The 288,358-nt window shown below is 37.3% G+C and overlaps 6 protein-coding genes and 2 pseudogenes across 6 annotated transcripts; 6 read left to right on the plus strand and 2 right to left on the minus strand.

Annotated features, from left to right (window-relative positions):
* Window positions 1-39,255: 39,255 nt before the first annotated feature.
* Window positions 39,256-41,759, plus strand: LOC149818204 (sugar transport protein MST3-like; annotated as a pseudogene).
* A 12,478-nt stretch (window positions 41,760-54,237) lies between these two features.
* Window positions 54,238-91,357, plus strand: LOC149818205 (uncharacterized). Its single transcript, XM_089986169.1, has 11 exons — window positions 54,238-54,379; window positions 68,937-69,095; window positions 69,145-69,246; window positions 69,747-69,824; window positions 71,777-71,942; window positions 72,141-72,229; window positions 72,883-72,971; window positions 89,039-89,122; window positions 89,671-89,839; window positions 90,579-90,930; window positions 91,259-91,357. Exons 1-10 carry the CDS (start codon window positions 54,238-54,240, stop codon window positions 90,881-90,883), a joined length of 1,383 nt encoding a protein of 460 aa, XP_089842295.1. The 3' UTR covers window positions 90,884-90,930; window positions 91,259-91,357.
* A 5,136-nt stretch (window positions 91,358-96,493) lies between these two features.
* LOC149818206 (polypyrimidine tract-binding protein homolog 3-like) lies at window positions 96,494-113,024 on the minus strand. The gene is made up of 16 exons (XM_089983975.1): window positions 110,144-113,024; window positions 108,008-108,353; window positions 102,355-102,421; window positions 101,999-102,070; window positions 101,841-101,917; window positions 101,500-101,584; window positions 100,902-101,034; window positions 100,574-100,638; window positions 100,434-100,483; window positions 100,292-100,333; window positions 100,124-100,175; window positions 99,225-99,288; window positions 99,145-99,158; window positions 98,893-99,000; window positions 97,766-97,909; window positions 96,494-97,132 (listed from the first exon to the last, which is right to left on the minus strand). Exons 3-16 carry the CDS (start codon window positions 102,409-102,411, stop codon window positions 96,743-96,745), a joined length of 1,353 nt encoding a protein of 450 aa, XP_089840101.1. The 5' UTR covers window positions 102,412-102,421; window positions 108,008-108,353; window positions 110,144-113,024; the 3' UTR covers window positions 96,494-96,742.
* LOC149818207 (sugar transport protein MST3-like) lies at window positions 108,300-140,814 on the minus strand. The gene is made up of 3 exons (XM_089986170.1): window positions 140,680-140,814; window positions 140,122-140,382; window positions 108,300-108,353 (listed from the first exon to the last, which is right to left on the minus strand). Exons 1-3 carry the CDS (start codon window positions 140,812-140,814, stop codon window positions 108,300-108,302), a joined length of 450 nt encoding a protein of 149 aa, XP_089842296.1.
* Window positions 140,815-153,043: 12,229 nt separating this feature from the next.
* Window positions 153,044-182,630, plus strand: LOC149818208 (sugar transport protein MST6-like; annotated as a pseudogene).
* A 48,415-nt stretch (window positions 182,631-231,045) lies between these two features.
* LOC149818209 (mannose-specific lectin-like) lies at window positions 231,046-231,501 on the plus strand. Its single transcript, XM_089986171.1, has one exon. It carries the CDS (start codon window positions 231,046-231,048, stop codon window positions 231,499-231,501), a length of 456 nt encoding a protein of 151 aa, XP_089842297.1.
* Window positions 231,502-269,632: 38,131 nt separating this feature from the next.
* Window positions 269,633-270,049, plus strand: LOC149818210 (mannose-specific lectin-like). Its single transcript, XM_089986172.1, has one exon. It carries the CDS (start codon window positions 269,633-269,635, stop codon window positions 270,047-270,049), a length of 417 nt encoding a protein of 138 aa, XP_089842298.1.
* Window positions 270,050-285,040: 14,991 nt separating this feature from the next.
* Window positions 285,041-286,770, plus strand: LOC149818211 (ABC transporter A family member 1-like). The gene is made up of 4 exons (XM_089986173.1): window positions 285,041-285,086; window positions 285,224-286,174; window positions 286,258-286,441; window positions 286,656-286,770. The coding sequence occupies exons 1-4, from the start codon at window positions 285,041-285,043 to the stop codon at window positions 286,768-286,770; spliced, it is 1,296 nt and encodes a 431-aa protein (XP_089842299.1).
* The last annotated feature ends 1,588 nt before the right edge of the window (window positions 286,771-288,358 follow it).

The raw sequence follows: 288,358 nt of genomic DNA on the forward strand, positions 1-288,358 counted from the left end.
CCTGCAATCCATGGATCTTGATATCTGGAGAGTTGTTTCAGAAAAGTACCAAACTCCATCAACTGATTTCAGCCGATGGACCGATGAAGAAAAGAAGACTGCTTCACTTAATGCCAAGGCAATGAATGCATTATATTGTGGCGTTGACAAGGTAGAATTCAATCGCATCTCTCAATGCTCTACAGCTAATGAAATCTGGCATACTCTTCTTGTGACACACGAAGGTACGTCAAAGGTAAAGGAATCTAAAATTGCTTCTTTAGTTCATAAATTTGAATTGTTCAAAATGAAGCAAAATGAATCTATATCGGACATGGTAACTAGAATGACCGATATAACTAACACTTTGAAATCCCTTGGAAAAGAATATTCACAAGTGGATTTAGTTAGAAAGATTCTAAGGTGTTTAACTCCTGAATGGGAGAGAAAAACAACTGCTATTGAAGAAGCAAATGATCTCAATACTCTCACTCTTGAAGACTTAGTTGGTAACCTAATGGCATATGAGGTCCAACTTCAAGACAGACAAGAAGAAGAGCCTAAAAAGAAATCTCTTGCTTTTAAGGCTACTTCTGACTCAAAAAATTTTGAAGAAGATGAAGATGAAGATATTGCCCTCATCACAAGGCAATTCAGAAGATTCATCAAAAAGGGAAGATTTCAAAGAAAGGTAAAGAAAGCAGATTCTTCCATTCCCAATGAAGTAAAGTGTTTTAACTGCAAAAAGGCAGGACATATTAAGAAAGATTGTCTTCTTCTCAAATTCAAGCCCAAGAACCAATTCAAGAAGAAAAAGGCATTTCAAGCCTGTTGGGATGATAGTGACTCCTCTTCCGATGAAGAATCAAATGAAGAAGTCGCCAACATGTGTTTTGTAGTACAAGAAGATTTGGTAAGTCAATTTGACTATGATGAGTTATTTGAAGCATTTAATGATTTATATGCTAAATTTAAGAGTCTTAGTTCTAAAAATAAAGAGTTAAAAACTGAAAATTTAACTCTTGACTCTCAAAATAAAGTGTTACTTCAAGAAATAGAAGATCTCAAGAAGGAAAGTTCTTGCCAAGCACTTGAGATAAAAGAAATTGGAGTTAGAACCAATCTCTTACAAAATGAAATATTTAGTCTTAAATAAAAGTCAAAAGATCTTCTTTCTATAGTGACCAAATTCACAAATGGTCATGAGAATCTAGAAAAACTTCTTGGTTCTCAAAGATGCTCGGTTAATAAAACCGGATTGGGAAATAGCTTCTTTGATACTCAAAATAGACCAAACCTTGTGGTGAAAAATCAAAGACATTATTCTCAACCTTTTGTTCATAAAACTAAACTTTCTAGTTCTAATAGAAATGCATCTAGAAATGATTATTCTAGAAATGTTTATTCTAAATCCTTTTATAGAAAGAATATTTATTATCAAAGGAAACCAAAATCCAAATGGATATGGGTTCCTAAGACTAACTCTCATGGACCCGAAAATAGAAAGGGGTCAAATGCTCTGTTTTCTGATTTTGTTGTAGGTACACAACATAAGGAGCAAATGGATATTGGACAGCGGCTGTTTCAAACATATGACTGGAAGGCCGGACTTATTTTCCACCCTCCAAAATAAGGATGGAGGAACCGTCACCTTTGGTGACAATAACAAGGGAAAAGTGATAGGTATTGGTAATATTGGTAATCCAAAATTTCCCTTGATAGAAAATGTTCTTTTAGTAGATGGTTTAATGCATAATTTAATATCTATCAGTCAATTATGTGATAAAGGTTTTCATGTCTCTTTTAAAAATGATTTATGCTTAATTTCTGATTTTCAATCTAAAAAGATCATTTTTAAAGGTAAAAGAAGAAACAATGTGTATGAACTATATCTAGATGAATTACCCTCTTTTAATGAAAAATGTCTTATTGTTTCAAATGAAATTCAATGGTTATGGCACAAGAGACTTGGACATGTTAACTTTAAAATTATTTCAAAATTATCCAAGAATGATCTTGTAAGAGGCCTACCTAGAATATCATATAAAAAGGATCACTTATGTGATGCTTGTCAAAGGGGTAAACAAATCAAGAGTTCTTTTAAAGCAAAAGATATAGTTTCAACAAAACGTCCTCTTGAACTTTTTCATTTAGATCTATTTGGACCATCTAGAATTCAAAGTTTGAATGGTAGCAAGTATGTTTTTGTTATAGTAGATGATTATTCTCAGTTTACATGGGTGATTTTTCTAAAAAGCAAAAATGATGCTTTTTTAGAATTTTCTAAACTTTGTAGAAGAATTACAAATGAAAAATTTACATCTATTATTAAAATTCGTAGTGATCATGGTGGTGAATTTGAAAATGAATCTTTTCTAAAGTTTTGTGATTTACATGGTATATCTCACAACTTTGCTTTTCCTAGAGCGGCTCCACAAAATGGAGTTGTTGAAAGAAAGAATAGAACTTTGCAAGAATGTGCTAGAACCATGCTTCAAGATAAAAATTTACCAAAATATTTTTGGGCTGAAGCAATTAATACAGCATGTTATGTCTTAAATCGTGTTCTTATTCGACCAATTTTACATAAAACATGTTTTGAATTGTATTATGATCGTATACCAAAGATCTCATATTTCAAAATTTTTGCTAGTAAATGTTTCTTGTTAAATACCAAAGATAATCTTGATAAGTTTGATTCAAAATCAGATGAATCAATATTTCTTGGATATTCTTCTAAAAGTAAAGCATATCGTATTTTCAATAAAAGAACATCTTGTATTGAAGAATCTTTACATGTTGCATTTGATGAGAATTGTGAGCAGGTTATACCTCTAAGCGAAGAAGAAGAAGCAATACTTCAAGAAGAACCCTTGATAGAAAGTACTTCTCAAGAAAATATTCCTCTTCAACCGGTTTGGAAAGAAGTTCCTAATCATCCACATGAACAAGTTATTGGTGAAATAAAGAGTGGTGTCCAAACTAGAAGGCAATTAGAAAAATATATTGCAAATGTTGCTTTCATATCTAAATTAGAACTAAAGAATATCAATGAGGCATGTGATAATGAATTTTGGCTTTTAGCCATGTCTGAAGAACTTAACCAATTTACTAGGAATGATGTTTGGGATCTAGTTGATAGACCAAAGGATCATCCAGTAATTGGAACAAGATGGGTCCTCCGAAATAAGCTGGATGAAAATGGTGAAGTCATTCGTAACAAAGCAAGGCTAGTGGCACAAGGTTATAATCAAGAAGAAGGCATAGATTTTGATGAAACCTATGCACCAGTGGCTCGATTAGAGTCAATTCGAATGATGCTTGCTTTTGCTAGTTACATGAACTTCAAGTTATATCAAATTGATGTTAAGAGTGCATTCTTAAATGGACACATCAATGAAGAAGTTTATGTAGAGCAACCTCCAGGCTTTGAAAATGAGAAATATCCAGAAAAAGTCTACAAATTGAAAAGAGCTTTGTATGGACTCAAACAAGCACCAAGAGCGTGGTATGAAAGACTACGAAATTTTCTAGAACAATCTGGTTTTTCCATTGGTCGGGTAGACTCCACTTTATTTATTAAAAATCTTAATTCAGATATTCTTATTGTACAAATTTATGTTGATGACATAATATTTGGTTCTACTAATGATTCTCTCTGTAAAGAATTTGCTAAAGCTATGCAGGAAGAGTTTGAAATGAGCTTGATGGGCGAATTAAATTACTTCCTTGGACTTCAAATAAAGCAAACTGAAGAAGGAATCTTCATCAATCAGGCTAAGTATACAAAGGAACTTCTCAAGAGATTTGGGATGGACTCATCGAAATCAAGAAGGAATCCTATGAGTACAACTACTTCTCTTGATAAAGATGAAAATGGTAAAAGTGTAGATACTAAGCTCTACAGAGGTATGATCGGATCTCTATTATACTTAACTGCTAGTCGACCTGATATTATGTTTAGTGTTTGTATGTGTGTAAGATTTCAAGCTAATCCAAAGGAATCTCATTTAACTGCAGTAAAATAAATTCTTCGTTATTTGAAAGATACTTCAAATTTCGGTTTGTTTTACCCAAAATCATCTTCCTTTGATTTAGTTTCATATAGTGATGCAGATTTTGCAGGAAGTAAATCTGATCGCAAGAGTACTAGTGGAACTTGTCATTTCTTAGGAAATTCCTTAGTCTCTTGGTTTAGTAAAAAGCAAAATTCAGTATCACTTTCAACAACTGAAGCAGAATATATAGCGGCTAGTTTAGCATGTTCACAAGTACTTTGGATGAAACAGACCTTAAAAGATTTTGGTTTGAATTACTCCACAACAACTATTTATTGTGATAACACTAGTGCTATAAATCTTTCGAAAAATCCTATTCAGCACTCAAGAACTAAGCATATTGAAGTTAGACATCATTTTTTAAGAGATCATGTGTTAAAAGGAGATATTTCGTTAAATTTTATTTCCACTAAAGAACAACATGCCGATATCTTCACTAAACCTCTTAAAAATGAAGATTTTATGAGAATTAGGAGAGAACTAGGTATTTGCTCGTTTTTGGATTTATAAAAATGCAGATTTTTGAATAAAATCTCAAAATCGCACTATATTAGTCGACCGATAAAATTCTAGTCGACTGATGTTTTATATTTTGGAATGTATCGCACCATATTAGTCGACCGATATATTTCTAGTCGACTGATGATATTTGTAGAATAAGTCGCACTTTTTAGTAGACCGATAAAGTTTTAGTCGACTAAATTTTTTAAAAAAAAAAATTAAATGAAGGGACCCGACACCCCTTGGATTTTTTTTTTAAAAACCTTTTTTTTAAAAAAGAGGCATCGTTTCACTTCGTACCTTTTCGTTTTTCTTAAAAACGAAACCCTTAAAAAAAAATGAAAACCCCTCTTTCTCTCTTGCCTCTCTCTCTTCCGAAAAACCCTCGGAGTGCCGTTCGACTCCATCTTCGCCGGGATTTTCTTACCGTAACAGGGAGACGCCGAACTCTTCTGGTCGTGATCTTGAAATGCCGGAATCCTCTTGCAGTGACTGGCGCATCTTCAAAACACGCCGGAACTCTCTTGCCGTGACAGTGCTTTGCCGGAATCCCTTTGTGGCCGACTTCTCCTCGCCGTTAGCCACCGCATCGTCCTTCGTTTTTTATCGCCGGAAAGCTTTTTCCCCTTGTCGGACGTCATTTGGAAGCCGACATTTTTTGGTAAATTTGTTTTTAACCATGCCTCGTACGAAGTCTGCATCTGCAAAAGGTTTAGGTTCTCCTCCTCCTACACCTACTTCAAGACATGGTTTTTCACTAAGATTACTTCGCAATCCTCTTCTCTATGATACTTTTGGATCAATTTCTGCACTACCTATTTTACCAGGCTGAAATGTTCTATTTAAATTGTTTTCTCGTTACAAAATAAGAGAATTATTTCCTGGTATTTCACATCTTTTTTATGCTTGTGCAGATACCCTTCACTATCTGTTTCTTATTCACTTGTTTTACACGAATTTACAAATGAATCATGAAACTGGAGTTTTGTCCTCTCTGGTTCATGATGTTGAAATCGAGTTTGATCAGAAGGATGTAACTGCCATTAAGGATTTGCTAAACTCTCTTTTCTGATCTTTGATCTTTGAAATACTTTATGGGTTGTAATATTTTTAAACTTGTATCTCTATTTTGCTTATGCTATTTTTGCCCTTACTCTTTTTTATTCTGACAAAGGGGGAGAAAAAGATAAAGATAGCATTACATTGAACTTTCAGGAGATCTTGAGAAAAAGATGATAGCAATTACATTGCAGGAGATCTTGCATGAGAAATGCAAAATTAAGAGAAAAAGAAAGTTTTGAATGAATGTATTTCTAAATGCATGAAGAAATGATGAATGGAAATGCAAACCAATCAATATGTGATATATGTGCTTTAAATGTGCTAACTTTTAATGTTTTGCAGCATATTGATAAGGGGAGTAAAATCTCCATCTATGCATCTAAATGCTTCATCTTTGATTAAGTTTGTCATCATCAAAAAGGGGGAGATTGTTACGACAATGAAGCCATACATGATACTTCAAGTACAAGGTTTTGATGATGAGCAAGTGGAATCAACTGCATTTCAGCTAAGGCTATGAAGAAATTGAAGAATTCGATGAAGAATCTTTGAAGACTAGTGTGCAAATGTTTAATTCATTAAAAGTCTTATATTCTTGTAAGAGCCTTACTTAGAGTGCATATTTAGGTTGCATTTCACCTTAAAAGTCTTTAGAAAAACTTTTCTAAAAGAAACACTTTTGAAAATCTTTTTAGAAAACTCTCTTCTTAAATTTTTATGTTTATTAGTCGACCAATAGACTTATCAGTCGACTAATCCTTTCGCGCCATATTTTCTAAAAAGTCATTCTTGTCAAATTAGTCGACCGAAGTTTTTATCAGTCGACTAGACAGAATGTCTGTTTTCTGGAAAATTAGCAGCAGTCGACTAATGGTTTTATCAGTCGATTGAACAGAACATGTGTTTTCTGAAAATTTAGCAGCAGTCGACTAATGCTTTTTATCAGTCGACCGAACAGAATGTTTGTTTTTCAGAATTTTTTAGCAGCAGTCGACTAAAAGGTTTTTCAGTCTACTGATGATATTATCAGTCGACTAACTTTTCTCAAGTCGACTAAGTTTCAAAAGTTTAGATTTTCAAACGGCTCGATTAACAGATCAGTCGACCGACGATAACTGTCAGTCTACTAATAACTAACTATTAGTCGACTAACTGATGTTTCAGTCGACTAATTTTGTCGTTTTCCTGAAACTTCAAAAAGGCGTGTCTTTTCATTTTTCAAACGTTTTGGTCGTTCGAAATGGACTGTTTTGACACACTTTCATACTCTCAACGTATGGAATCTTTTAACTATAAATATGAGTGCATTTTACACTCAAAAACACAGAGAAACAATCAAATTCAATAGAATTATATTGAATTACTTCTTGGTTTTCACTCCTATTCATTCAAGTATTTGTTTTCTCACTCACGTGATATTTTCACTTCAGTTTTTCACTCAAATCACTTTGAGAGATAGTGAATTCGTGAGTAGAGTGTTTCAACAACCTCAAAAGCCAATTGCATCTCATTTGCATTCAAAAGGAAGGCTCATAGGTTGTATTGTAAGTTGTTATTTCTTTTCTGTAAAAAGAAGGACTCCTTGGTGTAAAGGAGTTGTTTGCTTTCAGTAGGATTGTTACTGAAAGTGGGACCGATTATGGTCTGTGTGATCTTGTAGTTAATAAGGTTGCTAGTGGATAATCTCAAGCGGGTTTTGCTTGGGGACTGGATGTAGGTCGGGATAGACCGAACCAAGATAAAATCTTGTGTTCTTTGTGTGTTTGCTTTGAGATTTGCAAACTCATTCAATATTCTGCAGAAATTTTTAAAAGCACTATTCACCCCCCCCCCCTCTAGTGCTCGTTGCCTCGATCCTAGTGCACTTTCATCTATCACTTTGCAAAGCAATGACTAGTGGCTGTGTTTGAGATGGGAGTGAGGATGACCTTATACCTACTGTTGTAAGCACAATACCTACTGTTGTAAGCACGGTGATGTTGCTGCAAATAGTATTGTAGCAGGGTGGTGGGCATTGGTGGTGTACAGGGAATCACAACAGTGTTTACCACTGTTGTGAGCATACATGGGGTGTTGAGAATGGGTGACATAGATGGAGTGTGCTAAAGATATAAGGGGCTGTGATATATGACAGTGGGTAATGTGTTACAAGATCCCCATGATAGCAGTGAACTAGTTGAGGGTTTTGCACCATGGTGCTGTAATGTTACATGGAAGCTGCTAGTTGGTTGATAAGTGTAGGTGACAGGAGGATCACAACAAGTTTGAACACTGCTAAAGGCACGAAAATGGGTGCCACATCAGTGTTGGCATGGCTATGGATACATGAAAATCACAACAGTATTGTTGCAGATACCCTGAAAGAACAGCCCCAACAAGGCTGGGCGCTTTTGCATAAAATGCAGGTGAAGTGCTAATAGAGGCACTCAGCAAGAGGGTGTGTGTTGATGGTAGTGAAGGCAACTGGGGATACAGCTACAGGGTGGTTGTGCTGTGTAAAGAAAGTGCAAAGAAAATGTGAACAGGTTAAGTGGAGAGTAGTGGAGAGCATAAAAAGGTGCAGCTGTGGGTAATACTGTGAAACAGCAAAAAGAGATGAAGTGTAAGTGTTGGGGCTACTAATGCATAACAGGTAGTATAAAAAAAAATCTTTATAATTTTATTAAGTCTGAAGTGCAAAAAGGAAAACAACAAACTATTAACACATGAAATCTTGAAAATCATGAGTTTATCAAAACAACGAAAAGCAAGAGAATAGCATAGCCTTTATTTACGGCTTACCTGATGATTTTGCTGCAAATACATAATAGATGTTAGTATTCCATTGACTGACCTGAGGTGGTGGTGTGCACTTGCAGGAAATTAGCAGGAAGGTGAAGTGAAGCACTTTGGGCTGTATGAAGGAATTGCTTTTGTGGTGAGCTTGTAGCCTTCAGAGATAAAAGCAGAGTCCGAAATTGCTCATAGATGTTGTATCCTGCAGGTAGTTTTTACACCAGTTTAGCTTAAACAAAACGAGCTCTCGTAGGCTGATTTCTATAATTACAAATACCCCGAGTAGTCGGCTTCCTTCTGTCAGGTGAGAGAAGCCCCAGGAAATAAGCAGAAGGAGAAGAAAGAGGGAGGAGAAGGATGAAACTGAAGATGATCTGATCGCATATGCAGAAGGGTGGAAGGGTGAAAACGGGTCTGAGGGAAAAGGGGAAGAAGGAGATGATCGTCGAGATGGAGGGGTAGAAGGCGGATAGTGAAGGCTTCTCCTTCGTGCCCCTTTTAAAGAGGGAGAAGGAGATTCGGGAAGGCGGTTCGTTGAAGATGAGCGGCTGGAGGAGGAGGGTGCCGTTAGGCATCGATGGCAGAGGAAGAGGGGTTTGGAGATGGAGGGTGATGGAGGATGGTCGCACATGGAGGGTTGGCCCTGGAGGGTTCGGGCGAGAGAGGGAGATGAAGGAATGGAGAGAAAGCGAGAGAGAGGGTCTGAAAACCCTAACTCGGCTTTGTAAAGGAGTGTTTTTTTTTTCCAAAATTTTCCAAAAAGGGTCTTTTTAAATAATTTTTTCTCAAAAAGGGTTTTTAAAGTCATTTTTCTGCAATTTTACTATTCTGATTTTTTTCTTTTATTCTTTTCTTGGTCTTTTCTGATTTGATTTTTTTTGTCATTTTTGGAAGTAAAAACCCTAAGGCCTAAGCGATACGAGAGACAAGACTATTTTTTGTATTTTTGATAAATTTTTACAAAAGAGAGTTTTTTGAGAATTCGGGTTTTTATTTTTAAATTTTTTCTCAAAAAGGGGTTTGGATCCGATTCGGATCAAAATTGGGTCAGAGATAAGACTTTGAGTCCGAATTCTAACGAATTCAAGGAATGAATGGAATTTTTGGTTAAAAATTGACCTGATTACTCAGAAGATGGAGGTCAGAGGCAAAGAAGGAATTTTTGGATTTTTTGGGAAAATTTGGGGTGTTCACAGATGCCCATCTTTGCTGCTAAGCTTGTTGTAAGCCAAGCTTAGCGGCAAAGAAGACACGCCAAATTTTCTTTAAAAATGCCTCAGTCAGAAGGTCTGAACTGGGTGTGAAAGAATTGGCTTTGAAAGATTTATTTTTCAGGTTTTGTACCTTACTCTGAAAGGGTTTTGGGAAGAGAACGAAATCCTCGAGAATGAAAATAATCTGGACAAAGAAAAAAAAATGAGGAAATCGTGAAGAAGTCTCAAGGTTGAGACGAAGATAAGGATTTTTTAAAAGACACAGGCTTAGCCCTTAACCTAGATGGGACATTTTTGAAAAATACCTCGTGGGACGGGGTTCAGGTATAATCCTTTATTTGAAATGGATATACAAAGCATGGCTTCCTTGACGGGGAAAACCATGATGGGTCTGGGAGAAATACCTCACCAGAATGAAACAATTCTCTTTGAAAAATATAAAGAATGCTAGGTTGTATCAAAATAGATATTGGGCATTTATTTCATTTTTAAATAACCAGAAATTTTTTGCCAATAAGATGAAATTGCAATTGATTCAAATGCTTGAAGTGTGCAAGTATGTGCGAAAGATATTTCCTCTTTTACCTAGAGTATTAACTCCAATGAGGTTAACTCCCTAGATTCCAGAGTCAGATTCAAATTTTAAAGCTGTTGAGTCTCTTCAAGGAAGTTATCCATTTCCTTGACATGAATAGAGAAGAAATACTCTTAATTTCATAAAAGCAAGCAGTGAAAGGACATTGATGAAAGGATTTCGCACGAGAAAAGATGATTCCTGGCAATTTTCGCAGTTTGATATCCTGAGGATTTTCCCATAATGATCTTTTGGCACTCTTTTTTTTGGGACATTGAGCTTTCTTGGGTTTCTACATCATCCTTCATTTGGATGTTTCCTGACTTTTCTCTCTTTTTCGGGAAAGGGTATGTCACAAACTCCTTCATCTTGGAGATGTTTCGATCCTTTTTTTATCTCAGGGATTCTATTGATGATATTGGCTCAAAAGGTCTTTAGATGATAGCAGAAATCAAATATCTTTTAGGGTTTATCGGTAGGTTCATCACACTCGCCTTCATCTTGACGGTGATCTGAACTTTCCATGGAAGGATCAGTCACAAACTCCGTCATCTTGGAGATGTTTCCAATCTTCTTTGGCCCTGAGGGTCTACTCGCTTAATTCGCCTTCATCTTGACGACAATTGAAAGATTCCTTTTGAGGATATTTGATTGAATCTTAAATGAATGAATGAGGAGATATGGATTGAGTGAATTCTTTTTAACGCTCAGGATATTTCCACTGCCTGATTGCCAGAAAGTCGTCTTAAAACATGCATCATAGCTATGATCAATATCGATTCGCTTCTAGCTTTTCAACATCATTGAATATTTCTTTTGCTAATCATACCAAGGATCTTTCTTGCATCCTCTTGGTTGACCAACAGAGAGAAGATTTGAATTTTCACTCCTTTTCGCAAAAAGCTTCACCCTTTTGAAAAGAATACTAGAGGTAATATGAGGTGATTCTTTTTGTGCAGTAAAATATTGGAATCAAGACATATTTTAGCGAATTGGCAAAGTTTTCGAGAATCCTTTGTGAAATAATCACTCAATATAGATTTTGATAGGACCTCGGGCTGAACATCTTTTATTTTTGGCAATCTTGATCAGTAGAACTGGGTTTTACGAGACCAACTTAAAGAATGAGGTTAAGTAAAGAATTTTGGTAAAGAATCTTGTAAAAGAATTTGGTAAAGGAATTTTTGGTAAAAAAAAAAAGACTTTGGTAAAGGACCAGTGTTAACTGGAATTTGAGAAGGACCAATTTTTTAGAAAATTGGAAATTTTGAAGGACCAATATACGCATTGGAATTTTGAAGGACTGTTTGAAATTTTGAAGAACTGATTGAAATTTTGAAGGACTAGTGTAAAATTGGAATTTTGAAGGACCAATTTGTGAAAATTGGAATTTTAAAGGACCAATGTAAAATTGGAATTTTGAAGGACCAATTTGTGAAAATTGGAATTTTGAAGGACCAACGTAAACATTGGAATTTTGAAGGTCCAATTGGGATTTTGAAGGACCAATTCATAGAATTGGAATTTGGAAGGACCAATGAAAACATTGGAATTTGATGGACCAATTGGAATTTGAAGGACCAGCATAAAACTGGAATTTCGGAAGGACCAATTTGTGAGAATTGGAATTTTGGGAGGACCAATGTAAACATTGGAATTTTGAAGGACCAATTGGGATTTTGAAGGACCAATTCATAGAATTGGAATTTGGAAGGACCAATTTTTGTAAATTGGAATTTTGGAAGGACCAATGTAAATATTGGAATTTTGAAGGACCAATTAGGATTTTGAAGGACCAATTAATAGAATTGGAATTTGGAAGGACCAATGAAAACATTGAAATTTGATGAAGGACCAGCGTAAAACTGGAATTTTGGAAGGACCAATTTGTGAAAATTGGAATTTTGGAAGGACCAATGTAAACATTGGAATTTTGAAGGACCAATTGAGATTTTGAAGGACCAATTCATAGAATTGGAATTTGGAAGGACCAATGAAAACATTGGAATTTGAAGGACCAATTTGTGAAAATTGGAATTTTGGAAGGACCAATGTAAACATTGGAATTTTGAAGGACCAATTGGGATTTTGAAGGACCAATTCATAGAATTGAAATTTGGAAGGACCAATGAAAACATTGGAATTTAATGAAGGACCAATTGGAATTTGAAAGACCAGCGTAAAATTGGAATTTTTGAAGGACCAATTTGTGAAAATTGGAATTTTGGAAGGATTTTTGATGAAGGACCAGTGCTAGACTGGATTTGGAAGGACCAATGTGAGAATTGGATTTGACGAATGATTTTGATGAAGGACCAGTGTAAACTGGATTTGGAAGGACCAATGCGAGAATTGGATTTGACAAAAGATTTTTTATGAAGGACTAGTGTTAGACTGGATTTGGAAGGACCAATGTGAGAATTGGGTTTTACGAAGGATTTTGTGATGAAGGACCAGTGCTAGACTCGATTTGGAAGGATCATTATAGAAGGCTGCGCTGCTTCTATGAATGGTTTCAGGATTATCCCTTATCCTGAATGGGAATGAAGGGATTTTAAAGAGAATAAAACTCAATTCGGATATTCAAGAAGATGGAATATATAAAAGGGAAAATCCGAGTCGGAACCCAGATCTTCAAGATAAAAGATAAAAGAGAAAATTGAGTTTGAGAATTCGAATTTTCGACGCAACGATTGGTTCCAATACGAGCATTGGATCCAAAAGGAAGTCCGAGTCGGAACTCGAAACCTCAAACGAAAGAATAAAAAGGAAGACCGAGTCAGAAGCCGAATCTTAAAAGGAAAAGATAAAAGATAATAGAAAACGATTGGTCCAATCAGAACCAAAGGGAAGCCCGAGTCGGAACTCGGAACTTCAAACGAAAAGATAAAAGGAAAGGCCCGAGTCGGAACCCGAATCTTTAAAAGGAAAAGATAAAAGATAAAAGAAAACAATTGGTTCAATCAGAACCAAAGGGAAGCCCGAGTCGGAACTCGAAACTTCGAACGAAAAGATAAAAGGAACACCCAAGTCGGAAACAAAATCTTTAAAAGGAAAAGACAAAAGAAAACAATTGGTCCAATCAGAACCAAAGGGAAGCCCGAGTCGGAACTCGAAACCTCAAAAGAAAAGATAAAAGGAAGACCCGAGTCGGAACCCGAATCTTTAAAAGGAAAAGATAAAAGAAAACAATTGGTCCAATCAGAACCAAAGGGAAGCCCGAGTCGGAACTCGAAATTTCAAACGAAAAGATAAAAGAAAGACTCGAGTCGGAACCCGAATCTTTAAAAGGAAAAGATGAAAGAAAACAATTGGTCCAATCAGAACCAAAGGGAAGCCCGAGTCGAAACTTGAAACCTCAAAAGAAAAGATAAAAGGAAGACCCGAGTCGGAACCCGAATCTTTAAAAGGAAAAGGTAAAAGATAAAAGAAAACAATTGGTTCAATCAGAACCAAAGGGAAGCCCGAGTCGGAACTCGAAACTTCAAACGAAAAGATAAAAGGAAGACTCGAGTCAGAACCCGAATCTTTAAAAGGAAAAGATGAAAGATAAAAGAAAACGATTAGTCCAATGCGAGCATTAGAACCAAAGGGAAGCCCGAGTCGGAACTCGAAACTTCAAAAGAAAGATAAAAAGGAAGACCCGAGTCAGAACCCGAATCTTAAAAGGAAAAGATAAAAAGAAAATTAAAAATTGATGAAAATGGAAGATGATTCAGGTTTATCCCTTTACCTGAAAGGGAAATAATAAAAATTGACAAAATTGACAAAATTGATAAAAGGTTGATAAAGAATTAAAAGAATTGATAAAGAATGATAAAGAATCAATAAATCGATAAAAATAAAAAAAATGATAAAGAATAAGAATTAATAAAGAATTGACAAGGATTGATAAAGATTGACAAAGATCTGGTAAGAGTTGATAAAATTGACGGAGAATTGATAATGCTTGAAAGATGATAAAAGACTTCAAAACTATCTCTTATCCTGAAGGAAGAAGGACCTCGTAGGCCGAGGTTCAGGTTTATCCCTTAACCTGAGAGGGAAATTCAGGTTTATCCCTTAACCTGAGTGGGAAATTGAATAAAATTTATAAAGATGGGGAAGAATTTAAAGGAATTTATTTTGAACAAGAATTCTCACAGGTAGCATTGGTGCTCCTATGAGGGGTCTCAGGATTATCCCTTATCCTGAATGGGAAAATGATGGAATGAGGAGAAATTGATATAAATTTAGAAAATCAATAAAGATTGATGAAACTTGTATTTGCAAAAGAATTCTCATAGGTAGCATTATTGCTCTTATGAGGGGTTTCAGGATTATCCCTTATCCTGAATGGGAAAAGAAGAAGGAAAAAAGGAATACCTCATGGGAAAGAGGCATCAGGTTTATCCCTTAACCTGAAAGGGTAATTTTTGAAAATAAGAATTTGACAAGAAAAATTAACAAAATCAATGAAGGATCAATAAAATTGACAAAATTGATAAAGATGAATAAAAATTGATAAAGATGAATAAAAATTGATAAGACTGATAAAATTGACAAATAAATAATAAAAAGAAAGAGTTGATCGAGAAAAAAAAAGAATTCTGTTTGATTCTGCCTGCATGTGGGATCTTTTAAGAAGTGGGAGAAGAATACGAGAAAATCATTTTTTGAAAAGATGATTAACTGCGAGAGCTGATCGTTGAAAGGGGATCATTCACGAGAGATCATCATGAGGGTTAATTTTTGAAGCAATGATTTAAAAACCAATTTTTAGAAAATATGACCAACGCGAGGGTTGATCTTTGAATGTAATGATTCGAAATCAATTTTTAGAAAATATGATCAGCACGAGGGTTGATCTCTGAATGCAATGTTTTGAAACCAATCTTGGAAGATAAGACCAACACAAGGGTTGATCTTCGGACATAAATTATTTGAAACCCATTTTGGAAGATAAGACCAACACAAAGGTTGATCTTTGGATATAAATGTTTCAGAATCAATCTTGGAAGATAAGACCAACACAAGGGTTGACCTTTTAATGCAATGGTTCGAAAACTTATTTTTGAAAACATGATCAACTCGAGGGTTGATTTTTCAGTGCAACGGTTCGAAAACCTATTTTCGTCAATATGACCAACACGAGGGTTGATTTTGACAAAGGTTGGACCAAAGAATATTTGAAAAGGACGCAACGATAAACGATACAGATGTTTTGGTGATCTCTTCTGTAAAATTTTGAGTCTCTAAAAGATAGATATGTGTTCGACGGAATTGTCTTCCTATAGATATTGTAACTAAATACTAATATTTTTTTATATGAATGTGGTTATAAATCATGTGAATTTGTAGTTATGAAGTTACAGTGAGAACGATATGTCTTTGTTTGTATTTGCGAATAAAATCGATTTATATTTAAGAATTTAACTCATTTTGTATTATTGAAGTAAAACCCAAAATCCTTAAACCCTCAACCCCAATCGCCCATTAAAGCGATTAGAAATATTCATTGACATAGACATTGCCCATAAAAGCAAATCATGATAGCACGTAGCCTTCATATGTCATTGTGTAAATTACGATGGTACTTATGGTTCACTTAGACAAAGCCCATTGTCTTAAAGACAGACTTCATTGTGTAAAATACAAAGGTATAACGATTTACACAATGACATCTATGTCGGTTACAACTGGATAAAAATCGCTATGTGTATGAGTAGAAATCGTGGTACAAGTGCATTGTCAATGTTTGTGCAAATCGTGATCGTCGTTTATGAATGTTTGTGCAAATCATTTAAGCCTTATATAAATGCTTGTTCAATTTTAATTTATGAAGGCCAATCATTATAACTATTTGTTTAGTGACATTTGTGTGCTACACTGATTAAAATAGATTTATACACTTATAGAAAGTCATGTTAAAGTGCATTGTCAATGCTTGTGCAAATCATGATCGTCGTTTATGAATGTTTGTGCAAATCATTTAAGCCTTATATAAACGCTTGTTTGATTTTAATTTACGAAGGCCGATCATTACAACTATTTATTTAATGACATTTGTGTGCTACACTTATTAAAATAGATTTATACACTTATAGAAAGTCATGTTAAAGAAAACAACTCGTTTCTACTTTACACAACGCTAATCGCTTTTACAATTTTTAATTACGAAGGCCAAACATAACAATGATTTGCTTTTACTATATAACAGTCCAACTTATTTATCATGTTTAGTGAAATTGAAATTTTATTTATTTCAACCTAGAGATATTTACATAATTTGTATACATAGTCTTACAAAATTTTTTATACAAAATTTGGTTATACAATACATAAAATCTGTTAGAAGTCGATGTACATCATATTACTTATGGGGGGTCGCATCGTTTGTTGCCTTCTAGGTATTCTTGCCGCTTGAGTTTTTTTCTCTTTCGCAATTAGATACTCCATCAATTTTCTGCATAGTTCTGTGCGAAATCCAGGCATATCAACCTGCAACAAAAATGTAATGTGACATCAATATATAGATTGAGTCCCCAATAATAGAGGGTAATAAACAGCATACAACGTCGAAATCAAGTTCTCTTCCATTGTATATTGCTTCAATATACTTCATTATAAATATGCCATAATTGACGCCATTATTTTGTAAAGAGGCATCTTGTGTTGAGCGAAAGATCCACTCGCCAATGTCGACACCTAAAGCATCTTTGACAAATCCCACCTGTGGTTCATGCAGAAGAAAGTAAATTCTTGACCTCCATACATTATACAATATCCTTATAGATGGAAACTTACGAAATGCAAAACGTCACGTCGTACACTACTATGTAACTCCAATGAATTATAGCACCATAGTTGTTTTCCTTTTAAATCCATCATGTATAAGACCCAATGTGCTTTAGTTTGCCAGAGTGTTGGAATCAATATCTGCAAATCGATAGGACAAATCGTGTTAGGACTGTTATGCCGAAACCTTACACAAGAGGTTTGTTCACTTACCTTTTCACTTGACCAAAAGTCTCCGCAATGATCATCGTTACCCCAGTATGGTAGTACATCTTGAAATCTAATGGAGTATGGCATTCGACGAATGATACTCTGTTGAATGAAACAGTGATAATAGTAATGTTAAAACACGAAGCAACAAGAGTAATTAAAAAAACAAAATAAACATAAAATAGAACCAATATACCATGAAATAAGGGTTGGCAATGCATCTAATATTGGTTGTTGTGTTGCTTTGAATATACTTGACAAAATCGAATATAGTTTGTTTGCAACAAATATGAACTTGTTAACATACATACCATGACATACATAAATATATTATTGATAGTGGTTTCATACGTACAAAATTACTAATAGTATTCTCTTCTGCATATTCGTTTTGCATTCATTTGATGTTATCTTGGAGCTCTTTGCTGAGTTTTCGAGCACCGCCTTTTGTGGATATTCCACTGACATTAACAGAATATTCAAGAAACGATATTGAAATTCCGTTAAACAGTACACAACATAAATCGCACAAACGCCATAAAAGAGACAAATTTTAAAGAAAATCGACACGATGTTTAGACAATATACGCCTGAATCACCATCGATGGTCGTATAGCTGTCGTCTTCTCCTTCCTCGACTCCTTCACCGATATCGATACCCCATTTACGATGAAGCATGTTATATGTTCGATTCACGAACACGTCGTTTATAAAGGAACCGTCGGTTTGTCCGTTTCTTGTTCATGAAGTAAAGTGAAGCCACACCATCCAGAACTTGTGCGACGTGTCATTCATATATAAAGGAAACATCATTTCACAGACCATCAGTTTTCAAAAAATAATGCTAGTTTTTAAAAAGCGTGAGCAAATAAATTGCATTGCGCATTGATTAAATTAAAAAATATCATTTCATCTACTTTTTACAAAACTAATCAACGCGGTAGGACGTAGCAGTCAAATCACGATAGCACATCTCGTGTGGATTTGTTTTTCAACCTTTTTTTGGTCTTTTATATGTCATTGTGTAAATCATGATAGGAAAATTGTTAACTTAGACAAAGCTCGTCAAAACAAATTGTGATAGGACAAATCATTGCAGCGATATCGATTTGCAACTATGACTTAAATCGACATGAAGTTGTAAATTGTGATAGGATATATCGTTCACATAGACAATGAGATACGATACACTTATAGACAGAAACTTACCAAATGCATAATGTCACGTTGTACACCAGTGTGAAAGTCCAATGAGTTGTAACACCATAGTTATTTTTTTCGTAAATCCATCACGTATAAGACCCAATGCTCAGCAGTTTGCCAAAGTGTAGGAATCAATATCTGCGAATCGCTACAATATATTAAAAATCAATAGATAAATTGTGTTAGGAATGTTAGGCCTAAACCTTGGACAAGAGGTTTGTTCACTTACCTTTTCACTTGACCAAGTCTTTGCAGTGATCATCGTTACCCTAGCATGGTAGTGCATCTTGAAATCCAATGGTGTATGGCTTTCGGCAGATGTAAGTCTGTTGAACGAAAGAGTGATAATAGTAAGGTTAAAATACGAAGCAACAAGAGTAAATCAAAAAAACAAAAACAAATAAGAGTACCGATATACCATGAAATAAGGGGTGACTATGTGTCTAGTATTGCTTGTTGTGTTGTTTTTAATATACATAACGAAATCGGATATAGTCTGTTTGCAACAAATATGAACTTGTTAACATACTTACCCATGGCATACGTAAATATATAACTGATAGTGGTTTCATACGTACAAAATTACTGAGTGTTCTCTTCTGCAAATTCATCTTGCATCTGATTGATGTTCTCTTTGAGCTCTTTGCAGCATTTTCGCCCACCTTTTTTTATGGATGTTCCACTGACAAGAGCATAATATTCAGTATTTGACATTGAAATTACTTTCTATAGTACACAACACAAATTGAATATACGCCATAAAAGAGGCAAATGTTATAGAAACTAGTCACGAGGTTTAGAAAATATATGCCTGAATCGTCATCATTGGTCGTGTAGCTGTGGTCATCTTCTTCGTCGCCATTTTTGGCTGTCTAGCTGTCATCTTCTTCATTGACATCACTGACCGTGTAGCCATCATCATCTCCTTCCTCGATATTGATACCCCCTTTGCGACGAAGCAGGTTATATGTTTGTTTCATGAACACGTCGTTCTAAAGGAATCATTGGTTTGTCTGTTCCTTAATTATGAAGCAAAGTGAATCGACACCCTCCTAAACTTGTGTGACGTGTCATTCATATATAAAGGAAACGTTGTTTCACCTACCACCCATTTTCAAAATTCGTATGCAAATTAATTGTATTGTGTATTAATTAAATAAAAAAACATTGTTTCAGCTACCTTTTACAAAACTAGTCAACGCGATATGACGTATCAGTCTAAACATCATGTTGATTTGTTTATTATTTTCTTTTCTGTTATTTATGAATTAGTCATTGTGTAAATTGTGATAGAACATATTGTTCACATTGATAAAGCTCATAATAACAAATCGTAATAGAACAAATATTGTTAAATTATGAAACTTAAAGAGTTATGGTTGTAAGTCGATTTTTATTTATTAAGTTACCTAGATTTATATTTATTAAGTTACCTAGATTTGTAGTCTGAACAACATCTCAATTTATGTGATGGGTTTAGGTGGGGGAGTGACCCGACCTGACCCATTGTCCAGGTCTAAAACCCTAATCTATTTAACCTATTTTCCTCTTTCTTTTCTGCGGCAAAGCAACTTCTTTTTTCTCTTACAACTTCATTTTCTTCTCCTTCTTTTCCTTCTTATTATTCCTTGTATTTTTCTTTATTCTTTGTTCTTATGTGTTCCTTCTACCTTTGCTTGATAGATGATTTTTGATGCTGATACCATAGTTGTTTCATACCGTGCGAAAAGATCTGTATAATCTTTGATGATGATTATAGTGGTTATCTTCTGTGGATACATCGATATATTCATGACACATACGATTGTGGCATATTTGCGTGAAGTATATCAAAGCTTACGTAGTATATAATGACTATAATCATCTTCAATCTTTGCTGCCATACTGGAGCAAGCACAGATATTCTGCATGATAGACAGGTGGGTACTGATGACCATCTATTTGATCTATTCCTACTATCAAACTCTCAATCACTCGCAAACCATACTTTTTAGTTGAAAAAATATTTGCATAATCTTCGATATACTTCATGACAAATATGTTAGTCATGTGTGTTGCATCTTCTCTGCCTATTGGGATCCATACCTTTATCTGCTGCCAATATACATCGTGAAAAAAAACTTGCAAATAGATAAGGACCTCCATTGGTAGATAGATTTGACTTCAATTGTTCCCAGTGACTAGCGAAGGTCATTAACTAAACTGAAAGTGTTGATGCTAATGATGATATTGATGATGTATGTTTTGAAGCACATCACTATTTGGAAGTGGGTTGATGCTGATGATGATGTTTGTTTTCTTCGATGATGATGATGGTCATGTATTGTATCTAAGCCAAACCATTGGTCATGATGTATTGTAACTAAATACTCATGTAAATGAATGTGGTTGTAATGTATTGTTCAAATTATTTATAATAACGAGTGCTAAATATCTTACGACTGTTACTAAGAATGCTAACGATTACAATGACTTACACTAATGAAAGTTAAATGTTAAAGCGATAACGATTTGTACTAAGGAATACAAAATCCTGCAACGATCATTACTTATGAATGCAAACGATTACAACGATTTACAGTAATATCATTATGCTAAAGGCATAACGATATGTACTAAGAAATACAAAATCCTGTAAAGATCATTACTTAAGAATACAAACGATTACTACGATTTACAGTACTGAAAGTTAAATGCTTAAGCGATAATGATTTTGTACTAAGGAATACAAAATCCTGCAACGATCATTACTTATGAATACAAATGATTACAACGATTTATAGTACTAAAAGTTAAATGCTAAAGGCATAACGATATGTACTAAGGAATACAAAATCCCGCAAAGATCATTACTTAAGAATACAAATGATTATAATGATTTATAGTACTGAAAGTTAAATACGTAAGTGTTAACGATTTGTACTAAGGAATACAAAATCCTGAAAAGATCATTACTTAAGAATGAAAATGATTACAATGATTTACAGTACTGAAAGATAAATTCTAAAGCACTAACAATTTGTACTAATGAAGACAAAATCCTGGAACGATAATTACTTAAGAATGCTAAACATTTCAATGATTTATACTACTGAATGATAAATGTTGTAACGATTGTAAATGATTATAAATTATTTGAAACCATTTACCTCATTTAATTGTATACCATCTAAAATGACATTATTATTATCTTGCTTTACATTAATTCTAGACCACCAGTTGATCTTTGAAAAAACACAAATTGTAGGGTCACACTAAGGCCGCAACGCCATGATATGCTCTCACGCCCAGGTTTACAAAATCAATATATTAGTAAGACTATAACCTTCAATAAATTTTTTTCTACTTTTCATTTTTTATCAGTCATTTGTAATTCACGATAAGACAAATCATTGTACATGTATTGTATCTGAATCGTTATACTAGATATGGTCTCAGAGCGTTATACACAATGACGTCTGTATCAGTCAAGTTAACTTGATTTGTTCTTTACTAAGTCTAAACATCATGTCGATTTATTTATTTTTTCTTTTTCGTCATTTTTGAATGTCATTGTGTAAATCGCGATGAAACGTATCGTTCCCTAGGACAAAGCTCGTGAAGGAAATCACAATAGGATATTCAAACAAATTTGGCTCGATTATTTGATGGGTTTAGGTGGGATGGCTGTACAGATTGTGATAGAACACCTTCTATAAAAAATAAATCGTGATCTCTTATATACAATTGATTGCAAACCAATCGTGATCTCTTATAAAAAACAAATATGATCACTTTTATTTATGAAGGCCGAACATTATAACGATTTGTTCAGTGACACTTGTGTGTTACAATTATTAAAAAAAGAATTAAATAATTAAAGAATGTCACATTACAAAAAAAATTATAGAATTACAACAAAGAATTATAGAATTACAACAAATAATTACCAGGATAAAAAGAATCGTTATTGTTTATTCAGTGACACTTGACGACTCATATGGACTATGACATACAAATCGTCTCTTTCTTTTTCTTGGTAGACTATTTATTCTCTGTGGCCTCTTGATTCCCTCGATCTTATTATAAACACTAGTCATCATCTCTACCAGTGACTGCATTTGTCTTCCTAAATTGCTCACCTCCTTTCATAAGCTTTTATTCTCCCTCTCCAACATCTCGAACCATGTGTTAGAGACTACGTTCTCTTTTGTGAGTTGTGTTCGCTCCTCATCATGTACTGTTATTGCGGTAATCATTGTTATAGATAAAGGGAGACAATGGACATGTATTCTATGTTGGGATGCGACATGATGGGGAACAGAAGGGAGGCATGGGTTCTCAATATTCTCAATCTTCAGATTTCAACGCATGGGTTCCCAATATTTTTGGAAATAGTCAAAATCATATTGTCGTTCTTTACAATCATACGCTATGGTGCTGACACCTCCTTTGTTCTAGCAATCCAATTATTCCATGTAGCATTCATGCCAATTCACGTTCCTGACCCTACCACTATTCATCTTCCTTCTGACTTCCACAGGCTTCTTTGGGATAGACTGTTTCAAGCTAGATTGTAGGAGAACTCGACTACTATGCTGCAACTCGGCTTCATAATTGTTAAACAGTCAAATATCGCGGTCAGACAGTCTTGCACCCTCAGCAACAATCTCTTGGTCCTCGTCCTCCCGATCTCTATACGGTCTCCACACAACCTGTACATTGAAGATTATGGTTTAGGTATAGACAATTATTCATGCTAATGAATGCTAAATATTAAATTATTTATAATAACGAGTGCTAAATATATTACAACGACTGTTACTAAGAATGCAAATGATTACTACAATTTACAGTAGTAAAAGATAAATGCTAAAACGATAACGATTTGTAGTAATGAAGACAAAATTTTGCAATGATGATTACTTAAGAATGCTAAACATTTCAAAGATTTATATTACTGAATGATAAATGTTGAATCGATTGTAAACGATTTTAAACCATTTACTTTATTTAGTTGCAGACCATCTAAAATGAACTTAGCATTATCCTCCTTGATATTTATTGGAGCCCATCGACCAATCTTTGGAAAACTACAAATTGCAGGGCTACATTGAGGACGCAACGCGACAATTTGCTCCCATGCCCAGGCCTACAAAAATAATATATTAGTAACACTATAACCTTCAACGAGCTTAGTCTACAAGTACTAAATATTTAATAAACAAATACCTGAACAAATAACCAAAACCCTTTGACGGTTTTCGTACCCCTACTCGCACGGTAAAGTTGATTGTACAAGTGTGCAAGCATAGCAGCACCCCATGCATAGTTGTTGACTTCATCTAAGCCTTCTAGGAACTGTTACGACAATAAAGTCGTACATGATACTTCAAGTACAAGGTTTTTATGATGAACAAGTGAATCAACTGCATTTCAGCTAAGGCAATGAAGAAAGATGACAAGAATTAAAGAATTCGATAAAGAATCTTTGAAGACTAGTGTGCAAATGTTAAATTCATTAAAAGTCTTAGATTCTTGTAAGAGTCTTACTTAGAGTGCATATTTCGGTTGCATTTCACCTAAAAAGTCTTTAGGAAAACTTTTCTAAAAGAACCCTTTATGAAAATCTTTTTAGAAAACTCTTTATTTAATTTTTCATGTTTATTAGTCGACCAATAGACTCACCAGTCGACTAATCCTTTCGCACCAAATTTTCTAAGCAAAATATCATTTTTGTCAAATTATTCGACCGAAGGTTTTACTAGTCGACCGGACAGAATGTCTGTTTTCTGAAAATTCAGCAGCAGACGACTAATGATTTTATCAGTCGACCGGACAGAACATGTATTTTCAAATATATTTAGCAGCAGTCGACTGAAAGATTTTTTAGTCTACTGATGATATTATCAGTTGACTAACTTTTTCTCTAGTCGACTAAGTTTCAAAACTTCAGATTTTCAAGCGGCTTGATAAACACATTAGTCGACCAACGATAACTGTCAGTCGACTAACTACTGTTCCAGTCGACTAATTTTGTTGTTTTTCCTATAACTTTTAAAAGGCGTGTCTTTTCATTTTTCAAACATTTTGATCATTCAAAATGGACTGTTTTGACACCCTTTCATACACTCAATGTATGGAATCTTTCAACTATAAATATGAGTGCATTCTACATTCAAAAACATTGAATTGAATGCAATCCAATTGAATTACATTGAATTACTCTTTGCTTTTCACTTATATTCTTTTTCTCACTCACTTGATATTTTTCACTTCAGTTTTTTACTCAAATTCCTTTGAGAGACAGTGAATTCGTGAGTTGAGTATTTCAACAACCTCAAAAGCCAATTGCATCTCATTAGCATTCATAAGAAAAGCTCGTAGGTTGTTTGTAAGTTGTTACTTATTTCAATTTTCTGTAAAAAGAAGGACTCCTTGGTTTAAAGGAGTTGTTTGCTTTCAGTAGGTGTGTTACTGAAAGTGGGACCGGATTTGGTTTGTATATGATCTTATAGTTACACAAGGTTGATAGTGGAAATCTCAAGCTGGTTTTGCTTGGGGACTGGATGTAGGTCGGGAAAGACCGAACCATGATAAATTCTTGTGTTCTTTGTGTGATTGCTTTGTGAATTTCAAAATTCGTTAAAATTCTGAAGACGATATTTAAAAGCACTATTCACCCCGCCCCCTAGTGCTTGTTGCCTCGATCCTATAGCACTTTCATTTGGTATCAGAGCAGGTTAGCTATATTTTGATATTACCATCATCTAGCATGGCTACAACATCATCTCAGCACAAAAAATGATGCTTCTCTGTTCGTCTTTCTCTCTTCGATGGAACAAACCATGGATACTGGAAAGTGAGAATGACAATATTCTTACAATCCATGGATCTCGAAATTTAGAGAGTTGTTTCAGAAAAGTACTAAATGCCATCAACTGATTTCAGTCAATGGACCGATAAAGAAAAGAAGACTGCTTCACTTAATGCCAAAGCTATGAATGCATTGTATTGTGTCGTTGACAAGGTAGAGTTCAATCGCATCTCTCAATGCTCGATAGCAAATGAAATCTGACATACTCTTCTCGTGACTCACGAAGGTACGTCAAAGGTAAAGGAATCTAAAATCGCTTCTTTAATTCATAAATTTGAATTGTTTAAAATGAAGCAAAATGAATCTATATCGGACATGGTTACAAGAATGACTGATATCACTAACACTCTAAAATCCCTTAGAAAAGAATATTCACAAGTGGATTTAATCAGAAAAATTCTAAGGTGTTTAACTTCTGAATGGGAGAGAAAAACCACAGCTATTGTGGAAGCAAATGATTTAAACACTCTCACTCTTGAAGATTTGGTTGGTAACTTAATGGCATATGAAGTCCAACTTCAAGACAGACAAGAAGAAGAACCCAAGAAGAAATCTCTTGCTTTTAAGGCTACTTCTGACTCTGAAAATTCAGAAGAAGATGAAGATGAAGATATTGCCCTCATCACAAGGCAATTCAAACAATTCATCAAAAAGGAAAGATTTCAAAGAAAGGTAAAGAAAGTGGATTCTTTCAATCCTAATGAAGTCAAGTGCTTTAACTGCAAAAAAGGCAGAACACATCAAGAAAGATTGTCCTCTTCTCAAAATCAAGTCCAAGGACCAATTCAAGAAGAAAAAGGCATTTCAAGCATGTTGGGATGATAGTGCCTCCTCTTCCGATGAAGAATCAAATGAATAAGTCGCCAACATGTGCTTTGTAGCATAAGAAGACTCGGTAAGTCAAATTGAGTATGATGATTTATTAGAAGCATTTAATGATTTATATGCTAAATTTAAGAGTCTAAGTTCTAAAAACAAAGAGTTAAAAACTGCAAATTCAACTCTTGACTCTCAAAATAAAGTGTTACTTCAAGAGATAGAATATCTCAAGAAGGAAAACTCTTGTCAAGCATTTGAGATAAAAGAAATTGGAATTAGAACTAATCTCTTATAAAAAGAAATAATTAGTCTAAAAGAAAAATCAAATGATCTTCTTTCTATAGTGACCAAATTCACAAATGGTCAAGAGAATCTAGAAAGACTTCTTGGTTCTCAAAGATGCTTGATTAATAAAACCAGATTGGGATATAGCTTCTTTGATACTCAAAATAGACCAAACTATGTGGTGAAGAATCAAAGACAATATTCTCAACCATTTGTTCAAAGAACTAAATTTTTTAGTTATAATAGAAATGCATCTAATCATGGAACTTATAATGCTTATAAGACTAGACATAATTACTCTAGAAATGCTAAATCTTTTTATTAAAGGAAACCAAAATCCAAATGGATATGGGTTCCTAAGACTAACTCTCATGGACCCAAAAATAGAAAGGGGTCAAATGCTTTGTCTTCTAATTTTGTTGTAGGTACACAAAATAAGGAGCAAATGGATATTGGACAGCGGTTGTTCCAAACATATGACTGGAAGGCCGGAGTTATTTTTCACCCTCTAAAGTAAAGATGGAGGAACCGTCACCTTTGGTGACAATAACAAGGGAAAAGTAATCGGTATTGGTAACATTGGTAATCCAAAATTTCCCTTGATAGAAAATGTTCTTTTAGTAGATGGTTTAATGCATAATTTATTATCCATTAGTCAATTATGTGATAAAAGTTTTCTTGTTTCTTTTGAACATGATTTATGCTTAATTTTTTATTTTCAATCTAAAAAGATCATTTTTAAAGGTAAAAGAAGGAACAATGTGTATGAACTTTATCTAGATGAGTTACCTACTTTTAATGAAAAATGTCTTATTGTTTCAAATGAAATTCAATGGTTATGGCACAAGAGACTTGGACATGTTAACTTTAAAATTATTTCCAAGTTATCCAAGAATGATCTTGTTAGAGGTCTACCTAGAATATCATATAAGAAGGATCACTTATGTGATGCTTGCCAAATGGGTAAACAAATAAAGAGTTCTTTTAAAGCAAAAGATATAGTTTCAACAAAACTTCCTCTTGAACTTTTACATTTAGATCTATTTGAACCATCTAGAATTCAAAGTTTGAATGGTAGCAAGTATGTTTTTGTTATAGTAGATGATTATTCTCGATTTACATGGGTAATTTTTCTAAAAAGCAAAAATGATGCTTTTTCTGAATTTTCCAAACTTTGTGGAAGAATTACAAATGAAAAATCTACATCTATTGTTAAAATTCGTAGTGATCATGGTGGTGAATTTGAAAATGAATCTTTTCTTAAGTATTGTGATTTACATGGTATATCTCACAACTTTGCTTTTCCTAAAGCGGCTCCACAAAATGGAGTTGTTGAAAGAAAGAATAGAACTTTGCAAGAATGTGCTAGAACCATGCTTCAAGATAAAGATTTACCAAAATACTTTTGGGCTGAAGCAATAAATACAACATGTTATGTTTTAAACCGTGTTCTTATTCGACCAATCTTACATAAAACATGTTTTGAATTGTATTATAATCGTATACCAAAGATCTCATATTTCAAAATTTTTGGTAGTAAATGCTTCTTGTTAAATACCAAAGATAATCTTGATAAGTTTGATTCAAAATCAGATGAATCAATATTTTTGGATATTCTTCTAGAAGTAAAGCTTATCATGTTTTTAATAAAAGAACATCTTGCATTGAAGAATCTTTACATGTTGCATTTGATGAGAATTGTGAGCAGGTTATTCCTCCAAGCGAAGGAGAAGAAGTAATACTTCAAGAAGAACCTTTGATAGAGAGTACTTCTCAAGAAAATATTCCTCTTCAACCGGTTTGGAAAGAAGTTCCTAATCATTCACATGAACAAGTTATTGGAGAAATAAAGAGTGGTGTCCAAACTAGAAGGCAATTGCAATATATTGCAAATATTGCTTTCATATCTAAAATAGAACCAAAGAATATCAATGAGGCTTGTGATGATGAATTTTGGCTTTTGGCCATGTCTAAAGAACTTAACCAATTTACTATGAATGATGTATGGGATCTAGTTGATAAACCAAAGGATCATCCAGTAATTGGAACAAGATGGGTCTTCCGAAATAAGCTGGACGAAAATGGCAAAGTCATTCGAAACAAAGCAAGACTAGTAGCACAAGGCTATAATCAAGAAGAAGGCATAGATTTTGATGAAACCTATGCACCAGTGGCTTGATTGGAGTCAATTCGAATGATGTTTGCTTTTGTTAGTTACATGAATTTTAAGTTATATCAAATTGATGTTAAGAGTGCATTCTTAAATGGACACATCAATGAAGAAGTTTATGTAGAGCAACCTTCAGGCTTTAAAAATGAGAAATATCCAGAAAAAGTCTATAAGTTAAAAAGAGCTTTGTACGGACTTAAACAAGCACCAAGAGCGTGGTATGAAAGACTACAAAATTTTCTAGAACAATCTGGTTTTTCCATTGATCAGGTAGACTCCACTTTATTTATTAAAAATCTTAATTCAGATATTCTTATTGTGCAAATTTATGTTGATGACATAATATTTGGTTCTACTAATGATTCTCTTTGTAAAGAATTTGCTAAAGCTATGCAGGAAGAGTTTAAAATGAGCTTGATGGGCGAATTAAACTACTTCCTTGGACTTCAAATAAAGCAAACTGAAGAAGGAATCTTCATCAACCAGGCTAAGTATATAAAAGAACTTCTCAAGAGGTTTGGGATGGACTCATCGAAATCAAGAAGAAATCCTATGAGTACAACTACTTCTCTTGATAAAGATGAAAATGGTAAAAATGTAGATACTAAGCACTACAGAGGTATGATGGGATCTCTATTATACTTAACTGCTAGTCGACCTGATATAATGTTTAGTGTTTGTATGTGTGCTAGATTTCAAGCTAATCCAAAGGAATCTCATTTAACTGCAGTAAAACAAATTCTTTGTTACTTGAAAGATACTTCAGACTTTGGTTTGTTTTACCCAAAAACATCTTCCTCCCGCCGGACGTCATTTTTAAAGCATTTGGAAGCCAACATCAACAGCATCTCCACTTGTTCCTCTCAACGATTGTGTTGATCAACCACTCTCTGCAACTGCGATTCTTCTTTGACAGGTGAATTTGTTTCATTCCTTATCAACCATGCCTCGTCAGAAGACTGCATCCGTACAAGGTTCTCCTCCAACTACACCACAAGCATGTCATGGATTTTCTCTTAGACTACTCAGAAATCCTCTTTATATGATACTTTTGGATCGATTTCTGCACTTCCTATTTTACCAGGCCGAAATGTCTTGTTTCACCTATTTTCTTGTTATAAAATCAGAGAATTATTCCCAGGCATTTTCCACCTTTTTGACGTCGGTGCAGACCCCCTTCATTATCCTTTACTGGTCCACTTGTTTTACACAAATTTACAAATTGATCATGAAACTGGATTTTTTTTCTCTCTTGTTCGCGATGTTGAAATTGAGTTTGATTCTAAACTGCTTGGACAAATCCTAGACATTCCACCTTCAGAAACTCTTTTCAATACTATTGAACTTAATGATGAAAAAAAAATTGAACAAATTCTTCTTCCCGGTGCACCTTATTGTCCTCCTTTCAAAAATACCAATCTTCAAACTCGCGCACGCATTGCTGAACGAATTCTTGCCCACAATGTTTTACCTAAAACTGGATCTTTTGACTACTATTCTACAGATCTCTCTACGACTCTTTATGTCTTATTTGGAAATATTTTGGTAAATTGGGCCAACGTGTATTTTACTAATTTGTGGAAACAAAAACCTTTTCTTCCGTATCGATGTCTTCTTACTCGTATTTTCAGATATTTCAAAGTACCCTTAACCAATAAAAATATATTGAATAAAAGGAGTTCTTTGATCAAACTATTTTTAAACGTATGAAAATCAAATATTTGCCTCCTTTAAACTTTGATCAAACTGAACCATCTGAACCATCACTCTCTGAACCCTCATCATCTTCTGTGACACCTTCATCTCAAGCAAAACGAAAGAAATTCTCTACTAGTCAAGACAATGATGAAATTTTGCAGCGAATGGAAGCTTTGGAGCTGCATCAACACACTTTTCGTGAAGATGTGACTCAACAACTTTCTTCAATTCAAAAAGATATTTTTGAACTCAAGGAGATAATCAAGCAACACTTCTCTTGATCTTTGTTTATTGTCCTTACTGAACTTTAATATTTTATGGGTTGTAATATTTTGAACTTGAATTTGCATTTTGCTTATGCTATGTCTGCCCTTACTCTTTTTGCTTATGATAAAAGGGGGAGAAAAAAATAGAACTTGCATGAGACAAAGACACATTTGGAAATTGCATCATGTGAAAGCATTGAAAATTGCATTCATAAAAAAGTTTTAGAAATGCATGAAGTAATGATGGAAATGCAAAACAATCAATATGTGATATATGTGCTTTGAATGTACTAACTTTTAATGTTTTACAGCATATTGATAGGGGGGTAAATTCTCCATCTTTGATTAGTTTGTCATCATCAAAAAGGGGGAGATTATTACGACAATGAAGTCGTACATGATACTTCAAGTACAAGGTTATGATGATGAACAAGTGAATCAACTGTATTTCAGCTAAGGCAATGAAGAAAGATGACAAGAATTGAAGAATTCGATGAAGAATCTTTGAAGACTAGTGTGCAAATGTTAAATTCATTAAAAGTCTTAGATTCTTGTAAGAGCCTTACTTAGAGTGCATATTTCGGTTGCATTTCACCTAAAAAGTCTTTAGAAAAACTTTTCTAAAAGAACCCTTCATGAAAATCTTTTTTAGAAAACTCTTTATTTAATTTTTCGTGTTTATTAGTCGACCAATAGACTCACCAGTCGACTAATCCTATCGCGCCAAATTTTCTAAGCAAAATATCATTTTTGTCAAATTAATCGACCGAAGATTTTATCAGTCGACCGGACAAAATGTCTGTTTTCTGAAAATTTAGCAGTAGTCGACTAATGATTTTATCAGTCGACCGGACAGAACATGTATTTTCAGAAATATTTAGCAGCAGTCGACTGAAAGATTTTTCAGTCTACTGATGATATTATCAGTCGACTAACTTTTTCTCTAGTCGACTAAGTTTCAAAACTTCAGATTTTCTAACGGCTTGATAAACACATTAGTCGACCAACGATAATTGTCAGTCTACTAATAGTTAATTATCAGTCGACTAACTATTTTTTCAGTCGACTAATTTTTCTGTTTTTCCTGTAACTTTTAAAAGGCGTGTCTTTTCATTTTTCAAACATTTTGATCGTTCAAAATAGACTGTTTTGACACCCTTTCATACCCTCAACGTATGAAATCTTTCAACTATAAATATGAGTGCATTTTACATTCAAAAACATCGAATTGAATGCAATCCAATTGAATTACATTGAATTACTCTTTTCTTTTCACTCATATTCTTTTTCTCACTCACTTGATATTTTTCACTTCAGTTTTTCATTCAAATTCCTTTGAGAGACAGTGAATTCGTGAGTTGAGTATTTCAACAACCTCAAAAGCCAATTGCATCTCATTAGCATTCATAAGAAGGGCCCGTAGGTTGTTTGTAAGTTGTTACTTATTTCAATTTTCTGTAAAAGGAAGGACTCCTTGGTTTAAAGGAGTTGTTTGCTTTCAGTAGGTGTGTTACTGAAAGTGAGACCGGATTTGGTCTGTGTATGATCTTGTAGTTACACAAGGTTGATAGTGAAAATCTCAAACTGGCTTTGCTTGGAGACTGGATGTAGGTCGGGAAAGACCGAACCAGGATAAATTCTTGTGTTCTTTGTGTGATTGCTTTGTGAATTTTAAAATCCGTTAAAATTCTGAAGACGATATTTAAAAGCACTATTCACCCCACCCCACCCCATCCCCCTCTAGTGCTCGTTGCCTCGATCCTAAAGCACTTTCCGGAACTGCAACCACAAGTAACTTATTCTCATACCAGAACAATCAGAAAATAAAGTAAGACCAAAAAAATAAAGAAGGAAGCCACACAACTCTTGGTCAGCTCTTTCAGATGCATATGCAGCGGACCGACCTTTCCATTTATTACGAAAAGAAGAAACTTTTATCGATGTGAAATTGCTTCCACTAGAAATACATTGACTCCAGTCGTTCATCGACATTCCTAAAAGGGTCGTGCACTTTTTCTTTGCATTATAGTTTGAATCTCGTAATAGGTCAGCACTGCTATATTACTTAAGGCCAGTAATCCGCTCCACATCTTCTAGGGTCATGGTGATCTCAAAAGAATCAAACTGGAATGTGTTCGTCTGATGATTTCATTTATTTACCAGGTGGGTCATGGTGTTCCAGCATGTTTCAAAATAATGCTGGTCTAAAAGGCTGCCAAAGTGCATATTTCGTAATCGATCATTCTGATATTCACTCAGTTGTCCATACCACGACAGAACTACAGGCCACTGACACCACCCTTCGAGCTTTTCACCTGGTGCTCTACTTCTCTTCTGACCTCCCTGTAACACAAAATAATATATTATTCATATCAATTGTAAATTAGTCTCATTTGTACTTCTATGGCTCACTATAGACAATAATCGCTATAAATAATAATCGTTGCACACATACTATCACAGTAATCGCTAATACAGTAATCGCTATATATAGTAATTGATATCACAGTAATTGCTACACATAGCAATACCTATCACAGTAAATCATTCACAGTGTAATCGCTATACATTAATCACTATACATAGTAATCGCTATCACAGTAATACCTATCACAGACAAAATTGATTTACGTACCTTGGTCATAATTTTCTCTTCTTTCATCCCCTTCGTCCTTCCTTTGCCTTTCTTGTTGCTCCGTTACCTCCCACTGCTTTGCTACTTCTTTCATCCTTTGCTCCATCGCCTCCCTCCTCTGCTTTTCAATTTCTTCATTCATTTCCCTTTCATTCTCTTCCTCCTCCTGTTTTTTCCTTTCCCTTACCTTATCTTTCTCCTCCTGCTTTTTCCTTTCTCTTTCCTTATCTTCCTCGTCCTCCTTCTCCTTCCTTTGCCTTTCCTTCTCTTCCTCATCCTCCTTCTCCTTCCTTTGTCTTTCCTTCTCTTTCCTTTGCCTTTTCTTCTCTTCCTCATTCTGATATTCGTATCAATTATAAATTAGTCTCATTTGTACTTCTACTGCTCGTTGTAAACAGTAATCGCTATAAATAATAATTGTTGCACACATAATATCATAGTAATCGTTAATACAGTAATCACTATACATAGTAATCGCTATATATAGTAATTGATATTACAGTAATCGCTATACATAGTAATACCTATCATAGTAAATCATTCACAGTGTAATCGCTATACATTAATCGCTATACATAGTAATCGCTATCACAGTAATACCTATCACAGACAGGATTGATTTATGTACCTTGGTCACAATTTTCTCTTCTTCTTCCCCTCCCTCACTCCTCTGCCTTTCTTGTTGCTCTGCCACCTCCCACTGCTTTGCTACTTCTTCCGTCCTTTGCTTCATCGCCTCCCTCCTCTGTTTTTCAATTTCTTCCTTCATTTCTCTTTCATTATTTTCCTCCTCCTGTTTTTTCCTTTCCCTTGCCTTCTCTTCCTCCTCCTGCTTCTTCCTTTCGCTTTTTTTATCTTCCTCGTCTTCCTTCTCCTTCCTTTGCATTTCCTTCTCTTCCTCATCCTCCTTCTCCTTCCTTTTCCTTTCCTTCTCTTCCTCGTTCTTCTCTTTCCTTTGACTTTTCTTCTCTTCCTTATCCTGATGCTTCTTCCTTTGCCTTTCATCTTCCATCTTCATCATTTGCCTTTCCTTCTCTTCTTCTTCTTTAATTGCCTTTCCCTCTCCCCCTCCTCCTCCTTATTCTTTTTTTGCCTTTCCCTCTCCTTTGCTCCCTTCTTCATTTGCCTTATCCTCCTTTGCTTTTTAAAATATTTTTGCTTCATCAGTTGTCTTTTCTTCTCTTCCTCCTCCTTTTTCTTCTTTAATTGTTTTTCCCTCTCCTCCTCCTTATTCTTTTTTTGCCTTTCCCTCTCCTCCGCCTCCTTTATTTGTCTTATTCTCTTTTGCTTTTCAAAATATTCTTGCTTCACCAGTTGCCTTTCCTTCTCTTTCTTATTCTTCAATTGCCTTTCCCTCTCCTTCTCCTTATTCTTTTTTTGCATTTTCCTCTCATCTTCCTTCTCCTTATTCTTTTTTTGCCTTTCATTCTCCTCCTTTTTCTTCTTCTTCTTCCTTTGTCTTTTCCTCTCCTCCGCCTTCTTCCTTTGCCTTTGCTTTTCATTCTCCTCCTCCTTTTTCCTTTGCTTTTTCTTCTCTTCGTTATCCTTGTTCTTCTTCATCATCTTTAGTTCTTCTTCATTCTTCCTTTGGTCTTCAACCTCAATATCTGATGGATAATCTTTCGCATAATACAATTCCAATGCTTTCTCCCTATCTTTATCATTATTAATCTTCATTATATTTTGGTACCTTTCATAATGCTCATATAGATAGGACTGACGGATAACTTCTCTAATATTCATCCCATAGAACAAAAGGGGATTTCTTGTCTGACAAGCTTTAGATATTGCTAACCTGCACAACACATAAATTTAACTGCATTATTATATGTTACAATCGCCTCCCCAAGTATATAATAATATAAATTATCTCATTCGTTAAACAATCACCAACATTACAAATCATCGTAATATTTGGCTTCATAAGTAAATATCGTTGTAAGATTTAGCAAACTTAAGTACAAATCGAGGTAACTTCATAAATACACATTGTTAGTGCTTTAAATGTATAAATCGTTGTTGCTTCAAACTTACAAATCGTTGTATAAATCGCAACCTTTATAAGTACATATCGTTGTAACGTTTGACTTCATATGTATACATTGTTGTATGATTTATCAAACTTAAGTATAAATCATGGTAGTTTCATTAAATCGTCACTGTTTCAAACGTATAAATCGTTGATGCATCAAACATACAAATCATTGTAGAAATTTAGCCTTCATAAGTACACGTTGAAATGTTTGGCCTTCATAGGAACAAATCGTGCTAACTATTTTTCGATGCCCAGAAGGTGGATAGGTACAAATTGATTTGTTTCAGTATGAAAATAGGTGTTATTTAGCATGAATAGTAAAACCAGTTATAAGATTTAGCATTCATATTTACAAATCGATTTGTTTGCATAACGAAACCTTGGTAATCCGACAGTGGAGGAGAAACACCCAGAAGTTAGATGCAGCCGATGGTGACAACGATGCTGCCACTACGCAGACGACGGCAAAGGATGCTCTGGCGGCAGCAGACGACAGAAAAGGGTGCTCCGACAGCAGCAGACAACAGTAAAGGGTGATCCAGCGCATACGACGACAAAGGATGCTCCGGCGGCAGCAGACGATGATAAAGGATGCTTCGGCGGTAGCAGAAGATGATACAACTGCTACTCTGGTGGCAAGAGACGACGACAAAGTTTGCTTCATCAAAGGGAGCTTCTGTTACAGCAGATGGTGCAAAAGTTTATTGATTAAGGCGAAAACAGAACGTTTGGACTTTATACAGTTAACATCATTCTAGAACCGGCGTTTTCTTTTTTTTGAATGGAGGACATTTTTGTCATTTTCTTGAACCGCCGTTTCATGGCAAGAATGGCGGGAAAGGGTGTTTATGTCTTTGCAATTGCACCGGATAATGATGCTAAGTGATGCAAACACACACGGGGATACGAGCCCCGCGAGCTTATATACATGGCGCTCATTGGGACCCCCGAACACGCACTGTGGCTAACGGCCATCTTCGGGGGAAGGGGGACATATAACCTTTTTTCGCCATAAAGGAGGTGACCTTCCTGGCATAATGCTTCACTTCCCCTCGATGGATAAATGCCCCTCCTGCCATCTTTTGCCCCGCCCTTTTTTTCTTCTTTTTCTAATAACTATCCTTCCTCTGGGGTCCTAGTTGGGGGTTGTCTCTCCTTTACAAACCTTAGATCCACCCTTACCCAGTCCTTGCTCACTGTCCCCAGCTTTCCACCCTCTTATATAGCTTTCCTACGTACCCTCCAATCCACATGCACTTTGCTTTCACATTTTACCAAGTTTTTAACTTAATTTTTAGATAATTAGAGAGTTATCTCATCTTGAAACAACCCTCCTAATTTTGCAGTCATATACGATCTGGCATTCCTGAACCGATATGGTTTTGAGAGGATATGGTCTCACAAAATAGGATAAAATGGGCTCTGTACAGTTTAGCAGCTATCTTTAAGCGACTGACCTGCAGCTTCCTAGTCTTATGATCTTATCTTTCTGTAGATGTTATTGGTTTTTTAGGATTTCAGTTGGTTCCTTTCATCCAACGCATGGTTTCTGGTAAAATAAACAAATGTTCAGTATATATAGTTGAGTACGCTGGATTTGAGGTTCTCCCCTTGGAGTTTCCATTTATTTCATGATTCTAGTAGATCTCCGATTAGAGATCCAAGGATGGCAGCTTTCACCTCTTCTTTCTCTCTCTCCCACCAACAATAACAACAACGGCCATCGAGTTTTGCATCCAAATCCAAGTGAAATGCAAATTTAACTAAAATTTGAATCCCTATTGCATGTAAATGTCGAAAATTTAAAGCTTGTCAGTTCCAGATTCGGTATTGTCTTATCCCCCCCATTCAACTCTGAATCCAAAAGGAGATCATTTTAGGTTGGACTCAGTAATGCCTAGATGGGACCCGAGTCCAACCCATATACACAGTAAAGCCAAGCAATCCAGACCAGGCCCGTATTGGGTTCGGACAGAGTCCACATGCTATCAGGTTTGGGTCCAGTCAGTTCTTGCCTCATTGTACCCATAAGGACACATTTGGGTCGTGCAGGATTTTATTAATTGAATGTCTTTTTGCTGAGACCAAACCCCAAGCATGTTCATTTTTTGGGCCAATGTCAAGCCCGAGTCCTTTGGGTTTTGGTCTTTTGGGCTGCACAGGGAACTAAATCCCAAATGCATACTGAACCCATGTAGGTTGGTCCTGATCCAGGTTTTACAAGGTCAGATCATATTTTAATCAGTCCTAAGTTAAGTATTTGATGAAATGCCATCCTGACATTGAATCATGATGTGCATCTAGTTGGCATGACAACAAGAATTGCCAAAGTTGAAGAGGCCAATGGATCAGTTGTGTCTGATATCCAGAACCATTTAGTATGTTTCATAGATCAAACAACATCCAATTGATAATTGGATTTGGATGGGAGTCTTATATCAACCGTAAATCTGAATCCAAATTAAACAAATATCCAAAGTCAATTACGCGTACTATGTATATCCCGTTAGCTGGTCTGAACCATCATCGGCAAATACAATGTTGTCTTTCCCTACTGAATCAGAATCTAACTTTGGACCCGATTAGGTCGGATTCAATATAAATAGGTACATTCGAAGTGAATCCGACGCATTTACATCGCTATCCCCAAAGAAAAACTCCAGCCCTAAATTCACCAAAAAAAAGAAAGAAAAAGAATATATATATATATATATATATATATATATATATATATATATATATAGAGAGAGAGAGAGAGAGAGAGAGAGAGAGAGAGAGAGAGAGCTTTGGGTTTTGCCAGAATAACTGAAGAAGATGGGTGGTGGTGGAATCACAGTCGGCCATGGAGAGGTGAAGGAATATGCAGGGAGCGTCACTTGGTTTGTCATATTCACCTGCATCATCGCTGCCACGGGTGGCCTCATCTTTGGCTATGACATTGGAATCTCAGGTATGTATATAGATATAGATTTTGCTCATTTGATGACAAAGGAAAACGCCCACCGGTTGGGAACTGAGTCAAGCGGGATTCGATCCTGGGCCTTCACAGGATCCCGCTGACCACCATCTTGTTTCTGTGTTTGGTTCTTGGTGTTTCTCTGGTTGGTCGCGTTTCACTTCACACATGAACCTAACCTCATCAAGCAATTTTCAATTCTTCCAGGGGGTGTGACATCCATGGACGTCTTCCTCAAGAAGTTCTTCCCTTCTGTGTACCGAAAGATGCACCTGCAGGATGCAACCAGTACTGCAAATTTGATAGCCAACTTTGCCACCCTATCCTCGTTGAACGTCCTTCGAGGCATCCTTGAGCGCCTTCGCCTTGCCGACCTCGCGCGGGCTGCCTGCGTCTGCCGACTCTGGCGTTGTATTTCCTCCGATCGCGAGATCCTAACCCGATCGTTTTGATCTCTCTGGAAGCTGAAGGAGATCGTCGAGAGCCCATCCTCCAATGCCTTCTGGCAGGACAATCGGCTACGCCGCTTCGCCGTCTCGCACCGCCTCCAGTGCAGCGACACCATCGCCAGTCTTGCCATGAAATATCGGGTTCAAGTCAGATCGGGACTCCCGTTCTTATCTTTTGATTTGATTTGTTTGCTTTCTGCGAATTGTGATTTTGTTTCGAACATTTTGCATGTTTTTAGTCTTTTAGTTTAAGAATACTAGGTTTTAGGTTGGGATTTTCGTTTTTCCGATTTTCAGTTGGGGCTTTCTTTTGAATTGGAACTAGTGGGATCTTAATAATTTGTCTTGCAGCTATCCAAATTTATTGTATGTTGGTCGGAGGATGGTTCTTATAATAGAATTTAAGCTCAATTTTATTGCTTGAAAGCAAATATTCATTTTAAAAAATTCCCCTTTATGGTTTGTAACAAACAATCTGTGATTGATCTCAGTTCATAATCTGTAGCTACTGTTTCTTTTGATGCATATTTTGTTAATTTGAAATACGGCGGGTTCAATCCATGTTTCAATGTTCAGTAGTTTTTATTTCTTTTCGTTCTTGCATCTCGTTAAAATAGTTAGTGAGGCACTGATGAAGATCCTGTTCTGGTTTCAACTAGTTGCTTCTTTCTTCAGTTGCGTAGTTTCATTCCCCAATTCCTCTTTTTAGAGTTAGAGGCGACTCTCAGGAACTATGTTACTTGATCACCCTCCATCTTATGGACAAGCCTGTCAGTTGTGAGGCTTAAGGCTTGATGGAGGGCAATCAGGTGTTTAATGTACAAATTTTGTTGTTTTTCTTTTTTCTTTTTTCTTTTCTTTTTTTAATTTTTGTAATCCTGACAGAAATTGTTGTTGCAGTAGAAACGACATTCATGCAATTTTGATAATTGCACCAATTTGCGACAACTTAGGAATATAATGTACAACAATCTTATAAAAAATACTCTTCATCAACCATTTAAAATTAATGAATGATACGAGTTAATTATAGAAAAGTAGTATTTATTTTATACTGTCATTTATTAGTAGTTCTTATTTAAAATTTTTATTATTTTATTAATATTATATATTTTATTATTTTGATCATGAAGCCTACGCTTCAACGCCTCGAGGCTTACGCCTCGCTTCATAACAGGCTTAATCCCTCGCTTCGCCTCATCGCTTTTAACAACCTTGATTAACAGTGCCGCGGTGAACGTCGCGATGCTCATCATTGGCCGGATTCTACTCGGCGTCGGTGTGGGGTTCGCCAATCAGGTTTGCCTACCTTATCAACCCACCATGATAGAATTGTGTTGAGTTGACTGCTTACTAGATTAGACCAGGCTCAGTCTGGTAGTAGGCCAAAATTCTGAACCCTGATTGATTAGAGCCGGGGTCCACATGGCCACTTAGGGGAAACTTAGGGGATGTATCCACATGAGTCCTGATAAAGACGGACTGTGAAATCTGTTGATGGTTCTGAACCAGCTGCCTATGGTCGTCCATCTCTTAGATCAATGGCTAAAGTGTGCCCAATAACAATCTCTTGCTTAGCTTTAGCTTGGTTTCATATTAAATTACCTTATGATAAAGTGATTAGGATGGGCCCAAGTCATGCCCTGATCCACTTAATTAGAGTACTGACATGATTATAGTAGGATCCTTACATGGATCGGGTCAAGTTCGCTGGATTCAGGCCAAGCCAATAGTAGTTAAGATTTATTAAGGGCTTATGGATTCAACCAAGCCATTCAACTCTTGGCTTAGTTACCTATGGGTTGAGCCACGGTAGGGTCTTGCCTAGCCAGTCAACACATGCATCGTCTATATATATGTTCTGAATTGGGTACGGATCCAAACGGGTATGTATCTTACATGTCATATCTCCTTTTACTTACTTGTGGATTGTGTTTTTCTTGTTCCTCTGAATTGGTGTATGTAGTCTGTGCCCCTGTATCTGGCCGAGATGGCCCCAGCCAAGCTGAGAGGAGCACTAAACATAGGCTTCCAACTCTTCATCACCATTGGCATCCTCGCAGCCAACCTCGTCAACTATGGCACCAACAAGATTGAGGGGAGCTACGGGTGGCGCATCTCGCTCGCTCTCGCGGCCGTTCCTGCCGTGATCATGACAGCCGGTGCCTTCTCCCTCCCAAAGACGCCAAACTCTCTCCTCGAGCGCGGCAATTCTGAAGATGCCATGGCCATGCTCCGAAGGATACGAGGGGTCCACGATGTCTCTGAAGAGTTCGCGGACCTAGTCGCTGCCGGAGACGCGTCTAAGAAAGTCAATAACCCTTGGTCAAACATCATCAAGAGGAAGTACCAGCCTCATCTGGTCATGGCCATCCTGATCCCCTTCTTCCAGCAGTTGACCGGCATCAACACCATCATGTTCTATGCCCCAGTCATATTCAAGACAATTGGACTCGGATCCAATGCCTCACTCATATCCGCTGTCATTAGTGGAGGAGTCAACGTCCTCGCAACATTCGTGTCCATATTCACCGTTGACAAGTATGGGCGTAGGCCCCTCCTTCTAGAAGGTGGGGTCCAGATGTTTGTTTGCCAAGTGGCAGTCGCGATCCTGCTAGGCTTGAAATTCGGAGTATCCGGAACCTTCCGGGTCCATGTCCACCGGGTATGCTTGGCTCCTCTTGTTCTTCATATGTGCCTATGTTGCTGCATTTGCATGGTCATGGGGTCCCCTAGGCTGGCTTGTGCCTAGCGAGATCTTCCCACTTGAGATTCGATCAGCAGGACAGAGCATCAAATGTATCAGTCAATCTGCTCATGACCTTCTTCATCGCCCAAATCTTCACAGTGATGCTCTGCAAATTCAAGTTTGGTTTCTTCTTCTTCTTTGCTGGATGGGTCCTCATAATGAATCTCTTCATTTACTTGTTGCTGCCAGAGACGAAGAACGTGCCAATCAAAGAGATGAGCTCGGTGTGGAGGAGACATTGGTTCTGGAAGTGGGTAGTCCCTATTGCTGCTGATGATGATGTTGAAGAAGACGACAAGAGCAAGAACGGAATTGAAATCTGCAGAGTCTAGATGGATTCATCACCATGCACAACCCAATCTTTAATTTTTTCCTTCTTTTGTTTTGGTTATTGCTGATTTTGAAGCTATTGAAAACACAATTAATTTGGTCATATTTAGTTTTTTTTTATCAGGTTAATTAATAGTTTTTAAGAGGCAAGTTGATTAATTGTTTTGAATTTATTTTATTCTACTTGTTTTACATCTTTAATTATATGTTCTTACAGTTAATTATTCACAAGTGTCGATGTTGTATCTTCATACTCCTCCATGGATCTCATTTATGCAAGTTGTTTTGATCAAATCGGACTCCACATACACAGATGTGATCTACCTCAGTCATTTAGTAAAGGTTAACATTTAAATAGCGAGAATCCCACCTGTGTTCAGGATATTTTGGCGATTAAAAAATTAATGGTTGGCAAAGTACAAAATTTTGTGAATTAAAAAATAATATTTTTTTTCTTAAAAAAATATGATCTAAGGGTTAATTCTTATTAAATCGACCATGCTGAATCCATCTATTGCATCAGAATATATATTTGATCAAAACAACCAATATTCATAAGATTTAAGTTGGGCATGAAGATGGTGGATGAGTAGAACCCAACTCTATTTTGGCATGCATTAAATGAGGCTTGTTCACAGTTGGAATTGAGATTCAACGTGCCTTGTTGTCGAGATGGGTCAGTGATATTGAAAAATCACCATTGATAGTAATTTTCAATATTCATCACCCATCATGGTGGATCAAAGGCCGGATGACAAATCCCCCATACAAAAGAATTTTGGGCAATTGGCATCCAGTGCAAAACACTTGAAAATGATCATGATGGTGATTTTCAATAATATCCTTTGATCCAAAACCCTTGTTTCTGGTACAACCATGCTTTATTTTAGACCACGCTGACCATGGAAACTGCAACTACAACCAAGATTTTTTTTATATTTTGCTATATATTTCCACTTATTCACATTCGCTGTCTAACCTTTCCTTAATTTTCTTACAATAAAATGATCTTTTAGGGCTTTAACTCTTAAACCATCACCGTGGCACTTAAACTAGGCTCTCGTTTAGCAATTCAGTTTCACTCATCCCCAAAGCGCATCCCTATCTTCATACCCCACTTTGTCATTTCATTGATGCAAGTTGTTTTGATCAAATTGACCTCCATATATAGATGTGATCTACATCATTCATTTAGTGAATGTCAACATTTAGATCACCGAAATCCGACTTGTATGTAGGAATTTTTGGCGATTCAAAAATCAAAGGCAAAAAAAATGTTGGATCTTCGTATAGATCCCGTGTGGCCAATGGATCTTACACATGAAACACATATGTGATCCAGAGTTGGATCCGGGTAATAGATCTGAAACATGGATCTAGGTAATTAAATCCAATTATCCAAAGTAATGGGCCAGGAATCCAATGACACATTTACGTAGTGGGCCATTGAGATATGAACCACTAGATAGTGGTGGGCCCACTTTGCATTGGATTCCCGGCATATTTGGGAATCCAATGAGATGGTTATGGTTGGGAAATGGATAACCAAGGGAGGATAAGTATCCCAGCCCCTGCCTCTGCAAGTTATACAGACAGAGCTCGATAATTACATTGAGGAATCCCCCCCGAAGTAGGTTGTTTACAATAAATCTTTCATCCTTCTTTCTTCTTTCCTCTTTGCTACTCTTCTTTTGCGTGCACCACTATTTAGATCCTTCGGTGGTATCAAAGCCATGGTTTTTGGTATACACAAAGACTGTTGTTGATCAGTGTAGTTACAACCCTCATAGAAAAACTTAAGAACCAATGGACTCGATTGACAGTGTTGCATGTTGTAGAAATAGGCAATAAAGTAGAGGACCCTTCCCACCAGCGGTTGTAGGAGAGAAGTAGGTCTACCATACCAGTGTATGAGGTTCCAGGTTCTGATGTGCACCCATGATGGTGCTGTCTGAGAGAATCGATTGTAGCAAAGTGTGACACAGTAGCCGAAGAGAGGCTGCCAGGGAGAACTCCTTATGATTAGGGTGGTCGACGCTGCTAGCCTGTTCTGCATCTCTGCCAATGACAACGTCGATTGGGTCAACTTGAACAAGTGGACCCCCTACACTACACAGTGGCAGATGGGAAGCTTGGGTGATGGAGTTCCTGTTGGGGGTCTGCAACATCAAGTACGCGGTCACCCGCAATGGGAAGACACCCCACATGCTGGCATCGGGTGGTATGGGCGGGTGAAACAAGTGCAAAAATGGTGTCGCTCAGGCAAATGAGGCAACACCGATAGAGGAGATGGTCGAGTTTGAAGAGGGAAATCTCCCCTTCGTGCTTCGTTGACCACCAGATGGCTAAGCCTGATAGAAGAGGAGGTTTAGAAGCCATGGAACAGGCTCGGCTCCTTCGCCCTCAAGCCGCTAGTTGGATTTAGCGTGGCGCGTGGTCAGGGTTTGCGATCAGTAGTTGCAATGCATAAGATGTCATCGAGGATGAGGGCTCAGGCAGAGATTCCCCCATCGCTGTGATCATTGGGTGGCAAGAAATAGCCAGTTTGTCTTCATTAGGTGTAGGCGTGACTGGACCACCAGTTGATGTGCAATGTCAGTGATCCGTCGGAGAGTGTCAAGCAAAACGCCACTCATGCATGATGCCCTTTGGGGCAGCGAGTTTCATATTCAATAGAGGAGCGGTGGAGATCCCCTCTATTGACACTCATCATGAGTGGCAGCAATGCTTCCGTGAGGGATGACGGTTGAGGAGGTTGTTCCCTATCGCACACCTATTGTCGTGAGAGGCAGTGACCGAGGAAGAAATCCCAAGCCCTCTCTCAAGATCTCCAATCTTGAATAAGAAGAAGAGGAAATTGATCCTTCATTACTGTGGAGTGTGCTACTCATCGTCATCACTGCCTCGATTGCCCGACTTTGCCGCTCCACCATCCGCACTCACGTTTCCTTCTTCTCTTTTTTTTCCCTCATTGTCTTGTCCTCATTCGACGCTAACTCCCATTCAGACTCCATCATTGATTGGTACCATGACAAGAACGTCTTTGGCAAAAGCACGACCATGGAGGTGGTGGAGGTTCTTCCACCTGATGAGCGATTACTAAAAATCGTGGCGGCATAGAGGAAATGGATAAAAAAAAGGAAAAATGGACAAGAGGAAGAGGGTGGTAGCTATCGCCTCTCCTTCTTCCCTCTCATAAAGAGGGAACCCTAATCGGGTTTCCCCTTTTTGTATCAAGAAAAGAAAAAAATTAGGGGAGCCCACTCACTGCTTCCGGTGCCCACTGTCGACGACGCAGAGGCAGAGGGATTCCACTAGTGCACGTGGGAGGAAGAGGAGACCCCCCCCCCCCTCTTAGGTGGACCCTGTCAGAGGATGATCTGTGACTAGTCTTACATCAAGCATGCCCTCAACCATCGAAAGAGTACGATCTTGGCGACGCTGCACACGATGACGGTGTAGGGCATTTAGAAATATATGATGTGTTGGATGGGGGGACACCCGTTGCCTTCTATTTACAAATAACTACTTCATTGTGGTGGTGTTCCTAGGGAAGGAGCATGGCCAGAGGTCGTCATCGGTAGCAATGGCAACAACAAAGTGGAACTCTGGTCAGCTGACCATCGGGAGGTATGGTGATACCCCACTTCGTCGGGTGGTTGTCGGAAACCACGGTGGTGGCCGCGGAGGAACCTACAGAAAAGATGAAAGAAAAATGAAATAGAGAGTTAGGGTTTCTCGAAAAATTGAAAACCCTTTATTTTATTTTATTTTCATATTCAGTCACTATTTTATTCAATATTATGTTTGTGGGCTTCTGTTTCTGGAAAATTTCATAAACACGACTGTTCTCTGAAAAATATCAGACACATGATTGAAATTATATTTTTCTCAAAACAGGGTTTCAATCTTTCTAAAATTATAGAAAACCACTTCAAATTTTCTATTTAACTCAAAATGTTCTAAAAAGTTATTTTCAATGCTCTAGTTTGTTGATTTTACCCAGAACTGTTTTGACTTTTCTAATTTTGCAAAAAAGTGCTTCTGGTTTACAGAATATGATATTGTATTCACTCTTAATACATAAATCATGCATTTTAAGATATTTTAGTGGTTGACATTTCATGCTTATGATGATTCTAAGTTAGAGAAGTCATGGTTCGAATCTTATGAAATTCAAAGTTAAATCGATGAAGTTATTGTTGTTTTACGGTTCTAGACCGAATCCCAGGGCAATTCGAATCATGATCCAGTCCAAAATACATTAATTGAATCTTAGATCCAATGCCAATGTGTTCAGCAAATGCTAAATCTTAAATCCATTTCATAAATTCTTTAAAACCCTTTTTAAAAATGATGTCACCCCCTTTTTAGAATTTTTTAGTAGTTAGGTACTAAAATGTAAATAAGAAAACTTTAGGTAGTTAATTTTTAATTGTTAATTAAACCTAATTTTTAATTTTAATAGCACTAATGGGTTGGAGTGAAGGGCATCTCAGCCCATTTCAAGCCAACTTCATTCCTTCCTTTCCCCTTCTTTCTTTTTTCCAAGTGATTTTTTTATTGCTTTCTTCTTTTCTCTTTCCTTTCTCTTCTTCTTCTTCTTCTTCTTCTTCTTCTTTTTCCTTTCTTCTTCTTTTCTTCTAAATCAGCATTGAAAGAGTAATTGGAGCCAAATCTGGAGTGAATTTGCATACATTTACAAGGTTGATGATCAATTGAATTCATTAGATCTAAGGTTTGGTGAGTTTTCCAATCCCTCACTTCTTCTTAATTTCCTATGAATTCTCTTTAGTTTTTCTTGTCTTTTTTCATTGATTTTTTTTGTTCATTTTGAAATTTGTTTGTTGCAATTTCTCTTTTGCTATAATTTTCTTTTTGTTCTTAAGAAAATCCAAAAACAAGGTGAGGATCTATGCTTGATTGATTTCAATTCAATTAGAGCATTAGATCAATACATCTTAAAGATTAGATTTCAATTTTTGCAATTTAATTCTTGTTTATTTGTGGTTTTTCTAGAGTTAGATTAGTTAAATAGATAGATCTGATTCCATGAATTTGGAATTGATCATTCTTTGATCTAATTCAATAGATCAAAGTGTGAAATTCTAGAATTCTGGAATTTCATTTTTCTGAATTTTGTTTAGCTTTTTGTTTGAGTCATAAACAGAGTTTTCAGAATCCAAATCATGATCCGTAAATTGGATCTGATTTTTTCTTGAATCCTCTATCTCTCTGCAAAAATTCAGCAAGTTTGGATTCCATTTCATAGGCTGTTATATGTTTTTTTCGGCGAGATATTTTGGCAACTCTGTTTTTCTAGTAATTTCTAATTCCTATATTTTTCTGTATTTTTTTTATTAGATCTGAAGTTTCTGAACTTTTAATCTAATTTTATAAAATGGATTGGATCCTTGAGCTTATCTAGTTTTTATTGTAAAATTTTCATCAAGATAAAATTTGATTTACTATTTCAATTATGTCGAAGATCAGAAGCTGTCAGAAATTTTGACAGACAATTACAAGTTTTTAAAGTTGTTCATTAGTGAATAAATCAAGTTCTACAATAAATTTTATAATTTTGTAATTTGGATCCTCTTCATTTATGTCTTGAGATTATATCTGGAAAAAATTGAGAAGAATTGGAATCCATTTACTATCTGATTCTGTCAAATTATAGAAACATGTTTTGACAGAAATTTTTGTAATAGATAGTGGTAGAATTGTAAATTCGTGTAGTAATTCAAAGTAGCATAGAATTCCATATTTTTGCATTTTTTCTAATTTTTCTACAGGAGGTAGCACCATTTGCTGATTTTATATTGTGAAGTGAAGTGGATCTGAAGTCCAATTGAAGAAGCAAAGGCGAAAGAGCTCTAATTTTAGCTTTTTAGCAATTTTTTAATTCGTTGTTAATTAGGGCCTTTTTGGCCACATTCAAACCTTGTAATTAATTTCAATTTCAGCATTGTTTGGGTTTATAATAACTCTTTAATATTCAGTTTGTAAGCACTCTTAATTATTTTAATTTTTCTTTTTAAGGCAATAAACAATTCGCATTTGGTAGAATACGAAGTTTATTTCAACCTATTCCTTGTATTTGACCCGGTTCTCACTACTTGTGAGAGTTGTAATTTTAAAATTTGGTGGCCATCTTTCATAAACATTTTTCATAAAAATATCTTTTAAAATTATACTTTCAAAGTGTACACCAAATTTTTGGCGCCGTTGTCGGGGATCGAACCCGGGCCACCCGCATGACAGGCGGGAATGAGTTATCCAAACAGGTTTAGATCTAAATTGGGTCAAGATGTTCATGTAGTTTCTTATAAACTTGGTTGTATTCGGTAAAACTTTTTTGACCCAATTATGATTTGCTTTGGATCTCTACCCTGGTATGGGAGAGGAATTTTTAGCATGCATATGTAATTTTTTTTAGATCTTGAAATATTGTGCTTGCTTATTATTTTTTATATCTTTTAAGATTTTGTTCATGTTTTGGATAATATCACTACAAGAAAAATGGCCATTAGAGACAGAAGTTTGTGATAGATTTTGTCTGTCGCAACTTTGCGACGGATTAACGAGAGAAACAAATTCGTTGCTAAAATCCGTAATATTTACGAAAATAGTGACGGAAAAACGTTTGTCGCCAAATCCGTCGTTAATTAGAGACGACAAAAATATTCTCGCGGTATTTAGCGATGGAGGTTTTTTCGTCGCTACGTAGTGATGACGTTAGCGACGGAAATATTTCGTCGCTAACTAGTCATGTAAATTTGTGATGAAGTTGCGACGGACGTAGGCCGTTGCCAAATTCGTCGCTAAGTTTCTCGTAAATCCCTAATCAGAACCCTTCTTTCTCTTTCCTGTTTTGTCTGTCCCACCCGACGCACTCCCCCGGCCGCCGCCCTCTCCCGCCTGACGCACTCTCTGGCCCGCCGCCCGTCCCTCCCCTATTCCACCACCCGCTGCCCGGCGTCTCCCAGGTAAGTGGGTCATTTTTTTTTCTGGCAGGGGGTCACCCCCCTGCTTCGTTCTTTTTTTCCGGCAGAGGGGTGCCTGCCTCATTTTTTTTCCCGGTAGGGGGTCGCTCCCTGCCTCTTTTTTCCGGCAGGGGGGGGTGACCCCCTGTCGCTTTTTTTTCCAGCAGGGGGGGGGGGTCTCCCAGATAAGTGGGTCATTTTTTTTCCTGCAGGGGGTCTCCCCCCCTGGCTCGTTCTTTTTTCCGGCAGGGGGGGGCGCCTGCCTCATTTTTTTTTCCCGGTAGGGGGTCGCCCTCCTGCCTCATTTTTTTTCTGGCAGGGGGGGTCGCCCCCCTGCCTCATTTTTCTAAAAAGACTATTCTACCCCTAAGTTCTCAAAACAAATTTCAGATTTGAAATATAAGCCCACTCTCAGATGGCTTATTCATTTACATTTCCCTTTTATTAAAAGAATTTTATTTCTTTTATTCCCTTTGAATTTTCTTTTTATTTGTTTGTTTTGTTTTTTTTCGCATTTTGAGAGGAGGTGGGACCCACAAGGGGGTCGACCAAGCCTCCAGCCCCATTTCCTTCTTCCTTCCTTTTCTTTCTTCCCTTCCTTTCCTTCTTCTTCTTTCTTTTCTTTCCTTTCTTCTTTTCCTTCTTCCTTCATTTTTCTTCTTTTCTTTCTTTCTTTCCATCTTTCTTTCCCTTTCTTCTTTCCCTTCACGTGCTTTTCTTTCCTTTTCATTTGCCTCTCATTAAAAAACCTTAGCCCGAATTCATTAGGGCCTAAGTTTTAAAAAAAAAAAAGGAAAAAAAGGGAAGAGAGGCATTCACGTCTCTCTCTCTCTCTCTCTCTCTCTCTCTCTCTCTCTCTCTCTCTCTCTCTCTCTCTCTCTCTCTCTCTCTCTCTCTCTCTCTCTCTCTCTCTCTCTCTTTTGGGCTGCAGCCCCCATTGCTGCACTTTCTTCCTTGGCAACCATCTCCACCAAGCACCTCCTTCAACCTTGGTAGCAGACACAGCAACCAGTGGTGCAGCAGCCTTCTCCATTGGTTTAGCTCCTTCAGTCGTAGCACTACCTCCTTCAACCTTGGTGACTCCACTATAGCACCTACCGGTGCAACTCCTCCTTCAACCTTGGTGACTCCACTACAGCAGCTACCGGTAGAGCTCCTCCTTCAACCATGGTGACTCCACTACAACAGCTATCACTGCAGCCTCTTCATCGACCTCAAAGCAACTCCGGCCAACCCAACATTGGCTCCAGCCTACCAAGCCAAGGTAATAAGCTCTCTTCTTTTTTTTATGTTTTACATGAACTTAGGGCTATACGGATGAGGTGGTCCATTCGTTCAATGGATGAAGCCTCTCATTCCAAATAGCTAAAACAAATTTCAAGCATGCCTCCCCAATTTATTTATTTTTTTTCTGTTTTCTTATTTTTTATCATATAACTTTCATGTTTTAGACAACATGTTTAGTTTGTTTTTCATTCATTTAGTTATCTTTTTAAAGTTTCATTGATAGTTTGTAAATTTAAATCCATGCGTGTAGTCTAATTACAATTTCATGTTTAATTTTTCGTTTAAAAATTCTAAAATTTTTATGGTAGTTAGGTTGATCTGTCTGTGTTATTTTGCCAGAAACCCAGATTGATTCGAGTTTTGAAACTTTGTCTAATAGATCAGACTCCAAATTGGGTTTTGAACCCTCACGAAATTTCAACTTTTGTTTTAGCAGACAAAAGCATCCAAGATCTTCTAGATGGAAGATCCTAATCTTCCCCTAAAAGTTGTAGTAGATTAGAGGTGGAAGAAAATTTTGGGATCTTTATAAGCATATTTGACCTCTGTCAAAAATCAATTTTTCCAGACTTCTGGGAAAACCTTGATTTTTCTTTGTCAGGGTATAGACCGACCCTAATGTGCTGTGTCCGTTCAATCCATGAGTCGTCTATCAAAACTTACAACATAAAAGTTGTTCCTAATTCATTTATCTGTCATTTTCCAAAATTTGGGAATTTTTTGAATTATCCAATTATTTTTACCAAAATTATCTTTTCTGTCTGACATATTCCAATATCCAGAATTTTCAAAGATCTAGGTCTTTGATAACCGTGTGCCCATTTCCAAACCGTAACCTGAATCCCAATGATATAAAAATAAGAAATTTTCTTATGTTTGTCAGGGATATTTTCCCATAATTTCAACCATTTTTTCATCTGTCTGATATTTTTCCCACATTTTCTTCTGAAACCTGTCTGTTTGCCCTAAATCTTAGAGTCGCCAGATTCTGATCCGACTTGCCGGAGCTGTCCAGATCCGATCATAGCTCAAAACCAGAATCTTTAAAAGGAAACAATCCTTGCCTTATTGTCCTCTGTCACCCCATAAAATTTGAGAAATTTTTATGGAAGTTTGATATCTGAAATCCAATTTGGAATCAACATTTTAGGCAAAATTCTGGATTTTTTAGGATTTTTAGCTATTTTCCATATTAAGAAAATAACAAAAAAATAGATTTTCGATTCTATTCTGTTTCTAAGGTTAGTCTAGGTGTCCATTCTAAATTTAGATCAATTACAAGTTCATTTTCTTTGTATGTTAGTTTATTTTTAAATTCAGAGGCAAAAATTGAGTTAAATTTGATATTTTATGATATTTTCGACATTTTAGGGTTTTATTTATATAAATAAGCATGTCATGTCATATTAGAGTAAATTTTAATCTCATTTGCATTTCAATTTCTTATTTTTGCAAAATTTATTTCAGAAAACCCTCGTTTCAAGGCCATAGTCTTGTTATCAGGAGTATTTTGGTCATTGTGACCTAAATTTTGAAATTCCAATTTCTAATTCCATAAATTTTCATGTATATCATCATATTATGTTTGATTTGTTTTATTTAATTTTCAAAATTCCAAAATTTACAAAAATTCTTTCAGAAAACCCTGATTTCAAGGTCATCAGGAGCATTTTGGTTATTTTGACCGCAATTTCGAATTTCCAAGTTTATTTTCAAAATTTATTTATTATTTCCCATGTTTATATCAAGGGGGGTATGAATTTGGGTTTATATCTGAATAATATCTGATAATTTCTAATATTTTCGAATAAATTCCGAAAAACCTACATTTCTGTGCTAACACTGTTTTCTAGTTTTGCAGAAACCTCTAAGAAGAAGACTTAGCTTTTATTCTTTTATTTCAATTCAATGTAATATCAAGTCGTAATAATTTGGAATAAGAGTTACTTTTCAGCTTAGAATAGGATTGCATTGCATATAGTTTGATTTCTGAAAATTTTGATATTTGATATATGCTGTATATGCACATTTTCCAAAATCACTATGGTTGACATGAATGACACGTGCACAAGTTCTTATGAAGTTTATAAACTCGGTGGGATTCGTATTTATGGACATAGTCAGAATGCGAAGAAAACCAATATTTATGATCTTTGTATTAGCCACATTCAGCCTACACTCTTAGGCTAACTTCAAAAATGCATTGCATTTCTCAAAGTTTCAAAAAGATTTCTCAATTCCTCAATGAAATTCTCTTTCAAATTTATATTCATTCATTCAATTTGCTTTATTTCCAAACTCATTTCCCAATTCCATTTCAGAAAAATCAATTTTCCCAAAATTTCCAAGTCTTTCCCAAGATTCGATTTTCTCAGAACTCTGAACTTTCAAATGAGATTTTGAAGATTTCCCAAGATTTCCACATTCTCAATTTCATTTTCCAATCTCAAAATTTGATTTTCTCAGATTTCTCATTTTCCTAAGAATCCATTTTCCATTTCAAAAATCATTTTCCCATGAACTTCCTGATTTTCTCATAATTCTCAAATCTATTTCCTCAGAAAAGAAATCCAAATCTCAAAATTAATTTTCCCAAAGTCCAAGTTTTCCTAAGAATTCATTTTCCAATTCAATTTCCGATTTCCAATGGAATTCAATGATTTTCTCAGGAATTCAATTTTCAAGTACTTTTCCAATCATTTTCCAAGCATATTTCAATTTTTCAATCAAACATCATATTTTCTTAAACTTGCATTTTTTCAAAATTTCATAGCACAAGCCTAATTCTTTGTGCATTCTAGGAAAATAGAGCATAATTTAGATAAGTTAACTTAATCAAAGCACACATTTGATCCTTGGTTCAATTACCCCTAGTAAAGGCGCCAGGAACGGTTGAACCTCGTACCGACAGGCGGATCCCATTCCACGGATTTTTTTTGCAAATTTTCAAAAGGGAGGCGAGTAATTTTCAAAATCAATTTTTCAAAACTTTGGTCGAGTTTGACCTTGCAGGATCGTTTCTTTCTCGCAAGAGAGGAGAAAATTTTTGCGATGATAACAGGTTTGGCGATCGTGATGGGACCTGTCTTCGTCTCATCAATTGTGTGCTTTAACTTGGCTCAATTATCAAAATCGTGATCTATGGATTGTCAGTTGTTGTTTTCTGATATCATGTGAACCTAGGAGCCTAGGCTTGAACCCAGCTGACATGAATTGCATGTAGACTAGGCATGGTTTGGTAGGACCAATTGAGGAGAATTATTCATGCTCACCTAGACTTAGGTTTGAAATACAACACTCCTCAATCTAGGAATTGTATGAAAACAATGCTTGCTTCTTCAAAAAATTTCAAAATCACTATCTCTTTAGGTCTTAGAGCCTTCTGTTTGTCTGCATGTGCTCATGTTTTTAAAAAAACCACCCCACCTATGTCTACCCGGTCTTCACGTTGCTGGGCTCTATTCCAGAACCATAGTTCGGGACAGAGCCTTACAATTGGGCCACTTATTTGGGCTAACGCCCCCCTGCCATGTACCAAGGGCCATAGTCCAACGTATATCGACAGGTGCTCAAGGATGTTGGGAAAACACATGCCTAGAACCGAAGATGAATTTTTATGCCACGTATATCGAGCCTTGGCTCGAGTATATCGACATAGGATGATTGGACACAGCTGATCTGAACCTAGAGTCAGGATTAGGATCTTAAAGCTCTTTCAAAATTGATGCATTTAGAGTCAGCTTCTTAGGGATTATTGTATGTGCATAATTATTTGTGATTGAATGTATGATATTCATTTTCATCTTATTTTCTTATATTTTTCCCAATTTTTCTGAAGTATCGGACAATTTTCCAAAATACCTCATTCTCCATCTTTTGTGAAATATCCTCTTTTTCTCAAAAACCCTAGATGATTTTTCCAAATTATCCACCTTTTCTTCAAAACTCCAGGTGATTTTTTATTCTTTCGTTCCTCTGGACTTCAAATTTCCAACTTTTTATTTTATCCTGCCTGCAATTTTCAAAATTCTTGTACTTTTCCAAAAGTTTAATTCCAATCTTCCTATCTTTCAGTCCAATGGCATCCAGTCAGCTCAACTCTGTCTTTCCCGAAGATCACATCTCCTACAAGGTGCGACAAAGTCTTTCCGAGCATCGAGCTCTCAGCACCGGACCCTTCTTTCCCAGGTGGTACTATACATTGTTCAAGAACTTCTCTCGTATGTTTCCGGACCATTTGAGTGATTATGGGTTAGAACTGGCATCTGTAGTGGGAAAGTTGACAGTTAACGACAATCTGATCCATGCACTAGCAGAGCGGTGGAACCCGCGCACCTGCACGTTCTGGTTTCCGTGGGGCAAGATGACCCTGTTGATGGATGAATTTGCAGAGATCATAGGATTGCCCGAGCCAACCAGTCAGCCTGGCGATCCATTGGAACAGCAGTTCTTGATCGATGTCAAGGGTCTGGACCCTAAAGATGCTTTAGCTCACATGGTAGGGCGTAAATCTTGGCCACTGATTGAAGAAAATGAGAATGAATATGTGTGTCTGATCGAGATCTACCGACAGTACGGGGCATTCGCGGAAGTCAGTTCGCTATCCAAGACAGCTCGAGAGAGAATTCAGCATGCGATGGTTCTGTGCACTGTGGGACTCGCTTTCTTTCCAGATGGACAGAATTATGTAGATGTCAGAATAGTACAGCTTCTGAGAAGATGGGGAAGTCGACAGACCAGCCGTCTTTCGATAGCCAGGGTCGCACTTGCTTTTCTATACAGAGGATTGACCCACTTCACGCTTGGAGAGTCCATTTTAGTTGAGGAAAGTACTTATACATTTCAGTCTTGGTTTCTTCAGCATGTGCCGACCAGCGCTAGTTCGTTCAGATACAACGGCAAGGTGCTTTTTCCAGTTGTGCGGTACCGATTCCTGATTGATCATCTGCAGGAAGAAGAAGTGGTATGGGACTATTTTGATCGAGAGTTATCACCTCCTAGATACACCTGGCAAGAGATTCAAGCTGCTTGGTTCATTCTTCTGCGCCTACTATCATCCAGAGCGGTGTGTTCGACAGTTTTCTCAGAGACAGAAGCGCATAGAGATGTGGCTGTTATCAGGAGTCATGCCAGAGTTCAACCTTACATCAGCACAATGGTCCGAAACATACCATTCTGCCAGATATGGCTGGGACTCTTTTGTTATTCTTCCACTTTTTCCCGGTCCTCGTGTCTCTGCTAATTATAAAGAGTTGTGGCAAATTGTATGTTCGCCTCCTCTTTCCCAAGTTTATTATTGATACAATCATGTTGTCCTTTCAATAAATAAAAATCTTGCAAATTTTTCAATTCTTGGTTTGACGACCTCGCCTAGGTAACAAGGCTTAATTTTCAGTTGTTTATTTTCTTTGCAAAGGAATGACAACGCAATTGTCGTAATCTCAGCGATGATTCAATCCCTAGTAATGGGATATTCTTTCAAATTGTCTACCAAAATTTTCAGCAAATATTTTTTTCCAATCAAAATCTCTTTCAAAAGCCTAATCTTCAACTTTGCTCTGCAGAGAGCGTTCGTGATATTTAATGGTTCATACGAGGTCAGGGAAGAAAACTGCACCAATCAAGGGCATCGTATATTCAACGGCCTTAGAAAAAGAGATGGACTCGCCTCGATCAGGCAGAAATCAAGGGCAGCAGGTCGAGGATGACATTGATCTTCAAATGTATGTCATGTTAAAAAAGATGATGACCAAGATGCTGGCAGAACAAGCGAAAGTCAGTACAGAGCAGATCCAAGTCAAACCAAAGGCTAGGTGTCATACGGTCAAAAAGCAGGTGAAGATATCTAAAAAACGTGTCCAACATGTTGATACAACTGATGAAAAGGAATCAGTAGATGGTACAGATGAAGAGATTGAAACTCAGCAGGTACTCCGTAGATCTACTAAGGGGCAGGGGTCAGCCCATAAATTCAAAGAGTAGTCTGTCAATGACTCTGACCAGCCGCAATTCAGAGAGGTGGTTAGAATGGTTCGAGATCTGCAGGCCCGCGACAAGGGCAAGAAAGTTTTCACCAGCGAAGACTTCTATGATGGTTTAGACGGGGATGATAATATCGAGAATCTCCCTAGAAAGTTTATCAAATTTGATGGTTCTGGCGACCCCAAGGCACATCTGACTATATTCTTCGCTGAATGTGCCAAATTTAAGCGAGATAATCGGGCTTTTTCCTTTGTTTCCCTCGTAGTCTAGAGGGAACCGCAGCTATGTGGTATTCAAAACATGTGAATCTGATTGAGCTGAAAGAATTTGACAAAGTAGTGAATATGTTCATTGAAAGATTCTTATTCAATACCGAGGTGCTACCAACCCTCAATCATCTCTACAATCTGAAGCAAAAAGATGATGAAAAGGCTAGAGACTTCATTCACAAATGGAGATCCACTTGCAATCAAATGAAGGATCTGATATCGGAAGGGCATGTGTTATCGGTCATCCTGAATAATTTCTCCTAACCTTTGAGAGGCATGATCTCTACTTCCTCAGCGCGATCTTTCATCGAATTAATAAAACGAGCTGAATGACTTGAAATGGAGATAGAAAATGGTGTATATGAGAACCTCACGCTCTCAAAAAATAGCGCAGATGCCAAAGGAAAGGTACGAGCCACTTGCGCAACCAACACCACAGGCCAAGGTAATAGCAGCAACGTGAAAAGCAAAAGGGGGAATGCCCTCAAGCATGATGACAAGTCTTCTGGCTCCCTGCAGAAACCAAGCACTCGAGAGAAGATAAAGCGTGACGGTTGGGGTTATGACCATAAATTCACTTCTTTAGATCAGCCACTTGAGGAAGTTCTCGAATACCTGCTCGAAAGAGATTTGATCAAACTTCCAAGGGTTGTCGATCCTCCAGCTGCCCTAGGGAAATGGAAAGATCATTTCTGCAAGTTCCACCGAGCAATGGGGCATGATACTGAGCGTTGCTTCATCCTCAAGAACATTATTCAAGACTACATCAACAAAAAGCTCCTTGTGGTAGATGAAAAGGATACTAGTCAGTCGTTTTGATCGAGCTTTTCCTTAATCACTTAAAAAAAATTGACAATACCAGCATCTTCCCATTTTCCATCTTGCTTTTATTATTTTGAAGGAATAATGTAAATACCGTTTATTTTTCATTGATTTGTCACCTTTTTTTCAGTGCATCAATAAAACAATCAATTTTCTTCATAAGCTTGATGCCACCTTTTTATTCCCCTTCTCTGCAAAATGTTCTTTCATGAGGAATGACCCTCTTCAGAGTTCCTCCTGAATCAATCAAAAGTTAGTTACTTTGTTACTTTCAAAGAGCATTCTTCGAACATCAATTTTTTTTCTTTTATCCAAAGTGTGTTTCCCCCTATTATACTGGGGCATTATTTTGAAAATTGTCTTCAAAACGTCCTATATGCAGGCAGGATCACACAAATCTCTCATTTTGCACGCATGTGCACCCATTTACATCATTTGCATTCATCTGCATTTGCATGCATTCATTCATATTCATCTGCATCAATTTGCATTTGCATCAAGTTTTCCCTTCAGGTTAAGGGATAAACCTAAACTACTCATTCAGGATAAGGGATAAATCCTGAGACCTCAACAAAGTCATCCAAAAGTCATCGCAAAGATGAAGATTGAAAATCTCCCATCGTGACCAACAAACACTTTTCAAAAACATCATTTTTTTTTAAGTTGACCTACGAGTCAAGTCCTTTATCAAAACCATTTTTGCCAATCTTGTCAAAATCAACCTTCGGGTTAAGCCTTTTCTAAACCCAGTTTAACACTGGTCCTTCTAAACCCAGTCTAGCACCTGGTCCTTCCAAAACCCGATTTAGCATCGGTCCTTCTCAAAGTCCAATCTTCGAATTGGTCTTTCTAAACCCAGTCTAGCACCTGGTCCTTCTAAAACCCGATTTAGCATCGGTCATTCCCAAAGTCCAATCTTCGAATTGGTCCTTCTAAACCCAGTTTAGCACCTGGTCCTTCCAAACCCGATTTAGCATCGGTCCTTCCCAAAGTCCAATCTTCAAATTGGTCCTTCTAAACCCAGTTTAACACCTGGTCCTTCCAAACCCAGTTTAACATCTGGTCCTTCTAAACCTAGTTTAGCACCTGGTCCTTCCAAACCCAGTTTAACACCTGGTCCTTCTAAACCCAGTTTAGCACCTGGTCCTTCTAAACCCAGTCTAGCACCTGGTCCTTCCAAACCCAGCTTAACACTGGTCCTTCCAAACCCAGTTTAACACCTGGTCCTTCTAAACCCAGTCTAGCACCTGGTCCTTCCAAAACCCGATTTAGCATCGGTCTTTCCCAAAGTCCAATCTTCGAATTGGTCCTTCTAAAACACGATTTAGCATCGATCCTTCTCAAAAACCAATCTTCGAATTGGTCCTTCCAAACCCGATTTAGCACTGGTCCTTCCCAAAAACCAATCTTCGAATTGGTCCTTCCAAATCCGGTTTAGCACTGGTCCTTCCCAAATTCAATCCTCAAATTGGTCCTTTTACAAAATCTAACCTCGCATTGGTTATTTTACCAGTTCATGTATGTGTATTGGTCATTCTTTCAAATTCAATCTTTATATTAGTTCCAATTCCCAATTTCGACCTCCGGGTCACCCAAGTTCTGACTTCCAGTTTTGACCTTCAGGTCAACCAATTTTCAATTTTCAATTTCCAATTTCCAATTTCCAATTTCCAATTTCCAATTTCCAATTTCCAATTTCCAATTTCCAATTTCTAAATTCAAAATTCAAAATTCCCATTTTCAAATTTCCAAATTTCCAATCTCCAATTTCCAAATTTCAATTTCGACATTTTGGTCACTCAATACCAATTTCAGTCATTTTCTCTTGCGAGAGACCCTTTTTACAGGGAGAGTTCGAGAGAGCTCGTTATTTTCGCATGCTATCCTTTGTTCACCTCCTCTTCAGGGAAGAGAGAAATAATTTCTATTTCCCATTTTTGAATCTTCTTCTTTGGGGAAAGGAGAAGAAAATTTTTGTCATGGATGTTGAGTCATGCTTCAAATGCTTTTTTCATAAAGGATTTCAAGAACATTTTGTCAATTTGTCGTCAAATACTTGTCGATTTCAAAATCTTTATTGTACAAAAAGAATTATCTTAGAATACCTTCAGTATTACTTTCGAAAGGACAAAGCTTTCGCGAAAAAAGATTCAAAATTCAAAATCTTTCTATTGGCCAACTAAAAAGATGAAGAATAGATCCTCGATATGGCCAACAAAGAAAATTCAATATTATTGCAAAGTCATAAGTGATCGGTATTGATCGCAGTCAATGGCACATTTTTAAAGATCATTCTTGGAAAATAAGGCAGTCGAAATATCCTGGGAGACACAGAAAAATCCACTCAATTTCCATATTTCCTCAATCGTTTAAGCTGCAATTAAATATCTGTAAAATGGATCTCTCAATTGTCGTCAAGTTGAAGACGAATTATGCGAGTTAGACCCCCAGGGCCAAAGAAGATTTAGATCATCTCCAAGATGAAGAAGTTTGTGACGGATCCTTCTAGGGAAAGTTGAGATCACCGTCAAGATGAAGGTGACTGCGATGAGCCTCTCGACAAACCCTAAAGGATATTTAATTTCTGCTATCACCAAGAGATTTCTAATCAATGAGGCAATAATCGTCAATATAATTCTTGAGAGAAAAGAAGGATCGGAACATCTCTGAGATGAAGGAGTTTGTGACGTACCCTTCCCAAAAAAAAAGAGAGAGAGAAAAGTCAGGACATCTCCAAAATGAAGGATGATGTAATCCTCAAAAACCCAAGAGAGCTCTAATTCTGCCAATAAAAAAAAAAGTGGGCAGAAAGATCATCATGAGAAAAGAATCTCAAAATATTAGACTGCCAAATCTGTCAAGAATCCTCTTTAATTTTGTGAAATTCTATTATCAATATTCTTTCACCAATTGCTTTCACAATATCAAGAATACTCTCTTTTCTGTTCATGTCAAGAAAATTGATAGTTTTCTTGAAAGAAAGTCAATTACAAGCAATTTGAATTCGAATATTAATTCTACGGAGTTAAGCTCAATCGGAGGTAATACCTCAGGTAGAAAAGAGGAAATATTTTCAAAATAATGTGCATCACTTTCAATTATTTTGAATCAACAATAATTTTCAACATTTTGACAATATTTTCTAGTTGTTCTAGCATGAAGCGAGAGCTTGAGGTTCATCTTTGGCGCATCCTGACACCATTTATTATCCCTTTTAGGACTTGATAACGAGAGTTTTCAAGATTTTTTCCCTTCTGTTGGTATAATCTGAGCGCCTGGGCTCTCAGATTCACACGCTTTCCTGTGTCCCCACTGTCCCACCATAGACAGTCCAATTTCGGTTTGAGGTTAAGCCATCAATCATTTTCTCGCAAAAGGTCATCAATTTCAAAAGTTATTTAGTCTCAGCAATGAGGTGCCCAAAATCAAACCCCTTTTCAAGCTTTAGGGACCCCAATTTCATCCTTTTGCAAAACCCCTATCAGATTCATTGTGCGGAAGTCCAAAAGTTCCATCATGGGTTCTTCTTTCGAGAATCTCATTATTTCCATTTTTCCGGTCAGGTTAAGGGTTAAACCTGAGCCTCATTTTGATGAGGTATTTCATTCCCTGGTCAGGTTAAGGGTTAAACCTGAGCCTTGTTTTTACATGAGGTATTTTTTGTCTCATCCAGGTTAAGGGCAAAACCTGAATCTTACTTCTTTGAAGTAAATTTTTTTTCTTCATTCTCCACTTCATATCTATCATTATCATCAAGGATAATTTCTTCGTATCCAGTCAGATCCTTCTAACTGAGGCATTTTTATAGCCCAAATTTGGTGTGTTTTTCTTTGTCACTAAGCTCGGCCCTAAACCGGATTAGTAGCAAAGAGGGGCATCTGTAACCACTCCAAATTTTCCTCATCCATTTTCAAACAAACCTCCTCGTGTAGTGTCAACCCTGTTAGGTCAGTGTAGGAGTCAAACCCCGAGTCAGTTTCAAGAAAGTAACCACTTTACCCATTTTCATTAGGAAAATTACCATTTTACCCCTAGGTCATCCCAGACCCCAGTCAGTCAGAGTCAACCAAGCTCATTGGTCAGTTTAGAACAGTTAAAATATCAGTCATTTCAAGCTCACTCAAGTTCACAATGAACAAACCATTTTCATTTCTGACCATTCCTGCCAAAATGGAATCATTTCTTCATAAATGAGCTCATTTCTCACTCAAATCCAAGCCAATTGTCTTTGAGTCAGTCATTCACAGTCAGTCATGTTTCCCTAAGTCTAGCCTGAGCTCACCAGGAGTTCAAGTGTTGCAGTTTCAGTTCAAAACTATTTCCAAGTGTCTAGGAGCCCATTTTAGCCTGTTTCAACTCTTTCAGCTGAAATTGAGTTGAGTTCAGTCAGTTGAGCTAGTGTTCGAGCTTTGATGTTAGTTCATGTCAGTATTATTGATCTTTGTTTTAGCTTAAGCCTAGCTCTGGTTCATAATTCACTCCAATCCAGTGACCATTCTGTACCATTTCTCTAAAAATGACAGTATTTCTTGAAAAATTAGTCGGAGAGTCCAGTCGAGTTTTGAAACTCAAAAACCCAGCTCAATCCAGTTCAATCCAGCTAAAACCCTAATTTTCAGTGTCACTCTGGCCCGGTAGAGCCCGAAAACCATTTCTTTAATTATTTTGCAAATTTTATCAATTTTAATACTTTTTGAACTGGTACAAGTGTCAATCGAGGTCTAATATCCAAAATTCTTTATTCACGGTTAGCATTTCGCATGTCATTTCATGTCATTTCTCATCATTTCATATCATTTCTCAGCATTTCATAACATTTCATTTCATTTTCGAAGTCCAGAACTCCAATTTTATAAATTTCAATCCAGATTGAGTTTTAAAAGTTTTCAGAAATCAATTTCAAACCCTGGGTTTCCAAAATTGACATTTTTACCCCCGGGAGTCTAAATTTGGAAATATTTTCTCGAGAAAAACAATCTGGATTTCTTTCAAACTTAAAATTTCAAATTCTATATTGGATCTGCTTCGCAACGGGGTATTAAACTTCAAATTCTGAGTTCGTTTCAAAAATTGCCAAAAATAGCTCGTTTCGTCCGGAAATTTTTCTAAAAAGACTATTCTACCCCAAAGATTCTCAAAACGAATTTTAAATTTGAAAAATAAGCTCACTCTAAGATGGCTTATTCATTTACATTTCCCTTTTATTAAAAAAAATATTTCTTTTATTCCCTTTCAATTTTCTTTTTATTTGTTTGTTTTGTTTTTTTTTATTTTATTTTGCGTTTTGAGAGGAGGTGGGACCCACAAGGGGGTCGACCAAGCTTCTAGCCCCATTTCCTTCTTCCTTCCTTTTCTTTATTCCCTTCCTTTCCTTCTTCTTTTTTCTTTTCTTTTCTTTCCTTTCTTCTTTTCCTTCTTCCTTCATTTTTCTTCTTTTCTTTCTTTCTTCCCTTCCCTTTCTTCTTTCCCTTCTCCAGCCCATTCACGTGCTTTTCTTTCCTTTTCATTAGCCTCTCATTAAAAAACCTTAGCCCTAATTCATTAAGGCCTAAGTTTAAAACAAAAAAAAAAAGGAAAGAGAGGCATTCACGTCTCTCTCTCTCTCTCTCTCTCTCTCTCTCTCTCTCTCTCTCTCTCTCTCTTTTGGGCTGCAGCCCCCACTGCTGCACTTTCTTCCTTGGAAACCATCTCCACCAAGCACCTCCTTCAGCCTTGGTAGCAGACACAACAACAAGTGGTGCAACAGCCTTCTCCATTGGTTTAGCTCCTCCAGCCGCAGCACTACCTCCTTCAACCTTGGTGACTCCACTATAGCACCTACCGGTGCAACTCCTCCTTCAACCTTGGTGACTCCACTACAACAGCTACCTGTGCAGCTCCTCCTTCAACCATGGCGACTCCACTACAGCAGTTATCACTGCAGCCTCTTCATCGACCTCGAAGCAACTCCGACCAACCTTCCATTGGCTCCAGCCTACCAAGCCAAGGTAATAAGCTCTCTCTTCTTTTTTTTATGTTTTACATGAACTTAGGGCTATACGGATGAGGTGGTCCATCCGTTCAATGGATGAAGCCCCTTATTCCAAATAGCTAAAACAAATTTCAAGCATGCCTCCCCAATTTATTTATTTTTTTTCTGTTTTCTTATTTTCTATCATATAACTTTCATGTTTTAGACATGTTTAGTTTGTTTTTCATTCATTTAGTTATCTTTTTAAAGTTTCATTGATAGTTTGTAAATTTAAATCCATGCGTGTAGTCTAATTATAATTTCGTGTTAAATTTTTCATTTAAAAATCCTAAAAATTTTATGGTAGTTAAGTTGATCTGTCTGTGTTATCCTGCCAAAAACCCAAATTGATTTGAGTTTCAAAACCCTCTCTAATAGATCGAACTCTAAATCGTGTTTTGAACCCTCCCGAAATTTCAACTTCTATTTTAGCAGACAAAAGCATCCAAGATCTCCTAGATGGAAGATCCTAATCTTCTCCTAAAAATTGTAGTAGATTCGTGGTGGAATCTACTAATTGTCTGAAAATTTTAGGATCTTTATAAGCAGATTTGATCTCTGTCAAAAATCAATTTTTCCAGACTTTTGGGAAAACCTTGATTTTTCTTTGTCAGGGTATAGACCGACCCTAATGTGCTGTGTCCGTTCAATCCATGAGTTGTCTGTCAAAACTTACAACACAAAAGTTGTTCCTAACCCATTTCTCTGTCATTTTCCAAAATTTGGGAATTTTTGAAATTGTCCAAGTATTTTTATCAAAATTATCGTTTCTGTCTGACAGATTCCAATATCCAGAATTTTCAAAGATCTAGGTCTCTGATAACCGTGTGCATATTTCCAAACCGTAACCCAAATTCCAATGATGTAAAAAGAAGAAATTTGCTTCTGTTTGTCAGAGATATTTTCTCACAATTTCAACCATTTTCCCATCAATCTGCTATTTTTCCCACATTTTCTCTTGAAACCTATCTGTTTGCCCTAAATCCTAGAGTCGTCAGATTCTGATCCGACTTGCCGGAGCTGTCCAGATCCAACCATAGCTCAAAACCAGAATCTCTAAAGAAAAAAATCTTTGCCTTACTGTCCTATGTCACCCCATAAAATTTGAGAAATTTTTATGGAAGTTTCATATCCGAAATCTAATTTAGAATCAACATTTTAGGCAAAATTCTGGATTTTTTAGGATTTTTAGCTATTTTCCATATTAAGAAAGTAACAAAAAAATAGATTTTCGATTATATTCTGTTTATAGAGTTAGTATATGTGTCCATGCCAAATTTGGCTCAATTCCAAGTTTATTTGCTTTGTATGTGAGTTTATTTTTAAATTCAGAGGCAAAAATCGAGTTAAATTCAATATTTTATGATATTTTCGCCATTTTAGGGTTTTATTTATATAAATAAGCATGTCATGTCATATTAGAGTTAATTTCAATCTTATTTGCATTTCAATTTCTCATTTTTGCAAAATTCATTTCAGAAAACCCTGGTTTCAAGGACATAGTCTTGTTATGAGGGGTATTTTGGTAATTTTGACCTAAATTTCGAAATTCCAATTTCTAATTCCATAAATTTTCATGTATATCATTATATTTCATCGTATTATATTTGATTTATTTTATTTGATTTTCAAAATTCCAAAATTTATAAAAATTCTTTCAGAAACCCCTGATTTCAAGGTCATGAGGGGCATTTTGGTCATTTTGACCCCAATTTCGAATTTCCAAGTTTATTTTCAAAATTTATTTCCTATTTCCCATGTTTATATCAAGGGGGGCATGAATTTAGGTTTATATCTGAATAATATCTGATAATTTCTAATATTTTCGGATAAATTCATAAAAACCTACATTTCTGTGCTAACACTGTTTTCTAGTTTTGCAGGAACCTCTAAGAAGAAGACTTAGCTTTTATTCTTTTATTCTTTTATTTCAATTCAATGTAATATCAAGTTATAATAATTTGGAATAAGAGTTACTTTTCAGCTTAGAATAGAATTGCATTGCATATAGTTTGATTTTTGAAAAAATTGATATTTGATATATGCTGCATATACACATTTTCCAAAATCACTATGGTTGACATGAATGACACATGCACAAACTCTTATAAAGTTTATAAACTCGGTGGGATTCGTATTTATGGACATAGTTAGAATGCGAAGAAAACCAAGATTTATGATCTTCGTATTAGCCACATTCAGCCTACACTCTTAGGCTAACTTCAAAAATGCACTGCATTTCTCAAAGTTTCAAAAGGATTTCTCAATTTCTCAATGAAATTCTCTTTCAAATTCATATTCATTCATTCAATTTGCATTATTTCTAAACTCATTTCCCAATTCAATTTCAGAAAAAACAATTTTCCCAAAATTTCCAAGTCTTTCCCAAGATTCGATTTTATCAGAACTCTGAACTTTCAAATGAGATTTAGAAGTATTTTCCAAGTTCAAATTAAGATTTTCCAAGATTTCTACATTCTCAATTTCATTTTCCAATCTCAAAAATCGATTTTCTCAGATTTCCCATTTTCCTGAGAATCCATTTTCCATTTCAAAAATCATTTTCCCATGAACTTCCTGATTTTCTCAGAATTTTCAAATCTATTTCCTCAGAAAAGAAATCCAAATCTCAAAATCAATTTTTTCAAAGTCCAAGTTTTCCTAAGAATTCATTTTCCAATTCAATTTCCGATTCCAATGAAATTCAATGATTTTCCCAAGAATTCAATTTTCAAGTACTTTTCCAATCATTTTCCAAGCATATTTCAAATTTTCAAGCAAACACCATATTTTCTCAAACTTGCATTTTTTTTAAATTTCATAGCACAAGCCTGATTCTTTGTGCATTCTAGAAAAATAGAGCATAATTTAGATAATTTAACTTAGTCAAAGCGCACATTTGATCTTTGATTCAATTACCCCTGGTAAAGACGCTAGGAACGGTTGAACCTCGTACTGACAAGCGGATCCCATTCCACGAAATTTTTCCGTAAATTTTCAAAACGGAGGCGAGTAATTTTCAAAATCAATTTTTCAAAACTTTGGTCGAGTTTGACTCGCAGGATCGTTTCTTTCTCGCAAGAGAGGAGAAAATTTTTGTGATGATAACACCTTCCTTCTCAGCTTTCAATGTTTTTTTTTAGTAGTCTTACATGGAGAAAAGAAAAGGCAATGTGACTTCATTAACTCTCATGGGAAGCCACCTCACTTAAGGTCTAATGAGAAACACAACATAATGATTTGTCTCTCCTTTCTAGGCCAATTATAAACTTTTAAAATCATAGAGAGTGGTCCTCTCAGGTTACTCTCCTTTGGCTAATGCCGAGCCAATGAATTGACTTCTCTTGGGTTGGCTACTCCAAGATGCCATGTCTTCTGTGTCCAATGTCTCATTGATCCAATCTTGGGTGGATTGAACATTTTAAATCCAAAGATTAAAGTAGATTCAAGATTCAGATTCATTGCTGAAAAAAAAAACAAAAATCTATGAAGAATACCTCTACACCCTCTAGTACCAAAGCGGATCTTAATAGACACTAAAATTATCCAGATCCATAGAACCCGATATCTAATTAAAAAACAAAAAAAATATTTGTATAGTTCTAAAAATCATAAAAATTGAAACTAAGCCAGCTAAGTAAGTTTTTAAGATATTATAAAAAAAGATCAAAAATACAAAAATATAAATTGATAAAAATATTCTTATACCCTATTTTGGCACAAATGAGTCATTTTTTCTTTAGGTATACTTGATTATGCTTTCTTGGAGCGAGTCATCTTCAATGATGAATCATCCTCTAGCTCCTCGCATGTATCATATTGGTCCAAATGTACTGCATCATAGAGCCAGCGTGGCTAGGTCATTCTTCTTAGGGGCAGTTTGTTCGTGTAAATATAAAAAAAAAAAGAGTTTGCTTATTTTAAGCTTATTGAGAGAGAGAGTTAAGATAGTGATTATTTTGTCAAGAAATTACAATGGGCTATATAGCACATTAGTAGTCTTTTTTTAAAATGAAGATCCTATGCAAATACCCATACAAATTTTTAATTACATTCTCAATCCACTTAACAACAATGTCAATTTAAGAAAAAGTTATAAAGCATTCAATTTTTTGCACTTGTTACCTTTGCATACGCTTTTATAATATTTTGGATTTAGAAAATGTGCTTTTATAATATTTTGGAGTTAGGAAAGAGAGGGTGATATTTTAGACATTTGACTCAATTTAGTTAATGCTTAATGGTAAGAACATGTCGCTCTTTAAGCCCTAATTGGATGATAGGGGCAAAACCAGGTTTATGAGAAGCTTTTGGTTTTGCCTCAAAACCAGAAACATAGATTACAAGGTGTTTGGGTGACAAAATCCAAAAACAAAGAAAAAAAAAGGAAAAAAATGAGGTTGTCTACTTTTCGACCACCCATCGGTCAGAAAATGGCCGGGAGGGTTTTGCCTTGCTCAGGCACTAGCAGCAACATCCCGGTCATTTTTTGGCTGGAGGGTGGCCGAAAAATAATCAAAATATTAAAAAAAACTAAAAAAAAGAGGCCGACCATTTTCTGATCACCCACCTGCTGGTAAATGGTCGGGTTGGTGTTGCCTAGGAAGGGCGACACCATCCCAGTCATGGTCCAGCATATATGTGGTTGGAAAATGGTTGAAACACTAAAAAATAAAAAGGGGAGGACGGCCATTTTCCGGTCACCCACTAGCCGGGATGATGTTGCCCATCCTAACGACACCATATCGACCAGATATCGACCGAAAAATGGCCTGACAGGTACCACTCACGATAGGGGTACTAGTCTGGTCATTTTTCGGCCAGAGTTGCGGCGGTGGCTGGAGGGAAAGAGAGTTGAGGGTGTTGGGAGGGGGTGCCTTCCGATAAACCAGGTTGTAAACTTGGGGGGACCCATTTTTTTCACTTAGCCAGGTTTTGGTGTTACTCAAACACACCAAAACCTGGTTAGGTTTTGGGTACAAAACTAAGTTTATAACTGGGTTTTGGGTGTCATCCAAACGGTAACTTAAGGCCCATATCAAGAAATTTAGAAACTTGAATACTGTTTTGGGATGAAGAGCAAAATGCTGGCCTTAATGAAACTCTCCCTGTTCTAAAAAAATGAGAAATTTTTTGAGGATATATTAATTAGGATTAAAAAGTTTGGCGGTCATTTGAAATTTACTGTTTAATTAAGCCAAGAAAGTTCTTACGTGGTTGTTCTTTGTTAACCTACACCCTCTCATATTCCCAACCGGGGTTTACGTTTAGCCTCCTTCCCGCCATTTTGAGAGTCCTATTTCTCCGAATTCGACACTCTGGTGAAGTCGGCGACCGAGAATAATAGCCGGTATTGATATTCCCTACTTGCTGAATCCCAATATATTTTGCCAAAGATGGTGTGGGGACTATTCCCGGTCGACCCCTCTCTTGGTATATTTCTGATTTGTGCCATTATTTCTTTGAACCAATTTTGGTGTTGAATCCAGAACCCATTAATTTCCTTTTCCCCTTATTTTTTGTTGGTACTTCACCATTTTCGTATCTTTCTATTTTTGGCAGTTTTGTTAATCGCTACTTTGAAGTTTCATTAGAGTATTGATTGGAAACTTTGTCGTGTTACACATCAACAATTCTTGAAGTTCCATGTGCATGTATCTTTTGTTTTTAAATGGTGGGTATTTGATTTTACTAATTAGACATCTTTTTTGACTAGTTTCCTGGTGTTGTGAAAAGATGGGTAGACAATTATAATTGGCGTACCGATGAATATGTTGGTGGGAACATTGATTGTTTGCTTTAGAAGCAATTTCATTAATGCCACCATGGATGGAAGAGATGATTAGAGATTTTCATGTGTAAATATCAAGTTCTAATCCTCAGCCATGAGATTGTAATCTGTAGTTATTCTTGCAGTCGGTTTTCAAACGTAGTGAGAGATGCGCTTGCATGTGCTACTAATCTTCCTATTAAACTTAGGCAAAGGTTTGAATGTGCTTGTTTTGCTTCTCAATGAGGAAGGGGAATCGTATCTTGTTTACGACTTTGAATACTTACTTGGTGTTGGAACTGCATTCGATTCATCGAGCTGCTTCTTTCATGTGGCTGTGAGGCAGCAACCTGTTAGTCACCAGCACAGTATGCTTTTGATCTTGCATGTTATTGTACTTGATGGTGTGTGTTCTAGGTGTTGCATTAGTGTTGTGTCTCCATGGCTTTGATCTGTTTAAGAAAGCGAATAGGTGGTATACTGGAATCTTTCGTATAGCCTATTTTGTTGAGAAAGAGGGTAATTTTAATAGAAAGATGAGGAGTCACTGTTCTGGGTGTCTTGAATTTTAGACCTGCTCCGATCAATGATTCGACCCAAAATATTTTGATGACCGTGCAATGGGGATTTTTTTTTTTTTTGGGGGCGGGTGCGGGGATGGCGGAGCCCCCGTGGTATGGACCTGACTAGTTTTATAATTTTCCCTTTTGTACCGACTGGGGTTTTATGCCCGCCGTCATATATATAGCCGCCTCCTTTTAAGAGTTGGGCATGAGAGTTTTGGGTGTATTGGGAATTAAGGTTTTGAGAGCTCTATATCTTGACTCTGTATTTCCTCACATTTTCTAGTGGATTTCTTGCTCCTCCTTCACCCATAGATGTAGGCCTGAGTACTGAACCACCTGAATCTTGTGTCTTCTCTTTATCCTATGGTTTGCTTCATTTCTGTTGCGGTTTTGCATAACAGACACCTTAGATTGTTTAAGAGACAAAGATGACCTTATCTGCCATCCTTCCAGGAATAGAGGTTAAAAGGAAAGCTGGAGATTTTACAATCTATCTTGCAATAATACTAAGGCATGTCAATATGGATAAAGGTATTCACGACAGCTGCTCCCAGCAATATAAATCACGACAGCCAAAATAAAATCAGTTTCACGACTTTTGCTCAGCACTCGTACTTATCAACATGTATATAGATATTCACCATAACCATTAGATCTGATTACAGATCTGAGTCATGACATTTGTCAGATCTCAGATTTGTTATAAGATCTGTATTACTTATTTCGAAACAAAGATCGATCACACCTTTTCTGTAATCACTCGAACTTGGCGCAGGGCATGAGATCACGCTCCCAAGGACGATGGCTCTGATACCATGTTGAAGGTAAGGTGAGATGCGCAGCAACCGAGGTAGAGAGAGAGAGAGAGAGAGAGAGAGAGAGAGAGAGAGAGAGAGAGAGAGAGAGAGAGAGAGACGGCTGGAGAATAATAGAACTTCCATATTCAATTAGGGCTAATCTCTATATTAAATAGAGATAGTCCAAGGAACAAAATTACACCCAGGTCCCTCATTAAAGAATAAGATTCAAATAACCTCTAGTTTAGAAAAACTTATTTACTAAAAACATCTTAGTCTCAACATATACTACTGCCGCTTCGGCTATACCCACTTCAGTGGCATATTTCTATGCAGTCCTTACTAAAAAGGGAGTAGTTATTTTGGTGAATACATTCAACCAACTGTAATATTTTTACCAATTAATGTCTTAGAAGATTTTACAAAACCTTTGTCATTTAGTTTTTGATTTTTGGAGAATATGTTGCTGATGAATTGGTAATTGTTGTTCTTTTTTTTTCAGTACTTTAGTGTTCCTAATCCTATACCTGTGATGTTCCTCAGATTATTCAGAAGCAGTATTCAATTCTGATTTTTGCTATGACTTAGATAGGTGAATCCATGGAAGGTCATCATTGAGTAGCTTTCCATACAAATAAGAAATAATGTTTTAAATTTCAAATAGTCACTTTGTCTTTGTGAATTTCAATTAATTCAAATTTTCAAAATGAAGTGCATGAATGTTATTCCAAATTCCCAATAATTAATTCATGGCTAGCTCAAGACACCCGGTTGAGGAATTTGAATGATATATAAACATGTATTTATGATATGTATGATATAGAGTAGGAAGAAAAAAAGAGAAATATATATATATATATATATATATATATATATATATATATATATATATATATATATATATATATATATATATGCAATATTAATATTTACTATACTGCATATTACACTATGGAATTGACAAAAAAGGGGGCTCCCATTTTTTCTGAGGCCCTATTTTCCTATTCATGGAATCAAAGGACTCTTCTAGAAGAGAACCTGCGAAACTAAGAGAATAATAGTTGAGTGTTTGGTGATAGCATTTGAAGTGGCAGATGATGATGATGATGATGATAGTGGCATTAGGGGTTATTGTTGATGCTAGTGGTGGTTGTGGATGCTGATGGTTTTCTTGTCATGTTGAAATCAGAATGACTTAAACACAAACATTTAAGCTGTTAAAACCTGAAGTTGTGGCACTTAGTACTGTATTTTTATTAGAAACACTATTGTCAAAAGCATTGAGGTGAGGCAAGGCGGAATTGTATGTTGTACCTTTAAAATAGGTTTAGGCCTCTCACAAATTAAAAATAATTTGGAAAATAGTGAAACAAAGATCTAGATGCCTCTTCTTATGATTCATCATATTAATTAGGTTGTTTATTTCTATTGTTTTTATTACAAACAAATCTATGTTGTTGAATTAAAAAATATTTTCATCTTGATATATTTCCATTATGCTTTGCCAATTGTTTGTCATTTAAGATTAGTTTTGTGTACTCTTCATCATTTTAATTTTTCACTTTCTTAGAACTTAAACAGTGGCTATTTGCCTTTGTGGTCTTAGATTGTGATGTGGTTGTTCAAACGGTTAGAACAATTTCATGTGTTCATGCAGAGGTGGTAATTGATTGGGACCCTTTACAGAAAAACCTAAATGGTCACTCAAAAGTCTTTTGAAAGACCAGTCAAAATTTGGCACATTTGTAAACAAGGAAAGTGGGTCCAAGCCAATTTTTTCATTACCAGACAATCAAGTACCTTTAAAAGATGGAGACTTAGTCTCTTTTGGAACTGGTAATGCAACATTCAGGTGATTGTCATCTTTTACCTTAACAAAGTTTTGTTGCTTCTTGAATGGTGATTAACTTAACATGCATTCCTTGAGCATAATTTTTAATGCTGGAAGTTCTTTTCTTGGAACTTGTAACATTTTTATTTCATTCCACCTGTTTCATAAAGTTGCTCTCACATTATTTTTATATGTTATTCAAAAATTCTTTCTTTGCAGGTTTTGCTTCAATCCACTCTTGATATTTATTCATCAAACAGAGGCCTCAAATGCGATGCACTCTCTTCAAGATCTTGTCTTATTCATTGGTTAGTGTTGTCATCAAGGACTTTGTGCTTTTGCTAACCTGAATGTCAGTGACTTGTTTAAGCAATTAGTTATGTAAAAAGATTTAAAATTATTTGTTGCTAAAGATGCTACGAAACTTAAGATACTGTGAATTTGCAAATCCAATCTTAATTTTAAAAGCTATTGATTGTTATGTCATGTAAAGTCATGTTACTGAGCTTTATGATTCATCTCCTCTCGCACAAATGGTTTGTTTAATTTCTCTTATCTGTTTAAAAAGGCATATTGAAGATGCTGCATTGGTGTTTGTACATTTCTCTAAGACTTATGTCTTTCCATGAAGATATGAAATAGCTTAGCAAATATATGGAAAAACAAAACATTTGATCCTAATTGTATGCCCATAGAAGTATGAAGTTTTTTGGCAGCAAGTGGCGTAATTGGTCTTTTGGAATGATAATATAATTTTAACTACAAAATTAGCTTAATTGGCCTAAAGCTAGTAACAGCAGCATTTTTTTGTGAGCTATAAGTGAATCAGCTTTTAAGTTGTGTATCTACCAACCTTTTTGTTTACTATTTGACATTTTGCATTGTTCTTCATCTTGCTTCCCTCAATATTTTCTTTGATTAATTGATAGCCCGCAACTGTTTTAGTGTTTATGTTGGATAGGTGGATGTGCTCTCCACAAATGGTGCCCAGAGTGCACACATGTGATTGTTGATGAACTTTCACCTGTAACAAAAGATGTTATTGAGGCCGTAGTGACAAAAAACCTGTTGTTCTTAGCCACTGGATTAAAGTACATTTCAAATCCTTGTTTTGCTTGGCCTATTTTCATGATGCCACTTTTTGCTAAAGAAGTGCTTCTGAGAACATGATTAATCTTAGAGAGGAAATTTTAATATGTCAATGTAAAGTTCCCTGCTAATCTATGACTTGTAAATCAAGATTTGATGCATCATGTAGGAAACATGCCTTGTAGCATTGTGGAACTGCACCCATACATTTGTCTGACAAAAATTGGACAACATATTGTTAAAAAGAGCTATACATAGGATCCATTGTCCCTATTTGTTGGATGAAGAGGTGAAATATATATATATATATATATATATATATATATATATAGGAATGAAAACTTACCCACCCAAAACCATGCCAACCCTACCCACTGGACATTTTTTGATATTTTTTTTTTTCAAAATTCTGACCGTGCAGATGTGTTCAACATGATTGATTTACTATAAATTGACACTTCGAACATGAATTTTGAATAAAAAATGATATTTGGAGCCTCGAAAATTGTATGCCGTTGATTTTTGAAACTTATAAAAACCTATCCATGCATCGGAATCAAATGCTCCAAGAACTGATTCCTATCAAAACAAGCGATTACATCTGTACAGTCAGAATATTGAAAAAAACACCAAAATTCCAATAATACGTATGGTGGGTAAGGTTGGCATGGTTTTTTAGTGGGTAGGTTTTCAAAATCCTATATATATATATGGTTATTGTTAGTTTCTTGTAGACCATTCCAGTTTTTAACAAATTTTTGAATGTTTTATAGATTAAGCCCTAAGAGATGATCTACATAGTTTTCTTTAGGAGTGAAGATGTTGGATCATGTAATTGTGATGCGTAAACCAGTTTCTCAAGAGCTCCTAAAAGAACTACAATTCACAAAAACTTCGTCTTGAAACATGAGGACTTTATGTTTAAAGGACTTGATCCAAGGTGTGTTTCCTAATAAATGAACCATTGGATCAGATTGAGCAGATGAAGCTCGAAACTATGATTTCCCACCAGATAATACGATACTAAAGATGGCAGCATATCTGCATGTGCATGCACACACACAAAGGATATCCATGTAAGAAGAGGAAGCTCACAAACGGAACTTCAAAAAGTTCACAAACGATCTTTCACAATGAACACAATGGTTCATACAACAACCGAAATACTCAAAAGAGTGCACACACAAAAGAGTGAAAATATTTCTCATTAAAGTGGGATAAAGCCCACACACCAAAGTATCTTTACAAAGGGGTTTTACCCCATATTTATAATGCTCACAATATTGGAGCCAAGAGGGAGTCGTTGGACTCCCAACGGCTCTATTAAGAGCCGTTGGGGGTCCAACGACTTTAATGGTACAAGTGCTTTTTGACTTGGTCAAAAAGCACTAAAGTCCAAAACAAAGTGCTTTTTGACTTGGTCAAAAAGCACTAAAGTCCAAAAAGGCTAAAAAGAAGTCCAAAAAGTAAAAAAACAACCTAATCCTAATTACAAACTAACTAGACTATGCAGATAGAATAATTAACTAAATATATTATAAATGCTTATTACATTTTAACACTCCCCCTCAAACTTTTGGTTGAATAACTGAAAGTTTGTCCAAGAGAAAATTAAATCGAGGAGCAGTGAGAGGTTTGGTAAAAAAATCTGCCAGTTGATATTCTGAGGTAACATATGGTAGATCAATGGTGCCATGTAGGAACTCCTCTTGTACGTAGTATGAGATATCGTGAGGGGTCTGTTCAGCCTGCACAGGAAACAGAGAAAAGGGAGAGAGGGAGATTCACAATGGCTGGGGCATCAAACGTAAACTCAGCCTCCAAGCCCTAATCTCATTACGTTAAAAGGCTTTTATAATGAGGACTAAAATATCACACCATAACATTCATATTACATAAATGCCATTAATGAAAAGGATGTCAGCTGTATAGTTAAAAGGATTGACGTGCGTATGGATTTGGATCCAGATCCAGATCCATGCACATGCTCTGTTTTAACACCCTCCCTCAAGTTGTACATGATTTTGGAGCATGTACAACTTGCTCTTCAATTGCCAAAATTGTCGTGCTGTTAACCCTTTGGTAAACAAGTGCCACTTGATCTTTTGTTCGAACATGACGTAGTTCTATCTCGACTTTCTGCTGTATAAAATGTTGATCAATCTCAATATGCTTCGTTCTGCTATGCTGAATAGGATTACACGTAATGTTTATTGCGCTTTGATTGTCGCATAGAAGAAATGATCGAATAATTGTCTCCCCAAGATCACGTGTTTTGTGCTTTTGTGCACAAGTATTCTTGGTGTGTGTATATTCACACATTTATTCCAAAACATTGTTGTTATGGGTATTCTTTTTGAAGAATATTGTTCTATTGATTCAAGGTTTTATTTATATGTTTGTCATTACAAGTTTTATTGCCTCAAAAGTCTTCTCCTTTTATAACTCTTATCTAAGTGTTATCATATGTAGACAAGAATTTTATTACACCTTTGTGTGTTGGTAGCCCTTTATTGGCTTTGTTTCTCTTGGTCTAGTAGCTAAACACACTTGTCTTGAGTATTATCATATGTAGACAAGGCACGTTGATTCACACCATGGTGTGTGATCTTTAATCCATGTTGGCATTTGTGTCCTTGTTCTAGTCGCTGAGATGTATGCCCATGGTTGACTTCTTTCACTCAATTCAAGTGTCATTTTATGTAGACAAGAGATGTATTGTGTTTTTAGCCCATGGTTGGCTTGATACTCTTGTTCTAGTAGCTGAACATACTTGGTCTTGAGTGTATTTTTACGTAGACAAGAGATGTTTTTGGTCCATGTTGGCGTGTATTCTCTTGTTCTTATCGTTGATACACTCATTTCAAGTATTATTACATGTAGACAAGAGGTTTTTTTGCACACCTTTGTGTGTGTTATTTGGTCTTTAATGGCATTATATTTATATTCTTGATCTAGTAGCTTATACACTTGATTTATGGGTTTTGGAGGACTAATGAGGTAGTTGCTTGTAGTGGATGAACTACTATTGAAAATTGCAAAAATTTCATTCATAACTTGTGTTTTTAAGTAAATCATATCCATGATATGTTTTTAAATCAAATTGATATTGTAGCATTTAATCTATATATTAAGTGCTTACAGTTTTTTCGGCGACTTTTTGATATGCAAAATGAGTCTTTTGTTTCAAATGATATTCATTTTTGAATCTAGGGTGAATATTTTAATATACTTAGTCAAATCATGCTTCTTATTTATGACATTTGTTTGACATAGATCTTCTCCTTAAAGATATGAAAAACTCTATTATGCGTGTTAAATATACCTTTATAAAGCCCCTCTTATTGAAGATCATATTCATCATGCCTTTGGACATTTGTATCCGTGTTCTTTTAAAAACCTTTTGAACTCTTGTGTTCATTTTGACTAAAGTATGTTTGGAGCATGTTCATTAATGATTTCTTTAAGTGTTAATTCATTTTATGATAATAAATGCATATGCTCATTATGGTCTTTTAGGCCCTCATTCAATAAAGCATATGTAGCTTATGCCTCTTTGTAGGCTTATTGTGGTGTCCCTTAGTGGACCATTTTGTTATTCCCCATTATGGGGTTGTGTTTGTCCAATATTGAACCTTATGAATGCATTATGCATTCTTGCAATTCGTTTCCGCTTACTCTTTAACATGATATTTGTTTTTTGGATCTTTGGTTTTCTAAATTTTCGTTTCATACTAAAGTAATTATCTTATTATGCATAAATTTTGCACCTTGTTAGGAATGTTCCATTTGAGTAAAGTGCAAAGATATTTTTTACTTGTTCTTTGTTGTTATTCCACAGGATCTTGGAGATAGGACAAAGAGAAGTACCCTGGATGGTTCGGGAAATGTGTTCACCATTAGAAGACAATTGGAGGAAGGCATTTTCAAGTTTCAATTGCATCCTTGCCGAAGCCTCTTGGAGTCTTCCCCTTTTTTCAATCTTTTCGTTTCCCCGCAAAGATTGAGGGGGGTGTTAAAATATGTGTACTCGTACACATATATGTTGAAATATAATCCTTAAATGTACATATATATATTTATATATATATATAAAGATGCGTATACATATATATGTATACGTATCTCTATTTATATATATATATATATATAAATATATATATTTTATCTTCCTAAAATACCCTCAAGGGTATTCTTGTAATTTGTCATTTTACGCATATTCCAATTGGAATATGCATTGTAATATTTCCTTTAATTTTCTGTTTTTTATTTTTTAATTTTCGTATTCGTACCATATTGGGGGCCTCCCAATAGAGACGTTGGGAGCCCCCAACGGTCACAAATGTGACCGTTGGTGGCTCTCCAACGTCTTCTTTGGGAGCCCCCAAGGTGGTCCCTTTTGTGCTTATAAATAGGGGCTTGCCCCTTTGTATTCTTCACTCCTTGGAGGAGCTTATGCTCCATTGTATAGGGTTTTTACCCTCTTCTTCCTTTTTCTTCAATAATATTCAACTTATGACTTTAAGTCATATTTACCCCTTTTATGGGTTTATGTATTAGCACATGATGTGCTTGTGTTATTCCCTTGAGTGGGTATATTCGCACTTCATGTGCATGTGTATGGGTTCATTATTGAACCTAAAGTATTCAAAGCTACTTTCTAACAATCAATATCATGAAGAAATAACTCACAGAAGAGTACAAATTATTAAAACATTTTTACATAGAGGAAGATACAAGAAATGATTTTAATCATTCAATAGAGTTTTAAGAAAAAACAAATACACAAATCAATTAATTATTACATTTTAGAAGCAATATTAACCACACAACTAATGCATATATGAATGAATCATGCAATAGTTTAGAATCAACGAAAAAATTACTTATGGACTAATTTTAAAAAATCCTTTCAAGAGATAACAATGAAAAACTTTCAAGAACACATGCTTATAAAACTAACTAACGAAACAAACAATATCTCAAAGAAATGCCACAAAAAGCTATAATGAGATATCAATAAGAAAAATGGTCACTTATGGACCAAGGAAAAACACACAATGAAAAACACACCTTGAATATTATTGGCAGGTCTGGTATCACAGACGAAAAGAAGGTTGACACTCCTGAAGTTGTAAACATCAAAATGAAGATTGATGATGGAGAATTACTTGAAAATCCAACACCTTACAGACAACTTGTTGGAGCACTGTCTTACCTCTCTATTACCAGACCCGACATTGCACATGTCGTCCACACAATGAGTCGATTTCAGCATGCTCCTACCATTGTTCATATGGGAGCTGTGTTATGCATTATTCGATATATCAAAACTTTAGTTTTTCGAGGACTTTTTTTATCTGTTTCTTCCTCCTTCGATTTAACTGCTTATATTGATGCAGATTAGGGAGGTGATCCCAATGATCGACACTCAACTATTGAATTTTGTGTGTTTTTAGGTGAATCATTGTTTTCGTGGAAATGTAAGAAACACCAAAAAGTCTCTCTCTCGTCAACTGAAGCCAAATAGAGAGCAATGGCTACAACCACTATGGAAGTGGTCTGGCTAAGGTGTCTGCTTCATGACATGGGTGTTGAAAGTACAGGAGCATCAAGACTATACTGTGATAATAAAAGTTCTATTTATATTGCCAGCAACTGGACATTCCACGAATGCACCAAGCATATCGAAATGGATTGTCACTACGTGTTAAAATAGAGCATGCACATGGATCTAGATCTGGATCCAGATTCATACGCACGTCAATCCTTTTAACTATGCAACTGACGTCCTTTTCATTAATGGCATTTATGTAATATGAATGTTATGGTGTGATATTTTAGTCCCCATTGTAAAAGCCTTTTAACGTAATGAGATTAGGGCTTGGAGGCTGAGTTTACATTTGCCGCCCCAACCATTGTGCATCTCCCTCTCTCCCTTTTCTCTGTTTCCTGTGCAGGCTGAACAGACCCCTCACGATATCTCATATGGTATCAAAGCTTCGGTTGCAGAACCCTACCAGAAGCATGTTCAACGAGATCTGAAGAAGCAAGTTTTAATCTATGTCACACGGACTCGGCTAAGGAGGTGCCGCACCCGAGTCGACACGCCCCGACACGGGTGCGGACTCGGGTGCGGCTTCGGACTCGGCCCGGACTCGGTCAACGCCGAGTCGGACTCGGTCAACGAGTCCAGGCCGAGTCCGTCCACATTTTGGACTCGGTCAACTTTGACCGAGTCCAAAAATGTCTCTAAAAAACTAATTTTTTATATTTTTTATTTAAAAAAATATATATATAAAAAAGGCACTGTGACTGTGCAGTCTTTGCAGTGTGCACAGTCACAGACTGTGCACAGTGCACAGTCTGTGACTGTGCACAGTGCACAGTCTTTGCAGTGTGCACTGTGCACAGTCTTTGCAGTGTGCACTGTGCACAGTGCACAGTGCTGTGCCTGTGCACAGTCACAGTCTGTGACTGCACAGACACCTGTGGCATTTTAAAAATAAAATAAAATTATATATATATATATATATATATATATATATATATATATATATATATATATATATATTTTTTGCCGAGTCCCCGTGTCCAAAAATTTTAAAATTGTGCCGCACCCGTGTCGCACCCGCACCCGCACCCGCACCCGCACCCATGTGACATAGGTTTTAATTCATCTTCGTTTATTCTTCTTCTTCCCTTCTTTTTCTGTTTCATCTTTGATTTCTTTTTCTTAAATTTCTGTCGTGAATACTCGTTTATTCTTCTTCTTCATAGTATTCTTCATTATCAACATCATCTGCCTCTTCTTCTTCACCATTAACGATTGCAGCTTCTTCTTCACCATCAACCACTGCATCTTCTTCTTCACCATCAACGATTGCAGCCTCCTTGATTGCAGCCACTTCCTCCTTTTTGATTCTTTTCCTTTCTGTGGGTTTTTCTTTCTGCAATAAATCTTTACCTCCATTCTGAATTTGTTAGCTTCGTGCTATCCGATTCTTTTTTTTCTAAGTCAAATAAATTATGGCCGAAATCTCCATCTCAATCTAGGTTGTGAATCTTTTGCTTCCCATATTGTTGAAGTTTTTTTATTGCTGGACGTTCATATCAGTTTTTTTTATTGCTGTCGTAGTCTAGCATTCACCATTATATCAGATTTTCACAAACTTGTATTGTTGTCCTTCCTCTTTTTCAATCAGCAGTAAAATTAGTGTTTTATGTGCAACGTCTATAGGCAGATTGTAACAATTTATATTCTTAATTCTGAAACTCAAAAAAAAAAAAATTCCTTTCAAGGTATTGGTTGCACAATACATGTTTTATTGAAGCTCTGTTGATTGATTAAGTGATCTCAAATCAGTTTGTTTCTTTTCATCCGTCTTGTTTGCTTATTCGTTGTTCCATTGATATGGATTACTCCTTGTCATCTGGTCCCTCTGTAAATTTCTTGAATCAGCTCGTTACAGAAAAACTTACTCATTCTAATTTCTTGACATGGAAGAGACAAATTCTTTCGTTTATACGGAGTCAGGATCTCGATGAACATCTGGATGGTTTTGTCCCTGTACCACCACGGCTTATTTTACAGGAAACCAAGGATGAGAAGGGTGACATAATTACTAAATCTGTTAAGAATCCAGAGTATACAGCTTGGAGAAAGTGGGACCAGTCTTTGGTTGCTTATATTACGTCAACACTCTCTCAAGAAGTGTTGGCTACTCTTTCAGATGATTGCACTGTGGCACATCTATGGAGTAAGCTGTCTCAGACATACTCTCAGATATCAGAAGCCCGAGTTATGTACTTGAAAAATGAGTTTCAAAGTTTGAAGAAAGGCTCCATGACAGTTATGGAACACATAGGTTGCTTGAAGAGTATTACTGACCAATTGACTGTTATTGAAAGTGTTATTTCAGATAAAGATAAAGTACAACAACTCCTTAATGGATTGGGCCCTAATTTTGACATGTTTACCACAGCTTTGTCATGTCTTCCCCACTTGCCCAACTTTGACGACCTTCAAGCGAAACTTCTCCAGCATGAGATGATTATGAAACAAAGAGCAAAAGGAAATGAATCAGCTCGTTCTCATTCAGTTTTGGCCATGGACACTTCTGTAGGTTTTGGACGAGGGAATGGAGGGCATCAAGGAGGCAGAGGCCGAGGACGTTTTGGGCAGGGAGGACATGGTATCTTGCCTACACCTAATATTTTGGGTGTTTTTAATGCAGGGAATCAGAGGAGAGTGCCCACTTGTTTCTTATGTAACAAAAGAGGGCATGTGAAAGCTGATTGTTGGTTTAATCTGCAGAACAGATGAAAAATAAACAAAATTGAGAATAAGTCAGCTACTACTGTGGACACGAAAGTGTCATCTACAGATGTGCAACAACTTTTGTTATCAGCATTGTCACAGATGACGATCAAGCAAAATGAACAAGGAGAATGATATGTTGATTCTGGTGTTGCTACACGTGTCACATGTAATGTGGGTAAGTTATCTCACTTATTGCCTTATCTTGAAAAATGTAGTATAGTTACGGGAGATGAAACTTATCACTCCATTAGTCATACCGGCAGTGCATATATTCCTATGTCAAAGTCCTCACTTTACTTGTCCAATGTCCTTCTTGCTACTAATATTAAAAAGAATATTGTCTCTGTAGCTAAACTTGTTGACGATATGAATTCTTCAGTCAAATTTACTCCATCTTCTGTTTATGTTAAGGATCTACGAATGAAAGAGACGTTCGCTAAGGGAGAGCAATGAGGAAACATGTACATCTTCAAGGAGATTCCCTCACTTCCAGTTCTCCAGTTGAAGCCATCCAAGCATTCTTTAGTGTCTTCGTCTTCAGAGTCTTTGTCTTTCACTCCATTGGAAGTTTTTAATTCATCTCATTATAATAAGCAAGATATCTGGCACAGTCACTTGGGACATTGTAGTCGGGGTTTCGTTGAAAGTCTTGTATCTGATGGTCTTCTTCCAGAGTCTAGTTTATGTTCCTTTTTAGAGAATAAAAAATGTTCATCTTGTGAACTCTGCAAAAATCATGTTCTTCCTTTTCATATTATTAATAAAAGAACTTCAAAGCTATTTGAGATTGTTTGTTCTGATGTTTGAGGACCCGCACCTATTCCTTCTTTCTCTGACAATCGTTATTATGTTATCTTTATTGATTCTTATTCCCGCTATACTTGGATATATTTCTTGAAACATAAACATGAAGTTTTCCAAATATTTCGGGAATTTCATTCGATGGTCAAAACAAATTTTTCCTGTGATATTGTGCATTTACAATGTGATGGTGGAGGTGAGTATTCATCGAAGGAGTTTATTGCCTTTTTTCGGGATAAAGGAATAAGTCGACAGGTTTCTTACTGCATACCCCTCAACAAAATGGGGTTGCAGAGAGGAAACACAGGCATATTGTGAAAAGTGTGATGAGCATGTTACATGACAGCAATGTGCCCATTAGTCTCTGGACAAAAGTTTTTCACACATCTATTCATGTCATAAATCGTCTTCCTATGGTACTTTTGGATCGAAAATCCCCTTATTATATTTTATTTGGGCAACATCCCTCTTATGATGAGTTGTGTGTTTTTGGTTGTGCATGTTATGTGCATATTAATTCATTTTTGCGAAATAAGTTTTAGGACAAGGCCGCGAAGTGCAAATTTGTTGGGTATGCGGATGAATACAAAGGCTATCGATGTTATGACCCTACTACAAAACGTATTAGGACCTCCAGGAATGTTGTTTTTGATGAGCAAAATTTTTAAATCAATGACTCCGAAGAATTGTCATCTCCAGAAGTAGAGGTATATGATACATGGATGAACGCAGATCTTTTTGCCAATACAGGAGAGACATGTCAGGCGACTTGTCCTTCCTTCGACTTGAGTAGGGAGTTGGATGACTCACAGATGTATGTTGAGCCATCTTCAGTTGAGCCACCTCCAGTTGCACGCTTCTCTAAACAGATATACACTAGAAGGGACATAAATACAAGACCGAAGGGTAGAAATCTTTTTTAATGCTCTGACTCAAAGGCCGTCACGCATCAGGCATCCTATTCATTGATGGGTGAGCTATGAGACTTTTTCTCTTGATTTTCAGTTGTTTTTGTTTCAGCTCACGAAGCAGAATGAATTCACTTGTTTTAATCAAGCTCTTCAATCATATTATTAGATTGAGGCTATGAATGAAGAAATGAAAGTTCTTCATGAGTGCCAAACTTGGGAAATAGTACCTCGGTCAGAAGGAAAGAATGTAGTTGACTCAAAATGGGTTTATAAAACAAAATATAAGCCCGAAGGAAGTATTGACAGATATAAGGAGCGGCTTGTTGCTCGGGGATTCACACAACAATATGGTGAAGATTACGATGAAACTTTTAGTCCGGTAGTCAAAATGGGCACAATTTGTGTCATCATATCCTTAGCGGTCGATCGAGGATGAAAGCTTAGCCAGATGGATGTTAAAAATGCATTTTTGCATGGAAATTTAAAGGAGGAAGTATATATGGAGCAACCTCCTGGGTAAGCCGAGAAGGATCCTACTGCCTGGGTGTGCAAGCTAAGGAAATCTCTGTATGGGTTGAAACATGCGTCTCGTTCTTGGTTTGAAAGTTTTTCCATGCAAATTCAAGGCTATAGTTTTAGAAGATGCGCTCTGGACTAGAGTTACCGGAAGCTCCCCTATAGTAGGGGAAGCGCGCTTCCCCGATACGCGCTTCAGAAGCGCGAAACGACGCGCTTCCGAAACGCATGGGGAAGCATCCCCTTTTTTTGGGAAGTGCGCTTCCCTTTTATGGGAAGCATGTTTCCCTTTTATGGGAAACACACTTCCCATTTAGGGGAAGCGCGCTTTCTCCACACTTCCCCCTCGCTTCCCCCTCACTTCCCTCTTTTTCCATTTTATTTTTTATTTTTTATTTTTGTTTTATTCTTTTTTCGCTTCCCCCTCGCTTCCTAGGTCGCTTCCGAGATGGTTCGTGACTCGCTTCTAAGTAGTCCCACGCTTCCCGCATCCTAAAATTTTGAAAGTGCCTCGCTTCCCGCTCCCGCTTCCTCGACTGACAACCATACTCTGGACCACTCGCTCTTTATTTACCAGAAGACAGACATCATTACACTTCTTATATATGTTGATGACATTGTGATCACTGGGAGTTCAGATAATCATGTACAAGACGTGAAGCGGTTTCTGATGAAAACTTTCAAGATGAAAGATTTAGGGGAGTTAAGGTAGTTCCTTGGTGTGGAGGTTGACAGACAAAAAGACACATTGACACTCATGCAACAGAAATACACTCTTGATCTTCTGGAAAGAGCTGGGATGGTATGGAAGTTGTAAAGCGCATTCTACGTTATTTAAAAGGAACTATAGGAGACAAACTTGTTTATCACAAGAATGATAACCTACATAAAGGACATGAACTCATCACTTATACAGACGCAGATTGGGCAGGGGATCCAGATGAGAGATGACCTGTCTTTGGATATTGTGTATATATTGGACACAATTTAGTGTCTTGGAGCAGTAGAAAACAAAAGACAGTGGCACGATCGAGTACAGAGGCTGAATACAGGTCGATGGCTGCAGGCACGACAGAAGTTACATGGATTAGAATGTGCAAATGCACTCATAAGATTCATAAACAATAAAAGGTTGGGTAATAATCCCCAAAACCTTGATTTTAATATACCTTAAAACATTTAAGGTTTCAAACATCATATATCCATCACATTTATATATAAATAAGAGCATCCATAAAATCAATGACAAAAAACAAACGAGTGACACACTCATAATTAGAGATTATATACCAAATCATTCTAGAGTCCCAAGGTGCCCATAACTCACCTCAATCACCATCTATAATATGACAAGTGGACAATCTAAAATGACATAACACAAGGTGCCCATAACTCACTTCAACAACCATCTCTAATACAATAATAAGGCCATAAAAAAGGATTGATGCATCATATAACATGTGATGGATAGAAGATAAAATGTCATAAAAAGGCAATGAACTCTTAGGGAAAACATTTTTCAAATATGTGATTTTACAAAGAGGGCCGATTCAAAGGTCCAACATAATTAATCACAACAATATGCCATATAACAATAATGTTGCATATAATACGAAATTATGTTCAATCATGATCATTATAAAAAAAAAAGACTTTAATAAACACAACATGAAATATTTAAGCTATGTCATGTGTGAGAAAGGAATTGGAATAATCCAAGAAACAAATCAAGCCTTTATAATTTGCAATTATACGTATATCAAGATGTAAAATGGCAATAATCTTAAATGGGTAAATTTAGGACAACATGTACCAAGATATCGCGGAATGATAAAAGAAACAATCTTACAAGTCCATTAAAAAAACAAACACAAGCCCTAAAGAAGGCAATAAAAACATCTCTTTATTGAAAAGATAGTAGTACCATGTGAAAATGTCTATGAATAGACAATACGCATACAAGCATGAATACTTTATAAAAGAAGTGTACGAAGACACTCTCACAACACTTGAACAAAATACGCAAAAAGCGTAATAATATCAAACATGCAATAATGCATGTATTTCATAAAAGATGCAAATGCTTGAGACTCTCAAGCTTTAATTATGCAATTATATGCTTGATAAATGCAATTTAAGATAAAGAAGACCATATTATGGCCAATGTAGGCATCCTTAGAGATACAATCAATATGTGAAAAATACAAACAAATACGTTTATAAAGTTGCATCATTAGAAGAAAAATAAAAATAAATGAAATCTTTTATACCAAAGGATGCAATAGATACACTATGCATTCTATATAGTGTGGGAAATTCTTTTAAAAGATCTTTTACAATGGTTCGAACAACCTATTTATCACAAACAATTTTTCAAAAATCCTTTAAATAAACCAAAAACATTGAAACATGCACTAAAATCCATAAACAAGAGAGGAACTCAAAACAAATTAGACTTTATATGAGAGAAAAGAGTTTTTAAATAAAGATCATTAATCAAGAAATCATATATAATTTTAAAAGTTAATTTATAGGTCAATCATGAAATACTTATGTAAACATTATAAATCCCATATAATTGAAGATAATTTTAAAAAAACATAAATTACTATTTATATGTGATGAGTAATCGATAAACATATAAACAAGAATTATATATTTGAATAGCAAACAAGTTTACTAAATTTAAAAGGAGATATTTTAAAATTTTTGAACATGCGAAATGTGAAAAGAAGTGATTCAACTATTATAAACACTACATATGCAAAAAATAGTTTCATAATGCATAATATGTTAAGAAAAGAGATACATACCGAAAACTTAAGAAAAAGAGAAGGACAATGAATACTTCACCATTTTTTTGATCAACACGCTTTCCGTTGCATCAAAGGACAACCCCATCGTGACTTTGTTATGATACCATGTTAGAAAGTGGCTTTGAATACTTTAGGTTCGATAATGAACCCATACACATGAAGTGCGAATATACCCACTCAAGGGAACAACACAAGCACATCATGTGCTAATACATAAACCCATAAAAGGGGTAAATATGACTTAAAGTCATAAGTTGAATATTATTGAAGAAAAAGGAAGAAGAGGGTAAAAACCCTATACAATGGAGCATAAGCTCCTCCAAGGAGTGAAGAATATAAAGAGGCAAGCCCCTATTTATAAGCACAAAAGGGACCACCTTGGGGGCTCCCAAAGGAGACGTTGGAGAGCCCCCAACGGTCACATTTGTGACCGTTGGGGGCTCCCAACGTCTCTATTGGGAGCCCCCCAATATGGTACAAATACGAAAATTAAAAAATAAAAAACAGAAAATTAAAGAAAATATTACAATGCATATTCCAATTGGAATATGCGTAAAATGACAAATTACAAGAATACCCTTGAGGGTATTTTAGGAAGATAAAATATATATATTTATATATATATAAATAGAGATACTTTTACATATATATATATGTATACGTATCTTTATATATATATATATATATATAAATATATATATGTACATTTAAGGATTATATTTCAACATATATGTGTACTAGTACACATATTTTAACAATTGATGATGTTGAAAATCTATGCTTGTTATGCATTAATGTGCCTTTTATAATAGATATATGTGTACATGATTTTCATGAATGATTAAAGTGATTAATGACTCGTGTTTGAAATTAATGATTTTTTAAAAATTAATTCTTACTTTAAATGATTTAAAAAATATTAAATTGACTTATTAAATATTTTCTATATATTGTATGTTTGTGTGCTTGGTCATCCTCTTTCCATAATATATAACTAATGTAGTTATTCTTTGAAATCTTCTTATGATACATGTGTATAGTTGAGATGTTTTGTTAGCTCTATTTACAGGTTTTTCAAGAATTTATGATATTGAAGATCCTCTTTGTAATGAAGCATATGATCGAGCACCCTTTAAAGAAGCACCAAATGGAAAAACTTGATGAAGTCTATGAAGATATTTTATGTAATGGTGTTCTTCTTTTGTAATTTCAAACTTACATTGAGTCATTGGAAGTTTGAGGGGAGGTGTTAAGATAGTTATATTCTTTTGTGTGTATATATATATATATATATATATGCTTGTATATATATTAATATAATATATTATATTAATATATATATTATATAATATATATATTATATAATATATATATATATATTATATTATATATATATTTATATATAATATATTATATTATATATATATTTATATATAATATATAAATATATATATCTTAGTCAACCTAGGTTGGCTAAAGTTGACTATTTATAGCCATTAGACTAGCTCCAACGGCTAGAAGTAGTCACCTCTTTCCTCTATTTCTCCCTCTTCTTTTCTCCTATAAATAGAAATGGGTGCGTGCCTTGTATGGTTCGATAGTGATGAATAGTTTTTAGGCTTTTGAGTGTTTATAGTGAGGTTTGTAATTTTGCATTTTTTTTGTGTTATTTGAATTTCATTCTTAATGAAATTATTTATTTTATAATTATTGTGCTCCATTTTTACTTTTGTGGTGAGTATGTATTCAAATACGCTGTATTTTTTATTTTTGGTATCATTCCAGAGTGCATCGGGATTCATGCCATTTTCATGACAATCTTATACATTACATCTAAATTTTGACATTTGGGTGCTAAATTCTCTGCTGCTCAAAGACAACTACTGAATATGCACTTTATTTTATGGATTTTGAGCGTGATTCATCTTGTATCCAACTTCATGTTTGTCCCTGAGATACTTATACCTATTCTGGTACATTTGAAGCCTTATATAATTGTTCTTTTCCCAGCATGCATTAGATATCTAACTTTTTTTGTGAATTGTAAATTAATGGATTCTAGGATATCAAGCTTTGCCTTATATATTATTCCTTGCTTCATGCCTGTTCTTAGTCCAATTTTTGTGATTTTGTAACTTGATGGATTCTAGAGTCTCAGATATTTATCGTTCTTTTTTAGAAATCCCTCTGCCACATGGGGCGGCTGTTGTTCTCGTAGGGGTCCGCCTAAGCCCAGCTTGCCCTTCAAAAAAAAAAAAGATATTTATCGTTCTTTTTTTGGGATCTTTTGGTTGTTTTGTTGATCTATGATTATCAATATTTAGAATCCCGAGCTGCTCTTCCTAAGTGTTGCTTTTGATTCTATCTCAACCACCTGAAGCATCTTTATTGCTGTTATTTTTTCTGGAATCATTTGATTCTGCAATTAAGAAATTCTTTTTTGAAGCTAACCAACTGAGTTTTCTTCTTTGATGCTCCTACCCTAACATTGGGAGGAGAATTTTCTGCACCAGTCAAAATTGTGGTCCCAAAAGTGGGAGAAAACTGTTTAGCATAACATACTCTTTTATTGGGATCTCCACATATGGTAACTTCTTGTTTCATTTTGATTTTATAGTAAGTCATGTTGGTTTTTCCAATGAAATTATGTTTATGCAGTAGAAATTTGGTAAAAAGTTAAAGTTGTTGCTCGAAGGTTCTGGTGCCAAGGTTTTCTCAATTGATGCCTTCGGTTCAAGTAACCCAGTAAGTCAGCCTTCCTGAATCTCCTTCCTTGATTTCATGGTTGTTAATTTTTCTAGCACGTACCAAATTTAGTGCAATTTGGTATCATGTTGACTATCTTTATTGAAACAATTGACCTTAATGCTTACATTGTCAGTAGTGCAAACATTTTTTTTAATTAAAAAATTCCACCGATGCTGTAATATCACATTCACATTGATCTTTGTTCCTAAGTGGTTATAGTATTGATGATATGTGGTATCATCTGCTTTTACTGGTAAAGAATTCTGAATGTTGTGGCATGTCGTCTGTGGCTATATTTGTTTTAATTATTTGATCGAATACTAAAACTGAGTGAGTTTCACATATTCTTTAATTTTCCAAACGATCTGAAAAATTTAGTATATTTTCTGTGGCCTATATTTTCCTATGGCTCAAATTCTAAAAACAGGTGGATTATATGTTATTTTAATTTTCATTTTTAAATGCTTGTTTCAATAAAGTTCTACTAGGAAACCCCTGATGAGGCAGACTGGTTGATATATTTTTCTTTTACTTTTGGATGCCAGGTTCCTGCAGATGGAAGAAACAAGGTTATTCTTGTTATCCCTGTCGAGTCTACTAATGCATTTGACAAACTCTGTTCCGTCAATTCACTGCCTAGAATCAATGATATTAATTTGATTCGTGTGGTTTTATCTGGACACCTGGACAAGGCTCTTGTTGAATTGCCCTCTAGTAAGCATTTTAGTCACTTTCTAGGGAAATGTTGAATTCCATCATGGTGGTCCATGATGAATTTATGAAATTATCTATTATGCACTTTGTCTGAGGTTTCCAGCTTGTCTGTGTACAAGAATGCTCTGTTTCTTGAAAAGCTGTTATTGCCATTTCTTTTAATCATAGAGTGCATCCGTGTTGACCTGAATCCTGAACTCCATGCATGGAACCTGAACCTCGAATGATTCGGTTTTCTTTCTAATTCCATGGTGGTGGTTGCATTCGAGACCAACAAAAATCAGCTTCTCTCTGCAACACAATGCAGCCATAAAATGCTTGTTGGCTTTTCGGAAGACTGCAAATTAGTTGTCAATTTTTCTTGTTAATCAACCATTTCCTAAATAACTCTTTTTCTTACTATATTTGAAAATAGTGCATCTTTCTTAGATGTTTTGGGATTTGCATCAAATTGATGATCTGATTCCTCTTTTGGGATGCCATACATGTGGGACTGGCTCAACCTGGTCAATAGGAAATTCTTTGAAGAGAATTGGGTTCAGTCTGAATTGCCTGTGGATCAGTTGAGCCAAGCTGCCTTTTCAATTTATGGTTCCAAGTAACTTGAAATCCATTTAGCTTTGGCATGGGCCGAGTCCTGAGTTCGGATCACAGTTTCAAGCTAGAGTACTTGGTCGTTTCAACTGGTTTCTCTTGTCTGTGGTCTGGAACTTATGTGCATACCTTGTTGGGCTTGTAGTTGCTGTCTCTTCATCACACTCCACTGAGGAGACTATTGTGGAGGATTCTGATGTTGAGGTGGATAGTGCGGTCTCTCATGGAAATGCTGGTGTAGCTCAATCAGAAGTCCGAAAATATGAGAACAAAGTGATCCCACCATACAATGTCACGTCCCAGAATGAAAAATTGCAGCACTTTACTAAAGGTGGTCATGCCATAGAGAGGAATGGTAGAGGGGCAGATGCAGAGGAGCCAGAATATCAGAATTCAGAGATCATATATAGTCAAGACCTGATTGTGAGAATGATGCTAGACCAAAATTAGACCATTCATCAACCCCAAAGGTGGTTAACTTTAAATGCTTTAAAAAGGTAACTTTTCTTTCATTGACGAGATAAAAACATGTATGCTTGTCTGCAATTATATTTTCCTAGTTAGATGCATCCACTGGCAACCTTTATAATTATACTCTAATTCTGTTGCAACTTCTCCTTGTGCTGGGATTTTCTTGTAAATTCAGAGTGTGTGTAGATTGTAACAGCTTCAAGGATCTGATTCCGTTCTCGAAGGATCCATACATGTAAATGTTGGATCTCTTTACCTTGTTTCTCTTTTGAAAAATTTTACTCAAGTAAATGGTTCTGACCTTCCAGTCATCCTATCATCATCATCATCATGTATGTGTTCTGCTCTTTCTAGTGAATCAGAAGGTCAATCAGAATGAGAAAAGTTTGTGAGAGAAGAGAAGCAGAAGCAAGCCGGAGCCATTGCAGAAGACTTATTCAATGCTGAAAGGGTATGGCTAACATTCTTTACCTGATTCAGCTAAGCTAATAGCCTGGTGAATGTTGAAAATAGTGTTTACAGCATGGAAAGCTGATTCTGAACTCGTGTCAGTTTGTTAAACTACTGCAGATCATTCAATATCAGTGTTGTAAAAAGTGTTGAGGTGTAGCGAGGCGCTCCACCAAAATCTGAGACGAGGCGTAAATCAAAAGCCTAAAAAAAAATTTAACTTAAAAAAATATATAAAAAAGATCTAAAATTATAAATAAATAAAAAATGCTTTATTGATGAAGCAACAACCAACAAGAAATAAAAAATCTCAAATAAATACTGAAAAGATATGAGATTAACATGTAAAAGTAACATTAATGCAACAACTTGATCTATGTAAGTATCTAAGAAATAAAATATGAGCATTCATTCAATAAAAAATTAACATTAACAACGAAATGCATATTAGCATTAACAACATCATGTCATAATTAGAAACACATGAAGTTAGAGATGATCAAATACATGCCGAAGTTGACTTCGTACTACAGAAACAAGATCAAAAGGAGCATAACACATGACAGGCTGCTAAAGATTCTAGCTTGCAGTTGACAGGGACACCAAATGTAGGACCAACATGATGAGTTGTGGAGCCTGATTCAAAGTTTTTGCCCTTGCAGGGAGGGGGGTCTGGGGGGTCCCCCGGTGCGGGTCCCGCTGCGCGTTCAGCGGGTGGGGGTCCAGGGGGCCACCCCTGGCGGGTCTCTATGGGGCAGCGCAATCCACTAAGAAATTTTTCTTGGGCCTTGCTTAAAACAATAAATACAGGGGCCTTGGCTCCTGCCTAATAGGGACCACAATCGGCAGGGGCCAAGGGCCCTGCCTACCGGAATAAATCGCACGGCAGGGGTCGTGCCCTTGCCTGATGGAGAGATTGAAGAGAGGGAAGCAGACACGAAGGAAAAAAAATGAAGGGGGTCGGGGTTACCTGGGGTCTGGCAAGGACTGTCGGCATCGCGGCTGCTTCCGGCGAGAAGGAGGAGGCCGAGATTGTGAGAGACGAGAGAGAGGGTCTGCGAGAGACAACAAAGAGAGGGACTGCGAGAGACGAGAGAGAGGTGGGAGAGACCGAGACGAGAGGTGAGAGACTGAGAGACAAGAGAGAGAGAGAGAGAGAAAGAGGCTGCGAGAGACAAATTAGGGCCCCCGACCCTCATTAGGGTTGGGGGTAACATTTTAATGTTGGTCAAATGAGGGCTTTGACCCTCACTTGACCAACAACATGAGGCGTGCGGGCCTCACGTTGAGGCGCGCCTCGCCTCGAGGCGTACGCCTCAAGGTGTATGAGGAGTACGCCTCGATGCTTTTACGCTTCATGACTGCGCTTCAAGGCACAAAGGCCCTCGCCTTGAGGCGAGCCGCGCTTTTTGCGCCTTGAGGCGCATTTTTAATAACACTGTTCAGGATGGTTTGAATTGGTTACATTGTTTTTTGTTCATTTACATGTGCCACTGGATTGAGTGTGAGCCATGTATGATCTATCTCCATTAGCATCTTGTCTTAACATGGACTACTATGAGTATTGAGATGAAACTCTAGTTTCAAACCTTTGGTAGAATGGCGAAGGTTCTAATTGAAATTTCTGTTACTGGTATTTGGTTCAGGTTAAGAGACAAAAAGGAATAGCTGGTTCTTCATTGCAAGACTTTCTTGTTCGTCGCTGATGAGTGGTAAATCCTTTCAGTTGCAAGGGTGGTTGAACCTGCATTATCATAACTAGGGAAACTGCATTTGTCCAAAATTTGATCACATGGATGGATCTGATTGCTTCAGATGGCTGCAGGTCCAAATCTATTTGGTTCTTATGTGTTTGTCTGCAAATCAGTCTCCAGGCTTCACTCCACAGAGTGCTTGCCCAACTAAATAGGGCAGAATTGTCATTAAAAAATTTATGTTGTCTACATGTTGCACTGTCTGGATGAGATGAGCTTTCCCTGATTTTCTATCAGGATTTAGCCAGATCCAGTTGAGGAGACCCCAGGCCTGGGTCCATAGGACCAGCCATATTTGTGTAATGTTGGTGGTCTGCTTTCATAGTGCACCGGGATAACACCTGAGCTAAGATCATGTGCTTTACTTTTTACTAGTGTTATTGCATCACATATCGATATCATCCTGTTTCTTTAACGTGATTTCCATTTACTTAATTCTTGACTATGAAAAATATGGAGAGGTGATGTTTAAATATATATATGGACGGAAGCATGTGCAACTTAGAAAAGATGACCGACAGTGTATTGTTCTATAATGCATTAAAGTTTGTGTTCTTATGGTGTTTATCCAATGACAGCCTATTTGAAGGACAAGCATTATGAAAATTAGAGCCTTAAAGAACAGGAGATCATGAAGTCTTTCTTCTCCTTGAAAGTGTTGGATTCAGCCCAGCAGGAAGAAACCGGTGGTTGACACAAAGTGGAGGTCCATTTGCAATGAGAGGAATTTGACACTGATGGGAAATAATTCTTAGTCCTTATTTCAGCAAGTTGATGATGATGATTATGGAACCTAGAAATTTGGGTGATGTCAAAGAAAAGTGGCCAGCAGAAGCCCTTCCTGGATTAATCAAAGCTGAATCAGTATGGGACAAGCTTCTAAATTATGGCAGGAACTGGAAGCTGGTTCCTTTTTTGGCCGTCTTTGTTCACAGTCTTTTGTTGCTTTGGAACGGTTTGATCCTTTTGTAAATGAGAGAGAGAGAGAGAGAGAGAGAGAGAGAGAGAGAGAGAGAGAGAGAGAGAGAGAGTCATCTGAATGCCTTTCGTTGTCTCCAGTATCCAAAGTATTGCACCAGTTACACTTTATCGAAACTCTTTGTACTTTATCTCTTTCATGTTTTGGTCTTGTCCCTTAGATGGCCAGAAAATGGAAATTGTTAGTATTGATCTTTTAGTAAGATGTTTGTTTATTAAAATCTTATTAAGAAACAGATCCTGAAGCAGTCCTGTTATTGCATCTATGCTCCGCTTCTGGCAGCAGTTAATGCAGTCACCTTGTGTTGGGACGTTGCAAGTTCCAATCCCAATGGTATATGATTGTATAAGTGGTAGGGGTCTGCCTAACCCCAGCTTTCTGTTGAAAAAAGAAAAAGAAAACTTGAATAAAATTTAGTCTATGATGGCGTATATTCATTTGGTTTTCTAATTTCTTTCAACTGATTACCTTGTTTGACGTGTTTGATAGTTTAATTTTCAATACATTAATTTGCATCTTTTGCGGCCTTTTTTTTTTTATAATCCAAGTGAAAACCATATTAAAATCTCATTAACGCACCAATATAATTGCAATACTTGAAAAAATGATAACCTGATTTTTTTTATAAATTTTCCTTTTATAATTTTATCGTGACAAAATTGTATAGATTGGGACCACCTTGTGAACATCCCGAAGTGGGGTTGGTTGTAGCCTAAAACTCATCATCATATAGGCATTTTTTCACTCTTGTTGAATTTATCTCAATAGAAACTAGGGGCTCCGATCATATGGTAGGAGCAGTTTGTGCAAGTGACTATGTGATGGGATGTTGCAAGTTCAAACCCCTCTGGTATATATGGGTGGTTGAGCAACTTTCTGGTAATATGAACAGATTTCTGGCCTGTCTGGGTGTTGGCTAAACGCTTTTTGTAAAAGGTAAGCGGCCCTAATTCTCCCAGCTGTCATGTAAAAAAAATTCTGTATAGAAACCAAGATGAGTGGCAATAAGATCTCGAAGTGGATTGCAGGTGGGGTCTAACAATTAACATCGTAGTAAGCATTATATGATATATGCCCACAAAACGCTTGCTTAGATGGGTCTATGTACGCGTTCAAGTTGAGGATGTATCAGGTCAGATGAACGGCAGCCCAAACGCCACCAAATTTTCTTTTTTTTCAGCCGTTCATTTTTCGTGCTTTAGATGCCGGTCATCTACAAGATGAATGGATCTGAAATTTTTTGTCAGACCCATCTGAGAGGTAAATTGTCCAACCATGGTGAATGGGTTGCAGCAAATAAAATGAAAAGCTTTCAACGCACCTCCGATGGTTATATGTCAAAGGTGCCTCTAACCTTATCCTGCAGGGGAAAGCATTAAGTTTTACATTCCGTACACCAAAAGAGAGCCGCCATCAACCTAACTGTTGATCCGTAACAAACTGTCCAAGCTAAAGCAGTCCTGTTAATTTGCTTGTCTGGTAGGAGCAGCTAGTGCACGGGACCTTGTGTTGGGACGTTGCAGGTTCAAAACCCAATGGTATAGTCGTATAACTGGTAGGGGTCTGCATAGCACCCAGCTTGACTTTCAAAAAAAAATGAAACAAAAAAAAACAGAGTGAATCCACTAAGTGGATCTGGTACGGGTTTCTCGTAATCGAATTCACATTTAAGTCGGTGTATGTTAAAAAAAACTGATCCCGAAGTAGGATCTGGATTCTATAATCTGTGAAATATAGTCCGATAGGGGGCAATAAAATATATTGGCTCACATTTGGTTAGAGGTCTCAAGTCTCAGTCAAAGTCATACACCACTTAAGGGTAGCTCTGGTTAGCCACCTACTTCTAAGCCAACCCTGACATTTTTTTTTTTGCTTTGGACAAACAGATCATCAAACATGTGCTACCATGAAGAATCCCAACAGCATTTTAACACCACTACCCAAGTACTAAAGAAAATGAAGCTACAACAACACAGTGATAAATGCCGAGAATGATGCCGATTATAATGGTTAAAACCACGCAGAACCTTTCCATATATCTTGCAATTTAGCCTAATGGCAGGAGACAAGCTACGGCATCAACTCTTATTCACATGAGTGCTGTGGGCTTGCCCATCATCATCAATTATCCCAAGTCAGATTGATCTAGTCCGGGATACAAGCCAGGATTTTAAACCTCTGAAAGATCACCCACCAAGTCGCTGTACAATGACAACGTGATCAGACATCTCCACAACAATGCAATTAGCCTGGCAGAATTGATAACATCATTCTTGATTTCCTCATTGGTCCACAAGGCACTCAATAAATTCACACTACCTCTACTTGTCCCTAAATGTGGTACTGGATTGCATGCACATCCAAATGCGGTCATACCCATTAATGACCAGAGACTAGGATTCCAAATTTTCACCAGCATTCAACTACTTCTCAATCAAAATAGATACACAAAGTTTTAGTTGAAATAGGGAGAGAGAGTATACATCTTGACAAGAGAGTGTGGGGTTACAGAAGCGTGCAAGCCCTAGACTTTGCTGTAGCAAACCAACTAAAGTGGAAAACAGGTGTTAGGAAGGAATGCAGCAGTAGATTCACCTGCAAGTCAACAGTCCAGAAATTCTTGCATGGTGCACCCGACATTCATTCTGAACGAATCTAGATGTTCTGCAACTGTGAGAATGAAATTCGAATAATGCATCTGTCCAAGGTGCTGGCATGCTTACAAACGAGTGCCTCAGTAGCCTGTTCCTCTGTTTCAAACACCACGAGAGCCTGTTTCTTGCCATTCACATCAAATACCTTGGTGTTCAGTATAGTGCCATGTTCCTCTAGATGGGCAATGATATCCTCTTCTGTGATGTCTTGAGGGAGGGTGGATATATGAATAGTCTTGGTAGGTGAACAACAGTAACGATAATTCTTCACTGCATTTCGGTGGTACCGATTCAGGTTTGACACAGAGTAATCACGGGTATCTTGGGCTGGTGTGATGTTTGGATGCTTGGAAAAGTTTACCTCAAGGCGTTTACCAAAGAGCATGGCTCCCTGCAACCATTAAATAATATGTCAGTAGATGAACTAGCGTAAACTTACCACAATGCTTTCTAGCTTTCTTAGAACCAAAGTACATTAATATTTCAGGCAATACCGCTCTTTGTTCATCTTAATGATCGCGTGGTGTACCTGCATGTGCAGGTCCTGCAATATACACTGCCACCGGCCCACCACTTACCATGTTGAGAACAGAGCATCAACAAAGTTATATATATGCAATTAGCTGCTTTACCAAAAATTTCACAAAAATTTCTATAATAGAAAGATGGTATCAATGCATTAATATTTCAGGCAATACCGCTCTTTGTTCATCTTAATGATCGCGTGGTGTACCTGCATGTGCAGGTCCTGCAATATACACTGCCACCGGCCCACCACTTACCATGTTGAGAACAGAGCATCAACAAAGTTATATGCAATTAGCTGCTTTACCAAAAATTTCACAAAAATTTCTATAATAGAAAGATGGTATCAATGCAGTGATTTATTGGCAGCCCCTCCAGCATGCATCTGCTGAGGTAGAATGACAACCATATTATCAAGACTCGAGAACCATTTGGTTGGTTGTGCCAAATAAAAAAAAAACAAAGACACAGCTAGATTCAAATAAGTAACCTACAGAACCTTCAAAAAATGCACAGCCATCTCAGCCTGGAACCCATCTGCCATTTGCATCAGTGCATGATCTGGTTTGTTCCGTAGCAGTTTAATTCGGATGATGTTACCATAGATGGAAAATAGATTGAAAAGCTTATCTTCATCAACTTTCTGAAACACAGGAAAAAAAATCAAGTCGAGATTATCAACTGGTTCCCTACTTTGTGTGTGCGTGCACTGTGTGCATGTGCAAGTGGCAATGACACTTCGGGAGTTTTTTCCAGTGGTAACACAACTCGAAGCATTGGCCAATCCTGCCAAAAGCTATGCAAATAATTACAAATACAATCCGGATAGTTTCACTGCAGTCAGTCCTTCAGACAACTTTCAACCTGGGGCCCAGAGAAAAAAATTGGGAACATATTCCTTGGAGTCATTCATGCTGGATTGTTCTAGAGATCACGAGGCATCCCAGAGGTCCTTTTTGGCCAGCAGTGACTCTTGCCCAGAGTTACCGGAAGCTTCTTAGGTAGGTGGGAAGCGCGCTTCCCGGAAACTCGCTTCGGAAGCATGATACTTCTCGCTTCGGAAACACGATACTCCTCGCTTCCGAAACTTCACGAGAATCACGATTCTCCCACGCTTCTTCTATGCTTCGCACACACATGGTATTTGTGTCCTACATGCTTTTATCACGTTTCTTGTCATGCTTTTCATGTATTTCCTCTCACTCTTTCACTCACTTCCCATGTACTTTCTCTAAATTGGTAAACATCATTGTTAGATTTTAACAAAATTTTTTTTTTACTGAAAATCATGAAATATAAAATAATCAATTTTATTTTAGGTTTTATTTACTTCTTGTTATATTCCTATTCAGTTACCATATTGCTTCATTTTTTATTTATATTTCACTTTCAAATTGATACTTCGCTTCCCGCTTCCTATAAATTTAAAAATGCCTCGCTTCTCGCTTCCCGTATCGTTTCACGCTTCCACTTCCTAGTTTGGCAACCTTGCTCTTGCCTGAGACAAACAACTGGAATATCGCTATTTGGAAATTAATTTCTGTTGTTTTTTCATCCTAACTTAATTTTGGCCAGCTTGCATCTTCTTGGTGTATAGAGCATGAAAAAATTGACTAGAATACTTACATCAGAATTTAGATTGGATATCAAAATTGTGCATCGATGGTTAGTGCCCGTTATGCCAGGAGGCAGACCTCCACCAAAGGCAGCTGCAACAGCAGCTGAAGTACCAATCTACAAAGGAAACATGCAGTTAAATGTGCTAAGCAGTCTTAATTTTGGCATTTAAGAACAGATGAAAAAAAAAAGTCACAATGTCAAGAATGATGGCTACATGGAACCTGGATAAGCTTCTGATCAAAACTCCAGCAAACTCACCTGTGAGAATGACACTGGAGAAGAAATTAAGGACAGTTAGTTACAGAAAGACGAAATGAAAAGACGGAAAAAGTTAAAACAGGCAGAGAAGAAGATACCAGCAGGTTGAAGTCCATACAGCCCTCCAGCATCACCATATCCGCTCTGTCTCACCAAATGAAAGTAAGAAATGCAGATTAGCAATATAAATCTCCAGGTAACCCAGTAAGGGCTTCACATTTTGGAATACAATAGTCCAACAAACAGTGTCATAATAGACTTCTGTGACTAAGTCAACTGATCAGATACTAACAGCTGACATCTGCACCAGACATACCAAGGCCAAATCCTACAGGACCTGGAGCCACACAAATCCTCAAGGCATAAAAGAGAACTAAGAAGCAGCAAATGCATGACCAACCAGGACTTGAATCAAATGTATACTTAGATAAGCAGTCATTGAATTTAGGCAGCCTGATCAGTGGCATAACAATCTAGACAAGCTGACTGACTCAAATTGGACATGACAACCAGAGTTTTAAAACCTGGCGAGCCAAGCTAGCGATTTGCCCTAGTCAACCATCATCAGCACCTAACCTGGTTGATGCAGTAGTAACCAGGTTTATCCCAAGACTAGGCTTAAATTTGTTCAATTTAGCTGATCCTGGGTCAAAGCATGGGCTAGTTGAGCCCTAAGTCTCTGGGTTTTTGAACCTTGATGGCAACAAATGTCAGATCTAGATAAAAAACCTTTTCAAATGTAATTCACCAAGTTACACTAAATCAGCCCAATTTAACTAATTTTCCTGTTTGACTGACACGGTTGAACCTCACTTTTGACCATTCCAAACAGAATTGAACAGGATCAGCTCCAATCTAAGGAACCAAACCGGTTCAATGAAGTGGCCCAATTTATTAAGTAATAAAGCCCATTACATGCATACTTGACAAAAGGAACACTAGCACTATAACCAAGGAGGGTCCCATGATTGAAACTTACTTGAGAGGATCTGCCCTTCTGTTCAATAGGCAAAGATGGATTTGTGAAATCTCTGCAGAATGACGAATGCTTTAGACTCTAGAAACAAATTCCAGCTAAACAGAGCAAATTTGGAAACATTAACATTACAAACAAGGAAAGATAAAAAATATAAAGATATCGATTTACCTAGATCTCTCATTATTGTAGTTCACTTGCAACTCAGGCAGGCTAACCATCAGAAAACAACAAATGGATAAGGAAATAGCTAACAAGGGACGGAACCATATAACTATCAGATAGGAACTATATTATGTTGATAAGGACATACTTGGAGAACTGAATATCAAGCTGACAGCAGCCATCATATATATTCCGTCCCTGGGTAACCAGATACACATATAGATCATGTTGAACTTGATTTCAAACTATGCATTAGTCTAACCATTGAAAAGAAAAGGGATTTCTTACCTGCAAAGCATTTCTGGCTTGGACAGCACTTTGGCAACTCTGATACTGTATGAGAGCTTGATAACCTAAAATCATGAAGAAAAACCACGTGAAAGGTTAGCCAGTGTATGATTCCAACATAATCAGGGAAGGTGGCAGAGAAGAAATATCTGCACCAAAATTTCCCATTTCTATTCTATAATTGTGTCAAAAGTACTTTGTCAAAAATTTAAACAAAAGAAAAAATAGAAACAAAATAGAAAAGCTTCAACGAAGTTAGAAGCATTAAGCAAGAAAACACAGTCAATTTCTTTTCTTAAAATAAAAATAAAGACTTGAAGAAGCTGACCGGCTGTCTTCTGAAATGTGACGATCTTCTCCACAAATCCATGCGGAGAGAAAACTTGATGCAGCACTTCCACAGTTATAGGGTATAGCAGCTGGTGAATTGTAACTAAGAGAATTCGGTTGGGCTGAGAATCCTGGGTGTGGTCAACAACATAACAGAAATAAGAGACGAGACAGAGAGAGAGAGAGAGTACAGGAGATTCACACATTCAACAAGAAACTAATACAAAATAAAAATATGAGAACCAAATTTGTTACAGAGGATATAAAAAGAAACAATCAAGTGAAATAACTTCACTGCAATCCATTTATCATAACATGGTCAAAAGATGAAGCATATTGAATGAGACCAACTAAATGGTCACATATTACAATTCAACAGAGAAAAGTAACTAAAACTCTTTAAAACTTTAATCATTAAAAAAAATTCAAGCATGACCATGCCCAAGAAATAAGATCACATCTTATGCATTTCAAAATGTAGAGATAAGGAAAGTAAATTTTGCTGAAACGTAAAACCAGAAGGTCCCTGAATTTTCCAGACATTGTCCACATAATTCCATAAAAGAACTTCTCACAAGTTACAACCAAACACTGACCTGGTCACCATTTTTACGTTGAGAATTAGGATCCACTGTTGTCAGTTCTTGATGTGAAGAGAATTGAATGTAAACATTCCTTCCCCTGACAGGAGAGATTCCTTGGAGCATAAGAAAATAGAAACCAGCAACAAAGACTAGCAAGAGAGTCTATCCAATTTTAACTAAAATGACAAACTGTTGGGGAAAAAACAAAGAATTATCTTGTATAAGAGTGGCCATATGAAGGGCTATGCAAATTAAAAAAAAAAAGAGTTGAAAACCTTGATTAAAATTAAGAATAATTACTGATATTTGACTAAATTTATGGTTTCTCCAAACTCAAAATGGCATACACATACCTGATGCTTGGCTGAATAGTTGCATAGTATTGTAGTGCACTGATAGCAGAAGCAACATCATGCATTTGAAGTAGAGCCTACAAAGAACAACCATCAATAAGGCCTTGACTTGAAATCCCAAGAAAAGGCAAATACACACTAGAAGAACCTCATAAAACCTGGTTTTTTGCTCGAAGCATTACAAGCTTATCGACAGCACCAAATGGTTCCACCAGTTGAAGTAGATCATGCTGCAAAGTTCCAAATTATAAGGGTAAGGTAACAAAATTGAGTAATAGATTCAGATTGCAATAAAGACATCACATAACAGTCTAGGACTCTAGGTTCAAATCCCATGGGCATCAACCCCTGCATAAACTGAAGCTTGGCGACTCCCTGGGGTCGAGGGCTAAGCCCTCGGAGTTTTACGCAGACATGGACAGAGAATGTAGAAACGCAGGCTGAGCCAGCACGGCTATGTCTCTGCGCCTGGGGCGGTTTCTTCAAGTAAAAAAAAAAGACATCACATAACTACCTCAGATATTTCATGCCCCACATTTCGGACATGAAGAACTTTTGAAGGTTCAGTCATCCTACGAAACCTGCATCAAATAGCAGTGGGCACGTAATCAAAATTGTCAATAAAGAATAAATATATCATTCAACAAGAGCCCTGGAACTTCTAAATACGCAATTTTTGACCATTCTGTAACCAACTATGTCACATGGGTGCGGGTGCGGCACTTTCAAAAAACTTGGGTGCGGGGGTGCGGCACTTTCAAAAACCTTGGGTGCGGGGGTGCGGCAGGGGCAAAAATGTAAAAAAAATAAATATATAGAGAGAGAGAGAGAGAATGGGGGGCCGGGGGTTCCCCCCGGCGCGGGTCCAAGAGGGGGGGGGGGGGGGGGGGGCAGCGCACCCCCCCCCAAAAAAAAGTTTTTTTTTTAAATTCCACAGCCCATTTCATAGGGCAAAATTAAAATAAAAAAATCCAAAAAATGGACCGAAATGACCCTGGGTGTGGTCAATGCACCCGGTGCCGCACCCGCGTCGAGTCGCGTCGACGCGGGTGCGGCACCCTGCTAACCGAATCCCTGTGATATATATATATATATATATATATATATATATATATATATATATATATATATATATATATATATATAAAGTCCAAAAGTTGGATATAAATGACCCTGGGTGCATTGACTGCAACCAGAGTCAGTTGACCGCATCGGGTGTGGGTGTGACGAGGGTGCGACACCTAGTTGGAGAGTCCCTGTGACATAGGTAACCAATATGAACATAAATTTTATCAAAAACTCATTCAAGACAAGGATTACGATGGGGAATGATAAGACGACGCTTGAAATTTTCAAAAATGGAGGATATAAGTAGGCCAAGCTTCCATTTTGTGTTTTCATTTTCAGTTCATATAGCTCCCTCTATTTCACATCAGATTTTACAACATAACCCACAAACACTGTTGCTATCAACTTGGTTATGCAATGAACGTGAATCAGATTTTCAACAAATTCATCAGAGAACCAAGCTGAGTAAACTGCACTTATTCTCCACTTTGAACTGAGTCTAAAACATGGTCACTGCTTTATGCCACTATGTTTAAAGTTAGTGGAGTTCTCTCTCCCAAAAACCTCATCCACCTTCTCAAAAGTACTGTTCTTATGGAATTTGAGACCATAACAAGCAGAACTTGATTTTGGGTTCTACCCTGGATCAACATATCTCTGCTCATTCTGCTCAGAATACAAAGCTGAGTGGCATGCCTATAATGTAACATAATCATAATAGAGAGACAAGTCATGAATCAGGAAAGTGATGCACTTTGAGGAACTCAACTCAGTGCAGTTAGACTCATGCATGGGTGTCAGCCATTTAATTTATGCTTCCTTATCTGATAGGAGACAATATTGAACAGGGATTATAGTCAAATAAAAGAATTCTAGAGCTAGTTTTAGCATCTATTTTACCTTCTTTAGGTTAAAAGTATGCAACTAGAAAACCATGAGATGAGTTTTTCCTTTTTTGGTAAATTGATAAATAATTGGAATCTGCAGAAGAAACTCTGTTATTCTTCTTTTGATCTTATTTTCTGGTCACTAATCTAAACAGACCCAATTTGAGAAAGAGAGATCCAATTTATAAGCTGTAGAATGCAGAATTAAAACTGCAGTTTCCATTTAACATCAGTTGCTATTGACAGCTGCACAGATCATACATGCTATAAAGGATTTTGATATGGAGATTGACAAAATTGAACGAGATTCATGTTGAACTTCCTTGCAACTAAAGTGGGAGCCATTATTCTCAGACCAGTTGGTTGGACCCAGCTTATTACTCGAGTCATCTAAATCAAAGGACCGGGTAAAAAAGCTAAATCATAAAAAATGTCCAGATAGATAAGAAAAGAAAATTGTCTAAAATGAACGTTTGTTGACAAGCAATACAGGGAGCTATGCAAAAGAAGGGTTTCTCATTTTCTTGAATGTTGCAAAGGAAGCCAGATTCTTCATAAGGCATATTAGAGAATAATTCAAATACTTTTCTTCTCAACTTTGAGAGAATAATGTGAAACTCCAAACATGATTGAGGAAAACTCAAGCCTAACCAACACTGGATTAAGCTATGTAGACATGTCAGGTTCTAGATATGGTTATATGTTTTCCTTTAATTTATGCTTCCTTCTCAGTCACTGAAATTTTGAAGACAACTTATGAGTTGGAGGAGATTACATCCCTGTTGTTTAAACTATATCTTGGCTTTCTTAGGTAGTAAAAGCTGTATATCCTCATCCTGTAGTCACATTGAGCATGGGACAGAGCTTACAAGGTTTAAAAAGGCAGAAGAATCTGGTGATTACAGTATATCTCTAGGAAATAATTATGATTTAGATAAATTGTTATGTGATAAAATTAAATATGTCTATTTTCTTTTTTTGGAAACTGAGATGATTCTTGCTGCCCTTTTTGGGTAACTGGGAACTTCATCTTTTGCATTATCTTGTTAACTGCAACAGTGGACAATGAAATAATAATAACTAAAGCTCACCATGAATTAGTTAAAAGTTGAAAATGTTTTCAGTCGTTCATGAATTCCCATTTAACCTGTTCAAAAACTTTGCCAGCTGAACCAGCCAGTTTAAGTTGTTTAAGCAATTCTATAAAGCATGAGATTAAGAGAATCTGCAACCATTTCCACAATGGAATCATGATAATACTTTTTGTTTGAAATTGAATACAGATGATAGTAGCCTTGAGTTGTATAATCATTTGCAGGCAATGAGATACAGCAGAATCATTGCATGCTGTTGTGGATGAGATGAGGTGAACTATATGACATATTGGTACAAGCACAAGCACTGAGATTAAGAGAATCTGCAGCCATCTCCACATAGATGGCATGACCATACTTTTTGTATGAATACAGATGACAGTACCCTTGAGTTGTATAATCATTTGCAGGTTACGGGATGCAGCAGAATCATTGCATGCTGTTGTGGATGAGATGAGATGAACTATAGAGATGACATATTGGTACAAACCAAGGTTGCCAAACTAGGAAGTGGAAGCAAGAAATGATATGGGAAGTGGAAGCAAGAAATGATATGGGAAGTGGAAGCGAAGTATTTTAAAATTTATAGGAAGCGGGAAGCGAAGTATTAATTTAAAAGAAAAATATTAAAAAAATGAAGCAATATGGCAATTGAATAATTATGAACAAGAAACAAATAAAAACTAAAATAAAATTGATCATTCTTATATTTTGTGATTTTTCAGTAAAAGAGTTAAATTTTTGTTAAAATCTAACAAAGATGGTTACTAATTTAAAGAAAGTACATGAAAAGTGAGTGAAAGCTTGAGAAAAAATACATGAAAAATATGAAAAGAAATGTGAGAAAAGCATATAGGAAGCATAAACCATGTGTGTGAGAAGCATAGAAGAAGCATGGGGGAATCGAGATTCCCATGAAGTTTCGGAAGCGAGGAGTATCGCGCTTCCGAAGTGAGTTTTCGGGAAGCAAGCTTCCCACCTACCTAAGAAGCTTCTGGTAACTCTGGTACAAGCACAAGTACTGGGTCCTGCTACTGGTATGCAAAACAATTGAAAATTTAGATGAATTTTACTTGAGAATCATACTGGTATGATTCCTAAAGAGTTAGAACCAATCACAAAGAAGCAAAAATACAGGTTCTAGAATCATCTGTACATGTTTTCAACATGATAACCAAATAATTGTTCCTTCGTGAGGCTCTCAAAGAGCTGGCACAGCTGGTCAGCAAACTACACACACACACACACACACATACACACACACACACACCTTTCATAAAATTTCCTTATGCCTAAGTCCACTATTGATAAACTCAACACAAAGTAGAAACATTTCTGTGAACAGAAACAAGTTTGGGAAAATGTGCATATCTAGCCAATTGGAACCTAGCCACTCCCTCCACCTGTATGGGTGGCTTTGTTATTCAAAGCAATGACCTTTGAACCATGCTATTATGACTTAAGGATGGTGGCTAAGATATCAACAATAAAACATAACTAGATTACCCATGTGGTTGGGGTGGACCGCAAACACGTTTTCAAATGATCAAACAGATGATGGAGAATACATGAGGATTAGCTTTTGGAACAACCATGGCTACTAAATAAACTGCTCAAAGAGCAACTTCGCAGATAGTTGCATTCATGCACAAACAAAATTAATATTACTTTGTGGAAGGATTTTGGTGGATAAACAAGGCCTTGAAGAGAAGAAGCACATGGAATGGAGAGACTTACAGGATTACTTTAAAAAGTGAAAGAACTGGCAATGTCATTCGCAAAACCTTTAGATTCACTTTTTTTAGCAAAGGCTATTCAAAGCATGGGATCTTGCCAAGAGCATCGGTTGCTGCTTGGCTTGTTTCACACCACAAGCTTCTCACTCTGAAAATGAACAAGCTTGAATTTCTTGACTAATGGGTAGATTCCCTTTTTTCACCTCTTTAATTTGCCATGGCCAAAAGATGAGGACATAAAAGATGAGGACATCTTCTTGAGACCATTTAGGAAGTTCATCTTAGATGATGGGCAAGGTTAGGAGAATTAGCACAATTGAAGGAAGTGGCTTTACACCACTTAATAGAAAGTGTGAAGGAACGCTGCAGCCTACAGCCAGTTTTGTTAGAATGTTACACAGCAATTACGCATCAATACAACCTTACCCAATGCAGGACTAGAGTTTGGGTCACCTAAATGTCATGAAGTGTTCTCCAATTATAAAAGTTTGTGCTGAGTGGGAACGGATCTGCTCTGACTTTTTTGGTTCATGGACGACTTGCACACTATGGCTATTTCTGTTAAAAATATTTCCCTTCAGCATATACACAGGTGCACATCTATGTCACATGGATACAACTTTAGATATGGAACACAACCCACTTTATGGAGTTTCCCGCTATTACAAGTATGTAAAGGGAAATGATGTCAGTAAAAATGGAGTATACATGTGACATAGTGCACACACATGCACACTTACAGAGGCCAAGCAGACCCTCATAGAGGAACGTTTCCAAATAAAAGAAGGGAAGTGATTAGGCTTCTCAAAAGTTTCAGAAATGTTCACAATTTTACCGAGTATTAGGTGATTAAAGCTGATCTATCAAGATAACTTGTCTGTTTGAAAGTGAGAGAGAGAGTTCATCTGTCATTATCCTAGTTTTTAGGGGAAACACATATCCTCATCAATCAGATATGTATCTATCCCTCTCTCATATGCATTAGAAGCTACAGAAGACACCACTGTAATCTAAATAATGCTATTATCATATAACTTCTCATGTCTACCCCAGAATCAACTTTACTCATTGTGCACGTGTGTAGCGTGGAGAGAGAGAGAGAGAGAGAGAGAGAGAGCAAATTAAGAATGGGTATTCCCGCTTCAATAGGTATTATTTGGTTGGAACAAGAGAATTAAAAATCATGAGTTATTGGAAACAAAGCACGTCTGGCAATTTTTCTGTTCTTCAACTATTTCATTAATTACATGTGATACAACATTATGAAAATGCCAATCATGGACTTGGGAAAATAGAGTCACCCGGGTAATCAATATTTCTCTGAACCCAAAAACAATAAAACCACATGTAAAGTTAGAGAGATGGAGGAAGGAGATATACACCTTTAGCCTGGGAGGCAACTCAGACAAGATATAACAATCTGGTTGGAGGGGGAAGGGGAAGGGAGAGAGAGAGAGAGAGAGAGAGAGAGAGAGAGAGAGAGACAGCATATGTTTTGAGGATCATGTGGCTCCATTAAACTTTTTGCCGCATTGAGAGAGAGAGAGAGAATCTTGTAAGTTGTGACTCCACTAAAGCTGTTGCAGCATGTGTTAGAGCTGAATTGAAGCTCAAAAAGGCCAGCCAACTGTTTCTGCTTCTAAGTTTGGATCACCCAATGATCATGTGGACCAGCTACAAAAGTAACTTCTTGTCACCCTTGTATGCTTTCCTTTTCTGTTCACGGCTCTAAAAACGAAAAAAGGAACATCAAAATCAATAGAATAGAAAGCCATAGAAGGATCATCATTAAGAAAGAGGTCAAAGACAAAAATCAACACCCAACAATGGAATCCTCACAAGAATGACACACAAGATGACAAAATACTGATTATTTAATTTTGAATAAAATAACAACCTTAAGGTATACTGTTTTATAAGGAAAATATAACAACTATAAAAAAAGGGGAGTCAGAATTTAAGAATACTTTTAATTTTTTTTTCTCAAATCACATGTTTAAATATTTTAAACTATTGAAACCTAAATGCACTTGCGCTTTTTTGCCTCTACTATAAAGCGGTTAAAGGTTACAAGATCATACTATTTAAAGCACCTTCAAGGCCACAATGAATAAAAAAGTCAATAGGCAATATATGAAAAGGAGAAAACCATTCCTTGTAAAAAGAGGAGAGCATGTAAGGATTCACAAAACACAGACACCCAGCTTGCTAAGCTGTCACTTGAAGGAGGTTTATGATATGAAACCAGCCAACATAAGGTTACAGTCCTAGGAAAAGGTCATTGATACCTAGCATTTCAATAAACATGAAGCCATTAAACAGAGAAAAAGCATGAGACAACCCTGACTTATTTTTTCATCTCTATATCATGCCATCCTCTTCCAAATGCTTTATCACATATCATCCAAGGGTTTTCATGAGGTTTGCCCTAATCTCACGTTCCCTCATCTGTCATTCACTTTTTTGAGTAGTAGTCCACCATTGACTCTCACTGCATAGACAAGCCAAGCTACCAGATGGCTCCAAGAGTGAATAGCCTAAAGCAATGACAGTGGATAGTCCTTGAAACAACTCATGAATCCATTGGCTCCACTAAAGAAAAGCAGGAGTGAACCATGAAATAAGTGCTTACCGTTCCATCTCCAAATTATGTAATCATCTTTGAGAGCTCTAAAGCATATGTCACCGTGGCACGACATTTTAGTTACCGTACCCGTGTCGACAAGGGTACAGGTACCAGGCACGGGTACACCTGGTACCCGAACCTAAAAAAAAAAAGCATAAAACAACCCCTCCACAAAACGCTTGACTCTCTCTCGATCTCGTCTCCCCCCTCTGTCTCCCTCTATCTGTCTCGACAGACAGGGGGAAGACAAGAGCCAGAGGAGGGGGAGAGCGAGACCAGAAAGAGAGAAATCGTGAGAGCGAGCGAGAAAGAGAGGGAGACATAGAGGGAAATCGATAGCCAGAGAGTACCTCCTTCTCTTATTCTTCTTCGTCTCGCAGCAACAAACAAAGTTGGTTTCATTGAACAGGTTTGGACAAATCCAAACCTGGTCAACAAAGCTAAAAAAACCTTTAAAAACAAGTCTCTCTCTCTCTCTCGATATATATATATATATATATATATATATATATATATATATATATATATATATATATATATATATATATATATATATATATATATATATATATATAGCCGTGTCCCCATACCCTTATTTTTTTTAAATTGCCGTGTTGTACCCTCTATACCCATACCCAGGTGATATAGGCACACATCCTTCCAAAGTTCTCACAAGGTTGGCCAGGTCTCACATTATTCCTTTCAATCCCCTTTTTGGAAGCTAGGGAATCGTCCCTCTGGAGGCAATCCTTGAACACAATTCACATCCAATGTATCCAGCCAAGCAACTATACAACTCTAAAAAAAATAGTCTAAATTACAAATCCTTCCAAAGAAAGAACATTCAATTGTCTACTCATGTTCAAGTAGCTTCTAGAAAAGTATTAAATACCTGTAACCACCCCTTCCACATTTATTCCCATGTAATTGTTCCATCCAAGCCCATAATGATCCTGAAACACCATATCCAGCATGGATCCTTTTTTCTCACATTCAGTTTTTGTTTGTTGAGCTGTCAACAAAATCTAGAGACATAGCTTGATTCACAAGGTCAAATCTTCTTACTACCGATCCTCAAGATTAATAGCTTGGTTTTGCTTTCTATGCCCAAGTTGAGAAGCTTGTGTACCCATAAAGATGCACATGCAATGGTGGAATTGAGAAACTGAAAAATTTTAGCAGTACAAATTTTTTGCTCATTTAAGCAGAAACAGGCAGGGTGCATTTACTCTAATTGTTCACGAATTTAAGCTCCAATAATCTAAGCATACTCTTCACACTTGTCATGTAGAATCATTTCCATCTATCCGAACGCCAACTACATAAGGTCGATGACTAAGAGGGCGTACACCAGGTCTGACATAAATTATGTTCACAAGGATAACCTTCTTAATGGTGATCTTCAAGTTCTTCACACACACACACACACACACACACACACACACACACACACACACACACACACACACACACACACATATATATATATATATATAGAGAGAGAGAGAGAGAGAGAGAAATTTCTAAACTTTTCCATAAGGAAGAAATGGTTTTACTTTCAAGAATTACCAAAGTCCCCCACCCAAAACAACAATTTTCATGGTTTCCATAGGGAGCATCCTCTACCTAGATGAGTCCAAGACTTCCCAGCTCGACTAAGCTCCTAGGTCAAGGTAGTTGGCAAGGTGCCACCTGTAGCTTGAGTGGACTAAGAAACCACATTAGCCTTTAACAACCATGAAGAGACTTTGTACACCTTTTAATATCCTAAGAGCATTATGACACTATCATCCACTTTTAACTTGAATCGGCCTTGATGGGTCTGTTTTACTAAGCCATGGTACGCTTTCTGTGTTTGCATCACATACAAGGAGGTTCCACATGAAACTGGCGTGAAACATTCTTCCGTTGAAACAAAGTCCCACCCACCCAGGAATTGTTACCATGGAAATAAAAAAGGGGAAGATTCATTTGGGGGGTTGCTTTCTGCAAGGGAAGTGGCCCCTTGTTTGCGTTCAGAAGTGGGCGCAAGGGAATGGGCTTTTTATGCCTTTTCACAGAAACTGACCCTTTTCTGTCCAAGGCACACACAACCTTTGGATAAATTCAGATGAAGCTTCCAGTTCAAATTCTTGTGTGCCAACAGAATAGCAACAATCTTTCAAGTTGTTGATTCTCGATTTTCCACTGACACATGATGCCTTTCTTTGTCTTCCTTTTATTTTAGATATGTTTCACACTGAAAACATGACAACATGCACTGATCTCTCACAATCCTGAGTTCTACCCTGAGAACAAAACCTAACGAGTAGATAAGCTCTCATTGATCTAATCGATAGTACATGACCAAGGATTGGTCTGCCATGATTAGATAGACCTAACCATGAAATTAAATTTAAATCATATTTGTCAACACGTACTAAGAATATAATTCAAAACCAAACCTTAAAATAGAATAAATCTTCCTATAAGAATTACCTAATATGACCATGTTTGCATGTTGCCTTCAGTTAGCCCAACATGTAAGCTATAATCACTGCACATTCAATACTTATGCTGAAACCTTCATAAGAATATACTTTAAGCACAGGAGGTATCCAGATAAACAGGAGCCTCTGTTCTCTAAATCGGACTACAGCTACAGATTGAGAATCATCCATCCATACATTCTCCGAACTCCATACATAAAACTGGCTCATTTCCTTTTTTTCCTGATACCTAGATTGATACCATCACATCCTCACTCTGTAAATACAAAATTAACATGGTGGCTATCTTGTTCGGCATTGCAAAGCCATTGAACTGTGCACAAAATAAAACACAATACACTTTACTAAAGTTTTTTAGACAATTGATAACTGAAATCAAATGTGTTTTGAGAGAAAATTCTTTTAACATGACCTGACATTATGCATCCATAGAAGATCTAATAATCGCTCACATTTCAGGTTCCCGTCATAATGCTCTATACCAACATGTTACGTATCTAATACGAAAAATTAGCTACAGTTAGAGCATGTCTTGCATTCACAAACATGTCTAAGAGCATCTGTCATCAATATAAGACTCTTAAGTCCTTATATTTTTCACAAACATCGTTTTCCAAGACAAATCTAGCATAGGTTCCAACAACCACGGTGATTGAATGCTGAAGAACTCACAAAATCTGTACTAATTAATATCATGAGCACAAGTAACCAGTGCCACCAATAATTTCCCACTAGATTGCTTGCTAAACATGGTGAGAAGGAAGAATACCCAAAACCACGATTCAAATGCAAAACACTATCTGGTCCTCGTTATGAGACAGCAAAAAAAAACACGCACGCACACGGAGAAAATGGAAAGACTAATGAATAGAACAACAAATAGCAAAGATGACCTCTAAGAAGCCTAAAACGCAACAACCCATTAAATAAATGATAGAACCAACTTGGGAAAAGGAAGGGAAAAAATCCAAAGAAAGATCACTTTCTCTTTTTTCGATCTATACCAAATGACTTCCACCAAATTTTTTTCCTACAGATTATATGAACCCTAAATATCTTCTTGCGCCACACTGGAGACATATATGATATATGGCAATCGAAAAGGTTTTGATCTTCAACGACCAATAGATCTTTACACATCAACCCACCTGTTCAAGAGAGAGAGCGATAGAGAGAGAGAGACGGGGGATACTTGTTTTCAAGACGTCTTCTTCTCGCTGCAGGATCAAAGAACGACGATGAGAGTTATCCAAGAGACAGAAGGTCGATCTATCGGAGAGAGAGAGAGAGAGAAAACGGGATTAGGGTTTTGGTCGGACGGTCAGCTATCATCCGATTTAATCTTTACCCTCTCTCTCTCTCCACACGCGCACACTAGCGACCAAGTCTTGGATCTAAGATGTTTTATGTTTTAGAACGTACAAAACTAGGTTTAAGTTCAACCCAACCTAGGTCAATTAAAATGGAGCCCCGCACAGCCAACCCACCTACCTAAGTCTAGATCAAGTCATGTTCAATAAACCAAGATCAAACCTATACGCACCCACCTGAACCTAGATGGGGTTAGCCCTACATGACAATAGTCTTACCTATACGCATGCACGTATACGTATCTTGCCCGCTTAGTTTCAACTAAACTATGTTAGACCAATTGAACCTAGATGCGGTCAATCCCACTATCCAAGGTCATCTTTTAAAAGAAAAATCCAAGGCTTGTTCAATCGGCTTCTACTATCATCCATCATCTTCACTCTTGAGAGGTCCAAGCATTCATGACGTTGGAAGAAGTCATACGTTATCTTGGGACAATGGATTAATAGCTAAGCTTTGGAAGGACTCGTTATCATGTAGATCATAGTTCACCTAGATTCTTGATATATGTAAACAATATACGGGACCCCAACCATGGTATAGTGCAAAATTGGAGTGATTATGAAACATCTTGAGTTTTTCCCTAAGCTTGATTGTGATCGAAGAAGATATTAAGGCTCTATTTGGGAGAGGGTAGCTGTGGTAGGGAAATATGGAATCCATGAATTGATAAGGAAAGTAGTTGAACTTTCTAGAATTAGTAATTTCTATTACTTGTTTGGAAGCTCCCTCAGTGATCTTGGATCATAATTGCCATTTCCTACGTGAGGTTGTTTGGAGTCGGACAATATATTTGAAAAGAACAAACCTCACCCCGGCATGAAGACCTGGTCGTGCTGCCTCAGCTTGCCATACTCCGACAGTGTAAAACTCCGAGGATAGGACCCCTGCCCCAGGGGCTTATGCTACGCATTGGCTTGCGGTGAGGGGGCGAAGCCCATGTGAATCGAACCTTAACCGCCGGTCAAGCAGAACCAAAAGACCTGAGTGAGAGAGAGGGATATCCAAATTAAAAACAAATAAGTTTATTTCTGTGATATATGATATAATTGCCAAAATTTCGTACAAATTTACATAAGCACCATGGGTGGTATATGATGAGGGCATGCATTTTGTTCTCATGCGTCAATCTTTTTGAGTTTCTAAAGCCAAACAAATTTGCACACCTGTACCCGAGGTTTCATAATTAAGAAGCAGTATAAAAGGGTACAATAATTTTATATTTATTTGTTGTTTACTTGGCATTAATTTTTAGCACAATGTCATAACTGATCGCAAACAAGAAAATATAACATGGCCAATTTACTAATTTTTTTTTATAGTTTTTTTTTTGTTAGGTAGAAATCATGGCTCGTGAGACAACTTACATGGCACCAGATTTTTCAAGAGACAACTTAGACAAGTGGTTTGACCAAGGAGACTAGCTAGTTTTTCAGACAACGAAAAGGTAAAACTGCTAAAAAAACAAATTGGCTAGATTTGGCATATTTGAGTCGTCATTTGGCCATGATTGTCAGATTTTTCAGTCTTGACCAAAACACAAAATGGTTTCAAAAGTGCGTGCCATCTATGTCTTTGTCAGTTTTATTTATTGGGTGATTTATGCACTTAGCTTATTGTTACCTTCCAAGTTTACATTAGTGTTACCTGATGATATATTGTTATTAGGTCTAACTGAAGCAACGGAGGCCAACAAGTTCCCCTTATGGAAAAGTAGCAAGGACGTGGAAAAAAGTAACATCACAATTTGGGATGGCAGTGGGGCGGGGCGGGGGACAAGGTCTCCACCCCCGCCCTGCCTCAAGATTTTATCCTCCACCCCCGCCTCCATCCCCGGCGGGGAATGGATTTTATCCTCCATCCCGGCCTTCATCCCCATTTCATGTCCTCCATCCCCGGTTCAAACGGGGATGAGGCGGGGTGGGGCGGGGATATTGCGGGGAAAAGTGGTCAGGGCCGGGAAAAGTGCATGTCCATCCCCGCCTCCACCCCCGGACGGAGATGGATTTTAACCTTCGTCCCCGCCTCCATCCCTGTTTCATTCCCTTCCTCCCCGGTCCAAACGGGGCGAGGCGGGGCCCCACTTTCCCCGGGTCCACTGCCATCCCTAATCACAATCACACAGGATAAAAAAAATCAACTTAACTCTTTTATATTTGTTGGTCTCTTATTCAACGTGATTTTTTTTCCTTGATGAGATTTTTAGAGAAAATAGGGAAGTTCTACCCCCAATATGTGCTCAAAATGTCCGTTAAAGATTCTCATTAAGTTGATATGTTCTATAGAAGGGAACTCTGTTGAACCTATAATTAATGAAGCACTTAATTGAAAATCATAATGGTCAATTTGGGCTTTGTACCATAAAATATGTATATCATACTCACAGAAAGAGTTAACTTGAATTGGTTTACATGTGTGCTTTGCTTGCAGGTGACTAAAATTTAGAATTGATTAATATTCATTTTGCCTTTTATCTTGGAATAATTTAGGATGGCATCTGCGACATGACTAGCATTGTTAAAAGGATGGATACTAGGGATGGCAGTGGACCGGGGGAAAGCGGGGCCCCGCCCCGTTTGGACCGGGGATGAAGGGTATGAAACGGGGATGGAGGCGGGGGTGGAGGATAAAATCCATCCCCGCCGTGGAGGCGGGGCGGGGGTGGACGTGCACTTTTCCCCGCCCCGCCCCGTCCCCGCCACGATCCCCGCCTAATCCCCGCCCCGACCACTTTTCCCCGCAATATCCCCGCCCCGCCCCGCCTCATCCCCGTTTGGACCGGGGATGAAGGGTATGAAACGGGGATGGAGGCTGGGGTGGAGGATAAAATTTTGAGGCGGGGCGGGGGTGGAAACCTTGTCCCCCGCCCCGCCCCGCCCCACTGCCATCCCTAATGGATACCAGTCCCATTTACATTTATTATTTTTTTTTGAAGGAAGTCCCATTTGCATTTCTCAAACCGGACCATATAATATATAGGCGGGTTCGGGTATTTCCGGGTCAGCTATCAAAGATCTCATACCCGACAAGATTTAAGTTGCAGAATCCCATATCCAGTATTATCTAACAGCGGGTCAGATCAAGGTTTGATGTTGGGTCTTTAATTGGTTTTATCTATTACTTTGGACCAAACAAACAAAGAAGCGTGTTACAATGGGAAAGCTTTCGACTGTTAGATGAGATGGAGTCCGATTCTCAGCATGTGCTTTTTCTAAAGGTAAGAATGGCATTTCATGAGTGAACGGGTCGGATATCCGCCCCAAATGTTAAAACTGAACTATGCTTTTATCTGGTCGGGTGCCCGATGCAAGGCTCCTACACACTAACCATACCTGGAACCGAAACCGATTGGGTTTGAAAAATTGCTCCCAAACCTGACAATATTTTGTATGAATCTGGACTTTTTGCCAGACTCAAAAATATTAACCTGGTTCAGGTCGGGTATCCGAACAAACCTGGCCCATTGACAGCCCTAGATATCATGAGGCTCTGCTCAGGCATGGAAAAGGGTAGCAAAGATGCTTGTTTTTCTTATGGTTGTTCATTTAAATCGATTGTTTCTGTTGAGGCAGTATTCCATTGTGATATTCAATGGGCTTTCAGGATGGCAACAAGTTCAACACTCACCCCTCGTGTCCCGTATCTCTTTGGAAAAGGGTGCAAAGCTGGGGGTGAGGGTTGGTCCATAGTTTGTAAATGAGAGAAAACCACCAACTAGGGCCTCTTTGATTCCAGGACATTGTTAAAAAACAATAATAATAATAATAAAGAGGCCAAAATATGGGAGGGTTGTGTATGTTCGCCCCCGATGATTCACTGAATCCCACGTCCGTGTTCGAGGGATCGAATGAGCGCCACGTATTCATGCACATGGGGCTCGTATTCCCGTGTATGTTGACATAACTTTGCATCGGACTCTGGTGCTGTTGCAAAGACTTAATCACCCTTACTTGCTTTTCTTGCCCTGAAATGACGGTTCGAGGAAATGACAAAAATATCCTCCATTCAGAAGTTGTGAAACGACGGGTGGGGAAAAGGACAAAAAAGTACTCCTTCCAGAAAGTTTGATGTTAACCATTTAAAGTGGAGACGTTCGCCTGCGCCATCTGCTGTAACAGTGCTCCCATTATCAACGTTCCAGTGTTACAAAACATTCCAGTGTCTTCTCTTCATTACTGCTGTCGTTAGGCATCATGGAAGAAAGCAATGATTCACAAACATTCCAACCAGTGTCATTAAGGTACAGTGAGTAGCTTTTCATCTCATCAGGCTATCGATGAAGAAGGCATGTCGTCTTGTGTGCCATTAAGGCATTGTTTGGTTATTGCAGGTAGATCTTGTTATTACGAAGGTTGGAAACTTATCGATATTTGTAAGACGCTGGGACCTGTTGACAAGAACGCTTGTTTGCAGATGCTAGGAAGGGCCTCTACCCCATCAGGTATTCTATAGTCACTCATCATATGCATTGTATCTCAAACCGCTGTATTAGTAACAGACTCTCGTTTTTGTGAGATACATTTTTGTTAGTTAATATCGATTTGTTTGCTATTATGTTCAAGTTCTTCCTTATCGATTTGTAATTTATTGTGCGATATATTTATCGACCTTTTAGATAGTATGTTTTTGTATCGTCGAGTTATAAGTTATAAAAACTGAACTGCCGTATCGATTTTCAATATCTGACAAATCGCTATACATATCGTTTTGTAAGATATTATATGTTTTGTAATATGTATTTGTAAGATATTTGTACACAGACTTTGAAAACGTTTGGGTGCAGAAACACATCTTGACACGCATGGCGGGGCGATTTTCGCATGCATATCGTTGCTCTCTCAGCGACTTCTATTGAACTCGCTTTAGAGCCTCGTGGATACTATGAGAGCGTTATCGTCAACACACATTTACGACATGTTTATTTTATTGGCATGGTAAGCGACACGTCGATGCTCAGCACAAGCAAACATCAAACCGCACTTGCTTTGATACTTTCATTCATTAAATCGTTGCTTTGACTTGCGTAACCCTAGTGGTATCCGTTCTTATATGCATCCTGATTAAATCGTAGTAAACCTATGCCGCTTGCTAACGGAAATTGATATATTGCTTACAAAACATTCCACTGTCTTATTTTATTTGTCGTTGTTGTTAGGCATTAAGGAAGAAAGCAATGATGCACAAACACTCCAACCAGTTCCATCAAGGCGGCGTGAGTAGCTTCCCAGCATCATGCTATCGATGAAGAAGGCATGTCGTCTTGTGTGTCATTAAGGCTTTGTTTGGTTATTGCAGGTAGATCTTGTTCTTACGAAGGTTGGAAACTTATCGATATTTGTAAGACGCTGGGACCTGTTGACAGGAATGCTTGTTTGCAGATGCTAGGAAGGGCCTCTACCCCATCAGGTATCCTACATTCACTCATCATATGCATTGTATCTCAAACCGCTGTATTAGTAACAGACTCTCGTTTTTGTGAGATAATATCGACTTGTTTGCCATGTTCATGCAAACTCAAATTGATATATTGCTTAAAACATTATTGAGCTTATCATCAGGTTGTAATAAAGACGATGTAGCTCAATCAATAGAAAGATCTGGAGAATTGAATATCTATGCTTATGACCCAACTGAAGAATTGAACATCTGCACTGACGATGCACATGAAAAGAAGGGTGCAGGCATTAGACCCACTATTGACTTGAATGTTCCAGTGGAAGAAATGCAATTCAATGATGAGGTAGACTACCATGACAGCGCACATAATAAAAGTGTATGCACCGGGAATGTACACGGAAGTACACCTGACTTCAATGTTCCAGGAGAAGAAATGCAATTCAATAATGATCCTGATTTTGATGTCAGTACACTTAATAAAACCGTAGGAACTGAGAATGTACATGAAATTGCACTTGACTATGTTCCTGTAGAAGGAATGCATTTTAATAACGAAGAAGATGCATATAAATTTTACAATGATTATGCCTTAAAAGTTGGCTTCTGTGTGAGAAGGTTTTCTTGGTCAAAAAATGCACAGGGTGTCTTGGTTAGAAAGACATATGTCTGTTCCAAGCAAGGTTGGAAGAAATCAATGGGAAATCCAACTAGGAGCACGCCAGAATCAAGATGTGGATGTCAGGCGAGATTGGTTTTGAGAAGACATCCGAATGGGAAATTTGTCGTGCGTACTTTAATCAGTGATCATAATCATGATTTATCTGCATCATTTATGACTCTTATGCTAAGGTCACATCGTAAAGTAACTGTAGCTCATGCTGCAATGACTGAAATAGCCGATAGCGCCGGCATTGCACCAAGGAAGACATACAATTTGTTTACCCGCATTGATGGTGGTCGCGAAAATGTGCCATTCACACCTTTGGATCTTAGAAACCACTTGAGCAGGAAGAGGACAGATAACATGAAGAACGGAGAAATATGTTGTTTGGTTCGTTATTTACAGAATAAATCAAGTAATGAACATGGTTTCTTTAGTGCAATGCAAGTGGACGCAGATGGATATGTCGTGAATATGTTTTGGTCAGATTCAAGGTCTAGATTAGATTATGAATGCTTCAATGATGTGTTTGTGTTTGATACTACAGTAAAGATTAACACTGAACAGTGGCCATTTGCGCAGTTTGTGGGAGTGAACCATCACGCACAGAGTTGTATATTAGGCAGTGTTTTATGTATGACCAGACCAAGGAAACCTTTGAGTGGTTGTTCAGAGTATTTACACAGGCAATGAATGAGAAGCATCCTGAAACTGTACTTACAGATGGTGATCACGCAATTGCCGCTGCAGTGCTTCATGTGTGGCCAGATGCACATCATCGCCTGTGTTTGTGGCATATCTTTCAAAATGCAGCAAAGAACATAGGACACATATTTAATCAGAATACAGGGTTTGACAAACATTTTACAAGGTGTGTACTTTATAGCGTAGACGAGGTCACCTTTAAGTCAGATTGGGACAAAATGATTAAGACATACGACCTTGCTGACTGTCTGTGGTTACAAAATTTATATGCAGAAAAAGAGAAGTGGGCATTGGCATATGGAAGACAATACTTTTGTGCAGGTATGATAAGCACACAAAGAGCCGAATCTATGCATGCCACGCTGAAGAAAACCCTGTATTCATGTTTAACAATGTTTCGTTTCATGGAACAATATGAATTATTTGTAGACGGTCTAAGACAGAATGAGCTTGAACAAGACGTGAAATGCTTCAATACACGACCTCTAACTTTTGGCATGAAAATATTGATGCGACCTGCAGCTCTGTATACACTAACTGTATTTGAATGGATCAAGAAAGAGGTGTTGCATGTCATGAATTGCAGAATAGAAGAACTGGTGCAAACCGAGAATATGCATAAATACCATATTTTTTGTCAGGGCGAAAAGCATCAGGAAAGGCAAGAAGCGCATGTCACGTATAATGTCGACAACGGAAGGGTAGAATGTTCGTACAAAATGTATGAATTCAAAGGTATCCTATGCTGTCATGCATTAAAGGCACTCAATCAAGAGAAGATACAAGAAATACCTGAGTCTTACGTAATGCGAAGATGGACGAGACGCGCGAAGATTGAAATGCTCGTTATGGACAATGCGAGTAAATCTGCTGTTGACGAGAAGTGCCACATAGCCTCCCGTTACCAACAACAGTGTAGGTCATTCATGCATGTTGCTGATTTGGCATCGAGAAGCGAAGAAGGCTATGCATGTGTGAGAAAAGCTGCAACGGAGTTACTTGAAAAAATGGAGTTAATTCACATTAAGTCTGTTGCAGCGAATGAATACCAGCCGAAGATAATGGGATCGAACAACGTAGGTCAAAATCATGTCTCGCTTGACACTCCCGAGAAGTTGCGCCGAAGCGTAAACATTATCTTCAACAAGTCAGTAGTGAACGTTGTTGATTATGATGGACATATTCATGAAGCGCAGGGTATCAAAAGAAAACCTGCCTCTGATCGCTGTCGTCGGAGGGCAAAGGGTGCTCTAGAATTGGTTGGCAAGAAAAGGACTAAGAAACAACCAACTTGTAATAAAAAACAACAAAGCTCTTCGAATGAACAGGTATGTAAAACATTATATTGCTTCCCATTGCGTGAAGCTTGTCAAATAGCTAACTCGTGTAATGTCCATCATGCAACAATACCCTGCAGAAGTACCGGCAAACGTTCAAACCTACATTCCTCCCGACCAGATTTCCGACAACGATCGCTACAGTTTTACAAGGCTTTTGGTATGTAATCGATGTTGCGAGGAGGTATGCATTTCTTGTGAAACATAATTCAGTGTCTAATATTTTCTCTTTCATGACAGGCTACGATGCAGTCGACAGATAGGTTTGGGACACAGGAATCTCGTGTGGGCTATTAATTTAGTTGTCATGCCTCTTTGCATGACCCGATCTCCACAATGCCGGATTTTTTGAGAGTTTATAGTCGTTTGTCATTGACGACTTGCGGTTCGTGGTTGAATTTGTTCAAATCGATAGATAGCGGGTTTTTGCTTCTGCAGGAAGGCGAATGATGACATCACTGTATGGCGATTTGTGGTTATCGTTGAATAGCGATATGTGGCATCACAGCGTAGAACGTTGTTGATTATTGTTGGACTGTCAATCTTAGCGTGATGCGAAGGATTGTTCAAGTGTGCTGCGATGTGTGGCATCATAGCGTAGGACTGTCAATCACTGTGCTGCGATATGATAGATTGCTATTCAACGATAACCACAAATCGCCATACACCTCCAGTCAACTTCTTCTCCAACAAATCTTTCGCGTTCCCGACACCTCCACTTGCCTTTTGAAATCATTATTGTTATCTTATGAAAAGTTGTATCCATATATTATAAATAAAAGGCTACTCAATGTGTATTTTCCAACGGATACCCATAAATGTTTGAGTTGTTGTACAATATTCATTGATCATGTTGGTTGAGCAGTACATCTTTTAGGTCATAAATAGTCGCACAAGCACTGGAAGGTGTGTTTGTCTTCTACTTCGTGAACCGGCAACAACCAAACCGACGGTTCCTTCATAAACCTGGAGATCCGCCCTCGAACATAGAAAATTATAGTCGGTGAGGCAGACAAAGACAGCTACACGACCAACAATGGCGAATCCTGGGTATATTGTCTACACATAGTCTACATGTTCAGCAAAATCCGTCTCTTTCATGCGTTTTTTGCGATTTGTTTTTATGTACTATATAATGTAATTTAAATATCGGTCGTTGCAATGTCCGCATTCATTTCAGTCGAACATCCACCGACGAAGTTGGGCGAAAACTTAGTCAATCACTCTTGGAGGACATCAACCGAATGCGCAGTGAATTCGCACAATTCAACATGATCAGTAATTTTGTTAGTATGAAACTAGTAGTAGTTGTCTATAAACGTAAGCCATGTGTACGTATGATCAACACAACACCATATTTGTTGCAAACAGACTATATCCGATTTCGTAAATTATATTAAAAGCAACGCACCAAGCCAAACTGTGAGCGTCGTCAGCCCATATTTCATGGTATATCGGTTGTATTTTATGTTACTTTTCATTATTGATTTAGTCCAATTGATTCGTATGTTAACGTTGGTGTTAACAATGTTTCTTTCGGTTTGCAGACTATATTACGTCGTTTGCCATACTCCAGTAGATTTCAAGATGACAAACCTTATTGGGTTAACGGTAATCACTGCAGAGACCTTATGACAAGTGAAAAGGTAAGCAAACAAACCTACAGTGCAATATTACAGCGTGACAGTGGTAACAACATTTTTTCGATCTATTTGCAGATACTGATTCCTACACTCTGGCAGTCTGAAAAGCATTGGGTCTTATACGTGATGGATTTACGCGAAAAACAACTATGGTGTTACAATTCGTTGGAAGTTGACAGTGATTTACGGCTAGACATTTCCCATCTCGTAAGATTCCATCTATATGAGTATCGTGTAGTGTACTGGGGTCATGAATTTACTTTCGGTCACATTATTCTCAGATCGGTTTCCTCATAGCCATTTTGGGAGTCGATGTCAGCGAGTGGATCTATCGCACGGCATACCATGCTCTTTTACAAGATAATGGCGTTGATTGCGGCGTATTTGTAATGAAGTACATTGAAGTGATATACAATGGTGCAGAACCCTGTTTCGACGCTGTATGCCATTCCTTGGCCTCTGTTATTGGCAATTAAGGGCATGTCTATTGCTTCTAGTTTACAATCTGTTTTTACAGGTTGATATACCCGGATTCCGCGAAGAACTCTGCAAAAAGTTGACATCCTTTCTAATTTCGGAGGAGAAACTGACGGAGGCGAGGATCTAAAAGGCTTGTAATTGATAAAAGATGTGCGCTCAACCCGCGGGATTGACAGTCGCAGGGTGAGACTACGATGTGTGCAATGAACAAAGACTTCTAATGTTCGAAATGATGATATTCAACATCGCTATGAAATGTTGTATGCTTAAACATCGCTTTAATGTCGCGTTCTTATTTTACGAATAGTACAAAGCGATACGCTTGGTGGTCTAACGTCAAACTACACTGCTACGACCATGAAAACCTGTGGCAGCATTTGAAAATTGCTTGAATTTTAAACGACGGTTTCTTCAATTATGATTTTACAGACCTATGAAAAAGGTATAGACGGATATGACAACTGCGTCGAAGCCGCCTATGCACTCGATTCAAGAATAAGTCGTGTATGCAGGAATTGTCGATTATGTCGGTTCCTTATTCGCGAAGCAAAGTGGAACTGTGTGTTGTGTCTTTCAAATATTAATGACACATCCTATCACCCTCCGTCAGTTTTCGAGTATATACGTCAGTTTCATTAAACCAAAAGCAAATCTTAAATAAAAAAGCACTCTGCATTAATAAAAACAATGTCATGCTAGAGGGCTATTCTGAATGGTAGTCAATGCGATTGGACCGAATCCTTGGGTCTCAAATAAATCCACTAGTACGTTTAAAGAAATCGCCTTAGGTGTACATTACCGTCGGTTCATCAATACAGCAATTTCTAAGAACAAACCTTTCTTATTGATAAGTTCATGTAATGCGATATTTAGAAATATCTTTCGCCAGAGAAAAATATGCTGGTCGTACTTGTGTTGGTCAAAAGCACCAGCAACCCAACACAATATGCTGGTCGAAACAGAGAAAAACTACAAAAAATGGGTTACCGCCTGAACTAAGAACCCAAATCTATCATCAAAATTGCACCCAAACACCCAAATAGCCCTTCAAATCAGTCTCAATCTATTACACACCAAAAAATAACAAGATTACAATTGATTTGGGCAAACAAAACCCACCGATAGCATCACAATCACAAACTTTTTGCATTCAGGGTACTGTTCATCAGTTTTTTCAGAAAATACAAGAAAATCCACTAAAAATTGAGATTTCATCCGACCATTAAAATTCTTGATTCATTCAATCACAAAAATCAAGAGCTAATGGAATCCAACATCAATCAACCAAAAGTTCAAGACTTCAAGGTTGGTACGGACGTCAGCTATGGAGAACACAAACTGAGGTGGGTCCCAACACGACCGATCCAGATGAAACTTCTTCCTCTCACCGATCTTCAACAAAGCACCCTTTCATTTTCAATAGAGCTCTGATACCATATTGAAATCGGAAAACCAGCAAGAACAAAAGGAGAAGAGAGGAGAATAGAGAGGGAAGACAACTTAAGCTTCATTAGCAAAAAACCCTGAAAAGGTTACAACATATAGGGGTCGACCCTCTTTTACACTACATGACAAAAATTTAGATACCCACTAACACCTTGAAACATTACAGTTATACACTACATGACTTGGCGGAGCTCCTGCTGGCCACCCTCAGCGCGACTGCACCTACTGGGTTACTGTCGAGGAGGACGGCGAGAACGGTGATGGAGGGCCTCGTTAGGTTGTACAGACAGAGTAATCGATAGGTTTCACTTTATATTATTTTGTATGTCGTTCATTTTAAACTCAATCAATTTTCCGCATATTTCGTCGCGTATTACCGGAATATGTTCCTGCAACAAAACAGGTAATGTGAAATCCAATATATAACAGGAATACCCAATAACATCGGATACGAAGCTCATACAACGTGGAAACAAGGTTGTTCTCCATTGTATATTGCTTCAATATGCTTCATTACAAATATGCCACAATCGACCCCATTACTTTGTAACGGAGCATCGTCAGCACAGAGCAACATCCACTCACCAATGTCGACACCCATTTGCCCGTTAAGGAATCCCGCCTGTGAAAAAGGGATAATATATTACAGTCCGGTCCACCTCGAATAGCTACTTCACATTTGGGTACAAGCTTACCAAATGCATAGCATCGCGTTCTACGCCACTGTGGCAGTCCAATGAATTGTAGCACCATAGTTGTTTTAGCTGAAAATTCATCTCGTATAGGACCCAATGGTCTGGATGTTGCCAGAGTGTAGGAAGTAAAATCTGCGAATCGATAAAATCATTTTTCGTTCCAGAGACTTATCGTAATGGGGATGTTACGAATAAACCTTGGATAAGAGGTTTGTTCACTTACCTTTCCAAATTTCGAAATGTCTATGCACTCATCATCGCTGTTCCAACAAGGTAGTGCATCTTCGAATCCTATGCCGTATGGCTTTCGCCGGACGTACATCTGTTGCACGAAATAGCAAGGTTTAACCACCAAGAAACGTGAGTACGTCATGAAAGCAAACAGAACAACAGCGGCACAGACATACCATGAAATACGGGCTGATGATGCGTACTGTATTGCTCGTTGGGTTGCTCTGAATGTAATTGACAAAATCATACATTGTCTGGTTGCACAGAGTTACGAACTTCAGAACATGCAAACCGATGACCTAGAAATTGATAGTGGATAAATACTTACAAAATTACTGATAGTGTTCCCATCTGCAAATTCATCTTGCATCTGCTCGATGTCATCTACGAACTCGTCAGGGCGTTGCCGCCCACCCGAGACTATGGATGTTACACTGAGTGCACCATGAGCGTGGTATTCAGGATTGGACATTGAGATTATTGTTTACAGTAAACAACACTAGTCCAAATACGACATGAAAAGCCAAATGTTCACTAAACCGCTCAGGCGTTTCAAAGAATATACCTCTTAAGCGCTAGTCCTGGTATTGTGGATGTGGTTGTCTTCTTGTTCAGAGCCGTGCGTGGCCGTTTTGCTGCCATCGTCCACTCCATTGTCAACGTGCCTGGTCGTTTAGCTCCCATCCTCCTATCCGTTTGCTCCGTGCCTGGTCGTTTTTCTCCCCTCGTCCACTCCTCTGGCGCCGTGCCTGGTCGTTTTGCTACCATCGTCCTCTCCTTGCCGCCGTGCCCGATCGTAGTGCTCCCATCGTCTTTGGCGTCGTGCCGGGTCGTATTGCTCCACTAGTCCTCTTCTTGTCCGCCATGGCTGGTCGTACTGCTCTGATTGTCCCCTTCTTCGGCGCCATGCCTGGACGGAGATATCGATGGCACCTTTGCAACGGAGATACTGAAACGCCGTCCTCACCTACAAAGGTAAAGTCCTTTAACGTGCAGCCATTTTTTGAAAACAACCCGCTAATTAATTGATTGCGTTTAAAAAAAATATAAATACGGCTTTTCGCATGCCGCCTTTTTTTGATAACCGCGCCAAATTAAATGCTTGCGTTCGAAGTATTCAAAAATACGTCTTTCCATGCCGCTCATTAAGTTTTAAATATTCAAAAATACGTTTTCCACGTGTGATTAGACATTCGAACAATACCCACAAATCACTATGCTGCGATGTCACAGATCGCTCTCCGACTCAAAGCACGAAGCTAATTAATTGATTGCGTTTAAAAAAAATATAAATACGGCTTTTTTGTAAAAAAAATGTAGTTATTCAATCATACATATATGTGTTCTAAGGCTGTCAAAAAAAATTTATAGTGACACAATCATGCATATTTGTGTTCTAAGATTGTGATTTTTTTTATAGTGATTCAATCATGCATATATGTGTTCTAAGGTTGCCAAAAAAAATTATAGTGATTCAATCATGCATATATGTGTTATAATGCTATAAAAAAATTTCATGGTGATTCAATCATGCATATATGTGTTCTAAGGTTGTCAAAAAAAAAATCATAGTGATTCAATCATGCATATATGTGTTCTAAGGCTGTCAAAAAATTTTCAATCTGCCATATATATGTTCTAAGGCTGTCAACAAAACTTCATAGTGATTCAATCACTCATATATGTGTTGTAAGGTTGTCCAAAAAATTATAGTGATTCAATCGTGCATATATGTTTCCTAAGGTTGTCAAAAAAATTTCATAGTGATCCAATCATGCATATATTTTTTCAAAGGCTATCAAAAAAATTTCAATCATGCATATATATGTTCTAAGGCTGCCAAAAAAAATCACAGTGATGCAATCAAGCATATATGTGTTATAAGGCTCTCAAAAAAATTTCACTATGATTCAATCATGCATATGTGTTCTGAGGTTATAAAAAAAAGTTCATTAAGAATCAAACATGCATATATGTGTTCTAAGGCTGACAAAAAATTCATAGTGATTCAATCATGCATATGTGTTCTAAGGCTGTAAAAAAAGTTCATTTAGAATCAATCATGCATATATGTGTTCTAAGTTTGACAAAAAAAATTCATAGTGATTTAATCATGCATATATGTGTTGTAAGGCTGTTAAATTTTTTTTTTTTGTGATTCGATCATGCATATATGTGTTGTAAGGCTGTTAAATTTTTTTTTTTTTGTGATTCGATCATGCATATATGTGTTCCAAGGCTTTCAAAAAAATTTCAATCTTGCACATATGTATTTTAAGGCCCTAAAAAAATTCATAGTGATTCAATCTTGCATATATATGTTCGTAGGTTGTAAAAAAAAACTCAAAGTGATTCAATCATGCATATATGTGTTGTAAGTCGGTAAAAAAAAATTATGTTGATTCAATCATGCATATATGGGTTGTAATGTTGCCAAATAATTTTATAGTGACTCAATCATGCATATATGTGTTCTAACGCTGTCAATATTTTTTTATATTGATTCAATCATGAATATATGTGTTCTAAGCTTGTCAAAAAACATTATAGTGATTCACTTATGCATATATGTGTTCTATTGTTGTAAAAAAAAAATCTTAGACATTGAATCATGCATACATTTGTGATTAAATATATGTGTTCTAAGGTTGTCAAAAAAAATCATAGTGATTCAATCATGCATATATGTGTTCTAAAGCTACCAAAAAAAATTCATAGTGACTCAATCTTGCATATATGTGTTCTAACGCTGTCAATATTTTTTTATATTGATTCAATCATGAATATATGTGTTCTAAGCTTGTCAAAAAACATTATAGTGATTCACTCATGCATATATGTGTTCTATTGCTGTCAAAAAAAAATCTTAGACATTGAATCATGCATATATTTGTGATTAAATATATGTGTTCTAAGGTTGTCAAAAAAAATCACAGTGATTCAATCATGCATATATGTGTTCTAAGGCTACCAAAAAAATTTCATAGTGACTCAATCTTGCATATATGTGTTCTAACGCTGTCAATATTTTTTTATATTGATTCAATCATGAATATATGTGTTCTAAGCTTGTCAAAAAACATTATAGTGATTCACTCATGCATATATGTGTTCTATTGCTGTAAAAAAAAATCTTAGACATTGAATCATGCATATATTTGTGATTAAATATATGTGTTCTAAGGTTGTCAAAAAAAATCATAGTGATTCAATCATGCATATATGTGTTCTAAGGCTACCAAAAAAATTTCATAGTGACTCAATCTTGCATATATGTGTTCTAACACTATCAATATTTTTTTATATTGATTCAATCATGAATATATGTGTTCTAAGCTTGTCAAAAAACATTATAGTGATTCACTCATGCATATATGTGTTCTATTGCTGTCAAAAAAAAATCTTAGACATTGAATCATGCATATATTTGTGATTAAATATATGTGTTCTAAGGTTGTCAAAAAAAATCATAGTGATTCAATCATGCATATATGTGTTCTAAGGCTACCAAAAAAATTTCATAGTGACTCAATCTTGCATATATGTGTTCTAACGCTGTCAATATTTTTTTATATTGATTCAATCATGAATATATGTGTTCTAAGCTTGTCAAAAAACATTATAGTGATTCACTCATGCATATATGTGTTCTATTGCTGTCAAAAAAAAATCTTAGACATTGAATCATGCATATATTTGTGATTAAATATATGTGTTCTAAGGTTGTAAAAAAAAATCATAGTGATTCAATCATGCATATATGTGTTCTAAGGCTACCAAAAAATTTTTATAGTGACTCAATCTTACATATATGTGTTCTAACGCTCTCATAAAAAAAATCATAGTGATTCAATCATGCAAAAAAGTGTTATAAGGCTGTCAAAAAAATATCATAGTGGTTCAATATTGAATATATGTGTTCTGAGGTTGTCAAAAAAAAAATAATAGTGATTCAATCATGCATAAATATGTTCTAAGCTTTTGAAAAAAAAATTTATAGTGATTCAATCATGCATATATGTGTTTTACCGTTGTAAAATTTTTTTATAGTGATTTAATTATGCATATATGTGTTCTACGGTTTGTAAAAAAAAATTATAGTGATTCAATCATGCATATATGTGTTCTACGGTTGTCAAAAAAATTCTAGTGATTCAATCTTGCATATATTTGTTCTAATGTTGTCAAAAAAAAATCATAGTGATTCAATCAAGCATATATGTCTTCTAAGGTTGTCAAAAAAAATTCATAGTGATTTAATTAAGCATATATATGTTCTAAGTTTGTCAAAAAAACTTCATAGTGATTCAATCATGCATATATGTGTTCTAATGCTTTCAAATAGAGAAATGACAATAATGATTTCAAAAGGCAAGTGGAGGTGTCGTGAACGCGAAAGATTTGCTGGAGAAGAAGTTGACTGGAGGTGTATGGCGATTTGTGGTTATCGTTGAATAGCGATCTGTGGCATCGCAGCACAGTGATTGACAGTCCTACGCTGCGATGCCACACATCGCAGCACACTTGAACAATCCTTCGCATCACGCTAAGATTGACAGTCCAACAATAATCAACAACGTTCTACGCTGCGATGCCACATATCGCTATCCACGTGTGATTAGACATTCGAACAATACCCAAAAATCACTATGCTGCGATGCCACAGATCGCTCTCCGACTCAAAGCACGAAGCTAATTAATTGATTGCGTTTTAAAAAAATATAAATACGGCTTTTCGCATGCCGCCTTTTTTTGATAACCGCCGCCAAATTAAATGTTTGCGTTCGAAGTATTCAAAAATACGTCTTTCCATGCCGCTCATTAAGTTTTAAATATTCAAAAATATGTTTTCCACGTGTGATTTGACATTCAAACAATACCCACAAATCACTATGCTGCGATGCCACAGATCGCTCTCCGACTCAAAGCACGAAGTATCCAGCGATGGCAACAAATCCTTTCCTTATCTATTGATTATTTGCATCGCTGTAATCAGCGATGGCAAACAATCGCTGTATTTGTCTTCGCCAATACTTTGTGCGCTATTCTTTCGAGGCAAAGACAAATACAACGATTGCGAAGACAAAGATCTCTGTAATAGTAATTTTAATTGTAATCATTGCATTTTTGGAAAAATGAGAAGCTTGACTTTTGAACAAAGATCTACGTTTACAAACAAATCTTTTGAACTTGTGCACTCGGATTTATGCTGCGATGCCACAGATCGCTCTCCGACTCAAAGCACGAAGTATCCAGCGATGACAAAAAATCCTTTCCTTATCTATTGATTATTTGCATCGCTATAATCAGCGATGGCAAACAATCACTGTATTTGTCTTCGCCAATACTTTGTGCGCTATTCTTTCGAGGCGAAGACAAATACAGCGATTGCGAGGACAAAGATCTCTGTAATAGTAATTTCAATTGTAATCATTGCATTTTTGGAAAAATGAGAAGCTTGACTTTTGAACAAAGATCTACGTTTATAAACAAATCTTTTGAACTTGTGCACTCGGATTTATGCTGCGATGCCACAGATCGCTCTCCGACTCAAAGCACGAAGTATCCAGCGATGGCAACAAATCCTTTCCTTATCTATTGATTATTTGCATCGCTGTAATCAGCGATGGCAAACAATCGCTGTATTTGTCTTCGCCAATACTTTGTGCGCTATTCTTTCGAGGACCGACACCCGTAGTATCTAAGGGAGGATTTGCTTATTATGTTATTTTTTTTATGATTATTCAAGATTTTGTTGGATATACTTCCTTAAACATAAGCATGAAGTCTTTGCATCGTTTAAGACATATCATGTGATGATTAAAAATCAATTTAATGATAATTTAAAAATCTTTAGAGTTGATTCCGGAGGAGAGTATCTTTCAAATGATTTAAAAAACTATCTTGAAAACCATAGAATAGTTCATCATAGATCTTGTCCAAAAACACCACAACAAAACAGTCTAGTTGAAAGAAAACATAGGTATATTATTGAAACAACTAGAACTTTACTCATTTCTCAAAACATTCCAAAAAGTTTTTGGGCCGAGGCGGCTCTTACATCCGTTTATCTTATAAATCACTTTTCTTCAAAAAATCTAAACAAAACTTCAGCTTTTAAAATTTTATACCAAAAGGAACCCGACTAAAATAGGTTAAGAATCATTGGATGTAAATGCTTTGTCCTTACCGACAAAAATGACAAACTCTCACCAAAAGTCATTCCTTATGCATTTCTTGGATATTCTGAAACTCAAAAAAGATTTAGATGCTATGATGTTAAGAACGACAAACTATATGTTTCTAGGAATGTGACTTTCTTAGGAAACGTTAGTGGTTTTGAGAAGGATGAATCCCATAAAGAGAATATGGATTACTCTTTCTTGTTTAAGTTACTATCTAGAAATGATGATATTTTTAGTGATGACGAACTCAATTAGTTTAGTAAAAAAGAAAATATAGATGAAGACAACCATCCTTCTTATCAACCTACTAATCCTCCCATAGAGAAAAGTTTATTTATTACCGAGACCCAAAGTCGGAAAGATGTAATAATAAAGAATTAAACAGTAAAAGAATTTCACGTTACCGCAACTCATTATACAATTACAACAAATGTATAGCGTGAAAAAAATGAAAATCTAGGATTTATTCCGAGTCACTGGACGAATATGATGAAATTTCATAGACTTGTCTCTCACTTTTTATTGGTGGACCGTCTATCCTGGGTGGCCTCCTCGTTCCCAAACCTTGCCTAAGAAGACTGTTCATCATGTCCACCACTGCATTCAATTGGGTCCCCATAGTGCTTACTTCTGTCCTTAATTTCTTATTCTCCCTCTCAATAAGTTTGAACCTTGCGGCAGAGACAGTCTTCTCTTTTGGAGCAAGAGTTCGGTCTTCCTCGTGATTTGTTACTGATGGACTAGTCGTATTAACTAGATCGAGGCGACGTTTTGGTTGTAGAGGCTGGGCTACAACATGAGAAGGGACAGTTGGGAGGCTGGGTTGACAATTTTCTCAATCTTCCGATTTCGCCGCATTGGTTCCCAATAGTTTTCGAAATAGAAGGGATCAAATTGTCGTCCTTCATGATCATACGGTACGACAGGGAAACCACCTGAGTTCCAATTAAATAATTCGTCCCTGTACCGATCGCTCCAATTCACGTGCCTGCCCCCACCATTATTCATCTTCCTTCTCACCTCCAAAGGCTTATTTGGGATAGACTGCCCCAAGCCAGATTGTAGGAGAACTCGACTACCTTGCTGCATCTCGGCTTCAAAATTGCAGAATAGCCACAAATCGCGGCCAGACAATCTGGCAGCCTCCGCAACAACGTCTTCATCATCGCCCCATCTCCATAAGGTCTCCACAAAACCTGTACATTGGTAATTCTTTTTAATAACGAATGACAAATATATTAAAATTTATTTACGCATGATATGGCAACAACGATATGCACTACGGAAGACAATTCTGCAGCGATGTATACTTAAGAATGCTGAACATTACAACGACTTATAATACTCAATGGTAAATACTGACGCGATTGTAAACAATCTTAGAACGTTTACCTCGTTTAATTGCAGCCCATCTAAAATGGACTTAGCATTATAAACTGCAACGTTTATTCTGGCCCAGCGACCGATCTTTGGAAAACCACAAATCGGAGGGCCACACCGTGGACGCAATGGGATAATATGTTCCAACGCCCAGGCCTAACAAAAAAATATTATTAGCAACGCCACAGACTGCAATGAGATTTGTCTACAAATACTAAGTATGTAATCAACAAATACCTGAACAAATGGCCAAAATCCGCCAACTGTTTTCGTACCATTACTCGCACGGTGGAGTTGACTGTACAGGTGTGCGAGCATAGCGGCACCCCAGGCATAGTTGTCGACTTCGTCTAAGTCTGCCAGGTACTGCAGCCACATGAAACTTATTCTCGAACCAGAACAATCGGACAATAATATAAGAGCAAAAAAATATAGAAGGAAGCCGCGCAACTCTTGGTCAGCTGTTTCAGATGCACAATTAGCGGAGTGGCCTTCCCATTTATTACGAAAAACTGAGACCTTCATTGATGTGGAATTGCTTCCACCAGAAATACATTGACTCCATTCGTCCATCGACATTCCTAGAAGGGCAGTGCAGTTTTCCCTTGCGTTATAGTTTGAATGTCGTAATAGGACAGCACTGCCATCACACTTAAGGCCAGTGATCCTCGCCACATCTTCTAGAGTCATGGTGATCTCAAAAGAATCAAACTGGAATGTGTTAGTCTTATCATTCCACTTATTTACCAGGTGAGTCATGGTATTCCAGCAAGTTTCAAAATATTGCTGGTCCAAAAGGCCACCGAAGTGCATATTTCGTAGTCGGTCCTTCTGATATGCACTCAGTTGACCATACCAAGACAGAACTACAGGCCATTGACAGCGACCTCCGAGCTTTTCACCTGGTGCTCTACTTCTCCTGTGACCTCTCTGTAACACAAAATAACATATTATTCCTACAAATTATAAATTACTTCCATTTGTACTTATAAATACTATTCTACTAACCGCTATAAATAATATCGGTTGCAGACATACTATCGCAGTAATCGCTATAAATATCAATACCTAACACAGGACGGATATATTTACCTTGGTCGCTATTTTCTGCTGTTCTCGCTCCAACCTGGGACTTTCTGGTGGGTCCACTGCCTCGAACTGCCTTTCAATCTCCATCTCTACCGGCTCCACCGTCGCCTTCCTTTCTCTCCCCTTCCTTTTCTCATCCTCCTTCTGCTTTCTTTCTCTGTCCATATTCTCCTCCTCCTCCTTCTGCTTCCTTTCTCTCTCCTTTTCCGCTTGCTCATTCTGCTTCCTTTCTCTCTCGCGTTTCTCCTCCTCCTTCTCCTTCCTTTCTCTCTCCCTTCTCTCCTCCTCCTTCTCCTTCCTTTCTCTCTCCCTTTTCTCCTCCTCCTCCTTCTGCTTCCTTTCTCTCTGCCTTTTCTCCTCCTCCTTCTCCTTCCTTTCTCTCTCCCTTTTCTCCTCCTCCTCCTTCTGCTTCCTTTCTCTCTGCCTTTTCTCCTCCTCCTTCTCCTTCCTTTCTCTCTCCCTTTTCTCCTCCTGCATCCTTTCTCTCTCCTTTTTCGCATCCTCCTCCTTCTCCTTCCTTTCTCTCTTCTTTATCTCCTCCTCCTTCTGCTTCCTTTGTCTCTCCCTTTTCGCCTCTTCCTCCTGCTTCTTCCTTTCCCTTTCCTTTTCTTCCTCCTCCTTCTCCTTCAACCGCCTTTCTTTCTCCTTGATTTCTTGTTTCCTTCTTTGCAGCAGTTCTTCCACCTGCTTCTTCCTTTCCCTTTCCTTTTCTTCCTCCTTCTCCTTCCGCCGCCTTTCTTTCTCTTGCAGTTGTTGTTTCCTTCTTTCCTGCAATTCTTCCTCCTGCTTCTTCCTTTCTCTTTCCTTCTCTACCTCCTCCTCCTTCTCCTTCCGTTGCCTTTCCTTCTTTTCCTCATTCTCCTTCTGCTGCCTTTGCATTTCCTTAGCTTCCTCGAACTCCAACTCCCTCCTTCGCCTTTCCTTGTCTTCCTCAAACTGAGGAATATTCTGTTCCTTCTCTTCCTCCTCCTTATTCATTTGCCTTCGCCTCTCCTCCGCCTCCTTGTGTCGCATTGCTCTACTCTCCAAGTTTCTCCTATGAGCCTCCGCCATCATATTGCTAACATCCCTTTCCCACTCCTCCGCCTTCTTCTTCCTCTTTTTCATCTGTTGTGCGTTAATCCTCCACCTTCTATTTATATTCTCATCAATATTTCTGGCCTTTGCCTTCTCTTCGTCATCCTTGTTTTGCATCTTTCGTTCTTCAGAGTTCTTCCTTTGGTCCGCAGCCTCGATATCTGATGAATAATCCTCCGCAAAATACGATTCCAAGGCTTTTTCCCTGTCTTCATCGTTCTCAATCTTAAGTATATTTTGGTATCTTTCAAAAACTTTAGATAGATGGGACTGGCGGATCACTTCTCTAATAGACAACCCATAGAACGACGGGGTATCTCTAATCTGATGAGGCGCAGACATTGCTAACCTGCACAACACAATACACGATCATCATCATTAGAAATCGTCGGAATATTTGGGTTCATAATACAAATCTTTGTATAAGAACCAATCTTCAGATTAAAGAAAGAAAACTTACACGAAACTCACCGAAACGATGGGAATTTGGATATTCCAACTGTAGAGTAAGCAACAGTAACAACTAATACACAACAGAAAGTGGCAACGATGCTGCGACTGCGCGTAAGACGAAAACAGATGCTCTGGTAAAAAGGAAAGGATGCTCCGGCAACTCGAGATGAAAGCAAAGAATCTCCGATAGAGTGCTTAGAGCGAGAAAGGATTTTTTTGAACTATTTGTATCATACAACATAACGCTTGCTACATACGCAAACTCTGCGGAACGTTTTCCCGCGATATCGATGGAGGGCAGTTTTGTCATTTTCACGAACCGACGATTCAGTTTTCTAGAAGGAGGGCATTTATTTCTGTAAATTTTCAGCGATATCTATTGTCATTTCATTCCCCATTTTAACTTCAACGATACATTACAACCACCTGCGGAATGTTTTCCCGCGATATCGATGGAGGGCAGTTTTGTCATTTTCATGAATCGACGATTCAGTTTTCTAGAAGGAGGGCATTTATTTCTGTAAATTTTCAACGATATCTATTGTCATTTCATTCCCCATTTTAACTTCAACGATACATTACAACCACCTGCGGAACATTTTCCCGCGATATCGATGGAGGGCAGTTTTGTCATTTTCATGAACCAACGATTCAGTTTTCTAGAAGGAGGGCATTTATGTCCGTCCGAGGAAGAGGAAGCGAATGGCGGTAAAGGTTACTTAAGTCTTTGCTGCGGCACCAAATTACGATGCAATATGATGGCGACCCACATGGGGATACATGCCGGTCTGCATCTTATACGCGTCGCGGTTTGGAACCCCCGAACATGAGATCTCAGTACCGGCTCTGTAAATAATTCCGCAAATCGCTATAGCGATTTGTAGTGTCTTCCGCAAATCGCTATAGCGATTTGTAGTGTTATTCAGTAAGCAAATCGCTGTAAATCCCTACCCGAATTAGGACCAACTTGTCAGGGCCATATCTCCCTAACCGGAGGTCATATTCCAAATCCGTAAAAAGTGGTGTCTTCGTTATTGAGTCTAGTTTATTTCTGTAAATTTTCAGCGATTTCTATTGTCAGTTCATTCCCCATTTTAACTTCAACGATACATTATAACCACAATCATCAAAAGAAAGATTGCCCAAGCCTTGCCGGATTCTGCACTGTTGCTTTTGAAATTATTGGGGTCCTCTCGAGCGAGCTCTCCAAGCAATGGGAGTCCCATCATCGCCAAATCTTCCAAGGTGATCGTCATCTCTCCCCACGGAAACACAAAGGTGTTGGTCTCCCAGCACCATGCTTCAAATAGAGCCCTTATCACGTTAGCCTGGCACTTTATGTTCCCTAAGGATGCCTTCAAAGCCCCGTAGATCCCAACCTTGTTCCAACCTCCTCCGAACTTGGGTTCCAGTCGCCGGAACCAGTCGGACAGCCCGGGCAACGGACTTATTGCACCTTCTAACCTGCAATTTCCGGACCAATCTGCCCTGCCGGACTTGATTTCGGCTTCGAGGGGTGGCATTTCCATCGACGTCTCAAACGCCGCAACCTCCTCTTCTTCTTCCACCTCTCCAACGGTTGGCTGCAACAGTTGGGCTTCACCCTTCCAAACAGCTATGCTCAGAGCAACATGTCAACGTCCCACTGATAGGCAAAACAACATTTCAAAGGTTATTTATCATAATGCCAGCTTTAGTTGAATCTGTTTTGATTGCAATGTTTGAAGCATCTCTTTCTTGCTTTGATTGTTTGTGTTTGTTGCTTGCTGCTTAAGTGCTTCTCAGTAAGCAGAATCTGGCCCTCATGCTCATCTCGATTGGATTACTGAGATTCCACCAGTAAGATTCGTAGTCCTTCTTGCTGCTAACTCTTTACATTTGCAGGTTGTTTCTTCAAATGATTATAATAATGAAAAATATGCAAAAGAGTTCAGTATCAGTGTTTCTAATGCGCTTGCTACTTGTCATGCTCGGGTTTTGCCAACTCCTCGTGTGAGTTGATCAGAATAATGAACAAAATAATAAATTACATATGATCAACTCACACGAGGAGTTGGCAAAACCCGAGCAGGACAAGTAGCAAGCGCATTAGAAACACTGATACTGAACTCCTTCGCATATTTGTCATTATTATAATCATTTGAAGAAACAACCTGCAAATGTAAAGAGTTAGCAGCAAGGACTACGGATCTTACTGGAGAAATCTCAACCCTCTAACTCTCTCTCTCTCCTTTCTATTTCTGCTTCTGTGCACATCCATCAGAAGATCCTACATTGCTCCATCAAGCACCGACTGACCTGCACATTGACTGTTGTGAGTCCTTACTGATGAGCTGCCTCTAAATTTATTCGACTCTGGGTCCTTACTGCACTTGAAGTTGAGTTGTTGTATTTTTTGTTATTCGGTGGGTGGTGAGGCCCTCCTCTACTCTCTCAAGACTCTTAGCTTGGGCAATCTTTCTTTTGATGATTACAACCATAATCATCAAAAGAAAGATTGCCCAAGCTAAGAGTCTTGAGAGAGTAGAGGAGGGCCTCACCACCCACCGAATAACAAAAAATACAACGACTCAACTTCAAGTGCAGTAAGGACCCAGAGTCGAATAAATTTAGAGGCAGCTCATCAGTAAGGACCCACAACAGTCAATGTGCAGGTCAGTCGGTGCTTGATGGAGCAATGTAGGATCTTCTGATGGATGTGCACAGAAGCAGAAATAGAAGGGAGAGAGAGCGAGAGAGGGTTGATGAGCCCCCGGACCCCCCTCTTGTAAGGGCAAAAGGCCATGAACACGCTGGGAGGAGCCCTCAGACCCCCCTTCTGTAAGGGTAAAAGCTCTGAATCAGACTCCATAACTCTTCAAGTTGAATGATGCTACCCACACTGGGAGGAGCTCTCAGACCCCCCTTTCTGTAAGGGTAAAAACTCTAAATCAGACTCCACAACTCTTCAAGTTGAATGATGCTACCGACGCTGAGAGGAGCCCCCAGACCCTCCTCCTGTAAGGGTAAAAACTCTGAATCAGGCTCCACAACAGTAAATGTGCAGGTCAGTCGGTGCTTGATGGAGCAATGTATGATCTTCTAATGGATGTGCACAAAAGCAGAAATAGAAGGGAGAGAGAGAGAGAGAGAGTGAGAGTTGAATGATGCTACCCACGCTGGGATGAGCCCCCAAACCCTCCTCCTGTAAGGGTAAAAACTTTGAATCAGGCTCCACAACAGTCAATGTGCAGGTCAGTCGGTGCTTGATGGAGCAATGTATGATCTTCTAATGGATGCGCACAGAAGCAGAAATAGAAGGGAGAGAGAGAGAGTAAGAGGGTTGATGTTTATGGCCTCCTCCAGGGGAGATTTCTTTTTCGGATAATCCTTCAGTGCAGAGACTGGGTCTTAAATAATCATCTTCGGGGCGCTTAAGTCTTTACAACCACTCCTTTTCAAGAACCGTCATTTTTTTTTGCACCAATGGAGGAGAGGGTACTTAAGTCTTTGCGATCGCATCAAACTCCAACGCTAATTAATGCTGACAAACATGGGGATACGAGACGCACATGCTTACATACGTGGTGCTCTTTGGGACCCCGATCATGAGATGTAGCTAACTGCCCTGTTCGGGGGGGGAACATATAACCTGCTTCGCAGGTAGGATACATACTCGTTTGGATCCGTACCCAATTCAGGACATATATATAGACGATGCATGTGTTGACTGGCTAGGCAAGACCCTACCGTGGCTCAACCCATAGGTAACTAAGCCAAGAGTTGAATGGCTTGGTTGAATCCATAAGCCCTTAATAAATCTTAACTACTATTGGCTTGGCCTGAATCCAGTGAACTTGACCCGATCCATGTAAGGATCCTACTATAATCATGTCAGTACTCTAATTAAGTGGATCAGGGCATGACTTGGGCCCATCCTAATCACTTTATCATAAGGTAATTTAATATGAAACCAAGCTAAAGCTAAGCAAGAGATTGTTATTGGGCACACTTTAGCCATTGATCTAAGAGATGGACGACCGTAGGCAGCTGGTTCAGAACCATCAACTGCTTTCACAGTCCGTCTTTATCAGGACTCATGTGGATACATCCCCTAAGTGGCCATGTGGACCCGGACTCTAATCAATCAGGGTTCAGAATTTTGGCCTACTACCAGGCTGAGCCTGGTCTAATCTAGTAAGCAGTCAACTCAACACAATTCTATCATGGTGGGTTGATAAGGTAGGCTAACCTGATTGGCGAACCCCACACCGATGCCGAGTAGAATCCGGCTGATGTTGAGCATCACGACGTTCACCGCGGCACCGTTAATGGCAGCTCCAACCAGAAACATGAGCCCACATGATACCATTGAGACCTTCCTACCGAACCGCCTTGTGATGGGCGAGGCAAAGAAGGATGCAATGAGCCCGGCGAGGTACAGCGAGGACGTGAACGTGGTCAAAAGTACTTGGCTATCAAATTTGCAGTACTGGTTGGTGCTGCTTGCATCCTGCAGGTGCATCTTTCGGTACACAGAATTAAGGGAAGAACTTCTTGAGTAAGACGTCCATGGATGTCACACCCCCCTGGAAGAATTGAAAATTGCTTGATGAGGTTAGGTTCATGTGCGAAGGGAAACGTGACCAACCATAGAAACACCAAGAACCAAACACAGAAACAAGATGGTGGTCAGCGGGATCCTGTGTCAAGCTGAAGGCGCAGGATCGAATCCCGCTTGACTCAGTTCCCGACCAGTGGGCATTTTCCTTTGTCATCAAAAGAGCAAAATCTATATCTATATACATACCTGAGATTCCAATGTCATAGCCGAAGATGAGGCCACCTGTGCAGCGATGATGCAGGTGAATATGACACACCAAGTGACGCTCCCTGCATATTCCTTCACCTCTCCATGGCCGACTGTGATTCCACCACCACCCATCTTCTTCAGTTATTCTGGCAAAACCCAAAGCTCAAAGTATATGCCTCTCTCTCTCTCTCTCTAATACCTAGTTGCACTTGCATGCTCAAATAATCTTCCTAGTAAGAGACTGACCAAATACTTGCCAACTTATCATGACATGTTTGTCATGTGACACTTTCTGGTAGTTTTATGAAATAGAGAAGACAGCTCGTGTAGTGACAATAGTAGAAAAGGGAAAGGCCCAGAGGATGGTGGTGCTTAGAGCATGCCTCATGTTAGAGTAAGTCGATATTTTGGAACATTTGACATTTTTCTATTTTATTGAACAAAAAAGCTAGTTGTAGATGGAACTATGGAAGCACAAGTCAAGATCTGGCTGTAGTATTTCCCTATTGCATTATTTTGCAATATCCACTTTTGATTAGAATCTGATATTGCTTGTTGTTTTGAGTTTATGATGAGTTATGTCATCACGTTTAGCTTCAAATCTCTCTCTCTCTCTCTCTCTCTCTCTCTCTATATATATATATATATATATATATATATATATATATATATATATATATATATATATATATATATATATATATATATATATATATATATATATATATATATATACAACAACTACAACTTCATCCGAAAACAATTGGGGTCAGCGATATGAACCAAAAAAGAAACTCATTCTAGGTCTTCCATATGAATCCATCTCCTTCAATCATTTCTATCTAATGCCATGTCCTCAGTGAGGTTAAAAGCATTCATATCCTTTCCTATCACCTCCATCCATGTCTTCTTAGGCCTACCCTGACCTCTTTTAACTAATATATTTTTTCATTTCTCCATCCTTCTAACTGGAGCATCATTCGGCCTTCGCCGAATATGTCCAAACCATCGTAAACGATTCTCTCTCATCTTATTTTCAATGGGTGCAACGCCTACCTTCTTACGTATCTTCTCGTTCCGAATCTTATCCTTTATTGTATTTCCACACATCCATCTCAGCATCAACATATATATGCATCTCAGCTACACTCATATATATATATATATATATATATATATATAGGGCAGCTATAAGTCTCAAGCAATTTTAATTGCATTCCAACACTGTGTGTCAATAGGTCGAGTTTGACCCGTACCAAACCTCATAGGGTCTGGATGTAGTGATAAATAAGAAGGTCCGATTAGCATCCCACCACAACAAAGCAGTGGATTAGCGACGACCACTTTACGTCGCTAATCCGTCGCTAACAGGCTTAGCGACGATGAAGCGACGGTATGCTTATGTCGCGATTTTTTCGACGCTAACTAGCAACGGAATAAATTCGTCGCCCGGTCCGTCGCTAATTGCGACGGAATAACGAGCGACGTATTCCGTCGCCAATCCGCCGGTACTAAACGACAACCTCAGTTGGCGACAGATTTACATTCGTCGCTAAGCTGTCGCTAGATTTATATGCATAGCGACATAAACATACGTCGCTAATCCATCTCAAACACGAAAAAAAATAAAAAAATTTATTTGAAAATTAAATACCGAGAACGGTACATTTTATATTTCTTGTAAATAAAAAACAAACTACACATAAAATTTCATATAAAAGGAATCTACAACAATTAATCATTCCACCTTAAAATTAACAAGTTTAATTATTTACAATTCAACAATTACAATTTGGAAACAAAAAAAAATAGAACTTCTTCAACACAGTTCTCTAATCATCGCCAAGATTTTGTGCGTCTTCTTGTTCATTGCCTTTATCTGTCCCTTCAGCTCCGCTACGCTGATTATCGCTAGCAACCTACACAAGAAAAGAACAGTCAGTATTGATAAACAAAATATAATGAAATAAATTACACACTATATGTGATTCTATCATGTGCTTATATGTGTTCTAAGGCAATAAAAAAACTTTATATGTGATTCTATCATGCTCATATGTGCTCTAAGGCAAACAAAAAACTCTATATGTGATTCTATCATGAATTATATATGTTTTAAGGCATTAAAATTTTTTTATATGCGATTATATCATGCTCAGATGAGTTCTAAGGCAGCTAGAAAAACTCTATATGTGATTCGACCATGCTCATATGTGCTCTAAGGCAGACAAAAAGCTATATATGTGATTCGATCTTGCACATATGTGTGCTAAGACAGTCAAAAAATTGAATATGTTCTTATAACATGCTCATATGTGTTCTAAGGCAGACAGAAAAACTCTATATGTGATTCTATCATGCTCATATGTGCTCTAAGGCAGGCAAAGCAAAAAACTTTATATGTGATTCTATCATGAATGATATATGTTCTAAGGCAGTAAAAAACTCTATATGTGATTTTGGCATACTCATATGTGTTTTAAGGTAGTCAAAAAACTGAATATGTGATTATAACATGCTCATATGTGTTCTAAGACAGTAAAAAAACTGAATATGTGATTATAGCATGCTCATATGTGTTCTAAGGCAGTCAAAAAAACTTTATATGTGATTCTATCATACTCATATGTGCTCTAAGGCAGGCAAAAAACTTTATATGTGATTATAGCATGCTCATATGTGCTCTAAGGCAGGCAAAAAACTCTATATGTGATTCTATCATGCTCATATGTGCTCTAAGGCAGGCAAAAAGTTATATATGTGATTCGATTATGCTCATATGTGTTTTAAGGCAGACAAAAAACTGAATATGTGATTATACCTGAGAGGGATCTGCAATCGAAGATCCCCTGTTCAACACAAAACTGTTGAACTCATCTCGGAGAAAGGGGGCGACGGTGTCATGGAAGTAGTCATTCAGTGTGTCCTTAATGATCTGGCGTACATCATCACCGGAAAGAATAGGCTGCTGCTTGGAGCTTATGTTGGCGGAAAAAGTCTGTGAGCCGTAACTGGAAGAAGCAATAACCGGTGAAGTGTTCATATTACTCCCAAACCCGAACACATAACCTTTTTTGGGTTCACCTGCTGCAGTCACCCATGCTGCAGGATCAAATGATGGATGCTGAGTAGCGTCATCGCCATATCGCTCTACCATCTGTTGCTCATATGCCTCCTGCAAAATAATGTTTAAAGTATGCATTAATAATTAATTATAACATTATGATAACTTGCATATTGCAATGATTATTAATAGAATAAATACATACCGTTGTCGTTCTCGCCTTCTCTGATACGAAGACTCCCGTGGTCTTCCGTTTATGTGTTTCAACAAACATATCTTTATATGGTACAATGCCTCCTTTTTCTGCTTCCTGCAAAGTTAAAGTACAAAAGATTTAGTTCACAAGTTTGCAACAATACTTATAAAATTAATATTATATATTGACGAGTTACCATTTTCTTAAGGTGGCTCCCAAATGTCTTAGATCCACCTGTGTGTAGATGGGCTTCGAGCATTTTTGCTCGATTTTGTGCAGCCTTCGCAGAGCGATTTCGAAATGCATCTCCCGCCCACTTATCACACATTTCATCTTAATAATCTCTCCTGATAGAAATAGGGTCATGACTCTTCCAATGTAATGGATCATCTATTACGCCAGATACTTTTTTTGTTGCAGTCTTCATATTGTGCAGCATGTCTGCAAATCGATTGGCAGCCACCTTCTGCCACACCTTCCTTGCATCATTTTCTTTCATCGTAGTTGCGAAGCGATTCGAAGCCTACAAATATTTTCAGAAAGTTAGTAGACATGACTTAAAAAAATTAAATATGAAACACATTAACTATGAGAAACAACTGTATACCGTGAATGAGGACCACAATTTGTCTAACACCTCATTTGGGTACTCTTTCCATTAAGCAACCGGTCCTGGTAGATGTTGAAAAAGTGAATTCCTAATCTCCCGTACTACTTCTTGTGGCTCAAACCTCGTGCTGCACATGAATTGGTACACAGTAAATATCAATATAAAATATTTATAAGATATGCAATAATTGAAAACGAAATACTTACGATCGATTATCGATATACACTATTCGAATGAGTCTTCTTGTGCCAGACTGAGAAGACCCTGCTTTCTGTGTTGGCTCTTGACTTGTGTGATCAACTGGTGTAGGTGGGTCGTGTATAGGCGAAACATCATCTATAAAAAAATACGTTAGAAATTCTCAGAATGCGCATTTGAACTAATCAAGCATCCAATTAGTTAAATGATATACCTATCACAGGAGCCCGTGAAGATGAAGGCTGGGCCTGACTACTACTGGATGAGCGACCACTGTAACCTCCACGAACCATATTCTAGCAAATAACATATGTCATACAATACATTCAAATAATTCACATCAAGTATTACAATACATTCAAGTCATTCACATCAAGTATTACAATAATTCAAATCATTCGCATCAAGTATTGCAATACATTCAAATGATTTACAACAAGTATTACAATACATTCAAATCATTCATATCAGGTACTGCAATGCATTCAAGTCATTCACATCAAGCATTGCAATGCATTCAAATCATTCGCATCAAGTATTACAATGCATTCAAATAATTCAAATCATTCACATCAAGTATTGCAATAATTCAAATCATTCGTTGCATAAATTACAATACATTCAAATAATTTAAATCATTCACATCAAGTATTGCAATGTATTCGAATCATTCATATCAAGTATTACAAAACATTCAAATAATTCAAATCATTCACATCAAGTATTGCAATGCATTCGAATCATTCGTGTCAAGTATTACAATACATTCAAATAATTCAAATCATTCATATCAAGTATTGCAATGCATTCGAATCATTCGTATCAAGCATTACAATACATTCAAATAAATTTTTTAATCATTCACACGAAATATTGCAATACAACTCATTCATTCGCATCAAGTATTACAATACATTCAAATAATTCAAATTATTCAAATCATTCACATCAAATACTGCAATGCATTTAAATAGAGGTTTGTAGTACAAGATTTTGCTCACTAGCTTGAGAAATCTTCCTCGTCACCAGTTTGACTTTCTTCTTCTTCTTCTTCTTCATCGTTTGCCCATCAACTTGGTACATCATTTGGATCACATTCCTCTATGAATGTTTCATCGGCCAATGGAGATATGACATGCATATCATGCGCAACATCATGACCATAAGCGAAGTCATAGACATTATCTGATTGATAGTAATCGCTGTCTTCAGCTAACTCATCTTCCTGTAACTGATCATACTCGGAGTATAGTTTAGACTTCACCTTGCAAACTGCCCACCATTCATTTCTATCTGACTTTTTTATACTCGGATATGAAGTATAATAAACTTGTTGAGCTTGCGAGGCTAATATGAATGGTTCATATGTTTCAAACCTGGATTTATGATTCACCTCCACAATGTGTGAAGCTTTGTCGAGTCTTGTTGCAGTTGGATCAAACCAATGACACTTGAATAAAGTTACCCTATTATTTATGCCTAAGTAAGTCAACTCCATTATTTCCTCTATAACACTGTAGTAATCATGTTCATTTTCACCGTAGCTGCTACCTTTGACACACACGCCACTATTCATTATTGATTTGTTTATACCATAATCTTTTGTATGAAATCGATAGCCATTTACGATGTACCCGTTGTAGCATTGCACAACTTTGGTCAGACCATTTTTTAAATTACATATTTCTTGATCTTTAACATCACCATGGCGGACCTACGCACAGACAAAAACAATGATTGTGATCATGACTAATTAAGTAACTTAGTGTTGTTTACAAGTATAAAATTTAGGTTAGCTTCTTTACCAATTGTTTCAACCACTCCACAAAATTAGTTTCACGTTCTTTTTGTACTTCTGCATCAGTGAGATGTAAAACTTCTCTTTGCAACTCCAGATCAAATCGTCTGCAAAGCACAAATACTTATATTACCGAGCCATGTATACACGTATAGAACATAAAAGGATTTATAATTGTGTTGCGTCTACATATACTTACTCGATGTATGAGTCGATCGCTGAGCAATTAAAAAGAATATAGATGTGTGTTGCATCTTGCTCTCGATCTGTCAAGCGCCTTGATCGGTAACTACCAAATGCATGCCCAAGTGGTTGAAATATCGACAGCGTGTCAGCTACAGTTACTTGTTCTCCATCATCATTACAGGGTGGGCATGTGTAACGTGTTGGAATATGAGGTTCGAAGTACATAAATGAAAAATTTGAAATCTCTTCTAAAGTGTACGCCTCACAAATAGAGCCTTCTACTCTTGTTATATTACGAACCTTTTTTTTGAGGTCGAACATGCATCTGGCAAAAATATACATTTCAAATTTTGAATATCTGTCATTAAAGAGACAAATATAAAAAACATATACCTTTTAAATGGGTACATCCATCGATATTGCATAGGGCCACCAACCCTTAGTTCATATGGCAAATATATGCTCAAATGTTCCATAACATCAAAAAATGCTGGCGGAAATATCTTTTCTAGCAGACAAACAGTGGTGATGACAGAGTCCTCGAGATTCTACATCTGATACTACGACCTCCGTTGCGCACAATGTTATGAAAAATCCGCTCAACTCAGACAATACCCCCCATATAGGTTTGTCTAACGTATCATAGAATGCTAGGGGTATCAATCATTACATAAAGATATGACAATCATGGCTCTTCAACCCATATAGCTGTCCATCATCAATCTTCATAGCCCGAGCAATGTTAGAGACATATCCATATAGAAATCTCAATTGTCTCAACCATTGACATACATGTTTTATTTGATCAGGTCCGAGCACGTACTTTGCCTTTGGTTTCAGTACTTTTCCATATTACTCTTTGAAATCCAATTATGGTCTTTTACATATTAATTTTAAATCATACGAGCCTTAGGATTATCCTTCATTTTTTCTTTAACATTCATTATTGTATTGAACACATTATCAAACACATTTTTCTCCACATGCATCACATCCAAATTATGTCGTATCAATAGGGTCGGCCAATATGGTAGTTCCCAAAAAATAGATTTCTTTGTCCAATTGTGATCCTTCCCAAATCCACGGAAGGGTGTAGGACTGCAGGCATTTGTTAATACATATGGAAAGTATCGCAATCATCTTAAAATCTCTATGCTAGACAATCTTGAGGATGGACATTCCATTTCAGTTGTGCCTGCTTTAAACACATTCTTTTGTCGTTGGAACAGATGGTCGCTGGATAGAAATCGACGATGGTACTCAAACCAGCAAGGCTTCCTTCCATGCCTCAATCTAAAAGCTTTGAAATCCTCAATGCAGTACGGACATGCCAGCCTCCCATGTGTGCTCCAACCAGATAACATACCATATGCAGGGAAGTCACTGATTGTCCATAGAACAACGACCTTCATGTTGAAATTTTGTTTTTTGTGGGCATCATACGTGGTAACACCGTCATCCCACAGTACTTTTAGTTCATTAATCAATGACCTTAAATATACATCAAGATTTTGGTCAGGTGAGGTCGGACCAGGGATCAACAGAGACAACAAAAAATTTAGACATTTCATACACAAGCTTGGTGGAAGGTTGTATGGAGTTACAAATACTGGCCAACATGAGTATGAAGTTGATCTACCCCCAAATGGATTAAATTCATCTGTACATAGACCGAGTCTAACATTTCGCACTTCCATTGCGAAGTTCTGATAAGTACAATCAAAGTGCTTCCAAGCTTCAGCGTCAACACGATGCGTGATCTTGTTTTCATCGTGTCGAACTTTATTTGCATGCCATCTCATGTGTTTAGCTATCCTTGAAGACATATACAATCGCTGCAATCTAGGAGTGATAGGAAAGTAGCGGAGCGACTTATATGAAACTTCCTTTGATCTCGTGCTACCATTGCCTCCTGTCTTTGGCTTGAACCGAGGATGCCCACATGACGGGCATGATATATTGTTTTCCTGCTCCTTGAAATACAACATGCAGTGATTTGGACAAGCATCAATCTTTTTGTAACCCATACCTAGAGCATTGACCATAACTTTCGCACGATAAAAATTTTGTGACAATTTCTCATCTTTGGGCAACATACTATTCACAATTATGCACAAACGGTCAAAACATGATTGACTCAAATTATACTCGGACTTCAAATTCATTAGTTGAAAAACTGCAGACAAGATAATGTGACTCTCACAACCATTCCAAAGTGGCTCATCAGCATCTCTAAGTAAATCATAAAATCTACTAGCTGCATCGTTTGGTGATTCTTCATCTACGACAATTCTTACATCACTGGAACTCATAGCAGAACCCAGTCCTGTTCCTGCGGCATCAAATATCAAATCTGTATATGGATTATCGTGCACCACATTCACCCGTGCATCAAAATCATTTCTAAATTCTTCTCCATGAAACGTCCAGTTCTGCTAATCACTCACAAAACCCTTCCTATATAGGTAATGTCTAATGCTATGAGGTTATATAAATCGATTATTCTTACAAATCTTGCAGGGACACCTAATCTGACCCGTGGAATCCACTGTACTGACACTTGCCGTTACAAATTCAATAAAACTTTCAACACCATCCATATATTCATGCAATAACTCATTGTCCACTATCCTACGGTACATCCATTCACGGTTTGCAGTCATTTTCTTATGCTGTTACAAATAATAACCTAACGAATTAAAAGAGAACAATCAGAATGCTACGATGAAGAAAATATCAAATTTATCATGCAATATATGATGTCATACAATAAAAAGAATTTTGATGCATGCATTGATAACTTAATATTTTCATGTGCAAACTATTAATGACATGATACAATCATTTGAAGATGCTTTCATTATACAATTTCACATGGAAGTCATAATCAAATTGAAAGTAACTACATGCAAGCATGAATATAATTACATCAAACATTGCAATACATCGTAATCATTCATATCAAACAAATGACAAACATGTACCTGCAACAAACACACTTCAATATTTCACTAACTACTACCATGCCTAGCATGAACTCCGTACTCCAAAAATAAGAACACTTCCATATTTATACATTAAAATCATGCTCAGCATGACCTTCGAACTCCAACAAAGCAACCCTAAATATCAACAACTAAGTGAGTGTGTGAACAATAAAGTGTTACATCTAATAAATTAAATAACATGTGATACACTTGCATCACTTACTCACCACGAGTATTTACCCGATTTGCATTGTTTTTGTCACTTACTTACCACAGGTAGCTGAGCACAAGCTGGTTCCGTTGAAAAATCTGCACAAAAAATGTTGTTTTAAAATGAAGTCACAAAAAAAAAGAGGCTGTTCCGGCAGGGGGTCGACCCCCTTACGGAACATAGGGGGTTAACCCCCTTACGGAACATAGGGGGTTAACTGACCCCCTGTTCTGGCAGGGGGTCGACCCTCTGTTTTGGCAGGGGGTTAAACCCCTGCCGGGGTCGACCCCCTGTCGGAAAACGCGGCAGGGCCGACCCCTTGCCGGAAAACACGGGGGGGGGGGGGGGGGGGGGGACCCATCGTTTACCTGTCTCCGGGCGGCGGCGGGGCCTGCGGACGGTGGGACCGACGAACGACGGGAGTGGGCGAACGACCGTAACGGGCGAACGACGAGAGCGGGAGCAACAAAAGAAGAAAAGGAAAAACTGTCTGGGATTAAAGTTATTCGAAAATTAGCGACAGATTAATTCCGTCGCTAAGCCAACGTAAATCAAATTTATGAAACTAGCGACGAAAATTTTTCCGTCGCACAGTCCGTCGCTAAGTAGCGACGGAAAATCTTCCGTCGCAAAGGCCGTCGCCAAATGTTGCATCCGTTACGACGAAACACTATGTCGCAAAATTCGTCGCTAAGTAGCGACGGAGTTTGCGACGAGAGCTATTCCGTCGCTATTTTCATAAACTTCATTCATTATAGCGACATATTTTTTTCGCTCGTTAATCCGTCGCTAACTAGCGACAGAAGTATTTCGTCGCTAACAACGTATTTTCTTGTAGTGTTCGAGCCGAACCAGAAAGGCCTGAGATTAATATATGAAGCTGAGTCTGGTTTGTGAAATTTCACACCAAACCCTGGCCCCACCCGAGTTCAGACTGAGATCCACATTAAACCTGACTTTGGTTAAGACCTCCAATTGGATACGAACCCAACTGCAAATGATCCCAAAAATGTGGACTTAATCCTGTCAGATAACGACGCACATGGATATCAAGAGTGGGATTTTGCCAAGATAAGATGGGTAGGGATTTGGAACATATCGGGTTTGGTTGGATCATTGATCTGGATATACTAATTAACTTTGCTCATATATATTAGTAAATTAAATGACGACGTTGTTTGTTAAGAGTTTTATGTTTTTGACAAATTCTTGGGTGAGGGAATATTTTGCTAGAAACAAAATTTTTGGCAGTAATTTAAGATCAGACTTAAAACTCATACGACAGAGAACCCCATCATTTTGAGATTCTTTAAATGCAAGAATTTTTTTGTGCAACACTACAGCTAATTTCCCTTTATAAGTAGTATATATCTATTGCAGAAGAAATTTTAGGATTAGGGTTTGGGTTTCTCTCTTGAATTGTGCTGTCTATTGTAAAGAAAATTTTAGGATTAAGGTTTGGCATTTTTTCTTTTTCTGTTTTTTTTTTGGGTGAATTTAGGGCTGGAGTTTTTCTATGGGGATAGCGATGTAAATGCGTCGGATTCACTTCGAATGTACGTATTTATATTGAATCCGACCTAATCGGGTCCAAAGTTAGATTCTGATTCAGTAGGGAAAGGCAACATTGTATTTGCCGATGATGGTTCAGACCAGCTAACGGGATATGCATAGTACGCGTAATTGACTTTGGATATTTGTTCAATTTGGATTCAGATTTACGGTTGATATAAGACTCCCATCCAAATCCAATTATCAATTGGATGTTGTTTGTTCTATGAAACATACTAAATGGTTCTGGATATCAGACACAACTGATCCATTGGCCTCTTCAACTTTGGCAATTCTTGTTGTCATGCCAACTAGATGCACATCATGATTCAATGTCAGGATGGCATTTTATCAAATACTTAACTTAGGACTGGTTAAAATATGATCTGACCTTGTAAAACCTGGATCAGGACCAACCTACATGGGTTCAGTATGCATTTGGGATTTAGTTCCCTGTGCAGCCCAAAAGACCAAAACCCAATGGACTCGGGCTTGACATTGGCCCAAAAAATGAACATGCTTGGGGTTTGGTCTCAGCAAAAAGACATTCAATTAATAAAATCCTGCACGACCCAAATGAGTCCTTATGGGTACAATGAGGCAAGAACTGACTGGACCCAAACCTGATAGCATGTGGACTCTGTCCGAACCCAATACGGGCCTGGTCTGGATTGCTTGGCTTTACTGTGTATATGGGTTGGACTCGGGTCCCATCTAGGCCTTACTGAGTCCAACCTAAAATGATCTCTCCTTTTGGATTCAGAGTTGAATGGGGGGGATAAGACAAAACCGAACCTGGAACTGACAAGCTTTAAATTCGACATTTACATGCAATCGGGATTCAAATTTTAGTTAAATTTGCATTTCACTTGGATTTGGATGCAAAACTCGATGGCCGTTGTTGTTATTGTTGGTGGGAGAGAGAGAAAGAAGAGGTGAAAGCTGCCATCCTTGGATCTCTAATCGGAGATCTACTAGAATCATGAAATAAATGGAAACTCCAAGGGGAGAACCTCAAATCCAGCGTACTCAACTATATATACTGAACATTTGTTTATTTTACCAGAAACCATGCGTTGGATGAAAGGAACCAACTGAAATCCTAAAAAACCAATAATATCTACAGAAAGATAAGATCATAAGACTAGGAAGCTGCAGGTCAGCCACTTAAAGATAGCTACTAAACTGTACAGAGCCCATTTTATCCTATTTTGTGAGACCATATCCTCTCATAACCATATCGGTTCAGGAATGAATGCCAGATCATATATGACTGCAAAATTTAGGAGGGTTGTTTCCAGATGAGATAACTCTCTAATTATCTAAAAATTAAGTTAAAAACTTGGTAAAATGTGAAAGCAAAGTACATGTGGATTGGAGGGTACGCAGGAAAGCTATATAAGAGGGTGGAAAGCTGGTGACAGTGAGCAAGGACTGGGTAAGGGTGGATCTAAGGTTTGTAAAGGAGAGACAACCCCCAACTAGGGCTTTTGAGACCAAAAGAGACCTAGAGGAAGGATAGTTATTAGAAAAAGAAGAAGAAAAAGGGCGGGGCAAAAGATGGCAGGAGGGGCATTTGTCCATCCAGGGGAAGTGAAGCATTATGCCGGGAAGGTCACCTCCTTTGTGACGAAAGCAGGTTATATGCCCCCCCCTCCGAAGATGGCTGTTAGCCATAGTGCATGTTCGGGGGTCCCAATGAGAGCCATGTATATAAGCTCGCAGGGCTTGTATCCTCGTGTTTGTCTGCATCACTTAGCATCGTTATCCGGTGCGATTGCAAAGACATAAGTACCCTTTCACACCATTCTTGCCATGAAACGATGGTTAAAAAAATGACAAAAATGTCCTCCATTCAAAAAAAAGAAAATGGCAGTTCTAGAATGATGTTAACTGTATAAAGTCCAAACGTTCTGTTTTCGCCTTAATCAATAAAATTTTGCACCATCTGTTGTAACAGAAACTCCCTTTGACGATGCAAACTTTGTCATCGTCTCTTGCCACCAGAGTAGCAGTTGTATAATCTTCTGCTGCCGTCGAAGCATCCTTTGCCGTCGTCCACTGCCGTCGGAGTATCCTTTGTTGTCGTCCACGCCAGATCACCCTTTGTTGTTGTCTGCTGCTGTCGGAGCACCCTTTTCTGTCGTCTTCTGCCACCGGATCATCCTTTGCCGTCGTCTGCGCAGTGGCAACATCGTTGCCACCATCGGCTGCATCTAACTTATGGGTGTTTCTCCTCCACTGTCGGATTACCAAGGTTTCATTATGCAAACAAATCGATTTGTAGATATGAATGCTAAATCATACAATTGGTTTTACTATTCATGCTAAATAACACCTATTATCATACTAAAACAAATCAATTTGTACCTATCCACCTTTTGGGTATCGAAAAACAGTTAGCACGAGTTGTTCTTATGAAGGCCAAACATTTCAACGACATGTACTTATGAAGGCTAAATTTCTACAATGATTTGTATGTTCGATGCATCAACGATTTATATGTTTGAAACAATAACGATTTAATGAAACTACCACGATTTATACTTAAGTTTGCTAAATCGTACAACAATGTATACATATGAAGCCAAACGTTACACCAATATATACTTATAGAGGTTGCGCTTTATACAACGATTTGTAAGTTTGAAGCAGCAACAATTTATATATTTAAAGCACTAGCGATGTATATTTATGAAGTTACCTCGATTTGTACTTAAGTTTGTTAAATCTTACAATGATGTTTGCTTATGAAGCCAAATATTGCAATGATTTGTAATGTTGGTAATTGTTTAACGAATGAGATAATTTGTATTATTATATACTTGGGGAGGCAGTTGTAACATATAATGATGTGGTTAAATTTGTGTTGTGCAGGTTAGCAATGTCTAAAGCTCGTCAGACAATAAATCCCCCTTCGTTATATGGGATGAATATTAGAAAAGTTATCCGCCAGTCCTATCTATATGAACATTATGAAAGATACCAAAATATAATAATGATTAAGAATGATAAAGACAGGAAGAAAGTGTTGGAATTGTATTATGCGAAAGATTATCCATCAGATATTGAGGCTGAAGTCCAAAGGAAGAATGAGGAAGAACTAAAGATGATGATGAAGAAGAAGGATGACGAAGAGAAGGAAAAGCAAAGGAAGAAGGAGGATAAAGAGAAGGAAAGACAATTGACGAAGCAAAAATATTTTAAAAAGCAAAGGAGGATAAGGCAAATGAAGGAGGCAGAGGAGAGAGAAAGGCAAAAAAGAATAAGAAGGAGGAGAAGGAGGAGAGGGAAAAACAATTAAAGAAGAAGAAGAAGGAAGAAGAGAAGGAAAGACAAATGCTGAAGATGGAAGATGAAAGACAAAGGAAGAAGCATCAAGATGAGGAAGAGAAGGAAAGGCAAAGGAAGGAGAAGAAGAACGAGGAAGATAAGGAAAGAGAAAGGAAGAAGCAGGAGGAGGAAGAGAAGGTAAGGGAAAGAAAAAAATAGGAGGAGGAAGAGAATGAAGAAAGAAATTGAAAAGCAGAGGAGGGAGGTGATGGAGCAAAGAACGGAAGAAGTAGCAAAGCAGTGGGAGGTGGCGAATCAACAAGAAAGGCAGATGATGGAGGGAATGGATGAAGAGGAGAAAATTATGACCAAGTTACATAAATCAATCCTGTCTGTGATAGGTATTACTATGATAACAATTACTATGTATAGCGATTACTGTGAAAGATTTACTGTGATAGGTATTACTATGTATAGCGATTACTGTGATATCGATTACTATATATAGCGATTACTATGTATAGCGATTACTATGTATAGCGATTACTGTATTAGCGATTATTGTGATAGTATGTGTGCAACGATTATTATTTATAGCGACTACTGTCTACAACGAGCCGTAGAAGTACAAATGTGACTAATTTACAATTGATATGAATAATATGTTATTTTATGTTACAGGGAGGTCAGAAGAGAAATAGAGTATTAGGTAAAAAGCTTGAAGGGCGGTGTCAGTGGCCTATAGTTTTGTCGTGGTATGGACAACTGAGTGAATATCAGAAGGATCGATTACGAAATATGCACTTTCGCAGCCTTCTGGACCAGCATTATTTTGAAACGTGCTGGAACACCATGACCCACCTGGTAAATAAGTGGAATCATCAGACGAACACATTCCAGTTTGATTCTTTTGAGATCACCATGACCCTAGAAGATGTGAAGCAGATTACTGGCCTTAAGTGCCATAACAGTGCTGGCCTATTACGGGATTCAAACTATAATGCAGGGAAAAAGTGCATGACCCTTCTAGGAATGTCGGTGGATGAATGAAGTCAATGTATTTTTGGTGGAAGCAATTTCATATCGATGAAAGTTTCTTCTTTTTGTAATAAATGAGAAGGCCGGTCCGCTACATGTGCATCTGAAAGTGCTGACCAAGAGTTGTGCGGCTTCCTTCTTTATTTTTTTGGTCTTACTTTATTTTATGATTGTTCTAGTTCGAGAATAAGTTACTTTTGGCTGCAGTTCCTAGAAGACTTAGATGAAGTCGACAACTATGTATGGGGTGCTGCTATGCTTACACACTTGTACAACTTTACCGTGTGAGTAAGGGTACGAAAACCGTCGGGGGGTTTTGGCTATTTGTTCAGGTATTTGTTTATTACATATTTAGTACTTGTAGACTAAGGTCGTTGAAGGTTATAGTATTACTAATATATTATTTTTGTAGGCCTGGGCATGGAAGCATATTGTCGCGTTGCGTCCTCAGTGTAGCCCTGCGATTTGTAGTTTTCCAAAGATCGGTCGATGGGCTAGAATAAATGTCAATGAGGATAATGCTAAGTTCATTTTAGATGGTCTGCAACTAAATGAGGTAAATGGTTTAAAATCGTTTACAATCAGTTCAACATTTATCATTCAGTAGTATAAATCATTGAAATGTTAAGCATTCTTAAGTAATCATCATTGCAGAATTTTGTCTTTGTTACTACAAATCGTTATCGCTTTAGCATTTATCTTTTAGTACTGTAAATCGTAATAATCATTTGCATTCTTTGTAACAGTCGTTGTAATATATTTAGCACTCATTATTATAAATAATTTTAATATTTATCATTCATTAGCATGAATAATTGTCTATACCTAAACCATAATCTTCAATGTATAGGTTGTGTGGAGACCGTATGGAGATCGGGAGGACGAGAACCAAAAACTTGTTGCTGAGGGTGTGAGACTATCGGACCACAATATTTGACTGTTTAGCAATTATGAAGCCGAGTTGCAGCATAGTAGTCAAGTTCTCCTATAATCTAGCTTGGGATAGTCTATCCCAAAGAAGCTTGTGGAAGTCAGAAGGAAGATGAATAGTGGTGGGGCCAGGAACGTGAATTGACATAAACATTAAAGGGAACAATTGGATAGCTAGAACAAAGGAGGTGTCTGCACCATAGCGTATGATTATAAAGAACGACAATATGATCCTGACTATTTTCAAAAATATTGAGAACCCATGCGTCGAAATCTGGAGATTGAGAATATTGAGAACCCATGCCTCCCTCCTGTCCCCCATCACATTGCATCCTAGCATAGAATACCTGTCCATTGTCTCCCTTTAGCTATAACGATGATTATCGCAGTAACAATACAGGATGAGGAGCGAACACAGGTCACAAAAGTGAACGTAGTCTCTAACACAAGGTTCAAGATGTTAGAAAGGGAGAATAAGGACTTACGGAAGGAGGTGATCAATTTGGGGAGACAAATGTAGTCACTGGTAGAGATGATGACTAGTGTTTATAATAATATCGAGGGAACCAAGAGGCCACCGAGAATAGAGAGTCCACCAAGAAAAAGAAAGAGACGATTTGTATGTCATAGTCCATATGAATCGTCAAGTGCCACTGAATAAACGATAACGATTCTTTTTATCCTGATAATTATTTATTGTAATTCTATAATTTTTTTTAATGTAACATTATTTAATTCTTTTTTTAATAATTATAACACACAAGTGTCACTGAACAAATCGTTGTAATGTTCGACCTTCATAAATAAAAGTGATCACATTTGTTTTTTATAAGAGATCACGATTGACTTGCAATCAATTGTATATAAGAGATCACAATTTATTTTTTATAGAAGGTGTTCTATCACGATTTGTAACACACATGAGGGTTCATTAATTAGGGTTTTGGATAAAATGTTTCGATTGTTTTCAACTAGATGCAAATCTCTCAAATTCTTTTGAATGACAGATTTGGCATCCGACCCTTCATCCACCAGGATGAGCGGTGTATATTGAGAAACACCACCACCATTTGTGATTTTCAATATCACATGATTTTGTCTCGTCCATTAGTTGGAAGTGAGACCCACATGTTGTAAGAACGGTTTGCGGTCTCATTATAATATTTAGCACATAGTGTTAGGCCATTCCATAAGCATCCAACTTAGCAAATTAGTTGATCATAACACGAGCAATGATGATGAAGATACCGATTAATGAATACGTGGATTGATTGATGGGCTGCTGCAGATGGGGTGACTTCCATGGACGCATTCTTGAAGAAGTTCTTCCCATCGGTCTATGCTAAGATGCAGATGGATGCTTCCCATGAGAACCAGTACTGCAAATTCGACAACCAACTGCTCACCACCTTCACTTCATCCCTCTACATAGCTGGGCTGCTGGCATCCTTCTTCGCGTCATCGGTGACGAGGAACTTCGGCCGAAAGCCATCCATGCTCGTCGGCGGCCTCACCTTTTTGGTTGGTGCGGCCATCAATGGAGCTTCCATGAACGTGTCCATGCTTATCATCTGCCATCTCCTTCTTGGCGTTGGTGTTGGGTTCGCCAACTAGGTAGGCAGTAGTCAATCATTCCACTAAATTAATCATTCATTTTCCATGGCCAAGCATGTCTTTGAAACATAGTGCTAATAAAAGCTTTGGGGTGTGTTATTTGCAGTCTATTCCAGTTTATCTCTCTAAAATGGCACCAACCAACATCAGAAGAGCACTCAACTTGTGCTTCCAACTGACCATTACCATTGGCATCTTTGCGGCGAATCTTGTGAACTATGACACCAACAATATCAAGGGTAGGTATGGCTGGAGGATTTCTCTAGCATTAGCTGTTGTGCAAACAATAATCTTGCTCACCGACGCACTCTTCCTGCTTGACACACCCAACTCCCTCATTGAGCGCAGGCACAAGGAGAAGGCCAGGGCCATGTTGCAGAAGATCAGAGGCACTACTGATGTGGATGCTGAGTTGCAAGACCTCATTGATGCGAGTGAAGCCTCCAAGAAAGTGAAGAACCCATGAGCCAACATTCTCGAGTAGAAGTACAAGCCTCAACTCGTCATGTTCGTTGCCATTCCTTTGTTCCAGCAGTTCACTGGCATCAACATCATCATGTTCTATGCCCCTGTGCTCTTCAAGACCATTGGGTTCAGAGATGATGCTTCCCTCATGTCTACCGTGATATCTGGCCTCGTCAATGTCATCGCCACCTTCGTGTCGATCTCCACAGTTGATAAATTTGGTAGTAAAGCCTTGTTCCTTGAAGGTGGCATCCAAATGTTCATCTGCCAGGTAAATGACAAAACCGAAGCAGATTATATGTCCCCTCCTCCCTGAAGACACACAATTTGCTACAGTGCGTGTTCGGGGGTCCGAATAAGCGTCACATATATAACCTCATGGGACTTGTATCCTCGTGTTTGTCGGCATCACTTAGCATTACAGTCTGGTGTGGTTGCAAAGACTTAAGTACCCTTTCCCGCCATTCCTGCCAAGAAACGATGGTTCGAGAAAAGGACAAAAATGTCCTCCATCTAGAAAAGTGAAACGACGGTTCGAGATCCTCCATCTAGAAAAGTGAAATGTCAATTCAAGAACGATGTTAACTCTTCAAAGTCCAAATGTTCCATTTTTGGCCTAAGCAGTAAACTTTTGCACCATCTGCTGTAACAAGAGCTCCCTTTGATGATGCACCATTTGCCGCCGTCTGCTGCCATCAAACCCTTCTTTGTCGTCGTCTGCTTTTATTGGAGTACCTGTTGCCGTCGTCTGCTGCCATCAGAGCACCCTTTTCCATCGTCTGCTACCTTCGGAGCAACCTTTGCCTTTATCTGCTGCTGCCAGAGCACCCTTTGCGGTCGTCTGCCGCCGTTGAAGCATCCTTGAGACAACGATTTTGCAGTGGCAACATCGTTGCCACCATCGGCTGTGTCTATCTTCTGGGTGTTTCTCCTCCACTATCGGATTACCAAAACTCGTATCATTTCGGTGAGTTTCGTAAGGTTTCATTATGCAAACAAATCGATTTGTAAATTTGAATGCTAAATCTTATAACTGGTTTTACTATTTATGCTAAATAACACTTATTTTCATATTGAAACAAATCAATTTGTACCTATCCACCTTTTGGGCATCAAAAAATAGTTAGTATGATTTCTTCTTATAAAGCAACAATGATTTATACGTTTGAAGTAGTAACGATTTAATGAAATTATCACGATTTGTACTTAAGTTTGATAAATCGTACATCAATGTTTACGTATGAAGCCCAAATGTTACAATGATATGTACTTATGAAGGTTGTGATTTGTACAATGATTTGTAAGTTTGAAGCAACAATGATTTATACATTTAAAGCATTAACGATGTGTATTTATGAAATTACCTTGATTTGTACTTAAGTTTGCTAAATCTTATAATGATGTTTACTTATGAAGCCAAATATTGCGACGATTTGTAATGTTGGTGATTTTTTAATGAATGGGATAAATTGTAATATTATATACTTGGAGAGACGGGTGTAACATATAATGATGTGGTTAAATTTATGTGTTGTTCAGGTTAGCAATATCTAAAGCTCGCCAGACAAGAAATCCCCCACCATTTGATTTCATGAGACTTAATGAAATGATCCGCAATTCCCATCTATATGAGCGTTATAAAGGATACCAAAATATAACGAAGATTGAGAATGATAAAGAAAGGAACAAAGCGTTGGAATTGTATTATGCAGAGGATTATTCATCAGATATTGAGACTAAAGAGCAAATGAAGCATGAGGAAAAAGTAAAGATGAAGAAGAAGAATGATGATGAAAAGAAGAAAAAGCAAAGGAGGAAGGATGAGGAGAATGAAAAGCAAAAAAAGAAAATGAAAATGAAGAAGGAGGAGGAGGAAGAGGAGAGGGAAAGGCAAAGGAAGAAGGAGGAGGAAAATAAAAAGCAAAGGCAAATGAAAAAGGAGGAGAAGGAGAGAGAAAGGCAAAGGAAGGAGGAGGAGAGAGAAAGGCAATAAAAGAAGGAAAAAGAGAATGAAAAGCAAAGGCAAAGGAAGAAGGAGGAGGAGGAGAGAGAAAGGAAAAAAAAATAAGGATGAGGAGGAAGAGAAGGAAAGGCAAATGATGAAGATGAAAGAGGAAAGGCAAATGAAGAAGCATCAGGATGAGAGAGAGAAAGAAAGGAGAAGGAAGGAGCAAGAGGAGGACGAGGAAGAGAAGGAAAGACAAAGGAAAGAGAAGGAGGATGAGGAAGAGAAGGAAAGGCAAAGGAAGATGAGGAATATAAGGAAAGGAAAATGAAGAAGCAGGAGTAGGAAGAGAAGGAAAGGGAAAGGAAAAAACAGGAGGAAGATAAGAAAAGAGAAATGAAAAAGTAAGAGGAGGAAGAGAAGAAAAGGAAAAGGAAAAATCAGGAGGAGGAAGAGAAGAAAATGGAAAGGAAGGAAGAAATTGAAAAACAGAGTAGGGAGCCAAATGAGTGAAGGAAGGAAGAAGAAAGGCAGAGAATAAAGGGAGGGGATAAAGAGGAGAAAAGTGTGACCAAGGTACATAAATTGATCTTGTCTATCACAATTTACTATGATAGTTATTACCATGTATAACGATTAATATGATAGCGATTACTATGTATAGCGATTATTATGAACGATTTACTGTGATTACGATTACTATGTATAGCGATTACTGTGAATGATTTACTGTTATAAGTATGATTATGTATAACGATTACTGTGATAGTGATTACTATATATAGCAAGTGTGCAACAATTATTATTTATAGCGATTATTGTGTACAATGATGTGTAGAAGTACACGTGCGACTAATTTTGATTTGATACGAATACTATGCTATTTTGTGTTACAGGGAGGTCACAAGAGAAGTAGAGAACCAGGTGAAAAGCTCTGAGGACGGTGTCAGTGGCCTGTAGTTCTGTCATGGTATGGAGAACTGAGTGAATATCAGAAGGATCGATTGCGAAATATGCACTTCGGCAACCTTCTAAACCAACATTCTTTTGAAATGTGCTGGAACACCATGACTCACCTGGTAAATAAGTGGAATAATAAGACGAATATATTCCAGTTTGATTCTTTTGGGATCACCATGACCCTAGAAGATGTATGGATTACGGACCTTAAGTGCCATAGAAGTGTTGTCCTATTACGGGATTCAAACTATGTTGTAAGGGACATGTGTATGGCCCTTCTAAGAATGTCGATGGAGAAATGGAGGCAATGTATTTCTGGTGGAAGCAATTCCACATCGATGAAAGTTTATTCTTTTCATAATAAATGGGAAGGTCGGTCCGCTACATGTGCATCTGAAAGAGTTGATCAAGAGTTGCACAACTTCCTTCTTTATTTTTTTGGACTTACTTTATTTTTTGATTTGTTTGGTTCGATAATAAATTACCTGTGGCTGCAATTCTTGGAAGACTTAGATAAAATTGATAACTATGCATGGGGTGCTGCTATGCTTGCACACTTGTATAATCAACTTTATCGTGCGAGTAATGGTTCAAAAACCATCGCAGGGTTTTGGCCATTTGTCTAGGTAATTCTTTATTACATATTTTGTAGTTGTAGACTAAGATAGTTGAAGGTTATAATCTTACTAATATATATAATTTTGTAGGCCTGGTTATGGGAGCATATTGTCACCTTGGGTTCTCAGTGTGGCCCTGCGATTTATGGTTTTTCAAAGATCGGTCGGTGGGCTAAAATAAATGTAAAGCAAGATAATGCTAAGTTTATTTTAGATGGTCTACAATTAAATGACGTAAATGATTTAAAATCGTTTATAATCGTTTCAGCATTTATAATTCATTAGTATAAATCGCTGAAATGTTTATCATTCTTAAGTAATCATCACTGCAGGATTTTCACTTCGTTAGTACAAATCGTTCTAATGTTTAACATTCTTAAGTAGTGATCATTGCAGGATTTTGTATTCCTTAGTACAAATCGTTATTGCTTTAGCATTTAACTTTCATTAATGTAAATCATTAACATTCTTAAGTAATGATTGTTGCAGGATTTTGTATTCCTTAGTACAAATCGTTATCGCTTTAGCATTTAACTTTCATTAGTGTAAATCATTATAATCGTTAGCATTCTTAAGTAATGATCATTGCAGGATTTTGTATTCTTTAGTACAAATCATTATCGCATGTAAATCGTTGTAATCGTTAGCTTTCTTAAGTAATGATCGTTGCAGGATTATTTCTTTGTTAGTACAAAGCATTATCTTTTTAGCATTTAGAATTCGTTATTGTAAATCGTTGTAATATGTAGCATTCATTAGTGTAAATCATTTTAATATAAAGCTCTCATTAGTAATAGTCGTAATATATTTAACACTCATTATTATAAATTATTTTAATATTTAGCATTCATTAGCATGAATAATTATGTCTATACCTAAACCATAATCTCCAATGTACAGGTTGTGTGGAGACTGTATGGAGATGGGGAGGACAAGGACAAAGAGATTGTTGCTCAGGCTGCGAGACTTTCTGCCTGCGATATTCGACTGTTTAGCAATTACGAAGCCGAGTTGCAGCATAATAGTCGAGTTCTCCTATAAGCTGGCTTGGGACAGTCTACCCCAAAGCAGCTTGTAGAAGTGAGAAGGAAGATGAAAAGTGATGAGCCCAAGAACGTGAATTGGCACGATCGCTTTAGGGAACCATTGGATAGCTGAAACAAAGGAGGAGTTCATGCCATAGCGTATGATTATAAAGAACGACAATATGACCCCAACTATTTCAAAAAATATTAGAAACCCATGCGCCAAAATCTGGAGATTGAGAATAAGGAACGTGAAAATGTTGGAAACCCATGCGTCCCTTCTGTCCCCCATCATGTCGTCTCCCAGCATACAAAACACGTCCATCATGTCCCTCCGACTACAACAATGATTTCCTCAGTTGCAGTACACAATGAGGAGCAAACACAACTCACAAAAAAGAAGGTAGACTCCACCACAAGGTTTGAGATGATGGAGAGGGAAAATAAGGAGTTACGAAAGCAGGTGGGCAATTTGGGGAGACAAATGCGGTCATTGGTAGAGCTGATTACCAGTGGTTTTAATAAGATCGTGGGAACCAAGAGGCCACCGAGGAAAGAGAGTTCACCAAGAAAAAGAAAGAGACAATTTGTATGTCAAAGTCCATCTGAGTCGTCAAGTGCTACTGAATAAACATTATATGATTTTTTTTATCCCGATATTTATTTGTTGTAATTCTATAATTTTTTTTTGTAAAGTGACATTCTATAAATGTATAATTCTTTTTTTAATAAGTGTAACACACAAGTGCCACTAAACAAATCCTTGTAATGTTTGGCCTTCATTAAAAAAAATTGAAGAAGCGTTTAACATTATGTACTGTGCAAATTATGAATTGCTTTTACGAGTTGTCTTCATATCGCGATTTATACAGACATTGATAAAAGGATAAAATGATTTGTATGTATAAAGACTACGTACTATTGCAATTTGCTATATCACGATCTGTACAACCATGCCACCAAAACCCATCAGATAATCGAACCAAATTTGTTGGAAAATCCTATTACGATTTGCCTTTACGAGCTTTGTCTAAGCGAACGATACGTTCCATCGTGATTTACACAAATTGACACAATGTTTAGACTTAGTAAAGAAAAAATTGACATTGTCATTGTGTAAATCGCTCTGGGACAATATCTGGTATAACGATTCAGATACATTATACGTACAACGATTTGTCTTATTGCAATTTACATTGACTAATAAAAGGCGAATAAATACAAATCTACTTAGATGATACATTACAACCACATTCATTTATAAAATATATGAGTATTTAGTTACAATACATGACCATCATCATCAAAGACAATATATATCATTATCCCCATGTCCAAATAGTTATGTGCTTCGAGTGCAATTCAGATGTGCATGAAATCCATCTTGCTTTCAGGCATAACTGAAGTATATCGAAGGTATGGATTGCAATAGGTAGAGAAGATGCAGCCCGCACGACTAGCACCTTCAGTTTACTGAGTGGTCTTCGCTAGTTACAATACATCATGAAAAGCCATTTATGGGAGGACGTTTCCGTCAAATGCATATCTATCTTTTAGAGACTCCCATTTTTACATAAGAGATCATAAAAACAACCATATCGTTCATCATCGAGTTCATTTCCTGCTGCAAAATGATTCTATATGCAGCTGAGGGTACATCCTCTCCAAGAAAATGAACTCAAAATGATTGTATGTGCAGCTGAGGATACTCCCACTGCACTGCACCATTTTGTCATGAAGTATATCAAAGACTAGACATATTTTTTTTCAATTGTGAAGTATGGTTTGCGAACAATAGAGGGACCACAATAGGAATATATCAAATAGATGAACATCAGCATCACCCCCTGTCTATCATGCTGAATATTTGTGCTTGCTCTGATATGACGACAACAATTAAAAATTATTATGTTTGTTATATTCTGTGTAAGCTTCGATATACTTCACGAAAAATATGCCACAGTCGTATGTGTCATGAATATATCGATGTATACACAGAAGATAACAACCATAATCATCATCGAAGATTATACAGATCTTTCCTTATGGCAAGAAACAACTACGTTATCAACATCAAACCCCATCTATCAAGCACAGGTAGAAGGAACATAGAAGAACAAAGAAGAAATAAAAATACAAGGAAGAATAAGAAGAAGGAGAAAAAGAAGATGAAGGCGGAGGAGAAAAAAAAAGAAACTGCGCTGCAGCAGAAAAGAGGAAGAGATGTTAAATAGATTAGGGTTTTAGACGTGGATAACAGGTTGGATCAGGTCAAGTAGGGTTTTAAATAGAATAAGATTTTACACGGATCTATATTAGGGTTTTACATAGAATAGGGTTTTACCCACGTGTACATAAATCGACTCGACGTTTAGACTTAGTAAAGTATTTAAGTAACTTTTACACTATCGCAATTTAAGACTTGATATAAATATTTAAGTAAAAGTTGCAAATCGCTAACACTGTTTTATAGGTGTTCTATCACGATCTGTATAACAACGAACATAAAGCGAAAATGATTTAAACTATCGCAATTTGCGTTTACGAGCTTTGTCCATGTGAACGATGTCCTATCACGATTTTCACAATGCTATACTAATAAGAACCCGTTATTATAAATCATCAACTCACGTTTAACACTCATAAATAAAAATCACGATTTACACAATAATGCTATATTAGTAAGAATCAGGAATATGGTTTGTTGTCCTATCACGATTTATTTTTACGAGCATTTTCTATGTGAACGATATGTCGTATCACGATTTACACAATGACTGATTCATAAATAAATCGACACGATGTTTAGATTTAGTAAACTATAAATCAAAGAAAACATACATCATCATATGCCCAATCGCAATTAGGGTTTAGGATTTTAGGGGTTTAGGCTTTATGGTTTAAGATTCAGGGTTTAGGGTTTGCGGTTTAGGGTTTTAGGGGTTTAGGGTTTAGGGTTTAGGGTTTAGGGTTTAGGTTTTAGGTTTAGGTTATAGGATTTAGGTTTAGGGTTTAGTGGTTTAGGGTTTAGATTTTAGGGTTTTAGGGGTTTAGGGTTTAGAGGTTTAGGGTTTTATGTTTTAGGGATTGGGGTTTAGGGTTTAGGGTTTAGGGTTTAGGGATTAGGGTTTAGGGTTTAGGGTTTAGGGTTTTAGGGTTTAGGTTGGTTTATGGTTTATGGGTTTAGGGTTTAGGCTTTAGGGTTTATGAAGTTATCACGACAATGATATGTCTTTGTTTGTCTTTGTGAACAATATCAATATATAATATCACGATTGACGAGCTTTGTGTTTTAGGTTTTTAGATTTTTGGCTTTAGGGTTGAAAAGATTTTTCTATGTGAACGATATATCCAATCACGCTTTACACAATAACCGATTAATAAAAGGCAGAAAACTAAAACAATAAAAAAATCAAGACGATGTTTAGAATAGATAAAGTAAAAATCGAGGCTACTTCTTAAATACAAATCAATTTACAACTTGATACCGATTTAAGTTACAGTTGCAAATCGATTTCATTGCAACGATTTGTCCTATCATGAGTTGCTTTGACCAGCTTTGTCTATGTTGACAATTTTCCTATCGCAATTTACACAATGACTACTAAAAGACAAAAAAGAGAATGAAAAAATAAATCGACATGATGTTTATTGGTAATGTGAACGATTTGTCCTATCATGATTTATTGTTACGAGCTTTGTCAATGTGAACAATATGTCAAGAAAAATAATAAATAAATCGACACAATGTTTACACTTAGTAAACTATAAATCAAGACTTAGTTGCAAATCAATTTACAATACTTGCTATCGCAATTTGCTTGATACGTCCTATCACGTTGACTATTTTTGTAAAAGGCAGATGAAATGACGTTTTTTAATTTAATTAATGCACAATACAATTTACTTGCTCGCACTTTTTAAAAATTGGTGGTATTTTTTGAAAACTAGCGGTATGTGAAACAATGTTTCCTTTATATATGAATGGCACATCACACAAGTTCAGGACGGTGTTGCATCGCTTTGCTTCATGAACAAGGAATAGACGAACCGACATTTCTTTTATAAATGATTTATTTGTGAATCAAACATATAACTTGCTTCATCGCAAATGAGGTATCAATGTCATGGAAGGAGACGAGGAAGGAGAAGACGACAACTACACGACCAACGATGGCAAATCAGACATATATTTTCTAAACCTCGTGATGAGTTTCTTTAAAATTTGTTTCTTTTATGGCGTATATTCGATTTATATTGTGTACTGTAGAAAGGAATTTCAATATCGTTTCTTGAATATTCTGCTAATGTCAGTGGAACATCCACAAAAAGTGGTGCCTGAAAACTCAGCAAAGAGCTCCAAGATAACACCAAATGGCTGCAAAATGAATTTGTAGAAGGAAACACTATCAGTAATTTTATACCTATGAAACCACTATCAGTTATATATTACGTATGCCATGGGTATGTATGTTAACACAAGCATATTTGTTGCAAACAGACTATATCCGATTTTGTCATGTATATTCAAAACAATGCAACAACCAATACTAGACGCATCGTCACCCCTTATTTCATGGTATATCAGTTCTCTTATATGTTTATTTTCTTTTTTGATTTACTCTTGTTGCTTCATGTTTTAACCTTACTATTATCACTGTTTCGTTCAACAAAGTTTCGTCTGCCGATTGTCATACTCTATTGGATTTCAAGATAGACTATCATACTGGGGTAACGATGATCACTGCAGAGACTTTTGGTCAAGTGAAAAGGTAAGTGAAAAAACCTCTTGTCCGAGGTTTAGGCATAACAGTCCTAACACGATTTATACTATAAATTTGTAAGATATTGTATCAATTTGCAGATATTGATTCCTACACTCTGGCAAACTGCTCAGCATTGGGTCTTATACACGATGAATTTACAGAAAAAATGAATATGGTGCTATAACTCATTGGACTTTCACCCTGGTGTACATCGTGATATTTTGCATTTGGTAAGTTTTCATCTATAAGGGTATCGTATCATGTACGGTGGCCAAAAATTTACTTACTTCTGCATTAACCATAGGTGGTATTCGTCAAAGATGTTTTGGATGTCAACATTGGCGAGTGGAGATTTCGCTCAGTACACAATGCTCCTTTACAAAATAACGACATCGATTGTGGCGTATTTGTAATGAAGTATATTGAAGCAATATACAATGGATGAGAACCTGATTTCTACGTTGTATGCTCTACACTTAAACATGTTTTATTATCCTCTATGATTGAGGACTCAATTTACATATTGGTGTCACATTACCTTTTTGTTGCAGGATGATATACCTGGATTCCACATAGAACTATGCAAAAAATTGATGGAGTTTCTAATTGCAGAAGAGAAAAAAACTCAGTCGGCAAGAATACCTAGAAGGCAATGAACAACGCGACCCTTCAAGAGTAATATGATGTATATCGACTTCTGACAGATTTTGTAGACTGTACAATCAAATTTTGTATACAAATTTTGTAAGACTGTGTATACAAATTATGTAAATCTCTCTGGGTTTAAATAAATAAAATTTCAATTTTACAAAACACGCTAATAAGTTGGACTTTGCAGCAAAGGCAAATCGTTGTTATGTTAGCCCTTCATAAATGAAAATCGTAAAAGCGATTAGCGTTGTGTATAATGGAAAATGATTATAACGATTTATACATGTGAAAGATTTCACACGCGATTGGGTCATGCAAAGAAGCATAACAACTAACTTTATGTTAAGACTTAAACATAATTCACACACAATTCATGTGTTCCATAACTTTATGGTAATAAAAATTGAACAAGCATTTATATACAGTTGGAACGATTTGCATAAACATTGATAAATGACTGAAACGATTTGCACAAACCGTGCACTTTTATTGTGATTTGTACTCATGCACAATGTGATTTTCATCCAGTTGTGGCTGACATGGACGTTATTGTGTAAATCGTTATACCATCATGATTTACACAATAACGTATAAAGGTTACATGCTAACGTGATTTTCTTTTACGGGCTATGTCTATGTTAACGATATTTTCTATTCGCTTTTACGGGCGATTGGGGTTGAGGGTTTAGGTTTTAGGTTTTAGGTTTAAGGATTTTGGGTTTTACTTCAACAATTTCGTTCACAAAGACAAACAAAGACATATCGTTCTTGCCGTAACTTTGTAACTACAAATCCACATGATTTACAACCACATTCTTATACAAAAAAAAATTAGTATTTAGTTACAATACATCATGACCAATGATTTGGCTTTGATACAATACATGACCACCATCTTCATCAAAGAAAACAGATAGCATCACCAATATAAAACCCATGTCCAAAATAATGACATGCTTCTAATGCAATCCAGGTGCCAGAATGTGGAAATCTATTTATGAGAGGATATTTCTTGTCAAATACATATCTATCTTTTAGAGACTCCTATTTTTACAGAAGAGAGCACAAAAACATCCATATCGTTCATCGTCGAGTTCATTTTCTGCTGTAAAACAATTCTATGTGCAGCTAAGAATACATCATCTCCAAGAAAACAAGCTCATTAGTAATGGCAGCACACTACACCATTTTTCTCGGACTGAGGTTGATTCTTAGAGACTCTAGCATTGGTGCACTCTTGACAATATGCTTCATAACTTAAGCTCAGACACTGTCCCCTTGAAGGAGCCGAGGGGCTACATGATAAGTCATTTTTACGTATTTGTCATGAAGTATATCGAAGATTAGGCAGATATATTTTTAACTGTGAAGTATGGTTTGCGAACAATGGAGGGTCCGACAGTAGGAATGGATCAAATAGATGGATATTAGCATTACCTCCTTGTCTATCATGCAGATAACCACCATAATCATCATCGAAGATTATACAAATCTTTTCTCATGGCATGAAACAACTACGTTATCAACATCAAACCCCATCTATCAAGCACAGGTAGAAGGAACACAGAAGAATAAAGAAAAAAGAAAAATATAAAGAAGAAGAAGAAGGACAAGAAGAAGAAGAAGAAGACAAAGGCGGAGGAGAAAAAAGAAGAAGAAGAAGCTGCGTTGCCGCAGAAAAGAGGAAGACATGTTAAATAGATTAGGGTTTTAGACCTAAACAATGGGTTGGGTCAGGTAGGGTAGGGCTTTATATAGATCTATATTAGGGTTTTACATTTTGCATGGTTTTACGCAAGTATACACAAATTGATATCGATTTGTATTTATAAAGTTACCTTAATTTATATCGTTGAATTATTCTTGATTTATAATTTACTAAGTCTATACATCGTGTGGCTTTGTTTATTGTTTTTCTTTTCAGCCATTTATTAATCAGTCATTGTGTAAATGATTTAATGGCCAAACCATTGGTCATGATGTATTGAAAATAGATACTAATATTTTTGGTAAATGAATGTGGTTGTAAATAACATCAATTTGTATTTAAGAAGCTATAACAACAACGATATATCTTTGTTTGTCTTTGTGAACAATATCGATATATAATATTGTGATTTACTCATCAATTTGCAACTGTTACTAAAATATTATTTTGTATAAAACGTAAATCATTTTTATGCTGTAAATCACTTTGAATTTACCTTGATTTTTTTGTTGAATTTCACATCGATTTGTATTATGGGTTTAGGTGAGGCAGTGATTGGATTGAGTTGTACAATGATGTGTATATTTGAAGGCTAGAAGAGACAATGATTTGTTTATGCATTTTTATCGTGATTTGTACTCATGCACATTTCAATTTTCATCCAATTGTGGCTGACATAAATGTCATTGTGTAGATCACGATAAGACACTACATGGTATAACATTTTACAAATCAATACTAGAAAACACATAATATCTTACAAACTGATATACATATCGCATAATATATTACAAATTAATACGGCAATTTAGCTTAATAGCTTACAAATAGACACTATAAAACACATAATATCTTACAAATCGATATACATATGGCTAGATGAGAGAACAATTTATACATGTGAATGATACATATTACAACAATTTATATATATGAAAGATACATTATTAAACAGAATTCACACGCGATTCCTATTTTTTCATGAGCAGTGATCCACAAAAATATTAACAATTCTATTAACGATTCATGAAAATGGCTTCATCCAAAAACTCTTTCTTAATAAAACCATCCAGTGTATAAGCATATTCACCTCCTATTTTGTTAAACTCATAACAAATCCCACAAAAAAATTGGGTCATACAAAGAGGCATAACAACTAACTTTATAGTAAGACTTAAATAAAATTCACATGCGATTCCTGTGCTCCATAGCTCGCTTTCGAATTGATTTGAGCCTGTTATGAAACAGAACAATATAAGACACTACATTAAGTTTCACAAGAAATGCAAACATTCTCCCAACATTGATTACATACCAAAAGACTTGTAAAATTGAAGCTATCATTCCGAAAAAACTGGTCGGGAGGATTAAAGGTTCTAACGTTGTAGTGCATGTCTGTAAGGTATTGCTGCAGGTTGAAAATTACACAAGTTAGATATTGATAAGCTGCACGTAATGCAATTTACATGGAAAGCAATATAATGTATTACATACCTGTTCATGCGAAGGGTTTGGTTGTTTTTGCTTAGAGGTTGGTTGTTTCTTACACCTTTTCTTGCCAACCAATTCTAGTGCACTTTTTTATCTTCAACGACTGCGATCAAAGGCAAGTTTCCTTTTGATACCCTTCGTTAGGTGAATTTTTCTTTTATAATCTATAACATTGACTTCTGACTTGTTGAAGATGATGTTTATGCTTTGGAGCAATTTCTCATGAGTGTCAAGGGAAGCATGATTTTTACCTTTACTGTTCACTCCCATTTTCTTGGACTGGTTTTCATGAGCTACAATGGACTGATGGTTAACTGCACATTTTCAAGTAACTCCCTTGACACTTTTCTCATGCATACATAGGCTTCTTCACTTTTCGATGCTAAATCTGCAACATGCATAAGTGACCTACATAGTTGCTAACGGGAGGCTATGTGACACTTCTCATCAACATCAGATTGATTGACATTGTCTGTATCTAGCAGTTCAATCTTCGCCAGTCTCGTCCATCTTTGCATTAAATATGACAAAGGTATTTCTTGTATCTTCTCTTGATTAAGTGCCTGTAAACACCCCAAATTTTCACCCTCATCCAATGTTTACCTTTCATATATCATTGCAATATCATTGCATGCATTTGACATGTCATTTCATTGCATTGCATAGCATTGCATGTCATTGCATCTAATTATCGAGATCCAGGACTCTTGTTTTCAAAATATTAAATCTAGATTCGAGTTTTAAAACTTTTCTTTCAAAATCAACTTCAAAACCTGGGTTTTAAATCAACATTTTTGCCATTTGCCAACCCCCAGAATCTTATATTTCGAAATGTTTTCCCCAGAAAACAATCTGGATTCATTTTAAACTCAATTTCAATTGATTTCAATTCTCAGATGAGTCCAATTTAGGTGGTGTCGCTTCTGGATCCCTTTATTTATAAAAAATCTCAACAACTTTAGAGTCCTAGTCGGATCAGGACTCTGTATTTTCATCTATTTGAATCTTTTTAAAACCCATTCTGATTTTAAACCAGCTGTGGTCATATCCTTACTCATTCTTGTCATTTTTGGCCAAAATTTCAGAACCCCAGTTCAATCAGGACTCTTTTTCCAGAATCCTAGTTGAATCAGGACTCTTTTTCCAGAGTCCTAGTTAGATCAGAACTCTATTTTTTACTACCCTTTTACTTGTTTTTGAGAAAACCTATCAAAATCCTTTGTTTTTTTGTCAAAATTCTAGAGTCTCAGTCGAATTAGGACTTTTCTCAGAGTCCTAATTGAATCAGGACTCTTTCTCAGAGTCCTGATTGAATCAGGACTCTATCCCGATTTCATCTATTATTCTTAATTCTCACTTGTTTTTAAAATCTTTTCATCTGATTTTCAAAATCTTCTATTTTAGCCAAAACTTTAGAGTTTTAGTCGGATTAGGACTCTTCCTCAGAGTTGCAATCGGATCAGGACTCTATCTTTCATCATTATTTTTACCTGTTTTTAATCAATTCTTTCAAAATCTTTCAAAGAGAAGTAAAAAACTCAGAGTTTTAGTTGAACCAAGACTCTGTTTGAAGAGTTCTAGTTGGATCAGGACTCTCACCCTGATTTCATATTTGAAAGAATCTTTCAAAAATCTTTTTATTTATCCTTTCAGGAACCAAAATTGTTATACCTTTATAATGGAATTTCAAAATTCTGAGGTTTTATCCCACATTCTTGATCGAATCAGGAATCTATCCAAAGTTTGTTTTCTCACTTCATTTTCACTGGTTTTCAAAAGCTTTGTTTAAATCTTACCATTTACTTCTTAGAAAACCAAAATTTTTCAGAGTTCTAATCGAATTAGGACTCCTCTTCAGAGTTCTAATTAGATCAGGACTCTGAACCAAACTTCAATTCTATCTTGTTTTCACTTGTTTTTCAAAATTCTCTCATTTGTTTTCTCAAAAAATCCAAAATTCTGAGAGTCCTAATTCAATTAGGACTCTGTCTCCAGAGTCCCAGTTGGATTAGGACTCTGTTTTATTTCAATATTTGTTATTGTTTTCACTATTTTCACAAGTTCTTTCATCTGTTTTTTAGAAAATACCAAAAAATCTAGAGTTTCAGTCCGATCAGGACTTTGTCCTAGAGTCCTAATCCAGTCAGGAGTCTATTTTTACTTCCATTTTTACTCTTTTCCATTTGTTTTTCAAAAATTAGGTCATTTTGTAGAGTCCCAGTTGATTCAAAACTCTATTTTAGAGTTTCGGTTGAGTTAGAACTCTAACTCCGACTGCATTTTCTGCCTTATTTTACCATTTTTGATAAAATCTTTCAAAAAAAAACTCTTTCATTTGGCTTTTAAAATCTAAAATCTCAGAGTCTTAATTGGTTCAGGACTCTGGTCCAGAGTTCCAGTTTGCTTAGAACTCTATTTTCAAAACTTTGAATTTCAACTGTTAATTTTAACCCTTTTTAAAGCCATTTTTAATATTTATTTCAAAATTTTCAAAACTTCGATGCCCCCCCCTCAGTTGGTGCCATATCCAGAGGAATTCTGACTCAGTCAAGACTCTGTACCATTTCAAAACTTTCAATCTTAAAGTCTACTTTTGAATCTCTTTTGAAAAACCTCTCATTTTCAAGTTTTAAAATCGTTTTTGAAAATTCAAGTGGGGCCCACTCGGGGTGGCGCCACATTTGAAGAATTCAAGGTTAGACTAGAGTTAGTCAATGTCCTAGTTAGGTTAGGGGTTTAGAGGAGTCAAAATCAATTTCGAAAATCCATTTTATTTAAGTTTTAAACCATTGGTTTTTAAAGGTTTTAAATTCAAGTTTTAAAAACCAAATGTGGGTCCACACTAGGTGGCACCACATTTAGACTTTCTAGGGTTTAATTAGGTGTTAATTAGGGATTAATTAGAGTTCATTTAGGTTAAAACCCTCTAGGAAAATTGCTGGTCCTTAGTGGATTTATTAGAAAGAGTCCTGAAAAAAAGAAAAACCTCTTAATTAACCCTAATTAAGTGACTTTTTGAAAACCTATAAAAGGGGGACTTCAAGAGGTCAAAAGGGGCTGTTTTTCTCTCAAATTTTTGTGGTCTCCCTCCTATTTCCAGCACCTCTTCTTCCTCCATTGAAGATGCAACCCCAATGTGAGTTTTTTTAACATTATTTTATTATTTTTTATTAGTTTTTTTTATGATTTTTCAATAGATTTCACCATGGAAACTCTTGTGTTCATGGATTTAACCATGGATTTCATCCAAGAACCCCAAAATCGACACAAGAAGATGATCTAACTCAGTTTGAGGGCGATTTCAAGGATTCTAATCCATTAGAATCGATGTGAAGTATGTTTTTCATGTTCTTAACCAAAAAACATGAGATTTATCCGATGAAATGGATTAAATCCATGATTTCAAAGGTGAAAGCAATTCCAGCCATGGATCCCTATTTTATTTTTATTTTTTTAGCATATTACTGTTTATTTCATGTATTACAGCATCAAAATAGGATTCATTTTACTGTTTATATATATTTTTTATTGTTTTCATTAAATAAATCATGTTTTATTAGGGTTTCTTAGATTTCTGTATGTTTTAATCTTAGATTCATAGAAATCATGTTAGTTCGTACTGAAATACTCATTATAAATTACTTATTTTTTTATATGTGATACATGAATATGTCAGTAAGGTTCTGTAAAAAATTTAGAGGTTTTGGGATTCGGTAACTCTATCAGAAAAATAAAAGATCGAACCGTGATTTTCAATCGTTAAAAATCGCTATTGAAATTCATAGGTAACTTACAGTTGCATTATTTCTTTCACCCGATATTCGATTTGAGATCCGTAAAATGCAGTGGCTTTGTGTTGATTTAAGATATTTACTGTAAAATTTTTAAAATTTTTTTGCCTCTATTTGGTATTTTTCCTCTGTCAGAAAGTCGGATCCATATTTTAAAAACTCGTTATAATTTATAAAAACCCTAATCCGACTTGTACTGATCATAGATCTCAAACCGTAGATCTGATTCATGATCTCTAAAAAGGGAAGTTCATTATTTTTTTGTCTAATATTCACTGCTGAAGTTTCAGAAAATTTTGATGATGAATGCTATTTATTTCTGTATTTTCAATCGAAAGTACTTGTTTTAATCAATTTTATATTCGTTATATTCAAGTCCAGATTGCCGGAATGATATCTCCCTCATCAAAGATGATTTTTATGATCTGTAAAAAAAAGATTCTTTGTTTTTTGTCTATTTTGTATCTGTAAAATTTCAAGAATTTACATAGTGTATTGACCCCTGATTCGGGTCTAACACTGAAACAAGTACATATCCGCGGGCAAAAATAGCAAATTTTAGGGTTTTGTGCAAATTCTGAATTAAAATTTGTGTCAAAATTGAATCTTTCTATTTCCAATCCAATTTTAAGGTTAAAAGGATTGAACACACCGATTTGTATGAATTTTGGATATCGTTTGGTGCTTGAATCAATCAAATTGCAAAACAGGGTACCAGTAGGATCCTGAAACACTGCTAAAAACACGATTTTCATGATATTTCTTGATTTTCGTGTATAAGTTCATGTTTTTAGGGTTTTTCATGTTTAGAATCATATTAGGATGCTTCATGATCAATTTTGTGTTCATTTTATTTTATTTAAACCCTAAACCCAATGTTTTTACCAAAACATTTTCTGAAAAACCCTGATTTCAAGGCCATAGTCTTGTTTTCAGGGGCATTTTGGTCATTTGAACTCAATTTCGAAATCCCTAACTTATATTTTCTCATTTTTAATCATGTCATATCATATTTGGTTTAATTTATCCTTATTTGAATTTCAAAAGTTGTATTTTACAAAATATCTTTCTGAAAACCCTGATTTCAAGGCCATAGTCTTGCTATCGGGGGTATGTTGGTCATTTTGACCCCAATTTCAAATTTTCAAATCTTATTTTCATTATTTATTCTATTTTATTTCATATTTTATTATATTTATCTCAGAGAATCATGGAAAAAGGGTTATATCTAGCAAAATCTAGTAATTTCCAGATATTACTGGATAAATCTAGAAAAGCCGATATTTCTTCACTAACAAGTTTGCTAGTTTTGCAGAGATATTGAAGACTTTATTTTCAGTTATTTAAATTCAATTAGTGATGTAAATTATGGTTAAATTTGGAATACGAATTTCAATTCCTGCATAGAATAGGATGCATTGCATATACTTTGATTCTGCAAATTTTAATATCTGATGAATGCATTATTCATGCACATATTACAAATTCACCATGGTCTACACAAATGGCACGTGCACTAGCTCTTAAGGAGTTGACAAACTCGGTGGAATTCGTATTTATGGCCATAGTCAGAATACTAATGAAACCCAGATTTGTGATCTTCGTATTAGCCATATTCAACCTACACTATTAGGCTAACTTCAAAATGCACTGCATTTCTCAAAAATACAAAATAATTTTCTCAATTTCTCAAAATCAAGTCTTTCAAATCCATATTCATTCATTTCATTGAGTTGCAAATTTTAATTCCAATTCAGAGAAATCAATTTTCTCAAAATTTCTAAGTCTTACTCAGAAATTGATTTTCTCAAAATTTTGAGCTTTCAAATGGTATTTCAAGTATTTATCAAGTTCAAATCATGATTTTCTAAGTTATATATTCAATTTCAAAGTTTAAATTCAGAAAAATCAAGTTTTTCCAAAGTTATTTGAAATTCCTTAGAAATCGATTTTCACAAAACCTCTAGATTCTTCAGAAATCGATTTTCATTTTCCTCAGAAATACTTTCACCATGATTCACGATTTTCCAAGTGACATTTTTTCCAAGTATTTCAGTTATTCTAAGCAAACATCATGTTTTCAAATCTGCATTTTCAGAAAATCATAGCACATGCCTGATTCTTTGTGCATTTAGGAAATAGAACACGATTTAGATAAGTTAGCACCAGATTGATCCTTGGTTCAATTACCCCTGGTAAAGGCGTCAGGAACGGTTGAACCTCGTACCGACAGGCGAGTCCCATTCTTCGGAATTATTCCGCATTTTAAAACGGAGGCGAGTTATTTTCAAAAACTTTTTTAAAGGTCAGTTTGACTTGCAAAAGTAAAATTTTGTGATGATAACAGTGCCTTTAATGCATGACGACATAAAATACCTTTGAATTCATACATTTTACACGTACATTCAACTGTTCCGTTGTCAACATTGTACGTGACACGTGCTTCTTGCCTTTTTTGATGCTTTTCGCCCTCCCATACAATATGGTATTTATGCATATTCTTGGTTTGAATGTGTCCTTCTATATTGCAATTCATGACCTGTATAACCTCCTTCTTAGTTTATTCAAATATAGTTAGTGTATACAAATCTGCAAATCGCATTAATATTTTCTTGCCTAAAGTTACAGGGCGGGTGTTGAAGCATTTCACATCTTGTTCAAGCTCATTCTGTCTAAGACCGTCTACAAATAATACATATTGTTTCATAAAGCGAAACATTGTTAAACATGAATACAAAGTATTCTTCAGTGTGACATGCATAGATTCAGCTCTTTATGTGCTTATCATACCTGCACAAAAGTATTATCTTCCATATGCCAATGCCTACTTCTCTTTTTCTGCATATAAATTTTGTAACCACACATAATCTTCAATGTCGTACATATGAATCATTTTCTCTCAATCAGACATAAATCTGACCTCATCTACGCTCTTAAGTACACCTTGTAAACTTTTTGTCAAACCCTGTCTTCTGATTAAATATGTGTCCTATGTTCTTTGCTGCATTTTGAAAGATATGACACAAACATAGGCGATGATGTGCATTTGGCCATATATGAGACACTGCAGCCGCAATTGCGTGATCACCATCTGTAAGTATAGCTTCAGGTTGCTTCCCATTCATTGCATGTGTAAATACTCTAAACAACCACTCAAAGCTTTCCTTTTTCTGGTCATACAAAAAAGCGTCGCCTAATATACAACTCTGTGAGTGATGGTTCACTCTAACAAATTGCGCAAATGGCCACTGTTCCATATTAATCTTCACTGTCGTATAAAAAATAAGCACATCATTGAAGCATTCATAATCTACTCTTGATTTTGAATCTGCCCAAAACATATTCATAACATATCCATCTTCATCCAGTTAAATTGCGCTAAAGAAACCAGGGTCAATGCTTAATTTCTTCTGTAAGTAATCATCCAAAGAACATATTTTTCCATTCTTCATGTTATCTGTCCTCTTCCTTCTTAATTGGTTTCTTAGATCCATAGATAAGAATGACACATTCTCGCGACCATCATCTATGTGCACACACAAATTGTATGTCTTTCTTGGTGCAATGCTGACACTATCATCTATTTCAGTAATTGTAGCATGTGCTTTAGTTACTTTATGATGTGATCTTAACATAAGAGTCATAAATAAAGCTGCTAAATCATAGTTATGATCACTGATTAAAGTACGAACTACATATTTCCCATTTGGAAGTCTTCTTAACACCATTCTCGCTGGACATTCGCATCTTCAATCTGGCTTGCTCCTTGTTAGATTTCCACTTGACTTCTTCCAACCTTCCTTAGAACAAACATATGTCTTTCTCACCATGACACCCTGTGCATTTTTTGACCAAGAATACCTTCTAACACTGAAGCCAAGTTTTAAGGCATAATCATTATAAAATTTGTATGCAGCTTCCTCATTATTAAACTACATTCCTTCTACGGAAACAGAGTCAAGTGTACTATCATGTACATTCTCAATGCTTGCACCTTTATCAAGTGTACTGTCATGATCGTCTACCTCATTATCGAATTGCATTTCTTCTGCTGGAACATTCAAGTCAATAGTGAATCCAATGCCTGCACCCTTATTATCATGTGCATCATTAGTTCACTTCTTCAAGAGCATCATTAGTACAAATGTTCACTTCTCCATAATTTTCCAATGATTAAGACAAATCATCTTCATTGCAACCAAGTGATAAGCTCACCACTGTCATAAGCAAGATATCATTTTGTGTTAGCCAGCGCATACGTTTACTATAATTTATTCAAGATGTATATAACAACGGATAACAATAAGGTTAAGCAAGTCAAAGAAACGATTCTACGAATTACAATATAAAAGTAACAATGAATTGTAATTTGCTTATACTATGCATCGAGTTGTTACTTACCATGCCAATAAAAGACACAATTTGTCATATATGTGTGTTGACGATAGCGATCCACGTGACAATGATTTAATTATATCTATGATGCTGTGAAGCGATTTCAATAGAAATTGCTAAATGAGCAGCGATTTGAATACGAAAATCACCATCGCAAGCACACAACAATCTATTTCTGCACGCACACGTTTTAAAATTCTTTTTACAAATATCTTACAAATCGATACTAGAAAACACATAATATCTTACAAATCGATACAACAATTCAGCATAATAGCTTACAAATCGACACTACAAAACACATAATATCTTACAAATCAATATACATATCGCAAATTATATTATAAATTGATACAGAAATTCAACATAATAGCTTATAAATCGACACTACAAAACACATAATATCTTACAAATCGATACACATATCATAAATTATATTATAAATCGATACGAAAATTCAGCATAATAGCTTACAAATTGACACTACAAAACACATAATATCTTACAAATTGATATACATATCACAAAATATATTACAAATCGATACGAAAATTCAGCATAATAGCTTACAAATCAATATTAACAAACAAAACAATATCTCACAAATCGGTAGTATGTAACTACAACTGCGATTTGTGATACATTGCATATATTAAGTGAATGGATGATAGCGGATGGGGTAGAGGCCCTTCCTCGCATCTATAAACAATCATTCTTGTCAACAGGTCCCAGCGTCTTACAAATATCTTTAATTTTACAACCGTCAAAAGGACAAGATCCACCTGTAATAACAAAACAATGCCTTAATGACACTCACGATGACATACATTCTTCAACAATAACATAATGACATGGAAATGTACTCACGATGCCTTAATGGTACTTGTTGGAATGTTTGTGCATTTGCTTTCTTCCATACTGCCTAACAACAACGAAAAAGAAGAGAAGACTGTAAAAAGAGATGGCCGACAAATGCCTCTATGACGCCCACCAATAATCGAACTATCGATCGATTTATAGTTATCTCCACGAGGTAGGAACGAGCCCGAGAATGTTTTGTAACACAAGGCAGGAACAAGAAGGTGGCAATGTGTTGTTACACAAGTTAAAAACCAAGGTAGAAACCTAGACTCGAGACGACAACAAAGGGTGCTTCGATGGTAGCAGACGACGGTAAAGGGTGCATCGTCAAAGGGAGCACCTTTTATAACAGATAGTGCAAACCGAATGTTTGGACTTTGAAGAGTTAACATCATCCTCGACTTTCTGGATGGAGGACATTTTTGTTCTTTTCTCGAACCATTGTTTCCCTTTTATGGATGAAGGACATTTTGTCCTTTTCTCGAACCATCGTTTCATGGCAAGAATAGTAGGAAAGGGTACTTAAGTCATTACAACCACACCAGACTTTGATGCTAAGTGATGCCGACACACACGGGGATACGGGCCCCACATACTTATATATGTGGTGCTCATTCAGACTCCCAAACACGCACTGTAGCAAACAATGCATCTTCGGGGGAGAACACGCAACACCCTTCCATAAACAACCAAAACTTGGGCTGTTTGGACTTGGGAGCGCCTGCTCAGACTCGGCTTGTGAGTTCGTCATGAGTGAAGCCAAGCTTAATGAGCAAATACCATATGACTCATTTTCTAAAAAAGTTTTTTTTAGTATTTTTTAAAGCTTGACAATAATATATATACATATACATACATATATATATATATATATATATATATATATATATATATATATATAAAACATATATAATATGCATATTATGTATATAATATAATGAAGACAACGTAAAATGAACCTATACAAGTCTAGCTTGCCATGTTCCTGCTCATCTCACTTGGGCTAAATAAGTTCAATTGTAGCTCAGCTCATTGAGCTCAATTCTGGTGCAGAGTCGAGCCAAACGACAACTGCTTGGCTTGTTTCCCATCCCTATTTACAATAGATATGAGACCAACCCACTGCCAACTTGGTATATCTTGTGGTTGATGCAGGTCCTTATAGGCATCGTCCTAGGCAAGACCTTTGGGCTGTCTGGCACATGACACATAACCAAGGGAACCACCAACTTCGTCCTCTTTTTGATCTGCACGTACATCGTTGTGTTCGCTTGGTCATGGGGCCCACTCAGATGGTTGGTTCCCAGTGAGATCTTTCCATTGGAGGTTCGATCCACTGGGCAGGGCATCAAAACATCGATTAACCCCCTCTGCACCTTCATCATTGCCCAAGTCTTCCTGGCCATGCTCTGCCACTTGAAGTTTGGGCTCTTCTTCTTTGCTGGGTGGGTGCTCATCATGACCATCTTCATCTTCTTCTTCTTGCTAGAGACCAAGAACGTGCCTATTGAAGAGATAGTGTTGGTGTGGAGGGAACACTGGTTTTGGGGGAAGGTCCTCCTTGCAGAGGAGGATAGAGGCAATGTCCAACTAGCAAATGCCAAAGCGAATGCATGAATGACAAGGCATGGTGCAAAATAGGAAGATGATAATGCCAATGATGATGATTTGGTGGTGCTGATCAAGAATTCATCTTTTTATGAGCGGTTTCTTCATGGATAGATCCAACACATATAGATTTGGGTTATGGGGATAACTTGTTGGATATTGCAATAAGAACACAAGGTGGGGATCTTTGGAGAAGACAAAGCAGTTAAGACTAGTTGATGGACGAGTATGTTGGATAGCGTGGCTTTCTTATTTGTTGTATCTCATTTTTGTTGTATTTTCTTTTTCTTCAAAGCGTTGTTTATTTGTATTTAGAGATGGAAAAGAAAATTCTAAAGACCATTATATTCATAAATGATCAGAATACTTATGTAACGTATCCTCGTTGAGCTAAAACATGTGACCTATACATAAAGTTTGCATTGCAGTTTCAATGTAAGTTGAATGCCCACTTTGTTGTTGCTTATACTGATGCAGGTTATATGTCCCCCCCAAAAAAACACAGGTGCGTGTTCTCGGGTCTTAATGAGCGCTATGTAAGCATATGGGGCTCATTTCCCCATGTGTGTCGGCATCACTTAGCATCAGAGTTCGGTGCATTTACAAAGACTTAAGTTCCCTTTCCTACCATTAGCGCCATAAAATGATTTTTTAAGTAAAGGACAAAAATGTCCTCCCACCAGAAAGTGTTAAAATCATCATCGTTTTTGCCCTAAGGAGTAAAATCCTCTGCTTTAATAGAAGCTCCTTACAATATGTCACACTAAACATTCTGGATCACCCTTTGACGATGCACCATCTGCTGTAACAGGAGTTCCCTTTGACAACGCAGCCTTTGACATCGTCTGCTGCCGCGAGAGCACCCTTTGCCATCATCTGCTGCCATTGAAGCACCCCTTTGCCATAGTCTACTACTGCCAGAGCACCCCTTTTTGTCGTCTACTGCCATCAGAGCGTAGTTGGAGCACCGTTGCCACCATCGGCTGCATCTACCTTCTAGGTGTTTCTCCTCCACTGTCGGATTAGCAAAACTTGTATCCTTTCAGTGAGTTTTGTGTAAGGTTTCATTATGTAAATAAACCGATTTGTAAATCTGAATGCTAAATCTTACAATTGGTTATACTATTCATGATAAATAACACCTATTTCCATACTAAAACAAATCAATTTGTATCTATCCACCTTCTGGGCGTCAAAAAATAGTTAGCACAATTTGTTCTTATAAAAGCCAAACATTACAACGATATGTACTTATGAAGGATAAATTTCTACAACAATTTATAAGTTTGAATTTAACAATGATTTATACATTTAATGCAGTAGTGATTTTTTTGATGCAACAACAATTTATACGTTTAAAGCAGTAGCGATTTATGATTTATGATTCATGATTTATACATTTAAAGCAACAACAATTTATACATTTAATGTAGTAGTGATTTATGATTTACAACAATATGTACTTATGAAGGGTTCAATTTCTACAATGATTTGTACGTTTAAAGCAACGATTTGTACGTTCGATGCAACAACGATTTATACGTTTGAAGTAGTAGTCATGTGTATTTATGATTTATGAAGTTATCATAATTTGTACTTAAGTTTGCTAAATCATACTACGATGTTTACTTGTGAAGCCAAAATGTTACAACGATATGTACTTATGAAGGGTGCGATTTATACAACGATTTGTATATTTGAAGCAACAATGATTTATACATTTTATGCAGTAGCGATGTGTAATTATGAAGTTACCTCGATTTGTACTTAATTTTGCTAAATCGTACTACGATGTTTACTTATGAAGCCAAATATTGTGACGACTTGTAATGTTGGTGATTGTGTAACGAATATGATAATTTGTAGTAATATATACTTGGGGAGTCGGTTGTAACATATAATGATGCGGTTAAATTTATGTGTTGTGCATGTTAGCAATGATTACAATTCGTAAGACAAGAAAGCCTTCACCGTTGAAGGGGATGACTCTTGGAGAAATCATCCACCAATCCGATATATATGAGGGTTATATAAAGTACCAAAATATAATGAACATTGAGAATGAAAAAGACAAAAATAAATTGTTGGATATTTATTATGCGGAGCCTGATCCATCAAATATTGAAGATGAAAAGCAAACAAAGAAGGATGAGGAAGAACTAAAGATGATGAAGAAGAAGAAGGATGACGAAGAGAAGGAAAAGCAAAGGAAGGAGGAGGAGAATGAAAACTATGCGCACTTATGAGGCAAAAGGATTTCTTCCTGTCGACCATATAAAATTAAATCTACATGCACATCATTCTTCATGTTATCTGTCATGATCGTCAATTGCATCACACTATACTATGCATCAAATTATTATTTATCGTGCCAATAAAAGAAATGACTTATTGTATATATGTGTTGACGATAGCAATTCACGTGACATTGATTTAATGATAGCTATAACGTTGTGAAGCAATTTCAATTTTAATCACTAAATGAACAACTATTTGAATACGTAAATCGCCATCACAATCGCGCAATAATGTAAATGTCGCACACACGTTTCAATATCATAATACAAATATCTTACAAATCGACACTAGCAAACACAATATGTATACATATCGCATAATATATTATAAATTGATACGAAAATTCATCTTAATAACTTATAAATCGATATTAACAAACAAAATAATATCTCACAATCGATAGTATGTTACTACAACCACGATTTGCGTTATACTATTCCAATATTTTCTATACAAAGGCAAATAATTGTAGTCGACATAGACATCATTGCGTAAATCGCATAAATCATCAACCTGAATCCAAGTCTCACATGGCATATCAATTTTTGACAACGAACGAGATGTGAAACGACATTTCTTTTATAAATGAATGACACATATTTTCGTAACAAAGGCAAATCATTGTGGCAATTTATAATTTATGATTTATACATTTAAAGTAGCAACGATTTATATATTTAATGTAGTAGCAATTTATGATTTATAAAGTTACCAAGATTTATACTCAATTTTGCTAAATCGTACAATGATGTTTATTGTTGAAGCCCAAACGTTACAACAATATATACTTATGAAGGGTGCAATTTCTATATCGATTTGTATGTTTAAAGCAGCGATTTGTATGTTTAAAGCAGGAACAATTTATATGTTTGATGCAATAACGATTTATACTTGTTGACGATAGCGATTCACGTGACAACTATTTAATTACAAGTATGACACTTTGAAGCGATTTTCATAGAAATCACTAAATGAGCAATGATTTAAACACGCAAATGACCACCTCGTGTCACTACAATGTAAATTCCTCATGCACAGGTTTCAATTACATACTACAAATATCTAACAAATCGACACTAGAAAGCACTAAATATTTTACAAATCAGTACACATATCACATAATATATTACTATACCTAACCCTATACCCTAAACCCTAAACCCTTAATATCTTACTAAACTCTAACCCTAAACCCTAAACCCTTAATATCTTACTAAACCCTAACGCTAAACCCTAAACCCATAATATATTACTAAACCTTAAACCGTAAACCCTAATGCCTAACCCTAAACCCTAAACCCTAAACCCTAAACCCTAAACCCTAAACCCTAAACCCTAAACTCTAACCCTAAATCTAAACCTAAACCTAAATGCTAACCCTAAACCCTAAACCCTTAATATCTTACTAAACCCTAACACTAAACCCTAAACCCTTAATATATTACTAAACCCTAAACCCTAAACTCTAAACCCTAAACCCTAAACCTAAACCCTAAACCCTAAACCCTAAACCCTAAACTCTAAACCATAACCTAAACCCTAAACCCTAAACCCTTTAACCCTAAACCCTAAACTATAAACCATAAACCATAAACCAAAACCATAACCAAAACCTAAACCTAAACCTAACCCTAAACCCTAAACCTAAACCCTAACCCTAAACCCTAAACCCTAAACTATAAACCTAAACCTAAACCCTAACCCTAACCTAAACCCTAAACTCTAACCCTAAACCCTAAACCCTAAACCCTAAAACCCTAACCCTAAGCCCTAAACCCTAAAACCCTAAACCTCAAATGTAAACCCTTAACCCTAAACCCTAAACCTAAACCCTAATCCTAAAACCTAAACCTAAACCCTAAAACCCTAAAACCATAAACCCTAAACAAGAATTTTTATATCGATTTGTATGTTGATTCTGTATATCGATTTGTAAGCTATCAACAAGAATTTTTATATCGATTTGTATGATATTTGATCATTGATTTGCGTTATACTATGACAATATTTTTGTAACAAAGGCAAATTGTTGTGGCCGACAAAGACATCATTGCGTAAATTGCCTAAAACGTAAATCGCTTAAAGGTATATGCTATTTTATTATAAAATCTTTGACAGGTCCCATAAGCATTAAACTCCTATGCTATAAAAGGAGTTCCTCACAATATTTCCCCCTAAACGTTCCACAAAAAATCTTTGCCATCATCTGCTTTCGCTGGAGCACCCTTTGCCGTCTTGGTGAGTTTCGTGTAACCATGTGTTTTTATGATTTATGAAGTTACCATGATTTGTACTTAGGTTTGCTAAATCTTACAATGATGTTTTTGTGTTGTGCAGGTTACTAATGGCTTACATTCGTAAGAGAAGAAACACTTCGTCGTTAGAGGGGATGACTCTGAACAAAATCGTTGAACAATATGCTTTGTATGTGCAATTAGAAGCGTACTACAGAATAATGATGATTGAGAATGATAAAGAAATTGAGCAAGTGTTGGTAAAGTATAGAGCAGAGCCTAATCCATCAGATATTGAAGATGATAATCCAACAAAGAATGATGAGGAAGAAGTATAGATGGAAAACAAGAAGAAGAATGACGAAGAAAAGGAAAAGCAAAGGAATGAGTAGGATAATAAAAAAAAGCAAAGGAAATCAAGGCAAAAAAAGGAGGAAGAGGAGGATAGGAAAAGCAAAGGAAGAATAAAGAGAAGGATGAAGAGAAGCAAAGGCAAAAGAAGGAGGAGGAGGAGAGGGAAAAGCAAAAGAAGAATAAGGAGAAGGAGAAAGAGAAGCGAGGAAAATTGGAGAAGAAGAAGGAGAAAGAGAAGCAAAGACTATTGAAAAAAGGGAGGAGGAGGAAGAGAAGCAAAGAAAATTGAAGAAGAAGGAAGATGAAAGACAAAGAAAGCAGATTCAGGATGAGGAAGAGAAGGAAAGGCAAAGGAAGGAGAAGGAGGACGAGGAAGAGAATAAAAGACAAAAGAAGGAGAAGGAGGAGGAGATGAAAAAACAAATGAAGAATAAGGAGGAGGAAGAGAAGCGAAGGCAAAAGGAGGAGGAAGAGGGGGAGAGGGAAAAGCAAAGGAAGAATAAGGAGAAGGAGGAAGAGAAGCAAAGGCAATTGAAGAAGAAGAAGAAAGAGGAAGAGAAACAAAGACAGTTGAAAAAGAAGGAGGAGGAAGAGAAGCAAAGACAATTGAAGAAGAAGGAAGAGCAAAGGCAAATGAAGTAAATTCAGGACGAGGAAGAGAAGGAAAGGCAAAGGAAGGAGAAGGAGGACGAGGAAGAGAAGAAAAACAAAAGAAGGAGAAGGAGGATAAGAAAGAGAAGGAAATACATAGGAAGGAGGACGAGGAAGAGAAGGAAAAACAAAGGAAGGAGAAGGAGGACGAGGAATAGAAGAAAAGAGAAAGGAAGAAGTAAGAGAAGGAAGAGAAGGAAAGGGAAAGGAAAAAGCAAAGGATGAACGCGAAAGAGCGAAGGAAGGAAAAAGTACAAAAGCAGAACAAGGGAGGAGATGAAGAGGAAAAAAGTGTGACCAAGGTACGTAAATCACTACTGTTTGTCGCGATGTACTGTTGTAGGTATTATTATGTATAACGATTACTATGTATAGTGATTACTATGAATAGCGATTACTCTGTATAGAGAATACTGTGATATTGATTACTATGTATAGCGATTACTCTGTATAGCAATTACTATGATAACAATTATTTTGTATAGCGATTACTATGTATAGTGATTATTCTGTATAGCGATTACTGTGATAGCGATTACTATAATAGCAATTACTATGACAACGATTACTATGATAGTGATTACTATGTATAGCGATTATGAGGTTATCATGATTTGTAATTAAGTTTGCTAAATCGTATAGCGATGATACGAGCAAATAAAATGATGTTTGTTAAAAGTGATTTGATACACAAATCGCTCCAGTCGGCCATGATTTACTGTGATAGGTATTATTATGTATAGTGATTACTATTTATAGCGATTACTATGTATAATGGGACTAATTGTGTTTTGATATTTTGTGTTACAGGCAGGTTAGAAGAGAAGCAGAGCAGCAAGTGAAAAGCTGAAAAGGAAATGTTAGTGGCCTATAGTTCTGTCGTGGTACAGAAAGCTGGGTGAATATCAGAAGGACTGATTATGAAAGGTGTACTTCGACAACATCCTGGACCAACATTATTTTAAAAATTGTTGGAACACCATGAACCACTTGGTCAATAAGTAGAACCATAAGACGAACATGTTTCAGTTTGGGGGTTTTGAGATCACCATGACCCTAGAAGATGTGGCACAAATTATGGGTCTTAAGTGCCATGGAAGTGCTATCCTAACACAGGACTCAAACTATAACCCAAGGGACAAGTGCACGACCCTTGTAGGAATGTCGATGGAGAAATGACGTGAGTGTATTTCTAGTGGAAGCAATTCCACATCGATGAAAGTTTACTTTTTTCGTAATAAATGGGAAGGCCGGTTTGCTGCATGTGCATCTGAAGCAGCTGACCAAGAGTTGCACGACTTCCTTTTTTATTTTTTTGGACTTACTTTATTTTTCGATCATTCTGGTTCGAGAATAAGTTACTTGTGGCTGCAGTTCCTAGAAGACTTAGATGAAATCGACAACTAAGCATGGGGTGTTGCTATGCTCGCACACTTGTACACTCAACTTTACCATGCAATTAAAGATATAAAAACCATCGGGGGGTTTTAGCCATTTGTTCAGGTATTTATTTATTACATATTTAGTACTTGTAGACTAAGCTCGTTGAAGGTTATAGTCTTACTGATATATTATTTTTGTAGGTCTGGACGTGGAAGCATATTGTCGCCTTGTATCCTCAGTATGACCCTGCGATTTGTGGTTTTCCCAAGATCGACCAGTGGGCTACAATAAATGTCAAGGAGGATAATGCTCAGTTCATTTTAGATGGTCTGTAAATAAATTAGGTAAATGGTTTAAAATCGTTGAAATGTTTAACATTCTTAAGTAATCATCGCTTTAGGATTTTGTCTTCTTTAGTACAAATCGTTATCTCCTTAGCATCTAACTTTTATTAGCGTAAATCGTTCTAATGTTTAACATTCTTAAGTAATCATCGCTTTAGGATTTTATCTTTCTTAGTACAAATTGTTATCTCCTTAGCATCAAACTTTTATTAGCGTAAATCATTGTAATATTTAGCATTCTTAAGTAATCATCACATTTAACATTTTGTCTTTCTTAGTACAAATCGTTATCGCATTCAACATTTTGCATGAATAATTATGTCTATATCTAAACCACAATCTCGATTGTACAGGTTGTGTGGAGATCATATGAAGATGAAGAGGAAGATGACAAAGATGTTATTGCTGAGGCTGCGATACTGTCTATATGCGATATTTGACTCTTTAGCAAATGTGAAGCCGAGTTGCAACATGGTAGTTGAGTACTCCTACAAGTTGGCTTGGGACAATCGATACCAAAAGTGCCTGTAGTATTGAGAAGGAAGATGAATAGTGGTGGGGCCAAGAATGTGAATTGGCACAAACGCTTCAGGAAACAATTGGATAGATAAAAGAAAGGAGGTATTCGTGTCATACCATATGATTATAAAGAACGACAATATAACCCCAACTATTTCAAACAATATTAGCAACCCATGCATCGAAATTGACAGATTGAGGAGAAGCAACCTGAAAGTAAGGTCACTCGTGTCTCCGAGCATGTTGTCTTTCAGCATAGACGTAACGTCCATCGTGTCTCTTTGGTAGATACTACGATTCCCTCTGCTGCAGTATACGATAAGGAACAAACACAGCTCACAAAGGAGAAGGTAGTGTCCGCCAAAAGGTTAGTAATGCTGGAGAGAGAGAATAAGAAGTTACAGAAGCACATACAGAATTTGGGGAGACAAATGCAGTCATAATATGATACATTGGTAGAGATGATTACTAGTGGGTTTAATAAGATCAAAGGAACGAAGAGGCCACCGAATAAAGAGACTCCACCAAGGCAAAAAAAAAGATGATTTGTATGTCCATCTGAGTCGTCAAGTGCCAGTGAATAAACATATTATGTGATTTGTGTATCTCGATAATTCTATGTTATAATTCTATCATTCTTTGTTGTAATTATATAATTCTTTCATTAATAAGTATAACACAGAAGTGCCACTGAAAAATCTACAAAACTACATAAACTTAAGTTTAAAAAATTATAAAAGTTTCATTTACTATGTTGGGTGCAATTTCTACAACGATTTGAATGTTCGAAGCAGTGATTTGTACGTTTGAAGCAACAACGATTTATAAAGTTACCATGATTTGTACTTACGTTTGCTAAATCGTATAGCAATTATTGGCTTAGGGTTTATTATGGATCACGATTTCTGTGATAACGATTACTCTGTATAATGATTACTATGTATAACGATTATGAAGTTACCATGATTTGTACTTACGTTTGCTAAATCGTATAGCAATTACTAGTTTAGGGTTTATTATTTATAGCAATTCCTGTGATAGCGATTACTTAGTATAGCGATTAATAGGTATAGTGATTATGAAGTTACCATGATTTGTATTTACCTTTGCTAAATCATATAGTGATTACTAGTTTTGAGTCTATTATGTATAGCGATTCCTGTAATAGCAATTACTTAGTATAACGATTACTAGGTAAAATGATTATAAAGTTATCATGATTTGTACTTAGGTTTGCTCAATCGTTAAGCGATTACCGGTTTAGGGTTTATTATTTATAGAGTTTCCTTTAAGAACAAGGAACGTCACATAACATTAGTTTAGGGTCTAGAGTTTAGGAAAACATCATCTGACACACTACTAATGTTATGCGACGTGCCATTCATTTATATGTACTAACATCGTTTCGATGATACTAGCAAATAAAATGACATCTTTTAATTAATGCACAATGTAATTTATTTATTTATTATATTCTTTGAACGTGATTGTTAAAAATGGGCAGGACGTGAAACGACGTGAAGACATATAAATGAATGAAGCATCACATAACTTCAGTAGTGTGTTCCTTAAAGAACACAAGACATTTCTTTTAAGAGCAAGGAATAGGCGGCATTTCATTTAAAGAAGAACCAAAGCCTTTCTTATAACCTGCTTTGTGAGCAACGAACAAAAAAACCAATGTTTCCCTTAACCTCCTTCGTCGCAAAAGCTGTATTGATGTCGAAGAAAGACACTACAATTCAGTCGAACATCCACAAAAAAAGGTACCTTCGATTCCTTTAACCTGCTTCACCTTTTTTATATCGTATATTCGATTTGTTTTATGTACTGTAGAAAGGAATTGCAATATAATACTACAGTTCGTTTACTGAATATTCAGTTAATTTCAATGCAACATCCACAAAACAATGTGTCAGAAAACTCAGCAAAGTGCTCGAAGAGAATATCGACCGGATGCGAGATGAATTTACAGATAGAAACACTATTAGCAATTTCGTACGTATGAAACAACTATCAGTTATACATTTACGTATGCCATGGGTATGTATATTAATAAGTACATATTTGTTGTAAACAGACTATACACGATTTTGTCATATATATTCAAAGCAAGGGAACGACCATGCTGGTCTGCGTTGTCACTCCTTATTTTATGGTATATCGATTATCTTATATGTTTATTTTTCTTTTTGATTTACTAATGTACCTTTGTGTTTTAAACTTACTACTATTACTGTTTCGTTCAACAAAGTATCATCCACCGAATGCCACACGCGGCTGGATTTCTAGATGGACTACAATACTGGGGTAACAATGACAAAATGACAGACTTTTGGTCAAGTGAAAAGGTTTATGACTATATCGATTTGTAAAAAGTTAAATTTATTTAAGATCTTGTTTTGATTCTTAATATCGATTTTTAAGCTATCAATAGGAATTTGCATATCGATTTAAGATATTGTTTTGATTCTTAATATCAATTTCTATGCTGATTCTAAATATCAATTTTTAAGATATCAATAGAAATTTCCAAATCGATTTAAGGTATTGTTTTGATTCTTAATATCGATTTTTATGCTGATTCTTAATATCGATTTAAGATATTATTTTAAATCTTAATATCGATTTAAGATATTGTTTTGATTCTAAATATCGATTTTTAAGATAACAATAAGAATTTTCATATTGATTTAAGATGTTTTGATTCTTAATATCGATTTAAGATATTGTTTTGATTCTAAATATTGATTTTAAGATATCAATACGAATTTCTAAATCGATTTAAGATATTGTTCTGAATCTTAATATTGATTTCTATGCTGATTCTTAATATCGATTTAAGATATTATTTTGATTATTAATATCAATTTCTATGTTGATTCTTAATATCTATTTTTAAGCTATCAATAGGAATTTCCATATCGATTTAAGATGTTTTGATTCTTAATATCGATTTAAGATATTGTTTTGATTCTAAATATCAATTTTTAAAATATCAATATGAATTTTCAAATGGATTTAAGATATTATTCTAAATCTTAATATCGATTTCTATGCTGATTTTTAATATCGATTTAAGATATTGTTTTGATTCTTAATATCGATTTCTATGCTGATTCTTAATATCTATTTTTAAGCTATCAATAGGAATTTCCATATCGATTTAAGATATTGTTCTGATTCCTAATATCGATTTAAGATATTATTTTGATTCTTAATATCGATTTATATGCTGATTCTTAACATCGATTTTTATGCTATCAATACGCATTTCTATATCGATTTTGTAAGATATTTTATAATCGATTTGCAGATATTGATTCCTACATTATGGCAATCAAAAAAGTATTGGGTCTTATATGTGTTGGATGTACGAAAATAAAAAATATGGTTCTACAACTCCTTGGACTTTAACAGTGGTGTAGACCATGACACTGTGCACTCGGTAAGTTTCTATATATAAGATTATCGTATCTTCTACCGTGGCCCAAAATTTACTTGCTTTTGCATAAACCATATGTTGAATTTTTCAGATACATGTTGGGTGTTGTCATTGGCCTGTGGAGGCTTCATATCGTAAAGGATGCTCCTTTACAAAATAATAGCATTAATTGTGGCGTCTTTGTAATGAAGTATATTGAAGCAATATACTATAGACAAGAACCAGAATTCACCGTTGTATGTTGTATACTTAAACATGTTTTATTATCCTATATTATTGGTGACTATATTTCTATATTGGTCTGACATTCTATTTTTTTTTGCAGGATGATAAACTGAGATTCTGCACAGAACTATACGAAAAATTGATAGATTTTCTAATTGTGGAAGATACAAAAACCCAGACTGCAAGATTACCTAGAAAGCAACGAAGGACGCGAGGTCCCCAGGAGTAAGAGGAAGTCATTTTAAACGTCTACTTGTTCTCAAGGATAACGTGAAGAGAGTTATGTTCTACTGCTGAGAGAGAGAGATAGCAATTTTTGGTTCAACATTCAATTTACCGAACATGACAATTTTTTTGTGTACAGACATTTGTAACAGATTTTATAAACTGTGTATACAAATTTTGTAAGACTGTGTACAAAATCCACATTGATCCAAAAACCAAAATTATGCACCTGACACACGTGTATTGAATACACAAATCGCCACCTCAAGCGCACAAATCGCAATAATGTAAATTCCGCATGCACACGTTTCAAAATCATAATACAAATATCTTGCAAATTAACACTAGTAAACACATAACATCTTACAAATCATTATAATATTGCATAATATATTACAAATTGATTCTTAATATCGATTTGTATGCTTATTCTTAATATTGATTTCTAAGCTATTAATAGGAATTTTCCTCTCAATTTTTATGATATTTTATCATCAATTTGCAAATATTGCTTCCTAACATGTTGTCTACTATAAATTTATAGGATATTATATCGATTTAAGATATTGTTATGATTCTTAATATCAATTTGTATGCTGATTCTTAATATCGATTTCTAAGCTATTAATAGGAATTTCTATATCGATTTATAAGATAAGTTATCGATTTGTAGATTTATAGGATATTATACAGATTTAAGATATTGCTATCAATAAACATCGTGTCAATTTGTTATTTTTTTCTCTTTTTTCGCCTTTTATCAGTCATTGTGTAAATCGCGATAGGACAAATCGTTTCTATCGATTTTTATGAAATATTGTTTTGTTTGTTAATATCGATTTGTAAGCTATTATGTTGAATTGCCGTATCGATTTGAAATATATTATGCTCAATTGTTGTATATCAATTTGTAAGATATTATGTGTTTTCTAGTGTCATTTTTTATGATATTTATAATATGTTTTCTATTATAGAATTACAATAAAGAATTATAACATTACAATAAAGAATTATCGATTTACAACAAAGAATTATAGAATTACAACAAAGAATTATCGATTTACAACAAATAATTATAGAATTACAACAAAGAATTATAGAATGCTAAACATTACAATGATTTATACTAATGAAAGTTAAATGCTACAACTATTTTGTAGCTGAAGAATCCACACGCGATTCCTTTGTTCCGTTGCTCCCTTTTGAATTGAACTCAGCCTGTCATGAAATAGAACAATATCAGACACTACATTAAGTTCAATAAAAAATGCAAACATTCTCCCAAAATTGTTACATACCAAAAGACTTATAAAACTCATCCCATCGTTCTACTCAAACAGGTCGGGAGGATTGCAGGTTCTAACATTATAGTGCACATCTGTAGGGTATTACTGCACGTTAGAAATTACACAAGTTAGATATTGATAAGTTGCACGTAATACAATTTACATGGGAAGCAATATACTGTATTACATACCTGTTCATGCGAAGGGCTTGGTTGCTTAGGGGTTGGTTGTTTCTTGGATATTTTCTTGCCAACCAATTCTAGTGCACCCTTTGTCCTCTGATGACTATGATCAGATGCAGGTTTTCTTTTGATATCCTTTGCTAGGTGAATATTTTTATCATAATCTACAACATTTACTCCTGACTTGTCAAAGATGATGTTTACGCTTCGGCACAACTTTTCATAAGGGTCAGGGAAAACATGATTTTCACCTACGCTGTTCGATCCCATTTTCTTAGATTGGTCTTCATGAGCTGCAACTGACTCATGGTGAATTAACTTTACTTTTTCAAGTAATTCCATTGACACTTTTCTCATATATATATAGGCTTCTTCGCTTTTCGATGACAAATCTGGAACATGCATAAGTGACCTACATAGTTGTTGGTAACAGGAGGCTATGTGGCACTTCTCATCAATAATAGATGGACTGACGTTATTTGTATCCAACTGTTCAATTTTTACTTGTCTCATCCATCTTCACATTAAATATGACTCAGGTATTTCTTGTATCTTCTCTTGATTAAGTGCCTTTAATGCATGACAGCATAAAATACCTTTGAATTCAAATATTTTGCACGTACATTCAACTGTTCTATTGTCAACATCGTACGTAACATGTGCTTCTTTTCTTTTTGGATGCTCTTCACCCTCTCATATAACATGGTATTTTTGCATATTCTCAGTTTGCATACGTACTTCTATGTTGCAATTCATGACTTATATAACCTCCTTCTTAGTCCATTCAAATACAGTTAGTGTATATAGATCTGCAGGTCGCGTCAATATTTTCATGCCCAAAGTTAGAAGGAGGGTGTTGAAGCATTTCACATCTTGTTCAATCTCATTCTGTTTAAGACCGTCTACAAATAATTCATACTATTCCATGAAGCGAAACATTGTTAAACATGAATACAAGATTTTTTTCAGTGTGACATGCATAGATTCATCTCTTTGTGTACTTATCATACCTGCACAAAAGTATTCTTCCATATGCTAATGCCCACTTCTCTTTGTCTGCATATAAATGTTATAACCATACACAGTCTTCAAGGTCGTACATCTAAATCATTTTCTCTCAATCAGACATAAAGGTGGTCTCGTCTATGCTCTCAAATACACACTTTCTAAACTTTTTATCAAACCCTGTTTTCTGATTAAAAATGTGCCATATGTTCTTTGCTGTATTTTGAAAGATACACCACAAACATAGATGATGATGTGCATATGACCATACATGATACACTGCAGCCATAATTGCATGATCACCATCTGTAAGTACAACTCCAGGGTGCTTCCCATTCATTTCCTATGTAAATACTCTGAACAACTACTCAAAGGTTTACTTAGTCTGGTCATACAAAAAACACTGCCTAATATGCAACTCCGTGAGTGATGGTTTACTCCGACAAACTGTGTAAATGACCACTGTTCTATATTAATCTTCATTGTCGTATAAAAAACAAGCACATCATTTAATCATTCATAATCTACTCCTGACTTTGAATATGCCCAAAACATATTCACATCATACCCATCTTCATCCAGTTGCATTGCACTAAAGAAACCAGGGTCATTGCTTGAATTCTTCTGTAGGTAATCAACCAAAGAACATATGCCTCCATTCTTCATGTTGTCTGACATCTTCTTTCTCAAGTGATTTCTTAGATCCATAGGTGTGAATGATACATTCTCGCGACCACCATCTATGTGCGCACACAAATTATATATCTTCCTTGGTTTAATGCCGATGCTATCAACTATTTCAGCAATTGCAGCATGCACTTCAGTTACTTTACAATGTCACCTTAACATAGGAGTCATAAATGAAATGGCTAATTCATGGTTATGATCATTGATTAAAGTACAAACTACATATTTTCCATTCGGAAGTCTTCTTAACACCATTCTCGCTGGACAACCACATCTTGAATCTGGCTTGCTCCTTGTTGGATTTCCACTTAACTTCTTCCAACCTTGCTTAGAACAAACATATGCTTTTCTCACCATGACACCCAGTGCATTTTTTGCCTAAGAATACCTTCTAACACTGAAGCCAAGTTTTAAGGCATAATCATTGTAAAATTTGTATGCACTTTCATTATTAAACTGCATTCCCACTACGAGAATAGAGTCAAGTGTACTATCATGTAGATTTGAGGTGCCTGCACCTTTGTTAAGTGCACTGTCATGATCGTCTACCTCATTATCGAATTACATTTCGTCTGCTGGAATATTCAAGTCAAGAGTGAATCCAATGCCTGAACCCTTCTTATCATGTGCATCATTAGTACACATTCACTTTTTCAGGTGCGTTGATAGTATGAATGTTCGTTACTCCATGACTTTCCAATGATTGAGATACATCATCTTCACTGCAAACTAGTTGATAAGCTCAACACTGTCATAAGCAAAATATCAATTTACGTTAGCCAACACATACGTTTACTATGATTTATTCAAGATGCATATAACAACGACTACTGATTAGTTAAGCAAGTCAAAGAAATGATTGAATGAATCACAATATCAAAGCAACAACACAATAGCTTACAAATCGATAATAACAAACAAAAACCATATCTCACAAATCGATACTAGAAAACACATAATATCTTACAAATCGATATACAACAATTCAGCATAATATATTACAAATCGGTATACGATAATTCAGCATAATATCTTACAAATCGATATACGACAATTCAACATAATATATTATAAATCGATATTAACAACCAAAACAATATCTCATAAATCGACACTAGAAAACACGCAATATCTTACAAATCGATATACGACAATTCAGCATAATATATTACAAATCGATATTAACAAACAAAACAATATCTCACAAATCGACACTAGAAAACACATAATATCTTACAAATCGATATATGACAATTCAACATAATATATTACAAATTGATATTAACAAACAAAACAATATCTCACAAATCAACACTAGAAAACATAAAATATCTTACAAATTGATATACGACAATTTAGCACAATATATTATAAATCGATATTGACAAACAAAACAATATCTCACAAATCGACACTAGAAAATACATAATATCTTACAAATCGATATACAACAATTCAACATAATATATTACAAATCAATATTAGCAAACAAAACAATATCTCACAAATCAATATACATGTTACTACAACCGCGATTTGCATTACATTGCATATACTGAGTGAATAGACGATACCGAATGGGATTAGAGGCCCTTGCTCGCATATGTAACCAAGCATTATTGTCAGCAGATCCCACTGCCTTACAAATATTTTCAAGTTTCCAACCGTCGAAACGATAAAATCTATCTGCAATAACAAAATAATGCCTTAATGACACTCATGACAACATACATTCTTCAATAATAGCATAATGACATGGAAAGGTACTCACGACGCTTTAATGACACTTGTTGGAATGTTTGTGTGTCATTGCTTTTTTCCTACTGCCTAACAAAAATGAAAAAGAGAAGAGTGTAAAAAGTGATGGCCGACAAATCCCTCTATGACGCTCGCCAATGATCGAACCAATCGTTCAATTTATAGTTATCTCCATAAGGTAGGAACAAACCCAAGAATGTTTTCTATCTAACACAAGGTAGAAACGAGAAGGTGGCCACGTGTGTTAACACAAGCTAAAAACAAAGACAGAACGTGTAAATCTATTTACAAGGAGCGGGAGGACATTTTTGTCCAACTTATATTTATCTTACGGGAGGACATTTCTATCAAAAGCATATCTATCTTTTTATATGTTATTTTATTATAAAGTCATCATGGGCAACATTGGCATATGAATTATCGCAGGTCCCAAGATATTCCTCTGTACACACTAGAACACGTGAATTTGTGTTTCGGGGAGAACACACAACACATGGTCGCTTATACTGTTGTACATGTCGTTCCTTATGTGGCAGATTGGAAAGATTGTGTCATGTTTTGAGATGAAGTTAGTTGGCTAAAATGTTCATGAACAGTGAATATGTTTGTGCTCTAGTGAATCAGTGTATAAGCTCTGGCCATGCTTGAACGAGTCTAGCTTTGCTATTGTAACCCGAAGGTCTAGAGTTCCAATTCCAGGTGTGTTGTTCTGAGTACAGATCCCCTATTTTGACATAGAACAGATTCCATACATCCAATCTTAGTCATCCAATCAATGGCCAAAATTGGTTCGCATTTTCACTTGGATGTGGATTAAGTACATGTAATAGGAAACTCCATCTTCTTTACTTGCAACTGTTTGCTAGCTATAGGAAACTCTTTCCTCTTGAGATCAACAACACAATCTTCAGTTTTGGTATAAGGCACAACTGGTTCTTCTTTTTATCTTTATTATCAAGATATGACCGACTCTAGCTCCTTATGTTTCTGATGCTTTTCATTAGATCCTGAAGGATCTACCAACTTTGTATCTTCTTTCCAATGAGGATTGATCTCAAGATCTGGTTAAGAAATTCTGACAATTTTAAATCAAAAAATAGAATTTTGTCAACTATTGATTTTTGAAGGGGGTGTGTAGATAGGGATGACATATGGGATGAGTGGGTCTGATTTGATCTCCTGTGTCATCCCCCATCTTCGTACACCTTTAGAAGTCTTATTCATGCAAGTTATTTTGATCAAATTTGACCTAATAGATGGATTCATCATGGCAGATTTATTAGTAATAATCGACCCTCGATTCATATTTTTTGACTAATAAAATTCAATTTTTAAATCACAATGTTGTGTTTTTTGAAGGATTTGAATTGTGGTGTGCCCAAAGGAGGAGCAACAGTAAAGAGAAAATAAGAAAGAAGGATGAGAGATTTCCTGTAAATGACCCACTTCATGGGGGATTCCTTGATGTAATTATCAAGCGTTGTCTGTATAACAAGCAGAGGCAGGAGCTAAAACACTTATCCTCCCCTGATTATCCATTAGCAAGCCATAACCATCTCATTGAATTCTCAAACATGCAAGGAATCCAATGTGAAGTAGGCCCACCACTATCCTATTGGTTCATATCTCAATGACTCACTACTTTAGATCATTGAATCTAATTATCTATGGTAGGAATGCAGATTGGAAGGTAGGAAAGCTATATAAGAGGGTGGAAAGCTGGGGACAGTGAGCAAGGACTGGGTAAGGGTGAATCTAAGGTTTGTAAAGGAGAGACAACCCCCAACTAGGGCTTTTGAAAACAAAAGAGACCCAAAAGAAAGATAGTTATTAGAAAAAGAAGAAAAAAAGGGCGGGGCAAAAGATGGCAGGAGGGCATTTGTCCATCAAGGGGAAGTGAAGCATTATGCAGGGAAGGTCACCTCCTTTGTGGTGATCACTTGCATTGTGGCAGCCTTTGGTGGTCTCATCTTTGGCTATGATATTGGTGTCTCAGGTGATTTTTTATGGGGTAATTTTTTCTTTTAGATCTAATTCGTTTGCCCCCTTCCCCCTTTGAATGTGCAGAAAATTTGTCCTAAACAGAACGAGATGATCTATAAATCCTAATACTAAGTGATGTTTTTTTTTACTGAAAGTTAAGACTTACCCGTTCTTTAGAACCTAAATTAATGAGAGGGAGTGATACAATTGATAGAGTCAGGGCGAAAAGTGACCGAGCAGTACATATTAAACTAATAAGCAAGCAAGCCTCTAGCCGGTTCGGGGGAGAGACTCAGGATAAGATAAGGGAAGAGATACATACGGGACGTCACTCCCAGGTATCCCACTATTAGGATACAACTCTAGTACGAGGGAGAGATGGTAGAGTATGATCTATATATTATCAATATCCCTCCTCTGATGAGCTCACAGATAGCAATGAAGTACCCTCTCTCTTTCTATAGACTATCTTAACATCCTTCTCCCCTTGTTTGTGATAGGGAATCCAATCTCTCTCTCTCTCTCTCTCATAGTGGGGTGGGGCCTTGGTTGCTAGACTGACAGTCAAGGTTCAATTCTAATGGGTGTCGCCCCTCTGCACAAGCCAATGAGTAGCATAGGCCCTGGAGGCAAGGGTTCTAGCCCCAGCATTTTACGCTGCTGGCACAATGACCGTAAGCATGGCTGAGCGAGCGCAATCAGGTCTCAATGCCGGCTGCTGTTTCTTTGGGTTATAAATTAAAAAAAAAATATCAGTGACGAATTTCGGTGGTGATTTCAAAACACAAAAAATATGTGTTAATGACATATCACCTTAGCCCCAACACCATTCAGAAAAAAGATGTGTTAAAGATGAATTTCGGTGGTGTTAATGCAATATTTACTCGGCCTTAGCCCCAACACCATTCAGAAAAAAGATGTTTTTTGACAACTCTATCCTCCACACCCATTTTGACAAAACTATATTTTAGCAATACATGGAGATAGCGTTTCCATCTGAATTCAAGGCTCCCAAACAGAGAACTCTGTTTTCCGAACACTTTATTTTTTTAATAAATATTTATTTCTTTCAAAAAGAAAACTTTGCTTTGCTTGAAAGAAAGAAAGAAAGAAAGGAGTAATGATTGTGGTAAAACAAAAAAAGATAGAATACTTGGTGTTGCGTGTCCCATTCTATGTTATTCCTACTGGAGAACAAACTACATAAATGTGGCCTATCACGTGTCTTTATGAGCATGTTCATGTGACGAAGGTGGCAAGTTTTAAGAACAATGCAAATTAATTTGGACTCACTGGAAGAAAAACGTGTTGATTCACATTTTTTAAAATGATTTGTAGTCACATAAATGCCCTTTCAGAAACAAACCAAAAGCAAGTTCCCTAAAATATTCACCTGATAAGGCCCTTGACTAACGTGAAAATGCACTTAAATTAACCTTGTCATTCAAGGAATTCAGATTCACATAAGTAATCTATCGAGGCAGTGTGCACATGGGTCAGGCTCATAAAAATGTGGTTTAGGGCCAAGTCCATCGGTGTAACACCTCAGGTCTCCCTTGTCCACTAGAGTATGCCCAGCTTCAGCCTTTTGTCACCTGTAGATTGCAAACTTGTGACGTCCCGTCAACTTGGTTAACTTGGTGATGCTTACAAGTCATCCCTACGTGATAAGCGGAGCCCCCATGGTCAGCCATTGATTGTGGCCTAGTTTCCTGAAATGTTGGCTATGGCTGCATGTCACTACAACAAAGCAGCAAATTAGCTACGACCACATTCCGTCGCTAATCCGTCGCTAACAGGCATAGCGACGGATTAGCGACAACGAGGCGACGGTATGCTTACGTCACGAATATTTCGACGCTAACTGGCGACAGATTTATTCCGTCGCCAGGCCCATCGCTAATTGCGACAGACTAACGAGCGTTGTATTCCGTCGCCAATCCGCCGGTACTAAACGGCGACCACGGCTTGGCGACGGATTTACTTCCGTTGCTATGCCGTCGCTAGATTTATATGTATAGCGACGGATGGTTCCGTCGCTAATCCGTCGCAAACACGAAAAAAAATTAAAACAAATTTATTTGAAAATTAAATACCGAGAACGGTACAATTTATATTTCCTGTAAATAAAAAACAAACCACAAAAAAAATTCCATATAACAAGAATCTACAACAATTAATCGTTCCACCTTAAAATTAACAAGTTTAATTATTTACAATTTAACAATTACAATTAGGAAACAAAAAAAAATAGAACTTCTTCAACACAGTTCTCTAATCATCGCCAAGATTTTGTGCGTCTTCTTGTTCATTGTCTTTATCTGTCCTTTCAGCTCCACTACGCTGATTATCGCTAGCAGCCTACACAAGAAAAGAACAGTCAGTATTGATAAACAAAATATAATGAAATAAATTACACACTATATGTGATTCTATCATGTGCTCATGTGTGATCTAAGGCAATAAAAAAACTCTATATGTGATTCTATCATGCTCATATGTGCTCTAAGGCAGGCAAAAAGTTATATATGTGATTCTATCATGCTCATATGTGTGCTAAGGCAGTCAAAAAATTGAATATGTGATTATAGCATGTTCATATGTGTTCTAAGGCAGCTAGAAAAACTCTATATGTGATTCTACCATGATCAGATGTGCTTTAAGGCAGGCAAAAAACTATATATGTGATTCGATCATGCTCGTATATGTGCTAAGGCAGTCAAAAAATTGAATATGTGATTATAGCATGCTCATATGTGCTCTAAGGCAGGCAAAGAAAAAAAATTTATATGTGATTCTATCATAAATGATATATGTTCTAAGGCAGTAAAAAAAATGTATATGTGATTTGTGCATGCTCATATGTGTTTTAAGGTAGTCAAAAAACTGAATATGTGATTATAACATGCTCATATGTGTTCTTAGGCAGTCAAAAAACTGAATATGTGATTATAGCATACTCATATGTGCTCTAAGGCAGGCAAAAAAACTTTATATGTGATTATAACATGCTCATATGTGCTCTAAGGCAGGCAAAAAAACTTTATATGTGATTATAGCATGCTCATATGTGCTCTAAGGCAATAAAAAAACTCTATATGTGATTCTATCATGCTCATATGTGTGGTAAGGTAGTCAAAAAACTGAATATGTGATTATAACATGCTCATATGTGTTCTTAGGCAGTCAAAAAACTGAATATGTGATTATAGCATGCTCATATGTGCTCTAAGGCAGTCAAAAAAACTTTATATGTGATTCTATCATGCTCATATGTGTTCTAAGGCAGTAAAAAAAACTTTATATGTGATTCTATCATGCTCATATATGTTCTTAGGCAGTCAAAAAACTGAATATGTGATTATAGCATGCTCATATGTGCTCTAAGGCAGGCAAAAAAATTTATATGTGATTATAGCATGCTCATATGTGCTCTAAGGCAATAAAAAAACTCTATATGTTATTATAGCATGCTCATATGTGCTCTAAGGCAGGCAAAAAACTCTATATCTGATTTTATCATGCTCATATGTGCTCTAAGGCAGGCAAAAAGTTATATATGTGATTTGATTATGCTCATATGTATTCTAAGGCAGACACAAAACTGAATATGTGATTATACCTGAGAGGGACCTGGAATCGAAGATCCCCTGTTCAGAACAAGATTGTTGATCTCATTTCGAAGAAAGGGGGCGACGATGTCATGGAAGTAGTTATTCAGTGATTCCGTAACGATCTAGCGTACATCATCACCGGAAAGAATAGTCTGCTGCTTGGAGCTTATGTCGGCCCAAGAAGTCGGTGAGCCGTAACTGGAAGAAGCAATAACTGGTGAAGTGTTCATATTACTCCCAAACCCGAACACACGACCTTTTTTGGGTTCACCTGCTGCAGTCACCTATGCTGTAGGATCAAATGATGGATGCTGAGTAGCGTCATCGCCATATCGCTCTACCATCTGTTGCTCATATGCCTCCTACAAAATAATGTTTAAAGTATTCATTAATAATTAATGATAACATTATGATAACTTGCATATATATTGCAATGATTATTAATAGAATAAATACATACCATTGTCGTTCTCGCCTTCTCTGATACGAAGACTCTCGTGGTCTTCTGTTTATGTGTTTCAACAAACACATCCTTATATGGTACACTGCCTCCTTTTTCTGCTTCCTGTAAAGTTAAATGACAAAAGATTTAGTACACAAGTTTGCAACAATACTTATAAAATTAATATTATATATTGATGAGTTACCATTTTCTTCAGGTGGCTCCCAAATGTCTTAGATCCACCTGTGTGTAGATGAGCTTCGGGCATCTTCGATCGATTTTGTGCAGCCTTCGCAAAACGATTTCTAAATGCATCTCCCGCCCACTTATCACACATTTCATCCCAGTAATCTCTCCTGATAGTAATAGGACCGTGGCCCTTCCACAGTAATGGATCATCTACTACGTCAGATGTTTTTTTTGCTGCAGTCTTCATAGTGTGCAGCATGTCTGCAAATCGATTGACAACCACCTTCTGCCACACCTTCCTTGCATCATTTTCTTCCACCGTAGTTGCGAAGCGATTCGAAGCCTATAAATATTTTCAGAAAGTTAGTAGACATTACTTAAATAAATTAAATACGAAACACATTAACTATGAGGAAAAACTGTATACCATGAATGAGGACCACAATCTGTCTAACACCTCCTTTGGGTACTCTTTCCATTGAGCAACCGGTCCTGGTAGATGTTGAAGAAGTGAATTCCTAATCTCCCGTACTACTTCTTGTGGCTCAAACCTCGTGCTGCACATGAATTGTTACACAGTAAATATTAATATAAAATATTTATAAGATATGCAATAATTGAAAACAAAATACTTACGGTCGATTATCGATATACACTATTCGAATGAGTCTTCTTGTGCCAGCCTGAGAAGACCCTATTTCCTGTGTTGGCTCTTGACTTGTGTGATCAACTGGTGTAGGTGGGTCGTGTACAGGCGCAACATCATCTGTAAAAAAATACGTTAGAAATTCTCAGAATGCGCATTTGAACTAATCAAGCATCCAATTAGTTATATGATATACCTATCACAGGAGCCCGTGAAGATGAAGGCTGAGCCTGGCTACTACTGGATGAGCGACCACTATAACCTCCATGAACCATATTCTAACAAATAACATATGTCATACAATACATTCAAATAATTCACATCAAGTATTACAATGCATTCAAGTCATTCACATCAAGCATTGCAATGCATTCAAATCATTTGCATCAAGTATTACAATGCATTCAAATAATTCAAATCATTCACATCAAGTATTGCAATAATTCAAATCATTCGTTGCATAAATTATAATACATTCAAATAATTGAAATCATTCACATCAAGTATTGCAATGCATTCGAATCATTCGTATCAAGTATTACAATACATTCAAATAATTCAAATCATTCACATCAAGTATTACAATGCATTCAAATCATTCGTATCAAGTATCACAATACATTCAAAGAAAATTTTTAATCATTCACATCAAGTGTTGCAATACAACTCATGCATTTGCATAAAGTATTACAATACATTCAAATAATTCAAATCATTCACATCAAGTATTGCAATGCATTCGAATCATTCGTATCAAGTATTACAATACATTCAAGTAAAAATTTTAATCATTCACACCAAGTATTGCAATGCATTCGAATCATTCGTATCAAGTATTACAATACATTCAAATAAAATTTTTAATCATTCACACCAAGTATTGCAATACAACTCACATCAAGTACTGCAATGCATTTAATTAGAGGTTTGTAGTATAAGATTTTGCTCACTAGCTTGAGAATTCTTCCTCATTACTAGTTTGACTTTCTTCTTCTTCTTCTTCTTCTTCTTCTTCTTTATTGTTTGCCCATCCACTTGGTACATCATTTGGATCATATTCCTCTATGAATGTTTCATCGGCCAATGGAGATATGACATGCATATCATGCACAACATCGTGACCATAAGCGAAGTCATAGACATCATCTGATTGATAGTAATCGTTGTCTTCAGCTAACTTATCTTCCTGTAACTGATCATACTCAGGGTATAGTTTGGACTTCACATTGAAAACTGCCCACCATTCATTTCTATCTGACTTTTTTATACTCGGATATGAAGTATAATAAACTTTTTGAGCTTGCGAGGCTAATATGAATGGTTCATATGTTCCAAACCTAGATTTATGATTCACCTCCACAATGCTTGAAGCTTTGTTGAGTCTTGTTGCAGTTGGATCAAACCAATGACACTTGAATATCGTAACTCTGTTATTCATGCCTAAGTAAGTCAACTCCATTATTTCCTCTATAACAGCGTAGTAATCATGTTCATTTTCACCGTAGCTGCTACCCTTGACACACACGCCACTATTTATCATTGATTTGTTTATACCGTAGTCTTTTGTATGGAATCGATAACCATTTACGATATACCCATTGTAGCATTGCACAACTTTGGTCGGACCATTTTCTAAATCACATATTCCTTGATCTTTAACATCACCATGGCGAACCTACGCATATACATAAACAATGATTGTGATCACGATCAATTAAGTAACTTAGTGTTGTTTATAAGTACAAAATTTATGTTAGCTTCTTTACCAACTGTTTCAACCACTCCACAAACTTAGTTTCATGTTCTTTTTGTACTTCTGCATCAGTGAGATGTGAAACTTCGCTTTGCAACTCCAGATCAAATCGTCTGCAAACCACAAATACTTATATTACTGAGCCATGTATCCACATATAGAACATAAAAGGATTTATAATTGAGTTGCATATACATATACTTACTCGATGTATGGGTCGATCGCTGAGCAATTAAAAAGAATATAGATGTGTGCTGCATCTTGCTCTCGAACTGTCAATAGCCTTGATCAGCAACTACCAAATGCATGCCCAAGTGATTAAAATATCGACAGCTTGTCAGCTACAATTACTTGTTCTCCATCATCATTACGTGGCGGGCATGTGTAACGTGTTGGAATATGAGGTTCGAAGTACATAGATGAGAAATTTGAAATTTCTTCTAAAGTGTACGCCTCACAAATAGAGCCTTCTACTCTTGCTTTATTACGAACCTTTTTTTTAGGTCGAACATGCATCTGACAAGAATATATATTTCAAATTTTAAATATCTGTCATTAAAGAGACAAATATAAAAAAACATATACCTTTCAAATGGGTACATCCATCGATATTGCACAGGGCCACCAACCCTTAGTTCATATGGCAGATATATGATCAAATGTTCCATAATATCGAAAAATGCTGGCGGAAATATCTTTTCTAGCAGACAAACAGTGGTGATGACAGAGTCCGCGAGATTCTTTACATCTGATACAACGACCTCCGATGTGCACAATGTTCTGAAAAATCCGCTCAACTCAGACAATACCCCCCATATAGGTTTGTCTAACATATCATGGAATGCTAGGGGTATTAATCGTTGCATAAAGATATGACAATCATGGCTCTTCAACCCATATAACTCTCCATCGTCAATCTTCACAGCCCGAGTAATGTTAGAGACATATCCATCTGGAAATCTCAGTTGTCTCAACCATTGACATACGTGTTTTATTTGATCAGGTCCGAGCACGTACTTTGCCTTTGGTTTCAGTACTTTGCCATTATACTCTTTGAGTTCCAATTCTGGTCTTTTACATATTAATTTTAAATCCATACGGGCCTTCGGATTATCCTTCGTTTTTCCTTTAATATTCATTACTGTATTGAACACATTATCAAACACATTTTTCTCTACATGCATCACATCCAAATTATGTCGTATCAATAGGGTCGGCCAGTACGGTAGTTCCAAAAAAATAGATTTCTTCGTCCAATTGTGATCCTTCCCAAATCCACGGAAGGGTGTAGGACTGCGGGCATCTGTTAATACATATGGAAAGTATCGCAATCTTCTTAGAATCTCTATGCCAGACAATCTTGAGGATGGACCTTCCGTTTCAGTTGTGCCTGCTTTAAACACATTCTTTTGTCGTCGGAACGGATGATCGCTTGGTAGAAATCGACGATGGCACTCAAACCAGCAAGACTTTCTTCCATGCCTCAATCTAAAAGCTTTGGAATCCTCCATGCAGTACGGACAAGCCAACCTCCCATGTGTGCTCCAACCAAATAACATACCATATGCAGGGAAGTCACTGATTGTCCATAGAACAACGACCTTCATGTTGAAATTTTGTTTTTTGTGGGCATCATACGTGGTAACACCGTCATCCCACAATACTTTTAGTTCATCAATCAATGGCCTTAGATATACATCAAGATTTTGGCCAGGTGAGGTCGGACCAGGGATCAACAAAGACAAGAAAAGATTTGGACGTTTCATACACAAGCTTGGTGGAAGGTTGTATGGAGTTACAAATACTGGCCAACATGAGTATGAAGTTGATCTACCCCCAAATGGATTAAATTCATCTGTACATAGACCGAGTCTAACATTTCGCACTTTCATTGTGAAGTTCTGATGAGTACGATCAAAGTGCTTCCAAGCTTCAGCGTCAACAGGATGCGTGATCTTGTTTTCATCATGTCGAACTTTATTTACATGCCATCTCATGTGTTTAGCTTTCCTTGAAGACATATACAATCGCTGCAATCTAGGAGTGATAGGAAAGTAGTGGAGCGACTTGTATGAAACTTCCTTTGATCTCGTGCTACCATTGCCTCTTGTCTTTGGCTTGAACCGAGGATGCCCACATGACGGGCATGATATGTTGTTTTTCTGCTCCTTGAAATACAACATACAGTGATTTGGACAAGCATCAATCTTTTTGTAACCCATACCTAAAGCGTTGACCATAACTTTCGCATGATAGAAATTTTGTGGCAATTTCTCATCTTTGGGCAACATACTCTTCACAATCATGCACAAACGGTCAAAACATGATTGACTCAAATTATACTCGGACTTCAAATTCATTAGTTGAAGAACTGCAGACAAGATAGTGTGACTCTCACAATCGTCCCAAAGTGGCTCATCAGCATCTCTAAGTAAATCATAAAATCTACTAGCTGCATTGTTTGGTGATTCTTCATCTACGAAAGTTCTTACATCACTAGAACTCATAGCAGAACCCAGTTCTGTTCCTGCGGCATCAAATATCAAATTCGTATATGGATTATCGTGCACCACATTCACCCGTGCATCAAAATCGTTTCTAAATTCTTCTCCATGAAACGTCCAGTTCTGATAATCACTCACAAAACACTTCCTGTATAGGTGATGTCTAACGCCATGAGGTTCTACAAATCGATTATTCTTACAAATCTTGCAGGGACACCTAATCCGACATGTGGGATCTACTGTACTGACACTTGCCGTTGCAAATTCAATAAAACTGTCAATACCATCCATATATTCATGCGATAACTCATTGTCCACTATCCTACGGTACATCCATTCACGGTTTGCAGTCATTTTGTCGTATGAAGTTACGAATAGTATCCTAACCAGTTAAAAGAGAACCATCAGAATGCTATGATGAAGAAAATATCAAATTTATCATGCAATATATAATGTCATACAATCACAAGAATTATGATGCATGCATTGATAACTTAATACTTTCATGTGCAAACTATTCATGACACGATACATTCATTTGAAGCATGCTTTCAGTATACAATTTCACATGACAGACATAATCAAATTGAAAGTAACTACATGCAAGCATGGATACAATCACATCAAACATTGCAATACATCGAAATAATTCATATTAAACAAATGTCAAACATGTACCTGCAGCAAACACACTCCAATATCCCACTAACTACTACCATGCCTAGCATGGACTCTGTACTCTAAAAATAAGAACACTTCCATATTCATACATTAAAATCATGCTCAGCATGATCTCCGAACTCCAACAAAGCAGTCCTAGATATCAACAACTAAGTGAGTGTGTGAACAATAAAGTGTTACATTCAATAAATTAAATAACATGTGATGTGCTTGCATCACTTACTCACCACGGGTATTTACCCGATTTGCATTGTTTTTGTCACTTACTTACCACGGGTGGCGGGGCACAAGCGAGTTTTGTTGAAAAATCTGCACAAAAAACACTATTTTAAAATGAAGTCACCACGAAAAAAAAAACTGTTCTGGCAAGGGGTCGACTCCCCTGCTGTTCTGGCAGGGGGTCAACCCCCTTACGGAACATAGGGGGTTAACCCCCTTACGGAACGTAGGGAGTTAACTGACCCCCTGTTCGAGCAGCGGGTCGACCCCCAGCCTGTTACGGCAGGTGGTTAACCCCCTGCTGGGGTCGACCCCCTGCCGGAAAGGCAGGGGGCAAGGGTCCCCTGCCGAAAAACGCAGGGGGTTAGCCCTCTGCAAGAAACGCAGGGGGTTAACCCCCTGTCGAAAAACGCGGGGGTTAACCCCCTGCCGGAAAACATGGGGGTTAACCCCCTGTCGGAAAACGCGGGGGTTAACCCCCTCCGTTTTCCGGAAGGGGGTTAACCCCCTGTCGGAAACGGGAGGGGGTAAACCCCCTGCTGGAAACGGCATGGGACGCAGAGGGTTAATCCCCTGCGTTTTCCGGCAGGGGGTTAACCCCCTGCGTGAACCGAGAGGGGGTTAACCCCCTGCGTGAAAACGGGGGTTAACCCCCTGCCGGAAACGGCAGGGGGTTAACCCCTTGCGTGAACCGGGAGGGGGTTAACCCCCTGCGTGAAAACGAGGGTTAACCCCCTGCCGGAAATGGCAGGGGGTTAACCCCCTGCGTGAACTGGGAAGGGGTTAACCCCCTGCCGGAAACGGCAGGAGGTTAACCCCCTGCGTGAACTGGGAGGGGGTTAACCCCCTGCCGGAAACGTCATGGGGGCGTCCTTTACCTTTCTCCGGGCGGCGAACGGTGGGACCGGCGGATGGTGGGACCGGCGAACGGCGGGACCGACGAACGGCGGGAGCGGCGAACAGCGGGAGCAGCGAAAGAAGAAAAGGAAACGCTGCCTCGGATTAGGGTTATTCGAAAGTTAGCGACGTATTTATTCCGTCGCTAAGCCAACGTAAAATCAAATTTACGAAAATAGCGATGGATGATATTCTGTCTTCACATCCGTCGCTATTTAGCGACAGACTAGATTTCGTCGCGAACGTCGTCGGTAAATGGTGCGATCGTAACGACAAAATAGTACGTCGCAACATCCGTCGCTAATTAGCGACGGACTAGGCGACAGACTATCTTCCGTCGCTATTTTCATAAGATTCATTAATTATAGGGACAGATGTTTGTCGCTCGCTAATCCGTTCTTGCTATCAAAAGAATCTACTCCTTAGCCAGATAAACTGGTAGGGTCCCCAGCTTCTTAAAAAAAAAACAGAAAAGAAAAGAATGTAATTGAAAAACCAGAGTCCTTTTGAAGGTATTACATTTCCCTCACGCAAAGGCAACACCAGGTTACAATAGAAGTGGCATGGGTCTTTTTGGATACAACGGTGGTCCTTCAAAACCACCAAATCGCAACATCTGAACAGATTTAAGTTGCATTTAAAAGTTTCGATTAATCTACAAACAAGAGGAACCCCACAATTGCATTGCATGCGTGTTAGTTTGAATAGCATAACATGATGCATGCAACCACAGTTTCGTTTTTTTGTTGTTTGAAGTTTGAACGCCCACATCACATACCATGCCAAATGTAATGCATTGATTCGCATTGCACATAATGACATAAAAGTAAGGCGCTTCGTAATGCTCTTAGCCCAGACATTTTGAATGCTTAGTCAAGGTTTAGTTCATATTATATATGGTAGTCTAATAATAGCCATTGGAAACCTTAGATGTAATCATAGAAGAAAATAACATATATAACAAGGAATTTAGAGCATGTAAATGCAGGATCAATGTATATATGGAGAAATATTGTAACTTGAAAATGCATGATTTCATCCTACATGCATATGTTAGATACTATCAAAGTTCTTCTAATATGTTCATGTGAATGAGATGTGCACTACACAAAAAGCAAAAAAAGAAAATGATGAGACGAGTACTTGAGCTTGGATGCACAAATGCCTCCCAAACAGCTCAAATTGTGTAATGGGCATCAAAATCACACCCATTTTCTCCAGATTTTTTTTTGGGAAAGGACCGCCATTGTTGATAATTTCATCTATAAATGCACTACAACCTCAAGCCTCTCCCTAAATACGACACATTATTAGATCCCCTTACTGATCCACACCCCTATGGCTTCCACAGCTCACCTGATCTTGTTTGTGCTTTTCTTGACTGCCATTTTCAGATCGATTTCCACCGCCGATGATGATGCACTCTACAGTGGCGAACGATTGAATTCAGGGGATTATCTCTCTAAGAACGACTACAAGTTGGTGATGCAGAACGACTGTGATCTGCTGCTCTTTAAGGGCACCACGGTCATCTACAGATCCGGCACCAAAGGACTCGGCATGAATTGCTATTGTACCCTGAGCAACGATGGACTATTCACCATATTTACCGGCGAGAATAAGCCCATATGGCAGAGGGGTAGAAGGGGTGTGAAAGGTGACTACGTTGTGTTGCTGGAAAGGGATGGTGCATGCATCATCTATCACCCCATTGGTTGCACAAGTGACATGGCTAGCTCAAAGGGGTACTATTCCCTTTGGGTTCATTGAGTGGCTAGGGAGCTTCTTAGCCTAGCAACCCAAGTGAGTTGAAATACTCATGGTTGCAAGGCTTGTGTTTGGCCTTGCTACGTATTTATATGTTGTTCTACGCACGTCCCTCTATGTCAACATATGTCTGTGTTTAGGGTGCTTCTTTAATTTGTAATAAGGGTTCCTCCATGAAGTCTTAAATATGTCACTTGCCATGTTTGGGTTAGTATATATATTATCTACATAATGGAAAAAAAACTAGCTTTATCAGAGGCTATGTTTGTTGATTTTGCCTACGGAAAAATATTCACAAGGATATGCATACAAACGTGCTCAAAATTGAAATTCGTTGTATGCTTTCGTAGGTTACACTAAGTGCAACATGTAATGATGCACAGTTTGTGCACAGATGTGTGTGTGTGTGTGTGTGTGAGTGAGAGAGAGAGAGAGAGAGAGAGAGAGAGAGAGAGAGAGAGAGAGAGAGATATTCAACATTACCACTCATGAAGATCAACAAAATGTTGAACCCATGAACCGAACAAGCACGAAAACAAAAATAGGAAAGCTTAAGTAAATAACTACAGACAGACTGAAACAGATATCATATCCAAGCTCAACCAGGATCTGCTGGACAAGAAGGCACCATAGATGGGTGATCTCTAAGATGTATACACAGAATCACATATACATCAACCAAGATTTTATGCACTAATTTATTAAGGACAACCAAAATTTGACAGAAAATTGCTTCGTTGCGCGCCATCCATACAAACCACCATGTTATAAGCAACCACATCCTCTCGATCATCCTCCACCTTTTGCTTTGTCTAATACGCACTGGATCTAGCGCAAAAAGACTCCTCCTTAACAATCACTTCCGGATGTCTCCACGTCCTATTAAAAAGTTTCACAAAGATTGGGCATGACCAGAATAAATGAAACGTTGTTTCTTCAGTAGCTTGACAAAGCGCGTACCAACTTGGAAATTGAAAACCCAACTTCTTTAAATTACTGTGGGTCTAAACCCTACCTTGCAAAATTAACCATGCCAAGACCCGAGATCGGGGGGAAGGGCCCTTAGCCCATAACACACTCTCTAGGATCCAATCACCCCCCGGGAGGAACAACGATATATACACTTTGTAGGTGTGGAATACACCACTTGGCGCAATCGCCCATTGCAACCATTGACCATTATCTCTTGCATCCTCAATTTGATTTCTGAAGAACGATAAAGCCCTCAACCACAGGCTTCACAAGTGCGAGATCGCCAACCCCCATGTTCCTTGTTAAACTAGTAATAAATCAGGAGCCCTATATTTAGCATGAAACAAACAACTACATGGATTACCCAATTGATGAGCCAACCAACATTGCTTGGCAACAAGTGCAGTGCTCCTCTGTCTGGGTGCAAAAATTCCTAAGCCAACCATATGCCTAGGTAACACCACCTTTCGTCAACCAACCAAATGATGCTTACCCTAAAGATGACACCCATACCATAAGAAATCCGCCAGTAAACATGTAATCTGCGTCTCCACTCTCACATGCATCACAAACATAGACATGAAAAATTCTAGAATAATCAAAAGAACATGTCTTATTAGAGTTAATCGGCCAACAATAGAGAGATAAGACACTTGCCACAAAAATAATTTGTTTTTCACTTTTTGAATTGTTGGTGCCCATGTAGTTGAAGATAGGTGCTCCACTTATAACGGCAAACCCAAATACGTCATCAGCAACTCAGAAATCATGCAATTAAAAATCTTTTTTCCTGCTGCAAGCATAATAGACTCAACATTGAACATAGTAAGTGAGCATTTGTTTTCATTTAGTATAAGTCTAGATAGAGAGAGAAAGAACTGAATGATTAGTTTGAATCTAAGCATCTGTTGTACATTTGCTCGACCAAAAATAATCATATCATTAGCATAAATAAGGATATGTTCTGGGAATTTTGGAACATCTAAAGGATCTATTAATTGCTTTGCCACTGCTCGCTTAAGCAATACCATTAGTCCCTCTGCAACTGCATTGAACAACAATGGCGAGAGTGGGCAACCTTGCCATAATCCACACCCCAACTTGATCTGGTCTCCTCTTACACCATTAATATTTATCATGGCCTGAGCATTTGAAACCAATTCCCTCATCCACTCAGAAAAATGATGACCAATACCAAAATTTGACAACATTTGAAATAAGAAGGACCAATACACAAAATCATAGGCTTTATAAAAATTTAATTTTAGAATAAAATATGGTTGACTGCTAAGTTGCAAGGAATGAATGACTTCTGATGCCATGATGAAAGATTGTTGAACTCTCTTATTGTAGATAAATGTGAATTGAGTGTCCAAAAAAAAATATGGTGTGATACTATTTTCATTCTATTAGCCAAACTGATACCATCATCTCAAGTCAGGTTTGGGTCTGTTTTTATATGAGCCCGAACCAAATCCGACCGTTGACACCCTACTTTGCTCTCATCATCAACCACACATGATTTTTGTTTAGTCATTTGAACGATTCATTGATTTATGAACTTAGTTAACTACTTGGGGGGTGGAGGGGTTGATGTCACAAGCTTCAATTGCATTTATGGAATTGTATTTTTTATGTAAAGCTTTCTGAAGATGGTAAACAAGCCAAGCTTGAATGGTTCAAACTTGGTTGATGTCACAAGCTTCAATTGCATTTATGGAATTGTATTTTTTATGTAAAGCATTCTGAGCATGTAAACAAACCAAGTTTGAATGGTTCAAACTTGGCTCATTTTTGTGGTGAGCAAAGCCGAGCTCAAGCTCATAAAGGACCCGACTTAAATGAGTTGAGTTCTAGCTTGCTTGTTTACAGAAAAGATACATAGTTTTAGATCTGAAAGAAATAGGATTACAAAAAAATGCATTGTTTTAGTTCTAGAAATAAGATTTTACGGCAACCTAGTTTTTTTCAATTCAAATAATAGTTCAATCTTATGTTTACATATACTACTATATGATGTAAAATATATCTAAGATATATTTTTTACCACTTAACGAGCTTTTACAAGTTGAGCTGAGCCAAGTATTTATTGTTCATGCTCAGCTTGCGAGCCTATTTTACGAGTTTGAATGAGCTCTTTAAGAGCTGAAACATCACCAGTGGGTCAACTTGTTTCTCAGTCCTATTCTTGATGGTAGCCTTGAGATAAAAATAAACAATAAACTGCTTCCTCAAGTCTAATAGGTACTAATGAGGACATGCCAAGGTACAATTTGACACGGTCCCCTTTAGCCTTTAGAAGCCTACAAGAGGACCGCTTTGAGGTTCTATTATATTATATTGGAGTCTTACCTTGTTTTTATATATTAAACGCCCTTTCATATATATATATATATTGAACGTTCTACGGACGATGCCTTTGATGTTGGAGATGTGCCATTGTATATTCTTAGTCAATAGGCCTATATAATATTAAATTAGTAATGAATGGGTTCTCCAGATGCACCAACTTATTTGCATGAGAGGGTGGTGTGTGTTCTCCCCAAAACACAAATTCGCATGTTCCTGTGTGTATGGAGGAATATCTTGGGACCCGTGATAATTCATATGCCAATGTTGCCCACGATGACTTTATAATAAAATAACATATAAAAAAGGTAGATATGCTTTTGACGGAAATGTCATTCCGTAAGATAGATATGCATTGGATAAAAATGTCCTCCCGCTCTCTGTAAATAGATTTGCATGTTTCGCCTTTGTTTTTAGCTTGTGTTACAACACATGGCCGCCTTCTTGTTCCTGCCTGATGAGTTGTAGAGCCTGATTCATAGTTTTTTCTCTTACAAAAAAGGGGTCCAAGGGTTCCCCCAAGCACGGGTCCCGCTGAGCGGTCAGCGGGGGTCGTGGGGGGCAGCGCCCCCCCGAAAGATTTTTTTTTGTTGGGATTATGTTTGAGACTCAATTTCTTATCGATCAGACCCAACTTGTTTAGGTTTAGGGTTGTCACCCTTGCCTTGTATAAATTCTTTCTTTTCTTTCTCTCTTGTAACTGTTGAAATGAGCAATAAGATTTTTCTTTGAGCGACCGTAGTTTTTTTTATTCTCTCTTTGTTAAAAAGAGCAATTTACAATATAAATCAAATCAGAGAGTAGCGATTTACAGTAGAAATCAAATCAAAGAGTAGCGATTTACAGTAAAAATCTGATTTGTATTGTAAATCGCTACTCTCTGATTTGATTTCTACTGTAAATTGCTACTCTCTGATCTGATTTCTACTGTAAATTGCTACTATCTGATTTGATTTTTACTGTAAATCACTACTCTCTTATTTGATTTCTACTGTAAATCGCTACTCTCTAATATGATTTCTACTATAAATCGCTACTCTCTGATTTTATTTCTAATATAAATCATTACTCTCTGATTTGATTTCTACTGTAAATCGCTACTCTCTGATCTGATTTTTATTGTAAATCACTACTTTCTGATCTGATTTCTACTGTAAATCGCTACTCTCTGATCTAATTTCTACTGTAAATCACTACTCTCTGATATGATTTCTACTGTAAATCACTACTCTCTTATCTGATTTTTATTGTAAATCGTTATGCTACTTAGTTTGATGTTGCCACCATGATCTCTACTGTAAATTGTTATTCTCTGTCTATTCAATTTGATGCTTGCACCTTGGTATCATGATGAATAATAGACAGAATGTTATTTTTTTTGGTAGTTCAACTATTTCTCACGAACAACCGATGACAAAGGGTTCTCTTGCGATAATAAACAATGATGATGACAAAAAGTGCTTCGATGACAGCAGACAACAACAAAGGATGCTCCAACAACAGTAGACAACGACAAAGAGTGCTCCAACGATAGCAAACGACGACAAAGGGTGCATTGTCAATCGAAGCTCCTGTTACAACAAATGGTGCATCGTCAAAGGGGGATCCAGAACATTTAGGGCGACATATTGCGAGAAGCTCTTGTTAAAGCAGAGGAGTTTACTCCTTAGGGCAAAAATGATGATGATTTTAACACTTTTTGGCGGGAGGACATTTTTGCCATTTTCTTGAAATGTCGTTTTATGACGCTAATGGTGGGAAAGAGTACTTAAGTCTTTACAAACGCACCAAACTCTGATGCTAAGTGATGCCAACACACGGGGAAATGAGCCCCACGTGATTACATGCGTGGCGCTCATTCAGACCCGAGAACACGCACCTGCGTGTTCCGAAGGGGAACATATAACATGCTTCGTATTTTCACCCCTCTTCCACGAGGACTTGAAATATTAAAACTAGGTGTGCGGGTGCTTTTAACTGGTGAGTTCTCCAAGAACTTGGGTGTTGGTGATCTCACCAGGGTGCCACTTATGGATTCACATGATTCTAAGTAGTGTCAATGGAAGTCATGGATATCCACATGTAAGACACATGGCAGATGGATATAGCTTTAGGGTGTGAAGCAAAATTACCATGGTTGAATATCCACATGTAAGACACATAGCAGATGGATATGCTAATTCTGTATTTTTTCTAAGTCTGACATTCCTTCACAAATTTTACAGGAGCCAAATGGACAACATCCAATACGCTGAGGAGCTTGTAAGGGAGTTTCTTGTATTTAGAGGTTTTACTAACACCCTGCAAGCATTTGAGTCAGAGCTGCCCACTGATGTTGGCAAAGGATTTCAAGTAGATAAGATCTTGGATTTAATTTTCTCAGTTTATATTCCCAAGTTTGAGGCTGAAAAATTAGTTGCCCTTATGAGTTTCCTCCGGCGGTGCTTTCCTTCACCTTCAGACACAATATTTCTCATAACATTGGCCAAATTGGAAACCTCGGTTTTAAGTTTTTATATTGTCCACGCATTACAATCTGGAAGGAAAGATAAGGTAGTAGAATTTTTTGGACAATATAGAAATGATCTGCTTCAAAAAGATAAAGATTGGTCCCCATGGTTTGGTTAGTATATGTATCTATCTTTAACACTTTTGGATGTCTAACTTTGCTTAGTTTTAATTATTTCCATTGAATATGCCATGCAGTTGTTCCTTATCTGAAAAATGCAAGTTTGGATCTCCTGTTTCGGGTTTACTTCTTAAAGGAGTGGTTTGATGTCTTGCATCTTTCCTTCAAAAACTTCTTGAATGAGATGCTTAGCGGTACTCATATCCTGTTATACCATAGTCTAGTGATTTATTGCACTTGTTCTTGCACTATACCTGGCAATAAGCCAGGTTATATGCACTTCTAGTCCATATTCATATTCATTCCCATTTGAAAAAATTGATTGGATATGGTTCTTAGGATGTACATACACCTAGTTTCAGGCATGGGTATAATACTCATATATATATATATATATATATATATATATATAATATAAAACCCTAAATTCTAACTAGATGTCACCAATGTCCATGATATTTTGAAAATATTGTGTTTTAGTTTTTCTCATTCAAAGTGTAATAGGATAAATTTGTGCAAACACTTATTAGCAGAATGTAGTATACATTTCTCCAAGCGGAGACATTTATTTAAAATCAATAATATGTCCATAGTGGTGCTACAAGTTGACTGTAGTTGCTTGCAAGAAGTTCTTCATGGAAAATTTAGGAGTTTCTTGTTAAACATGAAAAGTGATATGATTAGTATCACCTCCTATACAATTTCACAATGACAAGTAATCAGATACCCAAATGAGTGTGCTATCCACTCCCACTGAAATATAAACAGAAGATCACTTCAACTGACAAGTCCATCTTTATTTAATGTCTCTTTATTAGATTTATAGATGTCTCTTTATTTAATGTTTCATTATTAGATTTATAATGTTTATTTTTTTATAATCTCTATAACATAGGTTAAAATCTCCGTGAAAAAGGTTAAACCATCAGTCAAACTAGCAACTAAAGAGGCCAGATGAGGAGAAGTTATGCATTTTTGTTTATTCTAGTGAGGCAGAGAGATTCTATTGTCACAAATAAGCTAGAGACATGCTGATAAAAGTGTTGCTTGTTTGGTCATAATTTTCGTATGTGTCACTATTTTTTGTTTTAACTTGATCAATAACTTGTTTATTGAGGAGATACTCTTTGCACAGGCAGCTACTGTGAAAACAACTGTGCCTTCAAAGAATGGGCTTTCATCAGCCCCCAAACGTAAATGTAATACAAATGATAGTTCAAGCACAGATAATAGTTCTGATGAGGACAAAGTAAGCAACTTTGCTCAAGTTCATACAGTAGCTCGGATGAGGATGAGGTGTGTGTGTCTACATGGCAGTAAAAAAGAATATATGTATGAGGATGAGGTGTATATATTTTCTCGATATTTATATTTCAAACAATTTTTTTTTTAAAATTTTGTGACGGATATGTATCCGTCGCTAAAATTCAGTGAAAATTCAGGCACAATAGCGAAGCAATTTAGCAACAGATATTATTCATCGGTAAATTTTAGCAATGGATTAGCGACGGATTTATATTTGTTGCAAAAACAAAATTAGTCGTTATTTAGCGATGAATTGTGGCATTCGCTAATCCCTCACAATTTAGCGACAGAAGTAGCAACAAATCTTTTCTATCGTTAATTAGCGATTGAAAATTTGTGACGTACGCTATCCATCACTAACAATTTTAGCGACGGATTAGCGGTAGATTAGAGATGGATAACGTCCATCGCTAATCCACAAAATTCTTATAGTGACAGTGTCTGTGTCTTTTCAAAGCTAGATCTGCGATCATGTTACTAGCAAGTGAGGATTGTTGAAGGTGATGAACCTAAGATGACTTGTGTCACTCGCTATGATGATGCCTATGAATTTCTAGTGATGCCATTCGGGTTGACTAATGCACCAACCATATTTATGATATTGATAAACAAGATCTTCTACCCTTAGACAAGTTTGTGGTAGTCTATCTCGACGATATCGTGATTTACAAAAGTAGTATGGAGGAACATGTTGGGCACTTGCGTACAATGTTTCAGATGCTGAAGGAGAATGACCACTATGTCAAGCGAGAGAAGTGTCTCTTCGACCAGAAGGAGATCAACTTTCTTGACCACGTCGTGGGGCGTGGTTTGCTACGCATGGACATACAGAAGATAAGAGCCATCCAAAAATGAAATTCGCTCACTAAGGTGTCAGAGTTGCGGTCATTCCTTGGCTTGGCCAACTATTATTGACGATTCATCGAATGCTACTCCCTCTTTGTTGCGCCCCTCACTAATTTGCTGAAGAATAATCGAGTATGGATTTGGATAGGAGCCTGCCAAGATGCCTTCAATGGCTTGAAGAAGAACTTAGTGAGGAAACTAGTGTTGTGGTTGCCGAACTAATCAAGACCCTTTGAAGTCCACACAGATGCTTCAGACTTTGCCATCGGCGGAGTTATTATACAGGAGGGACATTCGATTGCTTATGAGAGTCGAAAGCTAAAGGATACAGAGAGTCGCTACACTGTGCACGAGCATGAGATGACGACCATCATGCACTGCCTTAGGACCTGGTGACACTATCTTCTGGGTGCCCAGTTCATCAGCAAAATATACAATGTCGCCATGAGCTATTTCTAGACATAGAAGAAGCTGACACCCAAACAAGCTCGATGGCAAATGTTCCTAGCTGAGTTCGACTTTGCTTTAGAGTATAAGGTGAAGAAGACCAATGTTGTTGCTGACGCCTTGAGTCACAAGGCAGAACTGATGGTTGTGCGAGCAAAGCCTTTCGAAGTTCACTTGGAGAGTGCATTGCTGGATCGCATCCGCAAAGCAATACAACTGGATGACTACAAAATGACCTCCTCGTGACTAAAGAGGGATATGTCTTCATGCCACGATGGGAAAGCCTTCGTCGCAAATTGCTTAAGGAGTGCCATGATACTTTATGGGCCAATCATCTAACTCAAAAGCAGACCTTAGCACTCCTTGAGCACAATTACTATTGGCCATTGATGAAAGATGATATGAAGGGGTATATGCGAACGTGCCTCATCTGCCAGCAAAACAAAGGGACCAACCAGAACACTGCCTACCTCCTTGAGCCTCTACCTATTTCAGAACGTCCTTGAAAAAGTATTTTCATAGACTTTATTGTCAGCTTGCCAAAGGTAGATGACTTAACTTCATCCTGGTGGTGGTGAATCATTTTTATAAATATACCATATTTATCTCAGCGTCTAAAGAGTGCCCTACAAAGAAGACTGCAGAGTTGTTCGTCAAGCATGTTGTGAAGCACTGAGGTGTACCAAGAAGCATTGTGAGCGATCGTGATGCTTGCTTCACGGGAAAATTCTGGCATGAAGTATTTCGACTACTCGGTTTCGATCTGCTATTTTCAATAAGTTTTCACCCACAAATAGATGGGTAGACGATGCACATCAATAGACTATTAGAGCAGTACTTTAGGCACTTTGTTAGTGCCAATCAGAAGGACTGAATGAAGCTTCTCGACGTGGCCCAATTTTGCTACAATCTTCAAAATAGTGAGTCTTCAGGCTACACCCCATTCAAGATAACTACAAGGCAACAACTGCTGACCTCGCACACTCTAGCCGCATAGGAAAAGGGAATGATATCCTTTGCCTATCAGTTTGTTCGAGATTGACATGAGCAAATCGAGCTGTCAAAGGTGTTTCTACACAAAGCGGCTAAGAGGATGAAGAAGTGGGCAAACAAAGCATCGTTGACCTACTGACTTTCGTATTAGGGATCAGGTATTGGTGAAGCTTTACCCGGATTGCACATGCATCTTTCGTGGACGGCACCGCTGACTGATTAAGAGCATTCACCATCACCAAGAAAGTGGGCAACCTAGCATACAAGTTGAACCTACCCCCGAACTTCAAGGTGCACCCGATGTTTCACGTGTGCAACCTAAAACCATTCTATGCAGACGAGGGAGATCCGAAACATAACATGCCACAACACACTCCTATCCTGCATAGGGCCCGATAGCACAATGAGTTGAGAAGCATATATGCAAGATCCTTTATCACAAGGTCAACTACTTGAGCGAAGCAAAGAAGTATTTGGTGCAGTAGGAGCCAACATTCTGGATGAAGAACTGCTATCCAGGCGAAGTCAGGGCTTACCATGAAACAGATGACGCCGAGGGCGGTGCATGATTTGAAGGGAAAAGCCTGTCACCATGTGACCTACTTTGTACAATTGTGTCTAGAGTCTGTTTTGCTTTGGTTGAGTCTTGATGTCAAGTGTCGAGTCACTTGTAACTTTCTTTGAGCCACCCTTTTACTTTGGTTTAGGTTGATCAATATCCTGAAGGGTTAACTCGTAAAATTGTTAATGAATGCAAATGCGTTGAACTTTTTTTTTGTAATTGCTTTTGAGTGATTGCAATTTATGTCTCTCTCTCTCTCTTCTTTCGCTCTATTGCACTCTCAGTTATCTAAGCTTACACAAGCGGCAAGCGAGTGATTAAAAGACTTGCAGCGGTGAGGAAGGACCATCTCGCCGCAATGGCCTATTAAAGAAATAGGTATGTGACATGGGTGTTGTATTAAAAAACAAAAACTATTTTACATATAGGCACCTAAAGTGCAGAAAAAATGTATCTAGCGGCCTTAGTCTTTAAATATATAACATAAATGCCTAGCTTTTGAAAAGTTGCTCAGATAACCGACTAAGTTGCTTTTTATATCACTTAACTTTACTTAACTACTCCTTAAAATGATGCTTTAATATTTTCCTTTCTTTAAATCGTTGAATGTCACTTTTGTTGCTCCTCAATTTTGTACTCCCAGTAAAAAGAAAATAAGAAATTTCAATGGATTGGGCCTATATAGCTGGCCAAAAAACTGTTAGTATATGGAAGGATAAGCCACCTGATTAGCATCCTTTTTCCATAGTACTTAACTGTAAATATGTGTATTTTGTATCTAAAACTTTTGCAATATACTGGTAGGGTTCTTGCCTAACCCCAGCATTGCCTATCGAAAAAAAAAAGTAATTTCAATCAAAAATAACTTGGGCAATCATCTAAGTAATTTCTTAAAAAGTAGGCATTTATCTTAAATGTTTGCAATCTGAGGCAGCTAGTAAATAAAAAAAAAACGACAAATTGTTATGGTATGTCGTTGTATACCTTTGTTGCTTCGACAAACTGATTTATCAGCAATTTTATGTTGACAACCATACCCTTGGACAGGTAAATGAGCTTTTGAAAAGATTCCATTTAGGGGCCCCATTTTACCCAAAATGATAGAAACAGACCCAAGTTTTCTGAAATAACTGATACAATTGCCGAACCTTTTATTCAAACTGACAAAGAGGGCATGGAGTTAACTTCCATCAAGCAAAGAAACGAGAAACGTTGAAATTAATTGCTGTTAAGCCGCTTTTCAACCTTATGTAATTAAAAGAATACATTTGCCCTTAATTTTAATTTTCATAAAGCTACATTCAATAAACTTATTGCTTGCAAGCCAAACACTTCAACCATCTATACTTTATGATATAAAATATATTTGTTACCAGTTAACAAGCGTATACGAGCTGAGTCGAGCCAAACATTTGTGGTTCATGTTCAGTTATCGAGCCTATTTTGCATGTTCGAACGAGATTTTTACAAGCCGAATGTGAGCCAAGCCAGGAGTGGCTTATCTCGTTTCCTAGCCCTAATTTTAACTTTCATAAAGCTCATTCAAGAAACATTATTTCCACATGTTATTCTGTCATTTAAAAAGTCATAGATATAATAAAATTTTCTGGGGTTCATCTCGTGTAATTCATAATACCCAATAGGTGAACATTCTCAATTGTCTCTAGTCTTTGACCAGCACATACATGTATTAGTTGGTGAGAGGGAGATGACCGCAATGAAGAAGGCACGTGAGACTTTGTAGAAACAGATAGACACAACAGTGGGGAAAAAGTGAGGAGTTGTTGGGGGTAAGGGACAACTGAGGAAGGGGTTTTGGATGGAAAAAAAGTGCAGTAAAATAACAAATTTTGCTTGTCAGGATATTATGGTCATCTTGTCATATTTATAATATATATATATATATATATATATATATATAAGAATAAAATGTAAAAAAAAAAGTAAAATGGTTTTTATTGTGATCAGGTCAGGTCAATAATGCCACTGATGTGGTTCATTCCTGACCCCAAAAGTTGCCACATATTCAAAAAGAAAGAAAAGAGAATTAGAGGTCACTAAGCAAGTGATGCAATGCCATCGACTTGGTCCAGTCATGCTTCCATTCTATAAATTCAAACGCATGCCATATTCTCTCCAGCCACACCATCATTCTTTTGCCTCCTTACCAACTCCCCCCCCCCCCCTTCCATGGCTTCCCTATCTCATTGCCTTATAACTCTAGTGATCTTCACTCTCTTCTCTCGGTTGGTTTCCGATGCCGATGATGTCCTATACTCCGGCGAAGTCCTCAATACAGGACAGTATATGCACAAAAAGGCCTATACACATACGTAATGCAAGCAGACTGCGACTTGGTCCTATGGCAACAGTGTCTTAAGTAGGTTGGGCACATCAGGACAGGGCACAAATTGCTACTTCTCTCTCACAAATTATGGCAACTGCTACATCTACTCTGGCTCTGGATCTGTGGTCTGGACAGGATGCCAGGCTGGTGTCCACGGTGCTTACGTAATTATCCTGACAAGGTCTGGCTCTGTCTCTTTCTATGGACCACCGGGTTGCACTGGCACAGCTCAAGCTAATCTGACGTTGATCGCCCCATAGTGCCTAGCCAACTCTAGAAGCAGTATGTCGTTGTTGGCATGAGGCTACTACTTAAGAATAATATTACGCATGGCCTATAACATTAATTACACTATGAGTGTCATTAGGTCATTTTGTTTGGTTGATGCATGTGTGAGTTTGTGCCAAATAGGCTCAAGCAAGTTCACGTTCTAGTAATATACCATGTTGGTGCCTGTTGTATATGTGTATGTCATGGAATAAATACCATGCATGTTGGTGTCTGTTTAGGGTTGTGTTCATGTCATGGAATAAATTTTGAATAAATGAATTTGTGCATAACACTGGAATATAAATGTGAGTTGGTGTGTCTGTTTTTCAATAACGTAGAAAAACCTCCGTTACGGGCTAAGAGGTGCCATGTTAATAGGGATGGCAGTGGGGCGGGGGGCAGGGCGGGGGACAAGGTCTCCACCCCCGTCCCGCCTCAAGATTTTATCCTCCACCCCCGCCTTCATCCCCGTTTCATGTCCTCCATCCCCGGTTCAAACAGGGATGAGGCGGGGCGGGGCAGAGATATTGCGGGGAAAAGTGGTCGGGGCGGGGTTGGGGAGGGGATGAGGCGGGGATCGTGGCGGGGATGGGGCGGGGCGGGGAAAGGTGCACGTCCATCCCCGCCTCCACCCCCGGACGGGAATGTATTTTAACCTTCATCCCCGCTTCCATCCCCGTTTCATACCCTTCATCCCCGGTCCAAACGGGGCGAGGCAGGGTGGAGCCCCGCTTTCCCCCGGTCCACTGCCATCCCTACATGTTAAGTGTAGCCATGTCTCAGTGAGCAAAATATGGATTTTGATATTCCCAAAGATGATACTGATTACTAGTATGATATTATCTATGAATTTGATGATTCATCAGAACAATCATGTGATTCTCTCCCTTCTCGTCAGACTATTGACCATAGGAGGCCCAAAGCTCCTCCATCATATTTAGATGATTATTATATTTATTTAGCTGAAGAGATATTGATGATACGGTCTATAATTTAACCTATCACGAAGCGATTGACTCGCATGAATCATCAAACTGGGTGAAAGCCATAGATGAGAAATTGAACCCTGTCTGATCAAACTGAGGGAAGAAAACTCATTGATTGTAAATGGGTGTTAAAAAAGAAATATAAGTCTAACAACAATATTGATAAATTTAAGGCCAAGTTAGTGGCCAAGGAATTTTTCCAAATGCAAAGAGTGGATTCTGTTCACACATATTAATGGTTGCAGAGTTTGCATCTATAAGAATATTTTAGGATATAGTTGCACAATATGATTTGAACCTATACCAATTTGATATCATCAAAACCATTTTTTTTAATGGTAACCTTAAGAAAACCATTTTTATGAAACCAAAAGATTATGTGATTAAAGGCCATGAAGATAAAGTGTAAGGTTGAAGAAATTTTTATAGGCTCTTAAGCGGTCACCATGATAATGGTATTTGTAGTTTCATAAAGCTATTATTGGGATTGTGTATGTGGCTAATGAACTTGACCACTGTATTTATGTTTGAAAAAGTGAGAGCAAGTTTGTTATCTTGTCCCTTTATTTGGATGGCATCCTGTTAACTGAGATAATTGTCAAAATTAAGTCATGGTTAGGTTCATAGTTTGAAATGAAGGATATGAAAGAGGCATCATATGTTCTTGGAATAAAGATTACACGGAAGAGAAAGTATAGACTTATGTCTAAGTTAGGAAAGATGCATTGATCACATACTCAGAAAATTTTCTATGAATGATTGTATACCGATGAGTACTCTCGTGGTTAAAGGGATTAAGTTGAGTAAGAATGACAATTCGAGTGATGGACAAGAAGACTGAATGTCCCTTATGCTCAAGTTGTTGGAAGCTTGATGTATGTCATGTTATATATTAGACCAGATATTAGTTTTGTTGTGAGTCTCGTTAATCATTATCAGAGTCATCCTGGTTGGTCACATTGGCAAACAATTATTTTTTTTTTTATATTTAGAAGGAATTAGAAATCTAAAGTTATGCTATCAAGCAGATGAATTGGAAAAAAATGAATACTCCAACGTTGATTTTGCTGAAAGTAAGGGAGATAGCAAATCCACTTCCGGTTATGTTTTTCTTTTCAATGGAAGAGCAGTTTTTAGGTCTTGTAAGAAACAAGGTTTTGCAGAAAATGGAGTATGTTTTCTGCAATGTTGCTACTACTTTCATTGTTTGGATAAACTACTTCATTAAAGATTTGAAGTTGGATATAGTCGACGGCCCCAGATAGCTCCAGAAGCAAACATATAATAGTAAAATACTGTTATGTTCATGACATGATTAAAAAGAATGAAATTATAGTTAGCTATTTGAAAAATTCCGATATGATAGCCGACCCCTTGACAAATGGCATATTTGAGGAATTATTTTTGAAACATGTATTGTTTATGGGTTTAAGATATGTTTAAGTTAATATGATCCAGTTGAGATGACAAAACCTCATGTAACTAGAGTTTGATACAATTGAAGAAGTCCTAAATAGTGAGAACAAGTTGTTGCATCATGATTCCACTCACTCGCCTTTCAACATAAAAAATGACTCTGCCCACTTGGCCAAGTGGAAGTTGTTAACCTTAGAGATAAGGCTGGTGTCCAAGTAAGCCTCACCCGGAGTTCACCTAATTAGTGAGAACTTGATCACCATCCTAATTATGTGAACTGAGGAAAATATTGTCTTACTATGGGTTTTCCACCAAACTGATTTTTACAACACACTTATTTTATCAAAGACATTTTACCAAAGTAAAAGTTCAGTTTTGGGTAAACTGCACACACCCCATCTCTCAACGGGTGGGCCATATTGTTTTGTGGTGGGCCGTTTCTATAGGGTAACGGCTCTTAAGGGTGGAATATATCGTATTAAAATGATAAGAACAACCTCTGGATAAAAATGAAAAAATGCAGAGTGAAATACACGAGAAGATCCTCTTAAAGAGTGTGTTAGCCCTGTCGATTCCCATTTGAGAGGCACCTAGCTCACCGTTATTATGGCTCACATCGGTTCCGTTGCGGTCGGTCCAATCACTGAATCGCCTCTGCTCCTTACAGGTCATTAACAAGTTCGAGCCAATGTGACAAATCCATTCTAGGAAAAAAATCTGGGAAAGGAAAAACCTGTCAAATTTTGGAATTTTTGTGTCAAAAAATCTTAAGAAAATATCAGCATAAGTAAAACTAAAAAAATATATTTAAAAAACACATACAACAATGTAAATAAAAATAAATAATAAAAAAAACATAACTGTTTCTATTATGTTAATATAATGATAAAATTACGATATTTTAAAACTTTAGGCAATTTTTTAGAAAAATGCATGTCGCATTCTTTTCAGTATAATGTCAACCTTGGAAAATATAACAAAATTCGAACATTTTCAAACATTTTCAAACTATCGGCAATATTTTTGGCATAGGTTTGAGCTATCTAGCTAGGTATAAGAAACATTGGAAGCTAAGCCTGTGTCGATATTGCAGCCCTCTATCACTGTTTGATTCGTAGTATATACATGTTTTTGGAAAGAGAGAGAGAGAGAGAGAGAGAGAGAGAGAGAGAGAGAGAGAGAGAGAGAGACCCAACCTGACACTCATTCATACTTAGGCTACTTCTGTACACGGGTCTGGGGCTAATTTGAATCTAATTGAACAGATCAGGAGCTCACCATAACGAATGGATCAATGGACCTCTATTAGGGATGGCAGTGGACCGGGGGACAACGGGGCTCCTCCCCGCCTCTCCCCGTTTGGACCGGGGATGGAGGCGGGGATGAAGGTTAAAATCTATCCCCGTGCGGGGATGGAGGCAGGGATGGACTTACGCTTTTCCCCGCCCCGCCCCGCCCCATCCCCAATCCTTTAAGGGATGACAATAGACTAAGGGGAAACGGGCCCCGCCACGCCTCACCCCCGTTTGAACCGGGGATGGAGGACGTGAAACGGGGATGGAGGCGGGGGTGGAGGTTAAAATCCATCCCCGTGCAGGGATGGAGGCGGGGATGAAGGTTCGGATTTTGAAACAGGGCGGGGGTGGAGACCTTGTCCCCCGCCCCCGCCCCAGGCTACTGCCAACCCTAACATCTATCCACCTCTCTATTTTTTAAAGAATCCATCCACATCTATTAAGCCATTAATTTTCTGCCCTAGGTGGAATCCACAAGCCATTGATGGGCATGTTCAGTTTATCTCATAGTCAAAATATATTCATGATAAACCCGAGTGGCCAATACACTTCCAACCCCCATTTTCTTCTCTAGTTGGGTTCACTTTTATGATGGCTGAATCATTCTCCACTCTTCCAAACTCTCCCGTTCTATAAATATTCTCAGACTAAACCCTTCATCCCTACACCTGAGTTCATCCTTTCCTAACCCTTGCACCTTGTGCTTCCCAATAACCATGGCTATGAGCACCAAGTTTCTAGTTACTATCGTGATAATCTCATGTGTAACTTTGCCTCTCTTAGCAGAGGACACCTTGTTCAGTGGAGAGAGATTGTTGACAAATCAATTCATAGAGAATGGTCCATATAAATTTATCATGCAAGGTGACTGCAATCTGGTTTTGTATGCAAGACAGAACAATCAGAACAAGGCTCTGTGGGCTACTGGAACTAATGGGCTCGGCAACTCGTGCCAACTTCTGTTACAAAACAATGGCAACCTGGTCATCTTCTCGGGCTCAGATGTGGCCTGGTCTAGCAGGTCTACCCGGGTGCCCAACACCTACCGGTTGGTCATCCAGACCGACGGCAACGTGGTGATTTATGGTGGTGCCACGTGGGCAACTAACACTGTCCAACCCAGCAGCCAGCACAAGCTCAATACCACCACATCACAGATCTTGTTCAAATGAGCCATGCAAGTCATAGTATCTTTCTGTTAAGGGTTTATGGTGAATAAATGCTACTCTTTCCTTCTTTTTTTCTTAAAGGTCTTTGAAGAAAGTTTGTTTGGAGATTAGGTTCTACGGTGTTGTAGTAGTATGTGTCCAGTTAAGTTTGACTAGGTTCATGAAATCCAATGTTTATGATAAAAGATACCATATAATTGAAACTTGAATTTTTAGGGATAAGTTGTCATCAAATGAGAAAACACCAATTTCATAAACTCTACTGCTTTGTAATAGTCTATGTCACAGTGTCCCCCATGAAACGAGCAGACATGCTTTGACACTGACACGTGCTGCCAATATTTTAATGATTTTAAGTATTATTTCAATAAAAAATAAATATTAAATATTAAAATATAAAAAGTTAATCAAATTTTTTAAAACACATGTCCTCACGTCCTAGTTTTAAAAAAAAAAAACAAATTGAACTTGTGAGTCAAATCCGTGTCACAGGTCGTCATGTTGACATATCTTTGTAACATAGGTTGCCCAATCACTGACTGCCCCATCTCACAACTCCCCTCTCCATCAGAAGGGAGTCCCACACTTATCCCTTTCTTCAAAAGGACCGACTGCATTGCAATTTAAAGTACTTGGTCTGATCACTGAATCCTCTCTTGAATGTAGGTGCACCCTTGGTGGATAAATGGATCTAGGGTTTTACACTTATGGACACTGGGAAGACTAGCTATAGGAGCAAAGTGAAGCGAGAGTTTATGAAATTGGTGTTTTCTCATTTGTCATTTGTGTAGATTATATATATGGTTAACATTTGCTACTGTCGACCTAACCATCTTAATGAGTTGGAAATCATGTGTGTGTCATATTTACTCAATCTGACCTCATTGATGGATTCATTTTACAACCCAAACCAGGACCTCTCGAGTTCGGATTCGTGGACGTCACTTTTCAGAGCAAATTACCAAAACAATCTCAAAACCAAGCTAGAATTTTATTTTTTTATATAACATGATCTGCTTAAATATTAAATTCATCCATCCAACATCACATATGGACCATTCATGTTTATTAAAACTAAACTATTTACATTATAAGTCTAAAAACAAAAAAATGTAGAAGTAAAGATAAAGTACTCCCAAGTACTTCATTGTTCACCAGTAGCTGAGTTCATGAGTCATGTCCTCTTTTTTGCAACGCTTCTTGATCCTATAGTTGTAATCAAGTGGAGGTGAGTCTAAAACTCAGTAAGATTTCATTTACAAATATAAGGCATGATCGTTATAACTATAGTGAGCTCTAAGCTCTTAATTTGAGTTTAGTTCTCTAACTAATATACATGTTGTTTACATATTTTATCCTTATTTTATTTTTTTCTTTACCTTTCTTAAAATCCTTCCTTATTTCTAGAGTAAACATTCTCCAACATCATATACTAATCAGATATTCTGAAAATAACTTTCTAAGTATAGCAATCAGTGTAGACAACTACAGAGTCAATGGTATTGACCAAACATATGAATCACTCTACAAACAACATAGTCTAAGTATAGCCACTGCCCCTCCCTTTGCCTCTATTTATTTATTTTTTTCAAAGCAGCGGTGCCGGGAGGAACACCCTCTATCTCCTGCTCCTTTTCTTCTTCACAACATTTATTTATTTTTAAGTGTTATATGTGAGAAAAAATACTTAAAACTATGATTTTTGAAAGATCCTAACAAGAAAAGGGCCTAAGGAACACATTACTCTCTCTGTATAATCAATTGTGAAAGAAGCAGTTGAAGTTGGATGGACCTGTGTCAAGAGTGACAAGTGTGCCAGTGGCCAAGCTTGGCTCAACTAGCTAAGTCAAGCCAAGCCTTGCAAGGTCCAGTACAAACTCTCAAATCAGTAGGACTTAGCTGAGTAAATCAATTCACTACCAATTCAGAGCACCAAGCCCGTGATAGGAATTGACCTTTGACTGTAAATCTCTCAAATAAAATACTCTAGTTTGAAAAAAGTTAGTACCCTTTGTCAATAATTGGTGAACTTGAGACAAATTGGCTCCCCAGTTAAGACATTACGGGATCAAAGGAAGTTGACCTACATTTAGTCATTAATGAGCTATTTTTTACCAACTTTTACTTTGTCGGCAAGACATCTTCAAGCATAGGACACAGACTATGTATTTTATTCTTCCCTCTACTTCCTCAACTGGTCATTCAATTACAACATAAATGTGAAATTATTTAGTCTACTTCCCTTCAAATGATGAATCTCCTTACGAAAGAATACATTGAAACTGACAAAAGAATTACTTGTCTACATATTGTTCTATCCTTTAGGTCCCTGTTTTACCTCGATCATTAATGCCATGTTCTTCCTTGAAGCATATATGCGATGGATAGACTCCCGTGCATCATATTTCATTTCTATTTGCTTATACTGTGTTTAATGACCTCTGAGCACACCGATCGACTACTGAAGATATCAAAGGCAAACAATGAATCATTATTTGCTGGAGCTTGGGAGCTTATAATTTTACAAGGTTAAAACCTGAAAACATTTTGAAAAAAAAAAATCATAACTATTGGCAAATAATAAAACAAATGCATGTAAATAAAAATGGGGAAGGTTTGATTAAATATTTATTTTAGGAGAAGCAACACAATTCATGAATCTCTGAGAAGCAAATTACACATGGGATGAGATCGACAAGCAATCGATACCCAATGAATAAAAAAGAGAGGGGTTGCAACTAAGTTGTGTACCAACTACGGACTTTTTTATTTAATTAATAACAGAAAAATTCTTGGCAAGTAGTAATAATCATAGGTACTGAAGTAAGAAGTGGGTGCAAAAAGCAAAGAGCGATACATGAAGCACGAAGGGAGTCTGAAGAAATGTGTGAAGCATTTTATGAAGCAAAGGTAATAAGAATCAACAATTGAAGCACGTAAAAAGTGACATAAAAGACCAAATATGTTGTGTGCTCTAATTTGAATTCATCCTTTAAAGCAACAATGGAAGCAAGGAGAAAGTTGCAGAAATAACTCAAATAAGTTTTGTGCTCTTATTTAAATGCTTCTTTTAACCCTTTTACCCACAGATATCCACAATGTATGTAAGTTTTATAACAAAACATATTTTAAGCAACAAAATTATTACAATATTAGAGTGCAATTCCAGCAATAGGAAAGCTTTATTATTGAGTTATGAAAAGACTCTCTCTCTCTCTAGACGCCTCTCTCTCTCTCTCTAGATGCGAGCCACAGATGCCAGCCACCCCTTATCTTTAATGCTTTGGAACAAATTCTACCTAACAAACTCAAGCATCATTATAAATCCTGCCGTTTTGCTTGACAGCTAGACGCGTTGATTTGTTATTGTCCACAAGTGAAGCCTCTCTCTCTCTCTACACATACACAATCGCCAAACCGTAGTAGACACTGATCCGGGTCGGATGAAGTCTTGGTTCGTCTTGGAAAAGACCATATTGCCCTTCTCAAAACTAAAACGAGGATCAATTGATTTGTCATGACTCATCGCCCTAAGGCCCATCTTTAGGAACTATTCTAATAAAACCAAGTCCCTCACAAAAAAACTCTTTGGCTTAATGTTGGCAATGAATATCATCCTTCAAAAGCCATTGTCAAGATGGTGAACCAGGGATGAAAGACTGTTGATCTCATTACTTGGCTTGACCAAGACCTAGTTTGGGTGGCAGACACTATTGCCCGGTAGCGGCTGCTTACAATTACAAGTCTTGTAGGTATTCTTTGTGTGTATTGACAAATAAATTTGTATGTTAGGAAGATGGGACTTACCTACATTCGTTGAAAAGGTAGGGAAAGCCGTTACAAATTTTGATCATCCTTAGCCCGACAAAAAGGTAAAGACGAGACAGGTTTTTTAATCTTCGTAACTCAAATCGTGCAGCTGCGGATTTGAATTTATAAATCAAAAGATATAATAAATGTATAAGTAACTAATCCAAAGATTAAATAAGATTGAAATAAATAGCTCCTTCATGTACTTATGAGCATTCTTCAATGTCGTCAGGACAAGGAGTGTGTCGCTATCATAGACTAACCTGGGAAGAAAAAAGGTCTAAAGCTTTGGAATCTCAAGTGCAAGAATCAACTTATTAAGAAGATTTTAATTTTTGAAGAAAGAGCAAAAGTCCGTGACTTTATATGATCAATTATTCATAGTTGTCATAAGCTACCCACTCTATTACAAATGCATGAGTCCCACTGTATATCATAAAAGATTGTTGCATGTATCAAAGAATCTAACCATAAGGATCTTGTGCCTGAAGAATACTCAGAAAGCTTTGTTCGGTAATCGAAATATGCCTGATTCCTCTCACTGGGGTAGGAAGTTTCAAGTCTAAATTGATCTTAGAAAATGTATCTCCATCCTAAGACCTTACTGAGACAACTCTATTCTATCCATGAACCCACAAGAGGTGTAGGATTCCTGATGTTTTCCCTCACAAATTCTTAAAAAGAAACAATCAAAATGCATCTAAAATCAAAATGAGCCTAAAAGGGAGCAATATTTTTCTTGTGCTATCCTTGCCTAACGCCCAATATTTTCTCTCAACTATAAACAAAATATTTCTTGAACTGACACCAATCTCGCTCGGCAAGACCCTCAACTGGCCTTGACAATCTAGTCATCCTGAAACTGTCACCGATCTCGCCTGGCAAGACTACCAAAATAGTCTTGGCAATCTAGTTGTCCTTGAACTAATCTGACCTCACTTGCTGAGACCCATAACAGTTTCAACAATCCAACTTTCCTTTTCGGATGTTGTCACTGATCTCGTTCGGCGAGACCAATCACGATCTTGACAATCCAGTTCTCCTTTGAACATTAGTTTAACCTCACTCGACAGAACTGAATTCAGTCCCGACGACCTAATGTTTCAAGCCTTGAGTGTCTACTTATTTGTCATAAACTGAATCATATCGATTAATGACAAATATGGTTGTCTATAGACACCCAAAAATTTCTCTATTATTGATATATTTCTTAAGACAAGTGTTTGCAGGTATCAAATTGGATCTCCTCTCACTAGAGACAGAACATACCACCATCCATTACTAGATAGTAGAACCATAATGTTGTTTGTTATTGGATGACAAAACAAGGAGTGTCGTCTGCTAGGAGATGACACAATTAGACCATCATCTACTATACCGAGCATGCGTTGATAGGTCTGAGTTTATCCCTATACATTTCCAACTACTTGGTATATCTCTCAAGGCAGAATGACTCTTTTTTGGATGAGTTTTTGTATTGGAAAAACTCTTTCGGATGAGTACTGAACTCTATAAATAAGTTGGATGTTAGGTCTAAGGCATTCATGTTAGGTCTGACAGTCTCTACTCAAAATTGCTGAGAATGCATTCAAGTACATCTTTTGCCCCTAGGTAAGTTCCTTTTTACCCTTGTTGTTAACTCAGAAGGCTTTATTCCTCAGTTTTGTCATCTTTTGACGTGAGGCCTGGGAACAATTGGTTTCATGACTTTCTAGTCTAGAAGAGATACTCCTAGCTATCCAACATCTGCTTCCAAAGGCCCTATGATCGAAGTTTGCCACCTTGCTATAAGCTTAGAGGTAAATATTAGATTTCTCCTAGATCTCATTTTTTTTATTCCAACCTCTGCTCGTGAGGCAATCATATGACCGGAGCCTGCAACTATGCCATAAATCTACATGCGAGTATTGGTCTTCTTTTATTTCTCTTTTTCTTCTTTTTTTTTTCTCTTTTTCTTCTTTTTTCTTTTCTTTTTCTTTTTTTGATGTTTTCTCTTGAAATAAAAGAAAAGGCTCCTCAGAAGGCTAGCCTATGAAGCTGATTAGCATTGAAGGTATTCAACATCCAAGTTTTTTTTCTTGAAACGTTGATCACTTAAGTAGGTTTTTATCGAATCTATATTTATGCATCGATAATAATCTCATGGATTTATAAATCGCCCTTATAGACTCATGGACTACAATTATTGGATTAAAGTTCCTTGGCTTCATTATGTTATTGTCTTATCTTTCTCAAAGACTTGGATGTCTTACGTGGTAAACTCTCGAGTGTAAGGACCTACTTGAGAAAAAGATTGTTTTAAAGAAAGTTAGATTCATTTTGAGATAAGATCTCTAACCTTTAATTATCTATCAATGTTATACTTTGCATCATGATAAAGTTCTATCATCTTTCTATGATTATGGGAGTCAAGGTGAACTAGACAGCCAAGACCATTGTGGATCTTGTCGAACGAGGTTATATCAGTTCAAGAATAACTGGGGCATCAAGACCGTTTTTGGTCTTGTCGAACGAGGTCAGGCCAACTGAGATGTGGAGACCATTGTTGGTCTCACTAAATGATAACAAACCAATGTTTAGAGGTAAACTAAGATTTCAAGACCATTTGGGTCTCGTCAAACGAGGTCAAACCGGTTTGAGGATTTGTATGATTGGCTACTAAAGGTTCTCTCTTGTCTAAGAGATTTAAACTTTTAAATGACTTTACAATGCCTTATCCTTGGATTTAAGGTATGTTCAGACTCCTTTGACATGCCTTTACATGATTTTGGATAGAAAAATATCATTGAGAATGTTTTAAAAATCGATCAAAAGCTTCCTTAGTTTCGTCAATAGGAATAGCATGCTCCTATAATGAAGGGGATAGCTTGGACCATAAAAAATCTTTTTGAATTTTCTTATATAATTTTTTTAATATTTTATTTTTTTTTGGATTTTGAAAAAAAATAGTTTTTTTTGGTTTTTCAAAAATCTAATTATAAAGTTCGGCTTTTGAATACTTACTTGAGGCCGTGGGATGATGTCCCATGTCAAACATTTTTTTTTTCAGAACATGGTGGTTCTGCCCTAACCTATGAAAACCTTGTTATGAGAAAAGTGCCTTCTTTTTTATGAAGGAGAGACAACGGAGTCCAGGCTACCTTGTAGTTTTTTCCATCCTAGGCTGAGTCCTTATAGGAGAAGAGTTGGTCTTGTGCTTTATGATGTGACCAGTCCTTTCATTGAGCTTATGGTGGTGGCCCTTTTTGAAATGGTCCTTCAGGACTCAGGAGAGTTTTTTCTTTTTGCCATTTTTTTTTGGGTCATTTGTGATTAAGTCTTTGGGTTCACACTCTAAGTGCAGTTGGGGAGAGGCTTTTCTATAATCTTGGGTCTTTTATAGAGGTCTCTGACTGACACTTGGCCTGAACTTGATGATACCACATTTATGACTGAGCTTGTGGATGTGGTGGTTACTTCTAGAATAGTCAATGTGTCAGCTTGCTCCTGGGGTCTGGACAATGGAAATTATACAGAAAGTTGTCCTTTTTCATTATACGCGTTAGGGAAGGAGCCCTGGTATGATTGTTGTCAGGTGGGTCCAGATACTTCACATTTATTCGATTGACTTCCTGATTCTCTCATAGAATTTTTCTTTCTTGTACCTTTGGCCCTCCTTGGTAATAGATTTGGGTTAACAAAGGCATCAAGCAAGAACAATTACTACAAATGAGGGCTCATAAAATATATATCATTGTGTTAACAGAGGACCCTTGTTCCATATTGTTCTCCTAGAACTAGTTTTCTCTTGCTTCAGAAGCCTAAACTGTTTTTCCTTTGATGTAGTCCTTGTTTCTTGGTTATGGTTATTGTTTGTTCAGAAGCAATTTTCCACTTTATATGTGGTCTTGGATAATATGTCTCAAAATAAAACATCTTTCGATGTTGTGTCCCACAGCTCTGTGATATCGGCAATACTTAGTTGAATCATTTTTCTTTATTTGCGGTGGGTTAGACACTTCGGGTGACCTGAGTAGGTCATCCTATAATAGAAAATCTATGACCTATGATAGAGGTTGCTCGAACTTGGTGAATGTTCGATCTCTAGTCCACTTAGAATTACCCCCATATTCATTCTCTCTTTTTTGCTTTGGGGAGTCATTCTGATTGTCCACCTTTCATCTCTTATCGTTGTTCTTTCTGGAGTTCTGTCATGAGGTTCTTACAGTGTTGACTTGGCCCTTAGACAGATCTGACTTTCTATAGATATTGTCTTCTTTATTGTTCTTTAGGAGCATGTCGTACACTCCTCTCTTGATGCCTATCTCGAAGGTTGTAGCCTTCTTAATGAGTTCGGCATACATTTCATCCTGAGCTATGCTGACAAGGCTTTGTAGAGGTTGAGTGGAGTTGTTCATCAGGATGACCAGTGCATGAGAGTCTCTGATCGACTCTTTCATCCTTCTGGCCATGGATCAACATCAGTTTATGAACTCATAGGCACCTTTCTCTTTTTTCTACTTTAGGTCATACAACTCACTTATGGTAGGAAGGGCTTCAACATTAAACATGAATCACTCCATGAACATATTTATGATCTGCTTGAACTCCCTCATATTTTGAAGGTTCAAGGTGCCAAACTATTTCAGTGCATCTCTTTTCAGGCTTTTGGAGAACCAATTAATTAGTCTCATCATTATTTCTATATTTGGTCATACTTCCCATGAATAGGGAAAAGTGAGTTCTTGGATTCCCATTTTCACTAAATTTCAATAACTTAGGGGTGTATCATTGTCGTTGTCACATCCCTCGAGAAAGAAGTCATCTATGGAGTATTCTTTTTGGTTCATGTCCATATATCTCATTCTTAATATTAGGCTATAGACCGTGTCTTCCAGTGATTTGATTATTCTATTTGCTTCTGATAACATGGTCTGGACTAGTAAGGTCAGTCGGGATCTATAGACTCTCCTCTCCATATCAAACACTTGGGACTCTCTCCACTGACTATACTCTTCTTGTGGTTCTAGAGTATGTCTGGTTCTTCTCTCTTTGTCGGATCGTGCCCTCTCAAATTCTCACTCATGGGATCTTCGGGCTCATCTTTTGACTATTGTTTGTTCTCGTCTTAATTGTTCTTAGATTTCTCTTATTTTATCCTTCATCTATTTTATAATCCTTTTGGCATGTACTAGCATATCCACTTTCTTAGATCAGGTTTTGAAATGCGAGGTTCTAGGGGTTCATTTTTTTGTGGACTCATCTGTGCTATAGTTGTCTGTCTCATAACCCGGGTGAGGGACTTTACAAAACTGATGGGGATGTCATTCTTCAGACCAAGCTTTGAAATGTGAAGTCTTGGAGACTTGTCTTTTGGTAGACTCATATGTGCCAGAATCATTTGTCTCGTAACCTGCGTGAAGGACTTTATAAGATCCATGAGGGTACTGACGTGATCTGCACTCAAGAAGCAATGCATCATTTTTTTTTTCTGATCATCCATAGACTTATCAGAATTGTTTGTATAGGTCCTCTCTTCAGGATCCTCATCGAATATGAAGTTTTGCATTATATAGGGTAGCATCCCGTATGTGGAATTCTCTAGAGGTGGTTCCTCTAGGATAGATTGGATTTTGGATTTGTGGGATTTCAATCAAGTATATATTATACCCCAAGCAATTTATTCAAATAAACCCAAACAAATAATGAGAGATTTTCAAGACAATTATGTACCCTAGAAAGTTGTATCCACTGATCTGTGAGGTCTCTTCAAGTTTTAGGTTTAGAGTTCCCTTCTAGGTCCACACTGATATACCCCAGCTAACAACTGAAGATTTCTAGTCTGGAGAATCCAGCTTTAATGGTATCGCCATTGACATACCTCAGTTAACAACTGAAAGGTACTAGTGGAGGGATCAGATGATCCAAATGATAAGATAAGAGATTTTCAAAATTTCTTAATAAACAAAAAGACTCTTTTCTTAAGAGAGAAGAAGATAAAAATGAGAAGCATACAATAGAATCAAACAGTGTCTCACACAAAGCCCTAACTTGCTGGAAGTTGTATTTTTTCTATCTTCTATATGATCATACAAATCATCGGCAAGGGTCTTTACAATTGTGCGAAAAACTTAAGCCTAATGTTGATGCATGAATCTAATGCAAACTATACAAACAAAAAAGAAGCAAAAGAGTGTTGCGAACATGAGGGTCTGTGGACGACACTGTTTATCAGTAGATGGCGGAACCTGCATACATGAGGGTCTACGGATGACATTGTCTGTCAATGGATGGTGAAACCTGCAAATGTGAGGGTCATCAGATGACATTGTCTGTTAGTGGATGACAAAACCTACAAATGTGAGGGTCTTTAGATGGCCCTATTACTCAGCAGACAGTAGAGCTTGTTAATGCAAGGATCTGTAGGCGGCCCTGTCAGTTAGCAGATGTGAACACCCCAAATTTTTTAAAGTTTTGTAAAAATGACCCTTTTGCCCCTAACCCCGTTTTCTGAGAAAATCAAGTAATTTATTCAGATTCTCTGAATTAAAATTCATATTGATATATTCAAAATCAACTCCGGATCCGAATCCAACACTTTAAATCCATATTTCCTCAAAATCCGGATCAAAAACCCATCCTGAAGAAATTTTCTTAAAATGGTTTTTTTAAATTCTCAGAAAAAATCCTTTTTGTAAATATTTTTGCAAAAACAGAAAAAAATTAGCTTCAATCTTTGTTTTCTCACAAGATTTAGGATTTTATTCCAAAAAAAATACAAAAAAAAATTGAAAAATAACACAAAAACCAAAAAATTGGAAAAACTACAAGAAAAAGCAAATGATTTTGGGTCTTTTTGAAAATTAATTTTGCTAAAAACCTCGGGAACCCCCTTTTGTAAAAATTTAAAAATCAAAGGGAGGGGGTCTTTTGCAAAAAACTCTTTAGGGTTTTTTGTCTTCATAAGGAAAAGGGAAAACTGTCGCCCCCCTCTCCATTCTCTCTTCACCATGGCGCACCCTCCATCGTGAAACCATCGCCCGGATCCTCCATTCACCTCTCATCTCTAACAAACCCCCCTTCGAGAGGCTTCTTCCTCTTCTTTAAGAATTGGTAGAGGCAAACCCTACAGCCACCGCTCTTCACCCCCTCACCCTTCTACGCATGTGATTTTTTTTAACCTCCTTCTCAGTTTTCCCCATTTTTTACTCTTCCTGAAAAGAAAACTCCACTCTGAAGTTTTAAGGAGATCGAGCTCTTCTGCAATCGAAGGTAAGCAATTACTTCCATCCTACCTCAACTTCTGGTAAAAAAAAAAAATTCGGTGTTTGTAATACCCCCTTTCAGCTTATTCCCGATTCTTTTTTTTTCTTTTTCAGTTGCTTTTATCTTCATATTGATAATTTTCTTGTTTGTGGCTTTATTAGAGCACCTACTTGGTGTTGATTTTGCCTGTAGCAAACATCAACCTATGTAAACATGCTAACATCAAAAGGAACGATTAGGTTCCAATAAAACTTTGTTGTGATTCTTTTTTTTTTTTTTCGATCTCTCAGTCTTTTGAAGATCTTTTGTGGTTTTTATAGGGTTCTGCTGGCATGCATCATAACATTTTTCTCAGTTTTCTTTGATCTGATAATGTATATCTGCAATTTAATAATGGTGTTGCCCATCATGGATTCTTCACATCAAAGGAGATGCCCTGCGTTCATACCTCTGTTAGTGAGTCGGTGGCGTCCTGCCAAGATTCACTTGGACCGGTCTCGTGACACTCTTTTGATTTATTATTTTCTAAATATTTATTTATGTCAGATTAATGTTTCCCAGCCTTCACGTCATTTCTTCCTTTTTTTTCTGTTCTTTGTATCATTTCTGTAATTTGTTTTGCTTCTGCAACCTCTGTTACGATTTCGTCTGGAGCCACAAAAAAACCTGGCAAGATACACCTCGGATGATCACACTTATAGGCCCCAGGTTCATCACGTTGGTACTAATAAGGGTGTTGGCTAGATTGCTACCAACTTGCCATCTGATTGAAGAATTTCTGTCACGATCCAGCTTTAAAAGGATGGGCCACATCCACCACTTGGCAGACATCAGCTTGTGGTGAAAGTTTTAACTAAAGGCCCACTGCAAATGGGATTTGACACCACTTCTGATCGTTTGAGAAGGTTGTTCACTAGAGAAAAATTTCTGATCATTTCTTCGTATTTAGAGCTGCAGTAAGGTCTCCTGTCAATATGTTCTGATTTCTCTTCCCGGCAGGTTAGTAATCTCACTTTTTAATATTCAGATTGTGCAACTGTTATGCACAGATTATTTTCCATGTGATTAAGCATTCACACCATTTCATCCAAGCACCATTTATATACCCACATCATGCATTTTAGTATGTTAATTAATTCATTCATTTGTCAATTGACTATGTATTTTGATGAGTTACACTGTGCATTTGCTTTGTAATTTGCGCATTAAGTTGATACTTCTATGGATGCTCACTCTGGCAACCTTGTTGGGTTGCAATCATCGTTTGTTAATGATTCCAGCTGGAGGGTTACAATTAGTGGTATTGTGCAAATTCAAGTTCATTAGAAATGGTTGGCGTAATCGATTATCTCGATAGCATGAGTCTCAGATTGCGGAGGCCTATTGTAATAAGGCTAACCGATCGTATGAGATCATTTAAAAAAAAAAAAAAAGAGGGGCTATTACCCAAGGCTCAATCTAGGACTTCAGTGATTCCCACCTGTGTTATAAATTACTTGCCTATATTTTCCAACCTAATACCTTTTATTTCCTATCTCCTATTCACATACTGGGTTAACATTCCACTGTACACATCCACTATAGTCACTTCTAAAATCACCACTGTAGCATCCCATGTTCATCTTGGTGTCGAGTTCATCTGTACAGACTTGGGCGACCAATGTACTCATGTGCTTCAATTATTACAAGTAAAGTATGTCAGAATTTTTTTTTGACATATGCTACCATGAAGTCAATGATATTTTTTTATCAAATGGAGATTTGGTCCCAGAATGCACATACAAATAGGTTTGTTTAAGCTTCATTCCATGCGACGTTAAGGGGCTGTGTATGTCCATTTATGCCAATCTGTATATTCATATGGCATTTTATTACATATATGTAAATTCTAGAACCATATGATATATATTATATTAGCAACAGATGTGCTGGAATCGGCTTACCTTTTATATCCAGGTCATTAGGCTTGGGTACATAAGAGAATGTAATGGGGTAGTAATCTTGGTTTTATCAATTTTGTAGGTTGGAGCAGGACATCAAAGCTTGAACACGTTGGCTATCTCAACACCCATTTTTTTTCTTTTCCTTTCTGTACAATTCTCTGCTACGTCCTTTGTTGTCACTCGTGATGTATCATCCCTGTCACTTGCACATCCATTCTCCCAACCTATGCCATAGCCACCATAAATGTGAAAATGGTACCGATAGGCACCAATTACAGCAAAAAGTTTTGTAGAATAGGAGTGTCATTGAGCTGACAGTACCATGTGCAAGTCGGCTCCAGTAAAACCCATTCTTCAAAGACAAAATGATGAAGCCCCAGATTAGGGAGCATATCAAGAAGTATGTCTGATGTGATTTCGTCCAGGCCAGAATTTTGATCAAGGCTTTTTACGCCATGTATGTTGAACCTTCCTGAGTTTGAGAAATCTATAATACTAGTGATCTTCCATTGAGCTTAATGTTTCCATCTCAGTTAGTGAGTAAGGATGGATTAGATTCATAAAACCTTGGTATGAGGTCATATCTGCTACCATTATGATCTTCATCATGATACCTTACCTCCCCCTATCACTGGTTATTTTCGCTGCTACAGTGATGTTTGCAGCAGCCTGAGCATAAGCTGTTCCTTCACAGCAGCCAACATCCCCTACTAACCACCATACCTGCCACATAATGCATAACACCCTGTAAGCTTCCCATTGCACTACCTGTGGTCAGATATTTACTCCACAGCCTTTTACACTTTTACTACTCATTAGCTGCCACCTGTTGCAAGAAATATCACAACATCCATTCCCATATCATTCTGTTACATTTATTGTAATATGTGCTCTTCATTAAGACAATGTATTATACAGATGAACTAGAATTCACGATTAGTTTAGGATTTGGTATATACACTCTTGCTTTTTGTATATTTTTCTCATTTAGGCGTCATCTTATGCATTCTAGCCATTTTAATTTCTTTTCATATTTTATATGTTACTTTATGACTAACTCAAATTCTGCAGGAGTTATAGGGGAACAGTTTTTTTTTTTCTTCTTAATTTAGGATCCATTCAATAATGTAGAATTTACATTCCTCACACTAAATTAGAATGAATGAGCATTGTAAATATCATGAATTACTTGTTTTCATGCATTTTTGCCTTTGTTTCTCAAATTCTCACGATGGTGAAACACGAATGGCACGTGCACCATTTTGTAAGAGGTAATTGATACTAAGTTGATGATCCACATCAATGGCCATAGTCAGGGTGTGGACAAAACTTAGCATTTTTATCTTTTACAAAATAACACTGGATCCACACTGGATCCATTTTCAAAATTCATCATATTTTCTTAAGTATTTTCTCCTTTTATTAGAATTTAACTTAAAATTGACTCAAAATATATACCAATGACCATAGTCAGGGTATATTGAGAGTTAATTTCATTTTGAATTCTATAAAAGCACCAAATGTGTTTCATTCTTAACCTGAGTTTAAATATAGATTATTATATAATACATTCAATGACCATAGTCAAGGATGTATTATATCTTCAATCTTATTTTAATTCATTTAAAGAATGGAATAGCTTTTCAAAATCCAATTTAAAAAATTTAAATTCATCATTTAGGATAGAATTGTATCATATTTTAAATTTTTTTTCTCATAAATCCAAGTGATTCTTACCTTCATTTCTCAGATCAAATCCTATTCATAAATTCAAATTCAACTCTATTTCTCAAAAGGATTCAAGAATTCAATTTCAAGGTCCCATTTGACTTTGAAAACTTTAGAATCAACTTATATCCAAAATTCAAATTCTAACTTCAAATTCAAAGTCCAAATTGACTTTGAAATTCATTTTATTCAAAACTCCAACCAAACCCAAAGTTCAAATTAAACTTTGAGATTCTTTTTTATCTTCTAAATTTCAAAAATTCAAAATTCAAAGTCTAACTTGACTTTTAAATTCATTTGTATATCCAAGATTCAATTCCTAAATTTCATTCAAAACTTGGAGATATGGATTCATCTTCTAAATTCCAGATTCAAGCTTCAAAGTGCAATTTGACTTTGAAATTCATTTGCATTTTCAAAATTCAAATTTTCAAATCAATTTTGGAAATTCCAAATCCAAAATCGGATCAACTTGGATCTAGTCTTCTAAATACAATTCCACTTTTGGATCTCAGACTTCAAATCCAATTTCCTTATAGGATCCAGAACCATTTTTCACTTTGGATCTCAGACTTCAGATCCAATTCCTCTTTAAGATCCAAACTCCAATTCCACTTTCGGATCTCAGACTTCAGATCCAATTTCCTTATAGGATCCAAACTCCAATTCCACTTTTGGATCTCAGACTTTAGATCCAATTTCCTTGTAGGATCCAGAATTCAATCACATGTTGGATCTTAGACTTCTGATCCAAATCCATCTTAGGATCCAGAACCCAATTTTATCTCAGATCTTAAATCCATCTTTAGATCCAACTCCATTCCCAATTTTAGATTTCAAATCCAATTCCATTTTCAGATCTCATTTGAATCTCTTAAATTCATTTCTATTCTTAAATACCATTTGATTTTCTCAGATCCATTCCAAATATTCATCCAAGTTCAAATTTCTAATTCAAAGTCTATTTATGACTTTGAAATTTCCTTTCTTCTCTTTTCCCGCAGTTTCAAGATCATTTTCCAAATCCAGATTCATATTCTCAAGCTCTTGATTATTCTAAAAACTTAGAACTTCAATCTTAAGTTCTAAGTTGGAAATCATTTCTTCACTTTATCAGATTCATCTCAGAAACACTTGAGAATTCTTCAAAAACACTTTCAAAAAGAGCATACATCTTTGCATTTACACAAGCATGATTCTTTGTGCATCTAGACTTAGGATAAATACTTAGATAAATTCTTTGCAAAGCAGAAGGCATAAAATTCGACCCTTGGTTCGATTACCCCTGGTAAAGGCGCCAGGAACGGTCGAACCTCGTACCGACGAGCGGATCCCGTCTCCCAGTTTTCCCGCAAATATTTCAAAAACGGAGGCGAGTTATTTCAAATTTTTTTTTCTAAATTAAGGTCAAGTGAGACCCGCAAAAGAATTCCTCTTCTCTTCTCTTCTCTTCTCTTCTTTCTTTTTCTCTTCTCTCTTCTTTTCTCTCTTTTATTTTTCTCCCTTCAAAAAGGAGGAAAATAGAGGTTGGAAAGGAAAAGAGAAGAAAGAGAGAGAACATTACGAGAGGAAAATTTTTGCGATGATCACAGTTTTGGCGACCGTGATGTGACTCGTCTTCATCCGGTCGAATTTAATGCCTTTTCTTCTTTGCTTTGATATTATCTAAGTCTTTTATTCTTCAAATGTCAGCTTCATTTTCATGCAACCCTTAGGAGCCTAGATTTTGTCCTAAAGCTGGCATCATTGCATATAGGATTTAAGTATGGTTTGGTAGGACCATATTGAGGAGATTATTCCATGTTCACATTAGACTTAGGTCTTAAATACAACTCTCCTCAATTTTAGGGATTGAATGCCAAAACAATGTATGCAAGTGTATGTTTCTCTTCATTTTAATCTATCTCTTTAGGACTTACATTAGAGCCATCTGATTTCTTGCATGTTGAACATATTTTTGAAAACCTCCTTACCTATATTATCCCGGTCTTCACGTTGCTGGGTTGTCTCACTGAACCATAGTTCGGGAGAGAGCCTCACAACTGGACCACTTATTTGGGTTCGCGCCCCCCTACCACGTACCTAAGGGCCATAGTCCGAGGTATATCGGTAGGTGCTCAAGGATGTTGGGAAGCCATTACTTTAGAATCGGAGGAATATTTCTATACCACGTACTTCAAGCTTCGGCTTGAGTATATCGGCGTATCTTGATTGGAATCAGATAATCTGAACCCTAGAGTTAGGATTAAGGTCCTACAAGCCATTTCAAAGTATTGCATTTAGAGTCAGCCTCTAGGGAGTGCTGTTTGTGCATCCTTGTTTGTATATCTATGATTGTATGATATTATATATTCCCTATATTTTTCAAAACCCTGGGTATATATTGTTCAAAATTTCCTCTTTATTTTAAAACCCAGGTGTATTTTCCTTTTTTCTCTTAATTTCTTCTAATTCTTTTTTATCCTGCCTGCAATTCTTCAAAAATTTTGAAAATCCTTTTCTATATTCTATTCCTTACCCTCATTTACAATAAAACACCTTTTGTCAGGAGATGTCCTTTTTCAAAATTAATCTTTGTTCATATTTTACTTGTTTATCCTTTTTCAGAAAAACAATGCGGTTGTCGCAAATTTTGGCGACAACCCGATCCCTCGTAATGGGATATTTTTTGTCAAATTGTGATTTCTTACTTTACTAAAAAATTCCTTCCTAGATCTTTTCTAAAAATCCTCCATTTATTCATCAGTGAAAGACGTCAATGTTTCGTCATGGTTCAAACGAGAGCGAGAAGAAGGGCAGCTCAGCGGCACGATGACAATGAAGTGGAAGAAATAAACTCTTCCAGATTGTCTCGAAAACATAATTCAGAGGAAGATGATGTTGTCCCGACAATGTATAAGATCTTTCAAAAAATGATGGCAAAGATGATATCTGAGCAAGAAGGGGCAAGTTCAAAGAAGACATCTTCTAAGAGCAAGACCAAGAGAAAGCCAGTAAAGAAGCATGCCAGGATCAACAAGAAGAAGGTCCAGCAGGACAGCACCTCTGAGGGCACAAAATCAGCAGAAGAGGATTCCGAAGAAGAATAATTTGTGTTCATCCCAAAACATCTGCGACAGCCCAAGAAAGTGGCAGAAGAACCTGACTCAGTCAACAAACCTAAAAATGGGATCCCGACAGAAGATTCAGTTCAAGTATTGACTAAGATGGTCAAAGATCTGCAGATTCGAGATAAAGGAAAAAAGGTATATACCAGACAAGACTTCTACCTTGGTTTAGATGGGGACAACAGCTTGGAAGATCTCCCCCGAAAGTTTATTAAGTTTGATGGGTCCGGCAACCCAAAGGCCCATCGCGCAATGTTCTTCGCCGAATGTGCCAGGTTCAGTGAAGACAATCGGGCCCTCTTCTTATGCTTTCCTCGCAGTTTGGAGGGTGTAGCAGCTAAGTGGTATGCAGAGCACATCAACCCTGTCGAGCTGCGTGATTTTGATAAAGTTGTCAACCTGTTTGTAGAGAGATTCATGTTCAATACTGAGGCGCCGCCAACCCTCAATCACTTATGCAATTTGAGGCAGGATGACAACGAAAAGGCCATATATTTCATCCATAGGTGGAGAGATACCTGCAACAAGATGAGAACCCCAATTTCAGAAGAACATGCCCTTCAACTCATCCTCAATAACTTCTCTCAACCCCTGAAAAGCCTCATTTTCCCATACCCTTCCAAATCATTTATTGAGTTGACTGAGCGAGCTGAATGGCTCGAGATGGGAATAGATAATGGAGTCTATGACGGTACCACCTTGGCAAGGGGCAATCAAGATGCAAAGAAGAAAACCCATTTCACTCTTTCCGCTGGTCCCTTATCCGACAACAAGGGTAACAAGGAGGATCATGTTAGCAATTCAGAAGGATTCAGGGGTCCAAAAGGAAGGTCTTCCAACAACAATAAGCCTTCCCAACCTAATTCTCAGCAGCGAGAAAAGAATCAAGAAAAAACAAAGCGCAAGGATTGGGGTCCTGACCGTGAATTCACCCCTTTAGAGCAGACACTCAATGAGGTTCTGGAATATATGCTCACAAAGGATATGATTCATCTGCCAAAAGCTGACGATCCTTCAGTAGTCTTGGGAAGCTTCAAGGAACAGTTCTGCAAGTATCATCGAGCAGTGGGGCACGACACAGAGCATTGTTTCATTCTGAAAAATATCGTCCAGGACTGCATCGATAAACACCTTCTGATAGAGGAGAAAACTGAAGAGCATCCCGCCGCCCTGACTTAGCCTTTTTCATATCGTTCAAAAGGCCGATGACACTAGAGTCTTTTCTGTTATCCTCCATTTTCTTTACCAAACCACCATGTAAGGGCAAGCCAGCCCGAGTCTTTTGTGACCTTCTGGTCAAAAATACCTGTAAATATTTCAGTCTTTGCTGTCAATTTTGCTTATGAATGAAATGACAATTTCCTTCCTATCTTTGAGGTTCAATTCTTATTTCTATATTGGGGCATTAAAATTTCTTTTTCAAAAATTCGGGACAATCCTGACATCATTCATGAGAGAAATGATATTACCTATGAGGGTCTTTCAAAAATCATGAAAATTTTAGTTCAAATATTTTATTACAACCTTTTTCAAAGATCAACCCTTGTGTTGATCATGTTTTTCTACAAATTGATTTCAAATCATTGCATTTCAAAGATCAACCCTTGCGTTGATCATATTTTCTGAAAATTGATTTCGAATTATTGCATTTCAAAGATCAACCCTTGTGTTGATCATATTTTTCCAAAAAAATTGACTTTGAATCATTACATTAAAAAATCAACCCTTGTGTTGATCATATTTTTCCAAAAAAAATGACTTTGAATCATTACATTCACACATCAACCCTTGTGTTGATCTCATTTTCCAAAATTTGATTTCATTACATTCAAACATCAACCCTTGTGTTGATCATGTTTTCTAAAATTTGATTTTAAATCATTTCATTCAAAGATCAACCCTTACGTTGATCATATTTTCTAAAAATTTTTTTGATTTTAATCATTACATTCAAATATCAACCCTCGTGTTGGTCATATTTTTTCTACAAATTGATTTTCAAATCATTGCTTCAAAAAATTAATTAACCCTCATGATGATCTCTCATGAATGATCCCCTTTCAAAGATCAGCTCTCGCAGATAATCTTTCTTTCTAAAAATGATTTTCTCATATCCTTCTCTCATTTTGAAGATCCCACATGCAGGCAAGATCAAATTCTTCTCAAACTTTTTCAAATTTTTATTTATCAAATCTTCTTTTTAGTCTTATCAGTTTTATTCATCTTTATCAAAATTTTATTTTATTCATTCATTTTTTATTAATTCTTCTTGTCAAATTCTTATTTCAAAATCTTACCCTTTCAGGTTAAGGGATAAACCTGATGCCTCCTTTTAATGAGGTATTATTTTTTTATTCTTCTCCTCCCCTTTAGGTTAAGGGATAAACCTGAAACCTCATCATACGAGGTCATTATTTCTTCAAAACAAGGAATAGTCTTGAATGTCTTTCCTCCTCCTTTAAAGCTTCATTAATCTCTACCAAATCTCTTCTTTATCAAATTTTCAAGCTTTGCTGATTCTTTTGATTCTTTATCAAACCTTTTATCAATTCTTGCCAAAATTTTATTTCAGCCCCATTCAAGATAAGGGTTTAATCCTGAAAACCAGGCCACGTATAGCTTAACTATGATGGTCTATTTCAATCCACAAGTTGAATCATTTCTTTAGGTTGAATTCCTATAGAATCAAAAGCCCATAGGTTGAACCCCTGTCAAACCAATATGACTCGTAGGTTACATCCCTCCTCAAACCAAAATTCTTTCTTAAACCGTCGATCTTTAGGCTGAACCCCTACCGATCAGCGAGCTTTAGGTTGAAGTCCTACTGCTTCGCAGTCCTTAGGTTGAAATCCTTTAGGACCATTCCTTCCCTCGATCTTTAGGCTGAACCCCTACTGATCAAGAGCTTTAGGCTGAACTCCTACTGATTCGCAGTCCTTAGGTTGAAATCCTTTAGGACCATTTCTTCCGATCTTTAGGCTGAACCCCTACTGATCAGCGAGCTTTAGGTTGAAGTCCTACTGATTCGCAGTCCTTAGGTTGAAATCCTTTAGGACCTTTTCTTTCGATCTTTAGGCTGAACCCCTACTGATCAGCGAACTTTAGGTTGAAGTCATACTGCTTCGCAGTTCTTAGGTTGAAATCCTTTAGGACCATTCATTCCCTCGATCTTTAGGCTGAACCCCTACTGATCAAAGAGCTTTAGGCTGAACTCCTACTGATTCGCAGTCCTTAGGTTGAAATCCTTTAGGACCATTTTTTCCGATCTTTAAGCTGAACCCCTACTGATCAGCGAGCTTTAGGTTGAAGTCCTACTGATTCGCAGTCCTTAGGTTGAAATCCTTTAGGACCTTTTCTTCCGATCTTTAGGCTGAACCCCTACTGATCAGCGAACTTTAGGTTGAAGTCCTACTGCTTCGCAGTTCTTAGGTTGAAATCCTTTAGGACCATTCCTTCCCTCGATCTTTAGGCTGAACCCCTACTGATCAGCGAGCTTTAGGTTGAAGTCCTACTGATTCGCAGTCCTTAGGTTGAAATCCTTTAGGACCTTTTCTTCCGATCTTTAGGCTGAACCCCTACTGATCATCGAACTTTAGGTTGAAGTCCTACCGATTCGCAGTTCTTAGGTTGAAATCCTTTAGGACCATTTCCCTCGATCTTTAGGCTGAACCCCTACTGATCAGCGAGTTTTAGGCTGAACACCTACTGCTTCGCAGTCCTTAGGTTGAAATCCTTTAGGACCATTCCTTCCCTCGATCTTTAGGCTAAACCCCTACTGATCAGCGAGTTTTAGGCTGAACACCTACTGCTTTGCAGTCCTTAGGTTGAAATCCTTTAGGACCATTCCTTCCCTCGATCTTTGGGCTGAACCCCTATTGATCAGCAAGCTTTAGGTTGAAGTCCTACTGCTTCGCAGTCCTTAGGTTGAAATCCTTTAGGACCATTTTTTTTGGTCTTTAGGCTGAACTCCTACTGATTTGCGATCTTCAAGTCGAACTCCTACTAATTCACAGTTCTCATTTTAAATCCCCTTTAGATAATTCATAAGTCAATCTGTAGTTTGAATTCCTACTAATCTCTATTCTTCCGCGGTTCTTAGGTTGAATTCCTATCGAACCACATTCATCTTTCAAAAAGTAAACCTGTAGGCTGAATTCCTACTGATCTATATTCTTTTGTTGAAATCCTATTAAACCAACATTCATTTTTCCAAAAATCCAATTTGTAGATTGAATTCCTACTAATCCATATTTCTTTTGTTGTTCTTAGGCTGAAATCCTGCTGAACCATATTCATTCTTTCGAAAATACAGTCTATAGATAAATTCTTATTAGTCACAAATTCTTTTACAAAATTCTTGGTTTGAAATTCCTATTAAATTAAAATTCATTTTTTTTCAAAATTTCAATCTGTAGGATGAATCCCTATGGATCCAATATTCTTTACGGCTCTTAGGTTGAGTCCCTATTGAGCCAATGTTGTGTGATAAAACCAGTATTTTCATGTTATTTCCTCCAAAATTTTCAGCTAAAGGATGCATCAAAATCTATATTGAGTGATTATTTCACAAAGAATTCATGAAAACTTTGCCAATTTGCTAAAAAATTGTTGATTCTAAATATTCTCACTCCACAAAAAGAATTTTCTCAGATTACCTCCAGTATTTCCTTCCAAAAGGTGAAACTTTTTGCGAAAAAGAGGTAAAATTCAAATCTTTTCCTGTTGATCAACCAAAAGGATGTAAGAAACGCCCTTGATGTGATCAATAAAAGAAATCTTCAATGATGTTGAAAAGCCAGAAGCAAATTGATATTGATCGTGGCTATGGCGCATGTTTTAAAATGACTTTCTGGCAATCAGGCTATAGAAATATCTTGAGCTACAAAAAGAACCCACTTAATCCATATCTTCTCATTCTAAAGTTGCAATCAAATATCCACAAAAGAGATCTCTCAATTGTCGTCAAGATGAAGGCGAATTAAGCGGGTAGACCCCCGGGGCCAAAGAAGATTTGAAACATCTCCAAGATGACGGAGTTTGTGACGGATCCTTCTAGGGAAAGTTCAGATCACCGTCGAGATGAAGGCGAGTGGGATGAACCTACCGATAAACCCTAAAAGATATTTGATTTCTGCTATCATCTAAAGACCTTTTGAGCCAATATCATATATAATCCTTGAGAGAAAGAAGGATTGGAGCATCTTCGAGATGAAGGAGTTTGTGACGTACCCTTCCCTGAAAAAGAGAAAAAAGTCAGGACATCCAAATGAAGGATGATGTGAAAAACCGAGAAAGCCCAATGACTCAAAAGAGTGCAAAAAGATCATCATGGGAAAAACACCCAGATATCAAACTGCCGAAGTTGCCAGAAGTCATCTTTTCTCATGCAAAATTCTTTTATCAATATCTCTTTATTTCCTGCTTTTATGAAATTAAGAATATTTCTTCTATTCTCATATCAAGGAAATGGATAGCTTCCTTGAAGAAAATCATCAACGCTAAATTTTTGAATTTGACTCTTAAAACCGAGGAGTTAACCTCATTGGAGGAAATACTCTAGGTAAAAGAGGGAATATCTTTGCACATACGTGCACATTTAGAAGTGTTTGAATCTACTATGATTTTATCTTATTGGCAAAATTTTCTAGCTATTCCAAGAATTAAATAAACATTCAATATTCATTTTTGATGCAACCAAGCGTTGTTTATATTTCCCAAAAAGAGTTGCCTCTGAAGGAAGTATCTCTTCCTGTCCCATCACGGTTTTCTCATTGAAGAATCCCGTATGGATAACCCACTCAGGATAAGGGTTAAACCTAAAACCATTTGCGAAAGATCATTTGATTTCAAAAGCTATTTCAGTCTCAGCAAAGAGACGCCCAATTTCTTTCCCTTTTCGAAGCTTTAGGGACCCTATATTTCCTCCTTTCGCAAAAACCCCTCTCGGATTTGTTCGTCCAAATTCCGAAGGTCCCATTATGGTTTTCTCCATTTTTGAGAAACCTGTATGGTAGATTTCCCCCACTCAGGATAAGGGACAAACCTGAACCATTTGCGAAAGATCATTTACTTCAAAAGCTATTTCAGTCTCAGCAATGAGACGCAACATTTCTTCCCCTTTTCGAAGCTTTAGGGACTCTATATTTCCTCCTTTCGCAAAAACCCCTCTCGGATTTGTTCGTCCAAATTCCGAAGGTCCCATCATGCTTTCTCCATTTTTGAGAAACCTGTATGGTAGATTTCTCCCACTCAGGATAAGGGTCAAACCTGAACCATTTGCGAAAGATCATTTGATTTCAAAAGCTATTTCAGTCTCAGCAATGAGACGCCCAATTTCTTCCCTTTTTCAAAGCTTTAGGGACCCTATATTTCCTCCTTTCGCAAAAACCCCTCTCGGATTTGTTCGTCCAAACTCCGAAGGTCCCATCGTGCTTTCTCCATTTTTGAGAAACCCGTATGGTAGATTTCCTATCCAGATTAAGAGTTAACCCGGAACATCGCTTCGCGAGGTATCTTCCTTGTAGGTTTGGGTTAAACCTGAGTCACATTCCAATGAGATTCCTCGTTTTTAACGAGATGTTTTCTTCCAAGTCCCACCATGGTTCTTCCCATCAAGGAACCCATGCTTCATATATTCCTCCAAGAAAGGATCATACTCGAGCTTCATTTCACAAGGCCTTTTCCAAAATGTCCCATCAAGGTACTCATGTATTCCTTTTCTCATTTCCAAATTCATTTTTTTGATATATCTTCGTCCCATCCAGGTTAAGGGCTAAACCTGAATCATTCCAAAAAGAGTATCTTGTCTCACCCATGAGACCTGATCAAAATTTTCATTTCCCACCATTTCAGAATTTCCATCTAAAGTCCCATCACGATTTCCTCATTTTCTACTCAATCATATAATCTTCGAGGAGTTCGTCTTCCCAAAACCATTCAGGATAAGGTTTCAAAGCCTGAAAAACCATATTTTCAAAATAATTCTTCCACACCCAGTTCAGACCTGCTGACTGGGGCATTTTCAAAATTTGGAGTGTTGTCTTTGCCACTAAGCTCGACTCTCAACCGGCTTAGTAGCAAAGAGGGGCATCTGTGAACACCCCAAATTTTTCAAAGTTTTGTAAAAATGACCCTTTTGCCCCTAACCCCGTTTTCTGAGAAAATCAAGTCATTTCTTCAGATTCTCTGAATTAAAATTCATATTGATATATTCAAAATCAACTCTGGATCCGAATCCAACACTTTAAATCCATATTTCCTCAAAATCCGGATCAAAAACCCATTTATGAAGAAATTTTCTTAAAATGGTTTTTTTAAATTCTTAGAAAAATTCCTTTTTGTAAATATTTTTGCAAAAACACAAAAAAATTAGCTTCAATCTTTGTTTTCTCACAAGATTTAGGATTTTATTCCAAAAAAAATATTGAAAAATAACACAAAAACCAAAAAATTGGAAAAACTACGAGAAAAAGCAAATGATTTTCGGTCTTTTTGAAAATTAATTTTGCTAAAAACCTCGGGAACGCCCTTTTTGTAAAAATTTAAAAATCAAAGGGAGGGGGTCTTTTGCAAAAAACTCTTTAGGGTTTTTTGTCTTCATAAGGAAAAGGGAAAACTGTCGCCCCCCTCTCCATTCTCTCTTCACCATGGCGCACCCTCCATCGTGAAACCATCGCCCGGATCCTCCATTCACCTCTCATCTCTAACAAACCCCCCTTCGAGAGGCTTCTTCCTCTTCTTTAAGAATTGGTAGAGGCAAACCCTACAGCCACCGCTCTTCACCCCCTCACCCTTCTACGCATGTGATTTTTTTTAACCTCCTTCTCAGTTTTCCCCATTTTTTACTCTTCCTGAAAAGAAAACTCCACTCTGAAGTTTTAAGGAGATCGAGCTCTCCTGCAATCGAAGGTAAGCAATTACTTCCATCCTACCTCGACTTCTGGTAAAAAAAAAAAATTCGGTGTTTGTAATACCCCCTTTCAGCTTATTCCCGATTCTTTTTTTTTTCTTTTTCAGTTGCTTTTATCTTCATATTGATAATTTTCTTGTTTGTGGCTTTATTAGAGCACCTACTTGGTGTTGATTTTGCCTGTAGCAAACATCAACCTATGTAAACATGCTAACATCAAAAGGAACGATTAGGTTCCAATAAAACTTTGTTGTGATTCTTTTTTTTTTTTTTCGATCTCTCAGTCTTTTGAAGATCTTTTGTGGTTTTTATAGGGTTCTGCTGGCATGCATCATAACATTTTTCTCAGTTTTCTTTGATCTGATAATGTATATCTGCAATTTAATAATGGTGTTGCCCATCATGGATTCTTCACATCAAAGGAGATGCCCTGCGTTCATACCTCTGTTAGTGAGTCGGTGGCGTCCTGCCAAGATTCACTTGGACCGGTCTCGTGACACTCTTTTGATTTATTATTTTCTAAATATTTATTTATGTCAGATTAATGTTTCCCAGCCTTCACGTCATTTCTTCCTTTTTTTTCTGTTCTTTGTATCATTTCTGTAATTTGTTTTGCTTCTGCAACCTCTGTTACGATTTCGTTTGGAGCCACAAAAAAACCTGGCAAGATACACCTCGGATGATCACACTTATAGGCCCCAGGTTCATCACGTTGGTACTAATAAGGGTGTTGGCTAGATTGCTACCAACTTGCCATAAGAATTTCTGTCACGATCCAGCTTTAAAGGATGGGCCACATCCACCACTTGGCAGACATCAGCTTGTGGTGAAAGTTTTAACTAAAGGCCCACTGCAAATTGGATTTGACACCACTTCTGATCGTTTGAGAAGGTTGTTCACTAGAGAAAAATTTCTGATCATTTCTTCGTATTTAGAGCTGCAGTAAGGCCTCCTGTCAATATGTTCTGATTTCTCTTCCCGGCAGGTTAGTAATCTCACTTTTTAATATTCAGATTGTGCAACTGTTATGCACAGATTATTTTCCATGTGATTAAGCATTCACACCATTTCATCCAAGCACCATTTATATACCCACATCATGCATTTTAGTATGTTAATTAATTCATTCATTTGTCAATTGACTATGTATTTTGATGAGTTACACTGTGCATTTGCTTTGTAATTTGCGCATTAAGTTGATACTTCTATGGTTGCTCACTCTGGCAACCTTGTTGGGTTGCAATCATCGTTTGTTAATGATTCCAGCTGGAGGGTTACAATTAGTGGTATTGTGCAAATTCAGGTTCATTAGAAATGGTTGGCGTAATCGATTATCTCGATAGCATGAGTCTCAGATTGCGGAGGCCTATTGTAATAAGGCTAACCGATCGTATGAGATCATTTAAAAAAAAAAAAAAAGAGGGGCTATTACCCAAGGCTCAATCTAGGACTTCAGTGATTCCCACCTGTGTTATAAATTACTTGCCTATATTTTCCAACCTAATACCTTTTATTTCCTATCTCCTATTCACATACTGGGTTAACATTCCACTGTACACATCCACTATAGTCACTTCTAAAATCACCACTGTAGCATCCCATGTTCATCTTGGTGTCGAGTTCATCTGTACAGACTTGGGCGACCAATGTACTCATGTGCTTCAATTATTACAAGTAAAGTATGTCAGAATTTTTTTTTGACATATGCTACCATGAAGTCAATGATATTTTTTTATCAAATGGAGATTTGGTCCCAGAATGCACATACAAATAGGTTTGTTTAAGCTTCATTCCATGCGACGTTAAGGGGCTGTGTATGTCCATTTATGCCAATCTGTATATTCATATGGCATTTTATTACATATATGTAAATTCTGGAACCATATGATATATATTATATTAGCAACAGATGTGCTGGAATCGGCTTACCTTTTATATCCAGGTCATTAGGCTTGGGTACATAAGAGAATGTAATGGGGTAGTAATCTTGGTTTTATCAATTTTGTAGGTTGGAGCAGGACATCAAAGCTTGAACACGTTGGCTATCTCAACACCCATTTTTTTTCTTTTCCTTTCTGTACAATTCTCTGCTACGTCCTTTGTTGTCACTCGTGATGTATCATCCCTGTCACTTGCACATCCATTCTCCCAACCTATGCCATAGCCACCATAAATGTGAAAATGGTACCGATAGGCACCAATTACAGCAAAAAGTTTTGTAGAACAGGAGTGTCATTGAGCTGACAGTACCATGTGCAAGTCGGCTCCAGTAAAACCCATTCTTCAAAGACAAAACGATGAAGCCCCAGATTAGGGAGCATATCAAGAAGTATGTCTGATGTGATTTCATCCAGGCCAGAATTTTGATCAAGGCTTTTTACGCCATGTATGTTGAACCTTCCTGAGTTTGAGAAATCTATAATACTAGTGATCTTCCATTGAGCTTAATGTTTCCATCTCAGTTAGTGAGTAAGGATGGATTAGATTCATAAAACCTTGGTATGAGGTCATATCTTCTACCATTATGATCTTCATCATGATACCTTACCTCCCCCTATCACTGGTTATTTTCGCTGCTACAGTGATGTTTGCAGCAGCCTGAGCATAAGCTGTTCCTTCACAGCAGCCAACATCCCCTACTAACCACCATACCTGCCACATAATGCATAACCCCCTGTAAGCTTCCCATTGCACTACCTGTGGTCAGATATTTACTCCACAGCCTTTTACACTTTTACTACTCATTAGCTGCCACCTGTTGCAAGAAATATCACAACATCCATTCCCATATCATTCTGTTACATTTATTGTAATATGTGCTCTTCATTAAGACAATGTATTATACAGATGTCCTAGAATTCACGATTAGTTTAGGATTTGGTATATACACTCTTGCTTTTTGTATATTTTTCTCATTTAGGCGTCATCTTATGCATTCTAGCCATTTTAATTTCTTTTCATATTTTATATGTTACTTTATGACTAACTCAAATTCTGCAGGAGTTATAGGGGAACAGTTTTTTTTTTTCTTCTTAATTTAGGATCCATTCAATAATGTAGAATTTATATTCCTCACACTAAATTAGAATGAATGAGCATTGTAAATATCATGAATTACTTGTTTTCATGCATTTTTGCCTTTATTTCTCAAATTCTCACGATGGTGAAACACGAATGGCATGTGCACCATTTTGTAAGAGGTAATTGATACTAAGTTGATGATCCACATCAATGGCCATAGTCAGGGTGTGGACAAAACTTAGCATTTTTATCTTTTACAAAATAACACTGGATCCACACTGGATCCATTTTCAAAATTCATCATATTTTCTTAAGTATTTTCTCCTTTTATTAGAATTTAACTTAAAATTGACTCAAAATATATACCAATGACCATAGTCAGGGTATATTGAGAGTTAATTTCATTTTGAATTCTATAAAAGCACCAAATGTGTTTCATTCTTAACCTGAGTTTAAATATAGATTATTATATAATACATTCAATGACCATAGTCAAGGATGTATTATATCTTCAATCTTATTTTATTTCATTTAAAGAATGGAATAGCTTTTCAAAATCCAATTTCAAAAATTTAAATTCATCATTTAGGATAGAATTGTATCATATTTTAATTTTTTTTTCTCATAAATCCAAGTGATTCTTACCTTCATTTCTCAGATCAAATCCTATTCATAAATTCAAATTCAACTCTATTTCTCAAAAGGATTCAAGAATTCAATTTCAATGTCCCATTTGACTTTGAAAACTTTAGAATCAACTTATATCCAAAATTCAAATTCTAACTTCAAATTCAAAGTCCAAATTGACTTTGAAATTCATTTTATTCAAAACTCCAACCAAACCCAAAGTTCAAATTAAACTTTGAGATTCTTTTTTATCTTCTAAATTTCAAAAATTCAAAATTCAAAGTCTAACTTGACTTTTAAATTCATTTGTATATCCAAGATTCAATTCCTAAATTTCATTCAAAACTTGGAGATATGGATTCATCTTCTAAATTCCAGATTCAAGCTTCAAAGTGCAATTTGACTTTGAAATTCATTTGCATTTTCAAAATTCAAATTTTCAAATCAATTTTGGAAATTCCAAATCCAAAATCGGATCAACTTGGATCTAGTCTTCTAAATACAATTCCACTTTTGGATCTCAGACTTCAGATCCAATTTCCTTATAGGATCCAGAACCAATTTTCACTTTGGATCTCAGACTTCAGATCCAATTCCTCTTTAAGATCCAAACTCCAATTCCACTTTCGGATCTCAGACTTCAGATCCAATTTCCTTATAGGATCCAAACTCCAATTCCACTTTTGGATCTCAGACTTTAGATCCAATTTCCTTGTAGGATCCAGAATTCAATCACATGTTGGATCTTAGACTTCTGATCCAAATCCATCTTAGGATCCAGAACCCAATTTTATCTCGGATCTCAGATCTCAGATCTTAAATCCATCTTTAGATCCAACTCCATTCCCAATTTTAGATTTCAAATCCAATTCCATTTTCAGATCTCATCTGAATCTCTTAAATCCATTTCTATTCTTAAATACCATTTGATTTTCTCAGATCCATTCCAAATATTCATCCAAGTTCAAATTTCTAATTCAAAGTCCATTTATGACTTTGAAATTTCCTTTCTTCTCTTTTCCCGCAGTTTCAAGATCATTTTCCAAATCCAGATTCATATTCCCAAGCTCTTGATTATTCTAAAAACTTAGAACTTCAATCTTAAGTTCTAAGTTGGAAATCATTTCTTCACTTTATCAGATTCATCTCAGAAACACTTGAGAATTCTTCAAAAACACTTTCAAAAAGAGCATACATCTTTGCATTTACACAAGCATGATTCTTTGTGCATCTAGACTTAGGATAAATACTTAGATAAATTCTTTGCAAAGCAAAATGCATAAAATTCGACCCTTGGTTTGATTACCCCTGGTAAAGGCGCCAGGAACGGTCGAACCTCGTACCGACGAGCGGATCCCGTCTCCCAGTTTTCCCGTAAATATTTCAAAAATGGAGGCGAGTTATTTCAAAAAAAAAATTCTAAATTAAGGTCAAGTGAGACCCGCAAAAGCATTCCTCTTCTCTTCTCTTCTTTCTTTTTCTCTTCTCTCTTCTTTTCTCTCTTTTATTTTTCTCCCTTCAAAAAGGAGGAAAATAGAGGTTGTAAAGGAAAAGAGAAGAAAGAGAGAGAACATTACGAGAGGAAAAATTTTGCGATGATCACAGCAGACGACAGAGACTGCAGATGTGGGGATTTGCAGAGGGCACTGTCTGTCAGTGGATAGCAAAACTTGCAGATTTTGGATAGCAAAAACACAAGATCCACGTCGGATCGTTCGGTCTGAGAGATATACGACCAAAAAAGGAATTACCGCCCTAGAGGGTATACCTGATCTTGGACCCTACACTTCCTCACAAGAGTTCACCGTCTTTACGGCTACCCGTTCGTGGACATTGTACATCCTCACAGAGATCTTCCATTCTAGCCGGGTCACCTGATCTAGGAAATGTATAACCTCACAGCGAAACCTTTGAGAGATCAGTCCCTAACAAATGCCATATCCAATGAAAATCATTGTGGTACACGCATCCACACAAATGACCGCTCTCATGATCGATAGCCACTAATACAAACAACAAGATCAACACCCGGATCACCTGGTTTGGGACATGTATAACCTCACAAGGAATTCCGCCCTAGAGGGTATACCTGGTCTTGAACCATACACTTCCTCACAGGAGTTCATCGTCTTTGCGGCTACCCATTCGTGGACAGTGTACATCCTCACAGAGAATCTACCACTCTAGTCGGGTACCTGGTCTTGATCATACACGCCCTCGCAGATAATCCTTTGGAGATCAGGTGCTCGACAGACACCCCACTCAGTGATGCATGCATCAATAATCGTCTGCTCTAAACTATTGACCGCCTCGGGGTCGGTAGTCACAATATGGGCACAAGCATGCATATCAACAATGTACATCGTATCACTTCACATAGAAGCATAATATCCTACACATCGTGTTATTGCCACAAGGAATATTGCAATCCTCAAATAGGCCCTCAAAGCATGTGTAAACGACACATGAGAACGCGCAAATATGGCAATTCAGTTGATTCTATGGGCGAAGGGTAACTAACTCTATCCGTCAGCCAAACAAAACAACTGAATAAGACAAGCACTCATAACAATGCTCGTAAAACATATAATTACCATAAAATGACTCAGTCCATGAACAAGTAATTAAATTAATCGTAAGGCATAAACCATTACATCACAAGCCATTCATAAGCAATCATACGGCAACAATTATATCACAATATGTAAGCAACTTATAAGACAAGCGGCCACATCAATCCTAGTTGCCACCAGTTCATAGATTACAAGCTGTATGCAATCACATCAATCATAAGAGATGCAAGCCAACAAGTGCTACGCTACAATAAGCACCAAACAGTTCGACCAAGGGATAAAGCAAGTCACATGCTAATATGTAGCAACTGGCATAATGCTATTATTATAAGTATTTAACTAGTATGAGAAGCTCCTTATTACTCCGCAAAGAACTGCGTAAGCAGTTTAACCAACTAGAGTAACGCCTTGACAGGCGTGCAGAGCTCAATGAGTAGCATACTGAACTATCGAGCAAGCAAGTGAATTAGTAGTGCAAGTGAAGCAGTAGTGCAAGCGAAACAGTAGTGCAAGAGAAGCAATAGTGCAAGCGAAACAGTAGTGTAAGCGAATCTCATGACTCAACGACCAGTGTGAACAGACCTTATGTTTCGATAATTACGAACCTGCGGGTACGCGCAGACAAAACGTAGAACCAACTGAAACTAGTTTGGGCGTCTGTTATTCTATGTATTTTCAATAACCCGAATAGCTAGTTGAGTTTGCTCCAAAGGGACGGCTTTAGCCGAGAGAGGATTTCCCAAAGGAGGCTGTGCCACGGACGCATCCAACTTCTGCAGAAGTGTTGAGCTAACTAATGTAGCCCCTTTCCTCTAACTCCAATGACTGGGGAGGCCGGATCGTTGCCCGTAGGGTGGTTGTTAACAACCTGTCCATTGGAGTTTGTACTGCTCTGTCCTCTCCCTTGACAGACACAAAGAAGTGAATAGGTACGTTAGGGGTTGCTTAACTAACGACTCATTCTATGTTGTGGTATTTAAACCACTCGAGCATCTTGCCTGTGAAGGCGAATGTGAGACCATTTATGTGATTACAACATTTTGCATTTAGCGTTGTTCGAGGTCACACGACCGTCTCATCCGATCATCGCAGTACTAGACGTGTCATGCACTACTACAAGTACTCTAGGATGAAAGGGGTATAGCTCCTCAATAGAAGCCTCAACAGGAGTGTTTCACAAAGATGTAAAGTTTATCAACTTTACTTTATCTTTTGAAACAGTAGTACCTTGTGCCAACATTATGCATGTGATTTTCTCGAGTCACATCAGTTATCAGGGTATCTACATGCCTTGCATGACTCAACACCGACCTCGATAGACGGGATACAGGTTTCTCAGCAGGACACCCGCTAAGAAGTTTGCTTGAACCGCCAAATCGGGATCGCCCGAGATATGCCAAAAAGGCGAGCAGAACCAGCCAGTCACATCCTTCCAAATGCTTCGATTTGGAGCAGTCTTTGATGCTTTTGCACAGCTCCCTGAAATCTCAAGTCGACTCTGTAGGACTGCACGCACGAAGAGCCAGGATCCTTGTGAGGTATCCCTCTCCTTAGACGAGGATGAGTCGCTCGCTCCCGACTGAACTCTTGTCGCAAGAGGGAGAGGGGTAAATGCTGAAATTCCACTAGAGGGGGGGTGAATAGTGAAATACGATAAAGATCGATAAAATAAAATAATCAGGCAATAAGGCAGAACACATAAAACACAAAATTTATACTGGTTCGGTCAGTATCCAGACCTACATCCAGTCCCCAAGCAAACCACTTGAGCTTTCCACTATAACATCCGAGTCACCGGATAAATAGTACAACACCCTCTTCCTTAGAGGTCTTCTTCTCTCAACAGAGAAGGGGCACACCCTCTTCCACAGAGGTCTTCTTCTCTCAACAGAGAAGGACAACACCCTCTTTCACAGAGGTCTTCTTCTCTCAACAGAGAAGGGCAACACCCTCTTTCACAGAGGTCTACTTCTTTCAACAAAGAAGGAATACAGTGAATAACAGAGTTACAATACTTCCTATAGAACCTTCAGAATGATATGAATGCACGAATGAAGGATTCTCAGAATGTTCTGTTTGTCACTCAGAGGATGCTCTTTGTCACAGAGCTAGACTTGCCTTTTTCTCTTTTCTTTCTTTTCTTTTTCTCTTTATTTTTCAAGACTCTCTTTTCAAATATCGAATAGGAATTTTTCTCGTTGTAAGCTCACACGTCTATTCCATTCCATTGTTTGAATAGTTTATTTGAGTGTGTTTATATAGCTTTTAAAAAGTAGTCGTTACATTTTGGAATTGTAACTTTTTGAAATGTGAAATGTTATGTCATTTCAAAAATATCTTTTAGAGAAATTCGAGAATGCTTTTTCATAAAAGTAAAATAGAGGGTACACTAGTCGTTGTAATATTTTAGGTAATACATATTTTATGTAAAAAGTCTATTTCTTACAATAGTACATTGAACGTTGGGTTGTAGTTTTGTCTTTATTCTAATTAATGATTTGAGGTACATTAGTACTTCTTTGCTTTAAATGAGTGTAAGTACAATGAGTGCTTTGAGATATTTATTTGTACATAGTCATGTCAAGTGTTTTCTTTATGTTGTGTTTTTCAAAGTCTCCAGAGAGAATAAGGACCAAAAGAAGGTCGACATTCTTTGAGAAGGATATTAACAAGGATTTGTTACAGGAGGTATTTAATGCTTTGTAAAGAGAATGATGACTTCAAGTAAGTCGACATTTTATGGTTTTGCAAAAAGGTAACTAGAGTTCTTTTTAAAAACATATTTTATTTGTTTTTCTTTTGTGTAGCCGATTTATGTTTTTGTCTTCTTCTTATATTAGAAATATTTCTTTAAAGAAGGTAACTAGAGTCTTTTCAAAAACATATTATATTTGTTTTCTCCATGTAGCCGATTTTATGTTTTTGTCTTTTTCCTACATTTCTTTTTTTATGTTGTCTTGTATATAGTGTAAGGTACAATTATTACATAACAAAATATCTTTTTCATAAAAGGTTGTAAGAAGGTACAATTATTAGTTTTCAAAAAGGAGCTTTTTGAAACTATCGTATACTTTTATGATATAGTGTTTATGAATGAGTATGTAATATGCAATATGCAAGTTCCTGAAGGTTCTGTTACATATGACTCTAAAGAAGAAAGAAGTCTTCATCTTGAGGTAGCCGATCTCTTCATTTGAACTTTAGGAATGCATGGCTCATCAAGCTTTTTCTTCAAGGAGTATGATTGCACCATATTTGTACTTGAATAAGAAGTCTCCATCATTATTGGGTGAGATATCCTTGCATCAAATACTCGTTAGATTTATGGCAAAACATATTCAGTCATAATATAACATTTTTCAAGAGGACATATTATCATATCATATAAAATCAAATGAGACAGTGCATCATATTATGTGACATCAAAACAGAGTTTCTCAACAAATGCCCCTTGCATCCTTCAGGAGGATGCCTTTAAAGCATACGCAAAGAGCAAGGACCTGCACCTCTGCAATAGCAAGGCAATACCAACACATATGCAAAAGCACGAGCCTAGCGCAAAGCGCGACGACAAAGTAAAGACTGTAAATAGAAGTGCAACGCATAGCCTTCGCGCGATGCACGACGGCAAGGTAAAGGACAAGGATTGCGAAACCGCGTCCTTGAGTTAAATGTGTACTCGTATAAATATATATATATTTCTATATTTATATATTTATTTAATGGTCCCTTTTTAGTTAAGTGAACTTAATTCAATTGTCCAAGTCTTCTGTGCAATCTTCCCCTACCTTTGAGAGTTGCAAGCTTGCTGTCGTTCGCGGATGTACGCGATTGGCGGCTCGGGTCGCGGAGCGCGAGTGAGATCCGTCGTAGCTGAAAATATGCGATATTAACATGCAACCCAGACAAAAGCAAAAGCAAGGATAAGGCTCGACTTCTCCGATAAATAGAGCTGGGGCCAACCGTCCCAATTGCCTTGAAAAAAAAAAGGATGGGGCAGGGCCAAATGACCCTTGCTGCCAAAAGAGGGATGTAGTCAATGCGAGCAGATGACTCACGCTTACTAGGAATTCCTCGTTGGAGACCAACAGTTGTAATGATCTATCCCCATCACGATGTAGCTTCCAAAGATTTCCCGGGCCAAGGGTATAGGCTCGCGCACAAAGGGCAGGGGGCCATCGGCCCCTGCTGGCAAACAGAAAGGCAGGGGTCGATGGCCCCTCCTGGCAAACAAAAAGGCAGGGGCCGATGGCCCCTGCTGGCACAACAAAAAGGCAGGGGCCATCGGTCCCTGCTGGCAGACAAGAAGGTAGGGGCCGATGGCCCCTGCTGGCACAACAAAAAGGCAGGGGCCATCGGCCCCTGCTGACACATCAAAAAGGGGACAGGGAGGAGGGGCCCGGCCCCTCCCCTACCGTAACGGAAGCAGGGAGGGGTGTCGTGCCCCTCCCTTGCTAAAAAGGGGGCACAGGGAGGGGGTTTGACCTCTCCCGTGGCCACACAGAGAGGTGAGGGAGAGAAAAGACAGGAGAAGTAGAGAGGAGAGAGAGAGGCGTACCTGATGGTTGCCGGCGGTGACAGCGTTGACGTCGGAGGGGGGTCGCAAGTGGCGGCGTCGGAGGCTGTCGAAAGGAGGGGCTCGTCGGAACAGAGCTTGCCGGAAGGAGGGGGCCGTCGGTGGCCACTACTCGACAGATGCGAGGTCGGGTACAGAGGCATCACCGACGAGAGAGCGAGTCGGGGGGAGAAGAGAACGATAGTGCAAAAGAGGGGAAGGGCTTTCGCATTTGAAACCCCTCCCTTTCTCGCTGTCTTTAGAAAGTGCGAGGGAGGCGGTGCCCCCATTTGGGTCCGGGTCGGGTCCGGATCCGACCCAAATCCAAGATAATTTTTTTTTCGTTTATTACATCAAGGTATAGGGATAAGTCTCAATTTATAGAGTTCAATACACTCATCTGGAAGAGTTTTTCCACTCATTCAAAGAAGAATTCTTTCGCTCTAGGTGGTTGAAATCTGATAGGGATATGCTTGCCTATCTTCGGTACAGCGGCAGGAAGCCTTTTAACTCACATGAGGCTCTGACTATCTAAAATAAGGAAGCTCAAAAGTTATTGAATATTGTATATCAGTGCCTTCACCAGGTTGAACGTTATCGTCTTAAACATGACAAATACTTTTGTTAATGATGAAGTTATAAACTGTGGCATATGAGAGGTTTAGTTTCAGCCTATGGTAGCTGGACACTTTATTTTTTTTATCTGTACCGGTGTCAACACTCATATCCCCGTGTCGACACCTTGACACTTCATTTTTACCCTCTGTACATACACCGGGACACGCGTTGACCATCTCTCATGCTTCTAAACCTACTTGACCCTTGAGCTAATTACTCAGCCCACTTGCAATCCTATTGCAGAATTGTAGTACAAGTAAATTTTGAATTTAAATGGACGAGTAAAGGAAACAGTGTGGGACATTTTGGGGATTGTGGTAGCCCCCGGATCCTGTTTGAACCGGTTCATTCAAAACCTGGATCTAAAATGGTTTTTTGCATAAACAAGGCAAATGCGATATTGTTTGGTTTCTTTACAAACTGCCCCCACCATCACGTGCATCAGCATCTTTGAAATTCTTGTATAAAAAAAACAAAAGGAGGGTGGGGGTGGGGTGGTGCTGTGGCTTGGAGAAATTCTATCAAAATATCTTTAAAGTCCTTCCAAATAGCAAAAAATTGGAGCATGCATGTCGCCAATCATTGCCAAGTCGACCAGATGACAGACTCCAGGCCATATGAGTTGGCTCGCTAATGCAACAACACATTCACAGCCATCACATAGTGTTCTAACAGTTCAAGGCCAAGCTGACTATGCATGGATAGCCGACTTTAGCAATTTAGCACTCTACAACAGACCAAGTTCACGGCTTTGTGTTAGGATCCAGAGACCCGAACCCGATCACACCAACTGGTTTCGTCACTGTTACAGAATACAAGCCCAATTTGGTAATTTAAAGGGTCAACAAACACCAATGAAAATGAAGATAAAACGTTGCAAAAAACAAAAAGAAGTCATAGAGTTCACATTACAACTGCTATAAAGGCACCACAGCTCCCCAAGGCCACATTGTATCCCAGACAGAGAGAGGGAGAGGGAGAGGGAGACCCCTGTAGCCATGGCCTGCCTAAGACTACCAACCTTCTTGCTTGTTGTAAGTGTGATATTCAGCCTGGCCGCGTCCGAAGAAATGATTTTCAATGGGGAGACTCTCAACACTGGACAGTTTCTACAGAACGGCCCATATAAGTTCATTATGCAGACCGACTGCAACCTGGTTCTGTACAATGGCCAGAATAGGGCACTATGGGCTTCAGGTACAGACGGGAAGGGCACCAACTGCAGGGCAACCCTACAGAACAATGGCAACTTGGTCATCCTCTCCGGAACCGACGTTATATGGACTAGTAACAGTGCGCGCGGACCCAATACGTACCGTCTGATCGTCCAGACCGATGGGAACGTTGTCATCTATGGTTCAGCCTTGTGGGCTACCAACACAGTCCAGGGCAACAGGCGTTTGCGTTTGTTATAGTATGTGTATGCATGTTCGCATGTTTTTTTTAAGTGCTCAAGCACGTATAGGTAATAGCAGCGTCAAAGTGATGTTCTTGCAGAAAATTGAAATGGGTTTGGCAGAATAAATCAATAGAATTAGGGTCTTAGTCTGTGTTCGAGAATCAGGTGATCTGGTTCATAAACTCTTGCTATAAAGGCTTATGTTCTAATAGTTTGTTTGATCAAGTTCATGAACTCAACATTTATTCATTTCTTTGGCTCTTTTTTGTTTTTTATCAATTTCCTGAAATTCATCCTTCTATGATAAAAGTTTCCAGTGAATTTGTAAGAAGACGTCCCATTCTCAGCTATTTACAGAAAGCTGCACAACGTTTTTGGATATTACATTCAACAAGCTGCTTATTTGTCTAAATCGATTCCAAATACCTGCTCAAGGTATACAATTACTTTTTTTTTATATTTTTGTGTTTTGTAAATTAACTTACATTATGTTATTTTGTTAAGAAATAAATATTAGGGGATTAACAAGAGAAGGGGAAATTAAACGAAAGGAAAGACAAAATAGACTCACTGGCTAGATCTCTCTGTTACCAAATGGCATACCCCTTAACCAAGTCTACCTCTGATCATGAAATCCATGATTTTAGCTCTTGAATTTATTTGATTGATTATAATCCATGATATGGCAAAAGATACCATTCTTTTGTGGTCATATTATGTGGATATATGACCGCATATGATAAGGGGGGTTCTGTGTTAAGCTGAAGTCCCAGGATCAAATCCCTCCCCCACATGGGGCGGCTGTTGTTCTGGTAGGGGTCTGCCTAACACCAGCTTGCCTTTCAAATATATATATATACATACATGTCACGATCCAATCTATCTGTCATGAATATCCAAACTATACAATATCTTTCTCAGAAATATCTTGGAAACCTCTTTGGCAGGAAATTCACGCAAAGTTTGTCTTTTTTGAAGACGATCTCGTTAAAGTTTAGGTGAAAAACAAAAAATGGTAAATATGAAGAAATTAGGAACCTCTCAACCATATAAGATTATTCCCGTTGTGTCGGTGTGATAATTTCAAAGATAGCAATGTTAGGAAAATGAGAATGTTTTTGGGATATCATCACTTTATGAAATTTCTATGCAAATATATATCATGAAATTTTCAGAATATTGGAGATATTTGTGACAAAAATCTAAATCAGTTTGCACTGGAATCGGATCAATCCACTTATAAAACTTTCTAGCTTTAAAAGCGTGTCTTTCACTAAAAAATGAAGAAAGAAAGAAAAAATCTAGACAAACAAACAAAATCACATTTAAAAAAAATACAATTGCGTCATTTGATTACCTATAGAGATTGTTGCTAAATTTTTTGATTCGGTGGTTCATCTTTCTTTTGTAATAGCACCTCTTCTGAATTATTAAACCCTAAGGGGGCTAGGCTAGAGGTCGACCCACAACAAAGCCAAACTGAAAATATTTTGGCCAATTCACTGCTGATATAATAAATAAGGCTATGTGTATTGTCACAGGCCTATTTCCTTCAATGGGCCAGTGCGGCGAGACGGTCCCTTCTCACCGCCACAAGCCTACTTGTCAGCTCGCTTGCCGATCGCGAAAGCTTGTAATCAGAGTGCAAGAGAGCAAGAGAGAATAGAGGAAGAAAAACTACAATCACAAGAAACAATCACAACGAGGGTGAACAAAAGAAAGCTCAACGCATTTACTTCATTCACAATTTTGCCCACAGGCTATTACAGTTCAAGTATACAGGCTGCCCCTTTGGGGTACTGATTCACCTAAATTGAGCAGCTTACATCAGACTCAACAAAAGCAAAACAAACTCTAAGCACAACTGTATAATGTAAGTCGCAAGGGAACATGCTCCCCCATTCGGCGCCATCTGTTTCGTGGTAAGCTCTGTCTTCAGCCGGGTAGCGGCTGTTTATTTGGAATGCAGGCTCCCACGTTGGTTTCACTGTTTCCTCCCACTGTATCAAGTATTTCTTCGCCTCCTCCAAGTAGTTGACCTTGTGGCGAAGGATCTGGCTGAGGTGTTTTTCAGCCCGTTGTGCTGCCGGGGCCTTCTGCATGATGGGAGCCCGTTGTGGCACACTGTGTTTTGGGTCTCCATCATCCGAATGAAACTGCTTGAGGTTGCACACGTGAAACACCGGGTGCACCTTGAAGTCTGGGGGAACTTCAGCTTGTATGCCACCTTGACCACCTTCTTTGTGATGGTGAAGGGTCCTTCATACTTTCTGAGCAGTCTGCGGTGCCGCCCGCGGAAGATGCCTGTACGACCAGGATATAGCTTCACCAACACTTGGTCCCCAACTTGGAACCCCGCGGGCCGACGATGCTTGTCCACCCACTTCTTCATTCTCTTTGCCACCTTGTGTAAGAATGCCTTCGCCAACTCATTCTGCTCGTGCCAATTGCGAACAAACTGATAGGCGAAGGATGACCTTCCCTTTTCTTGTGCTGCAAGAGTGTACGGGGTCAGTGGCTGCTGCCCCGTGGCTATCTCAAATGGGTTGTGGCCTGAAAACTCACTCTTCTGCAGATTATAACAAAATTGTGCCACATCAAGGTGCTTCACCTAATTTTTCTGATTGGCACTAACAAAGTGCCTAAGGTATTGCTCAAGTATCCCGTTGATTCACTCTGTCTGCGGATGGAAGCTTGTTGAAAATAGCAAATCAGAGCCAAGTATCCAAAATACTTCACGCCAGAACTTGCCCGTGAAGCGAGCATCGCGATCACTCACAATGCTCTTTGGTATGCTCCAGTGCGTCACCACATGCTTTACGAACAACTTTACAGTCTTCTCTACAGGGTACTCCTTGGAAGCTGAGATGAATGTGACATACTTTGAGAAATGATCCACCACAACTAAAATAGAACTGAGGCCCTCTACCTTTGGCAGACTAACAATAAAGTCCATAGAGATGCTATCCCAAGGACATTCTGGAATTGGTAGAGGCTTTAGGAGACCGACAACCTTCTAGTTTGTCCTCTTATCTTGCTGGCAGATGAGGCATGTCCGCACATACCCCTCAATGTCGTCTCTCATCTGCAGCCAATAGTAGTCGCGTTCAAGGAGTGCTAAGGTCTGCTCCTGACCAGGATGGCTGGCCCATAGTGTATCATGACACTCTTTAAGTAGTTCTCGATGGAGGCTTCCCCGCCGCGGTACGAAGATGCATCCCCCTTTTATCACAAGGACGTCATCCTGTAGCCAAAATTGCCGAGTCTTCCCTGCCTGCACTAGAGAAACAAGGTGTTGTGCAGTCAGATCCTGCTGTGTACCTTTGTGGATGCAGCTCAATAATGTGCCCTTCAAATGCACTTCAAAAGGTTCCGCGCACGCAGCTGCCAGTGCCCTACGGCTCAGGGCATCCGCCACAACATTGGTCTTTCCAATCTTGTACTCCAAGGCAAAGTCAAACTCAGCAAAAAACATTTGTCATCGAGCTTGTTTAGGCGTCAACTTCTTTTGTGTCTGAAAATAACTCGTGGCCACATTGTCCGTCTTGACGACGAACTCAACACCTAAGAGGTAGTGCCGCCAGGTCCTAAGGCAGTACACAATGACAGTCATCTCAAGTTCATGCACTGTGTAACACCTCTCTGCATCTTTCAGCTTGCGACTCTCATATGCAATCGGATGACCATCTTGCATAATAACTCCGTCAATGGCAAAGTTTAAGGCATCTGTGTGGACTTCAAAGGGTATCGAATGATCAGGCAGTCGCAGCACTGACTCCCTCACTAAGGTTTTCTTTAAGCCATCAAAGGCATCTTGGCACGCTCCTGTCTAGATTCATGCTCAATTTTTCTTTAACTAATTAGTGAGGGGCGCAACAATGAAGAAATAGCCTTCGATGAAACGCCAATAGTAGTTTACCAAACCAAGGAATGACCGTAACTCTGGTACTTTGCTTGGCGAAACCCATTCCTAGACGACCCTTATCTTTTGCCCATCCATACGCAGTGCACCACTTCCCACAACGTGACCAAGAAAGCTGATCTCCTCCTGCCCGAAGAGACACTTCTCTCATTTAACACAGAGGTGATTCTCCTTCAGCACCTGAAACACGATTCGCAAGTGCCCGACATGTTCCTCCATGTTGTTGCTGTAGATCACGATATCATCTAGGTAGACTACCACGAACTTGTCTAAGTAAGGGTAGAAGATCTGGTTCATTAAAGTCGTGAATGTAGCTGAAGCATTTGTCAACCCGAATGACATTACTAAGAATTCATAAGCACTATAGCGAGTGACACAAGTTGTCTTTGGCTCATCACCTTCAGCAATCCTCACATGTCAGTAACCCGATCGCAGATCTAACTTGAAAAAGATACGGGCACTACCTAGCTCATCAAACAAGTCCGCTATCAATGACAATGGGTACTTGTTTTTCACCGTGACTTTGTTTAAAGTACGGTAATCCACACATAACCGCTTAGAGCCATCATATTTCATTTGAAAAGGGACTGGGGCACCAAATAGGGCTTTCGATGGACGAATAATGCCTGCATCCAACATCTCATCAAGCTGCCTACGCAGCTCCTTCACCTCAGCTGACCCCATACAGTATGAAACCATTAAAGGAGGTTTCGCTCCCGGGGTCAACTCAATCTTGTGGTTGACCTCAAGTCTTGGAGGAAGATGCTTTGGCAATTCCGGAGGCATCACCCCCCAAAATTCCTCTAATAGTGGGGCTAGGGTAGGTGGCATTACTGCTTCTACCTTCTCTTCTTCTGCGCACACTGCAATTAAGAATGTCTGCTCTCCATGCTTGACATCCTTTTTCAGTTACATTGCCGATAGCACTGAAGACTTGCCTTTTTGCATAAGACACTGCATTGTGTGGGACAGGTCTGACCCCATGATCGTCAACATGTTAAACTTTGGCAATATCATAACATTCTGGCTTCGCAGAAACTTCGTACCCAAAATTACCTTGAAATCATCCAGGGGCACTACAGAGAAGTTAACTTTGCCGACCCAACTCCCCACTTGAATAGCCACGTCTCTTGCTTCACCAAGGATGGATTTGGCCTCAGAGTTTACCGTTTTGATGGTCCTCTGCTTTGGCTCAAGCTTCAAGCCCAACTGCTCTGCCTCTTCTCGCAAGACAAAGTTGTGTGTGGCCTCTGAGTCTATCATTGCTGAAGTAGACTTTCCATTCATAATGACTTCCAAGTATATAAGTTCTTTACTGACCTGCATGTTCTTAGCCACCCAACTTCTAGCTGCATTAATCGATCACATGGCCCCCATCCTTGGTTGCATCATCTCAATGTCACTACATTCAGTATCGCTGCATTCTTCCTGTGCAGCGTTGGCTTGCCCATTGTCCTTCACGAGGTGCTTTGGGCACTGCTTGGTGATGTGTCTATCGCCATATAACCAGTATGTCACAACCGCACCCTTGTTGCTATTGTTATGCTTTGTGTAGTTTTGTTTCTTTTCGGATTGATGGCGTGTCGACACCTCACCTTTATCATCGCGCTGCTTATCCTTCTTGCCTCTGTGGTCAAGTTTCTTTCCGACTTTGGTAGATGGAGTGAAAGGCTTGCGCTGAGTGTCAACTAAGCGCTTGACCGCCATATATGCATCTTCCAAAATATGAGAGTTGTTCCTTTTCACTTCAGACTGTGCCCATGGTTGAAGTCCCATAATGAACCAGTTGAGCATGTCGTCTTCTGACACATTAGGCATCTCCAACATAAGCTTCTGGAACGTTCTGACATAGTCTTGCAACAAATCAAAGTGTTTGAGCTCACGAACCATCTGGTACGCCTGCTTCTGCGTATTTTTTGACATGAAATAGATACACAACTCCATTTTGAAGTCGTCAAAGGTGTCTATCACGCATTGACTCCTCTCCATGTCGTTGCACTTCCGCCTTCACCAAGCGATGACATCTCTATCAAGTAAGGTTGCTGCAGCCTTAATCCTCAGATCCTCAATGATCACATTATTGATATCCAAGTAGTCTTCTACTTGGAACAAAAAGTTTTCAATGCCCTTGCTATCACGAGAACCATTGAATTTTATGGGTCTTGGCACATCAATCATTGATGGTCTTTCACCATTTTCGTCATTTAGGGTCATTGTCCGCTGCAACATACGGTTCTTCAACTGAGGCTCCCCTACTTCAGTCTGCAAGTCGGCCACTATAATCGTCAACGAAGTGACTTGCCCCATTAGTAAGTTTACCTGCTCTTGCAGGCTCGCCACCACATCATTCAGTCCACTGAATGATTCACATGCGCGTGAAATCGCTTCCTCGTGCGAAGTCACATCTTCTACCAGCTTGTTAACAGTTGCAACCAACTCTTCTTGGTCCCGAGATGAACCCATCTCCTCAGCTTCGGCAATTGCCTTGCCTTTGGTGTTGCGCAAGTTTTGATAAGGCGCCACGATGTCTTGCTCACAAATCGCAGCCTGTCGACGTGTCTGTCGACTCAGACTCTGGAGTCCCTTCCCCAGCACGAGAACGGACTCTGGTATCACTTGTCATGGGTCTATTTTCTTCAATAGGCCAGCGCAACGCGACAGTCCCTCCTCACCGCCCCAAGCCTACTTGTCAGCTTGTTTGCCAATCGCGAAAGCTTGTAATCAGAATGCAAGAGAGAATAAAAGAAGAGAAATTGTAATCATAAGAAGCAATCACAACAAGGGTGAACAAAAGAAAGCTCAACGCATTTACTTCATTCACAATTTTGCCTACAGGCTATTACAGTTCAAGTATACGGGCTGCCCCTTCGGGGTATTGATTCACCTGAACTGGGCAACTTGCATCAGACTCAACAAAAGCAAAATAGACTCTAAGCACAACTGTACAATGTAAGTCACAAGGGAACAATACCTTTCCTCAAGAAAATTAAGGGTTTAAAAAAAAAAAATCATCCCTACCATATCGTGATACAAATCATCCACCACTTTTGTGTTGTTAGGACAAATGCATCCATGTCAACCTGACGTTAAACTAACCATGATCAAACACTGACCATGATTAAGTTTTTCAAGAAATGACCAACTTATCCCTGCTTCCAACTTAACTCCTACTTGTGCAGTCTGGCAGCGCATGACACCTTCAGTGGCACTATTTCTGGCAGCACAGAACCTCTCTCTCTCTCTCTCCCCACAAATCTTTCAAATTGGGTTTTGTTGCGAGTTTTATTTTGTATGAAGAAACGCAAACATCAGTGTTTTTTATTTGATGGTGTCTTTGGTTTTTAGGTATCTACTAGATTTAACGCATAAATTTTCCATAATCAATTTTGTTAGGCATTTAGGAGAGAAAGAAATAGAAGAGTGATATTAGGGTTTTGAAAATTTTATATCCTTTGTTTTGTTTAGTTTAGGAAGATTTTTTTCAGGTTTAATTCTTGTTTCATATATGCAAACGTCAAGCAGTTGCTTCTTTCTGTTATGTTCATTGTTGAATTGGAAGGAGCTGTGATGGTTTCTAAAGTTGTTTTTGTTCTGTAGCTCGTTTTAGGGGTTTCTTGATTGTCATGGGGTTTCAGTAATTTGATCAAGGGTGATTTTGGTTATACCTCATAAGTCAAGGATGATTTTGGGAAAAAAGCCCAAAAATCAATTAAACAAGCAAGCTGGTTTTAGGCAGCCCCTACCAGTTATTATTCAACGTACTGGGGTTTGAACCTGCAACGTCACACCACAACTGACAGCTCTTACAAACCACGTGGAGCCCCATTGGTAAACAAGGCTGTACCTATCGAAAAGAAAAGAGAAAAACAAACAAACATCATTGTCGGTACGTATGAGCATTATTATGAAAAGCTACAGAAGCCGTGAAATCCTGACAGAGATATTCCCAGATAACTACAGGGTTAAAATGTATGGATCTGGATTCAGCGTTTGTGCAATCTAAGACCATGTTTCGAAATGGCCTCTTTTAATAGTTGAAAGTCCAATATTTTTGTACATGCGAGAGAAAGTTTTTCTCTTTTTTTTACTGAGATGTAGATAGTGGTTCTGGTAATTAAGGGCATAGTCACGAATCTCATTCTCAAGAAATATACTGAAATTTGTGATATGTTAGAAACAAGCAAGATTTTGAATTTTTGGCAATATATTTCAAGATGTTCATTGTCTATGACTACACGTGTCTGGGTGGTTAACCCATGCCCATGTCCATAACCAACTAGGTCTGTTGATATTACACTGCAGTGACATCAGATTGGATGAGTGCTAAGACACATTAAGCATTGTCAGCAACCTGAACGTGGTAAATTAAGATCAAAAGATCTAAATAGCACAAAGATTTGTTTTTTTTCTAATATTTAAATGTTTATTTGATGGTGAGGGAGCCGTTGGATCTTGAGATCCAATTCCCCATAATAAGATGTTTTTAATTAAGCTTTTCAATAGGAATCCGAGGTACCATGAAGGATTCTGCCTTGTGAGAACACCACCGATCGAGGTAACCATGTTTTTAAACGGTGCTTTGTCCTGCTTAGGATTTGCACCCGACACAATTTGTCCACAGAACAAAACTCACACCCCCATCAGCACCGTTTTGTCCCACGTCCACGACCTGTTTCAAATGCCAAATCCCGCTGCGTGCAGGACAAATCAGTCCCCAGGCAGGATTCATACCACATTTTGGACGTGCCTTAAGGGGGGGCACGCATGTTGCTGTGTTCGGCCCTTTCTGTGTAGTGTAGGGATCTAAACAGACCAGATCCAGTACGCCACTGTTATGATTTTTTTTTTACTGTACCTACCCAATCTGGATCCAGTCCATTTGCATCCCTTGGGGGGCTTTCTTAAAGGCCTAAGCTAGGCATTGACGCGGCATCCAGAGTGGCTGGGACCAAACGCATTCATTGCAAGTTTCAAGGCAAAAAAAAAGAAAAAACAATCAAAGCTGGCAAATCACAATCACAACTACTTTTTCATATTTTCACCAACCTTGAGAAAGTAATCACTCGAACAAAAAATCACAGGGCATTGCAAACATGCGTTCGACTCCAAACATTAGATCTGCTCCGTTAAGGGCGGGGGGCAATGCAAACATGTGTTCGATATTAATCACCGACTCACAGCTCAAGGTCAGATCTGGCAAGGGCAACATGCTACATTGGGCCTCATGCAAATGGGGATTTCAAATCTTAGGATATGAGATCTCTAAAATGCTTTGAATCCGTGGTTTCCTGGTCTAATGAAATAGAAGGTTGGGTTTTGAACAAGAAAAACCAAAGACCTGAGATAGGATCATATCATTGACAATTCAAATGCTTCCTAACGCTATGTTTGGATGCACCCACTTGCCCAGAAAAGTGAGACAATCTGGGAAATTGCGTTTTTGTTTAGCTATAATGCAATTTTCCAAGTTATCACACATAATTGGGTCCATCAAAACCACCAAGAGAAAAGGAGCCACACTAAAAACTTCTAATTAGGGATGTCATCGGGTCAGACTCGGGTTGGAGTCTGATGAAAAAAGAAAAAAACGAATCAGATCTGACCTAATTGGATTCAAATTCGGATTTGGAGTAGGATGAAAAAAGGTAAAACCGATCCGACTAATCTAAAATCCGATATCTACACTTAAACAGATTCGGATCTTAATCGGATTCGGGTTTCAATGCAAAAATAATACCGAATCAGCATCTGATTTTTACCGGATTTGGCTACCAAATCTGACTAATCGGATTCAGAATGGGGTTGGATATCAGGTTACATCCGACCCGTTGACATCCCCAACCACTACTATAATCACACCCTTGGAAGGTTATATTACGTATTGGGGATGCACATGTGAGGCATGAAACGATACGTTCAAGAATGCTTCGATGCATGAAGACATGAAGCAATAGGTATAAATAAGCAAGAAGCAATAACGAGAATGAATAGCAAATAAAATAACATGAGAAGGTTGTCAAAAGATGCTATTCTTTTACTTAAAATGAGCTTTGATTCTTTTGAATCCTTTTTTGTTAAAAATATTTATTTATGTGTGAACTAGTATATAAAACTAATACAGAAAATGCAATTTTTTTACATGAAAAAGACATTTCTCATTTCAAGGCATGTAATGCCAAAATAGACTTCCAGTTTTAGAAAATCTTCTTGCAGAGTTTCAGAATAATGAAATAGGCTGGATATGGGTCAGATCAGGACAGATCTCAATACTTGTTCCTACTTTTGAAGGGTGGATTAGGTTTCAGATATATATGAATCCAACTTGAATTGTACAATAATGCTCAGGATTCAGGTAAAAAATGGGACCTTATATTACTGGATCCAAGAAAATGAATAAATAAACTGATTTTTAAGGGAAAAGATAAATAACTTTAGTTTGAACTCATTACAATCCAGAACCGTCCACGTATGCTTATATTATTCTAACCAAGATCTAAATAGATCCTGACTTTGTCTAGTCTAGATCTGAACTAGATTCAGATATATATTATCGTGATCAGATAATGTGAGCTGAATCCAGTTTGAACCAGGGTTAAAATTTAAAACTCCCGGCCATTTTCATTCCTAATAAATAAGGGTGGGCATCGGGTTGGCCCGGGCCTGTTTAGAGATCGGCCCCCGCCCAGCTTTAAGTGCAGTCAGACCAAGAGATGACATGGCCCGTTTACCAATGGGTCGGGTTTTGGCCCAGTTCTTAGAGGGCTCATGTTTGAAGAGCAACCCATGACCCGGCTCATTGGCCCAATGAGCCAATGTGAAGCGGGCCGGGCTGGGCCGAACCCAGCCCAAACCCATTTGTAGGTTATTTTTAAAAAAATTAATAAATTAATTTTTAGAATACCAAAAAAATAAATTCAAAATTTCACATCTAATAATGTTGAAAGTATCCAAATCAAAAGTTCATAACAATATTTCATTCATGGCATAGCATTTGAACTAATAAATCAACATCAATTTTCTAAAATAACATAATGCACAATCTTGAGTTATAGTCCTCCTTTGCAACACAACATGTTTTCTTCGATCCATTGATATGGTTTAACCATTATGCAACATAACCTACAAAAAAAATAATGCAATAATATTTAAAAATAATTACAATTATTCTAATTAAAATTACAAACCACAACAAATTTATCATCTTTCACTAAAAGTCTGAATCCGTATCATCATCCAACTCTTTTGGTGATTTCATAACAAACTCAAACAATAAGCAAATAAATTAGTTCCTACATAAAGATTAATAAACACCATATCTAAATGATTCAATTACCAAAAATTGTTAATTGCCTTGCATTAGAAACATTTGAGACCTTCAATAATTCAACTCAAATCCAACTTTGGGTGCAAATTAATGCTTGAACTGACTTTGGTTTCATTGAGCATCGAGCTTGATCAAGCACTCTCCTGCTTGTGCTAAATGCAAACTCAAATGCAACTGATGATATTGGAAGTGCCAAAATATCTCGTGCAATTCTTACAAGAACTTGATATTTACATGACCTTATCTTCCATCATTCTAAGATATTGAATAAATCACCAACACTTTGTGAAGTCTCTAGAGGTTCTTCCATATACATTTTTAATTCACCTTTGATAGGTTGATTGATGATAGCCCATGTGCATAAAATCTTGTTATTTCATCATCGTCATTATCCACAATATTTGATGTGTCATAGAAAGAATCCCCATGAAATGAAACATTAGACAAAATACTTGCATATTCGAAATACAACTTCTTAAATTCTTTAAGAATAAGATGCACATATAGTTCATAATTTTCTCTACCATAGATATTTTCAAAGCGAAATTTGACAATAACCAACTTATATATGGGGATCCAACACTACTGCAATTGCCAAAATATCTCGTACAACTCTTGCAGGCTTGGTGGCGCGGATGTTGTGTTTAATTTCATGTATATAATGTTAAGGTCGTATGTATACCTTTTGTGTGTTTGTCAAATCGTCTGGATACCTTTTGTGGTTTTGGGTGTATTTTTTAGGTTTTTGATTTTTTAAGTATCTTAAAAACTTGCTTACACAATGCAATAAAACGGTTCAAAACATGTTATTTACTAAATAAAACATGTTGATGATATTTATATTGCTTGATCTTCAAAAAAACAATAATTATTTAAAACAGGTTATTTTTAAGAGAACAATATACTGGCAAGAGCAATCAATACTTTCTCATGATAGAATGTAGGTTATGATGCCAAATTTAGTCCAATTAACTTGAATTTTAGTTTTGTTCTTGTGTGATCTATTTAAAGTTTACAGTAAGTTGTAGTTGGAAAGAAACTTAACATCCATCAAAAGCCACTTGAGTGATATAATATTTGAATTGTACCATCAAATAAAACAATCAAAGAAACCATCGGATGGGGAGAAAAACAATTTCACTTTTCCTGATCTACGAAACTTGCAAATAAAAAAAAAAACAGAATTTCATATTTAAAGTGGCATTCACAATTGTATGTGCATCCAAATAAAATGTAGGCCTTGCTTAAAATATAGATTTTTGACAGTTGAGATCAGGTCAAGAAAGACATTATAGCACACATGGATGATCCTCATACTCAAGGTCTCAAGTCCTAACCAAAATCTTCAACCATTAGCTCATGTTATGCATTTCTGAAGCTTTTTTTCATAAATTAGAAAATGAGAAGGCCCAATCAACTTGGTAGTTGCAACCATAGGAATCAATTACTCAACCTATTGTGTAGATTGAGATGTTGCAGATGCATTAAGCTCTTCAATGTTCACGTTGTTCTTCTTGAGGAAGTTAAGAGTACCAGTGTGCTGAGTGTTTGGGATATCGAGGGAGCCCTTTATCCTCAAAGTCCACTTCAATGAGATTTCTGCATATATAGTAGGTCTGAGTTAACAAATGCATTTTTGTTATGATCCTTTTATGTCTCCTCCATATTATAACAATCTCTAAAGCTAGTAGGAGCAGCCATTTGCGATGGGTTTGCGGAACCAAATAAAATTATATCTCCATATTGTTGGATCATATTTCAGATCACATCGTTTTACAATCAACATCATGACATAAATCAGATATGAATCAACACGGTAATCAAGATTAACAGTTGATTGAAACATGAACAAGGAGCAAACATGTCTATTTCCACATAATATCAGAATTCAGACAAAAGCAAATGACCAAACAGATGCATAAAACATAATAGAAACAACAGAAACATGTTAATATTATATAATAGGCTAAAGCGTATGAAAGTACTCCCCTTAGAGAAGATTCGCCCCCACATACGGTGCAAATAGGGTTCGACGTCCTTCCCTCAGGATACAATAGCCTCGACGATCCAGATCGGTGCACTCCAACGGTAGATCATCCTTCGAAGACAACCTCTCGGAACCACTGTTGCAGAAAACCTCTTTCTGAAAAAACTCAAGAGAATGGGAAAAAGATAGCACCAGAGAGAGAGAAAATGAAGACTCAGGCGACTTCCTCTGTGTTCGTAACTCCAGCCCTAACCATGTTTTTATAACCCACAAACGGTTACAAAAATGTGGAAGAGACCTGTTACAGAATATGAGGGGTCATTGTGAACACCCCAAATTTCAAAAAAAAAAAAATCAAAAAATTCCCTTTTTGCCCCTGACTTCTGTCTTCTGAGTAATTGGGTCAATTTTTAACCAAAATTCCATTCATTCCTTGGATTCGCTAGAATCCGGACTCAAAGTTTTATCTCTGACCCAGTTTTTTATCCGAATCGGATCCAAACCTATTTTCTGAGAAAAGTTCCAAAAATAAAAGCCTGAATCCTCAAGAGACACTGTCTTTGTAAATATTTTACAAAATTAGTTTAAAAATCTCTAGTTTTTAAAGCTTTTATTTCAAAAACACCAAAAAATAGAAAATACAAAGAAAAAGAAAAGAAAAATACAAAAAATGGCTTTAAAAACCCCTTTTTGAGAAAATTTTTGAAGAGAGCCCTGTTTTTGAAAAAATTGAAAATCTTGCAACGGCTTTCCGTTGCGATCATGAGCTCTCTCTCCTGGGAGCTCTCGATCATGCTCTCTCTCTCTCTCTCTCCCGTTCATCTCCAACAAACACCACTCTCTCGATCCTTCTCTCCCCCTTATTTAAACAGCTGAAGGGCTCGACTTCTCCTCATCGCCTTCACCCCACCATAGTTTCTCATTCTCGGTTTCCCCTTCTTCCTCCTCTTCTCTGATTTTCCCCATCGCTGAAGAGAACGATCAATCCCACAAGCCACGGTAAGTAACTATCATCTCCTCTTTATGTTTCTGATTTTCTGTAAGAGCTTATGTTTTACCGCATTCCCCTTTTTTTTCTCTTTCTTTTCCTTTGTTGTTTCTGATTTCTTCGTGAATTCTCTTGTTCGTAGCCCCATTAGAGCACTGTTGTGATATCAGTTTTGCATATAGAAAACATTGATTCATGCACATTGTGCGATATCGAATGGAATCCTCAGATTCCTACATCTATTTTCTTTAATTATAAAATTTTCTTTAGCCTTAGATTTCTTACTTTCCATCATGCACTTCTCTGTTATTTTCTGTAATCCATGGTGTAAAGATACTCTTGCTCTTTGGTATTAATATTGTCTACTACGTGTACACTGCATCAACATCCTTCATTTTGCATTAGCCTTTTGTCACTTGATTAAAGTTTTGTCTCATTCCTGCTATTTATTTCTTATTACGTTTTTTTTTTCTCTCTTTATCGGTGTTTCATTCACATTTCCTGTTATATTCTAATTAATTTCCATTCTCCTTTATATTTGATCAATTTTCCTCCTGGAAGCCTTAGTGCGATTTCCTATTTTCTTGATTTCTATAATCCTTTTTTAGTATAGAAGTTCCCTGTTTCTCTATGTCATCGATTTCCTATTTTCCTGTTTTTCGAAATTTGCTGAGAATATCCCTCTCGATTTGAATTAATAAGGGAAGGTAAGCCTGTATGTCTGGGTGCTTTGGTACTCGGGCATATGGGCTTTGATTTTGTGGGGTTTTACTATTATTGTTATCAATGGGGAGGGAGGAGATAGCCAACCAGTTTGATCAGCGGTTGAAAGGTATAATGGAAACTGCATACAAAGCGTGGGAACAAGAGCAAAAATAAAAGTTGAGTTCACATGATGGTGATGGGAGCTTCATACTGCCCTTGGTGCCATTAAATGGCTGTTGGACGAATTTGAGAGATACTGTGTAGCTGTGGAGAAGTTGGAGCTTGATCGACAATTTGACCCTTATGTCTCGAATCATCCCCGTGAATGGAAATATGGCACAATTTTAATGGATGAACAAAATGTGGATGAGAGCATTGGTTATATTGTGCTTCACAACTGTTCCTGTCAGCATGCAGTTCTAACCTACATCAATTTAGTCAATAACGCAATTTTGGGACTTGCTATGCATGACAAAAATATGGTTATTCGTACTCGAAACCATCCACTACCGATGACAGCTACTCAACGCTCACAACATCATGATTTGGATACATTTTCAGCTGCCATTATCATTAATATTGCTTTCTCCTTTATACCTGCATCATTTGCAGTTGCTATTGTAAAGGAAAGGGAAGTCAAGGCCAAGCACCAACAAATTATCAGTGGGGTGTCTATCCTTGCATATTGGATTTCTACATATATTTGGGACTTCATCAACTTCCTGTTTCCTACTTCTCTTGCAATAATTCTCTTTACAGTATTTGGCCTTAATCAGTTTATTGGGGTTGGTTCTTTCTGGCCAACAGTATTTTTGTTTTTGAAGTATGGACTAGCAGTTGTTGCTTCAACATATTGCCTTATCTTTTTCTTTTCAGATCATTCAGTGGCACAAAACATGGTCCTCTTGGTCCATTTCTTCAGTGGACTTGTTCTTATGGTAATATCATTCATAATGGGGCTCATAAAAGCTACTAAAAATGCAAATATTTTTCTTAAGAAATTTTTTAGGCTATCTCCTGGATTTTGCTTGGCGGATGGGATTGCTTCACTTGCTCTTCGCAGACAAGGAATAAAGCTTGGGTCAGGAATCTTAGATTGGAATGTCACTGGTGCTTCAATCTGTTATTTGGGACTAGAGAGTATCATTTACTTTGCGTTTGTTCTTGGGATTGAACTTCTGCCTTGGTCCAAGTTGGATTTGTGCAAAGAAACAAGTTGGTGAAAAAAAAAATTGTAAGAGGATTCATGCATGATGTCCCTGAGAGTTCACTTGAGCCTTTGTTGAGGTCATCTTTAGAATGTTACAAGTGTGAGTTTGATGAAGACATAGATGTTCAAGTAGAAAGACAGAGAGTCCTCTTTGGTGCAGCCAAAAACAGTATAATCAGCTTATCTAATCTTCGCAAGGTGTATCCTGGGGGAAGGAAAGATCATGTAAAGGTTGCTGTTGACTCTTTGTGCTTTGCTGTTCAAGAAGGAGAGTGTTTTGGCTTTCTTGAAACAAATGGGGCCGAAAAAACAAAAAAAGAGAGAGTCACATTCAGTGTTTGCTCCCTGCTTCTATCCTTCGTGTGTGCGATGCCAAGCTTTTTAAGTGGTGCAAGTCCATCAATCCAAAAGCTGAAGTGGATCCTGTAATATCTTTGGCACTTATAACAAAGTTTGCAAGACGGTCTGGTTCTCTATGTACCTCAGGGGACAAGCTTTGGATATCAAGACAAACACCTTACTCTGCAAGGGTCATACAGTCGTTGATCTAAACACCTTCACTATCTCCACATCTCCCCTCACCATACCCATTGCGCTGTAGTCATCCACACCTACACATCGCACATGCTGTTGGTGTTTTTCTGCATTCTCTGCAAACATCACTATTCACCTCCACTGTAGCCTACACCTTCATCACTGCCCCAATGTCATCACTTGAGTTTGGCCCATACCAAAATAGTATTCATCCACTGTATATTTTGTTAGATTAAATGTTTGGGTGCTAGGATAGATTAACACATGTATTCTATGTCATTTCTTTCTCTTCCATTTTATCACTTATCTAGGGTCCACTTGCATTTTATGGTCATCTGTATATAGGTCATATCACATTCTTGTATTTTGTTTGCAATAACCCAAGTCATAGATGATTAACTCATCACAAAACACCTACCAGCACATTGTTTGTCATACTTTACTGCTGCAATACCCTATTACAAGCTCTTGCATCTTCTTGTCACCCACTGCCTTCACGCTTTCCAACACCCAGCCTCCATTAGCTGTATCTCATATACCATCTTCAATCCCAACAGCCCTGCTACAACACCACGCTTCACTCTTCTCACTTATCATGCACATCTTATCAATCATCACTTTGCTCAGCACATTTATAACACTTTCACCTACAACAGTGCTTAGCACTGCTGTAGCTTCTAATATGCCTACAATAGTTCCAACACACTGCTGTGAGCACCCACAAGAATGCCGAAGCATTTCTACAGTCCATTTTAAATTTCTTGCATTTACCTTATTTGATATTACCATCACCTTTTACCACAGTAGCCCAAGAGTTCGTATACTTTACACCTTCCACCACTTCCACCCAACTCTCACATATAACACATGCATTTCATCATCTTGCTGAACCTTACAACAACCTCCTCATCTAAGCATTTGTTATCATCGACTCTTTGCACCACAGTAGCCTCTTGTTGTATCCTCACTTGTCATCTGTTGTAATATCTTATACCTACCACTATTCACCACACCTAAACTCTACCACTAACAACAACTCCTTGTTACATAGCTTTAGGCCACTTAAACACCCATACCCCTCACCATTCTCTTCACAAAAATACCAACCAGCCATCTCCATATCCCCTGCTACCTACTAAAAATACAACATATCTCTGCAGCCAAATGTCCCCTCACTTGTCCCTGTTATACAGTAGAACCACTTTCCCCTTTCACTTTTACCTTCTTAGCACCCAACCAACATCCACACTTCCACCTACAGTCCTGCTTCACCTTGCATCTCTCCATTATACTTAGCAGCACACTGCCACTATGACTATCTTCCCCTCTAACACACAACATATTCACCTTCAGCATCTTCCACTTCACTGCTTGCATGAATCAGCTCCACCCTCTTCATAACAATCCAAATAAAGTTGTAGATTCCATGTGTCTACACCCCTTTCTCACTAGTTTGGTGTATCATATAGAGGCATTCTAACATGTAACTTCTCTCATGAACTTGTGCATCACCTTTAAACCAAGTTGCACCCCTCATTTAGTATAGTAATAGGTATATTTACATTTCATCGTTAGCCTAGGCATGACCATACGCACATTGGATTTTGATATAGTATTTTTTTCAGTTTCCTTTGTATTTTCGCATCTTGTCCTGG

This window comes from Nuphar pumila, chromosome 13, assembly GCF_984573655.1.
Source record: "Nuphar pumila chromosome 13, dmNupPumi1.hap1.1, whole genome shotgun sequence".
Lineage (NCBI taxonomy): Eukaryota > Viridiplantae > Streptophyta > Magnoliopsida > Nymphaeales > Nymphaeaceae > Nuphar > Nuphar pumila.

Coding starts and splice junctions, on each gene's coding strand:
- LOC149818207 (XM_089986170.1), bottom strand. CDS start 140,814: ATGGGTGGTGGTGGAATCACAGTCGGCCATGGAGAGGTGAAGGAATAT. Junction 140,383..140,679: donor CTATGACATTGGAATCTCAG/GTATGTATATAG, acceptor ATGCACCTGCAG/GATGCAAGCAGCACCAACCA. Junction 108,354..140,121: donor GTGTGGGGTTCGCCAATCAG/GTTAGCCTACCT, acceptor TTTCGTTTTTAG/AGCCGTGAACAGAAAAGGAA.
- LOC149818209 (XM_089986171.1), top strand. CDS start 231,046: ATGGCTATGAGCACCAAGTTTCTAGTTACTATCGTGATAATCTCATGT.
- LOC149818206 (XM_089983975.1), bottom strand. CDS start 102,411: ATGACTGAACCTTCAAAAGTTCTTCATGTCCGAAATGTGGGGCATGAA. Junction 100,334..100,433: donor CTTGATATTCAGTTCTCCAA/GTATGTCCTTAT, acceptor TCTGATGGTTAG/CCTGCCTGAGTTGCAAGTGA. Junction 99,289..100,123: donor AGAAGGGCAGATCCTCTCAA/GTAAGTTTCAAT, acceptor TTGGTGAGACAG/AGCGGATATGGTGATGCTGG.
- LOC149818211 (XM_089986173.1), top strand. CDS start 285,041: ATGGGGAGGGAGGAGATAGCCAACCAGTTTGATCAGCGGTTGAAAG. Junction 285,087..285,223: donor GTTTGATCAGCGGTTGAAAG/GTATAATGGAAA, acceptor GATACTGTGTAG/CTGTGGAGAAGTTGGAGCTT. Junction 286,442..286,655: donor TTTGCTGTTCAAGAAGGAGA/GTGTTTTGGCTT, acceptor TATGTACCTCAG/GGGACAAGCTTTGGATATCA.
- LOC149818205 (XM_089986169.1), top strand. CDS start 54,238: ATGACCCTGTTGATGGATGAATTTGCAGAGATCATAGGATTGCCCGAG. Junction 69,247..69,746: donor CTATTTTGTTGAGAAAGAGG/GTAATTTTAATA, acceptor CCATCCTTCCAG/GAATAGAGGTTAAAAGGAAA. Junction 71,943..72,140: donor ACTGGTAATGCAACATTCAG/GTGATTGTCATC, acceptor CTTTCTTTGCAG/GTTTTGCTTCAATCCACTCT.
- LOC149818210 (XM_089986172.1), top strand. CDS start 269,633: ATGGCCTGCCTAAGACTACCAACCTTCTTGCTTGTTGTAAGTGTGATA.